At 41.7% G+C, this 288,358-nt stretch overlaps 1 protein-coding gene, 3 non-coding genes and 1 pseudogene across 10 annotated transcripts; 2 read left to right on the forward strand and 3 right to left on the reverse strand.

Annotated features, from left to right (window-relative positions):
* Positions 1 to 10,934: 10,934 nt before the first annotated feature.
* LOC101001820 lies at positions 10,935 to 12,457 on the reverse strand (annotated as a pseudogene). Its single transcript, XR_639202.4, has one exon. The product of XR_639202.4 is annotated as a cyclin-Q pseudogene (transcript).
* A 29,190-nt stretch (positions 12,458 to 41,647) lies between these two features.
* NR5A2 (nuclear receptor subfamily 5 group A member 2) lies at positions 41,648 to 191,492 on the reverse strand. 6 transcript variants are annotated; one of them, XM_003893344.5, is made up of 8 exons: positions 191,063 to 191,371; positions 179,207 to 179,344; positions 175,097 to 175,215; positions 173,391 to 173,532; positions 170,132 to 170,778; positions 107,901 to 108,020; positions 98,273 to 98,420; positions 41,648 to 45,097 (listed from the first exon to the last, which is right to left on the reverse strand). In XM_003893344.5, the coding sequence occupies exons 1-8, from the start codon at positions 191,124 to 191,126 to the stop codon at positions 44,850 to 44,852; spliced, it is 1,626 nt and encodes a 541-aa protein (XP_003893393.1). In that variant the 5' UTR covers positions 191,127 to 191,371; the 3' UTR covers positions 41,648 to 44,849. The 6 variants fall into 6 exon arrangements, with proteins under 6 accessions (XP_003893393.1, XP_003893394.1, XP_021784627.1 ...); XM_009190623.4 differs by lacking the exon at positions 41,648 to 45,097 and adding an exon at positions 70,496 to 70,785 and having other exon boundaries at positions 191,063 to 191,492; XM_003893345.5 differs by lacking the exon at positions 179,207 to 179,344 and having other exon boundaries at positions 191,063 to 191,486.
* LOC116272043 lies at positions 165,380 to 165,484 on the reverse strand. The gene has a single exon (XR_004180777.1). It is a non-coding gene; the product is annotated as a U6 spliceosomal RNA (small nuclear RNA).
* A 13,225-nt stretch (positions 191,493 to 204,717) lies between the features above and the next one.
* LOC116271940 lies at positions 204,718 to 204,824 on the forward strand. The gene has a single exon (XR_004180674.1). It is a non-coding gene; the product is annotated as a U6 spliceosomal RNA (small nuclear RNA).
* Positions 204,825 to 211,400: 6,576 nt separating this feature from the next.
* Positions 211,401 to 211,508, forward strand: LOC116272007. The gene has a single exon (XR_004180737.1). It is a non-coding gene; the product is annotated as a U6 spliceosomal RNA (small nuclear RNA).
* Positions 211,509 to 288,358: the final 76,850 nt, after the last annotated feature.

A 288,358-nucleotide genomic window follows, 5' to 3' on the forward strand; every position in this document is an offset into this window, starting at 1 on the left:
CCAGACTGGAGAATTAAATTTTAAAAGTTGAATCCAAGGGAGTGTGAGTATTAGAATATTAGGGCCTTCTTAAGAAGGCTTGCTTTGGGGTCAGATCTCTGGCCCCAATGTCTTGTTCCCCCATTTTTGTGTGTGTGTGTGTGTGTGTGTGTGCACGTGCGCACACAGGAAGCATGTGCTTGCTCTTCAAACCATTTTCAAGTGAGTGGAACTCTTGTTAGACAGTCAGGATTTGTCATGAGGATGTGGACTAAAACATTTTCCTGTTTTTATTGATACTGATACTGTTGCAATTGGTGCAACCCCACTAATCTAATTTCTTGGTCAATTTTCATTGTGCTAAAAATAGTGAATGCTCAAGGCTGTCAGACATGGAAGATTTGAGATTTAGGTCTATCTCTAAATCCATCTTACATATTGGAAATCTCTCAGAGAGGGCATACAATGTTATATACAACACACACACACACACACACACACACACACACACACTGATATGCCAACAAGGAGGAGAAGTTAGAGATACAGGGGATTCAGACATCTTATTATACAAAAAATCAAACTTGCCCAAGAGTTTCTTGAAGGATACTTTGGCCTGGACAGTGTAGAATCCTTTGGAAAGGTGGGTAGAAAATGCTCAAGCTACCATTGGAAAAACAACTGCTCTATAAATGGGCAGCTGTAACATTCAATTGGAGATCCCTGGGACACTTATAGAATCATAAATTCAGTAGCAATATTACTTGTAGGAGATTTGGATAAGTAGTTTAAAATGAACTTAGGAGCCAGGTACGTAGTAGACAGTGGGAGGAGGATGACCAAGGAAGCATCTCGATGCTTACTTACCAGGAGGCCTTGCATCCTCCTATTTCATTTGAACACATATTTTATTGTGGAAACTTTAAAAAAAATTATATTTACTGAGAATAAGTTTTAAAAATACAAAACTTATCTTGATCTTTCTAGCTGTTGCTATGGTTTTGAGTAATACATCATTAAAGCTGTGGCACTCCAGTGATGTATTAAAGTAATATATCATAACAATGCCATGGCTTTGATGATATATTAATGTAATACATCGTTAAGGCGCCATTGGCCTCATGATGTATTACTCAAAACACTACCAATTGGTTAGATCAACACACAGAGACCTGTGTGTTAGGAACAGAAGAATGGCAAATGATTTTGGTCCAAAACACAATTGAACTTCTTAGAGATGTCTCACCCACAAAAGCAGTTCTGTTAAGATTGGATGGGCTTCAAAGGCTTGCTCAAGAATGGCGGGGTTGAATCGCAGTGAAGGGCAACAAAGACATCTGCTCTGACTATATTAGAAACCTGTGCCTGGGGCCAAGTTTTCACGCGGGGGAAGAAGAACATGCCTATGTTTTACCTAGCGACAAACAATGTGGTTTACTTGCATGATTTCATTAAATCCCCACTGAAATACTATAAACAAACTCGATTTTAGAGATCAGGAAGCTGAGGTGCCGAGAAGTAAAGTGAGGTCTCATAGCTGATAAGTAGTGGAGCCAGCACTTGAGTCTGTGTCTGCCTAACTGTAGAGCTGGGTTGGATGGGGTCATTCTAATTTTGTGCCCCCAATTTAGAAAATTATTTTTTCTATCTTTAAAGAAAAACTTGGGAGTGAGCTGGCTTCCTGTCTTCCCTCGTACCCTCCCTCATCCTCCATCCTTTTGTGTATACAATACGCAGAGAAGGTACTTGGAAAAGTAGATCTGGGAAAACATAGGCAATGATAGACAGGTATTTGGCAGTTGTTTTTGTGTTTTTCTCAGGGTCCTACGAAATGCCTGAACTGTGGTTGAGGGAGGAGTGGCCTCTGGTAGGGGAGGCTCTGCTGGTGACCAAAAGCATACCTTTGCCCCAAGCTCCCCTATTGTTCAATAGAAAGGCCTCCTTCCTAGCTTCCTGGCTTCCACTCTTGCTCCCACTACGAATCCATCTTCTACACAGTAGCCAGAATGATTACTTAAAAATGTAAAATGTCATGTCATCATATTTTCCTAGTTCTTTTCAGAAACTTCCCACTGCACTTTGAATAAAATCCAAACTCATTACCCTGGCCTCCGAAGCCTGGACTTTCTTGTGCGGCTTCACTGGTCTTCTTTCTGCTCCTTGAACAGGCTCGTTGCTTTTGCACAAATCAACGGACTTTTGCACTAATCTGTTAAACTGACCAGCTTTGTATGGTGTTTCTTTCTTGTCACTAAGGTGCCACTGAAATGCCACCTTTTCAGAGAGGCTGTCCCAGATCACCTGTTCAGTCTTGACCACATTTCCTGCTGTTCCCGTCTTCTCACTTCCTAATATTTGATAGTTTACTTATCTGTTTATTGTCTTTCTCCTGCAACCACCAGCGGAAAGCTTGGACCCTGCCCCTCTTGTTCCTGGCTGTATCCCCAGGGCCTACCGCAGCCTGCTACATAGGAGGGGCTCAACAAAGATAACTAAAACCAGAGACTCTACGTTTATTGTGTGATTGACCATAATGAAGATAACCAGTGGGTGAGAAGATTCAAATATGAGGTGTTACAGAGCTAAACAAAAATGAGATAGAAAATAATACAAAAGGAGTCTGAAAAAGACATTTGACACATCTGTATAAAATAAGAAATGGGCCCCCTCCACAGGAATTAGAAGAGACTGAGAACTGAACTAGGATTTAGTGAATGCCAAAGCAGACTTTGCAGGGCTCCTTCCATGCAGGTCCCATTCGGAGCCTCCGGGGGAAGGGTGTGTGTGTGTCACATGGTTGTATGTGATTACAGTGCGAAATTTGGTGAGAAATTTTACCCATACCACTCCACTCTCATACTTCTTCTCACGTTGGGTGATATTGGGATAGCTGTGGGTATTTTGTACCCATAACCATCACGGGTATTTTATATTCGTACTTTTATACTAAGTTTCTTAAACAAGATCCCTGAATTATACTAGTTTCAGGCCCCCCCAATTTAGATCTATTCCTGGTTGAAAGTACGTTATGGAAAGGTTGGAATGGGAAAAAGGAATATGGTTGCTAACATTTTGATCAATCTATATGGTAGAAACTTAATTAATTTTAAGTAACTGTTTCATTTTACAGTGAAAAGGAATTATAGCTTATGACTTATTATAACTATACCTTGCCGGAGAAAAAGCTCAAAGCCTGGAAAATATTAGGAGGTTTCTAGAACTTTCTTCCCCTTTACAACTCACATGTTCTTTGCCTTATTTTCTGGGGGTCTTGTAAAGCAATTGACTTTTTAATCTTGGATAAATTAACTCACATTAAGATGTTATTGATTTAGTGTTTCCTTTCCCAGAGGAATTTGTGGTTAGGGAATACTCGAGGGATGACAATGGAGTACGAGTAATTTAGGGCAACTTGGTACTTAGAGGCAAGAAACATTTAGACAGTCCTCAAATTAAGATAAGTCCTGACTGAACTGGCCCTTAATTACTAAATGAACTAATTAAGGCAATATATGCTGAGTGTCTTCCCTATGCTAACTGTTGGGGATTCAATGGTGACCTAAATCAGAAGCCGCCCTGTTCTCATGGAGTATCCAGTATAAACTACCATCCCCACCCCTGCACCTCCCCAAGACAAAAACCAAAAACTGTGTGACACAGACCTAGGCCGAGCTTGGGAGGCAGAGCCCAGGCAGGACTTTATTGGACAGTGATCTGGGCCAGGCACCTTTGTGCAGGGCACAAACCCAGTAGGGTTGGCTCTGCCTCCAGCCAGCTGTGGGAGACACAAAAATCAGATAATTGCTCATTCAGCCAAAGCTTGGAGGGAAAGGTATAGGGTCCCTACTAGTTTATGACCCAGATCCTTTCCTGGACAAGGGCATCAGCAAAGGGGTCCCTGAGAGGCTGCCCTGGCACGGAGATTTGGGAGATCAGGATGAGAGTCTGAGGAGAGTTCAAGGGGAGGATGTGGTTTAGAGGTGATACCTGGAGGGTATACCAGACAGAGGGAATAGCATGTGCAAAGGCCCAGAGGTGGGAGGGAGCACAACAAACTTGGGGGACTTCCAGAAAGCCTGTAGAGCTGGAGGGCACAGAGAGAACACGGAGGCTGGGGGAGAAGGCAGGGCCACAGTGTGCAGTCCTGAGGCCCTACTCGAGACCTTGGGCTTCATCTGAGGAGCAAGGGAATATTTTTTGAAGGAATGGTGACATTCAGCAGACATCAAAAAGATATATCTGGACTGGGCACAGTGGCTCATGTCTGTAATCTCAGCACTTTGGGAGGCCAAGATGGAAGGACGGCTTGAGGCCAGGAGTTCGAGACCAGCCTGGTCAACGTAGCAAGAGCCCATCTCTTTAAAAAAAAAAAAAATTTTTAAAAAGATGTTTCTGGCTTCAGTGTGGACATGTGGGGGCACAGGTTGTGGGGAGACTAGTGGGAGGCTCTTACTGTATCATGGTTTGGGTGAGAACACTGGCTTGGACCAGGGCAGTAATACAGGCAACCCCTTCAGCTTTTTGTGGTTACCTGTCATGGTCATTATGTGTATCCTGGACTCTTTTTGCAAACCAAACAAATCAATAAGACCTCAAATCATGAAGTCTTCAATATTATGTTCTTTTTTTGCTTGAGTTTTAAAGTATTTTTTCATATTTCAGATATAAGTTCACTCAATCCATCTTACTACAAGAAACTCATTTTTCCCTGGTCGTCTTTTCACAAGCCTCTTTGATCTATACTTACAGCATTTTAGTTTGTCATAGAAACTCTCTTTTTATTATTTACATTAAGTAAATAGTTCTATCTTCAGATGTATTAGGCATATAATAAAATATAGCAAATTACTGTAAAACTTAGTAGTTTAAAATAACAGTGAACATGCATGATATACAATTCTGTGAGTTAGGAACACAAATGGTTCTGGCTCCAGCTCTTTCAAAGTGATGTTAGTCGGACACCGTGACTCATGCCTGTAATCCCAGCACTTTGGGAGGCCGAGGCGGGCGGATCACCTGAGGTCAAGAGTTTGAGACCAGCCTCGCCAACATGGTAAAATCCCGTCTCTACTAAAATTACAAAAATGAGCTAGGCATGGTGGCAGACGCCTGTAATCCCAGCCACTTGGGAGGCTGAGGCAGGAGAATCACTTGAACCCTGGAGGTGGAGGTTATAGTGAGCTGAGATTGTGCCACTGCACTCTAGCCTGGGAGACAGAGCGAGACTCCATCTCAAAAAAAAAGAAAAAGTGATGTCAAGTACAGTTGAGGCCACTGACATCCACAGATGTGGAGGGTCAGCTTCCAAGTAGCTTGCTCACATGTTTGGCCATTCAGTGCTGGCTGTTGGGAAGAGGCCTCAGTTTCCTGTCCTGTGGACCCCTTATTTGCATGTCCTCATGACATGGCACCTAGCTCCCCAGAGTGAGTGGCCCAAGAGAGAGTAAGGGAGAAGCTGCAATGTCTTTTCTTTTATGATCTGGCCTTGGAAGTCACACTCCATCATTTGTACGATACCCTATTGGTGATGTAGGCCAGCCCTACTCAATGTGGGAAGAGACTATGGACTACTTGGAGCATGAGTACCAGGAGGCAAGAATCCCTGGGGGCCATCTGGAAGGCCGGCCACCATAAAAAGTGAGACACAAAATAATACATCTTCGTATGCACATGGACAGATATCAAAGACCAATTAGACAGCGTATCTTTCCTAATCTTAGGAATTACATTTCAATTTCTGAATTGTATATAAAGTACTCAATTTAGAAATAAATTAGTACTATAATTAGCACCATTTATAGTACTACAATTAGTATTATAAATTTAGTACTATAAAGTACTAAGTTCAGTACCAAAAGGTCATGTTTCATGTGTCATTCACAATTGCTAAAAGATGTAAAGAAACAGCTTGACTTTCCAGTGTAAAACAATGTGAAGTTACAAAATGCTAGTGTGCAAAAATAAACCTATCTGGCTGTAATTAATAATGAATATCAATTACCTATAATTAGACAATATACATAATTAGAATTAATTTTGGCAAATCATAATGGACGAATATTGTTTGTACTTTTTGTGAGACCTATTTAAGACTTTAGAGATTGAGGTAGGGAAAAAAATTGTATGGTCCCCGAAGAGATTAGCATAAACCCATAAAAAATAGAAATAACATACCCACAAACATTTTCCAAATTTTTTTTAAATTTAAAAGGCACAATACGGTAGCAAAAGAATGATATCTCATGGTTTGTTGCTGGATGGATTGCACAGCCAGTAGGTGCCAGTTCAAAAGAGGAAGGGATCCCTGCAGGCAGGTGGGCGATGAGCTCCTATGGAAGCTATGGACTCTGAACTGTGTCTCACAAGGCTGAAGAGAAGTCATCAATCAGTCAATCCAAGAATTTAATTAATCACCTATTATTCTCAAACATCAAGTTAGATGAGTATAAAATGATTCCTCCCTTCAAGGTACTTTCAGTTCAGTACTGATGTAAATAAAAAGGAGAAGGCTTTCTGGGCAAATGGAGTAGTATGAGCTGCAGTACAGCAGAATGGGGCCTTCATGACTGATGAGGGAGAATCAGGTAGTGAATTGACAAGGGACTTTGAGATTTTTTTCTGCAGATGCTGAGGAATCAGTTACATAATATGATCAATATATACTTTTTAAATAACATATATACACACAGACTCTTTATATATATATATGCATACACACACACTCTTTTAAGTGCTCTCACCAGGTGGTGACCTGATGACCATGATGCTAACATATATTATGTGTTGAGGAGAGTAACATGAATACATACAGGTCTGCCTGATTCCAGGTATTCAGATGAGGGGCTGTTCAGGTAGAGGTGGCGGTGTGCAGGGTGAACCTAAGTAAGGAAGAACTGACAGCACAGAGGGCAGGCGCAACACTGCATGTGAGGGAAGGAGGAGTGGATTCAAGAAACTATATGCAGAGCAGAACTGAGAAAAGCATGCCTTTGAGCTAAATAGCATTAACAAAATAATTCTCAAATCTTGATCCTGAAAACAGGATCAAGGCTCACTTGCCAGTGGCTTTGCCTTATAGGCCACCATGGCCAACATTTCATCATTATTCTTGGGTTCAATGTTTTCTCCAGCCATCACTGGGAATACACAACTGGAATCCACTGGGCAGCCACCAAGGCCAGGCTTAGCCTTGTGTAAGTATCATGGAGAGTTATGGACTGAATGTTTGTGTCCCCCCTCCAATTTCTTTTTTGAAATATTACCCCCAATGTGATAGTATTAAGATGTGGGGCCTTTGGGAGGTAGTTTAAGTCATAAGGGTGCAGCTTTCATGACTGGGATTAGTACCCTTATAAAAGAAATCCCAGAGAGCTCTCTAGCCTCTTACCACCATATGAGGATACAATGAGAAGATGGCTCTCTGCAACCTGGAAGATGGCCCTCCCAGAACCCTACCATGACGGCACTCTGATCTCAGATTTTCAGCCTCCAGAACTGTGAGAAACAAATTGTTATTCATAAGTCACTCAGTCTGTGGTACTTTGTTACAGCAGCCTGAATGGACTAAGGTGTGGAGCCATAGAAATAGCTGAGTGAAATGTACCAGTGGTATTTTCCTCTTGGGTTTTCCAATTCCCTTTTGTGTCCGCCTTTGATTTTATTGATACCAAAAGATCGAACACTGAAAGGCGAAGCCTACAGCCTTTTTGGTCCCCAGGAGTCCTGCAAGTCTTGACAGCCAGACAGAGTCAAGGCTGCTGTTACACACTGTATTTGCTGTGGGTCATCGCCAATTTGTCCTGCAGCAAAGGGATGAGAGGCGTGTCCAGAACTAACAGATGCCTCTTCACCGTGCACTGAGCACACTACACCTGCTTGTAAGGTGTCTCGTTGTAATTGTCACTTTCTGTTTCAGGTCTTGTTGGATAAATCTGAGTCTGTGGTAGGTGTGGCAAGGAAGTGTGATGTCAACTTAGGGTGGGCCCCAGGTAAAGCCCCCAAATCTCCCAAGATTTATGGACAGTTTGAGGAGGCGGCTAGCAGTGAACTTTCACAGTGAGAGAGTGAGCGGGTGCAGGGTGCCCAGAGCCAGCGCTGACCCTGGGCTTGATGAATTAACGTGATGAGCAGTGTGTCACTGAGCTCCTGGCCACTAAGTAGGGCGTGTGGTGGTGACATCTGTGAGGAGAAAAACGGGAACATCTTCCAATGAGGGATAAGGGTTCCTCCTGCCAGTCATGTTTCTGGGATGGTTATGTTTGCAAATGGGTTAGAAATTCACATTTGAGGCTGGGTGTAGTGGCTCACGCCTGTAATTCCAGCACCTCTGGGAGGCCAAGGTGAGTGGATTACTTGAGGCCAGGAGTTCAAGACTAGCCTGACCAATATGGTGAAACCCCATTTCTACTAAAAATACAAAAATTAGCCAGGCGTGGTGGTGGCTGCCTGTAATCCCAGCTACTCAAGAGGCTGAGGTGGGAGGATCACTTGAACCTGGGAGGAGGAGGCTGCAGTGAGCTGAGACTGCACCACTGCACTCCAGCCTGAGTGACAGAGTGAGACTCCGTCTCCAAAAAAGAGAAAAAATTCACATTTGAGTGATAAGTAGTGAATATGTTGTTTCAGATGCAATGGACTGATGTGCACCTTGGTTACTGAATTTCCCTGTGACATACAGCAGTTTCTCGGGTAGTAAGAGACTATTTAGTGGGTGTTGATCACTGAAACAGGATCAGGATTTGTACACCTGGCACTAGAGTTATCTTATGGCTAGAAGAAGATGTTGAACAGCTATTACAACTACGAACCAGGAACTTTCAGAGAACGGGCCATTTTCAATTTTTTCCATTTCTAACATATTTTAAATTGCTAATGTTGTTTAAGAATTTGATAACAAACTAGAAAGAAATCAAGAAAGAGAGAAATAAAAGAAAAAATAAATGGGGCTGCTCACTTAAAGGTTTCTTCTGTCCTTATAATTCTCACCTTAGTATGGTAATTTATAAATATACAGACATCAAGCATTAGAGTAGTAGGTTTGAGTAAGGCTTTGTGTGTTCTGCGGCAGAGGGCTGAGTTTGGTCCTTCAAGTTTTGCAAGAAGAGTTGAGGCTTAGGAATCTATGCTCTGCATCATCTATTCCAAGTTTTAATATTCCAAAATGTAAGAAAAAATGGGCACAAAAAGTATTCATGTCTTGCATATATTTAAGACATATTTGTGTCTTACGCAGAGACAATGTTAGAATATTGAAAATTAGAATGATTGCCCCATGCCACAAACATTTCAAGGAGTTTCTGCTCTCTGCTCAACCTTGTACTAGGACTGGGTGGGAGCATAAGGAAACCACAAGCAAAATGATGAAAAATATTTATGGTAAGTGCTGCTGCTTGGGAGTCCACACTGTTGGGCAAAGGCTTAAAAAGGCACTATGGGCACTGCTAGCTGTAGAAGAAATTACTAAGGTGTTTACATTTATAGAGACTCTTGGATGAAATTAATAGAATAATTCAAACCAGCTCAAGGAAAAACGAGAATTTAACTCATGTAAAGTTTAAGATAACAGAAAAGCAATTCAGAAGGTTTCTTCATGGCTGGATCCAGGTGCTCTGTGTCCACAGGAATCTGTCTCTCATCACATAAGCTCTGCTTTCCTCTGTTTTGCTTTATTTTCAGGAAAATCTCCACCCAGTGGTGGTAACAATGGTCAAAGCATTTCCAGACATTTGTTCTAGTACTCCTGCACTTAGAGGGAAGGGGAGAGCCTTGGTCCAAGAGCACTAGCCGAAGTACTGGAGGATGTTCTTATTGGTCATGTTTGAGCCAATGCCCCTCCTTGAAGCCATTGTGATAGTACTTTGGTGCCCTGGCCAGCCCAAGGTCAAGGCCCACTTTTGGAAGTGGAGGTCAAGGTCCAATTCCCAACCTGAAACATGGACTGAGGCGTGGAAGAAAAGCAGTTGCAGAAAGGAAAATGGATCTTGTTACCAAAAGAAGGGGAAAGGAATACTGGGAAGGGAAAACATAAAAGATGTGCACCAGAAGGGAGGTCTTAGTGTGTTTTCTGTTGCTGTAACAGAATGCCTGAGACTAGGTAATTTATAAAGGAGAGTTTACTGGGCTCATAGTTCTGGAGGCTGTAAAGTCCAAGAGCACAGCATTAGCATACCACATGGCAGAAAGGAAGAAGTCAGAGGCAAAACATAGGGACCACCTCACTGTATAACAACATGCTCTTGAGATAACTAATCCAGTCCTGAAAGAGAGTGAGAGCTCACTTACTCTCATGAGAAATAATGCATTCCATGAAGAGTAGCATTAATTCCTCTTAATGACCTAATCACCTCTTAAAGTCCCTACCTTTCCAACTGCCACACTGGGGACCACATTTCCAGCACATGAACTCTGAGGGACATGCTCAAACCACAGTAGTGCTTGTGTTCACAGAGTCCCATCATCTCCTGTATGCCACACTGGCAGCCAGGGTCCAGACTGGCCTTAGGGCCAACATCCCCCACCAAGGCATCAGGGTGCATGTGGTCATTCTGCAACACTTCCCCGCTACCATTTCTCAAGGCTGTTTCATGTTTTCAGTAGGTCTTTTAAAAATTACAAATGTAAATGATCATGGTAAAAAAATTCAAATAGAAAGTAAAATAATATAAAATCAGAAAGAAAAGATGTCTCCCCCATCCTCTAACTACCAGTCCCAAGTCTTTAACATGACCAAAATGGTATATAGTTCTAGAAAATTTCTCTTTGAAAACAATCATCCATCCATCCATCCATCCATCCATCCATCCATCCATCCATGAATCCTCCTGCTTCAGCCCCCTTAGTAACTGGGATTACAGACACGCACCACCAGACTCCGCTAATTTTTGTATTTTTAGTAGAGACAGGGTTTCACCATGTTGGCTAGGCTGGTCTCAAACTCCTGACCTCAGGTAATCCACCAGCTTCTAGCTCCCAAAGTGCTGGGTTTGCAGGCATGAGCCACCGCACCTGGTCCTTTTCTTTTTTTCTTTCTTTTTTCTTTTTTGACTTGCCTCACCTTGTATTACACAAAATAGATTTCAGTCACTTTGCATATTCATTCTCGCTATAAATCTGGCTTAAAAAAATTGCTAGGGATTCAGTGTCGTCGATGTCATGATTTTCCTTTTATTGGCATCATGCCTCTATTGTATTCAGAGTCCTCTCAAAGAACAAAGGCAGATGTGGCTGCCTTGGGTCAGCTGCACCCAGTGTGCTCCCGGCCTGCCCGCTGGAGGCGCAGCTCCCATTATCATCTGGACCGCGACTGCTACGGATGGTCAAAGCGGCAGCATGTCATCGCCTTCACCAGCCCTTCTCCAGCAGCACAACCAGTCCTCCCAGCTGGTCCTCTGGGGACCAGCCATCATGGCGATGTGGTGGCAGTGTCCCCAGGCAGCTGACCATCCTGGGCTTCTCTTTGGGCAGGCCTGGCCAGGGCCTTAGGGGAATCTCTGTGTCTATAGTACAAATCTGAATGAGATCAGACACAATATTATCAATGATTGGCCTGGTAAGGTCGTCACTAAACACCTGCCACCACGGCTTCTCAGCCTCGACCTCGGCAGGCACCTCGACTCCACAGGCCTGCAGGGCCAGGTAGAGCACCGCCACGGCGATGTGGCGGAGGCACAGCCCCCGGTGGTAGCTGCCCTGCAGCAGGGCCCAGACAGTGACGGCAACGGGGGTCTGCTGCCAGCTGTGGTGGTTCAGCCAATTCCTGAGGGAAACCAGGTAGTGGAGCAGGTACTTGTGTGGATGCTGGAAGACCTGGAAGTGCATACTTCTCAGTATGAGAAGCTCACACTGCACAATGCTGTCCCGGAGCTCCCAGAAGCGGGAGTCCAATTCCAGGGGCTCACCGCTTGGGGTGAAGTACCTGTTGGACACATTGATGATGTCACGAGTCCGCAGGCGCTGCTCTTCCACTTTGCCGGCCAAGTAAATGGAAGACATGGCAATCAGGTAAGGGTCATAGGCATCCAGATTGGTCTGGCAGAAAAACTTACGGTAAATGGTGCAAGCAGTGGCAATGGGAATGGACCGCATCCCTAGCTTGATACCTGCCTCCATGATGAACCTCGCCACGTGGAAGTGCACCCTGGCTTCCGGCGCCGGCCGCCCCTCGGGGCCCCGCGCTGCGCCGCCTCCTCTGCCGTCCTCCCCGCCTTCCATGAGGCCCCGCGGCTGCGGCGGGAGAGGCGGTCAGCTGCGCAGACTGGCCGTTTTCTTCCTTTCTTTTGTTTCCTTTTCTTTCTTTCTTTCTTTTTTTAACAAGTTGTATCATATTATGCATATTGCTCTCCAACGTAAGTTTTCACTTAATAATATTCTTGGCATCTTTCCCTATCAGCACACAAAGTTTAAAAACAAGCAAACAAACAAAAAACAAACAGCTGCATAATATCCCATAAAATGGGCCAGGCACAGTGGCTCACACCTGTAATCCCAGCACTTTGGGAGGCCGAGGTGGGCAGATCACGAGGTCAGAAGATCTAGACCATCCTGGCTAACATGGTGAAACCCTGTCTCTACTAAAAATACGAAAAATTAGCCGGGGATGGTGGCGGGCGCCTGTAGTCCCAGCTACTCGGGTGGCTGAGGCGGGAGAATGGCGTGAACCCGGGAGGCGGAGCTTGCAGTGAGCGGAGATCACGCCCCTGCTCCACGTGGCGGTGCATGCTGTAATCCCAGCTACTCAGGAGGCTGAGACACAAAAATCCCTTGAATTTGGGAGGCGGAGGTTGCAATGAGCCGAGATCGCGCTACTGCACTCCAGCCTGGGTAACAGAGGGAGACCCTGTCTCAAAAAAAAAAAAAAAAAAAAAATCATAAAATGGATGTACTATAATTTATTTAACCATTTTTCTGTTAATGAACATTTATGTTTTATTCATGGTTGTTTTTCAAACAATTCTGTCCTGTCAATTTAGTTTATGGATATACTTGCAAAAACACACTAAGCTATGTGTACAGGAATATAACCACCAGTCCCAAGTCTTTAACATGACCAAAATGATATAAAGTTGTAGACAATTTCTCTTTGAAAATGTACAGGAAGGTACACACAGCTTAGTGTGTTTTTGCAAGTATATCCCTAAGCTAAATTCCCAGAAGTGAAATTGTGTGTTCAAGGATATGTTGCCGTCATGCGCTGCATAACAATGTTTTGGTCAATGACAGTCCTCATATACAATGGTGATCCCACAAGATTATAATGGAGCTAAAAATATTCCTATCGCTGGGTGAAGTCACAGCCTTCGTAATGCCATAGCCCATGATAGACTCACACAAATCTAATATGAAAAAATAAACAAACCACCATGAGCATCTTTCTGAAAAGAGTGATTCCTCCTTAAGAACAGCCTCAGATTGGTCCTTCAGGAGGCATCCAGAAGAAGACATTGTTATCGTAGGAGACGACAGCTCCATGTGTGTTCCTGCCCGCTGAAATTCATCTAGTAGGATAAGATATAAAGGTGGAAGACGGTGATATTGATGAGCCTCACCCCGTGTAGGCATAGGCTAATGTGTGTGTTGGTGTATTCATTTTTAAACAAAAAATTTGGCCAGGCATAGTGGCTCACACCTGTAATCCCAGCACTTCTGGAGGCCGAGGCAGGAGGGTCACTTGAGGACAGCAGCTCAAGACCAGCCTGGGCAACAAAGTGAGACTCTGTCTTTACAATTTTTTTTTAAAAAATCAAGCAGGCTTGGTGGCTCATGACTGTAGTCCCAGCTCCTTGGGAGGCTGAGGTGAGCGGATTGCTTGAACCTTGGAGGTTGAGGTTACAGTGAGTCTTGATTGTGCCACTTGCATTCCAGCCTGGAAGACAGAGCAGACCCTGTAGCTAAAACAAAACAAAAAAACAAAACAACAAAAAGTTTAAAAAGTAAAAAATAATTAAAATGTCTAAAAACAGAAAAAAGTATATAGAATAAAGATATAGTGAAAGAAAATATTTTTGTATAGCTGTGTAATGTGTTTGTGTTTTAAGCTAAGTGTCATTACAAAGAGTCAAATGTCTGAAAAAAGTAAAATTTATAAAGTAAAAAAGTGATAGTAAGCTAAGGTTAATTTATTATTGAAGAAAGAACATTTAAAAAATTTAGTGTAACCTAAGTATACAGTGTTTATAAAATGTACAGCAGTGTACAGTAATGTCCTAGGCCTTCACATTCACTCACCACTCACTCATTGACTCACCCAGGGCAACTTCCAGTCCTGCAAGCTCCACTCCTGGTAAGTGCCCTATACTATACAGATATACCATTTTTAATTTTTTAATTTTATTTTATTTAGATGGAGTCTCACTCTGTCACCCAGGCTGGAGTGCAGTGGCACGATCTTGGCTCACTGCAACCTCCGCCTCCTGGATTCAAGCGATTCTTCTGCCTCAGCCTCCCGAGTAGCTGGGATTACAGGCACCTGCCACCACAGTCAGCTAATTTTTTTTTTGTATTTTTGGTAGAGACAGGGTTTCACCATGTTGGCCAGACCAGTCTTGAACTCCTGACCTCAGGTAATCCACCGCCTCGGCCTCCCAAAGTGCTGGGATTACAGGCGTGAGCCACCGTGCCCGACCTCCATTTTTAATCTTTTACAGGGTATTTTTTATCGTATATTTTCTATTTTTAGATATACAAATAATTGCCTGCAATATTAGTACAGTAACATGCTGCACAGGTCTGTAGCCTAAGAGGAATAGGTTATACAATACAGCCTATATGTATATAATATATAGTAAGCTGTATCATTTAGGCTTAAGTACACTATGACGTTCACACAATGATGAAATCACACAAGGATGTATCTCTCAGACATATCTTAGTTGTTATGTGAGTGTGACTGTATTTTAACTTTGGATACATATTGATACAAGTTGACCTTTGAGAAGACCACCAATTTCCGTTCATACAAATAGCATTAAAAGTACCAATTTCCCCACACTCAATCACTACTGGATATCTTTAAACTTTATGTTGTTGCTAATTTGATAGGTGAAAATGGTATTTCATTGTTTTTATTTGCATTTTAAAGTTACAAATGAAGTTGAGCTTCTTTTAATACGTCTGGTCTGTTTTGATTTCATTTTCGGTGAACTTAAAATCTGTTCTTTCCCCACATTACAATATTAGCATTTGGATGACTAAATCATGCGTTTTGCCCATTAGAGTTCATTTAATCCTGGTCATGAAATATATTTGTAGATTTACCAGTGGTTGAATCCCAGAACAGTAGAGCTCTAGATACACTTGAGATGATCCCATGATACATTCTCATTTTCAGATGAAAAAACTGGGGTGTCTAGGGAAGCAAAATTAGCTGTCCAAGGTCACACAATTAGAGGCTGGGCCAATACCAGAATGTGCACTGCCTGAGGTATTATGTAAGTCTTTTACTCTGCTGTTTACTAAAGCGAGAGGTCTGTCTTGGAAATTTAAACCACTCATCTTAATCTATTAGCATCCCAAGGAGCTACTTATAACTGTAACCGCCGACCCAATGAGCCAGCTTCTCATCCAATGTTTCACTTAATGGTGTAGTTTATTACAGTTCAGCAGTCCCAGAGACTGGACGTCTGAGGCACGTGTTAAACTCCTCTTCAACGGCTGCAGTAAAACTTTCCGTTTTACTGGCGGTGCCCAGTTCAGGAACGGGAGTTTCTTATGCTCAGTCAACGCGAACTCAGGACAAATCAAGCAAGAAAAATCAGTAGTCTCATCTCTGCCATTACTTACAGTTTTTATGGATTGTTTAATATAATGAAACAGTCACAGGGAAGAAATTCAGTACCTCCATATTACATTCTCATACTTTCAAAGAGCTTTTTCAAATTCCTCATGAAATGATACCCATTTAATTTCAGTCTTGGAATTAGGGTTTTATCTTTCTGACACTCCTTACGGGGCCCTTAAACAATTACTAAAATCCACATTAGTCATTAGGGAACTTTGAAGATGAGAATTGCTCTGTCACAGGCTTTAATCCAGGGAGCCCTAAGTGCAGGGGTCCCAGCCTTCACTGTCTCTACACTATCACCTGGGCTTTTTTTCCCTATGGAAACACTAAGACTTTATTATGCTTATAATTTGGATACATCCATGTCTTCTCAAAATTTAGTTTTTAAGAAAATATTTAAAGAATATCTAAATGTTTTTTCTTCTTCTTCTTCTTCTTGTTTTGAGACAGGGTCTCTCTCTCCCAGGGTGGAGTACAGTGGTGCCGTCACAGCTCACTGCAACCTAGACTTTTTTGGGCTCAAGTGATCCTCCCACCTCAGCCCCCCGAATAACTGGGACTACAGGCATGTGCCATGATGCCTGGCTGATTTTTGTATATTTTTTAGAGACAGGGTCTCACTGTGTTACTCAGACTGGTCTCAAACTCCAGGACTCAAGCAATCCTCCCACCTTGGCCTCCCAATATGTTGGGATTATAGGTGTAAGCCACTGTACCAGGCTCAACTATAAAGTTATAGTTTGATAGAACTTCCCAAATGATGGAAAAGACATAAGATTTTGAAGAGAAGAATCAAGAGAAACAAAAGTAACTGGCAATTTAAGAGTTAAGCTACATGTTGCCACATCATCCATGTTAGGAAACCAAAAAAAACCCCAAATGCATTAATAAAAATGAAAAATAGGTTTAAATATCAAAATAGGGGACATGTATCTTCTAAACACTGTAATTAATAGAAAATGCTTTAGTACATAGTCTTTATTTTTTTTCTTTTTCAGCCAAGTATATGCAGCTAACTGCAGTTCAGCTGTGAATCTGTTTTGAAGGACCTAAGTGCACGATTTCTGTTTTCCGAGAGAGTTTTAAGAAAATTTCCCCCGCTTTTTCATTTGCAGGTTATGTTCAGTTAATTATTAGAATGCGGAACATTCTGTCCTTACTACGCAAAAGTTCCTGACTTCTGGGTAGGCAAAGGGAAGCATAATGGATCCAAGGGAAATTCTTCCAGCCCTATTTTACTGGCCTTCTCTTCAAGTACATCATAAGAAATTGTGTTTAAATAAATTGGATTGTACTTTCAATTTCAGGTAAATGCAGTTTGGAACTGGCTTATTAGATTACTCATGAAAATGTTCCGGCTTTCGGAAGTTAACTTTCTGTGAAAATAATAGCAAAAAATGGGTTATGTTAACTATGTGTTTGGGGAGAACTGTTTTCTAACACAGAGGCTCAGGGAGGATGGAGCAAGGGGGTGCACACCACTGTCCTAGGGTGCTGCTTTTGACTGGGGTAGAGCAGCACAGAGCCGACCTGGGAGTTGTGGGAATGCAGAATGTTTTGGCCTAAGACAATGCTTAGTCAAGGTGCTGACAGGGTTGGTTTCCTTCTGAGGCCTCTCTCTTTGGATTGCAGATGGCCGCCTTCTTGCTGCTGCTTCACATGGTCATCCCTCTGTGCATGCACATCCCTCATGTCTTTCATGCGTTCAAATTTCTTCTTATAAGAACACCAGTCAGAGTGAACTAGGGCCCGCCAAATGACCTTATTTAACCTGAACTAATTCTGTAAAGCCCCTAGCTCCAAATATAGTCATATTCTGAGGTTTTGGCGGTTAGGGCTTCAACATACGAGTCTTGGGGTGACATAATTCAGCCCTTAACAACAGTAAAAGTGATTTTACATGGTGTGTGTCTGATTTCAAAGCCTGTGGTCTTAACAACATTACAGTCACTACTTGCGTGTGTGTAAAGCTATTAAGGAGGTTGAAGGAAAGGGAATTTAAGCACATCTTTAATCATCAAGAAAGGTTTAGGCTGGGCGCTGTGCCTGTGATCCCAGCACTTTGGGAGGCTGAGGCGGGCAGATCACCTGAGGTCACGAGTTTGAGACCAGCCTGGCCAACATGGCGAAACCCCGTCTCTATTAAAAATACAAAAACTAGGCGGGTGAGGTGGCACATGCTTGTAATCCCAGCTACTTGGGAGGCTAAGGCAGGAGAATCGCTGGAACCCGGGCGGTGGAGGTTGCAGTCATCCAAGACCGTGCCATTGTACTCCAGTCTGGGCAACAAGAGTGAAACTCCATCTCAGAAAAACAGAAAGGTTTAGCAAAGGAGCTGTACATATGAGTAGAGCTTTGAAGGATGGACATGCTTTTTTTCCATTTAAATTGTAGTTGTTTAAAAACTTAATACAAATTTTTCTTTTTTTTTTTTTTAACTTTTTAACACTTTTTCTTTTTACTACACTTTGTCCAAAACAAGGAAGAATTTTTCTTACTATAAATGTAAATGTGTTCTTTGTATAAAAATTAGAGAATTAGATAATAAAATGAAAAAAGACACTCAGAATTGTGCCACCAAGAGAAATCTCCATTTAACAACTTGGTGTATATCTTTTAAAATCCAGTTTTCTTTATTTCAGATAGATTGATGGGTAGATAGATGGAAAAAGCAAGAAAGAAGAAGCAGGATTCTACCATTGTACTCACATATTCATTTTTATTTTTTGGTTTTTTTACTCAATGTAACATGATGGAAATAGACCACGGATTTTGAGGGGTGGGGAGGGCAGAGATATTTTTGGCAGAGGATTAGTTTGCACAGGACCATGGACACAGAAGGATTGTAAGGTCTGACTCAGGAGGAGTGGTGCAATTTGGGCTGGCATTTAGGATGAAGGGCCATAAATTCTAGACCACTGACTTGGTTAGTTTAATGCCCTACAAAACATGGAGCCACATTTGTAGGGCTTTAAACTATCCAAGTTAGGGGTCTAGAATTTATTTGGTAGTAAAGATGAAACATAAAACTATTTTTGAACTTTCTAAAGCTCTGCTCTTTGTATAAAAATTAAAGAATTAGAAAATAATTTAAGGTTAATTTGTGGTAGAATGCCCAGTGGATAAGAATGTGACGAGATTCAAGGGTTAAGAGCTTGCCAGAGAACTATTGTCTAGGGGAGAGGAATCAGGAATAAAAACTAGGTAGAGACAGTAGGAAGACAAATGAGTCACAGACAAGGAAGAATTCACACAACTGGGTAACTGACTCGTATGTATGATGGGGAAGGGCAAAATCCAAGATGGGCGAGGGCAACAAATGACAGGCCAGCAATCACCGTGGGGAGGTCGGAGGAAGAGTTGACCCCTGGTGTAATAGGATAAGGTGTTGTCTTTGAGAGGTCAGTGACACATCCAGAGAAGAGGTGTCTGTCAGGCCATCACAAATATGAGTGTGTGGTAAAATGGCACATGTCTCTCAATTATCCATAAAAAGCCTCTCAAAGCCAATGGTGGACAATATACCAAAACCTTCAGTCCAGATCTTTGATTTTTGTTGAACTTTCTAAGAGACTGCCTCTTACAGCGTGTCCATGCCACCCATCCAATTCACTTGACCCCAGCGAACCCAATAACTGGTCATGTTTAACTGAAATCTACATTCACACTTGGTTCTGGACTATAATTTCATTTTCAGATCCCTTTTTTGGAATAAATAGATCATTTTGTTCTTCTTGAAAGTAGTGAAGCAACTAAATCCCAATTACTTACCTAAATGAGAAAGAAATATTATTTGAGCAAAAAGAGAGCGTGTTAACTTGCTGGCCCTGCGTTAAGCACCAGACGGTCCACTTTCTGGAATGATCATGTCTCTCTCTTACTCTCCCTATCATAACACCCCTCAGCCAACTTTCTGCTTATAAAAATGGCATGAAATCTTATCTCAAGCCATTAAAAAGATTTCATACTATAAACCCCATGTTTAATGAACCACTGTGAGATTTGAGATTATACTGGTGTCAACAAGGAAGATGTCATTAACTCTTTAAGGCCTTAGGGTCTGAACTAGCAAATGACAAGCTGTAAAATGCTTCCACCATATCTCTGGAAAAAAGATTCTCAAGGCCTTGTTTCCAGAAACACTGGCTGTGTGCAGCCAGTCCGTTTACAGATGTGACCACTGAATCTAAAGACCAGAGTTATGCTTTCTGTGGATTCTTAAGACCCAACCTCATATACAAAAGGTTTCTTGAATCTGTTTTTATGTTTTCCGGTGATCACTGCTCTCTAGTTTAATTCAATCCTCTTAACTCTTCTTGACCTTGACTACTGCAATGGCAATAGCTTAACTGGCCTCTCTGCCTCTAGTCTCAGCCCACTTCATTCCATCCTCCATACTGCTGCCAGCATGATCTTTCCAAAACACAGCTCTCAACATGTCCCTTCCCTACTCAAAATCTTTAAAGACTCATGTTGCTTGTAGAGGAGAATGCACATTTGTTAGCATATCAAGGCAAAACTTTCAGTGTCTTTAGTTACCTGTCCAACCTCGTCTCCCCCACTCCCTTGTGGTTTTTCACCCTTGTCATTCCTCTATGCCTTTGTGCACACTGATTTCTGGGTCGGTGATGCCTTCCGCTTGGTGAACTTTTCATTCTTCAAAGTCCAGCTTGCATGTCATTTCCGTGAATCTTTTTGTTTCCTCTTCCTCTCCCTCTCTGTGTTGGCTGAATGAATTCCTCTTTCATCCATGTTCCATTAGCTCTTTATTTACCTTATAATAATACACCTCATGTTGTGGTATATGGTTAGCTATTTACATGTCTTTTTCTCTGGCTAAGCTCTGAGTTCCTCAGGGGCAAGAACTACATTATATTTAGCCCTTCACCTTTGATTTCACCTTTGATTTCATTTCCTTTTCGGAGACTTAAAGTAAGAGTTGTTAGAAAAGGCAGGAGGATCATATCTTAAGTAAACCTCAATCTGTAGTTTGAAGTTTGTTAGTTACAAGGCAAACTGAATGAAAGGGTTAAGAATTCTGCTTAACAGCAAGCACACATATTTATAATGATCATCTTTCTATAAAACTGAGATTTTTTTTTAGAATATTTAGAAAATGGGATATAATCTGAATTTTTTTCTCAACTTAATTCCAAAATCCCCTCTCCAACCATTCATTTAAAAATGTTATTATATTTTTAAAATGAAGATAAAATTTTATTGTGTACATTTAAGTTATACAATATAATGTTATAAGATACAGGAAGGTAGTAAAATGGCTACTGTAGTGAAGCAAATTAGCATATCCGTCACGGTTACCTATTTTTTTGTGACAAGAGTAGATAAAATATATTCATTTAGTAAACTTTTAATATAATGAAATGTTATCATCCATAGTCCTCATGTGGTACATTAGATTTCTAGACCTACATATCCTACACGTGTACTGTTTTATATCCTTTAACCTACATTTCCCCCATTTCCTCCCTCTCCCTCCCCGTCACCCCAGTTAACCACTGTTTTATTATCTGTTTTTGCGTACTTAACATTTAAAAAATGATTTCACATATAAGTGAGATTATGCAGTATTTTTCCTTCTGTGTCTGGTTTATTTCACCTAGCATAATGTTTTCTAAGTTTACACACTTGGCAAATGGCAGGATCTCCTTTTTAAAGGTTGAATAATATTCCATCATAGATATGTAATATATATATTACATAAATACACATACATATTTCACACATACCCCACAGTTTCTTGTTCATTCATCCATTGATGGACATTTCACCTGTTTCCATATTTTGGCTTCTGTGAATATAGTTGCAATGAACATGGGAGTGCAGGTACCTTGACATGGTGGTGATTTCATTTCCTTTGGGAATACGCCCTGAAGTAGGATTGCTGGGTCATATGGTACTTTCTATTTGTACTTTCTTTAGGAATCTATACCATTTTCCACCATCTCTACCAATGACCACACTAGTCTACATTCCCACCAACCCCATGCAAGGGTCCCTGTTCTCCACACGCTTGCCAACACTTGTTACCTGTTGTCTTTTTGATAATAGCCATCCCAACACATGTGAGCCCACCCTTCCTTTTAACTGTCATTTTAAACGTAGCACAGTGGTTGGGTGCGGTGGTTCACGCCTATATTCCCAGCACTTTGGGAAGCCGAGGCGGGCAGATCACCTGAGGTTAAGAATTCAAGACTAGTCTGGCCAATATGGTGAAACCCCATCTCTACTAAAAATACAAAAATTGGCTGGGTGTGGTGGTGGGTGCCTGTAGTCCCAGCTACTTGGGGTGCTGAGGCAAGAGAATCTCTTGAATCTGGGAGATGGAGGTTGCAGTGAGCTAAGATCGCATCACTGCACTCGACTAGGCTACAGAACAAAGTAATTTAGTCTTTTGTCAATGATTGAGAATTTTGATCATATGTATTAAGAATCTTTAAAATGTTTCTACATCTTGGTGTAATCTAAGGAATCAACTTTAAACACAGGAAAACATTTTTTTTCAAATAGACACAAAGTTTGAGCTTAGGTCTTGTGGCAGGCATGGAGGTGCCACATGAGAGAATCTGGTGAGGGAAGTGAGTTGGCCGGCAGCCTCCAGCTCCTGCACCTTTGGCATCCAGCACAACATTCACGCCAAGGCCACACGGATGCTCATAGCCATCAACCTGGCTGAGACTTTCTCAAAGCAGTTTGCTGCTCTTTGTATCCAGCCGTCCTTCCTCCCTTCTTTCCTTTCCCAAGCATCAGACCTTCATCATGCTCAAAGGCTCTCTTGGTTTATGCCAGCTCCCTCTCCTTCATCCTTAACAGAAGTTTTCCCTGTTAATTCTCCTGTACTTCTAAATCCATCTTGGCCTCCACTTCCTAGAGGATGTGAACTAGCAGGCCTATAGGATGAATAGGATTTACACAGGCAAAGAGGGGAGTCTGAGAAGTCCACGTAGAGTGGAGCACATGATAACCTCGAGGGACTGAGAGATGCCAGTGTGTTGAAGCGGAATGAGTGGAGGGAGGGCAGGATGTGAATCAAGCTGGAAGGGGAGGCAGGGCCACACAAGGATTTTTCACTTTATTCTGTCAGCAAAATCCATTAAGGATGTTCATTAGAGATAATCAGACTTGCATTTTGAAAAGATTATTTGGGCACCCATGTAGCAAAGGCACCATTTTGAGAGGCCAATGAAGTAGTCTAAGTCAGAGTGAATGGTAGCCTAGACTAGGTTGTTGGTGGGGAGATGAAGCCATTTAGTTTTATTTGAGAGATATTTATGAAATCAAATCCATGAGATTTGGTGATGAGTCAGAAATAAGGGGATGAGGGAGAGGAAGCTTAAAGGCTTCCATGTTTGGGCTTTCATAGCTTGATAGGTGGATGTGCCATACGCTGAACTTGGGAACCCTTGAAAAGAACTGGGAATAGAGGGAAGACTATGCCCACTGAATCTGAACAAACTGTATTTGAGGTGTTCAAAAGGTAACATTCAAGAAAGGAGTCAAGTAGGCGTTTGGTATTGGACCAGGACTGGTGAACAAAACATGCGCCTGCAAACATAATTGCAGTTTTTGCCACTGAAAGTAATGGCAAAAGCCACAATTATGTTTGCACCAACCTAATACACCTGTAGATCATTGGTGCTGCTGCAGAAGCTTGTGATCCAGGAGCCAGAGTCTTTTTTCCTGAGAGCTGGGGAGTGACCGAGAAGCTGGTAGAGGACAGTAGCTCCTCTGCAAACAGGTGCATGGCAGGGGTGAAGAACTAGCCCTGGAGGAATAGGTGTTTGTCCTTGATGTCTTTTGTGGCTTGGCAAAAGGATGAATAAGTAAAGGTCTGAAAGTGACTATGAGGAACAGACACTCACACACACACATGCGCACATGCACGCATACCCCAAAAGATTTATTTTAAGGAATTGCTCATGCACTTGGAGCTGGCAAATCCAAAATGTGTAGGGTAGGCCAACAAGCTCAGGCAGGAGTTGATATGACAGTCTTGAGGCAGAATTTCTTATTTTCCTGGGAAACCTCTATTTTTGCTGTTAAGGCCTTCCAACTGATTTGATGAGGCCCACCCACGTGATTGAGGGTGATTTCTTTACATGAAGTCAATTGATTGTAGATGTTTACCACATCTACAAAATACATTCACAGAAACACTTAGATCAATGTTACTAAGTACCTGGACACTACAGCCTAGCCAAGTTGACACATGAAACTAACCAACACAGGAACTGTGGTGGCTCTGGGGAAGTGGAACTCTTGACCTCAAGGTTCCAGTGAAGGCCAGTGGGAGGGGAGAACATTCTGCTAAGTTTGAGGACTCAGGGAGTGTGCCAGGTAAGGATTAACAGTTCCAGAAAGCCTAGTGCACTGTGAACTCAGTTCTCAGGATCTGTGAACTCAGTGAAAACTGAAGGCTAGGGAAGGAAAAGGGGTTGCAGTGGAACCTCCATTCCAAGCCATCACAATGGCTATGGAGAGAAAAGTGTGTCCAGGCTCCCCACTTCATCTTCATGCCTGCAGGTGGACTGAAGTCCAGCCTGCCTTATCTGACGTCTGGCCTGTCTTCAGGGGATTCTTCTCTGGACATAGTGAAATGGAGAGTTCCCTGACCCCCCTTGAAGGACATGCAACAGGGGTGTGGCTCACTGTTCAGTTTCTGTGCACGCTCGAACACCTTAGAGGAGAGGGAGCATACAGATGGGCAGGTGCAGGAACCGGGGAGAGTGCTTTTTGGACTCCGGCCCCACAGTAGTGTCTAGAGGTGGATCCCTGTGACTCCTGAAGCCCTAGTGGGCATGATCCAGTGCTCTTTTAGCTCTGCTGTCCACAGATGGCTTAAGTGGTAACCAACTCAGTGTCCTCTTGGTACCCGGGTTCTTGTCCAGCATCCAGAAGGAATCAGGTCACATATGGACTTGAAGGATGGTGAATGCAGGGGTTTTACTGAGTGGTGGAGGTGGCTTTCAGTGGGATGGATGGGGAGCTGGAAGGGAGATGGAATGGGAAGATACTCTTCCCCTGAAATTTGGCCGTCCAGTGGCTGATTTCCTCTCTGACTGTCCCCAGCAGAACTCCTCTCAACGTTCAGATGCTCCTTCTCTTCTCTCCTCTCAGTTGCACCGTCTTGCCACTCTTTTGCTCTTCTGTTCATCTGCCCATCTGCTTGTCTGCCCATGGAGCCTGGGGTTTGGGGTTTATATGGGTACAGGATAGGGGGCTGTGGCAGGAGAAAAGGCAACTTCTGGGTGCAAAACAGGAATGCCTGTTCCCATTTAGGGCCATGGGTTTCCAGGCTTGAGGGTGGGGCCTTTGCTGAGGAACCGCCCTCTTCTACCCAGTATTTCCGTGTCTCCTGTCTGTATCAATAGTGCCCCATGCCATGCCACCCTCCATCTACTACTGCCCTCATCATGTCTATTAGGCTGGACTCATAATTCTGCCATGCTGATTTTTTAGCACAGACGGCTGTGTTTTTATATGGCATTCTAAATTGTTTATTAACTATTGCCAACTATGCTATGATTCATAAAGGAAATGGCTTTCAGGAGTGTGGAAGCCAATCAATCTAAGCAGGAATTGCCACCTGTGGGAATACAGAAGTAAAATCTGCCAATACTTTTGGTGGTATAAATGTTTATACTTGAAAAGCACAAACTTCTTTAGAAGGAATGAAGGTTTGCTCTATAATTTCTCAAGAACTAAATGTCACACAGAGTGGGAAATAAAAAAAGTCTACTAACATGATGGATTTGGTGCAAATTTCTTGTCTTTAAACCTCAACTTTAAATTTTTATTATTTATTTATTTATTTGTTTGTTTGTTTTTAGAGACAGGGTCCAAGCTGGTCTCGAACTCCTGAGCTCAAGTAATCCTCCTACCTCAGCCTCCTGAGTACCAGTTTTCTTCTCTGTAAAATGGGTGGGGAATCACTCCTGCCTGGATTATTCTAGATTATTCTCCAGAATAGATCAAATTAACTGATAAAATTAATCCATTAGAAGAGTTTAAAATATTAGGTAAATGGGAGCAATGGTTGTTATTACAACGGTTGTTGCTACTCTTATTATTATCCTCCTTATTTTCATAGAATCAAAATGCAATTTGGAATTTTAATGTGACCTCAACACAAGGGAAAACAGAATGCATGGAGTAGTGCTTGGATCTTTCCATATTAAAAATCGCTTATCATTGATTTAGACGTCTGATTTTTTAAATCAGTATAACGTTTATTTAGATTTTCTCTCCACAGTTTGATTCTCACCCTGTTGGATTAAAGCCCAGGGTGACCAGGCTTTTTGACTCGAGGACCACACAGCGGTTTCTGATTGAGCCTCTGGGCCTCCCTGTCCCAAGGCTGCTCCTGTCTGCTGCGGACAAATTGCACTGCCTCAGGATATTGACCATTTGCCTGCCGATTCTTTTTATTCTCTCTTGGTTCAGGAGGCAGAATTTGTCTATCGCTTCCAATTTGGAGGCAAATTTCAGTCTTGGAATTATTAACCCTCATCTAAATTCATTACACTGAAAGTTCACAGGAATTCAAACGGTGACGTAAGTGTTAATACGGTTTCACTGGCCCCACAGTTACCTGGGCTGCTTGCAATCTTTAGCTGATGCTGCAGGCTCTTAGTGCTAAGAGCAAACCATGCATCCACCCACCCTAGCACCTGCTTATACACAATGTCTCGACACAGCAGTATGAAGGGCAGGCAGGAAGTTATCATTTGCGTCATGCTTGATTTGATTTATCCATTTGGAATTTGTGATTTTTTAGGGCAGAGATTGTATTGAATTTTACTCTTAAAGCTTTACAAAGCAAATTAATTGTGTTGGGTTAAACATTTTTGTCTTTATAGAATAAACCTTTTTTTCCTCAAGCACTAGTAGATGACTATTTGGAAATCACTGATATGTTAATTCCATACCAGGTACTGGATGTACTATTCATGCAAGCAAGGTCATTTAAGCTGCTTACTTGTTTTAAAATGTGTATGTTTCATCTCGCGAGTTAGATACAAGCCTCCGGTGTTTCAACAGTTCTTAGAGTATCTGCCCCTCTCCTTCACCCCCTTATCCTAGATTGTGGCCAGAGTGGCCTTTCCAAGATACAAACCTGATTCTCTTCTGGAAGAAAATAGTTCAGGGTTGCTTCACCACCTTCAGGTGCCTCCAGCCTCTCAGTCCTCCTTGCTGCCCACCCTCTGCCTCATTTTGCACCCTCCCCCCAGGCACTTGTCTTCCAGTCTTGCTGAACAACCTGCAATTACAGAGGGATTTATGAGCTATCAGAGCTGTGCCTGCGCTCCTGCAGCTTTCTACATAGGAACATATTTCCCTTCCGTGGCCTCTTCCTCCTGTGTTTCAAGGCACAACTCACATGCCAGTTTTTCAGGATGGTCTTTCTAGTTACGTGCCTCATCCTGCCCCACCCTTTCTTTGGTCCCCAAGAGCCTATCTATCCTGGCACCCATGGCTGCTATAATTGTTTTTTAATGAAGTTTCTCCCCCAGAGGGAGAAAGTCCAGCATCTATCACACTTTGTGACTCTTAACAGGTACTCAGTGAATATTCCTTGAATTAGTGGTTCTTAACTATTTACTAAACTTTTTCGTAAAAAAAAAAGTCTCTTCTTAGCCTTCACTTATACGTCTGCTTGTTAAAGCGTAGTTTGAGAACCAGCAGCATCAGCATCACCTGGGAGCTTGTGAAAAATGCAGAATGTTGGCCCCACCCCAGACCTGCTCATCAGAATCTGCATCTTAATAAGGTCTCCAGGTGATCTATGCCCACCTTCAGGTTTGAAAAGCACCACTATAAGTAACTGGAAGGAATGCAATTTTATTTCACTTAAAATAATTTAACCAGGCACAGTGGCTCACGCCTGTAATCCCAGCGCTTTGGGAGACCGAGGCCGGTAGATCACTTGAGGTCAGGAGTTCGAGACCAGCCTGGCCAACATGGTGAAATCCCATCTGTACTAAAAACACAAAAATTAGCCAGGCATGGTGGCGGGCACTTATAGTCCCAGCTACTCGGGACGCTGAGGCAGGAGAATGGCTTGAACCTGGGAGGCGGATGTTGCAGTGAGCTGAGATCACGCCATTGCACTCCAGCCTGGGCGTCGCAGCGAGACTCCATCTCAAAAAAATAATAATAATAAAAAATAAAATAAATAAAATAATTTAGTCATTCTTTTTTTTTTTTTTTAAATACAGATTCTCATTCCATTGCCAATGCCCCATGCCATCGTACAGTGGCACGGTCTCTGCTCTCTGCAACTTGTGCCTCCCAAGTTCAAGCAGTTCTCCTGTCTCAGTCTCCCAGGTGGCTAAGATTACAGGTGCTCGCCACCACGACCAACTAATTTTTGTATTTTTAGTAGAGATGGGGTTTCGGCCATGTTGGCGAGACTGGTCTCGAAGTCCTGGCCTCAAGTGATCTGCCTGCCTCGGCCTCCCAAAGTGCTGGGATTACAGGCGTGAGCCACAGCGACCAACCTAGTCATTCAATTTTTAATGCCTTTTCTGAATATTAACGTATTCTAAGGCAATTTTAAAAGTTTATTAAAACTCTAGTATGCTAATTTTAGGAGTAATTTGTAATGAAAAATACAAATTGTCATTTGCATTTGATAGTACTGCAGATACAGGAAACCTTGCTCATAAGAGGGACATAAAGACCACGAGGATGAGTGAAGTATGCCTAATAACAAAATTCCCAGAATTTCCAGGATCTCCAGAATTTCCTCATAGAAGGAGGGGCTTAGGGAAGGCCATGGTTGGAAGAGCAGGCTGAACAATTGGCCTTGAAGTTGTATCTGTATGACAAGCATGCATTTTTGCTTAGATTATGTTACCAAGTTCATATACAATTTTTCTAAACATGAATTTATCCGTATCTTATATAGAAATGAGCAACTGTCAATTGCCTATAACAAAGAATGAGTTAACTTCCTCACCTCTTTTACTGTGAAACTCTACATCCAATTCATTAGCAGATCCTCTAGGCATTACCTTTGGAATGTACTCAGAAGGTGACTACTTTTTTCCATTTTTCTCATGATCACCCTATGCCAAGCCACCTTTATCTCTTGCCTGAATTATTACACTAGCCTCCTCTTGTTTTCCTCCTTCCACCCGACTTCCCAACAGTCTCTTCCCCACTCCGTTGCCAGATCATGCCCTCCTCTGCCCAAAACCATCCAATGGCTTCCCCTCTTACACTGAAGGACACTGAGGCCTTTGCTGAAGACTACAAAGTGTTCCATGGCCTGGCCTCTGACCCCCTCCAACTTTATCCTCTTCTTTCCCCTTGTTTTCCTTCCTTCCTTCCTCCCTCCCTCCCTCCCTCCCTCCCTCCCTCCCTTCCTTCCTTCCTTCGTTTTTTTGAGATGGAGTCTTGCTTTGTCACCCAGGCTGGAGTGCAGTGGTGCAATCTCGGCTTACTGCAACTTTTGCCTCCTGGGTTCAAGTGATTCTCCTGCTTCAGCCTCCAGGAGTAGCTGGGATTACAGGCGCCCTCCACCACACCCAGCTAATTTTTGTATTTTTGATAGAGATGGGGTTTCACCATGTTGGTCAGGCTGATCTTGAACTCCTGACCTCAGGTGATCTGCCCTCCTTGGCCTCCCAAAGTGCTGAGATTACAGGCATGAGCCACTGCGCCTGGCCTGCCTTGCTGTCTTTTACTTTTGTGCTTTCACACAGGCTTCCTGGACGTTTCTCAAGCCTGGCCACAATGCTTCTGCCTCAAGGCCTTTGCATGGATTCATTCCACTGCCAGAAAGCGTCCCAGGTATCCTAATGGCCTATTCCCTCCTTCTTCAGGTTTCCCTAAAACGGCAGAGAGTCCTTCCCTGGTCTCCTGCCACCCCTTTCACCTACCCCTCCACTGTCACTTTTTGTCTCTTTATCCTGCTTTATGTTTTATCATGGCAGTTATCACCATCATCTGATACAGTACTTAGTTATTTTACCTATTTTTGTATCTTTCCACTAAAATTCAAACTCCGTAAAGTAGGGGATTTGTCTTATTCACTGTTTTATCCCCAGTGCCCAGAACAGCCTTGCATATAGTAATTGCTTAATAAATATTGGTTGTATAAAGCCATGAATGACAGCACAGAGGGTCGGTGTTGAGAGGATGTCACTGATGAAGATTAGTGGAGGATGGCTCAAGTTCATTGTCACTACATCAGATGTTACCTACAAGTGTTCAATTCTTTCTTTGTAAACCTGAATACCGGCATTGCTAATAAATTGCAATATTGTCAGGTTAACAGATCTTTCTCTCCTTATCAATGTCATGTAATACTCAGAAGACTGTATGTTAGAGGCAAAGAGAAAGAAAGAAAAGGTCTTCAATAATCCCTAGTGCTTAGTCCCTGTATGTCTTATAGTCCTTGTTTATTCTCTTTCCTGCCTAGTTTATCTTTTTATTTTATTTTATTTTTATTTTATTTTATGTTTGAGATGGAGTCTTGCTCTTGTCGCCTAGGCTGAAGTGCAGTGGCACGATCTCGGCTCACTGCAACCTCCACCTCCTGAGTTCAAGCGATTCTCCTGCCTCAGCCTTCCCAGTAGCTGGGATTACAGGTGCCCGCCACCATGCCTGGCAAAGTTTTGTACTTTTAGTAGAGATGGGGTTTCACCATGTTGGCCAGGCTGGTCTCGAACTCCTGACCTCAGGTGATCCACCTGCCTTGGCCTCCCAAAGTGCTGGGATTACAGGCGTGAGCCACTGCACCCAGCCCAGTTTATCTTCTTAAACAGTCTGTGCCACTTTGAATGGATAGGATATTTGTTTTAAATTGAAGGTTGTTAAAGTGACCCAACTATAGTCCCAAACTATTAGCCTACACCAAAGATCAGCAAATTTTTTCTGTAAAAGATCAGATTGAAAATATTTCAGGCTTTCCAGGCAACATGTAGTTTTTGTGGTGACAACACTGTCATTGCACTAGAAAAGGAGACATAGGCACTACTTAAACATACGGGTGTGGTTTTGTTACAAAAGTTTACAAAAACAGGCCTGCTGGAGTTGGCACATGGCCATGGTTTGCTGATCCCTGGCCTAAACCAAAGTCATACATTTCTAGACTGTTAACACTTGCGGGTATGACAGTGTCTAACACGTATGCTAGGTACAAAGAAATATCTGTCAAATAAGGAAATAAATAGACACAACCTAAGAAATCCATTGGTAATTTTAGATACTGTTAGTCATGGTTGAAATGGTTGGTGCCATGATCCTGCCATGGCCTAAGCATTCGGGCTTCCGGAACGTGGCTGTGAAGAACCCTTAGCCAGGGAAATAGTGCTTCATCTCACCACTCTTAAGACACATTTTTCACCATTTACCTTCCTTCAAGTCAGGATATATCGTGTATCTTTCAATGATACCAGAAGCACGTTTCCTTTTCAGTGGTGGAGAAGATAATGGTGTGTCTCACAATTGTTGGTATCTTAGATTTGAAGAAATAAGGTATATCTGGTCACTTGGATTTTCAGATTAACAAGTGACCAAACAAAATGTCCAACTAAGAAAGAACTATGTTGTCTGTGATGTAATAATTGCCAGGGCTGATGAAGGTAATAGTGTCTGGATCTGGGTGCAAAGGCTCTTGATTACTCTATCTTTCAAGCAATATAGACTTTCATGGTGAATGGATAGACAATGAAAAGGAGGTTTCCATGTTTTGGACCTTAGTGGTTTTCAGAGTTATTTTTCAAGTCATATCTTCTTTATCGTAGATAATCAAGAATTTACTGGCCCAGAAATTATCAGTGAAAGTATAATTTTAAATGATTGCGTTATCTTTTAAAGTAGGTATAAGAAAGGTAAAGAGGAAGATTTTAATACAAATCAGATCTTTTCATGGTGACAGAGACCATTAATACTGCTTTTCAAATTCTTTGCTTTCAAATACACATTAAAACAGGATAAAAGCAATTAACTATTGGATTTAATCTGAGAAATGTTTTTTGAGCACCTGTTATGAGTAAGTATTGAGTTAAAAGAAGCTAAAGTTGGGAGCAGGTTTCAGATCCCTGGTGGAGCGCCTGGCTCCCCAAAGCTTCACGATGGAAGAAACAGGGGACGTTCAGTAGACTTGTAATGCCCTTTTAATTCTTCCCATGCGCTGACACATTACACTACTGAGATGTGCATCTTATTTATGCTAGATTTGTGACGTATTCTGTAAGCTTGGCTCTCTCTCTCTGAAAGCAAAGCAATTCTTAGAAAATAAGGAGGGAGAATGCAGGGGTGTGGGAGGGAAGGAAGGATTACTGCTTTTGGGCATCTGGGCCAGGTGTTCATTTCCTGGCCGTAGATGGATAACTACCTGTTTACTTTCCTCTGACTAAGAAGAGTAGATACCTGAAATTGTCTAAGCGAAGACATAGAGTAGGATTTGGTAACCTGGGAATGGGCAGGGTACTTGATTTTGGGGCATAATAACCTGATTTCAGGATGGCTGGCAACACAGTGGAGGGCAGGGGAAGAGGAGAGCCTTACCTGTTGCCTCTCCTTCCTCTTACCCTCCATCCCTGGGAACCTTATGGTTTCTCTGGGGTGTTCCCAGATATACAAGTGGCAGATGCCCTTCCTCCGTGTTTACAAAGCCACTGCCACTCCCATCTTCCACACTCCCAGCCAACGGCTGAAGGAGGCCTTGACCATCTGAGCTGCTGAGGTCACAACCCACATCCCACCCCCATGTAGGCACTGATGGGATGGAAGACTGGAGCTGTTTTCCATTCCCAAACACCTGATGGACGGACAGAAGGAAGGGCACATGGCTTTATTCTGTTTGGAGAACTCAAAAGCAAACAGATAATTAATAACAGGTATTTTACTAACCGATAACAAAATTAGCAGATTTTGACTTTCCCTATTCCTATGTAATCACAATGAATTGTGTTCAAACATATAAAAAACGTTTGTAGTCCCACGTTCCCCTGAAGTCTCTTTCTTTTTTTATTTTTATTTATTTATTTTTTGAAACGGAGTTTTGCTCTTGTTGAGCAGGCTGGAGTGCAATGGCACGATCTCAGCTCACTGTAATCTCTGCCTCCCGGGTTCAAGTGATTCTCCTGCCTCAGCCTCCCGAGTAGCTGGGATTGCAGGTGCCCACCACCACACCCAGCTAATTTTTGTATTTTTAGTAGAGACAGGGTTTCATCATGTTGGCCAGGATGGTCTCAAACTCCTGACCTCAGGTGTTCTGCCCACCTTGGCCTCCCAAACTGCTGGGATTATAGGCGTGAGCCACCACGCCCGGCTAGGGTGTTTCAATGTTGCAGCCTCATCTTTTTTTTTTTTAAGCCCTATATGCTTTCAGCTCATCTTCTTACCCCTTCCAGGCCCTTGTCTTCTAGTATCTTCTTTTCCCTATCTGTGGATCGCCCTTGGGTTTCTGGTTCCCACTTCTCATCTCCCAGCAGTCACCTGTTACTCAGTCTCTTATGCCTTTGTCAGCAGCATCTACATTTAAATCTTCTACCTTCTGTTAAATTCTCTTTGGCTAATAACACTTCAGGCACAAATATGGCTGGATAAAGAGGCTGCATGTTAGTGTTGAAGACAAATAAGCTCCTCATTTGAGTTTCTTTTATATTAAAATGAAATAAAGCAAAAAATAAAAAATAAAAAAAAAAAACACAGAAAAAGAGCACTAAAAGCAGAAACCACTGTCATGCTACTTTTACTTTTTGCTTAGTTATGCCAAGATGATTATTTTTAAAGACGTGAAATAAACCCACGATAATGGTGTGTTTTATTGCGTTTTCTTTTATTGAGGTTGAAAAAAGGAAGGTTCTTCCCAAAAATCAGATGATGAAACAAAAAGGAAGAGGTGGGGTTTAACAATCCATCTCTTGCATGGTTTGTTTCCTAGATTCTGCATTAATCCATTACATGCCTGCAATCCTCGCACTTTGGGAGGCTGAGGTGGGAGGATCTCTTGAGCAAAGGAGTTTGAGACCAGCCTGGGCAACATAGGGAGACCCTGTCTCTACAGAAAACAAAACAAAACAAAACATTAGCTATGCATGGTGGTGCACACCTGTGGTCTCATCTATTCAGGAGGCTAAGGTGGGAGAATTACTTGAGCCTGGGAGGTCAAGGCTGCAGTGAGCCATGATCCTGCTATTGCACTCCAGTCTGGGCAACAGAGCAAGACCTTGTCTCAATTAAAAAAAAAAAGAGAGAGAGAGAGACACACACACACAGATGAGAGGCCTTCTCTCTCTCCCCAGGTGGTTGTGCCACTTTAAGACTTCTTTAAGGGAAGTAGAGAGGATGAGGGAGCACTGATCAGGCATTGCCCAAGGAGCTTGGCTGGAATCCAGGCCACACAATAGTTGCAGGAACATTTGACACTCAAATAACACAAGGCCACAAGGCAAGAGCAGAGGCGAAATAAAACCTGTTACAGCAACACTCAGGGGGAATGTAACACGTGTTTCCACACTTATTTATAGAAGCTTGTTCCACCTCTACAGCAGGGACCTTTTGGCAGTCTTAATTTATTTCTGGGGAAAATCTTTGGTACAAAATTGTTTTAAACAACCAGTACTTTACTAACTGCACTGACGGCAAAGGAATGTGAGCAGAAATGATCAACACAACATGTTTTCTCTTCATAACATGATTGCTTTGTATTTGCATAGTCTCTAATAATCAATGTATAGATAACATGGCTCAAGTGATTTTGTGATAAAATAAACAGGGAAACTATTAATCAAACCAAGGTATAAAAATTAGTATAGTTCTTATAGTTGCAGCATAGTCAGGGCTAATAAGTGGTGGTTATGCCAATGTTTCCCCTTGAGGTGGTATAGAAAATAAAGGTCACCACCTCAAAATTCTCGTTTATGTAAGACTCAAAGAATGTCTGTGTTGTCGATACTCCCACGGCACTGAGCAGCTGACCCTTGTTTTAAATGTCTGTGGTTATAACTGCGCTTGTCTAGGCTCTTGTTAAGATCAAGAAAATTTCTGGTTATTTGGTGTTGCAGTTATTAGAAATGTATCTGTCACTATTGCTTCTTTTCTTTTTAATTTGTTATTATTATTTTTTCGAGACAGAGTCTCACTCTGTTGCCCAGGCTGGAGTGCTGTGGTATGATCTCGGCTCACTGCAACCTCCGTCTCCCGGGTTCAAGTGATTCTCCTGCCTCAGTCTCCCAAGTATCTGGGATTACAGGCATGTGCCACCACACCTGGCTAATTTTTGTGTTTTTAGTAGAGACGGGGTTTTGCCATGTTGGCCAGGCTGGTCTCGAACTCCTGACCTCAGGTCATCTGCCCACAAAGTTCTGGGATTACAGGTGTGAACCACCGTGCCCAGCCTGCTTCTTTTCGGTCCTAAAGAAAATGCTGAGTTGTTGCAGTGAATGTTGACCCTACAGGATACCTTGGTATGTGCTTTCAGGAAGACACTGTAGCTAAGTTGTTCAGGTTCCCAACTCCTGAGGTTTAGAATCAGAACTGTTTTTGAACCCTCCCTCTGTCACTTTCTAGCTGCAGGACTTTGAACAAGTTATGTACCTCTGGAAGTTTCAGTTTTCATAGTCACAAGGAGGGGTTGTTATGAGGATTAAATGAAATCATGTTTGCAGAGTAAGGTAAATGCTAAGCTTTGGAAATAAAAAGAAAGCCCAATATGTAGTGGCTTAAATAAGAGAGGAGTTTATTTGTCTCTCACCTGAGGCTGACCTGTAGGCACTATCAGGCCATTCAGGGATCCAGGTTACACAGCCCTCTTGTTGCTCTTCAATCACTGGTCTTCTTGGATTGCTGTCTGCACCTCGGGTCCGGCCAGGGAAAGGGCTAGGAGCCAAAGACTAAGGAAAGTGACTCGTTTTTACCAATGGAGAAGACTGAGAGGTATGCTTGTCACTTCAGCTCACATCCCATTACTGCAGACCCATCTTACTCACTTGGTCATGCCTCGCTGTAAAGGAAGCTGGAAAATGTAGTCTTTGGCTGGGCGGCCATGTGTCCAGGGAAAAAAGAGAAGATACATTTTGGGGAGATAACTGTCTGTCATAGCATATAGCACTCAAAACTCAGCACATAGTGCTTAAACATAGATGCTATTATTTTCATGAATTCTCTCTAGTATGTGTTCTTTGGGTATATTTCCTCAATTAGATCATTGCCTGGAACAATTATTATTTCTTGGATATGGAATAAATTGTTTTTATTCTATTAATTAATAAAAGTAAAATTAATACAAATATTAAGTCATTTTTATGGATGTTCTGGGTTTCTCCAGTGCAACTTTTTCTTTTCTTTCTTTCTTTCTTTTTTTTTTTTTGAGATGGAGTCTCGCTCTGTCGCCCAGGCTGGAGTGCAGTGGCTGGATCTCAGCTCACTGCAAGCTCCGCTTCCCCAGGTTCACGCCATTCTCCTGCCTCAGCCTCCCGAGTAGCTGGGACTACAGGCGCCCGCCAACTCACCCGGCTAGTTTTTTGTATTTTTTAGTAAAGACAGGGTTTCACCATGTTAGCCAGGATGGTCTTGATCTCCTGACCTTGTGATCCGCCTGTCTCGGCCTCCCAAAGTGCTGGGATTACAGGCTTGAGCCACCGTGCCCGGCCTTCTTTCTTTCTTTCTTTTTTTTTTTTAGAAGGAGTCTTGCACTGTTGCCTAGGCTGAAGTACAGTGGTGCTGTCTCGGCTCCCTGTAACCTCTGCCTGCTGGGTTCAAGCAATTCTCCTGTGTCAGCCTCCCCAGTAGCTGGGACTACAGGTGCATACCACCATGCCCGGCTAATTTTTGTATTTTTAGTATAGGCGAGGTTTCACCATATTGGTCAGGCTGGTCTCGAACTCTTGACTCTAGGTAATCTACCTGCCTCAGCCTCCCAAAGTGCCGGGATTACAGGCATAAGCCACTGCACCCAGCCCAGTGCAACTTTTTCAACTGGCTCTCTTTCATCAGATGGTGGGGTGAGCTGTGAGGAAGGGCTGGGAGGACAAGTACCAGCAATGTTCCTAGGTGACATCGTCTAACCAGAGAATGTTTTTGATCCTCATACAGAGGAGGTATATGCATGTGGGAACCAGCACCTTGACCATGAGCTTCTTCCCACTACATACCAGATGCTGGAGAAGCAGAGGCAAAGGGAGAAATGCAATTTTAACTCTTGCCTGTTTGTAAGCATGAATCGGTCTAACATGTTTGGCAGGCTGTGATTTTTCTCCTGCATCATAAAGAAATACCAAAACAAGCTTCATAAATTTCTCTCTTACATACTTAGGTCTCTGGAGTTGGCTGGATTTCTCCTCTCAGTATTTTGTCATTCTAGCAGACTCTAACAGCACAAGCAAATCTTCCCTGCGGGGAGAAGTGAAGAAAGAGGTCCTTCCTGAAGGTGTAGACCTGTCTGTTTGGTTGGCCCTGCTGGAATCTTGGACTGTCAGTTCTGGAGGGTCATTAAAGATTACCCAGCCAGCCATTCCATGTAGGAGTCACATCCCCAAAACTGTTGTCAGGTCCAGCCTTAGGTGGAGCAGTTTCTAGGAGGTCACCAGCCTGTAATATAGTTAGTTCCATTTTTGGACAGCTTTGACCATGAAACTTTTTTTTTTCCCCACATTGTGTCAAAATCTTCCTCTTCATAATATTTACCTACCTTACTACTACGGGTTTCTACTCTCTGAGCCACAGAGCACAGTTCTAATTCCCTTTGCAGCTCTTTCTTCTGATGTTGGGTAATGACGCTAAACGCCTCATATGAATGGCGTGATGCCACTTTCACTGCCTAGTTCTTGGATGAACAACACACGTAGAGTGGGAGCTGACATGCGTCACACATGCGAATCACCTCTGAAGCAAACATAAAGTACGTTTGTGTTACGGGGTGGCATAGAAGAGCGTATTGGATGGGTACTGGACTATCCTAGTCTGGGCCTGATGAAGATGCACGTGGCCAAGTCAAGGAGACCACTGTGGGGCAATGTGGTCCACAACTCGGGAAACTTTGATTCTTTTGTGGACGTCATGTGCCGTGCCTGCTCTATGCCAGGCACTGGGCCAGTGGTTTATAAATGACTGAGTCACTGCCCTTGCTCTTTCGCTCACAGTTTAGAGGAGCCACCCTGGGAAACAAACACAATGAAACCAGAGCATAATGAACATCAGAGGTCTGGGAGCCCCAGAGATGGGGGTGTGCTGGATGGGGAAGGGCAGCCTCCTTGCCTTGGCTTCTCTAAGCCTGGTTTTTGTTGGCTAGACCATTGGAGAACAGTGAACAGGAAGGAGCAGGCTGTGCTCATGGTGTGGGCCCGGACAGGAGGCTGGAAAAGCAGGCGGAGGCTGGGAAGGCAGGCATAGGCTGTGCCAGGAAAGACCTGGATTCCATGGTGAGAGTTGACTTTTTCCTGAAGATACCAGGTATTGGAGGACTGTAAGCTAGAGAATGACATGATCAGCTCTGGGTTAGGGAGATGGGTCTGGGTGCTCTATGGAGTGAGGTTTGGAGTACGTTCAGATTGATAGCAGATCAGCCCGGAGTCTACTGCATAATTCCAGGCAAGAAATGCCAAAGGCCTGCTCTAAATCTGCAGGGAAGGAAGAGGCAGACTGACAGGGGAGAAAAATAGGAAAAGTAACTGATGGGGCTTGGATACTGAGGCCACGCGGGAGGAAGGAGAGGTGAGGAAGAACAGCCTGCGACGGCTTCCACACAGGAGATGCCCATGGTGGCAGGGGAGCTGGAGGGACTTCAATTCCTGTCACGAAAGTACTGAGAGGCCCCAGCCCAGGCACAGCTCCTGGGCTGGGCTTCTTCTCCCTCTGAGGGGTAGGGTGCCCAGGCCCACTGAGGACAGGGGGCTGCTGCTGGGTCTGCTGAGACCAGAGAGTGGGCGTGCTCTGCAAAGTAAGAAGCACGAATCAGAGTCCACACACTGTCTCCTTGGAAGGACGACTCCTGTCTCCCCTTGGCTCTAACATGATCCTAAGAATAGTCTGGGATCTGATCTAGTGTCTATGGAGCCTGGACCAGGATCCCCAGTGCCTCCTGGGGCCGACTCAGGTCTGATCTGTGCTCACATCAGCTCAGGAAGGGCATGGAGACTCCAGTGCTTTCAAGCCTCCTCCCTTCTTGATAGTTTAGTTTCAAACTCACTCAAGGGAATACTCAACAATTAGTCTAATTTCATCCCCCTTTGCCCCTTTCTCTCTTTTCCAGCAACACACGTACAATGTTTCTTAGATTGGTTCTTAGCTTTTCTACAAACAAAACCACAATCACAGTCTGTTAGTCACCGAATTATTAATTCCTAACTTAACATAAAACAAATGCCTACGTGAAACAGTAATAAAGCATTGCAAGAATATTTATTTTGAGTGACTAAACTATACACTTCCTGTTCAGTGTTAGGGAAAATTGGTCTTTATTATTCCAGGGAAATGTCAAAATCACTAAGTATTGTAGCATTTTGACCTGCATTATGTTGAACAAACTTTCCACATGTTTCTCATAAAAATATACATCAGAGATGGCTTCAAACTGAACGTCAAACTTAGTTAAAAGTACAAACCTCTTCAAAGTTATTTTGAAGATCACATATAACAATCAAATCCACATCAGCATGGGCTGGTTTTTCTTAGAGGCTGCCTCATGCTGATGGATTTAGCATCTCAGTGAGTGGAAGGGAGGCCTCTGCACTCATCAGAATGAGCTCTGCCAATTGCCAGGTCGGGCTTTGGAGAAACGCTCTCTCCACCAATTTTTTTTTTTAAAGTATATAACTGCTTATAAAAACATTTTAAAAAATCCATATGCTTTATCTTGCTTGACACTGTGTGATGATCACCTGGGTGTATACATATGTAAATATTTATCAAATGCTACACTCTTCTGTATGGTAATTATAGTTCATTTAAATATGAATATATATTTTCATATTTCATGGAATGTCAGCAAGAATCATTTTAAAAGTTCTTTCTAGTTAGAGGTTGAAAAGGGGGATGTATTTTGTAGGCCGCTATTTAGTTGCTTAAAAATCTTAGTTTTGGCCAGGGACAGTGGCTCAGGCCTGTCATCCCAGCACTTTGGGAGGCCAAGGCAGAAGGATCACATGAGCCCAGGAGTTCGAGACCAACCTGGGCAATATAAGAAGATCTCATCTCTACAAAAAATAAAAAATTAGCTGAGTGTGGTTCCAGCTACTTGGGAGGTGGAGGTAGGAGAATTGCTTGAGCTCTGGAGGCAGAGGTTGTTGAACTGAGATCGTGCCACTGTGCTCCAGCCTAGGCAAAAGTAAAAATAATAGTAAGTTTAAGTTTCATACTCACTAGACTCTAAGTGAAGTATTTTGGGTTGTACTGCATGGTATCTTTTTGTAGGATCCTAAGAAAAATTGGCATCTGCTTGGGAAAGAATGAGCACTTCCTGCTTATCTTGGCCCAGGGTAGGGATGGGAAGGGTGGAGTGTGAAGTGGGAGGCTGGACCATAATTTTTCCTAAACACCGTTAAGTGTTTTGTGGCTCTTATACTATTTTGTAATAGAGGTTTTATTAATTTTGAAAATGGATTTCGTAGTTATTTCATTGCCTTAAACATCTGCAAAGCCACAATGGTACTGAAGGAGGCTAATTTCTAGAACATGGGCATCTTACTTTTTAGGATTAACATCCATAAAGTATAAGCGCTTTTATGTTTGGGTTATTGATAAATATCTATATACTTTGAGGTGACCTAATGTCTGATTTTCTCCAATATCTTTGCCCCCCCCCCTTTTTTTTTGACGGAGTTTCGCTCTTACTGCCCAGGCTAGAGTGCAATGGGGCAATCTCAGCTCACCACAACCTCCTCCTCCCTGGTTCAAGCGATTCTCCTGCCTCAGCCTCCTGAATAGCTGAAACTACAGGCATGTGCCACCACACCCGGCTAATTTTGTATTTTGAGGAGAGACAGGGTTTCTTCATGTTGGTCAGGCTGGTCTTGAACTCCTGACCTCAGGTGATCCGCCCGCCTCGGCCTCCCAAAGTGCTGGGATTGCCGGCGTGAGCCATTGCGCCTGGCCTATCTTTGCCTTTTAAAGCAAATCTGAAGTGTCCTCCTGGTCTAGAGACAGAGTGGTATAGTGTTTAAGAGTGTTGATTCTGGAGTCAAACTGCCTAGGTTCAAATTCCCGCTCCTCCTCTGACTAGTGTTTCGAATAGTTTTGTGCAAGGGGCTTTAAGATGAGAATAATACCTCCTGGATCTGTTCTGAAGACCCAGTGAATTAATAAATCACTTGGGAAAGTTCTCAGGGCACCATAAGCTCTACAAAAAAGTGAGAGGCTATTAAGATTTTTCTGCTTATTGATTATAACAGTAAATGATATAAAATACTTTGTTTCACATGTAGAGATGATGTGCAGATTGAATTTAATGCTTCAGGTATCCATGGAAGGACAGTCAACCACTCTAGGAGATATCTAGAGGGAAAAGTATCTATTCCTGTGGGATTCTTTTGCTCTTTCTTAGAAGCTTTAGTTGGCCGGGCGCGGTGGCTCACGCCTGTAATCCCAGCACTTTAGGAGGCTGAGGCGGGTGGATCACGAGGTCAGGAGATCGAGACCGTCCTGGCTAACACAGTGAAACCCCGGCTCTACTAAAGAATACAAAAATTAGCCAGGCGTAGTGGCGAGCGCCTGTAGTCCCAGCTACTCGGGAGGCTGAGGCAGGAGAATGGTGTGAACCCGGGAGGCAGAGCTTGCAGTGAGCCGAGATTGCGACGCTGCACTCCAGCCTGGGCGACAGAGCAAGACTCCGTCTCAAAAAAAAAAAAAAAAAAAAGCAAAACAAAAAAAAAGCTTTAGTACCCAATAGAATGAGGACAACATAAAAACTTTTAAAAATTATCAGGCTGGGCATATCAATATTTATTGAAATACTGAAAAAAAATTCCATTTTGTTGAGAAATTCCTGGCAAGAACTGACATGACAATATGTATTTGATTGATACAGTAAGAAAACATCAACAAGTAACCGACTTCACACTCTAAACATTGCATGGATTCAAGTCCAAGGCAGCTGCAGATCTGTGATACAAATAATCAGACATTACGGATTGTCTGTTTACAAACATAGAGCAACTATAATAAACCAAGTTAAGCCAAAAACTTTTATATTTGAGTCTGCTGTTACCGGTAAATCCTGTAATTGATAAGGCAGTTGCTAAGTAAATGTCAGGTTACAAATTGGCTAACAATCAACACTAGAGAAACTTCACTTGTCAACCTTGGGTGAACAGACGCTGGCTGTGATGCTTTCTTGCTTATCAGCTCCTGTCGTTGGTGTGATCAGCAGTGTGGATGTAACCCGCTGTGTTGCCCATCTTTCTAATCGTTCTCATGATTTAATCTACCAGGTTAACAACATACCAATAAGTGACATTTTTTAGGTTTGATTTTCAGTGGGGAGTACTGTATCTTTAAAATAAGAGAACATAGATTTTAAGAGTCAATGTAGCCAGGCGTGCTGGCGTGCATCCCTGGTCCCAGCTACTGGGAAGGCTGAAGTGGGAGGAATGCTTGAGCCCAGGAGTTCGAGGCCAGCCTGGGCAGCATATGAGATCAAGATCTCGCCTCTTAAAATACAAAATAAAATAAAATAAAAATCAACATATTTGGTTTTTTGGCAATGTTAAAGACCCTCCAAATAGTTATAGTCAAATCTTATAATTGTCTCCACCCACATTACATATGCATGATAGGACCGTTTCATTAACTGTTGACAACACCATTCCTCTCCGTGTATCTTCTAGCCAACTTGTTTTTCAGCTGGAGAGGGCAATGATGCTGCTGTTCTCTGTAATGCTTTGGATATGCGCTCTGGTCGGTGATTTTGCATTGTCCTTTGAGCCATGAAGATAACACGGGTGACTGAGATTGTGCATGAGCCAATGCCCAGCTTATCTAATGTGTACCCTTCATGTGGATGAGTATTAGAGGTGATTACTAAAAGTAATAAAATAATCCTCTTTGTACGCACGGAAGTAATAACTAATATCTTTGGTATACAACTTACAATGCTTGGAAAGGAAAACCAGGTAAGACTCCACCTTGTTAAGTTTACTTGAAAACCAGAGGAAGCTACAAGTCACATAATTTACAATAGATATTAAATAAACTACAGTAGGAATGATGAAGATTTACAGACATTTAATGAAGTGAATGATTTTAATTCATTAAGACTCTTCTATGCCCCTGAACTAAGTTCCACTAACTTGAAGACATGCTACAGTAAACACATATATTTGGTTTCTTCAGTCTTGGCTATATCTTATACAAAGTTGAAACCAAGGAACAATAAATTAGCATCATAATTGTCTACAGTTGAAACTATGATATACAATATAAATACACTATTCAAAAGCCAGAAACATTTATGAAAAAATTAAGGGACTAGGAGATACTTTCATTTTTTACAGTTTCTACAAGTGATTGTGCCGCCGATAATCTCAAAAAAATTAAAGTCTAAATGAGATTCCCGTTTTTGATTTTAGTGTCTCACGACATAGAATAATTAAGTACTGTTAAAAATAATTACCAATCAGAAAAATAACATTAAGGAAATAACTGCTTTTGCTATTTTGTTATATCACAGATCCCCCTGCCCCTCAGGACCTAAAGAATGTAAACACTATATCTTATTTGACTTTAAAGTATTAATACTTTATTTTAAACAAATGTTGATCCACATCTGCACAGCTACCTTTTAAAATTGTGAAATAAGGCAAGACTTTCATACCTGTGGCATCGCATGTTAATAATACTGATAATAGTCATTTGAAGAATTTGCGATTCTTTGTCCTCCCATATTTGTTCTACAGCAGACTTTGGTCTATGACTTAGAAAGGTCAGTATCACTCTCTTCCTTTCCCCTTTGGAGAAGATTTGAATTACTTTAATATCTTTCCAGGCCACATGTAAAAATCACCATTTCCATCCAAGTTTTGAGGATGTTCAATTGCAGCAAGAATGAACCTTGAGTCAATACATCACCTCATCCTTTCCTTTCTCTTTGCATAGATTAACACGCATCAATTTTGTTTCCAATGACTTAGAACTGTGACTATTTGACATCCTAGCAAAATATGTTTAATATTTTATTTTTAAATGAACTACAAACTTGGATGATGAAAAAGACTGACGTATCCTAACAAGACTTCCTGCCAGAAATTTTTTATGAAACCCAACAACGCCAAAGCCACATTTCAGCAACAGTAGCAGAAATAAGGTCTAAGTTACTTTAGCTATGGAGCATTTGCTTTGAAAGTTTGTAGTCATTTCCCTTAATATTAATTAACACTTATATAAGATAGAAGAGAGATACTGCCTGCATTTTCTTAACATCATGAACACGTGACAAAACAAACCTCAGAACATATTTAAAATGGCAAGCTAACATATTAATAGAATTTCCTATTAGCTGTTTGCAGGTCTAAGACACAGACACTCAAAATTAGGCTGTTCATGATTTGGTGGAGCTACTACTGGGTGTGGCTGAACATAGGTCCTTAGTACAGATTCGGTGACCACAGGGCAGAGGTGCTGGGGCCTTCAAAGGAGGAGGGAGGGGCTATTGTAGGTACAGCTGATGCATTCTTGAGAATTGTTTCAGTTCAGCTTTACCATGGAGGAATCCCGTAAGCTCAAATCCCCCGCTGTATCAGCCTAATTAATAAGATTAGTTCCTAAATTTCTTCATAGCGGAGATCAGTTTAAATATACAAGAATTGTTCTGTCCGTTTTTATTCTGACGGTGTTGCTATCCATCTGTGAGTTCAATCCACTCCATTACAATGTCTTTTCTATGGAATCCTCTGGGGATGTGAAGCCTTTGATTCACAGTTTGCAATACAAATACCCTGATACATCATTTATTTGCTATTAAGTATTTGATTATTATGCCTTTTTAAATTCAATATCTTTAAAGCAAGTTTTTAATTAGTGTTGCTTGGAGCAGTTCAGAGTACTTTTTTTCTTCCTGTTCTTTCCCCTCCCCACTCCCCCAATCTCTTTTTGTTTTGAAAGCAGAGCTCCTAGGGGTTGTAACTTATGCTCTTTTTGCATGCAACATTTCAATGAGAAGGTTATTATACGGCACATCCCCGTTCAGGTGCTTGTAGTAGAGGTATTCTTCAGCCTGCATGCTGATGGCCCGGATTTCGGGTAGTCGAAGAAGTAGCTGTCCAAATTTCTCTGTCTGCTGCGGGTAGTTACACATTGTGTAGTCCAGCAGGGCGGCATTGACTTGTTCCTGGACACCTTCTACCAGCTGGAAGTTTTCAAGGTTTTTGACATCTGCATTAAAAAAAAGAAAAGCAACATTTCAATAGCATTTTAATTCCTGTTTACTAAAGCAATGTGTTCAATTAATGGATATATTTTCCTTTTGACATAAAGCATACTTTACGTGCTGCTGAATAACCCCACTCACCGAGCTTCCTGGGAAAAGGATCACAAAAGAGCTTTAGAAGAATGTCTTGTTGAAATTCTGCATATACCTCAAATCAATTAGACACCAATGGATTTTGAGCAAGGTCAACTCTTTTCATATCTTACAAAAGGAAAGGTTTGAGGATTCCTAAAGTAGAGGGATCTTAATATATTGCCAGCAAATGAGTCCCTGGAGAAAGACCTATCTTAACCCAGTATATTACACAATTCATATAATTCTGTATTAATTTTTCTGACCCAAGGTGAAATCTGTGTCCAGGGTATGATGTAGTTAATTCTAATAAAAAGTGACAGGATTCTTGTTTCTGTTTGACATTTTCTAAATGATTCTGAAAGTCTTTGACTTGTCTAGCCTATGCTAATGAACCATCTGGTACACTCCAGTGACTGCCAACGGAATATTCGCTACTGGGAACTCTCTAAAATATATATCTTGGTGACTAATGATCTTTATCAAATGAAAGCCTTGTCCTTTAGGCAGAACACAAGCCAGGATGGTCGGTGCCCTTTAACCTGCATGTGGTTTCTAAAGTCTGATACTTTGTGTTTCTTTTTTTCTTCTGGTCACTCATGTAGAGAAGATGAGCGAAGGCATTTCATTCCGCCTAACTCCTGATGACTATGCAGTTGTTTTTAGACATCTGCCCTAAAGGTCCTTATAAATACTGAATAAGAGAGAAAGCCAGAAGAAAAAGACAGACTGACATACAAACACACACACAGACAATAGGCAAGGGAAAATGGTATGCTGGAATTTCTCTTCTGGGGTTGATTTATGTTAACAGTATGACTTTTATACGATGTGTACATAGAAGCCTCTGGGAAAAATAGACAGATACATGTGTGTGTTTACATACACCCATGCTCACAAAGTAAACAGATGCAGCCACCCTGCCCTGCTTTATTTTCTAATTGGATAAAAATAAATGAGAAAGAGATTCAGAAGAAAACCACACAGTACCATGACTAAAAGGATAAAGGTATTAAACTCGGTTAAAGTAACTCATACCCACTATACTGTTTTTGGCATTATATGCTGTTGAACTTAACCTACATATGTGTACATGTCCATCTTGTTATTTCTAAATGGCTTTACACTAGGCTGTCATACATTCGCTGTTGAAGTGTGTTCAGGACGATTTCAGTGTTTACATTTGGGCCATAGCTTTGCATTAAACATGCTTCCCCTTTCAATCCCCAAGTCTCTGACCCAAATTAAAAACAGTGAGGAATTAGTACTGAAATAGCTATGTCGAGAGTTGGTACCACATCTCTTTCAAAGCGAGATGGGAGACTCAAACATATTTGATTATTCATTAATGAGTTTTACAGACAGATAAATACTACAAATAAGGAGCTCTGTGCCTTCTGGTGGCTTTTAAATTGGCAACCACATTGGTGTGCTCTGGACATTTTACACATGCGGCACTTTACAGTTAGTAAAGCATTTTCCACCTGTCTTATTTAATATATTTTTTAATGATTTTAAGTTACTTAAAAATATTTATAAATATGACTATGTATCCAGTCATACTTGGTTCAAAATTACATAATATAAATAATCAGAAATACCTTCAATATGTTGTACCTTGGTACATGATAGAAAAATCTACATTTGTGTTGCATTATAGTGATTAAAACATGACTATTAAAACAATTTGAAATGGAGTATTACTTTACGCTACAGTGAAAAATACTCTCACCAGCAAGCAAAGCTATTAACAGTCACAGAGATTAATAGAGAGGATGTAGAAATTTGCATAGAATTAATATAAAATGTAAGAAAATGAAGAATAGCCTTTTTTTCGAAAGTTGCTTGAAACTTTCCTTTTTTGATAAAAGTATTTTTTTGAGAAGTAGGTTTAACATTCTGTGATAAACTATGCTGCTCTGTTAAGGAAAAAAAAAAGGAAAGAAAACTACCAACAAACATAAAACAAAGACTAGATCATAAGTTTTGGTTTATCCACTTACTATTAAAAATTTAGAGTCTTCAGCTCAGCATTTATTGGTTAATTTCCTTCTTTTTTTCTTTCTTTTCTTTTTTTTTTTTTTTGGTTGAGACAAAGTCTTGCTCTGTTGCCTAGGCTATAGTACAGTGGTGCATCTCGGCTCACTGTAACCTCCACCTCCCGGGTTCAAGCAATTCTCCTGCCTCAGCCTCCCGAGTAGCTGGGATTACAGACATGCGCCGCCACGCCCAGTTGAGTTTTGTATTTTTAGTAGAGACCAGTTTCACCATGTTGACTAGGGTGGTCTCGAACTTCTGACTTCCAGTGATCCACCCACCTTGGCCTCCCAAAGTGCTGGGATTACAGGCGTGAGCTACTGTGTCCAGCCTCGATGGTTAATTTCTATGAATACTGGTTCATACTGACACCCTTTTCCCTCAAAAGTTTGGAAATACATGCAATTTTCCTTCTGGCAGGAAAATATATAGGTTTCTCATACTTGGGCTAAATATACTATTTTTTGCTAAAGCTTATCAGAATTGAATCCACATGCCTGAATTAATTATCCCATTAAGCTATTTTGATGAATGTTATCATGAAGTAATAAAATGTATGCTGCTAATTGTCCCAAAGATTCTTACTTGCTGAACATCATTTTGTTTTGACATCTATACACATGGCAATGATCCTGAAGAAGTTCTGATTGAATTCCTCTCATTTACTGACCATGCTGTTCCAGGATCATTGCTCTGCTGCCTGCCTCGGTGCTGGCTTCTGTCTATTTAATCATCCATTTCCCTATGCAGACTGTAAGCTCCTGGGGATAAGGGATATACTTTAGTCCAGCCATCCTCAGGGAATCCACCAGCAACTCTTTGCTTCACATTCTTGTTGTATTTGTCCAAGATTGATACAATTGTGAATTTGACCTGTTAAATTATTTCACAAGCCAATTTCCTTTCTTTTTCTAACTAGAAACTGATTTTCAAAAATTTGGCATATATGTAATGGATCTCTCCCTGAAATAAAATACCATACTTTACATGTAATCGTGTTTTCTATTCAGAAAGTCCTCTGATGAATCCTTTTGTAATCTGAATAATCAAGTTCTAATTTACGTGTTTTGCAAATGAGGATTTTCACTGGTCAGTTTTGTGGTAAGTAAAACCTGCCTATGATCTCATTCGGATTGGAGTCAGTCCCTGGGATGCTGTGGACTGGACTTGACAGACAGGTAGACCCTGGATTTTCCACTATAATCGAGGTAGTTCACAGACAGTTCACAAGGACCTAAAAGCAACGGAAAATATTAAGTGCCAAAATACAAATGATACCACCTCCCAAAGACCTGGAATTTTCACTCGTTTATGTGGTTCACTTGTATTTACTTTTTAGGAAGAGTTTAGAAACTTCAGTGTGTTTCCTCAGTACTCATGGAATTAGTTTTGATGAAAATGCATGCCTTTTCATAAAAATTAAAACATGAATCCCATTAAAATAGAAATTTAAATTCTCAGGACTTGGGGATGGGAAGGGGAAGCATGTTTAATGCAAAGCTATGGCCCAGATGTAAACACTGAAATTGTCCTGATTTCCATTTTCTCTGTAACGTCCCTCCAATAAAAATCAAGCCCTATTCCATATTAAGTAATGAATGGTAGCTGCAGCTTGGGAATCTGAACTCATCTATAGCAGGAGTCTCTAACAACAGAAATATACAAGTGAATTGATATTAAATTATATGAAGAAAACAAAATCTAGACAAATGATTACATGTTCTGGAGTTCCCAGAAATATGTGTTTTTGAAATATGCTGTTTGATTCTCGTATTCAATAGCATTGTCCCGCATCTGGATTTTAGCAAAAGACCCCCAAGCTGGAGGAAAAGAGATTGATATGAGATCAAAATTCCCACCAGTTTTTCTGTGGCATTTTAGGCTGGATTGCAAAGGCTCCTGCATTTGGCACTCCGTGTGTTCCTTTGAAATTTATACAAGCTTCATTTTCATACAATTTAAAAACACCAGTTAATAAACCCCATCATTACAAATTCTGAGTTGGAAATAGTATGTAAACAGACAGAGGCATCCCCAACCCTTTCTCTATAGCCTTTAAATTTTGATGACTGGCAAGAGCATTTTGTGCTTCTCCTCTTAGTATCAATCTCTTATCATCTATTCTACTTTATTCACTCAGGGACTAATTACCAACTTTTTATATGAAGCGCATTACGATAAGCTCACAGTGGGGTGCTCAGATTTTTTTCCATCCTTATTGGAAAGTAAACCCTTAGGTCTTCTTGAATATATTACAGGGCTGACTTTTCAGTCATACACAACATTCACGCTCTCTGAAGAGGAAGATACTCATCTCTGCCTCCCTGGTAGCTGCCATAATGGTGCAGCCTATAAACCTTGTCATTCAACACACTTTTTCAGAAATGGGTCCTCTGCTGAGCCAGGGGGCTGGGGGCTGTGAGGCTCACGTGGAATGTGTTGGCTTTTGCTGGCAAGGTAATTATATTCGTTAATTTTTCACAAGTGGGGAAAGAAATTCCTTAGTCTTTTTTGTCTTTGTAAAGATTTTAATTTTTTAAATTACTAATATTATTGTCTGATTTTTTTTTTTTTTTTTTATAAATAGGGACAGAGTCTCATTCTGCCACCCAGACAGGAATGCAGTGGTGACATCATAACTCACTGTAGCCTTGAACTCCTGGGCTCAAGTGATCCTCCGGCCTCAGCTACTCCTGGTCCCAGTAACTGGGAATATCTTGGATTAATTACAGGTGCGAGCTAGCTTATCTAATCTTTTAAAGGACATAAAGGTGGAAAAAGAGGTACCATTTTGCACATAGAAAATACTTATTTTCTTTGATGTCTTTAGAGAGATGACAATCTATAAACTGCCGCACGATTTGCCCTCAGAAGGGCCCTTCCTCTAGAAAAGGAGAAGGAAAATAGATTTTCTGTAAAGAGCTAATGTTCAAAATTATTTTTTAAAGGGCCAAATTTGGATAATCTATATAACTAATTTTGTAAGAACTTCTGGAAGTTGGAGAACATGTTAGTTCTTTTCATAAGAACAAAGTTCACGTTTAAAAAGAAATCAGGGCTGTTTAGGGATTGGGGAGGGGAGGGCAGGATAATTTTGGTGCTGACACCTAAACTTAGATTCTATCTCCAGTTTCCAGCAAAATCCAAAACTCAAGGTTTTAAATTCATTCCCATGAGTCCCTTAGAATAATATAGGTGTGTACACACACACACACACACACACACTAACCCAAGAGTTATTTTTACCAACTAGAACATACAATTTTATGCTTTCATGGGCAAATTAATAAGAAAATGCAGCCCTTGGCAGGAGCTATCTACAAAAATGGAGGATCGCTTCAGCCCAGGAGTTCGAGACCAGCCTAGGCACCACAGCAAGACTCCTGTCTCCCCAAAAATTAGAAATAAAAAGTTGACTGGACATGGTGGTGTTTGCCTGTAGTCTCAGCTACTTGAGAGGCTGAAGTAGGAGCATCACTTGAGCCCAGGAGCTCAAGGTTGCAGTAGCCTATAATTGTGCCACTGCACTCCAGCCTGGGCAACAGAGTGAGACCCTGTCTCTTAAAAAAAAAAAAAAAAGTGGATATAAAGTGTATGTACTATGTATGTACACAGAAATAACAAGCCCTTACAACTGATTGGTGCTTTGTAGTTTACAAAACATTCTTAACATGCTTTATTTATTATTTCATACCTTCGTGTATACACAATGTATACACATTCATTCATTCATTCAGTCTGTCAGTCTTACAGCTCTGGTCTGGGTGCTGGAGATATGGAAATAAAGGCACAGTCTCTGTATACAGTAGCTCAATTAATGTGATACAGATAAGCAGTGCCCTCACAGGATGGGCAGCTAACATAGGGTTCAAGAGAAAAGAGGGGTCCCTGGGGGAGGTGACACCTGAGGAGTTTTGAAAGATGAGTTAGAATGAGCTGAGCAACACATGAAAGAGAACGCATATCCTAGCAGACAGTGGTCTATATCTCTCTTTCCTAGAGAAGGAAAGAACAGAGGTCTTTGGTACACTGTTAAACAGCTCAGCCTTTGTGGCGAAGGAATAGGTGGGCCAGATGAAGATGGGCCGTAAGGTTTAAGACTGTGAAGACCATTGCATGTCAGATGGTCTGGATTTTGTTGTGAAAGCAAGGCAGAAACGCTGAATAGTTTTAGGAAACAGGGAAACGGTCAGCTTTGTGATTTAGAAAAAGCATTCTGCCAGGAGTGTGTAGAAGGGACTAGTGTGTGCAGGAGGGTGAGGGGAGAGCAGGCTCATGGAGGGAGACCAGCCAGGAGGCTGCTGCAGGAACACAGAAGAGAAATATGGCGGCCAAGGAGGTGGGGAGGGACTTGAAAGGCATCAAGATGGTTGATGTAACAGGTTTTGTTGGCCTTGGGTTAATAAAAAGTAGGAGAGACAGAGAGAACGAGTGAGGGTCCTGGATGGCTTCCAGGTGTCTGTTAAGGGAGGAAGGTGGTGGCCATCACCAAGGCAAGAGGAGCAGCAAATTTGAGAAGCAATATTTAAGGAGCCTTGGTATGGCCATGTTGAATTTAAGGGGCACATGGAATATTGGGTGACGATGTCCAGGAAATGGCCAGACATCAAGGTCCAGACCTCAAGAGAAAGGCTTGAGCTGGGGTATAGATTTGGGACTTATCAGTGTACAACTGTTGGGTGATGGGTGAAATCCCAGGAGTTAGTGAGAATGTGTAGAAAACAACTGGCCTAGGAGTGGGATTCAGGAGAAGTTAAATTGTAGAGGATTCTATCCTAGAAGGTGTTATAGGTATTAATGAAATTAAGAATCAGAGGGATTCAATGGCTTTCCCAAGATCTCAAAGTTAGTAAGAATGAGGGAGGAAATAACATTTACCAAACACCAATTAATGTGACAAGTGTCTTTAACATATTTAAGCCTCTTAAGAATCTTATGGGGAAGTTATTATTAATACTATTTTCCCGATGAAAAAACAGAGACCTAGAGGGGTTGAGAAACTCATCTAGGATTTTAATGCTAGTAAGAAGATCTTGAATTTATGATCAGGCCTGTCTCACTCTAAAGTCTTTGTATCCTCTACCACAAGACTTCTCTCTGGCAGAACAGGAATCTGGACCCTGCAGAGCTCATTACTTTAAAGTCCTGGAGATTTTTTTCCCCTTATTGTGTCAATGCCTGCAAGTTTCTGTCACTTGCTGGAGTTGGAGAATGGGACGTGCTGGTTAGTCAAATAGTTCCGTTTCTAAAGGATCTCATGATATGCGAATGAATGGTTTTCAGATAATTTGAATGAAGTAATATACATTTGACATTTATATTGGCATGTAACACAACTTAATGTTTGAGATTTTGAAGGAAATTTAACATCTAAGTGCTACAAATCAATATTATAAATAATAGTCTCACGATGGAGACTGAGCACGGTCTAGTGTCATGGGGCACCTTTGTGGGGACTTCTCTGGACAAGCCCCACCCCAACCCCTTCCAATTGTATTGTACAGGTGCCAAGGCTAAGAAATAAGAATTTCTCCACTTTTGCCTCTTTTTGTATACATGGTTTAGAAAAAAGGTCCCACGTGGTGGTGTACACCTGTAATCCCGGCTACTCGGGAGGCTGAGGCAGGAGAATCACTTGAATCCAGGAGGCAGAGGTTGCAGTGAGCTGAGATTGTGCCATTGCACTCCACCCTGGGTGACAAGAATGAGACTCTGTCTTTAAAAAAAAAAAAAAAAATTGCTATAAAAAAATAAAGTTTGCCAGGTGCAGTGGCTCACGCCTGTAATCCTAGCACTTTGAGAGGCTGAGGTGGGTGAATCACTTGAGGTCAGGTGTTTAAGACCAGCCTGGCCAACATGTGGAAACTCCATCTCTTCTAAAAATACAAAAATTAGCCGGGCATGGTGGCATGCACCTGTAATCCCAGCTACTTAGGAGGCTAAGGCAGGAGAATCACTTGAACACAGGAGAGGGAGGTTGCAGTGAGCTGAGATCGTGCCACTGTGTACGTGCCATACAGATTATACTCAAGCCTGGGCAACAGAGCGAGACTGTCTCAAAAAAAAAAAAAAAAAAAGTCTATTAAAATCTATGGAAAAGTGGTTAAGATGGTAAATTTTACATTTTGCATATTTTACTATAATTAATTTTTTAAATGTAATGTATATTTCAGTTTTTAAACATAGTATAGTGAATACCTATGAATCCACTACTCAGCACTCTTCAGGCTATCTGTGTGTTCCTCCCAAGAACGAATTCCTGATGCCCCAGAGGTGATCATAATCCAGAATTCTGTATTTCCTCTAGGCTGTTCTTGCACTGCTGTAAATACCTAAGACTGGGTAATTTATAAAGAAAAGAGGTTTAATTGGTTCTGAACCTGCAGGTTTTACAGGAAGCATGGTGTTGGCATCTGCTCAGCTTCTGGGGAGGTCTCAAGAAGATTAAAACCATGGCGGAGGGTGACCACGGGGCAGGCATATGACACGGTGAAAGCAGGAGCCAGAGAGAGAGAGAATGTAGGGAGGTGATACACGTTTCTAAATTTACCAGATCTGGCAAAAACTCACCATCACTGAGACAACACCAGGCCCTGAGGGACCTGGTGTTTTGGGTCATGACCCCATGGTCCAAATACATCTTACCAGGCCCCACCTCCAGCATCGGGGATTACAGTTCAACATGAGATTTGGGCAGGGACAAAGATCCAAACAATATCACCTATTTTCTTATATCCCTAAATGATGTATTCTTATTTTTGCTTGTTCATGACTGACCTTACATTATGCATACATTTGTCTAATTTTATTTTATTTATTTTATTTATTTTTATTTTTTATTTTTTTTGAGATAGAATCTCATTCTGTCACCCCAGGCTGGAGTGCAGTAGCGCGATCTTGGCTCACTGCCAGCTCCGCCTCCTGGGTTCACGCCATTCTCCTGCCTCGGCCTCCCGAGTAGCTGGGACTACAGGTGCCCGCCACCATGCCTGGCTAATTTTTTGTATTTTTAGCAGAGACGGGGGTTTCACCATGTTAGCCAGGATGGTCTCGATCTCCTGACCTGGTGATCTGCCCGCCTCAGCCTCCCAAAGTGCTGGGATTACAGGCGTGAGCCACGGGGCCTGGCCCATTTGTCTAATTTTAAAAACTGCCAAGCTGGGTGCAGTGGCTCACGCTTGTAATCCCAGCACTTTGGCAGGCCAAGGTTGGAGGACCTCTTGAACCCAGGAGTTCAAGGCCAGCCTGGCCAACATGGCAAAACCCTGTCTCTACAAAAATTAGTGAGCGTGGTGGTCTGCGTCTACAGTTCAGCTACTTGGGACGCTGAGGTGGGAGAATCACTTGACCCCAGGAAGTTGGGGCTGCAGTGAAGCAAGATAGTGCCACTGCACTCCAGCTGGGGAAACAGAGTAAGATCTTGTCTCCAAAAGAAAAAAAAAAAAAAAAAACCCAAAATTGCCCATCACCCCCACTAGAATGAAAGCCGTGTACGCAGAAACTTGGTCTTATGTGCAGCTGTATTCCTAGTGCCTGGCCAGTGCTCAGCACAGAGGAGATCCTTAGGAAATACGAGAATAAACTTTCTATTTAAATTCTTGCCCTAAACTAAAATAAATCTTTCTTTCTTTCTTTCTTTTCTCTCTTTCTTTCTTTCTTTCTTTCTTTCTTTCTTTCTTTCTTTCTTTCTTTCTTTCTTTCTTTCTTTCTTTCTTTCTTTCTCTCTCTCTCTCTCTCTCTCTCTCTCTCTCTCTCTCTCTCTTTCTTTTTTGGGCTTTGACATGCTGCTATTCTTCCATATCAAATTCATGGCCGACTTTATTTTTATTTTGTGTAGAATTGTTTTATAACAGCAAGTGAAACGCACAAACTCCATTATAGATTGTGCTTTCTTGGGAAATGGATTCAAAGAGGACTTTTTTGGCAGGGTCATTTGGCTTGTAATGCCAAGCCTGCTTGTTTTTCTCAAATTCTTTGGACTTTTCCATGTGTCGAACATTTTACTTCAGTGTGTTCAATGCTTTCACCAGCTCACTCAGTGACCCATGTGGAAGATTGCAGAATATAACTTCATTTGGTTCTATCCATATGACTGTTTATTAGATCTCTCACCTGATAGCTAGGGGGCATCTCAAACTCACAGTGTCTAAAATGTAGCTCAATCTGTCTGGTTTTCTAAACCTGTTCCTTCTGCTTTTCTTATACCAGTGATTGGACTAAGAATCCACCCCGTTACCCAATATCTACCTGGGATTTCAAGCCCGAGACCCAGATTCATTCATGACTCCTCCCTCTCCTTTTCGTTTCCAGTCCATTCATCACCAAGTTGCTGCCTCTGCTTTCTAATTGCTTCTTGCATCTCTCCTTTATTCTCCATTGCTGCAACCGTAACTCGCCTCTGTTACTTATAACTGATTCCTCCAATGTTGTCCCCTCCTCCAAATGCATTTTCCTCACAACAGCATGAGTGATAACTTTAAATGTGAATCCAATTATGTCCTCCAGTACCCTCTACTTAAAATCATTCAATGGCCCCCCACTACCCTGGGTTAAAGATTAAAGACATTTATTTGGCCTGTTTATCCCATTTTATTTCACCCCAGCCACCAACTTCTTTCAGTTTTTTGAATGTGCCTGGGCCAGTGCCTGGAACTTTCTTCCCCTAACCTTTATTTGGATAATTTTGACTAATCTCCTGGGCCTCAGCACAGACATTATTACGTCCAGGAAGCCTCCCTGAAGTCCTCTCTGCTGTGATTCTACAGCACATTCTACTTGCCCATCATGCAGGGCACTTGGTATTACATGGTTATTTCACTGTCAATTGTGAGGACAGGGATATGTCTGTCTTGTTAATTATAACCTTTCCCAGGCTTAGCATAACATCTGGACAAAGGAGGAGCTCAGTTCACATTTGTCGAATAAGAGAATCCTTTTTCTCACTTATTTCACACGCCGGTCTTCCCCGTTGTTTGTACGTGGAACATCTTCCACATATTTGCAATTGCATCTTCCTGGGCAAGCTTTTCTGGATTCTCTGGTCACTGGTTTATGCCTTGCCTCTCCTGCTAGATTTCATTCTCTCAGAAGGCAGAGATTCTGACTTACGTTTCTTATTTCCCACACCTCACAGGTACAGCACCACACACATAAAAGACAACCAATGCATTTATTATTGAACTGGCTAATTTGTATTCAGTGCCCATGAATACAAAGCATAAGCAAATTAATTCAATAAAAATATATTGAGCACTTTCTATGTGTCAATACCCCCAGCTATTAGACTCTTAAGCAATTTTAAAGTTCTTCACTGTGTTAAATTCCTAACCAATTTCAAATATAACAAAACTCTCTTCCTATAATGTATCTCTAGAAAAGGTGTAATTTGATTCAAAATTGAAGTAATTGAGTTCAATGAGTAGAAGGAAAACATTTGATATGTTTGATGTTGTGAAGTGGTAGTCTGAGCATTTTCAGGAAACCTGTATTTTGGGGCTGTGTGCTGTGTTAGGGACCACATCACGGTGTGGAGCACCTTCATTTTCCCTCTGTATACACATTTGCAATTTGCTTTCTAGAATTCTTAGGGATAAAAATGAAAACAATGCTATACTAAAGGAGTTTATGAAACAGACTGTATATTATATCAACTTCTGCATATCAGATGATAGTGAAAACTACATTAAAATACACGGAAAATCAAAGAAAAATGAGGACTCTGGCTGGAAATTGATGGGATATTCTGAGCCGGGAAACAGAATTTAAAGGGATATAGGATGAGGCAATTTCCTAGTTTGCCCCTAAACCTCAAATAAAGTTGTATTTAAAGTAGATTTAACAATAAAGACAAATACATACAGTGTTTGATAAAATAGGTAGCACGCAGCATTCCAAGCCTGAGACACAATTGCAGCTGCCTTGGCTGGTCTTGGGGTCTTAGTCCTTATCCTGCTATAAAGACCATCTGTTCCCAAAGTGTAGGAAATATCCACATTTATAAAGAGCAGCCCTCCCTCAGAGAAAAACTCTTCGCTACATTTTTTTTTTTTTTTTTTTTGTACTCACGTCCTGAAACAGTTTTTGAGCCATAACTTTGTATTTGATTTCCATTCAGAAACTTTGGTGGTTTTTGCAAAGTTTTATTCTCTTAGAATAAGATATGAGGTTCAGTTTGTTCAGGTGGCAAGTCAAGACTATGAATAAACCAACGTTATCATATGAAAGAGAATTAAACAGGCAGATCCAAGTGGGGATATATTAAGCCAAATTTAAGCTCCAGTTGTTGAATTTAGCCCATACTAGATGCCTGGTTTGCCTCGGGATAAATTCAGCTTTCCAGCTAATCGAATGAGGAAAACTGCCTCAGGTATGATAAAATTTACAAGAGAGCGCTGTGGAACAGTTCTTGTTAAAAATATTAGCTTAAAGGCATTCTTATCGTCTTTGGGATGAAGACTGTATTTGCATTTAATTATTTGATTTCAAACTTTTATGAACTTGGATCAAATATTAGCTTAGCCAATTAAAATATTATTTTGTGTAAGTGAGGCTAAGAACCTGATTCAGCTCAACTTTCTCAGCTTTGGTAGTGCTTGACATGTTTCTTACTGACTTTTGGAGAGATTATTTCAAAGAGAATTTTTAAAAAGGTAAATTTGAGAATATAAGTGTGCATTTAGTGGGCAAGGTGCTATCTTCAGAATAAACTGTTGACTGGAAACACTTCTCCATGTTAGAGCATTAGTCTAGAAGACAAAAGATGTAGTCTTCTAGATATTTCTACTCACACAATCAATACTCCTTCATAATTCAGCATTTTAAAGAAATCCTCTTCGTGTAAACTATTCATGATACTCCATGGACACAGTGCAGATGGGATTGCCAGGAGCAGCTTCCTGTTTCTAGGTTTTGTTCCCTGCAGAAGGCAGGCTAGAGCCCGTCGTCTTCTATCCCCTAGGTCTTAAGAGGGTAGCAAGGGATACCAGCTCACGGAGAAAAGGGACATGGACGATAGTGAGGAGGGTGCCATGGGGAAAATAAGTTTACATGAAACTAAAGAGCAGCAGAACACTCTTTTAAAAAAATCTTCTCAGACCAGGCGTGGTGGGTCACACCTGTAATCCCAGCACTTTGGGAGGCTGAGGTGGGAGGATCACCTGAGGTTAGGAGTTTGAGACCAGCTTGGGCACATGGTGAAACCCTGTCTCTACTAAAAATACAAAAATTAGCCGGGTGCTGGTGGCTCACACCTGTAATTCCAGCTACTTGGTAGGCTGGGGAATGAGAATTGCTTAAACCTGGGAGGCGGAGGTTGCAGTGAGCTGAGATCACACCACTGCACTCCAGCCTAGAGGACAGAGCGAGACTCTTTGTCTCAAAAATAATAATAGTAATAACAATAATAGCAAATAATTTAAAAAATCTTTTCAAAATGAAAATGTTGAATGAAAGCATTCAATAATCTCTACAAAATAACCAGTTTATTTGGTATAATGTGTATTACTCAGATCTCAATGCCAGCAGTTGACTGGGCAGGAAACTTTATAAAACGTTTGCTTGAACTTAGTACTCAAGCACCAAGACAAAGTTATGATAGGACTGTCTGGTGCCAGAAAGACACAGGTGAGGTCTCTACTGTCACGTTGTGCTCTCACCAAACCTCAGTATCCCTGGGTGATGTGGCCCTGGGTGACATCTTTGCAATGAGTTGGCTTCATACCTCCTGTGGAGGGGTAGGATTAGATGTGAATGAAAGGAAACATCTGGAGAACCTCTGCTTCCCTGGGCGTCAATTCTCATCTTGTTAATTTAAACAGAAATTGGAAACCAAGACATGACTATAATATATTTGTTGTTTGAAAGAATAAGTATTCATGATTTTAAAAGCATCAAATACATGGCCAGACACAGTGAGTGGCTCACACCCGTAATCCCAGCACTTTGGGAAGCTGAGGCAGGAGGATTGCTTGAGGCCAGGAGCTGGAGACCAGTCTGATATAGTGAGATACCATTTTGACAAAAAATTTAAAAATTAAAAAAAAAATTAGCTGGGTGTGGTGTCATGCAGCTTCTCAGGAGTCTGAGGCAGGGGGACTGCTTGAGCCCAGGAGTTTGAGGCTGCAATGAACTGTGATCGGGCCATTCTAGCCTGGGTGACAGATACCCTGTCCCTATTAAAAAAAAAAAAAGAATCAAACATATTAAGGTCAGGTCAATACCAGAATGCAAAATAAAATAGGGAATTTTGCCTTCCTAACAGCAAGAAATATACTATATGGCAGCACCATGATGTTCTACAGTGTTGGTTGATGGTTCACTAATTAAGACTCGGCAACTTGAACTCTATGCTACTTCAGAAATTGTATTTGGGTTTATTTTGGATAAGAAGTTTAAAGAATGCCTTTCTGTGGAGGTTGCAGCGAGCTGAGATCACGCCGCTGCACTTCAACCTGGGTGACATAGTGAGATTCGGTCTCAAAAAAGAATGCCTTCCTGTTTCAGCCTTTGAGTACACAACTGATGAAAAATAAATTCTATCTAAAGTCAGCAACAGAATCAGAAATTCAAGGAATGAAGAGTATTATTAATGTAGCACCAATTTTAACATACAATTTTTAAATGTTGAAGACATTTTAGAGGTATTTTATAAAATGTAGGCTTATTGTGGATTGTAATTTCTGAGAATAATACTTTATATTTATGTCATTCTTTGAGTTTTTGTCAAACTGCTTGCATCTACTTTATCTCACTTCCGCCAACAACTTTGGCAGGTCTGGTACTATCCTTTCTGAGACAGACACACAAAATAGATTAATCAGACTGGAAAAAAACTAGGTATTTTAATATTATATCTGACGCGCCCAACTCCTTTTAAATTGTGCCCCACTGTGTTAACCATGTTACTTTAGATAAAGCATTAGACTGAGATTACTAAAATTGCATTTCTTTAAGTACATATAAATTCAGCTTTTTGTTGCCAAGTTGAAATGTTCTGAATTAGTGAAGTTTGTTGTACTTGGTACATTCTGTTTCTATTTGTGCTAAAAGTAATACATCACAATCAGCAAAATTCTTGCAATTTTATGCCTATATGAGAACTGTTACTATCTACATTCACTCTAAATATCCAAGATTTTATTAGTTTGTAGAGCTAAATTAAAGCTACTCTTTAAGAGCTGACATACTTGTTACTTATTATTACATCATTTCCCTTAGCCTATTAAAATTCTGCTTAGTAAGATCGGAGGTTGAAATGAACGGGGGAAAATCATGCAATGGATCAACACTGATTCTGAATTATTTGCTTGAAAAAGGAAAAGAGAGGGTCTTTGGAGTTGAGAACTATAAGGGAAGGGAAACTAGTTACCTAACAAGATCATTAAAGCCAAATACTTATTCATTTTTGGACAAAACAAATTAATAATTCATTCAATTGCTCAGGGATATGTATTTGTATATGAAAGACAGAAAATCCATATTTCCAATTTGTTTTGTATTTGTGTAACCATGTGGCAGAGAAAATAACAAGAAAGATTATTCTAAGAACTTTTGAAGCTTGAAACATTTTGCAAAATAAGCTATCACATTTTTTTTTCAGTGTAATGATAGATTTTGCTAAGACAGTGATAGTAGTGATATTAAGGTATCTTATATCTGATCATATTGGTTTTGTAAGTGCTATGCTCAGTTCTAAGGCTTGCATAGAAGGAAACTAAGAATGTGTGGTCACCATTCCCTTTCACACCCATAAATCATTAATTCAAGTGTGGAAAATTGTTTGGTATTTTGCAGTTTATCTATAGTCAACTCGTGATTATTAAGGGAAATTACTGATACTTGCATTTCCACAGCTCCGAAGAATAAAAAAGAAAGTGATTTTAAATCTGTGAATACTGCACTGGCCATAAGACCTTGAAATTAGTAAATTGCTCTAAGTCTCAGTTTCCTCATGTGTTAAATGTGTTCTAATAGGAATTACCACAAGGTAGAATAGTGCCTGGCTCATAAAGTACCATCTGTTTCATCTTCTTTCAATGACGACTTAGTTGAACAAGGAATATCTCTTCTACCTTCAAAGTCCACCCAATGCCATTCTAAAGGAAAGGTCAGATATGATTTATCCCAAGCCTAATGTATCAGTCAGCTTACACAGAAAGCGGCTCTGTTAAGACGTCAGCAATACAGGTGTTAAGACATCGGCAATACAGGTGTTAAGACGTCGGCAATACAGGTGCTCCGACTTACGATGGGGTTATGCCCCCAATAAGTCCATCATAAGTTGAAAATATTATCACAAATTCATTTAATACACCCAACCTTCTGAACATCATAGCTTAGCCTAGCCTGCCTTAAATGTGCTCAGAACACTTACATTAGCCCACAGATGGACAAAATCATCTAACAAAAGGCTTATTTTATAATAAAGTGTTGAGTATCTCATGTAATTTATTGAATACTGTACTAAAACTAAAAAACAGAATGGGCCAGGCATGGTGGCTCACGCCTGTAATCCCAGCACTTTGGGAGGCCCAGGTGGGTGGATCGTGAGGTCAGGAGTTCAGGACCAGCCTGGCCAAGATGGTGAACCCCCGTCTCTACTAAAAATACAAAAATTAGCCGGGCGTGGTGGCGGGCACCTGTAATCCCAGCTACTTGGGAGGCTGAGGCAGGAGAATTGGTTAAACCCGGGAGGGAGAGGTTGCAGTGAGCAGAGATCGCTCCACTGTACTCCAGCCTGGGTGACAGAGTGAGAATCCATCTCAAAAAAACCCAGAATGGTTGTATGGGTACTTGAAGTATGGTTTCTACTGGATGTGGATTGCTTTGTTCCATCGTAAAGTCAAAAAGTCGTTTCGGTAGTCATAATATTCTGAGTTGCTCTGACCTCTCCCCTGAGGGAGGATGCAGGTTTGTGACATTCCTACAACTCTGGGTGCCACTCCTATGCCCCCTACAGAAGCCCTCTGTGGAGTTTACCCTATAGAACTATTACTGTCTTATGGAGATTTTCAAAACTGAAGTGTTAAGGTTGTAAAACAAAACCCCAGACTCTTCACATGAGCCCTATGGTGGCTCAGTAAATATACCCACAGCAAGTTCAGGGGCAGCCCAGGACCACTCTTAGTTCTCTGTTTCAGTTGGTAATAAAGCTTTCATCTTGGGAAGTAGTGGATTTAAATAACTGTTGAAAATTTGATCTTTGGGCCGGGCCCGGTGGCTCACCTCTGTAATCCCAGCACTTGGGGAGACTGAGAGGGTGGATCACTTGAGGTCAGGAGTTTGAGACCAGCCTGGCCAACACGATGAAACCCCGTCTCTACTAAAAATACAAAAATTAGCTGGACGTGGTGGCTGGCACCTGTAATCCCAGCTACTTGGAAGGCTGAGGCAGGAGAATCGCTTGAACCCAAAAGGTGGAGGTTGCAGTGAGCCAAGATCGCACCACTGTACTCCAGCCTGGGTGACAGAGTGAGACTGTCTCCAAAAAAAAAAAAAATAATAATTTTTGTATTCTCTGTGGATTCAGCATTGTCCCCTTAATCCTCCATAACAGAAGGAAATCGGGAATAGCTTTGTAAGTTCCAAAATAGTGAAATACATCACAAATAGCAAACTGGTAGTCGATCTGGCAGCGGCCAAAGCCAATGATGATTTTACAACATCTCACTTCTACATGAGGCTTTTTCAAGATTTTAAAGCAAACACTTATTTAAGGCATTAGACATATCTCTAAAAACCGATTCTTGAGATGCCTGTCTTTCTCCAAGTCCACTGTATAATTATTAAGTGACAACTCTATCTTTTGAGCTTCACTTTAAACTTTATGAATGTGCCATTTGGATGTAGAAAGGTTTTTTAAAGAAAAAATGCATAAATCTTAGATTGTGTGAACAGAACAACTGTTTATCTGATGTGATTATTATGGGTTGCATCAAAACATTTAATGGTATCTCAGTATTATTAATCTTAATCCCACTTCTGCATTGGTTGGTGGTGGACATGGGATAAGAGCCTAGTACTTACTCTCACTGTCCAGATGACCTTAAGAAGTCCACTGGATTCTAAAGTTTTGCCCTCATAAGCTGCACTTCCACCCTCCTGAAGCTTTACTGAATCTTCATCCCGGAGTTGTGAACATAGATATTCCTAAATCTCAGTTCCACTCCTCCCTGGACGCTGGAATGTGTAGAAACTTTGATGGGCAGGTAAAATAAAAGGATCTTTTTAAGCTTCTGAGAGAGCTTCCAGTCACTAAGGCATGTGCCAGAAGAGGAGACATGTGGGTACATAGCAGTCAACATGAACTGGGCATTAGTGTGTGAACAAGCAGCTTACTGACTTGTCCATCATCATCATCGTCTCTTAGAAGACCCTTCCTAAATGTTTTGCTGAAACTCTCATAATGCCTTTCTTTTTAAAAATTTACTTATTTATTTATTTTTAGAGTTGGGGGGTCTAACTATGTTGCCCAGGTCAGATTCAAACTCCTGGCCTCAGGTGTTCCTCCCACCTAAGCCTCTGTAGTAGCTGGGGCCACAGGCATGTGCCACTGCATCTGGCTCTTCACAGCTCCTTTAATGACCAGTTTATCTACTTGCAAAGGGTGGACAGTGGTGGGACCACCAGAGACCACCACCATCTCTCTTGTACTTAAGTATCACCCCATTGCTCTCTGGTGACTCACAAGGGCTGGTGATTATTCTTATCAATTGAACCCAATGCACAGCCACAGGTTCCCTCCCACGCTGCAAGACTTTGCCTGTTTTTGGACTAGAGGCAGTTAAGAGAGGATGTCAAGTGTGAGCCCAGCTATCAGTGAGTAGGAAGTCTAGCACAGGAAATAACACCATCTGTGAGGCTGGCAATAGCACACTGCCACATAAGTACTCTTACTCATGCTTACACACACACAACTTCAGGACTGCTGAAACAAACTTGAAAGGTACATATATTGAGGAGCCGGAGGAAGCAAGAGCAGACAGGGAACCCCTGTGGAAGGAAAGATACTTCTGGAAATAATGTGGTGAAAGTAAAAAATATATTTGTAAAACAAAAATATCCAAAATCATTTTTCTTACCATAATTTGCATAAATAACACAGCAATTTAAGAATGCAACTGGATCACAGAATAACATTTATGTCAGTGCAATTCTAGAATCCTTTTTTTGACATATGAACTTATTTTGTTTTTTTCTTTATTAGAAAGAAAATTCAAATCTTACATGATTAGGGAAGGAAATAATTATAATCATAATTGTTTTCATCTGTGTTTGATTTTCTATCTACTTCTCTTTCCTTTTCTTTTCCCTCCATCCCTCTATCTCCCTCTCCATCCCTTTCCTCCTTCCTTTCATTTTTTTTCATTTTTTTCTTACTTAAAGTAAGAAACAAGTACTTGCTCTTACATTATTGTCTCATTCTTAGTACATTTTCAATTCTTGTTTAAAATGCATTCTTTCACTATACCTGTTTTTAAAAATGTATTAAACACCTACTGGATGTATAGATGTCTAACCAGCAACCTCTCTGGCAGGGAGCCATAAAGTTGATGGCATAATTACTGTCATTCTGGATTTCCCCATTATTTTGACCCTACAGGGCTTGGAACAGCTGGGTTGGAAAGCCCCTACTGTGCATAATATCCTGTTCTGGGTTTTCTGCCAGAGCTCGTACCCTCTGTCGACTGCACATCACAGCAGTGCAGGGATGCTGCGACATTCTCAGAGTGAACATTCTCCTATGTGGCTCAGGGGAAGCACCAGCTTATTTGGTATTAGGGTTCAGTATGTCATGGAAGGATTTTTTTTTCACTATGTGAAAAAAAGCACGTGGAAAGAATATACTTTTAACAGGAGCATGAGTGCTACCCTGAGGAAAGTGTTAGCTGAATTCACAGAGAATCTGTAATCATCCAAATGCTATTCCACTCTACTTAGACTTCCATTTATTGTAAGGACAACTACTCTAAAGTAGGCTTTAGATAAGTACTACTGCATATAAGTAACATGCAAAACACCAGCCAGGAAAGTAGCAAAAAGAATAAATGAAAGCAAGAATATAATTAAGACTGGCAATGCATGAATTATTTTCACTGTTTTAATTGTCAGGGACACTGGCAAATAGAAAGGCTAACCCTGCAGATGTCATTGCTACCTGATTTGCTGGGGAAAAGAGGATCTTCCTCTTGGGCTGTGGTGCACGAGAGAACCTGTTGCTAGCTTCTCAGCATCTTCTGATGAAACCAGTAAAGACTAATTAATCTTTTCACAGTCCTTGCAGAGAAAACCTTTTGGAGCATTAAACTCTCAATGTAGTGACCGTAGCTGAATGGCAGTTCATTCTGTTGTTAGAATGTCAAAGGCAAATACAAAATTCTCACATAATTTTTGGGTGCATAGAAACATGAAATGGAAAAAAAAATCCACAAAAGTTGGGAAAACTATGAAAGAAAATGGGATATTTGAAAATTTTATCATTTAAATATTCCTCCCTCCCCCCCTAAAACAAAACAGACCTCCCCAAAATCAAAGTACTTGTTCAAATTCATCAGTATTTTAAAATGGTATTTTGGGGAAGCTGACCTGGTACTCAAGGTTTTAGTTTGTTTCCTGTTTGTTACTGTAATATTTCAAAACACATTTTTGTAGTTTCTTAACATTCTTATATGAACATAAAAATTATCAGGCACAAGTTTTTGCCCTCTTGCTAAATATATTATCTCTAAAGATAAAAAATAACTGGAGTTTGGACTTGGATCATAATAGTAACATATGAAAACCCTTTATGTAGATCATGACTATCAGAAAGTAATGAACTAATTACTTAAATATATAGATCTGAATACATTCATTCCACATGTTAAGATTGGGAATTCCATGGGATTTATTATTGTACATGGTTCAGATTCAGGACTTGTTAGGATTTGCTTTGGAAATCTCCACTTTATGTTGCCCAAATTGATGCTGAAATGCTAGAGAACTTCTGAGGCCTTGAGAGTTCCCCCTAGACTATCAGGGCACACGTTCTCTTTTTCAGCATTCTCAATTTACATGCACTAATTGGTAGCTAATGTGCTCCCAAAGGCAAATAAAGGTATTTGTTGCTTTAAAATCCTAAGTCTTTTTCTTTTTCCAACGTGTGCTTGGAAAGAGAATAAAACTTTACATATGTATGTCTGGGACTCCTGGATCTGATTAAGACCCTGGCGATATTACCCTTATATTCACACAGTTCCTAGGGTCCTCATTGCTTGGCTGGGTGTTGAGCACATGACTATTGTAGCACACACTTTAGCCAGTGGTGACTTTCTGCTTACGGAGTCAATCTAGTAAATACTAATTTAGTACTTGCTCCCACTATCCTGATGACCTTAAGAAGACAAATGCAAAAGAAAACTGGAAACAAAAACCACGTGGGAATCGCATTAAATACCTTTATATTCATTTTGGAAATGCTGTGCTCATTTTGAAACACGATAATGCCTCCTGTCCATGCCCTTTGACAGATTTTATAGGGTCTCTGTGCTTCCATGTAGAATATGACACTATTTTAAATTTTTTCTGTAGTTGATTTTGCTAATGCAGTCTGGGAAAAAAACAGTTGAGTGTTGTGCACCTTCCTCAGTGAGCATCTAACAAGGTGTGCTCTTGCAGCGGGGGGCTCTTTGCTTGATGTACACAGTAATGAAAGCTCGCTATTGATTTTTCTGTAGCTGCTTGTAACTATTATAGTTGATACATCAATAGAAAAGGAAAGCACAATGTTTCACAGGAGGCAGAAAATCAGAGAATACATGATGCTCTGACAGTAAATCATGGCATAATCTTAAGAATTGATAGATGCTTCCTGCTAACTTGAAACCCATGGCTTTCTCTAAAAAGACAGTCCTATAATCGCCCAATATGTCCTAACAGACTGACTGCCTAGAACGATGCTAAAGGACACAAGACAATGTTTCATCTTCTAAAGAAGGCTTTTTTCCCCCTTCCAGTGGCATGAGTGGAGGTCATTTCAGCTAGATGGTTTGCAGTCAGGGGGACCATTTTCCTCCCTGCTCCACCTTTCTAGAATTGAAATGCCTTACACTTCAAGAAAGCTCAGAGACCAGGTCATTTCTGAGAACAGCAAACAACAGGGAGGAAAAACAAACAAATGAACCAATGAAAAAAATCAACTATCTTTAATTCTTAACTCCCACGGGTCCTGGAATGAAACAGAGCACTCCTGTGGAACCTGGGCATTGCTAGTGAAGAGGTGACTAGGCTGAAAGGACTTGTACTCCAGCGGTTTCTGATTTCTAAGAGTACCCAGAGTCCTATGACTCACGAGTGATGTTCTTCTTATGTGATTAGAGACATGGTTGGAAAATGCCTGGGGCATTAGAAAGACCTGCATTCTGCCTTTCCAGAGACTTTTTAGAAATCTTAAATCAATAGTGAAGACTTCTAAACTGGTGTGATATCTTATGATCTCTCTTCTCTCTCTCCCAAGCCTCTACCCATCTTCACTGAATATTTTTTTGACATTTAAATGCACAGGGTTAACTCTATAACAATTACACCTACACTGAACTTCTAGCATTTAAGCCATTTTACAAGCATCTCATAATTAGCCCATTAATTACTGGAGCTTTGAGCATTGTTTGACGCTCTTCCCCATCAAATGTATGAATTATTTAACAAGAAGCTCTAATTCTAAGTGGTACTGATAATCATCCAGAGTCTTACTGTTGTAGCATAGAGGCATTAAATATAGATGATAGTTACTAGAGTTCAAGATTGTTTTTGTCTTTACACCAGGTTGATGCTATAAAAACAAGTTAGTGATGGATAAACTGGTTTATCTATTAACTCCTTGAATGAATAGTACAATTTCATATTTCCTCCACTAAGTGTCTACCAAGGATGACACAAGATTGTTTAGGTTCATCAGTTTTAATTTGCTTTTGGTTTCCTTTTATGTGTCATTCTGAGGATTTCATGAATTGACATAACAAAATAAGAAGTATAGGAGAGAGTGCTTCTTCAGATTGCTCTACCTGACTTCTAAGCAATTAATGTTTATCCATCCATCCATCCATCCATCCATCCATCCATCCATCCATCCATTATATGCTACTTGAACACCTACTGCAAAGCTTTGGAGTTATACACTTTATAAAAGTGATATAAACTCTGGTACGAATGACTTGGATATTATCATTACTTCATGGAGGTAACTACAAAATGCCATAGGGGAGTCAAGCAAATGTCTTCAAAGAAGCAACATTTAGTGAGACCCTAAGCGATGAATAGTAATCCATATGTAGAAATATTGGTTAAATAATTATAGGCAGGGATACCTATTGTACGGTTAGTCTTGTGCTAAGTATAGTTGGGATATAAAAGCAACTCAGGATGAGTTCCCTGTTGATGAGGAGCCCACAATATGTGAACTCCCGGCATTGTGATGCATACACACTGCTGGCGTATGGTTTTCTAAGTGTGTGCCATTACCTCCTACAATTGGCCTCAGGTGCTACTGCTGACAGCTGTCAGGTTCCTTTATGCATGGGCCTTTCCTGGATCTTACCCTAATTTGCTGTGTGTTGAGGGGAACACGTGGATGTGACAACATAGCTGTGGGTTGCTTCCAAGTACTAGTGAGTCAGTGGCCAACAAACTAATGTAATGGGTCACAATCAGAATAAAAAAGAGTCTGTTAGCCTCAGCAGCAGTCAAGTAATCCCAGGACCCAGGAAGGGCAAGGCATGACTATACTGTAGCCAGTGCTGAAGATACACAGTGAATCAAAGCCAACTGTTGTGGGAAACACCTTTGGCCACACATCAGTTATTGCAACTCACACTCATCAGCTATGGTCACTCTTTCGAATTATGTGTGCCAGTAAACAGCACCAAGAAGTGCAAAGTAGACCCTGTCTAAAAGTGTACTGTGTGCGGCCGGGCGAGGTGCCTCATGCGTGTAATCCCAGCACTTTGGGAGGCCGAGGCAGATGGATCACCTGAGGTCAGGAGTTGGAGACCAGTCTGGCCAACATGGTGAAACCCTGTCTCTACTAAAACACAAAAATTAGCTAGGCATGGTGGCAGGCACCTGTAATCCCAGCTACTCTGGAGGCTGAGGCAGGAGAATCGCTTGAACCCAAGAGTCTTTGGTTGTTGCGAGTCGAGATTGCGCCACTGCACTCCAGCGTGGAAACAGAGCGAGACTTGGTTTCAAAAAAAAAAAAAAAAAAAAAAGTGTACTGCATGCCAAAGACTGGGCTAGAAGCTGGAGACAAAAAGATGAAGAAGAAAACACCTTCACTCTTATGAGGACAGAAAATGCTCATAGGATCCTTCATGTTTCCATTTGTCTGGAGGTCAATTTTTAAATCTCATTTGTGTAGATTATTTAGCTACTAAAATATATTAAAAGAGAAAATCATCCACATAGAAATGATTTTAGTGAATTTGAAGTTTACCAGGGAGATTTTTATTTAAAAGGTTTTTTTTCCCCCTCAAATTTGTGCTTCACTTAACTTCTTTATTTTTGACTAATTTTCCCCTACATATCCTTATATATGTATCCTCTCTGACTCCCTGGCCTGGGGAAAGCCTCCAGACTTAACCGCAAGTCTTATCTAGAGTCCGAGTTTGTGAGATTACTGGGGGAAAAGTGGGCGAGTTGCTGGCAGGCGACCTCCAGGAGGAGGCTGCTTGGGGCTGGTGTCTTCTCCTAGCTGCTGCTTCCAGTGGGCCTGGGCCCAGGACTGGACTCCTGCTGGTAGCCCCTGAGTGCCTCCCTGCCAGGCCATGGAGTAGACCCTAACTGCGTGTCTTCCTGGCCAAGAAAAGCCTGTCCCCAAGAACAGGAGAGCCATGGCCGCCCTCCGAGGGAATGCTGGGGCCAGCTTCCTTTGGATGCTGCTGCTGTGGAGTGGGGGTGGCGGCTGCCAGGCCCAGTGGACAGGTTGCAAAAGTGTCCACTACAATCTGGTCTTCCTCTTGGACACCTCCTCCAGCGTGGGCAAGGAGGACTTTGAGAAGGTGCAGCAGTGGGTGGCCAACCAGGTGGATACCTTTGAGGTGGGCTCCGACTGCATGGGGGTCGTGCATTCCTTTAACCTGCCCAACGTGGCCTTCATACTGGGCGTTTTGGGCTCGCGGGAGGAGGTCAAGGCGGCCGCCTGGTGCATCGCCTACCACCGGCAACACCGACACCGGCGACGCGCTGCACCACATCACAGCCCGCAGCTTCTCCCTGCGCGCCGGCCGCTGCCCCCCGGACTACGCCTACAAGCAGGTGGCCATACTGCTCACGGATGGCCCCAGCCAGGACCTGGTGCTGGACGCCACGGCGGCTGCCCACCACGCCGGCATCCGCATCTTCACGTGGACACGGGAGAGGCGTTTAAGGAGGAGCTGGAGGAGATCGCCTCGGAGCCCAAGTCCACCCATGTCTTCCACGTGTCCGACTTTAAACGCCATCGACAAGATCCAGGGCAAGCTGCGGCGCTGCCTGTGCGAAGATGTGCTCTGCCCTAGCGTTCGTGTAGAGGAGATCGCTTTAAGCACACCAATGGAGGAGCCAAGGAAATCACAGGAACAGCAAAAGCAGCAGACATTTAAAGGATGAAGAAACAGATCAAATCATCCCTTGCCTCAAAGAGCTCTCCCTATACTGGAGGAGGCAACCCCGTAAACAGATAAGCTGCCTGCATCTTGCCCAGATCCATACAGACTCCTGGGAGGAACTAAGGTGGCCTGGGGGGGGTCGGCAAACCTCCATGTCGGCCGACCTTTGCTGGATTAGGAGAGGAGCGCACAGTAGGCGCCTGGCACAGCAGGTGCAGCCAATGAACCTGGGCCATTGCTAAGGTCTCCTGACACCACGTGGTCCAGCGGCCTCGCTGGCTTCAGCGAGGTGCCCCCTCTATTTTTTGCATGAAACAATTGCTTCTTTATCTCACAGTACCTTGCATCACAGTCCACTTTTTTTCGGAAACATTTTTTATTTTCCTTCCCAGTCCTTATTTATTTTGGGCAATTTATCTTTTCTTTTGGTGCCCTTTGCTGCCACCCCAGTTAATTCCTTGTTGTTCCAAGTTTTGTTGTGTTCAACTCTTTGTTTTTATTCACTGAAACCAATAAAAGTGGAACCAGAAAAAAAAAAAGGACACAAGGATAAGGATACAAACGTAAGGATACATTTTCCCTTCTGTATCCTTATGTGTCCTTACAAGGGAATATAAGTCATATTATGTAATTTTTTGATAAGCAAATTGTCATGTAAATTTTTGATAAGTAAAAACTTATTTAGCCTTTGCAACTTTATTGCAGACAAATGTGTAATTTCCAAATAAATTTTTGAAAGTACTAAAAATATGTGGGGTAATTTGTTTATTAATTTTGGCTTCCAGTCCCTGTTTGAGAACCATAGGTCTGGAAACCATGATTCCCAGAGAGCTAGAGAAAGGGCCTAACCTAGTAATTTGCTATTTAATAATTATTTCTGGTTTAATTTTATTTAACGTTTAAAATGCACAAAGACCTTTTTTATTACTTGAAAAGATCTTAAATATGTCTTAAGTTGCTGTACAAAACCTCCAGCACTTTCTAGGGCAGAGATAAAGAATTCCAGGTGGTTTCCATGGTACCTACTGATGGCTATTTATACAGCCTGTTGAAATCACAACTGTATCACGTTAAAAAAACCGACTATCCTGTGTTGGCCTCCACAGAAAATTTCTGACAGTGGTCACAGCTGAACAAGTAGAGCAACAGAATTCACTGAGTAGGGATATAGGAAGTGAAACTTCAACCATTGGCTTTGATTGACTGTGTATTGTCAGCACTGGCTACAGTATAGTTATGTCTTGCCCTTCCTAGGTCCTAGGATTACTTGACTGCTGTTGAGGTTAACAGCCTCTTTTTTATTCTGATTGTGACCCATTACATTAGCCTGTTGGCCACTGACTCACTAGTACTTGGAAGCAACCCACAGCTATGTTGTCACATCCACGTGTTCCCCTCAACACACAGCAAATTAGGGTAAGATCAAGCAAAGGCCCATTATTTCTTCTTTATATTTGGAGTGCTGTAGATAGATCAGATTCACCTAGAATCTGAGGCCAATTGTAGCAGGTAGATGAATTTCTTTATCTACCAATGCAAAACTCACAGGTGAATTTCTGCAAGTGAAATGGCAAATTAGGAACTCAAGAATCTCACAGCTGATATTTAGTAACCTTGTTAATACTTTCTAATCTTGTATCTTGTACTTAGTAGTCTTTAATATTTAGGAATCCTATAATTTTATTTCATTTATATTTTATTTTACACTTTATTAAAGGGAAGAGATTATATATGAGGTATCTTCAATACATTTTTGATAAGTAAAATTTTTGAAGAGTAAAATTATATTTGGTAATGTATCTTTAGTAAAGCTTATATCCATTTATCTGGTACCCTTATCTCATATCTGTGTACAGCGTTCTTCTAATATATGAATTTTTCCTTATGTTCAGGCATAAACTGACTGCCCTTCTTGCAGTTACGTTCATTATTAGGGGCATAAAAGTATTAAGGCACCTAGAAACCTGCAACATGATAGCCTACAGGTGTGGTGGCATGCACCTGTAGTCCCAGCTACTCAGAAGGCTGAGGCTGATTGCTTGAGCTCTGGGGTTCAGAGCTGCAGTGAGCTACGGCCATTGCCACTGCACTCCAGCCTGGACAACAGAGCAAAACCCTGCCTTTAAAAAGTAATCAAACAAACCTGCAACATAAGAACCTAGTGTAACCAGACCTTCTAATTTTTCAGAAAGAACCTGGAATTCACATTTTATGTGGATTCTCTTGATTTTAAATGTTGGGTCACCTTTAAAACACACACATACACACACACACAGACACACACACACATAAATTTTATCAATGGACTACCAGTTGATGACATTTACCTAGGTATCTTTCACACAGGAATTGGTGAACCACCTGCTTCATACTCATCTGAGAAACTGTTAAAAAAAAGATTGCCATTACTCTGGAAATCCCAATTTGGTAGTTCTAAATTTTTTTTTTTTTTTTGAGTCAGAGTCTTGCTCTGTCTAGGCTGGAGTGCAGTGGCTCGATCTCAGCTCACTGCAACCTCTGCCTCCCGAGTTCAGGCGATTCTCCTGCCTCAGCCTCTTGAATGGCTGGGACTACAGACACGCGCCACCACGCCCGGCTAATTTTTGTATTTTTAGTAGAGACCGGGTTTCACCATATTGATCAGGTTGGTCTTGAACTCCTGACCTTGTGATCCGCCTGCCTCAGCCTCCCAAAGTGCTGGGATTACAGGTGTGAGCCACCGCACCGGGCCAGTTCTGAATGTTTTTAAGCCACAGCCCTCCACCCCCAGATGATTCTGATGAGCAAAGAGGTTTAAAGACTAGGAGTGCTAGAGAATCATATAAAGAGGTGGTTAAAATGCAGATTGCTGGGCCCTATCCTTAGCAATTCCTATTTAGTAGGTCTCAGAGAGGTCTTAGGAATCTGCTAGTTTCATAAGGACCTGGGTAAGACTCACTCACGCTCAATTTCCTCATCTGTTAAAATAAGCAAATTTCACCTCATATCATAATTGGTAAAGGAATTAAATGAGATAACAATGTATCTAAAAAGGCCTTGGACAGCATCTAGTACATAAGAGTTTCTTAATAAACAGTTAGTATCTTCAATATAAGACTATGTTAAGTGTTTGAGACTGAGTAAGAGGTTTTAAAATGGTATTTTGATGATGGCAAATGTAATAAAAATTGGAAACAATGTAATGGGTTAACAGTAGAGGGAAATTCTTTCCCAAATGGCAGATTTGGTAGGGTCTTTCCATGGAGGAAGAGTTTGTCTGCGCTTGAAAGACTGGCGGTTGTTTCAAATGGCATTTCAAGAAGAAGGCAGAACACGAAGTAGCGCCAAGGTAGTAAGACATAGCATAGGCTCCAGGAAGATCAAATTGCTCAGTTTACTGGGCAACAGTGTGCTGACATGGGCAAGGAGAACAGTGAGACATAAACTTGGAAAGGCAGACTGGAGACCCACGGCACAGGGCTTTAGGAGATCCTGGCCTTGAGTGTTGTTCTGTATACATGTGTGAGTGTGTGTGTGTGTGTGTGTGTGTGTGTGAGAGAGAGAGAGAGAGAGAGAGAGAGAGAGAACCGTGGTGGGATGGTGATGGTGGTGGTGTTTGGTGGTGGTGGGAGGATTGAAACATTTCAGGCTCTTTGGAAACAGAAGAGTTTTGCTGTGCTTCTAGTCAAAATATTGCGGTGAATTCTCATTTTGGTGCACCTTTTCTGTTACAAACATATCGATGACAGAAAAATACAAAGGGAGAGAAAAATGACATAGCTAGGCTCAAACAATGTCAACATCTCTGTCAGAAACACAGCAGAAATACAGAGCAGTGGCCAGGACTTACATGGTGAACAGTAGCCGGGCCCGCGCCTTTAATCCCAGCACTTTGGGAGGACGAGGTGGGTGGATCATGAGGTCAAGAGTTCAAGACTAGCCTGACCAACATGGTGAAACCCTGTCTCTACTGAAAATACAAAAATTAGCCGGGCCTCATGGTGTGCGCCTGTAATCCCAGCTACTCGGGAGGCTAAGACAGGAGAATCGTTTGAACCCAGGAGGTGGAGGTCACAGGAGCCGAGATCAGCCATTGCACTCCAGCCTGGGCAACAGAGTGAGACTCCGTCTCAAAAACAAACAAATAAACAAAATGGTGAACAACAGCTGGAGTCCAGTTAACAGTAGCTGGAGTCCAGATTCTGAAGGGTGTTGGGGCCTAAAGTGTGGCAACCATGCATGTGGCAACCAGAGCTGGGTCTTGCTTAAAGAAAAGCATGGCACAGGACTGGGGCAGGAGTTCCACACTTCCACTCCTTTTGTAAAAGGAGGCTAATAGGAGGAACGAAAGAAGAAAAAAAAAAAATAGTAATCCTAATTTACTGCCCAAGCTATAGATTTGGTAAGCTGTGGAACTAGGCAAGGTAGCAGGGCAAAAATATATCCCTAGACTGGGAGCTAAATAAGGGTCCCTACTGCCTCTGTGACTGGATCTAAAGTATCTTCAATATGACCACAGTGCAGAAGCCTAAATATCGTATAGGACCTGCCTCTGGACTCAGGATCTCATAGAGTCAGACAGAAGCTAAGACAGAAATGCTAAATATGGAGGAGTGAGCACAATGTGGGTAGCAAAGCAAACATAAGACAAGAGAAAGAGACAGAAACAAGAGCAGCCACCAAAAGTCTTACTCAAAGTGAGTCTGCAACTAATAATGTGAAAAACCACACACACACACATACACTTTTTACATATAGCATATACAGCAAGATATATATTGCTAAGGAAAAAGTCAGCGAAAATAAAACATCAACTCACTCCAGAAGAAATTATTTCTATGGAAGAATCTGACAAAAACCTCAAAATCAGTTTGCTTGAGGTGTTTAAGAGAGAAATAGAGGTATTATTCATTAAAAAGAAAGATATCAGCACCATAAGACAAGGCAAGAAGAAAAAAATTTTAATAAACAAATAAATTAATTAAAAAGGAAAAAAATGAAGAAAAATTTTAAAAGATGCGTAATGAAACAACAGAGGCCAAATTTAAACATTAATGGGAAAACAGGTCTATTAGAAATATTTAAAGCAAGCCAGACATGGTGGCAGGCACTTGCAGTCCCAGCTATGTGGGAGGCTGAGGTGGGAGGATTGCTTGAGCCCAGAAGTTTGAGGCTGTAGTGAGCCATGATCGTGCCATAGCATTCTAGGCTGGGTGACAGAGTGAGACCCTGTCTCTAAAAATAATAATGATAATAATAATTTTTTTTTTTATAAAAGAAGTCTTTAGGCTGGGCGCGGTGGCTCACACCTATAATCCCAGCACTTTGGGAGGCCGAGGCGGGTGGATCATGAGGTCAGGGGTTCAAGACCAACCTGGCCAAGATGGTGAAAGCCCATCTCTATAAAAATACAAAAATTAGCTGGGTGTGGTGGCAGGCATCTGTAATATCAGCTACTCAGGAGGCTGAGGCAGGAGAATCACTTGAACCCGGGAGGCAGAGGTTGCAGTGAGCCGAGATCATGTCACTGCACTCTAGCCTAGGTGACAGAGCAAGGCTCCGACTTTAAAAAAAAAAAAAAAAGAAGAAGCCTTTAAAACAAAAAACAAGTATTCAAATACAAACTAAGTTAATGGAATATGTGCTAAACTGGATATAGTTGAAAAGGGAATTATGCAAAAAGCAGCACAGTGAGATAAAAGGGAGAAAAAGGCTTAAAAACTAGAAGACACAGTAGACCATGAGCTCCAACATATGCCTGACAGGAGTCAGCAGAGAGATTTGCATAGAAGCGACCTATGAAAAGAGAATAGCAGAATTCTTCAGTTCCCTCTAATTGGATGTGCACTTCCAGTATACTCAGACCCCTTGTAGTAAAATTCTATAAGACATTGGCAATAAAGAAAAACCTTAAAAACTATCAAAAAGAAAAGACAGTAGACTTCCAAAAGACTTCCCATGTGTTAAGAGACTATATTGTCAATTTCGAGTTTTATATTCACCTAAACTATCATCCAAGAAGTGGCCAAATTTAAAAATTTCATACATACAAAAACTGTGATGGCTTATTAGTAAATGGATCAAACTCACCTCTTAAAAAGTAGATTATAGACATATGTTTGCCATATGACCCAACAAATGCATTCTTGGGCATTTATCCAAGAGAAATGAAAATGTATATTTACATAAAAAACCCATACATGATATTCATAGCAGCTTTATTTGTAGTACCCCAAAACTGAATGGATACAACTCAAATGTCTTTCAATAAGTGAAGGGTTAAGCAAACTGTGGTATATCCATACCAAAGAACACTACACAATCATAAAAATGAACAAACTATTGATACACTTATGGATGAATCTTAGGGGAATATTGCTGAGTGAAAGATGCCAATTCCAAAAGGTTACACACTATATACTTATATAACATTCTTGAAATATCAAAATTACAGAGATGGAGAAGAGATTAGTGATTGTCAGGTATTAAGAATGGAGGGAGGGGTGGGTGCTATAAAAGGGCCAGCACGAAGGAACCTTGTGGTGATGAAAAAGTTCTGTATCTTGATTATGCTGGTAGTAACACAAACCTACATGTGATAAAACTGCCAGAACCCACCCCCTAACCCACACAAACACACAAATGAGTGCACGTAAAACTGGTGAAATATGCAAACTGAATAACTAGGTAAACTCTACAGACCATACCAATGCCATTTCCTGGTTTTGTTTGTTTGTTTAGAGATGGAGTTATCTCTTGTTGCCCAGGCTGGAGTGCAATGGCACGATCTCAGCTCACTGCAACCTCCGCCTCCCCAGTTCAAGCAATTCTCCTGCCTCAGCCAAGTAGCTGGGATTATAGGCATGTGCCACCATGCCCAGCTAATTTTTGTATTTTTAGTAAAGACAGGGTGTCTCCATGTTGGTCAGGCTGGTCTCAAACTCCTGACCTCAAGTGATCCACGCACCTCGGCCTCCCAAAGTGCTGGGATTATAGGTGTTAGCCACTGTGCCCCGCCTTTCCTGGTTTTTATATTGAGGATAGTTATGTGAGATGTTGCCACTGGAGAAATTGGATGAAGGGTACTTGGGACTCCCCTATATGTGTTTTAACATCCAGCTTCCTGTAGATCTAAAATGATCTCAAATTTAAAAGTTAAAAGGGATTGTAGGCTAGATTAAAGAAAAGCAAAATAAAATATAGTCATCTGCTGCTTACAGAAAAACCACCTAAATCACAGAAACACAAGAAACCCCACTAAATCAACTGAACAAAACAAAGAGAATGGGAAAAAAGATATCAATCTGAATTTTAAAAAGCTGATAAAACATTCTTAATACCAGACAAAGCAGATTTAAAAGATCAAACCATTAAAAAAAAATAAGTGGCGAGGTGTGGTGGTGCTCGCCTGTGATCCCAGCACTTTGGGAGGCCGAGGTGGGAGGATCACTTGAGCTCAGGAGTTCGAGACCAGCCTGGGCAACAGAGTGAGACCTTGTCTCTATAAAAAGAGAAGAAAGAAAGAAAATAAGCACACGATAATAATAAAAGAAATAATCTACATAGAAGATATAACAAATTTATCAATAATGGTGTAAAGAAATAAATATTGATACCTAAAATAGAGACTGTGTCATATATGCCATATTTATTAAAATTAACTAAATATCACATCAAAAGAAAGTTTCAGTAATATGCATAACCTCATAGTGAAATTATAACCCAAACATAAAAAGATAATCAAAACCTCCATTTGTTTGGAAATTTTAAAACCCTTTGTGAAATAAATCTCGATCACAATCGAGATCACAAAATATTTAGCACTGGACATAGGGCTACCAGATAGGGCTACTGGTGTTGTGTACCTCACAACTCTTAGGGATGCATTTATGTATACTATAGTGTGAATGGTGCCCCCTAGAGTTCTGTAGAGTGACTTGCATAACCCCAAAGCAGCCTTGAATGTCAGTCTCCCACATCAAAACTTCCGCAGATACAACTATGGCTGTGCCAAGAGACAACTTTCTAATACTAAATTCTTTCATCACTAGAAACAAAACAAAACAAAAAATGAAAGAACAATGAAAATGTATGACTGAAAATTAGGTGAACAAAATCTTCAACTGAAGAAGCTAGAACCAGAACAATAAAATAACAAAAGATAAAGAGGAGAATTTGTTGAAATAAAAGGCAAAGAAAAAAAAGCTGTCGGATCTCTCTCCAAGACCAACAGCTTCTTCTCTTTTTTCTATAAGAAGGTTACTAAAATAGACGACACTTTTCATATCAAGTCATTAGACTTTAGAATGATTCTCATAAAAGACTGAAATAAGGCAAGAGTACCTGTTATCACACCTTCAAGTCAATATTGTCTAACCAACAAAATAAGATCAGAAATGGAATCCAGAAAAGCAAAGATAAATCTGTATTTATTTTCAGACTGTGAATGTCTACACAGAAGGTTGAAGATAAACTACAGAAAAGCCATTTCAAATAATAAGGGCATTTAGTAGGTTTGTTAAATAAAAATGTGATTTAAAAATATCCAGTCACATGGATATTAACTACAGAAAAGGTTTGCATTGTAAAAACCAACTCTATAAAATAGCTAGAATAAATTAGTAACAAATGATGTGTAATACCTCTGTGGAGAAAATTGTATGACTTTATTGAAGGGCTTCCGAGTACACCTGACTAAAGGAAAGATAAACTATGTTCATGAATGGGAAAGTCTCAATTCTCCCAAGAAAATTATTTTTCTCCAAATTACTCTCTAAATACAACGCAATTTTACTCAAGACCCCATTGGGTTCTTTGTGGAGCAACAGCAAGCTAAACCTAAAATTCATACAGAAAAGCAAAAGCCTAAGACTAATTAAGACTATTTTGAAATAAAAAGTGGAGGGACTACTCAAGCAGATATCAAGATTTATTATAAAAATGCTTAAAACATGTGAGATCAGCACTGAGATAATCAAATAGGCCAAAGGAACAAAGTAGAAAGTCCAGAAAGAGACCCACACATATACAGATCTTGAATACCTAAGAGAGGTGGCAATAAAAACGGTGGGAAAGACAAGCGATTCAGTAAGTAGTGTTGGGACAACTGACTACTCTTAAGAAAAATAAAATAAAATAAAAACTAGATCTCCCCCTCACATCATACACAAAATTAAATTCTGGACATTAAAGATTCATATAAGAAAATCAATGCTTTAATACACTTGGGAAAAAACTAAAGGAGAATGTACTTTAAGACCTCCAAAGTTGGGAAGGATTTCTTAAAAAAATTTAAAAAGCAAAAGTTATATGGAAAAATATTCATAAACAGGTACTTCAAAGAAACAGATAGAAAGATGTTCAATATCACTGGTAATTAGAAATACAAATTAAAACAATAATGACAGCAACTGTATTATGGTGCTGGTGATGATACGGAAAAATAGGAGCTCTCATTTACTACGCCTAGAAATGTAATTTGGCACAGTTACTTTGGAGAACACTGACAATTTCTAGAGTTGCAAGTGATTGTCCAACAGTATAGTGATTGTCCAACAATATATTACAGGAAGACATGGAGAAAAATGTTCTTTTAACATTGTTTGTAATAAATATCCACCAATTGGAGAATGAATCAATAAACCATGGGTTACATTATATAATGAAATACCATGGATCAGTGAAAATCAAAATAGAATCTATTTTTTTTCTTTTTTTTTTTATTATTATACTTTGAGTTCTAGGGTACATGTGCATAACATGCAGGTTTGTTACATATGTATACTTGTGCCATGTTGGTGTGCTGCAACCATCAACTCGTCAGCACCCATCAACTCGTCATTTACATCAGGTATAACTCCCAATGCAATCCCTTCCCCCTCCCCCCTCCCCATGATAGGCCCCGGTGTGTGATGTTCCCCTTCCCGAGTCCAAGTGATCTCATTGCAAAATAGAATCTAAAATACATAAGTTGGAGGCAAAACGGCACATTAAGCTGTATTTAAATCCTAAAAACCCTATTCTTTTGTAAGATAAGAATAAGTTTCTTAGCTACCTCTTTGCGAAAGGAATTTCCTTGAAGTTATAATTAGAAATGATACTGTTACAGTATCATGGACCCCAATCCCTTTTGATATGGGCTGTCCTGGACAAATGCCAGCACATGTGGTTATCCAATTTGTCCCATAATTTCTTGTAGCAAGTAACAACAATAACCTTTTAAAAAAAAATTTAGAAGGAATTGCTAATTACTAAACTCTATCCTGACTGTATCAGAAACATACTAAGAAATTCACGATGACACTTTTATTTTGGTATTCTTAAAATACTTAAAAACATACACAAATTGATGTTTTAGTCTTCATTCCTTCTTTTACTCTATTGAGTTTGACGCTGACAATATTAGGAAAGGGAGAATCTGCTAATAATCTAGGCTAATAATCTGGTAATAATTTTCAATCAATTATCAAATTATGTTCCCAGTAAAAATTTGTAAGAGGATAGGAATTAGACAGCAGATGTTTCTTTACATTAAAAATAAAATCTGGGCCACTTGTGGTGGCTCACGCCTGTAATCCCAGCACTTTGGGAGGCCAAGGTGGGCAGATCATTTCAGGTCAGGAGTTCGAGACCAGCTTGGCCAACATGGTGAAACCTCATCTCTACCAAAAACATTAAAAAAAAAAAATTAGCCAGGTGTGGTGGTGCACATCTGTAATATCAGCTATTTGGGAGGCTGAGGCAGGAGAATTGCCTCAACCTGGGAGACGGAGGTTGCAGTGAGCTGAGATCATGCCACTGTACTCCAGCCTGGGTAACAGAGCAAGACTGTGTCTCAAAAATAAACAAATAAATAAAACTAAAAATAAATAAATAAATAAAATCTGGCCAGGCACAGTGGCTCATGCCTGTAATCCCAGCACTTTGGGTGGCTGAGGCTGAAGGACTGCTTGAGCCAGGGAGGTTGAGGCTGCAGTGAGCCATGATCGTGCCACTGCATTCCAGCCTGGGTAACAGAGTGAGGCTCTGTCTCAAAAAAAGAGAAAAGAAAATCTGCTTAGAGTCAGTAGGCCAGCATAAAGGATTAAATACCCTATAATTTCAGCAGTGCTTCTGACTGTGGTGATAAAAACCGTGATAATTCTTGAAACCGATCAATAGAAAGCAGTCTGACTGAAACCATGGCATGTTGATGAGGGAGGGATTATTAAGCATTTAAGGAGGTAGGATTGTTACTCAGCCCTTGTACTTTCAAGTAAGATTAAGATCTAGAAGAATCAGATTTAGAATGGGTTATCTTCATCATAAATGACAAGCACTTGTATAGTGCCTTCTGGTCTACATACTTAATTAATGAACCAAAAAAGTAGCAGTGAATAGTGGAGAAAACCTAGACTTTGATGTCTGAAGTATGCAAATCTCAGTTCTACTACTTACTATCTGAGTAATTTTGTATAGTTGTTTGACTTCTCTGATCTCAGGGAAAGACAGTAAAACAGGAATGGCAAATGATACTTTCATCAAAGGTTTGCTTATGAAGATTAGAAACAACAGGTATAATGTACTCTGTTCACACAGGACAATAAGATGTAGCTATTATAATTGAACATACTAACTGAGTATTGTTTTTTAATATGAACTGTATTCCAGGCATGATGTTAAGTGAAATCCGTATCTGTGCTCTTTCCTGTGTGTGTTCAAATTGCCTGAACCCAGGAAGCGGAGGTTGCAGTGAGCAGAGATTACACCACTGCACTCCAGCCTGGGTGACAGAGTGAGATTCCGTCTCAAAAGAAAAAAAAAGTTTCCTAGCATAGGCATTCCCCAGAGGGCAGGTGTGAGCCCAGCCATTCCACTTTGTCATCGTCTAGGGCCTGCACCAACCTAGAAAGAGGACTAATTGTTTATTATTAGACTTTGGCTTGATTTTGGGACTTATGATAGATGAATTAAAGTGAAGTGGCTTGAGTTTTCTAACTCTGACATATTTCAAAACATCAAGAATAATAATGATGCCTTTGGTTAGTGGATCAAAGATTTTAAACTATGGCTTGGTACTGAATTAATGTATCAGTTATTGCTGACACGAGAAAGATCTTTTTCATAGAATCTGTATACCAAAGATTGTATCTGAGAAGAGGCATTTCCCAATAAGCAGCCTTCATGTCTATGACTTTCACAGATGTTTTGAGTAATAATCACTTATTAGCACTATGTGCCAGGCATTATGGTAAGTTCTTCCTAATAATTATTGCATGTAACCATCACAATGAAGCTTCAGGTAGATCATTATTATTTCAAGTTTACAGATGGAAAAAAGTGAGGTGATACACGTTCCTAAGGATAGAATAGAACAAGAATCTGAATTCAAGTTTGCAGTCTTTACCACTAGGACATATCACCTCAATAGTAAGAAACTTGTCATGAATGCCTCCCTTTTTCCTCATTCATGCATTCTCCTTCTCCTTCTCCTCCTCCTCCTCCTTCTCCTTCTCCTCCTCCTCCTCCTCCTCCTCCTCCTCCTCCTCCTCCTCCTTCTCCTTCTTCTTCCTTTTTTTGGAGACGAAGTTTTGCTCTGTTGCTCAGGTTGGAGTGCAGGGGTGCAATCTTGGCTCACCACAACCTCCACCTCCCAGGTTCAAGTGATTCTCCTGTCTCAGCCTCCCGAGTAGCTGGGATTACAGGCACATGCCACCACACCCAGCTAATTTTTTGTATTTTTAGTTCAGATGGGGTTTCACCACATTGGCCAGGCTGGTCTCAAACTCCCAACTTCAGGTGATCCACCTGCCTTGGCCTCCCAAAGTGCTGGGATTACAGGTGTGAGCCGCCAAGCCTCATGCTTTATTATTTCAGGCCCAAGTCAAAAGACTTCCTTGCCTGTGAGTGACAACAACAGATCCGGAATCAGCGGCCCTGGCTTGGAGCATGTGCTCTCTCAGATGCCTAGCTGAGTGGTCATGAGCACGTTAGCCATGCTCTCTGAGTCCAGTCACATTTTGTATTATAAAATCACTAAACTTTCAGTGTTGTGTTATATGTAAAGGATAATGTTATAAAGAGAGGGTACTTTGTAAATAAAATGTTCTCTACAGAAAACAGAATGGCGACTGCAGGGGCTGAGCAGTGGGTGCATTGGGGATTTACTGTTTCATAAGCACAGTTTTAATTTTGAAAGACAGGAAGTTCTAGAGACAAATGGTGGTAACAGTTGCAATGTGTGTGGACTTAATGCTACTAAACTGCATACTTAAAAATTGTTAAAATGGTAAATTTTGTGTTATGTAGATTTTATCACAATTTTAAAAATTAAAAATTTAAAAAATCTGCACTTAAAAAAAATTCCTGGCTGGGCGCGGTGGCTCACGCCTGTAATCCCAGCACTTTGGGAGGCCGAGACGGGCGGATCACGAGGTCAGGAGATCGAGACCATCCTGGCTAACACGGTGAAATTCCATCTCTACTAAAATACAAAAAAAAACTTAGCCAGGCGTGGTGGCGGGCGCCTGTAGTCCCAGCTACTCGGGAGGCTGAGGCAGGAGAATGGCGTAAACCCGGGAGGCGGAGCTTGCAGTGAGCTGAGATCGCACCGCTGGAGAAAAAAGAGAAACACACATCAAGACCCCATCTCAAAAAAAAAAAAAAAAAAAAAAATTCCTACATAGATGTTAGTAATATTGATACTACTACAATAATTATTTTCTCTTAGGATAAATAGTACAGAGAAAGGATTATTTCAGGTGTGCTATCAGTTCTTATATATACAGTCACGTATATATAACTTGCTTAATAACAAGGACACATCCTGAGAAGTGCACTGATAGGTGATTTCGTTGCACGATCATCATAGAGTGTACTTACACAAACTTACTACACACACAAGATATGTGGTAAAGCCTATTGCTCCTAGGTTACAAACCTATACGGCATGTCACTGTACTGAATATCGAAGGCAGTTGTAACACAGCGAGTATTTGTGCATCTAAACATAGAAAAAAGATACAGTAAAAATACAGTCTACAAGATAAAAAACAGCACACCTGTATGGAACACTTACCATGTGTGGAGCCTGCAGGACTGGAAGTTGCTCTGGGTGAGTCAGTGAATGAGTGAGTGGTAGGTGAGTGGGAAGGTACAGGACATTCCTGTAGACGACTGCAGACTTCATACACAGTGTACACATAGGCTACATTAAATTTATAAAAAATATTTTTCTTTCTTCAGTAATAAATTAACTATAGCTTACTATACCTTTGTTACTTTATAAACTTTTCAATTTCTTTAAGCGTTTTGACTCTTTTGTAATAACACAGCTTAAAACACAAATACCTTGTACAGCTGTATGAAAATTTTCTTTGTATGCTTATTCGATAAGCTTTTTTCTATTTTTAAGTTTATTTATTTACTTTTTGAACTTTTTTTGTTAAAGATGAAGACACAAACACACACATTAGCCTCTAAGCCTATACAAGGTCAGGAACATCAATATCACTGTCTTCCACCTCCTTATCTTGTCCCATTGGAAGGTCTTCAGGGGCAGTAACACACATAGAGCTGTCACCTCCTATAACAATGCCTTCTTCTGGATACCTCCACAGTGACCTGCCTGAGACTACTTTATAGTAAGTTATCTTTTATATACCTAGGTACAAAGAATATGCTCTAAAATAACTTCAAAGTGTATAGTAGAGTAAATACTAGGCAATAGGAATTTTTCACCTCCATTATAGTCTTCTATCATATATATGACCATATATATATACACACAGTCCATATATATGTGTGTGTGTGTGTGTGTGTATATATATATATACACAGTCCATCAGTGACCAAAACATCATTATGTAAAGCATGACTATATAACCAAGATAGGACAAAATGAATACGATCATTCCTGCTGAGGGATAAGGCAGAATTATCCAATTTGAGTCCAGCATAGCCACTCAGGACACACGGACCTTTATGGATGGCACAGAGCCCCATGTACCTAGAGTGAAGTGGAGAGAGCGTGAGTGACTGTAGGAGAGATTCATTCTGCCCTCCAAAGTTCAGGGTAACCAGCATGCAGCATGGACAGCTGAGTCCTAAGGTAGCAAAAGACAATGTACATTCCCCACGTTTCTGGGAAATCACTTCTACACTTCACAATGAAAATTTTAGATTTAGTTGAAAAGGATGGCCAAGAAATAGGAAGGTCTAATTTAGAAACAAATGCAAAAGCACTATTTCTGTAATATGGAAATCCATATCTGTGCTCTTTTCCTGTGTGTGGAGTTCAAAAATTTCAGTTCAAATCCTGACTCTACATGACTGTGTACAAGTCACTCAACCGCCATTAGCCTAAATTTTCTTACTCAGAAATAAGACGTGTGTGTACTCAGCAACAACATAGGTTCTTTTCCATGCTGATGTTCTGGGACTCAGTTCCTCCAGGGCTGAGGCCACATTGGTGCTGTCCAAAATGCGGGTAACTTGGGATGTGGGTGTTAGGGACAGTGCCCTTTGCTAAGGCTCCTGGAGGTGATCCCACGCAGTTTCCCAACTCCTTGCAGAGGAGTTGAACAGAGTGGTTGACACAGTTAAAGCAGCAAGAAGCATCAACCAAGAGCACGTGGCATTCTTACTTGATTTTTCTTGCTGGTTATTCGTAGCTTGCCTGGCCAATATATCTCTGAAAAATCATCTCCTTTCAGAGGAGTTGGGAAATTGAAAAGGCATGAAGTCTCTGATTGCTGTGAGATTTATGTAACATGAGGGTTGACAAAGGCTTTCTGATTGATAAAATATAATCAAGGAGAATAATGTGTGTGGAACATGCGTTAGTTCAGTGAAAACAAGGAACAGAAAGAAAGACAAGAGATGCATGCAGCATTGCTGACAGCATGGCATGTTTTGGACTCTTTGCTTGGTGTACCACGCCTTATTCAGAACAGTGTCCTGGGGATCCAAAGTGCAGCTCTCCATCATAGGAGTTTCCTTCTCTTTGGAAAGACTATATATTGCCAGTTCCGGCTGGGCACATTGGCTCACGCCTGTAATTCCAGCACTTTGGGAGGCCGAGGCGGACAGATCACTTGAGGTCAGGAGTTCAAGACCAGCCTGGCCAACATGGTGAAATCCTGTCTCTACTAAAAATACAAAAATTAGCCAGGGCTGGTGGTGGGCACCTGTAATCCTAGCTACTCAGAAGGCTTAGGCAGGAGAATTGCTCAAACCCAGGAGGTGGAGGTTGCGGTGAGCCAAAATCGCACCACTGTACTCCAGCCTGGGTGACAGAGTGAGACTCCACCTCAAAAAAAAAAAAAAAAAAAAGGACTCTATGTTGTTATTTCATAGCTTGCCTAGTACAATGGTTCTGCATAGTGGCCACTCAATATATTTTGTGTGATTTAATGTTTCAATACCGATCCTTTCACTTCTATTTGTTCTTGTCTCCTGGCTTTGGATTGGTCTGTTTGAAATTTAACCTTCTTAACCAAACACAGCCGCAACTCAAGATAAGACTCGTCAGATTTTTATCAGTAAACTAGAAAGAAGATCTAATGCAAGACTCAGATGTGAGTCACTGATTTGGTCCATTGTAGAATAGACCTGAGGTCCTGGGGTGTCCACAGTCCACTACAGTGCAGCATCTGGGCTGACCACATTAACCAACTACCCTCTTCTAAGCCAGTACTAAGATAGCCACTCTATTCTCAGGTTTGAACAGAGTAGTTGACACAGTTAAAGCAGCGAGAAACATCAACCAAGAGCACATGGCATTCTTACTTGATTTTTCTTGCTGGTTATTCCTTGCTTGCCTGGCCAATATGTCTCTGAAAAAATCATCTTACTAAATAGCAGTAGTTAGCAAAATGACAATATTAGCATTAACAGCTAAACTATGACAAATATTTTTAGGCATAAGGTATTCAGAAATATGCTTAAATAAATGCTATTTAGGCAATTATATTCTTGTGCCAGCAAATAACAAATGATAATCACTTCTTCCATGACTGTAAGTACGTATTGATTAAGCTCAAACTTAGAACTCCAAAATGAATTATATCTGGTCATTGCTAAAATGCTTTGCTCACTGGAAGAAAAAAAAAATTCACAACACCTATTATACTGCATTTAATTAAGACAAGCATCAACTTTATGTGCCATTATTTGCTTCTGCCAAATCTCTATGGTGTAAATATTGAACAGTGGCATCTCTTGAATGCTAATCAATCCTTTCTGAATTTCAAATGATTACATAAATTTTAGGAAATGCTTATTTGCCAGCATTACCCTCAGCTGCATATATATCAGCAAGGCATTAGTATGAAGATATGCACAGTTATTTGACAAGTGTCTAGTGGGTGTTTTTCTAAATTACAATATCACATATGAAAAGGTAAAAACTGAGAGCGAATGCTAATTGTAAGAAGAACCTGGGATATTTCTTTTGCTTATCTGACTTCATAAAGAACAATTTAACCAATGCTCTTGGGTAAAGATGTGAAGTAAATGTTCTGCTTCACTAGGCTTTGCAGTCCAGCCAGTGGCAGTGTGTGTGTGGGTGAGTGTGTAATCATATTTAGAGGAAGCCAGCAATAAAGCAAATATTGTGACCAGCTTTAGGAAGGAGAATTGCCACATAATAGGAAGATTAGGTTTTGCTGTTTCAAAACCAACTTTTATGCAGCTACCAAGTAAAAAGAATTTTATGACACTTAGACTATCATGCTTATTTCAGAATTAATAGGCATAAATTTTGGTGCACAATTGGAAATTTTTTCTGGTTTTCCACCCTTCTGAAGCTCTTACGGCACTTCCAGCGATGAGGTAGTCAAATAAGGGATAAGAACAGGCAGTCCTATTTCACTTTCTAGAGTAGCTGTAGATTTGCCATATAGCAAATGGTACGCTTGGTACTGTCATCTTCTGACTTATAGTGAATGAATTGTTCATCTTGCTTTAGGCACTGCAAACACAATTTAAATCAGTAATCAAATTTCTCTGTTGGATTTTTTTTTTCTCTTTCTCCTTCTCCTTCTTATTCCTAGTTAGTTCCCACAAGCAGATCTCTGTCGGATTTGTAAGCTTCTTTTATTAACTGGATGTAATGTTGCAAAAAAAGCAAAATAGGGATTCATTTTTCCCTTTGTTTCAGTTGCTTTACTTATTAATAGATTTGTGCTCTCTTTTTCATCTCCCACACAATAGGAACACCTAGTTTGGTGGCAGAAAAACAACACAACACAACACAAACTCAACAAGTTGCTGTCCATCTTCTAGAGAAGTGGACAAAAAAGTACCTCTTTTTGTAAGCCCTTTGAATTCTCTTCTCCAAAACTGTGTCTACAATATTTCCAGGCTTCTCCAGAAGTACTGAGGGAAGCGAGCACTCAAACTCCAATGGTTCCCCCATAGACTTCCTTTCTGGGGGGTTCATCGCTTAGGAAAGGCAAAATGCAGGCATCCCAAACACAGCACAGGTCAGGATAACTTTTCTTTTTCAAAAAGACAACCCCACAATGGCCAATCATCAGGTGATCCTGCAAAACTATTTTCTCTCCACAGGAAGTGGCAGAAAAACCCCTTCATGATTTACACCACAATGTCACACTGACATCACGACTCCGATTAGCTAATGGAACTGCAGTTAAAGCAACCCGTTTATACCCTCCACTGCACAATTAGAACATCCTTGCCAGGGGTAGCAAACAACTGAGCAGTTGGGGTGAAGAGGCTATGTACGGTGAAGTCTCTTCCTTTTATAGGACAGCACACGCCAACCTTGCTGGTAGATTCAGAATAGTACTTCCTATCGAACAAAAAGGAAGCGTCCTCTTTTAAAGAAAAATAGACAAGCAGAAAGAGGTTCTGATTGAAGTGCCGTAGTTTTTTGGACTATGCTAACACAGGAACCTTTTGTAGGCCTCACTTAATGGCTGAATGTTTGCTATTCCTACAAATCTCTGTTGTCTGTTAAGTGAGATATGAGATCAATAGTTGCTCTGCAATTCTTTGCTTACTTATAAAGCCTTCATTTTCAAATGAAGTGTGTGTGTATGTATGTGTGTGTGTGTGTATATATATGTATATACAGAGAGAGAGAGAGAGAGAGAGAGTCTCAAAAGTGACGGGACAGAGTTCCCGTATATGATGGCTTGTGCTGGAGTTGTAAGCTCTGTGCAGAGGTCCTGACTGGGCTTGGGGATATGGGGCTAGTCTCCCTATTTGCATTTTGCCTTACCAACCACTCTATGGGGAGCTCTGACAGCAAACCTCTGCCAGGTTCTGATATTGAGTGCCAGAGGACAAATGGCATACACTTAAGGGAAAAGAAGCATTAGATCTTTCTTTAAATGTCAAAGCAGAAGAAATAACGGACAAAATTCAAATAAGAAAAAAATTCCTATTCCAGAAACTAAAGACAATTGGAAAACTAACCACTGCAAATAAATTTCCCTACCTAAAAAACTTTTATCCACATCTTTCAGCTAATAAGCATTTTATTTACTATTAACAGTGTCAGCGTCATATCGCAAGAGCAGAGTTATGGTTGAACCCTTCAGGAAAGCAGACGGCTGTACTTGAAAACAGAATGTACAAACTTACTACACTCCTCTCTGCCTGCCCACCACCCCCACTCCACCCTGCCCTGCCCCAAGGAGTTCGTCCACCTAAGCCTTAGAGATGCAATTGGCTACTTTAGGATTTTTAATGCCGGTGACTGCCAGAGGGGAAAAGAACGACTATTCGTTTTGTTACTATTTTTCCTTTTACCATCACAAGCAGTTAAAATACATCCTAAAATAGACATATATGTAATGAAAGCTATGATCATTTAGCTTTCCTAATGTCTAGTGAATGGTCCAAAGAAAATGTCACACCTAAGAGGTGATAATCAGCTACAAGGAGGAAGTCTTTAAGAAAGAGGTAACGAAGCTGTGAGGTAAATGTGTTCTGGGAGTTCGCTGGAACTCTGAAACCCAGAGTTCACGTAGCGAAAAACAAAACTTACAATATCCAGCTGACCCTTGCACAACACAGGTTTGAACTGTGTGGGTCCACATCGCATGCAGACTTTTTTCAGCCAAACACAGATGAGAACACAGTATTCACAGATACGAAACCTGCCTCTACGGAGGACCAATGTTTTGTACGCTCGGGTTCTGCAGGGCCCACTGCGGGACTTGAGTGTGTGCAGATTTTAGTATACACAGGGGTCCTGGAACTGATTCCCCGCATATACTGAGGGATGATGGTGTTTAGAAACTGAGTGAATTAAGAGCTACATAATTACTTAGCATATTCAATAAAAATTGGAAATTCAGGTAAAGTATTTCTCTGCTTTTACCAATAGACATTGCTTTTCTTTTTGTCCACATTCTTCAGATGACTGTCCCAATTTCTTATATCATTTTGCCTTAATAAATAAATAAATAGTGTCTTAGTAAGTACAGTCCTCCCTTGGTATACAAGAGGGATCAGCTCCAGGGCACCTGCCTATACTCAAATCTGCAAATACTCAAGTCCTGCCATCTACCCCATGAAACCTTCAGATCTGAAAAGTCAGCACTCTGTATATGTGGATTTTGCATCCAACGGATACTGTACTTTGTTTTGTTTTGTCTTGTTTTTTTGAGACAGAGTTTCTCTCTGAAGCTCAGTCTGGAGTGCAATGGCACAATCTCGGCTCACTGCAAACTCTGCCTCCTGGGTTCAAGCGATTCTCCTGCCTCAGCCTCCAAAATAGCTGGGATTACAGGCACCCGCCACCATGCCTGGCTAATTTTTGTATTTTTAGTAGAGACGAGGTTTCACCATGTTGACCAGGCTGGTTTCAAACTCTTGACCTCAGGTGATCCAGTCGCCTTGGCCTCTCAAAGTGTTAGGATTACAGGTGTGAGCCACTGCGCCCAGCCTTTTGGATATTATATTTTGGACTTGCATTTGTACACAGAACCTGCAGATACAGAGGGCTGACTGTATTTATTGAAAAAAAAAAAAATTTCGAGCAGAAGTGGATCTGCACAGTTCAAACCTGTGTCTTCAAAGGTTTTCTTTACATAGTATTTTTAATATGCTGATTGATGAGATCAAATGTCTCCAAAGAGGAAAGCAGGCTGAATCAGAGAAAGTACTGACTGGCATTTGGTGTTATTAGTTCTAGACCTGGATCTGAGCCTAAAATGTTGGATAAATCATCTAGTTTTGTTTTTTTAATGACAAAACTGGAGGGGAATGTTCTCTTAGGTCTCTTCATTCTGTAAGAGAGAAGCTAAGTGATTTATTCACCTGAGAACATTTTATTATGAACATTACCGAAGAAAAGCATTACCACCACTTCCTTCTATGGCTCATTTTGGTGTTTGACACTCTTAGTGTTACAACTTCAAATAGAGCCTAAATGCTGATCATCAGTAATTAATTTCATTTATTATTTTATTTGCAAAGAAGAGGGACTTAGTTTAGTCTCTATATTACTTATACTAATCCCCTTCATAGGCTGGGCACAGTGGCTCATGCATGTAATCCCAGCACTTTGGGAGGCTTAGGCAGGCAGATCACTTGAGGTTAGGAGTTCGAGACTAGCCTGACAACATAGCGAGACTCCGTCTGTACTAAAAATTAAAAAAAATAAAAAATCCCCTTCATAATGTGAAGACTTATCTCCCTACTTTCTAAAGGGGAAAAGAAGATGCTAAATCCTCTAATAGTTATCCATAGAATCTATTTTCTAGGCTCTCTTTCTTCAAATTTTGTGCTTGCATTTTTTTTAACTAATTCTTTTCAATTCCCATTATTTTTTTTTAATCTAGAAGTTGGGAGGAAAGGCATTCTTTCATTCATGAACGCAATAAATATTTATTAAAAGCCTATATGCCAGGGAGTACATGAGGAGTAAAACATACACTGTGTTCATGGACCTTACAGTTTATTAATTTGACAGATAAAAGACCTTTGCTTCACTAAGAAAACAAGAACATTTCACTTAGCACATACAAAATAAAAGAATAAAAAAAGAAAAGAAAACCAGAACAATCATAGAGCCCTGCCCCCCGCTTTGTTTAGGGTCAGACTTGTATAGTTTAAAGGAGCCACAACAAAGAGAAAACTGTTCTGCTCTGCCTTAGAAATACTGTTTTTTTCCTTCCAAGTTATGATTTTAAAGGCTTTTCAAGGGAGGGCCAGATGTTATGACTCATGGCTGCAATCCCAGCACTTTGAGAGGCCAAGGAGGGAGGATTGCTTGAGGCCAGGAGTTCGAGACCAGCTTGGGCAACATAGTGAGACTCTGTCTCTATAAAAAAATTTAAAAATTAGCCAGGCAATGGGTGTGACCTGTAGCCCCAGCTACTCAGGAGGCTGAGGCAAGAGGATCATTTGAGCCTAGGAGTTAGAAGCTGCAGAAAGTTATGATCATGCCACTACACTCCAGCCTGGGCAACAGAGCAGGACCCTGTCTCTAAAATTAAGAAGAAGAAGAAATCATAAAATAAAATTCTTTCAAGCCCTGAAGGTCTTACCCACCCATTTTGAAAATCCCTTTCAACTTGTGTTCAAGTCACATTGTTTATTAATAAACAATACTGTTTATTCTGAGACATTCTAATAATTGCTTAGAAGACCTTTTATATTTAAGATAATGTTCTTAATTTTTTTAAGATAAAGAAATCATGACTAGACACTACAGAATGCCTGAACTGAACCTGTGGGTGAAACAAGCAACTCTTCAACCAGTTTTGTTCTTGAATTATGCCCATTGCTTCTCTGCAGATGAGGATCAGGTGACGGGTTGGTGAGGACATTCAGCAGGCTGTGGGTTTTTCTGTCTGGGCCAGTTGAGTCATTCCCTGAGGCAACCACAACCCATCTTCCTTGGAGTGTTTGTCTCCATGAGGACAACACTTACCTGGGATGTGTTATGGTATAATCAAATGTCACATTCAAAATTTGGAAATATAGTATGAAGCAAAGAGCTATCATGATGAACAAATATAATATTTTCTCCATTCATTTTGCTGGAAACAGGATTCTATCAATGCCAAGAAAGAATTGTACAACATTGTCTTAACTACTATTACTTAACATGGGCTGAAAGTCTATCATCTTGCATTTGCTTGGAACAGAAATGCATTTGCCACCTGGTTTTAGCCAGTAATATTTTTTCTAATCTTTTTTCATGTTAGCTTTCCCAAAGAGCTTATAAATAAACATCTCCTCTCATAAACTGGGAGAATGCAAACCAATAACGGAAATAATTTAATTTTGAGGAGATATTTATTGGAGAGTTCTTTGGAAAAACTGGTCTCAGAAAAATAACCTGTATTTGAATATGGCTTTTAGTTAAACTACCTCCTATTACCTATCACGAGTTGCTTTGGTAAAGGCTTTGCTTTAGGTTTCAAACTATTTGTTTATTTTTTAATTTTCTAAGACGGGATTTTAATCTGTCACCCAGGCTGGAGTGCAGTAGTATGATCTTGGCTCCCTGCAGCCTTGATGCCCCCAGGCTCCAGTGATACTCCCACCTCATCCTCCCAAGTGGCTGAAACCACAGGTGTCTGCCACCACACCTGGCTAATTATTTTGTAGAGATGGGGTCTCACTATGTTGCCCAGGCTGGTCTCAAACCCCTGGGGCTCAATCATTTCTCTCACCTTGGCCTCCAAAGTGCTGAGATTACAGGTGTGAGCCACTATACCTGGCCCATTTATTAAACATTTTGTAAGTCATACTATGTACCAAGCAATGTGCTAGAAATGTAACGAAAACATTACAACTAACAACTAATAGAGATTGGGCATACAGAATGGGCATACAGAATCTATTATGTTATACACAGAGAAATGTGCTGAGAGGCCATTTTTTACTTATTTCCTTTCCTGACCGATTTACCCAACTGATGTGTGCTCATGGACACAATCCGAAGGGGGAAACGTAAGACAGCAAACTAGAAGGACTTGAGTCCACTGTACTTTTCTTTTGAGTCCTGTCACAAGCTTTTTGTGTCATCAGTAATAAACTTTAGTGAAGAATGATGACTTTTAGATTAGAAAGTGAATGACTGCTATTGGGACCCGCTTTGAATCAACTGATCAGTTACTGTTCCTGCAGATATTTCTATTCCAGCTAGACATCCAGAAACCCCAAACACACCCTAGACTTTTCCCTCTCAACTCTGCCACATCTTGTGGCTTGAAACCTGTAACTGGTTTATATCCATCTCAGTCCAACCACATGGAGTATTAAAACCACCTCTAGGCCAGGCATGGTGGCTCACGCCTGTAATCCCAGCACTTTGAGAGGCCAAGGCAGGTGAATCACCTGAGATCAGGAGTTCGAGACCAGCCTGGCCAACATGGAGAAACCCTGTCTCTATTAAAAATACAAAAAAATTAGCTGGGTGTGGTGGCAGGCACCTGCAATCCCAACTAATCAGGAGGCTGAGACAGGAGAATCACTTGAACCCGGGGGGTGGAGGTTGCGGTGAACTGAGATCACGCCATTGCACTCCAGCCTGGGCACCAAGAGTGAAACTCTGTTTCAAAAAAAGAAACAACAACAACAACAAACCCTCTAAAAATAATAAAATAAAATAAATCACAGCATGCCAGGAATAAAAGCAAAAAAAAAAAATTAAGTAAAATAAAAATAAAACCTCTGAACACAGGGTTTCTAGCACTGTTCTCGGTCCAGTCCACTTTCCATGCTGCTACCAGAAACTTAAGTTACTCACTGTATCCCCGTCCCCTTAAGAACACTGCTATACTTCCTAATTGTTTAGAGAATGAAAACCATGGCACCTCCTTCTTCTTGCCACTACAGCCCCAGTGCCTACTTCAGTGTACTTCAGTGTACTTTACTACACATAGTAAGCACTCAGTGAGTATGTGTTGAATGCATCTGAGGCTTTCACGTCCATGTCCAGGCTCCTGTCTATGTCTCCAGCCACATCTGCTGCTTCCCTCAAACCATATCCATCAACGAACAGTTCAGCAAACTCATTTTGCTCTCTCTTGCCTTTAAGCTTTCACACTGGCCATGCTTCTAGCTTGGAATGCTGCACCTGCTTGGGACCACACCCTACCTTCTCTCACCAAATCTATCTGGAAAACACTGTTCCATCTCTCACAGGAGAATACTGCTGCAGTCATCTCTCAACACAGCCCCCGGCCTCTGACCAGTCCACAAAATCTTCATTTAGCTCCAGGACCAAAGAGTCTCAAGGCTGGGCTGAGATAAAAGCAGCAGGCTTCAGACTCAGGGGACTCGAGGCTCAGGAGGAAGGTCTGGGACAGCAGATACCGGCTTAGGACTTGGCCTTAACTTTCAAGAGTGACTCTGGTATGATTTCACCCTTAATCACAGGTAAAACCAGCACTTGGGGCTAGCTGAGGCACCTAAAGCTAATCATCTATACACCTCAATAAAGGTGAAATTTAAAAAATTGATTAGCCACTGTTTCTATAGAGTAAAAAGTTTTTCCACTCATAAATGAGAAACTATTTGAATTTTACCGCCGGTTACTTTTCTCCTGCTTCTCTAAAAAAATAGACTCTTGGCCAGAATTCTATTTACCTCTGATCTGAAAGCCATGCTTTCCTTTCTTCCTTAAGCAACAAATAGACATGGATTTAATGGACATTTAGGTCAGCTATTCACTGGTGCACTGCACTCCTGAAACAATCCAGGTGCTCATTAAACAACAGAGTGTGTGACTAAAGTTCTGGTAAATACATGGCCCAGGTGTTCAGGAAGATATTTTTGAGGTTCAAAGGTTGAAAGCATCTCAGATCTATCCCAACCCCCTACCCACAGTGTTAGCAGAGAATATAATAATTTTGGAAAATGATGAAGGAAAGATAAAAGTGCTGAAAACTAAAGATGGCTCATCGTTAATACGTACATCTTCAAATGTAATACATTTCTTCAACTAATTTAAAATACCATTGAAGTGAGATGACCCTCTTTAAATATTTTATCACTAAGATGCTATAAGATTTCTTACACATATATTACCACATTTTCCATTTAATTACTGATCAAATGTACTAGTTTAAAAGGCTAAGATCTTACCATAAACCAGAATAATTTGTGCGATTACAGCAAGCAGGCCTATGCTTGCTATCTTCCTTTTTAACATTCTAAACACTGTTCTCGGGTAAAAGATGCAGACTTAACTTGAACAGAACTTTCCTTTTTATTGTGGTTAATATAGAAACCACACAGGATCTAGTCTTGGCATTGTAGACCTTTGAACGTTACATCTATGAAATTCTGTTGTCCGTTTAAATTTTCAGTAACATTTCTCTTTGCTATATTTATCACATTTTCCAAAATATGAAAATGCTCTTTTTATTTTAAATGTTGACTATACGTGAAAAATTAACTCTGGTTCTATTACTTCAAACTACCCCTTTATTAGCAACAGTTGTGCAGTCCTGTCAAGAAGAATTTTAAAAATAAAGTACCAAATTTGGAGAGTAGACACATCTGTTTTACTTTGCAGTTTTTTTATTGTTTTATTCCTTAGAATATGAATTCACAACTATCTTATAACTGAAGACTAAAGAAAAAACATATGTTGGTGAATCTGATTTCTGCATTTTTTTCATTCAAGGGAAGTTGCCTCCCTCAGCTGTCTGCCAATACGTAATAAATGGACTTGGCAAAAAGTTTATTTAAGTTGGCTTTATTAAGCCAACAAAATACAGAAATCAAGTAAGGGACAGGCAGGAAAATCTGTTCCTTTGAAGTCAATAAAAATCCATCTCCTTAATCCTTTTTTTATTCCAAGCAGTGGTGATTTTTCTCAACTGACTCACTGAGAACCTTGATTTAGCTAATCTGTCTTGCTTAGTTATCTTTCTTTTCCAAAGCTTTCCTAAAGAAGCATCCTTTCCCCTTGACAACTGTCATCTTTTATACTTGCATAGTGGTGCATTGGGTTATAAACATTCTCTAGTTAATCCCGATAGAGATTTAAATACAGGTTTTTAATTACAATTCATATTTTAGAAGAATAAAAACAGAAGTAAGTAGCAAGTTGAAACAAAAGGCACATAGAAATTATCAATGGGAGAAAGATGGCTAAAATTTGATACCATACATCTTTCCTAAGCTGTCTGTTTTAAACCTTTGTCATAGCTTTATTTGGTTATTGCTTATCTGTACATTATGGAAGAAAAACAGGACTCATTTTAATGAGTCAATTGAATAAACTCATTTTTCCATTCCCCAACCTATCCACTGAAGGGCTATGCATCATGTAGAAACATGTATGAAAATATATTCATGTTTGAAGATTTCATAATTTGAAAGGAAGGGCATTATATTGATAGAACAAAAACACACATGGACCACAAAATATTTGAACTTCAGCATCATTTAGCAATCATTGGTTGAGCACAGCATGAGAAAAGGATTTCTTACCTAAACTAAAGAGCACCAAGAATTTCAGACACACAAACTCTCGTTGATCAAACTGGAGAGAACGAAGTTTTGCCACTAGCTCCTGTGCATGACTCATGAGGTTGTTGAGGGTGGCCCCGGCTTGTGATGCTATTATAGAATAGTCCACCTGCAACACAGAATCACAGTTTTAAGGACTATCAGAATCAGCAATACATATTTCACCTGAGATTATTAAGAACTATGGGTAAAATCAGATTGCAATACAGGTTTTTAAAATAGAATAGAGATGGGGGGGGTCTCACTATTTGACCAGACTGGTCTTGAACTCCTGAGTTGAAGTGATCCTCTGGCCTCAGTCTCCCAAAGTGCTGGGATTGCAGGCCTAAGCCACTGCGTGCCTGGCCACAATACAGACTGGTAACAGAAGGGATTTTCCCCATGAAAGTAGTTTGAGGCACATTCCATGATTCTAAAATGCATCAGAATTAGTATGTCTGATAAATATAATCACTTTTGATAAGCTTTGTAGGAAACAGGTTTTGGCTACCTAAATTTTTCAAGTATATATGCCTTTTTTATATTATAAAATTACATCACCACATAAGATAAAAAAATTTTTCTCATGAATAAGGTGAAAGAAAGACATACTGTCCATGAAAAGTGAATCCAGAAGAGTGTTCTATGTATATACAATATTAACTAGTGCATGAGGAAAATAAAGGCAAATACGTTTTTACTTGTATTATGAGACTACATTTTAAAGTAATCATCATTCAAGATTGCATGTTTGTGGATGATGAAGGAATCACATTTAAATTATTCTTTATAGAACAGCAGAAGTGTTCATTTAAAAATTTTAAATAAATACAAATAAATTATTCTTTAGTTTTCTGTTTCCTAAAAAGCATGACATAAAACTGCTATTCTCAGATGATTACATTAGATTACATCAGATTAATGTGTTTCTCTCTAAACACAGCAATAATTTTATTTAGGAGAATAATTCCGTTGTCTGGAAGCAAAAAAAGAAAAGGCTTATTTCCCTTTTCGTTAAAAAAAAAAAAAGTAGGGGCTGAGCATGGTGGCTCTTACATATGAAGCACTTTCGGAGGCTGAGGTGGGCGGATCACTTGAGGCCAGGAGTTCGAGGCCACCCTGGCCAACGTGGTGAAACCCCATCTCTACTAAAAATACAAAAATTAGCTGGGTGTGGTGGCATGTGCCTGTAATCCCAGCTACTGGGGAGGCTGAGGCAGGAGAATTACTTGAACCTGGGAGGTGGAGGTTGTAGTGAGCCGAGGTCGTGCCATTGCACTCTAGCCTGGGTGAAGAAGCGAGAATCTATCTCAAAAAAATAAAAAATAAAAAAAGTGCTGCTAGCCTCCAATCTTGGATTATTCATGGGGACATAAGAAGTTCAAATTATAATAAGTTAAGATGTTGGGAAGACTGTCAGTGATAGCACTGACTTTGCTGCTGCGATTATAGCGTAATGGGAAAGCCCAGTTGGTACCTGACGCTCCCATCCTTTTTTTACTGGAGAGCTCTCAGGCAACCAGATACTCTTTTAGGTGCATTTAATATTTGCAGCAGCAGCAAATTTGTCTGGGAGGCAAGTCCTCATCTGCCACTCACCCAGAGCAGACTGTATTAAATTTTTATATTTATTGACATTTCATTACCATAATTGACTGCACTTGCTTCTCTAGGAGAAGGCACAGGGCTGCCTCCTAAGCAGGAGAACTAGTCCCTTGAGTAGAATTTGCAATTAAAAACAAGGCAGAATGGATTTTTTTTATTGTGTAAATATGATGAGTTGAATTTTCAGCTTTAACTAGAGAATACTGGGTGTACAGAAACCTTTTTCAAGAGTGAGAAAAATTATGAGTCAGTGGAAAGATGACCCCCAAAGGTGTCAATCAGTTTATATAGAGTCAACTATGCATGAAAAAGCCACAGTTAGTGTGTGTTAGAGGAAAGCTCTTGCATCATGTACAGCACTGTCTACCTGCTTTAGCCAGGTGCTGGCATCTACGCACTAAATTTAAACATCAAGTGTTGTAAGAACTCCTGTGGTTTCTGTTTCAGAGTGTGTGAAAGAAGGGTCAGTACCAGGGCAACCTGAACCCTGAACTGGAAGGAGGCAGGACAAGCTGTTGAACTCTGCCGAGCACGTTGGGATTATTTGCAGAGCACACAAAGTGACGTCTCAACTATCATTTTGCCAGTTCTCTTACAGGGGAACTTTCTACTTCAAGGGAAGTCCTTACTTTACAAAGGTGCCTATGCTATAAATTCTTTAAAAACTGCACATAGTCAACTACTTCAGATAATAATAATACAAATTTTACTGAGACGAATGGGATAGATGAGTGAATGAGAGCAGCAAGGCCTGATGGTACAGCAGTGGTGGCAAAAGCCTGAGACTAGGTATGAGACCTAAGTCAATGCTGCCTCTTACATACGAAGAGCCTTGAGCAAGTATGTATAAATCTCCATCCCTTGGTGTCCTCATCTTTAAATAAATCACTTAACTAAGTTAGGTGATGATAATAAGGTACTTCTCACTTCTGTGATTATCAAGAAATAATCATAGATGGGACGAGACTATCAATTTAAGCTTGGAATCAATGGAATAAATTGCAGCTGTAGCTTAAAATATACAAAGTATATTGTAGTAAATATCACTAGTTAAGATCTGGGCGCGGTGGCTCACTCCTGTAATCCCAGTGCTTCGGGAGGCCGCGGTGGGTGGATCACCTGAGGTCGAGACTTCAAGACCAGCCTGGCCAACATGGTGAAACCCTGTCTGTACTAAAAATTCAGAAATTAGCTGCGCATAGTGGTACACACCTGTAATCCCAGCTACTCAGGAGGCTGAGGCAGGAAAAACGCTTGAACCCGGGAGGCAGAGGTTGCAGTGAGCTGAGAATGCACCACTGCACTCCAGCCTGGGCGACAGAGTGAGATTCTGTCTCAAAAAAAAAAAAAGAAAAGAAAAAGAAAAAAAGGCGAGGTGTGGTGTCCCACGCCTGTAATCCCAGCACTTTGGGAGGCTGAGGCGGGTGGATCACCTGAAGTCAGGAGTTCGAGACCAGTCTGGCCAACATGGACAAACCCCGTCTCTACTAAAAATACAAAAATTATCCAGGCGTGGTGGCAGGTGCCTGTAATCCCAGCTACTTGGGAGGCTGAGGCAGGAGAATCGTTTGAACCCAGGAGGCGGAGGTTGCAGTGAGCCAAGATTCTGCCACTGCACTCCAGTCGAGGGGACAAGAGCTAGACCTCTCTCAAAAGAAAAAAAAGGAAAAAAAGAAAAGAAAAAAAAATCACTAGTTAAGGCCTGAACCAGGAAGACCATACTAAAATGAAACACAAATATGTTGGTATTAATTTTCCATTATTAAGATGGAGTTAATTAAATATTGATGTATGTAGTTCTAACAGGTGTATAATAATAAGTTCAAATACTAGAATTTCATACTTGAAAATGTAGTACACTATAATGGAAAGGAATCTAATTTGTTTCATAGGGTTATATATTTAGTGAGAGACCGTTAGTGAGGTGGACCTCAAAAAATCAATTGGTTTACCAATAACTTTATAGCTATGCATTTATTTACATGCTAATCTGAAAGCTCAAACATGCTTATTAAATGGGGGCTTAGACAACATTTCTTTGAAGGATAATTTATCAAATTGCACAGCTCTTAAGAAGGATGGGTGATTTATTCTTGAAACAACATAGAGATCTGCAACTTCCTTACATTTTATTACAAACATAACTATATTTTCATTGTTGAATGCAGAGTTTGTGCTCATTTCAGGAGCAGCTGGTCTTATCTTTTATGTACTTAGTAAAATTAATTTATTGCTCTCTTACATGTAACCTTTGTGTCATTAAATTCAAGGGAGGTATTGAAGAAATACTCTAAACTGATGTCCCCTTTGGATAAATTTCACTCATCATGAAAATAGAAACAGTTTTAGCTAAATTGCTTTTAATTCTAATCACTGAAATTTTGATGACTTGTATAAGATGCCTGTCATTTTAATATGATACACAATGATAGAAGATAATAAGTTGCCAGTAGACCTTTCCCTTAGGATGATGTTACAGTGGCTGTTAATTAGCAACAATATGCAAATACTAAAACCTGACCCTACTTCAAAGTTCATTATTATTTTATACATACATGGATATATGTGTGCATATGTGCGTGTATAGTTTTTAAAATGCTGGATAGGAAAGAATTCTTTTCATAACTATAAGTTGTGACTATATAGAATATTTAAAGTGCTTAATATTATTGATAATTATAATTTCCTTTTTGCTTAATAAGGCTATTTAATATACATTTATGTAGATGCCTGATTCAAAGACACAATTAAAACATAATAGCTAACTTATAGGGTTAAGTGAAACACTGAATTCTCATTTCAATATACAATGTACTGGTGTCCTGGGCTGCTTTTTGCAGTGGGGCTATTTTAGTTTCTCTAGTTCTCAATGAACTATGAACAGATTCAATTCTGCAAACATTTATTGAGCAAACTTGTGAGCCACTGGGCTTAAGAGAAAGGCTGTGCTATTTTATTTATTTTTCTTCTCTTTTCAAGCTCCAAGGAGCAGTTTCCTGGATAGTCACTCATTTTTTAAAATCCAGGCCAGTCTTATTATTTTTCCTCTGCTATGACAAATTCACCACATTATTTACAGTGAGCTGTATTTAGTAAGAAAAAGTCAGAAGATTGGGCTATGGAGCACCTGGGGTCTTGCATTCCTCTGTTTGTCCAAAAGGTCACTATAAAGCAATGTGTAGACATGACATACATGCTTTCAAGGGGATACAAAATCACTGTCTGGTGTTCCCTTTGTGTTGGGACTTCATTCCTGATATTGTGGACTAAGGCACATTTAATATTCCTATTTGCCAATCTCAAAATAGTCAGTATAAACATTTTCATTTGTTCCAGAAGTAATCATTTTCTCAATAGGGTGGTTAAGAAAATACTATAAGTAAACCTAGAAATCTATAATGAGTGAATTGTATTTCTTCTGGCTGAAGCTGAAAACGGTGGCGAGTTTAAAGTTTCATCCAGTAATTGCTTGTCACTGTTCCTCTGACCTAGAAGGATTTTAAGCAATGATGTCTTCCTCAACTTGGAAAGGAGAGTACAATCAAATATCCTCACTTTAGAGGTAAGGCACTTCCTTATAGAAGCTGAATCATCTGGACAGCTTTGAACACCCATCTTATTCTCTTTGCACTTCCTCCTCTGAAATTTCCCCGCACTTTCTCTGACCCTGTGTAATGGGGCTTACCTGTGAAAGTACACAGTGAAAAGCACTATGCAAAGGGCAGTCATTACAGTCATTAATTAGGTGGATGAATTATGCCTCTTATCACTATTGGCTGCAGAGCTGTGTCTAATGTTTTTCCCCTTACATCTTTGATTTCCCTTCATTTATCAGGTCATCAGAAGCATTTGTTTTAACTAAATTAAAAAATGTATTTATCTCCTACAGGTGAGTACCAAGCTGCCTTTACGGGAATTTTGTATGCTGTATTGAGGTAATACCATTTACTTTTTTTCCCGTGATATCAACAACATGGCCTTAATACAGTGCTTCATGGAAACATACTTGTAGCAGCGTTTGAAAGTTCACATTCCACACAAATCCATGATAGCACGTCAATATGTCTCTGGGGCAGGCAAGTTATTTTACTTAGAAAAATGAGAAAAATCCTCTTTTAAGATATATGTTTTCCCCCAAAGATTGGAAGAGAATTCAAGAAAAAGTTGATTCAAGAGGTGGCATTATGAGTGATTTTTTCTTAGTTTTAGTTTTTTCTTAATATTAAAATAATTTTAAAACACTAAGCAACAATCACATTAAAATTGCTTGTGAATAACTTAAATTTACTGTAACAATGTGCTTACAATGCCATATAGAAAACTCCCCCCAAAAACAAACTACTAACTAAACCAAAAAAAAGTGTATGCATTTAGTCTCAACAAAAAAGGAAATGAATTTGTTTTGCTTGGAATTTCCGTAGAGTCTGTCACGCACTGGAATTACACATGAAGACCAAATTAAATGCCGGCGTGAAGGCAAGCTCTACAGCCTCTGTGAGTTATCCAGATAAACAGTATGGCATGTTGGTAAAGAACACAAACTCTGGTACCAGTCGGCTGCGATCTGACCATCTGTTCTACCACTTACTAGATGCGTCTTGACCTTGAATCAACCACTTCATCTCTCTTTGCCTTGGTTCCTCATCTGCCAAAGTGGGATAATAGTCCTTTCTTCATGGGGTTGATGACTCCATAAATGTCACCCTTGCACTGGCCTAGTTTTGATGACTTCTAATTTTTATGTCAGCATTTCACAGAATACTTCCTGTAATTCCTATTGCAATTCTCTCTGGTAGATACCATCATAGTTGCCACTGGACAGGTGAGGACACTGAACCTCAAAAGGTAAAGCGACTTGCTACAGATGACGTAGCCAGGACAGGTTGTTCCAATTCTAGATTACACTGTATGTGTGAATTTTACACACACACACTGGAGAGCACATAGTCTGCACCAGCAAAGAAAATATGCTCTCACCACAGCTCAATTGTTATTGGATTATAAACATAACAGGAAGCAGTTCTTCCTTTTTTTTTTTTTTTGCTTCCTTCAACTACTTTCATATCATATATATGTGTATATATGTGTATATATGTATGTATATATGTAGATATATATGCATGTGTGTGTGTGTATATATATCTCCTAGCTTCCCACCTCTTTTCTTTTATATTTTTTATTTTTTTTGAGATGGAGTCTCACTCTGTCACCAAGGCTGGAGTGCAGTGGCACAATCTTGGCTCACTGCAGCCTCTGCCTCCCAGGTTCAAGCGATTCTCCTGCCTCAGCCTCTCAAGTAGCTGGGACCACAGGCGCATGCCACCATGCCTGGCTAATTTTTTTGTACTTTTAGTGGATTTCACCATGCTGGCCAGGCTGGTCTCGAACTCCTGACCTCAAATGACCCCCCCACCTCAGCCTCCCAAAGCACTGGGATCACAGGCGTGAGCCACTGTGCCTGGCCTCTTTTCTTTTTTATAAATCATCTTTTCTTCTAGCATGTTGTTTTATTTACTCTTACACTTAATATATTCCTTTCCTTCCATTCATCATTGTTTTAACTACCTTCTTAAAATTGGTGTACACTAAGTAATATATTGTTGTTGTAGCAAAAATCTAATTTTCCCATCTTTAAACTCAGAGAAGTATTTATAATTCTCAAAAAAATTATACTTAATTTGTTTTAATCAAGCAACCAGGGGAGAGATACAATAGTTCTCATTTAGTTCAATCAGGTAATATTTATCGTGTGCCTAACATATTCAGCTTTGTGCTAGGTACTGTGAGGATATAAAAGAAGTACATGTATATGACCCTGCTTTAAGATATCTATCTAATTCTGATAGAGAGGTTATAGGCTTTTGAAGCCTTCCTTTGTAGCAATTTTGCTTCCATCCTATGAAATGCAAGAAGCACAGAGATAAATTCAAAACATTTTGTCTAGATATTCCACAAAATAAAATAAAGACGTCTACCATAATTGCGATGAATGAGAATGTCTGATTACAATTAATCATTACTAGGGTAGTCACTGGACTGGATGAAAAAAGTGAAGGGAGGGGTTCAGACAGATCTGTGGCACACTTTAAAGGGTGGGGAGGGGAGCTGGAAGAATCCAGGCTGCAGGAAACATATAAGGAAATGACTATTTCTCCACCACCGAGTTCCTCATTCAGTTCTGATGACAAAACACAAAGCACCAGTAATTGATCTGAAAAACTATAATACCATCCATTCCTTGATTGTTTTTGGTTTTGAAAATCAGACAGCAAGAAATGCACTTTTCTCTACTTTTTAAATAGTAATTACCCTCACCCACGGGCAGCACTTAAGGCAAAATGAAATGTGAAATAAGAAGTATTTCTAAAGAGCAGGAATGGAAGTGCTTTGAGAAAAAGAACGGCACAACCCATTTCATTTCTGAAACTCAGAAGGAAATGAAATCAAATTAATTTGTGAGCCCAGTCTTGTACTTCCAATGCAGCTCCTAATTGGGTGAAGGTGGGAGGCACACCCAATGACTAGACTCTGAAAATGGGTACATTTCCTCCAAAGACTTGGGTCCCAGAATGAAAATGCCAAACAAAAATTTGAAAGCACAGAAAGTCAAACCCATTGAGACTGTATTTTCTCCTCTACAAAGCTTTTCTCCTGAGAGGTGCATTTAGCAAGGACCAGATAGTGATGGAGATGCTTGAACTGACCCAATTTGCAAAAACTCTGAAATAGTGCTTGCTTTTAATTTGATTGGGAAAGTTTGATTTATTAATAATACAGCAAATGATGTGGAGACAGCCCTTCATTTCCAAATAGCACTGCTGTGGTTTCACAGCACATAAACATTTATGGCTGGACGTAAAAGATCATGGTGCCTGAGTACTGAAGTCACCATTGCTGAACAAAGCAGTGGTGCCCTGAATAGGTATGATCCAAAGGACTGAAGGAATCACTGTGTTCCACACATTTATTTAAATAGCACATCAGCTGTAGAATGGACGGTAAGAAACTGGAGAGACTTGCCTATATTCCTGTAAAGTTGCATGTAGGTTCATTAAGTAGACTCTCTCTGAAGACATTCACAAAGCTGTCGCTCCTCCTTTAAGACTTTGCTCAAATGTTACATTTTCAATAAAGCCAAACCAACCATTCCTATTTCACAGTGCAACATATGGTCACACTGCAACACACGTCTATGGATGAGTGTTGATTTTCCTTTCATTGGTTCTTTCTTTTTTGGTTTTTTCCTTTTATTCAATAGCACTTTGACTTTTAACATATTACCGGCTTGTTTCTTAGGATTATTTTTTAATGTCAGCTCCTTCCTGCTACAACATTAAGTTCCGTGAGGGCAGGAACCTTTTTATTTTGTTCACTAATATATACCAAAGGCCCGGAAAAGTAACTAGCACAGAGTTGGATGTTCAATAAATATTTGTTGATCAAACAAATATCTGTTCAGAAAGGTGTAGGACCTAACAGTAATTTTTTTCTTTCTATCTTTCATTTGAATGACTGGATCCTGAAAACTGAAATTCTTCTCCCTCTCATTTGCCTTTATACCAACTATTTCAATTATTCGTGACATCCAAATCCATCTTGTTCACCAATATTGTTCCAAAATAGTTAGGACTCCACAAGTTATAAGGTTTTAAAATAGCCGACAAACAAGTGTTGTAGGTTAAAGCAGAAGCTCGAGGAAAAAAAAAAAACCTAGGTACTAATCATTACGTTTGATTTACCAGTTCTTCGGACCCTTATAAGCAGGACTTTCAGTCCCAGCAGACTGGAAGCAGCAGAATGTTCATGATTATGTTTGCTTTTACAAGTTTAACTATAATCATCAGAGCAGGAACAGAGTGCACCAAGTCATCTTTTCTAAATTATTGGCAGCCAATCTCTCCCTTTCAAAGCACAAGAGTGCTTCTGACCTAGTTAAATTCTGGCCATTCTGAACATGCTTTAATAAAAAGACGCTTTTTTTTTTTTTTCCGGTCTCTACACTTACTTGTTGCCCAGTAACCAGGAAGATGGATCCTTCCTTTCCATGTACTACTTGTCGGTAAATGTGGTCGAGGATTAAGAGCTCACTCCAGCAGTTCTGAAGCAGCTTCATTTGGTCATCAACCTGCAAAAGAAATAGAAAAAGACAAACAAACAAACAAAAAAACACAAAATATGACACTGTTATTCACTACTTTTTGGTTTTTGTGTAGTTTTCAACATAAGAGGACTACCTATAAATAAGAAAGTCTCCACCCATGGTCACTGAAGCACAGGTGCTCACAATTCATATCACTGTTCCTAAAAGTCATGATTTTCATTTGGACAAATATTTTTTTGAGGACACATGTAGGTACTTAAGCTAAGTACTTATAATCAATGAACTGCTAGGAAAATGCACTCCATTAAATTGGTCTACCTAACATTAATAGAATTATTAGAGTTAGGTCCAGGTGCCTCAGGTTGTCCTGAGTAGGCCCCATCAGAATGACCCCAGATTGCCTATGCTTATGTATCTAAAAATGAATACAGTACATTAAAGTGAAGCTGAAATAGTATATAGATATTAGCAAACTGCCAAGCCAAAAGAATTCATATAAAAGAAAACTAGCATTACAACCCATTTCACTTTTGGAGACAAAGACACACTGCCAATTTTGTAACCAGTGTTAACTGAAAGTCCAATTGTGCTGGACTGAAGAGAACACTCACCAAGCATGATGTTGGTGCTAACTGGAGCTTCTTTTTATAATTTGGACAATTTTCCCACCAACTCTCTAAACTTCAGTTTTCTGATCTGAATAACGGGCCCAAGAACAGTAAGTATCTTCCTGACAAGGTTGCTATGAGGGTTACAGTGAAAAGTGCTACATTATAACAGGGATCTTACACGTGTTTCACCTTCCCCTCCAGGGAACTGCATTCTTCAATGACAAATGCACATCTGTCTCATGTCCAGTCCTCATATTTAAATATGGACAGCATATTTATCCATTTCTATAGCTATCTGTATCAGTTTACTTTTTGTTTTGTGATGTTTACCAGACAAAAACTTTGGTGTACCCAAATGTGATGGCCATGTTTAGATACACACTATACATTATTTAAAAAGCAACTGACATTTATATGTTGTTTAATATTTTTAAGAGTTTTTGTGTATTTTAGATTTGACTTGCAAAACATGCCTTTGAAGTTAGGAGAACTGGTACCCATTTTTTCAGATGAGAAAACAGGGGTGTCAGAGACGTTCAGGGGTATGTCTAAAGACTTGTTGGCCAGGCACAATGGCTCATGCCTGTAATCCTAGCACTTTGGGAGGCTGAGGCCGGCAGATGACTGAGGTCAGGAGTTTGAGACCAGCCTGGCCAACATGGCGAAACCCTGGCTCTAGTAAAAATACAAAATTAGCTGGGCGTCGTTGTGCACACCTGTAATCCCAGCTACCTGGGAGCCTGAGGCAGGAGAATCACTTGAATCTGGCAGGCAGAGATTGCAGTGAGCAGAGATCACGCCACTGCACTCCAGCCTGGGTGACAGAGCAAGACTCCATCTCAAAATAAGAATTCTCTTTCTCCCTCTCACAATCTAGGCTGTCTCCAAATTATATCAAGAGGCTCTAGAATTTTATAAAACAAATACATTTAATTTACTTTATGAAATTCATTTTTATGTGGCCATTCCATAAGACTCTGAACAGCTGTCACCGATATATTAGTAGTGATAAGAGTTTCTGGCTAACTTTATTTCCACAATTTCAGGACACAGTGAGCTCAAGAAAGCACCAAATGAAGAGCAAAAACAAGGATTTGAGGCACAATTCCACACTTTCTAGCTATGAGAGCTTGTCCAAGCTGCTTAATTCTCTAGCCTTACATTTCCTCAGCTAAAAATATGTGGGGCAGGTCTTGTGAAGATGCAATGAGATAATGGATGGGAAAGTCCTTTGTGAAGTGTAAAGCAATACACAAACACAGAAATAACAGCTAACAGAAGGCTCCCAACTGGAGGACCATGTAAGTGCTGTTTAGAAGAGAAAAAGAAATTACTTACAGAAATCGAAGTATAATCAAGCTTTGTGATCAGGAAAAGGCATCCCTGAGCACATCTCCATCAGAAATGTTTCAAACCAGTAAGTACATTCTGACCAAAACAGTTACATTCATTAAGTAAATAGCTATTGTTGAGAGCCAGTTCTTTGATGGTTATAAGTGCCAGGCCCTAGCAGGTAAGGGTGGACAAGACAAATGCAGTCACTGCCTTTTTGAAAATGACTCTGGTGCGGGAGAATGTTCACCCAAACAGTATTTAGTGGTTTAGTTGACAGTGAGAGTTCATATTTTTCTTTAAAGGAAAGTCTCCAGAATGTCATGTGGTATTACAATCCAGGCGGTGGGCAGCAGCTTATGCAGATCTGCCCAAATGTTCTCTGCCAACAACTGACCCAAGGAACTGTGGCCTAACGTCCTAGCAATTTGCATGTCATTGCATGCAGAGCAGATTCCAGGAAGTGATCCCCTCAGGTGCTAAGGAGTGATTTCAAAGCCAGGTGCACTTTGCTCTCTCTGGGTTTTATTGTATTCTCATACACTATCAGCATCTTATTTCAGATTTATTAGTCTATGATGGTAATTTGGTTTTGTTATGTTGTTCTTCTGTGATGTGAAGTATTAGTTATTTATTTAGCACTTATTTCAGGAAAGCCCAAAATACTTTACTTTGAAATTGGCTTTCTAGAAACAATTACCATACATGTTAATGTTGCATCGAATTTCCAAGTGGGTGGCGGACTATAGAATCCCCAAAGTCTATTTATGGACACCCAAAAAGGATTCCAGCTTAAGAACCTATTTATGGCCGGGCGCGGTGGCTCAAGCCTGTAATCCCAGCACTTTGGGAGGCCGAGACGGGCGGATTACGAGGTCAGGAGATCGAGACTATCCTGGCTAACCAGGTGAAACCCCGTCTCTACTAAAAAAATATTTAAAAAACTAGCCGGGCGAGGTGGCAGGCGCCTGTAGTCCCAGCTACTCGGGAGGCTGAGGCAGGAGAATGGCGTAAACCCGGGAGGCGGAGCTTGCAGTGAGTTGAGATCCGGCCACTGCTCTCCAGCCTGGGTGACAGAGCGAGACTCCGCCTCTTAAAAAAAAAAAAAGAAAGAACCTATTTATACAACAAGAAAATGTATTATTCCCATTTTGCAGGTGGAAAAATGGAAGAACTGAGACTATCTGCTGGCCATGAACAAAAGGAGAAAAGGTGAGTGAAAATTAAGAGAAGTATGTCAGCCAAGTGTGGTGGCTCATACCCATAATCCTAATACTTTGTGAGGCCGAGGTGGGAGGATCACTTGAGTGCAGGAGTTCAAGATCAGCCTGGGCAACATAGGGAGATTACAAAAAATGTAAAAATTAGCCAAGTGTGGTGGCACACACCTGCTACTCTGGAGCTGAGGTGGGAGGACTGCTTGAGCCCAGGAGGTTGAGGCTGAAGTAAGGCATGACTGCGCCACTGCATTCCAGGCTGGATGACAGAGCAAGACCCTGACACACACGCAAACACACACACAAACACACACACACTCACACACAGAAGTATGTCTTCTAGAGCCATCTCATCAAGGGGTCTTCCTCTTCATTTGCATTTGATGGTTCCTGTCCTTCATATATAGCTTGACAGAAATAGTTATGGTGACAAGACCTTGCCACAATTAAGGCATACTAAAATTGTAAGACAACAATCTGAGGCTGGGTGCCATGGCTCATGCCTGTAGTCCCAGCACTTTGGGAGGCCTAGGTGGGCGGATTCCTTGAGACCAGGAGTTCGAGACCAGTCTGGCTAACATGGTGAAACCCCATCTCTTAAAAAATTAGCCAGGTCTAGTGGCAGGTGCCTGTAATCCCAGCTACTCGGGAGGCTGAGACGGGAGAATTGCTTGAACCCAGGAGGCGAAGGTTGCTGTGAGCCGAGATCGCGCCACTGCACTTCAGACTGGGTGACAGAACAAGACTCTGTCTCAAAACAAACAAAAAACAGTCTGATTTTTCCTAGCTTTCTTTTCTTTTAGGATGCTGAGGACACACTTCAAAATCTGCATATCCCCTGTTCCTCTGCTTCTCTAAAAATTGCAGGAATAGGTGAAATTGAGCCTGTTACCTGTAATTAGTACTTCATTTTTGTTTTATATTCTGTGCTGTTCACATTATCCTGTCTTCCTTTGTGTCTAACAGGGCATCTTCTATAACCTCCCCTCTTTCACAAAGTATTATGATTGGTTGCTTATTTTTCTGAAGCTACAGCTCCCAAGTGCCTTCCTTGGTGTCTGGCAGAGAAAAAAGCCACTTACTAAATGCTTGCTAAATGAAGGAACAAATGACTGAATTACTTTTACTTCTGCAGTTTTCTGTGTACCTTGTGCACCTAGCCCACAGCATAAGCAAACAACTCTTTCATTGTAGAATTAATGACAATCTTTACAGGGCAGTGACTACCTCAGCAACTTGTATCTGACCCCTCTCACACGTGCCCTGCAGGTCTGCACCCACAGCTGGCCATTGGTAAAGACTTGACTGATTGTAATTTTAACACCCAACCCCCCCGCACCCGAGCAATTGATTCCTTGTTTTAATACTCTCCGAGGAGGTTTTCTATGCCAACATTCCATTTCATTATTTTCCATAATTGATTATGTGATATTTTATATTATCTTGAAATTGGTGAGTGTGCAGCTTCATGGTGCTTTGGATAACATAGTTTTTATGCAGCTCTATGAATAAAAAAATAGGGTAAATATGATGGCTGACTTGTTCCCTTGTTCTCAACAATTGAGCAATGTTGGCAATTTTGAAGATTTTTTATTTTTTAAGAAAAACAGTTATGGGGGTGTGGGCAGAAGAAGGAAGGGGAGAAAAATAATCTACTTCTTTTAAGCAAATTCTCTAGGTATTAATGCTGTCAATAAACAATTTAGAGTGGCATCTGGGAAGACCAATGGAGTGTAAGTTCCACATTATATAGCAAAACCTCTCACTAGTGGTTAGCAATACTACCTCATATAATCTTGCGTTATCAGCTATAATAAAAGCAAGGACTTATCTCAGAAACCTACTTACTCATCAGAGAAAGTATTTATATTGATATTATAGATGAGAGTGTAAAGGAATACAAGTCCCATATTGTTATGAAGCACAACTTCCCACAACCCAGAAAGTTAATCATTAGAAACTTGTGCTTTTTCATAAGAAGAGTGAATCAGTCCATGGCCAGGCGCGGTGGCTCATACCTGTAATCCCAGCACTGTGGGAGGCCGAGTCAGGCGGATCACAAGGTCAGGAGTTCGAGACCAGCCTGGCCAACATAGTGAAACCCCATCTCTACTAAAAATACAAAAAATTAGACAGGCATGGTGGCGAGCGCCTGTAATCCCAGCTATTTAGGAGGCTGAGGCAGGAGAATCACTGGAACCCAGGAGGCAGAGGCTGCAATGAGCCAAGATGGCACCACTGCACTCTAGTCTGGGCCACAGAACAACAGAACAAGATTCTGTCTCAAAAAAAAAAAAAAAAAAGGAAAGAAAAAGAGTGAATCTGGCCAACAATGAGAAGAAAAATGTGTAGATCTTTGTCAAGCCCACATTTAGCCTATCAAAACCTTTTTGTGGCCTCCTCCCATTTGCCTTTTAATAGTCTAGCAAGTGAGCTGTTATTTTACTTTCCTTATTGCAAAGGCTTTTTAAAATTGATGTCATGGATTCTTGACCTCTTGGGCTCAAGTGATTCTCCCATCTCAGCCTCTTGAGTAGCTAGGACCACCAGAACTCACCACCATGCCTGGCCAATTGTTTTTCTTTTTTGTAGAGATGAGGTCTCACTATGTTGCGCAGCCTGGCTTCGAACTCCTGGACTCAAGGTATCCTCTTGCATTGGTGTCCCAAAGTGCTGGGACTATGGGTATGAGCCACGGAGCCTGGCCAGTGATTAAACTTTAAAAAAGAGATTTTTAAAGAAAACATTCTACAATATGGACTGGTGGTTTTGTTTGTTTGTTTGTTTGTTTTTGAGACAGTCTCACTCTGTCGCCCAGGCTGGAGTACTGTGGCGCTATCTCTGCTCACTGCAAGCTCCGCCTCCCAGGTTCACGCCATCCTCCTGCCTCAGCCTCCCGAGTAGCTGGGACTACAGGCGCCCGCCACCACGCCTGGCTAATTTTTTGTATTTTTAGTAGAGACGGGGTTTCACCGCATTAGCCAGGATGGTCTTGATCTCCTGACCTTGTGATCCACCGGCCTCGGCCTTCCAAAGTGCTGGGATTACAGGCATGAGCCACCGCACCTGGCCATGAACTGGTGGTTTTAAGTAGACATGAACTAATTTCTTATTCCTGATCGTTAATTTTGATGTGTCAGGTCTTGTGTTAGAAACGTGAGGGAAAACAGATTATTGAAATACAATCCTTGCCTTCAAGAAACTCACACTCCAATGAGAGGAGACAGAAGAGTGAATCCATTATTATAATGCCATATGCACAAGAAAAACAGGAGTAGTTTACACCATTCCATTTCTTGGGGAGGCTTCCTGGGGGTCAGAGAAGAATGTGCTGAAGCAGGTTTTAACTTGTAGATCACTTCTTTTTCTTTCTTTCTCAGTGTTTCCTGTTAGAATGCTCTTGGAACAAAGTATAATGTAGGAAAAAAAAATGAGGCTAGGTGAGGTGGCCCACATGCCTGTAATCCCAACACTTTGGGAGGCTGAGGTAGGAGGATCACTTGCATCCAGGAATTTAAGACCAACCTGGGCAACATAGTAAGATCCCATCTCTACAAAAAAATAAAATAAAAAGTTAGCCAGGCATAGTGGCACATGCATATGGTTCAAGCTACTCAGGAGGCTGAGGCTGGAGGATCACTTGAGCCCAGTAGGTAAAGATGGCAGTAAGCCATGACCATGCCACTGCACTCGGCCTGGGCAACAGAGCAAAACTCTGTCACTAAAAAGAAAAAAAGGCCAGGCACGGGGGCTCACGCCTGTAATCCCAGCATTTTGGAAGGCCAAGGCGGGCAGACGACTTGAGGGCAGGAATTCAAGACCAGCTTGGCCAACATGGTGAAATTTCATCTCTACTAAAAATACAAAAATTAGCCGGACATGGTGGCACGTGCCTGCAATTCCAGCTACTCGGGAGGCTGAGACAGGAGAATCGCTTGAATCCGGAAGGCGGAGGTTGCAGCGAGCCGAGATCGCGGCACTGCACTCCAGCCTGGGCGACAGAGTGAGACTCTGTCTCAAAAAAACAGGAAAGGAAAGAAGATGATTTTGAAGATGCTTCAGAATCATTACAAATTAAGTCCAGCTATTATTCCTTCTTTTTTTCTTTCCAACAAAAACAAAAACAATCCCTAAAGATGAATTTCCATCTCTTTTTGTAACAATGATGACATTTATAGAAGTTTTTTCTGAAGACGGGAGAGAAAAATTAAAACCCAAACAAATCAAAATCGACTTATCTTAATGAGAACCTGCTCTGGGCAGGACAGACACACAACTGCATTAATCCTTTACTGTTTTCATAAAAAACACTGATGATTATCTGCAACCTCTATAATAAACTGCTACAAAGTCCAAGAAAAAATGATTTCACATTAACAATGATTAAACAAGCACTAAAAACACTACTGTACAAGAGAACAAGAGCCAGTAAAACACTCTAGTCAATTGTTGCAATACTCAATAGATTTATAACCAGAAGTTCTTCCCTGCCCAGAGATAACTGGGGGTGATTCCAATGTGCTTTCTAATTGTGCTGCTGCTGTTCCATAATACAAAGTCCTATCTATCAACACTTCCTCGAATAACTGAGCTATTCTGGCCCCTTTCCATGTTTCTCCAATGGAGCAACAAAGGACCTCCCCCTAACCTCCTTTTGCCAGATCTGGACTCAGGAGGAAAGCAAGAGGCCAAGGGGTTTAACTTCCTATCTGCCTCTTTTCTATTCCCACCAAACCCCAGTTTTCATTCATTTCATCTCCCATCTATGTCACACCCAATAGTCCCACAGAATCTGGACCTACACTGTCTCCATACTTCTCCCTCTTGGTCTGTTTTATTACATTACAGTTACTACAACTATCTCTTTTGGTCACACTGTTCCTTTGGACAATCACCTATTCCAAATTCCCTAGACTTCTCTTTGAAAATCTTCACCAAACAAGATCTCCCTAATTAGTGTATGCTGGGAATAGATTATCCATGTGCCTACTCCTCCAGCCTAGGTTGGCCTGTGGGCAGCCAGAAACTGGGGGTAGTTGCCTCTGACTGCAAGCAACCCGCTTTTTTGATACTGCTGTGACATGTAAACATCATTTTTTAAAATGTGAGCCATATAATGAAAAAGATGGAGAAGTTTTTCTTTAAATGTCCTTTCCCATGTCAACTTCAGCTATTATTACCTCCTAGTTCTTTGGTAAGCATTGTCTGTTTGCTGTAGGTATCTTGCTTATAACTTGTTACTTCTACTACCACTATTGGAAACCCTTACATCGTACTCTCAGGCACTGTCCTAAAAGCTTTACAGGCTGGGCACAGTGGTTCACACCTGTAATCCCAGCATTTTGGGAGTCCAAAGCGGGTGGATCACCTGAGGTCAGGGGTTTGAGACCAGCCTGGCCAACATGGTGAAACCCCCTCTCTACCAAAATACAGGTAAAATTAAGTTGCAAGCAGCAGCATGCCTGTAATCCCAGCTACTCAGGAGGCTGAGGCAGGAGAATGCCTTGGACCTGGGAGGCAGAGGTGGCAGTGAGCCGAGACCACTCCATTGTACTCCAGCCTAGGTGACAGAGCGAGACTCCAACTCAAAAAACAGAAAGAAAGAAAGAAAGAAAGAAAGAAAGAAAGAAAGAAAAAGAAAGAAAGAAAGAAAGAAAGAAAGAAAAAGAAAGAAAGAAAGAAAGGAAGGAAGGAAGGAAGGAAGGAAGGAAGGAAGGAAGGAAGGAAGGAAGGAAGGAAGGAAGGAAGGAAGGAAGGAAGGAAGGAGAGCTTTACATGCATGAACTCATTTAATCCTCAAAACAACTTGATGAAGCAGAACTTATTATAATCCTCATTTTACCAATGAGGAAACTGAGGGAGAAAGGTTAAGTAACTTGCCAAATGTAACACAGCAAATAAGCAGCAGAGCCAATATTTGAAGAGTTCATCGTCCTAGCAACAAGACAATATAGCATTATACCTTACCTAAAATATCCATCAATGCATTGAGAAACCATTCTAAAAGCTGCCTCCTTCAGGAAGTCTTCCCTGATCAACTCCATCCCATACTATCATTCCTACATTCATGTAACCTTTTGTAATATGTTAACTTGCATTAATCAATTTGGGTTGTGCAAAATTCTTAGAGTAAGGAGTTCAAAACTTGCAAACTTCTTTGAGTAAGGGGTCCAAAAATATGCACTCAAAACTTGAGTGCATATAGACTGAAAATTAAATTGTACACAATAAGCTTTCATTGTCTTGGGGGCTAGATTTTTGGAACTTCATAAATTGGGAATGGGAGTAAAGGGAAGTAAAACTGGAAGTAAAGCAGAGGTAGGGGTGGTGGTTAGTGGTTGTCATTCAGCTGACATCCTTAATCTCCAGTGAAGCAGGGCCTCCTTGGTCCTGCCCAATGTTCACATGTTTACATGTAAAGTGAACGAGTAGAGCAGCAGTTGGGAAATGAACACGATAACTGTCAGCAGAAGGGGAAGACAGGAAACAAAACAGGCTGGTCCTCTACTTCTTGAATAGCTCAATCCAGAGTCACTCAGTACAGGAAGTCAGAGGCCTAGACTTCAGGAACCCCTAAAGGAACCACTCTGTAACCCAGGGTCCCACAGTGAGCATTCGCAACCATGACAAGTCATCAGGAACAGGCTTATCAAATCCTCTGTTTAAGAAGTCATGGAATGATGCGATTTGTATTACAAAATCTTTATCAAAAATTTTTAAAATTATTTCAAAGTGCAATGTTTCCAAAGTTCAGTTTCATTTATCCAGAACATCCATCCGCATGGTATACATGGTATACCTAGTCCCCAGGGATGTTAAATGCAACATTACATTATATAAAGATATGCTAGTGTCACTTATTAAATGTCAGTTTTTTCATTTATATAACTGTGAGGTAATTACATAAGTGAGAGACATCTTTGAGGTTTACAGTATTGTATGTAAATGTTAAACAGCACTGTGAAGAAACATATAATGACCAGGACATATAATGTAATTTAGTCTGATTCTTTTGCTTAGAATTACAGTTACCTTCTCAAAATTTGTCAAAACAAAGGACAAAGTTTGGCCAGCTTTTATTCTTCCTCTTAACCACGTTTCAAAAAGCTTCTTGTTGAAATATCAATTAATTACAAACTAATGATAAGTTCATATCTGGCGACTCAGGAATTTTGTCACCACAGTCCTGGTAGACTTTTCTGTTTCTTAAGTTTCCATATATAGCCACATATAATTTATATGATCTGATTAAGGTGAGCACTAATGTGGCTTATGGAATCAATCACATTCCATTGCTTCAAAGTCAAAGCATGTACCCAAGTTAAGATAGAGGAGGAAAAGGAGGTCTCTGCCATTCCTAGGTTAGCTTTCTCATACTTCCCTTAAGAGTTGTGCTCAACATGATGATTCAGCTAGTGTGGTAGGGTGACTCATGAAGTTGCAAAGTAAAGAACATAGGAATTCGTGTACTGACAAACTTCATAGCCAACCTAGCCCCTGATTTTTTGACACTGTTATGAAAAAGGATGATTTGTACAAGGGCATGCTTAACCTAGGAATCACCTTCTCAGATTGTGGATATTCTCCAATCAACAATAAATCAAACAACATATATTAGTGCTGGGGACTCTCAAGACTTGAATGAATGTAACACCTAGTTGTTATCCTCAAGGAACTTATAAATGAATTGGACCAACAAGACATAGCCCTGCAAAATACTTAGTGCATCAGGAAGCATACAAAGTATTACAGTCTGTGGAACCAATAATTCAACAGTAAATATCTGTATGTATACATATATAGATATGGATAATGTCACATCCTTAAGAAAAGATTTGGAAGCAGTTTACATGTGAGATGAAATAAACTCACATACAAGATGAATGGGATAAATGAAGACATGAGGATAAAGGGAAATAAAGGCAGGAAAATAAGTCAAAGCCAAGGATCAGGATGAGCCCCAAAATAAGCTCTGTAAGGGTTGTTTCAGTCATTGGAAATGAGTCACAATTTGGTTCCTTGTAGCCAGAACACCATTACTGACATGATTTATATTTGTACATGAGATAACAATCAAAGCAGTTATTTGCAAAACAGCATCTCTTACTACTGGACTCCTGAGCAAAATTTGTGGGTTTTTCCAAGAGAGAGAATTCCAGATTATGTAAATGGGGCTCTAACAATATCTCCACAGTAGATACTATATTCAGCCTCATAGAGAGTGTTCCTTTGAATGCCCTCAGTGTATGCTGATGGCAATGTTAAGAAGAGCCAAGATAATTTGGTCCTAGAGCTTAACTTTCTAACAGTCTGCTTTATGACAAAGATAAACCAAGACAATACAGAAATGGAGAGAATGCATATATTTTAGGCTCCATTATAGCAGATGCCAGGGCTGTTAAACACTATAAGGAAATGCATAGCTTTGGAGCTCAGAGACCTGGATACCCATCTTGGTATTCTCACTAACCAAGTAACTTTGGGCAAAGAACTAAAACTTAACAGACACCCTATTAAAAACACCACATAGCAGACATCCTGTTAAAAATACTTAAACTGAAATTCAAATAAATAAATAAAGGCAAAATATGGAAGGTGCTAAATGAAGTACGAAGGAAAATATTTCAGGTGATGCAAAAGTTTCATGAACTAGAAAAGAAATATTTTAAAGTAGATTAATAAGAAATATTTTCCAGTGCCTTCTCTTTCTGGGTATTGTTTTCATTTATGACCACTACCTGTTTCCTGTTCTCCAGTTTAGAAATCTCTTATGTATAATTAAAGCAATGTTCTCACATGTCTAACCTGGCATATAATATTCAAGTAATGACAACAGAATCCTTCTCAGCTTGATATATTTTTTTTGGGTTGCTTGGAATGTCAAGAAAGCAGTTGTGAATATGATGGTCATTTTTCTAATAGCATAATGAGGTTCCGTTTGGAATTCTCATTTTCTAGACACCGCCTTAAAGGCAACAATGCCACCAGCCAAAAAAGAATTCCATGTGTGGCCAGGCACGGTGGCTCACGCCTGTAATCCCAGCACTTTGGGAGGCTGAGGTGAGTGGATCACGAGGTCAGGAGATCAAGATCATCCTGGCTAACACAGTGAAACTCCATCTCTACTAAAAATACAAACATTAGCTGGGTGTGGTGGCGGGTGCCTGTAGTCCCAGCTATTCGGGAGGCTGGGGCAGGAGAATTGCTTGAACCTTGGAGGCGGAGGTTGCAGATAGCCGAGATAGTGCCAATGCACTCCAGCCTGGGTGACAGAGCAAGATTCCATCTCAAAAAATAAAGTAAAATAAAATAAAATAAAAGAATTCCAGGTGTGCAGCAGACCCATCATCTGGATATCAGTGATTATGGCATAAATTAAGGAAGATTTTGGTTGCCCTCCAGCTTGTAAAATAGATGCACAATTAAGGTCTTTGGCATAGTAGGGTTAAGAAGAAAGGGAGAAGGTGAGGGATATTCCAGAGGGCATGCTCTGTGGCTCCCTTGGGATCATTTAATGCAAATTCTTCCTTTATAGATTGCTTTACAAAGCCGGGAAAAAAAAAAAAAAAAAAGAAAGCTTATAGAGGCTAAAATGTCCTTGGGTCCTTTTTGGCTGGCTGCTTCCATCAGGCAGTTGGCCAAAGAAAGGAGAAAAGAATTTGAGTGGCCTAAATATTACTCACCAAAAGTACAACCGAAATTAGGGCAGAGGTAAAGGAGAGGTCCCTAAGGACCGTTCAGTGATGGGAATTCTCTGGGTACAAAGGCTCCTGGGAGAATTCCTCTGCTCAGTTCCCCAGGGACAAGAAGAGGACTTGTCCCTTCACACAATTTAAATTTCCCCTTAATGTCACCGTGCTAAGTGTACAGTCAGTCTATGCCTTCAGAGATTCCCAGAAATGGATTCATAGAAAATAGTTGCAATTAAAGATGGAGCTCCAACAGTTGAAGTTTGGCCCTAAACTACAGAAAGCTTAAGTTTAGGTTAAAACAACACAATTTTTGCTTTGTTAAAAATTTCTTAATAGTGTAGAATGGGAAATATTTATGCCAGTGCCCTAAACATAGCATGCTAACAGTAATAGGTCCTCTCTAATTTTCTGTCTTTGACACTGTGAATGGTCTCCCCTTTCATTACCTGGACTGGGGACACCCCCCTCCTGTTACATGCTGAATCACACCCTGGTACTAGGCTCACAGCATGTGCTTAAGTAATATTTGCTGAATCAATGCTGAAAGTATCTGATAGCTACATTTTGTTAAACTACATTTTATAGAAGAGGAAATTCAGGCTAGGTGGGCTGTGGTTCATAGAAGGCTACTTAAGTGTCAGAAACAGGATGGGAATCCAGGTGTTCTGAATCCAAGCCCAGTGCTCTTTCACTATGCCTCTTTCATAGAAGAGTAAGAACAATCTTCTTATTTTTTTTCTGTAAGTTATTTTTTAAAAATATAATATTTCCCAGTTTCTTTCCTGCAAGAAAATACATTATGGTAATTTGATTTCTCTATTTCAAATGTAAAGAAATTTGTGATTTGGGAAATGAAGTCCTTTGGAAGTTTACAAAATACAAAACCATAGATACCAAATGATAGAACCTTAGATTTATCTGGACATAAAATCTACATAGATGCTTCTTCCGATTTGGGGGAAAGACAGAGAAAGTGATTCTGGATGGGAGATGAACTGAGGCCTAACATTTATTCTGAGAAGACTCAGAGGTGAAGTTGTCAGTGGCCCTCTTATAATTGCTTACAGCTCGGCAGGGTGGAGTATAGGCACCCGTCCCCACTAGATAGCTTAAATCTCGAACGGACGGACACTGATATCATGGACACACCATTCACGATATTGTAAGGCACAAGTTTTGACCAATATTTTGGTTTCCCTGTCCTGGCCGGTTAAACAGGGGAAAACATTCTACACAAGCTGCAAGGTAATGATTTTGAAATCAGAATCACATTAGCTAAATTTTTAGCAAAACCACACCTAGCTCTTTTGCACTGTCTGAAGAGGGTGTGTCTTATGGCATATTTCCTATTACCTCTACTTTCATATTCTTCCTATTCTAGATTAAAGGAGAAGAATATGCAGGCTATGATACTGTACTGCCTCTCCCATTCCCACCCAACATACACACCCCCTACACACTCCTTTCCTACATCAGCATTGCCCTGTTGAATCTGTCCCCATGAGGCAAGGACTCTGTAGGTCAGTCCCAAGACAATCCCTTATGTCTTCCATATTTCTGGATAGGCTTTCCTTTACTCACTGTTAGTAATCTCTACAACTATTGGGTTTATATATGAATATAATGATGAAAGATAGCACATCAAGATCTGTAAGAAATTATGCATAGCACAGCCATCCTGATATACAAAATATAAGTACCCCAAAGGTGGCTGAGAAGTGAAAGACAAAGTATTGAATTTCTTTTTCCCAATTATTCTCATCATAAAATGAGAGAAATACTCTTTGTATTAAAGGAATGCATTTCTAACAGAGGTGAGTGACGAACGGAGTTCTTTTTTCTCCCTTGTAAGAAGGGAGAAAGAGAACTGTATCCCTTCCCATTGCCTTTGGATTTCACACAATAGGAATAATATTCTGGAGAGGAGGAGTGGCAATAAATAGAAAAAAAGAAGAAATAATATTCTGACAAAGGTTTATTTAAAAAAGAAATAATATCCAATTTAAGTGGTTGATCTCATGTGTGTTTTATTTGAAATGTGAATCACACAGAAAATGGGTTTGATATTTATAGAAAGAAATTGTTTACATTTTCCATGAGCATGCACTGTTCTTTGAGGGAAAGCATTTTTCAGAGAAAGAAGAATTGTATTTCTAGAGGTATTCTCATGGCTTCTCACACACATGCTTACTCATGCATGTAGGTCATGCTTCGCTTAATGACGGGGACATGTTCTGAGAAATGCATCATTAGGTGATTTCATCCTTGTGTGAACAGCAGAGAGTGAACGTACACAAACCTAGATGGTAGCGCCTACTATGTACCTAGGCTATATGGAATAGTCTATCGCTCCTGGGCTACAAACCTGTACAGCATGTTACTGTGCTACAGTACGATACTTACAATGGTAAGTATTTGTGTAACTAGAAAACGGCCAGTAAAAATACATTATTCTAATATGTTGGGACCACCATCATATATGTAGTCCATCGTTTATGAAACATCATTATGCTGTGCACAATGAACTTACGTTTGGTTGTTCAATGACACGCTGCTTCTACAGAGTGAGTGAGTTGGTTGACCGTTTTGCTGGAGCAGGCTGGTTGATTCATGTCAAACAAGAAGGTAATTCAGCTAACTCATTAAATCACTTAATTTTTTAATTGAACTGACCAACAGTTCCTGGCTTGTGTAGCTCGATACAGGCCTAGAGAAGGGTTGTTACCACATATCAGTCATACATACATACCACAGTCTGTTTTCCATAGCTGATCATACAACTCATACCCTGCTGTGTTTGAGTGTCAGGAAGGCAGCACAGGCCAGGCATGGTGGCTCATGCCTGCAATCTCAGCACTTTGGGAGGCTGACATAGGTAGATCACCTGAGGTCAGGAGTTCAAGGCCAGCCTGGCCAACATGGTGAAACCCCATCTCTATTAAAAATACAAAAATTAGTCAGGCATGGTACCGCACACCTGTAGTCCTAGCTACTGAGAAGGCTGAGGCAGGAGAATCACTTGAACCCCAGAGGCAGAGGTAGCCGTGAGCTGAGATCGTGCCACTGCACTCCAGCGTGGGTGACAGAGTGAGACTCCACCTCAAAAACAAACAAACAAACAAAATAAAGCAGCATTGTGGTATGGGCGCAGATTGATAATCAGAATAACAAAAATGCAGCAACATGAGAATAAATTTTCAAAATTAGTCTGTCACATGTCCTTGTCTTAGTGATGTTGGCCATTACACACAAGTTAGAGAACCAAAGCATTTCCAGGCCCATCTACTAGTACTTTTCCTATTATTTCTTTATGTCCCATTAGTACTTTTCACTGCCACCAAATTTTTAAAAAAATATTACTTGCTGGCCGGGCGCGGTGGCTCACGCCTGTAATTCCAGCACTTTGGGAGGCTGAGGCAGTCAGATCACAAGGTCAGGAGATCGAGACCATCCTGGCTAACATGGTGAAACCCCGTCTCTACTAAAAATACAAAAAATTAGCCGGGTATGGTAGCTGGCACCTGTAGTCCCAGCTACTTAGGAGGTTGAGGCAGGAGAATGGCGTGAACTCGGGAGGCGGAGCTTGCAGTGAGTCGAGATGGTGCCACTGCACTCCAGCCTGGATGAGAGTGCGAGACTTCGTCTCAAAAAAAAAAAAAAAAAATTACTTGATGATGGTTAAGGACCTTTATTTAGAAGATACAGAATAGTAATCATAACCCACTCATAGGAGAGAATATCTAACAACATTCACCAATGGACATCCAGCCAGGTGCTCAAGGTCAGGTGAATTTGTGCAGCATTGTTCTATATTTGTTCCCTGAAGTCTCACGCCACTTTACCTGAAGTACCTATGCATTTCTCACTAGGCCTGAACACAACAGTTCAAACTGAGGACTCTGGGCAACTCATTGCTATTTCAATTACTCAAAAAGCTCAGCCAGGCATAATGGCACATGCCTACAGTCCCACTTACTCAGGAGGCTGATGTAGGAGGGTTGCTTGAGGATAGGAGTTTGAGGATGCAATGAGCTATGAGCACACCACTGTACTCCAGCCTGGGCAACACAGTGAGATCCTTTTTTTTTTCTTTTTATTAAAAAGGAGGTCAGACAGAGCCTGATTGAAGGGTAAACTACACCCTCTTCCTCATTGTGACCATCTGCCTTCACAAAGGCTGGGGACAGAATTATATCCTAAGATTTAGAATCTTATAAATATGTCCAGTCTTCTTGTTATATTTAACATATTCCTTTGTGTTCTTTTCTGTCTATGAGAACTCTAGAAGAACACTACTTTTTCTGAAAGTTATTTTGGTGCCTGGTGTCTAAAAAGGCTGTTTTTTTCATCTGAAGAACAGTCATATTTTGACATTCAAAGTGGCCATTTAATAGATGTATATTTTAGAAATACCCATCCAGGCTGGGCGTGGTGGCTCACACCTGTAATCCCAGCACTTTCGGAGGCTGAAAAAAAATGGATTGCTTGAGTCCAGGAGTTCAAGACCAGCCTGGGCAACATGGCGAAACTCCATTTCTACTAAAAACACAAAAATTAGGCGGGTGTGATGGCCCGTGCCTGTAACCCCAGCTACTCTGGAGACTGAGGCACAAGACTCACTTAAATCCCTTGCTTAAAGGTTGCAGTGAAGAGAGATCGCGTCACTGCACTCCAGCCTGGGCAACAGATCAAGACTCCGTCTCCAAAAAAAAAAAAAACAATTTTTTTTGAGACAGCATCTCACTCTGTTGCCCAGGCTGGAGTGCAGTGGCACGATCTTGGCTCACTGCAACCTCCACCTCCTCGGTTCAAGTGATTCTCTTGCCTCAGCCTCCTGAGTAGCTGGGACTACAGGCATGCACCACCACGCCCGGCTAATTTTTGTATTTTTATTTTTGTATTTTTAGTAGAGACAGAGTTTCACCATATTGGCCAGGCTGATCTCGAACTCCTAACCTCGTGATCCACCTGCCTTGGCCTCCCAAAGTGCTGGGATTACAGGCGTGAGCCACCGTGCCCAGCCAAGAAATTTTTAAAAATTTAGAAATACCCATCCAGAGAATGAGGTTAATTAAATTTTGCGAAAGTTTGGGCTAGGTGCTTGTCTCAGACTCAAGCTTCAAACTCTTCCTCGAGGCAAAATTTGATTTAAAATCTAGGAAAAGGAAGTCTAGGAGGAGTCCATAGACTACAAAGCCACCTGCTCATGTGCATAGCATTGTGCTTAGATTGGAAGAGATTCAGGGATGAACAGGAAACACTTTTCAATGAGCTTGTAACCAAGCATAATGAAAATACCGAGTCTTGGGGGCTTTGGAGGCTGCTGTTTTCTCAATATTCACAGTTTCTCTGGAAAACTGTGTTTGAAAGTTAGAAGGGATCTGAGTCTGCTTTTGTCCAGTTTGCATTTGGAATCTATACATCTTTTAAAAATTGGAAATATTTGGCCTGTTGGCTTGTTTCTACCTCATTTCTAGAATTATTTTGGCCCATTTCTTCAAGGAATTAGTACCCATGTATGTGTTTTATGAGCTGGATTCACCAAGCCCTACTTCCTCGGTGTTCCTGCAATTAAATGACTACATATATACATCAATAGCATTGAGTATTGACAAAAAGGAACATAGGGGAGACTCCTGAGTCCTGAAGATTGCACTGAGCGGTATCTTTTCATTAAGAAATGACCTATGTTGGCCAGGTGCAGTGGCTCACGCCTGTAATCCCAGCACTTTGGGAGGCCAAGGTGGGTGGATCATGAGGTCAGGTGTTCAAGACCAGCCTGATCAACATGGTGGAATCCTTAAAAATACAAGGGAGTCTAAGTGTACTAAAAATACAAAATATAAAACTTAGCTGGGCATGGTGGCGTGTGCCTATAATCCCAGCTACTCAGGAGGCTGAGGCAGGAGAATCGCTTGAACCTGGGAGGCGGAGGTTGCAGTGAGCCAAGACTGTGCCACCGCACTCCAGCCTGGGTGACAGAGCGAGACTCCGTCTCAAAGAAAAAAAAAAAAAGTAATGACCTGTCTTTTAGTAATATCAATGTTACACTTTAAAGCAAATCATCTGCCCTATTAATAAATGTAATCCATACTTTTGAGCACACATGATTCATAAAAACTACAGAAGAAAAAGAATAAACACATGGTAGAAAAGCAACTTACTTGTTTTAAAAACCTTTTTTTCTGACTAACTGGTATACCAGCATGAGAACCTAACACCAGAAACCAAAAGGACCACCCAAATGAGGATGTAAAAACATCCACCTTTTGCCCTGGATGGCACCCCAGATAGAATTCTCAGGCCCGGAAAGCTATCTATCTGTCTCCATTCACACGTGAGCTAACCAGTTCATGGAGGGAAGCGCCAATGAGCTATCAGATCAATATGGTGAAGTATGGAGATTGATTTCATCGCAGAGTAAGTGCATTAACGAGCTCCTCTGTGTGACCTTTGCCTAGTGGCACAAATTAGACTCCACCGCAGACCATATACTTAAATGGGATCCTTCAGTATTTGCTCGCTTTTAATAAAGCACACTGCAGACAGACCTCAAAGATGACTACAAAAACTTGTAGTGCATCTTTTTACACAGGGGAGGAGGTCTTGCAGAGTTACTATATTATGTCTGAAATTATGGACAAGATAGCATAAATGCAAACTTTCAAAGTAAAGCATATTCTTTTAAGAAGCAGGCTTTTTGTTTGTTTTTTACTAAAGGTGCTGAATATGTGTCTATGCAGGAAACCCTACTAATGGCTTCACTTAATTCTCCAAAAAAAGTTCAGGGAGATACAACTGTGCTCAAGATCCATGCTTCTCAAACTTGAACACACTTAGAGTTCACATGGGGGTCCTGTTAAAATACACAGTGATCCAGCAGGTCTGGGGACTGTGATTCTACGTGTCTAACACGCTGACTAATGAAACCAATGCTGGTGGTTCATGTATCATTTGAATAAAAAGCTCTAGAAAATTCTGGCAAATCAATGCTCCCCACTCCACATGTACACATCAGTCCCACACACACTCACACACCAAAATGTTAGACACAGGAATATGGGATGAGAACAATAACTAAGATGGCAAAGGGGGCCAGGCACAGTGGCTTACGCCTGTAATCCCAGCACTTCAGGAGGCTGAGGCGGGTGGATCATGAGGTCAGGAGACCGAGACTATCCTGGCCAAAATGGTGAAACCCTGTCTCTATTAAAAATACAAAAACTAGCTGGGCATGGTGGTGTGTACCTGTAGTCCCAGCTACTCAGGAGGCTGAGGCAGGAGAAGCACTTGAACCCGGGAGGTGGAGGTTGCAGTGAGCAGAGATCGCTCCACTGCACTCCAACCTGGGTGACAGAGTGAGACTCCGTCTCAAAATAAATAAATAAATAAATAAGATGGCAAAGGGTAAGGAGGTGCAAAATCAGACAGGTCTGGTATAGAAACAGCCTCCACCAGTGGCCAGCAGATCAGTGTGAACTCAGGCAAATAACTGAACCCCCTGAGCTTTAGCTTATTCTGGCTGCAGTCAAATTCTAATTAATATTGACCCTCTCTACTCCCGTTGTTGTAAGTGTTAATTGAGCTAATACATGAATAGAACTTAAGGCTTGAGCTCAATAAATAGTAGTCACTGTTAGAGAGCATCACTCTTCTATAAAAGTCAGATCTAATCCCTAACCCCGTAGCTTGATCAAATATTACAAAGCAAATAATAATGTAATGCAAATACTGGAGTTGCTGAAGTTAAAGCAACAACTCCAGTCTTTTATTTGGACATGGTCTCCCATTAATTCTTAATTGTCTTGAGGCCAAGCAGAAAGAGACCATAGCTGCTGGGGAGACCCAGAGGGATATTGATCTCAAAGAATGAGTGCAGTGGCACCTACTTTAAAAGCAAGTCAATGTGGTCAAGGCTCAGGATGGCACCAGAACACAGGTTAAGACAATGCTGAAGTTCTGGGAATTTTCTTCGCACTCCAGGGTGATTGCTTGTGTACGTGAGTGTGAGTGTGTGCTAGGGAGGGGGTAGAGGCTGACATGCAGGGACACCTGTGTCTGTGTGTCAGTTACCTAGAGACATCTGTGCTGCCCTCAAACTGGCCCTGGTCTCGCCGATGCCCCCTACCTCCAGGAGTACAGCCTCACAACCACTGGGAGAGAAAGCCCAGGACACTGAGAAGGGTTTTTGTTCCCCTGGATGTCCCTGACCTTACTGATTTGAAAATTCAAGGTTAGAAAGCGTATTCATTTGGCATCAATCTGTAATCCTAATGAAAGAGTAGACACCCACAGGAGTGATAGTATTTAAATCAGTGGCTTCACAAGTATGGTCCAGGGAGTGAAGAAGTTACAACTATTTTTCCAATTACTCCAAGATGTTATTTGCCCTTTTCACCTTCCATTTCTCAGGAGTGTGCAGAGACTACGGGACGTAATGACATCATCACTCTGGTGACAAATGGAATGTGTACTTGTGGATGCTTGATTTGTAACCATTTCTCTGTTTTTAACTCCTAGTGCATTAATATTAATAGTTAAAACTCATATAAACTAAAGGTCTCCATAGTCCTCATTTTCAGAAGTGCAAAGGGTCCTGAGACCAAAAGGTGTGGGAACCACTGCTTTAAATCAACACAAATCATTTGCATATAATCATAAATGAATTTCTGACAGGTTGAAAATTTAGTGGTGTAACTACCTAATTCAAAACTCTGTGCTAGAGTTTGTGGGAGGAAATGGTGACAAGAAAGAGGTTGGAAATAGTTGAGGGTGTAGACATATAACTAACACAAACCAGGCTAGGAGAAAGTGTGCCATTGCCATCATCATACATCCCATCCCAGATTTTGCCAGATAGTCCCCACTTCAAATAGTCCCCATTTCAAATCGGTCCAGGCCTATATTTAGACTAGTCAAATCAATGGCTTTGGGTTTGGCAGGTGGGATGAGATGGAGAGGAAGACAGTGATGATGAGATATGTGGTTGAGGAATTCTAACTTTTTCTGCATATGCAATAGAAAGTTGTGAGTGATATGATCAAACCAGACAATCCAGGATAATAACTGCAGAGAATGTGATGTTTGAGAGTGCAAGAAAGAAACAGGGCCGGGTGCAGTGGCTCACACCTGTAATCCCAGCACTTTGGGAGGCCGAGGAGGATGGATCCCTTGAGCCCAGGAGTTCAAGACCAGCCTGGGCAACATGGTGAAACCCCATCTCTACTCAAAATACAAGAAGTAGCTGGGCATGGTGGCACGTGCCTATAGTCCCAGCTACTCGGCACGAGAGTAGCTTGAACCTGGGGGTGGAAGCTGCAGTGAGCCGAGATGGTGCCACTGTACTCCAGCCTGGGTGACAGAGTGAGATTCCTTCTCAAAAGAAAGAAAGAAAGTTGTACAAAGTTGCAGGCCAGGTGTGGTGGCTCATTCTTGTAATCCCAGCACTTTGGGAGGCTGAGACAGATCACTTGAGGCCAGGAGTTCGAGACCAGTCTGCCCAACATGGTGAAAGCCACTCTACTCAGGAGGCTGTAACATGAGAATCTCTTGAGCCCAGGAGGTGGAGGTTGCAGTGAGCCAAGATGGTGCCACTGCACTCCAGTCTGGGTGACAGTGCAAGACTCTGTCTCAAAAAACAAAAAAACAAAAAAAACAAAAGTTGCAGAACTAAATGCGGCTTCTTGGAGGTGATGATCATTTATGTTTCAGCAAGCAATTCACAATGCTGCTGTGGAGTTTGTGAGACAAGGTATGGCATAATTGTGTTTGTGGGAGAAATCACTAAGAATGTGTGGATGAGAAGGTAAGGAAACCAACAGGAGAAAACTAGAAAAAAACCATTTAAGATTGGGTAGAGGGAGAGGAGCTAGTGAAGAAACCTAGCAAGGTGCACTCAGAGAGGAGTACTGAGTAGTGACCAAAAAGTCTATGCCAGAAGGAATTTCAAGGATGGCCAAGGATGAAAATAGGGAGAGAGGATGAGGGCTGAGAAGATGTGGCTAAGGTCCTTGATGATGTTTAAGATTCACAAGAGGCATTTCCCATGGAGAAGCACAAGTGCAGTCAGCTTGCTGCCTGGCTTTAGCACTGCGGTCCTACAGTGTGGGCTGTGGTAATACCAAAAAAAGGAGGTGGAGCAAAGGGCAAAGCTGTCATGATGAGAAAAGGCAGAGGCCGGGCGCGGTGGCTCAAGCCTGTAATCCCAGCACTTTGGGAGGCCGAGACGGGCGGATCACGAGGTCAGGAGATCGAGACCATCCTGGCTAACACGGTGAAACTCCGTCTCTACTAAAAAATACAAAAAACTAGCCGGGCGCGGTGGCGGGCGCCTGTAGTCCCAGCTACTCGGGAGGCTGAGGCAGGAGAATGGCGTGAACCCGGGAGGCGGAGCTTGCAGTGAGCTGAGATCCAGCCACTGCACTCCAGCCTGGGCGGCAGAGCGAGACTCCGTCTCAAAAAAAAAAAAAAAAGAAAAGGCGGGACCATGACAGACAGGGAGACCCATGTAATGCAGTGTTGTGTATTATTTTCAGGAGGGGAGCTTTGCACATACATGTGGACTGAGGAGGCCAGTGAAAGAGGAAAGATTTAAATAACAAGGGGCTGGGCAGTCGGGTGTAGTGGCTCACGCCTGTAATCCCAGCACTTTGGGAGGCCGAGGTGGGCAGATCACCTGAGGTCGGGAGTTCAAGACCAGCCTGATCAACATGAAGAAACCCCGTCTCTACTAAAAATACAAAATTAACTGGGCATGGTGACGCATGCCTGTAATCCCGGCTACTCAGGAGGCTGAGGCAGGGGAATCACTTGAACCTGGGAGGCAGAGGTTGTGGTGAGCCAAGATCGCGCCATTGCACTCCAGCCTGGGCAACAAGAGCAAAACTCCGTTTCAATAAAAAAAACAAAAACAAAAACAAAACAAGGAGCTGGGCACCATGGCTCACACCTCTAATGCCAACACTTTGGGAGGCCAAGGCAGGAGGACTGCTTGAGGCTAGGAGTTCAAGACCAGCTAGGGCGACACGTGAGACTCCATCTCTAATTACAATAAGCAAACAAAATTAAAATGTTAGCAAGGGGCCTGGCGTGGTGGCTCACGCTTATAATCCCAGCATTTTGGGAGGCCCAGGTGGGTGGATCACCTGAGATCAGGAGTTCAAGACCAGCCTGGCCAACATGGTGAAACTCCATCTCTACAAAAATACAAAAATTAGCTAAGCATGATGGTGGGTGCCTGTAATCCCAGCTACTCAGGAGGCTGAGACGGGAGAATTGCTTGAACCTGGGAGGCAGAGGTTGCAGTGATCCGAGATCACACCATTGTCTCCAGCCTGGGAGACAGAGGGAGACTCCATCTCAAAAAATATATAAAAATAAAAATAAAACAATAAAATGTTAGCAAGGGATGAAACAACAGATAAAAGGGAAATAAAGTGGATGGAGAGTACAAGTAGGAGAATTACAAAAGAAGGGATCCAACAAACTCCATGAGGAAAGATGGCTATTGAACTGAAAGGACAAACTTAAACCTTTCTTGAGAATAAGCTTTAAGAGGAAGGGTGTGTGTGTGTGTGTGTTGGTGAAGAAGGGTGTATGTGTTCAAGGGAGAGGGACATTTGTGGGTGTATGAATATTGGAAAAGGAAGAGTATGCATGTGGCTGCAACAAGGCAGATAAAGGTCAAAGCTGAAAAGCAGAAACCACCTGAATAAAGCCCCTTCAGCTACTTTAGAAACTAAAATTTGTTTACCTAATATTGTCCCCAGTTTTTTATTTTTATATTTGAGGAGTCTCACTGAGTATCCCAGGCTGGAGTACAGTGGCACAATCTCGGCTCATGGCAACCTCCACCTCCCAGGTTCAAGTGATTCTCCTGCCTCGGCCTCCTGAGTAGCTGGGATTACAGGCATGCGCTACCATGCCCAGCTAATTTTTGTATTTTTAGTAGAGAAGGGGTTTCACTGTGTAGGTCAGGCTGGTCTCGAACTCCCTACCTCAATTAATCCACCTACCTTGGCCTCCCAAAGTGCTGGAATTAGAGGCGTGAGCCATCTTGCCCGGCCTTGTCCCCAATTTTAACCCAGGTCAGGACTGCAGAGATAAAGAGGACTCACATTTGTTGAGATTTTACTCTCCTTAGGGAACTTCTATCACTGCACTAAACATATTGTAGTGTAATTAGCTGAGCCTTTTATTTCTAAAAAAGTTTCCGGAAGCGTATAATCCCAGCACTTTGGGAGGCCGAGGTGGGCGGATCACCTGAGGCTGGGAGTTTGAGACCAGCCTGAGCAACATGGAGAAACCTCGTCTCTACTAAAAATACAAAATTAGCTGGGTGTGGTGGCGCATACCTGTAATCCCAGCTACTCGGGAAGCTGAGACAGACGAATCGCTTGAACCCAGGAGGCGGAGATTGCGGTGAGCCGAGATTGTGCCATTGCACTCCAGCCTGGGCGACAAGAGCAAAACTCCGTCTCAAAAAAAAAAAACAAAAAAAGTTTCTGGAATTCATTCTCTCCCCACCCTCTTACCCCTCCATTAATAACAGACTTAATTGTTTGGCATAAATAAGGCTTGTTTGACATAGTAAAGAAAGGAAGGCAGAAAGTCTTAACAACAGTAAGAGAATCATACTGGATTCTTGGAGTTCGTCACATGTTTTCCACCCTAACTCGAACCAGTGTTTCAGCATCTTTTATCACATAGTTAGCCTGATAATCTCCAAACGACTCGTGAGTAAAAACACCACCCCCATCTCTCCACCCTCTATTCTAGGATGGACAGAGGTGACTATGGACCAAGCAGCTCTTACATTAGACCCAAGGGAAATGAGCGCTACACAGACTTAAAAAAATTGTCTCCTAGAATCCTGTGTAAGTATAGAGATATCAAATGTACATAGGTCAACACATTTATTAGTTTGAACAATGAATTGTTTTGGTCTTTTGCAGATGTTTCTTTATATTGAGTTTCTGAAATGTAATTCTCGTTTTGGAAATGCTGAGATACGTGTTCAGGAACAGCATTCTAACACATTCCCCATAAAAATCTCATTGGGACTCAGTTTTGTACGTGTGTACCCCCCTCTTTAGGGGGAGAGACCCTTTCTTTCTTTCTTTCTCTTTTTTCTTTTTTTGAGATAGGGCTTCATTCTGTTTGCTCTAGACACCATCTCTAATCCATCTCTGTGTATCCAGATATTCTAGCACACTGCACTCTACAAATATTTAATTTTTAGATACCACATAAGTTATACGTTATCTGTATTTTATAGAGAAGGACAGTGAAGCTACATGCTGAGCTTATGGGAAGCAAATGGAAGGGGATTTGAAGCCAAGTGTGACTCCAAGGCCTGCCCAATTTCCACATCAGGAGGCCTCTATGATGATAAGAGGGAAGTAACTATACAGCCAGTGCCTTGTGCCAAGCCCAAGTATTTGCTGAATGAATCAAATACAGCACCAGGGGCTTTTAAGCATCAATAAAGGAAGGAGGAAATTGACTTTTCTTGAATATATACTATCTACCAAGGACTTAATTTGTGTTAAGTCATTTAATCCCCAGTAAAATACTTGAAAGAGGTAATGCCATGTTTTACAGATGAGGACACTGAGCCTGAAACGAGCTAAGTAAATAATCTACAAGTAAAAAAGGGTACATACGTGTCACTTCTGATCCTTCTCCTCTTATCTCCACTAGACAGAAGCATTAGTCCCCCACTGGCAGTAACCCACTCTGGAGCCTCCTGGGGGTAGAGCCTGGGATATTTCTGCCTGTCTCTCATCTTCAAGTTTCAGCAAGTCATTTAATCTGGAACAACCAGATCTGGTACAAATGGCTCACAATGCGGCACTAAGATGGAGTTCTTAATGTATTAGATTGTAGCAGTATTCAACCATAGCACTATTTAGTGGGTGGAAAACCTGATCCTCCTTTGGTAAGTGTGTTTGTTTTCCTGTTACATTTTGTATTTATGGATACAGATACCACATTTTTGTTATGCCAGAAATGTTTACTGTTCTTGTATTGTCGAATCAATGAATTAGGGAGAGGTTACTACAAGGGATTAATGCATTTTTAATGAAAATGCATGATAAAACTTGTTATTCATTACGAATAATGGCAGATCTATGAGATTTACATGGGTAAGAGCTTTGTGAGTTTATCTGAAAGCATACATAATGGGTTTCATTTAGCTGTAACATGGAAAAAAATATTCTTAGAGATTCTAGTAAGTGTTAAAATCCATTGTTTATTCAGATGATTTCCACCCTTCTCTGTGATCAGTTCACCTACATAAAGTTACTAACTATAAACTTACCTTTAAAAAATTATTATTTTTCACTAAATCATTATTGTTCTTTTTCTCCCTTGATTCCAGCTAAAGAAATGAATACTATTAAGATAATCCCTGAGCATATGTGGGAAATGTACTTGAACTCACCATATGCTGGTTGGGAAAACTGGTACGGTCTCCTGAAGGCTTAAACGGAAGGAGAGCAGAAACATTCCATTGCTAAGATTAGGCTAGTTTGCCAGATTATAAGTACTTTTTAATTACATGAGTGCAATTTTCTTAAATAAATGTTCATAATCACTAAAATAGATACACAATAAATATGATCCTCAAAAGCAGGGATTTTGTCTATGCTTTTCATGTTGAATCTCTAAGTCCTATAATGTTACCTGGCACACAACTAACACTTGATAAGTATTTACTGAACGAAAGAAGGAATCTTAAGAATATCTGACCAACCCTATGGTATTTAAACTGTACTTTATTATTATTATTTTGAGATGGAGTTTTGCTCTTGTTGCCCAGGCTGGAATGCAATGGCACAATCTCAGCTCACCGCCAACCTCCGCCTCCTAGGTTTGAGCAATTCTCCGGCCTCAGCCTCCCAAGTAGCAGGGATTACAGCCATACACCACCACACCCAGCTAATTTTGTATTTTTAGTAGAGATGGGGTTACTCCATGTTGGTCACGCTGGTCTCGAACTCCTGACCTCAGGTGATCCACCTACCTGCCTCAGCCTCCCAAAGTATTGGGATTACAGGCATGAGCCACTGCACCCAGCAATACTGTACATTATTACTTCACTGTATAAATGTAAGGCAATCTGGAGAGTTCATATTGCTTAGTAGGTCTTTATGATACACACATGATGAAGCCTTTCATTATCTAATGACAATGAAGAGGCTGTACAGGAATCCATAAAATGCACAAAAATTCTTATCATCTCACCATATGAAATAGTTTTTAAAATGTACACATATATGTAACGTACGAATTACTTATTACTTGTGTGATAAGAAATTTAGAGGCAACATCAAATGAGCATTGTATTGAAAATTACTTGGACAGCAGATGACATTTGTTACTTAAGAAAAGGCAGTTGGAGTTAACTTTTTAGGATGAAATGAATTGATTTAAATTTCAGAAATAAGTAAGCTGAGTATTATAAATTTTTCTTTAAATTATTTTTCTTATTCCTTGCCTACTACATTTGTAGGCAAACCCAGAAAAATAAAATTGCTTATACAATAAGGACAGTGAGGTCGCAAAAACTGCTTTACATTGTTGATAGTTTGATATCTGTAACCCATTGTCTTGCTTAACCTTACTATTAGAAATCTGAGTTCTGAAAAACTTACGCAGAAAAACTGTGACATTTTTATCTTTAAATAAAGATAAATGTTACAATTTTTTAAAAATCAGAATTTCAGCCCCAAATCTTCTAGACTGAAAAACTCAGAGACATATATTCTTAGTTTTTTAGGGCATATGTTGGAAGGGTCATCTTAGTTCCAGAAAAAAAATTAAATGGTTTTCAGGTAGGTTGCATGCCTTTTTAGATTAAAAATAGTAATAAATATGTAAGACCTTTGTAGATTCACAGCACGTGTTTTGAGGGCTTTACATTGAAAAGCTGACAACTAATTATAAAAGCCTGACTGGACTAATCAATTATTCAGATCAACATTAGATGCCTATTATATACAGAAACATGGGAATTATATCTCCCTTAATATCTCCCTTAATTAATATACTAAAATCATGAGTTTAAAATATTCTAATGTGAAATTTGAAGACATGTAAGTCTGAATACTAAGACATATTCCAAATAATAAGTATTTGTAATTTGTTGCCTCTCATTCAAGAATTAAATTCCTATTGACCTTACATTAGTCACACAAAAGACATGTTTTTCAGTTTGACTCATATGTTTGTAATTTGTTTTATATTCTTAAAATGACAAATGTGAACCAAATAATTGCTATAGAGTACCCTGTACAAAGGCACCAACGGCCAGATGATGCAAAACACCTAACGTGATGCTCTTCTCATAACAGCAGCAACAAAATATATTTTTTGTTCTTCAAGGAACTTTTAGAATTGTATTCAAAAATGATAGTTTTTATAATGTAAACCTATTCATCTTTTAAATAGTGCATCTGTTTTATCCAGGTCTGTTTTAAGCATCTTTCCCCTAATCAGGAGATTTTTCTAGAGTAATGAAAACAAAAATTTCCTCTTACAAACAAGCTTTTGGGAAGCAGTTGCCTGTCAAATAGATACTGCTTCTTCCCTCCAATGAGAATGCTCTCTCTGGCATTTGGGGTTGGTTGGGGTGCGGGGTGGGGGGTGTATAGTGAGTTCTTAAATAGATTCAAACCATAGGAAAACCAGAAATAGATGCAACCAGACACCTGCTGACAAACAGTGACAAATCCCACTGACACTGCAGTGACCCCCTGTTAGCTGAGATTTAATTAAGGGGCATAATTAAGTCAGTGGAACAGAACACTAATGAGTGTGTTTTTTTTTTTATATGGGTAATTACACGTAAAAATACAAAGTGTTATGGAGACCTAAATATATCATTAAAATGAACGGTATAGAATAACAAACAAAGTGCTAAGTATGCCTCTTCTATTGCTGTTTAAAAAAAAAAAAGGTAGACTATGTTTCAGGTTGAATAATACTCAGGCAAGTTTATGCTGGCCTCATGCTGGGAACATTTGTTATTCTAATTTTGCAACAATAAGCGACTATGTGTATTGAGATCCTGTTTTCAATGCAGATTCCATTGGCTTTGAAGTCTTTCTGCATTTAGCATTTTGTCCAACTGCAAATGAGCAATTAAGAGTCTGTTTGCAAGTATTTGGCTTCCTATGGATCAGCTTATGGAGGTGTCCATCTGAGCTGGGAGACTTTGACAGATGTGGAAGACAGGCGGGCATTATTTACTAGTTCAGAATGAGCTTTCATTTTAACCAGTTATGTGGTATGCTTTGATTTGATCTTTGCTTTACGCATTGATATAACCCACAGGACTGCGGTCTACTGACTGGGAAATACCACAGAAGAAGGGAAATAGGACTGAAATAAAGTTGGTAACTTTTCAAACATGAAAATGAGGCATTTAGATCACAAGTTGAAATGACGAAAACAACTACGTTTTATTCTGTGATTGAAAAGCATGCCTGTGTGGTTTGGGACCTGCCCTTCTGTTGGGAGTATTTTAGCTATGGTACCCTCAGCTGGTGGACTGAGGTCTTTGGCAGGCTTTTATCCATTTATCCATGCAACAAGTGGAAAAACAGATTCTTTTGATGGCTAATGCTCCTCATTCAACTCAATGTAATTAGTAATTCTGAATCTTTCCTCTAAGAAAGTTATGAAATTTCTTCTTGCAGGTACTAAACATGCTTCTCCAGTCTTCTTGCTTCTGGTCTAACCTCTACTTTGCAATATTCCAGAAGAAAAGAAAAGGACATCTGTGTAATCATTATTAACAGGGGCCAATGGCCAGATGCTGCATGTTCCTACTGAGGGCAATATGAATAGGGATTGTGATAAGGATCCCTTGTAAATATATGTGAAAAGTATTTGTAATTTGTTGCCTCTCATCCAAGAATGAAATTCCTATTGATACTCATATATTATCTGATCATCTGTCCAATATTAACGTCTTGTAGTTAAATGCCAATGTATCTGTGATGATAATGGAAAGTTTCTCCAGGTGAAGAATTTGTTTTTGACAAAGCTATTTAAGATAAAATGTTCACAAATAGGATTTTGATATTTCATACAGTGCTGTGAGAATTCACCGAACACAAGGGTAATGGAAAAAAAAGAGCTGGAAAGAAAACTCACCTTTTGTTTAGATAGTGAGTTACAGAGCTCATTTTTCCTTAATGCTTGCCCTAAAATAAGCACTATCTCTCTCACAAAGCTAGTATCACAATTACCAGGAACTATAAAATCAAAGATTTTATATATATATCTCTCTCAAACCAGAGTTAATAATTAAATTTCAAAATACTATAAATCAAAGCATAATAGAATCCAAATATTTTCATGAATATTAAGTCTATGAACATTAAGAGGCTGAGGCAAAGTGATTTTTGCAGTCTTAGACTCTATAGTACAACTTTTGAGAGGCCACACTAGGTTAATTCAAGTGACTGGTTCCATTAATCTAGTGACCAGTTCTATTCGATTGTAACATTTGAGCCATTAGACATTTTTCTTGGTAGCATTGCCTGATGGTTCTTGTTAGGCAAATTAATCATGGATCTCTGTGTAAAGCACCTTTTTCCAGCTGTCTGTTCTCCTTCTTTCTCCAAATCACCTCAAACTTTTTGGAAACAATAAAGAAAAATAGAGTAAGCCATTTGCTAAAAGCCTGGGGAGTGCAAAACAGTAATAAAGTCAAAAGCTGTTTGATAGTATCTAGCTTTTATGTAAGCAACTTTTTGAAACACAAATGATTATATTTTGGACGGAGCCCATCTTCCCAAAATGACACATATGTTTGATTCCCAACATCCCTTTCACCATTTTTTTTTTTTTAACAAGGCCACCCTTATCAAGTCATGTATGAATGAACAGAAGTGTCTTTCATTCCCCACTTGCCTCACGGTTCAAAAGGAATTACTAAAATAGCAGCAACAAAAATCCAACAGCCTGCCAGCGGGCTTGCACCGGTCCCATTCCTAAAGGCATGCAAAAGGTTGGAGAGCTCAGCAAAATTTTTATGTACGGGAGCAGGCCCAAGGAAAACTCACACGCCATAACCAATTGTGGACAGAGGATCATCTATCAGCAGACAAATGCAGGAACTCCAGAATGTCTCTCCTCAAATGAAATAATATATCTTTGAAAGCCAATGCCCGTTTTAGGCCCGAGGCCCATATATCAAGCCTGAGAGGCTTGTGGAATCGCTCCAGGGCCATTAACCTTCCACCTGTTTCCCCTTGTCCTTCAGGATGAGACCCTGCCCTTGATTTTACTCCCTTCCCCTGTTCATCTTCCGACAGAGTGTAAATGTAAAGCAGCGGGCCTGTGAAATAATTCAAAGGCAATGGACCAGGGGCATGGTTACAAATCTCTGCCACTGGCACTGTGACTTATGCAGGCAGTTTGTCACACATGAGCCAGGTGACCTCAGTGACATAACAGAGAAAAATATCGCCAGAGATCAAAGATGGGATTCGGAGCGCTCTAAGTAACTCTGCTCCATAGAGTGAGCAGGTTACATGGTATCCAAGGATTTCCCCTTATATCAATAACATTTGTTCTGGCGAAACAGAAAAGGTAGCCCAGAGACTCCCTAATTGAAATCATTTCTGTCAAGTAGAATTGGGGCCATTTCTGTAACATGAGAATTCGAATGTCTGTTTTCTTGATCATGCCTTATAGTTGCTTGCTATAGTTATGAATGCCAGGAATAGGCAACATAAATCCATCTAATTCAGCTTTAATACAGAGAAATTAATAGAATTTGAAAAACATAAAAGTGAGACCATGAAGAATTTGTCAGCCTAAGTACTTAAAAGCTATTATTGTAAAGGTAAAAGGAAAGTTTTACTATCGCTTATAAATTTACTAGATCAAAGTGGTTAAGTAAAATTTTTGAGGCTTACACTACTTACTAAAATGAATTTTACATGTTTATTATGTATTATGTGTAACATTAAAGGTAGTAAATAAAGGATCTTATGAGATCACATACATGAAGTTACTTTAAAAAAGTCCAAGACATTCTCCAGATCATATTAGAACTTAGGAAAATGTAGAATGACCCTTGAATGGTTAAAAAAAGTAGAGGGGTATATTGGAAGAAAATTAATAGTTGAAATAGTCTTAATTATGAATGAGAATTAATTTCTAGTTTGTATTTGTTACTTAAAGTATGACTTTCGTCAGTTTTTTTGTGCATTCAAATATTCTCTGTTGGGTCTAGAAAATGAACAAGACCTTAACATAGTCCTCCCTAGACCCACTGTCTTTTCCGTAGCATTACATTTTGAATTTTTCATAAATTAAAGTAACTAACAACAATCAGTCTTGATTCACTGGTTGAGAGAGGCAAATACACCTTAGTTCATTCCTTCCCTGTTCTAAAGCAAGGTAGCTGAGATGTAAGTAACTTCCCTTGAGATGCTGTACGTACACACACGAGTGTCTCTTTCCAAGTGCTGTTGCAGTCTTTAGTGGACCAACACATGTGTTTTTGCCTTCTCCATGCGTGCTGATACCAATGCCAAATTTCTACGTGGATATGTTGGAAAATAAAAACAATCAACTTTGTTTAATAATCAGAAAGTTCTGATGCCCACGTTTGGAGCAATTTGAAATTCTTGCTTGAATCTTGACAGAAATGTGAGGATACTAACTTTCTTTAACTAGCTTCGTTACCTGGAACCATCACTAGGCTTCAGTGGGTCCATGAAGCCCTGGGATTGCATGCAAAATTTTCTGTTTTATGCATTTTTCTGGGAAAATTAGTACAAGCTATCATCAGATACTCAAAGAATGTTAACAGTGACTGCTAGAGAACAGGATTCAAAGCCCTAAACTAGAATCAAAAACTGTAAGAGCCCTAAAGGGTCATCCAGACTGATGTACCATCTTGCAAATGAGAAAAAGCAGTCCGAGGAAGAGGGTGTCACACAACTATTAAGTTGATGCAAAATTAATTGCGGGTTTGTTTGTGTTTTTGCTTCTGTTTGAGACCAAGTCTTGCTCTGTCACCCAGGCTGGAGTGCAGTGGCACGATCTCGGCTCACTGCAACCTCCGCCTCCCAGGTTCAAGCGATTCTCCTGCCTCAGCCTCCAGAGTAGCTGTGATTGATTACAGGCACCCACTACCATGGCTGGCTAATTTTTGTATTTTTAGAAGAGACGAGGTTTCACTATTTTGGCCAGGCTGGTCTTGAACTCCTAACCTTAGGTGATCCACCTGCCTTGGCCTCCCAATGTGCTGGGATTACAGGCTTGAGTCATCCAGCCCAACCTAATTGTGGTTTTAATGTCAAAAACCACAATTAATTTTGCACTAACCTAATACAATTTATTAAACAATAGCTAGTGAAAATGAGTTACTGAAACTCCAGAATTTGCTTCTTCAGGGCCTCTTCCTCTACATGTATACCAATCTTTCCATTGGCTGTTGTTTAAAAGTCAGATTTTGTTGTATGTCCCTTAAAATAATTTTTCTGTGATGCCAAAACCTAATTATGAGAAACACATATATTTTTAAAAGAACATAAAACATTTTATAATTCTGGCCTTAGGCATCTGTTGGTATGAATAAATGTTTAAAAGACTTTCATTTGTAGATTAAAATTTGTGTTTTATGAAAACAGCACTAAAGTAGTAGATATTATGCCCTAAATGCTTGTTAGGATTTTTTTCTTGAAAAAGGATAGTTTGTATACATGTCACATGACATGGTCTGCCTAACTTTTAAGTAGCTTTGTTGTATCAAATTCTTGTAAGTACGTTTTAAACTTCTCTAAAATTAATATTTAATTTATACAAATTAATTCACTATCTCTCACAGTGAGTGAATTAGTGGATGTTCCTTTGTAATATTTATGAAAACCTCAAAACAAGATCATGCAATGCCACCTATTACCAAAAAATATGTTTCTACTTAATGTTTATTTTGAATTCTCCATACCTCCAAATTATTAACTAAAATGCTAAGCAAGTCATGCTCTTCATTTAAATGTCTACTCTGTACCTACTCAATAGTAAAAACACTAAATCTGAAAAGATATCAACTGCTTTTGAATTCTCAAATCAAGTAAGGCATTTAATATTCTCAGTAAGCTACCTAAATTAGTCACTCCCTTTAGAAGTACAGGACAAAAAATGAAAAAGATACTATAATAGTAAGTTAACCTAAAATTTTTAATCCACTAATGCTCTGCGATTTAAAACAAATAAGATACGGTTAGCCTGCAGAGAAAAAAAAAAAAAAAAATTCCTGGGCATGAATCACTGCTTACATTCTTTTCCATCCACAAACAATTTCATTTGGGAAAGTTGCCACATAGTATCGACAGTGACAACAAATGGCATTGTCCGGTGAACATCTGTTTCCGACTCCCACACTGATACTGCAGGCTGGGTACTTAGGACTTAGTTGGTCTTCACAAGTTGCTGAGCCACAAAGGAACTGGAAATCACTGGTACGTTGAGGTTTTATTATTGGAACACAGGAAAACTTTATCATCATGCTGGGAAGTTCTGTATCTTTTGAAATATTGGAACCGGGGTTATGTTAGCACATTAAACCATGCGGAAGACTACTTCTGAAGAAAGGGGAGGAAAAAAACTGTTTCTTGTCTATTATGTCCTTGGGTTGAGGTTCCCACTCAATCTTCATATAACTTCCTCACCCACCCTCAACCGAAAATTGTTTTGTTTTTAAAAGATGTTATTGAGTTTAGCTTCTTGTTAAAATCGAGAGAACAGAATACCAAAGGAATTCTAAGCAAAACATGATAAATAAACACTATTGTTTCTTAACAAAAAAAAAAAAAAAAGAAACCAGAAGAGCTTTTGTATACACTTATTTTTTCTAAATTCACACTACCTTGCTTCACATTTTCTGAAAGCCTGGCAATATAAGGCTCGTAAAGACTCTTGACTAGGACATCCTCACCTCAGCCCACAGTGTTAAAAGGAGGAGGGCAAAGAGCTGCCGGGAGAAAAGCCAGTGTGAGTGGGTAAGTGGAGAGGTGGCGACAAGACACAGATGTGTGACTTTGGCCTTTGCTGCTCAACTTGTGCTACAAGGGTAATGGTTTATGCACGTCTTTCAAGAACCCTTCAAGTGCACACAACAGATTACTACTTCTCTGTTTTACACTTCTCTGTGTGGCACTTATTTTTAACAAAAGTCTAATTCTAAACTATTTGCATGCTCCAACTATTTGCATGCTCCAAATTAATTTGCATATTGCTGAAGCAAAAAGGCCTCCTTTTTTTGCAAAGTGGCTTTCCTTTTTCCACTTATATTAATGGAAATGTTCAGTGGGATATGCAGTCAATGTTTGACTTATGTATACTTGGTAAACGGTTCATTCTAAAAAATATATATTGGAACATATTACATAAAACACTGTTTACTTCATTTGGCATCACACAAAATAGGCACTCAAAAAAATATTTGTTAAAGAGATCATCAAATGAAATTACCACAGAGCTGTCTGGCTGAAGATAGGACAATAATAAATTCCTACTGGAGAGAAATAATTCTAAGACTTATTTTTCCTAGAGGATGATCTTTCACCAGAATACACATATAGTTTATAAATAAGTAATATATGTTTTTAAAAAGAATTATTACTAAATACCATATCTTCATAATTTTACATGCTGTAAACCCCTAAAAATGTAACTATTTAAAAAATAATCACTCAGTCTATCATGACTATGGGAAAATATATCCATATTTGGAGAACTTTTTTTTGTTTGAATTCCAGTCCATAGTGATAAAAAAAAAAAAAAAATCAAAGTGTTTGAGATTTGTGTTTCTCATGTTTTTTTTCTTTTCTTTCTTTCTTTCTTTTTTTTTTTTGAGTCGGAGTCTCTCTCTGTCACCCAGGCTGGAGTGCAGTGGTACCATCTCGGCTCTCTGCAAACTCCGCCTCCTGGGTTCACACCATTCTCCTGCCTCAAGTAGCTGGGACTACAGGCTCCTGCCACCATGCCCAGCTAATTTTTTGTATTTTTAGTAGAGACGGGGTTTCACCGTGTTAGCCAGGATGGTCTCGATCTCCTGACCTCGTGATCCGCCCGCCTCGGCCTCCCAAAGTGCTGGGATTACAGGCGTGAGCCACCACACCTGGCCCCTTTTTCTTTTCTGTCTCCTTCCTTCCTTCCTTCCTTCCTTCCTTCCTTCCTTCCTTCCTTCCTTCCTTCCTTCCTTCCTTCCTTCCTTCCTTTCATTTTTTTTCCTTTTCTTTTAGATTAAAGACAGGGTCTTGCTATGTTGGTCTTGAATCTTCCCACCTCAGCCTCCCAAAGTGCTAAGATTTCAGGTGTGAGCCACTGAAGCTGGCCTCTCCCACTTTTAATTACAGTCTTATAATCAGTTCTCAAATAACTGCACTCATAATTAGTTATCAAAAAGAAAAAAACATTAACAAACAGGTAATCAAAAATTAGAACTAGATCTGTAATATTCATGACCATGAATCATTTCATTACTAATAGCCTATTTATATTGTTTTTTATGCTTTTTAGCATACTTTTATTTCCTCATGAGGCCCAAGTTTAACCATTTTCATCCAAATCAGTCTTGAAGAAAAATTCAAGAGGAATTCTTTAAGATTGAATTGACTCAAATGGCACCATCTCTGCAAGGTTTTCCCTGGTGCCCCCTCCACAGACAGAAAAGCTCTGCTCTGTGTTCTTATAACAGCTATCATCTCCATTATACACCCATTGTCAATTCTAATTACAAATTCAAAACTCTGTCTCCCAGCAGTGCGAGGCCACTGTGCAAGGACTGGGTATCTTAACTGACTTCGTATCCCTACTGCTTAGCAATGTGCCTGGCATATTGAGGCTCTCCATATATGTTTGCTATATTAATTAATCAAGAAACTGTGGCTCAGAGAAGATGTGTGTGTGTGGTGTGTGGTGTGTGTATCAGTGGGGCCTGCGTATCTGTGATTCTGTATCTTCTACATCCGTGAGTTCAACCATGGATTAAAAGGATTTGGGGAAAAAAAATTGTGTCTGTACTAAACATATACAGACTTTTTTTTGTCATTATTCCCTAACAATACAGTGTAATAACTACTTATACCCTATTAGGTATTATAATTTTAAGATGATTTAAAGTACATGGGAGGTTATATGTAAATACTGTGCCATTTTTATACCAGAGACTTGAACATTCTCAGATGTTAATATCTGTAGAAGGTCCTGGAACCAATCCCCCACAGATACCAAGGGACAACAGTATGTGTGTGTGTGTGTGTGTGTGTGTGTGTATATATATATAAATGCTTTGACCAAAGTCATAGAGCACATTAGTGGCTCAGATGAAACTGAAACCTGACTTTTGGTTCAGGGCTGTTCACAATAAACTACTACTTCCAATTTCAACTATGTTAACCGATGCTCTGTAGATGCAAACTAATAGCAACCAAATAAGTTAACAAAAAGGCAGGCAATCAATGCTGATTTTCGTAAGGAAGTAAAGATAAAATTCTTCATCACATCTTGTGTCACCTAGAGGAAACATCAGCCTGCCAATTTTACAAACATGCCGGTAAAAGAATTTCCTTGGCAAATTGACAGCATGGAAATGTCCTTTCTAAAAATCAATTAACCCTCTAAATTCATGGGCTTGCTAGAAACATTTCCTATGCCATGGAATACAAGGCTCATGGAGATGCTCTTCCCCTTTCTATTTCTAGACATCTTCTTTTGTTCATACTTGCTAATAATAGTAGCAGAGATGGAGGTGCTATTTATAGTCCTGAAAGCAGCATGACTCTGTGCACACTTTATTCATTTATACTTCCTGTGTTTATTGTAACCTTACCTTTTTAGTAATTAAAAGTGTTCATCCAAGATTTTATTTAGCAACAAATCAGTTGTAAATAGCTTTTCTTTTAATACATGAAAGCCTATATATAGGCTCATTCAAATATTTTACTCCCACTTCCTTATTAACTAAAAACAGATTTCAATGGTGGGTAGGGGTATAAAACTGTGTTTTCTTTCCAAGTTTTATACAAGATCTAATTATTTGGCCTTCAGGTGTTTTGATTAAAAGAGTGTCACATTATGAGGTAAACCATGCATTCTCAAATCATTCAAATTTTGTCTTAGATACTGAAGCAAAATTGCTATTATAGCCAACCCACCATGAATTTATTATTAATCAACAGACTATAACTTTAAATTTATCTGATTGCTATATAATATGGTTAAAATATATAATAGTTAAAAATGTTTCCTCTGCTCCATAAAAAATTGCTTGCTGGAGTACAAGTTCTCTAAAAATGGTCCTAGCACCTAGGAGTTCCCTTTGAAACCAATAGGGTTTTCCAGTATTAGAAGCACCCAAAAACAGAAAAATTAATATTCCTAGATTTACTCCTGGTATTCCTTTACCTCGATTTATATAAATGAGTTAGGCCCTACCCCTTTATAAGCAATTCCTTGTGAAGATAATCATACCAAACATGAATCAATTTCCTCACTAAATCTAAGACAACAAAAGTGCATATTTTGTCAGCTTCAACCAGTATTCCATATCTATCATGTTCTTTATCACATAGTATAGATTGTTTTCATCAGAAAGTAAAGCTCAAGGTAGTTTGTGTGCATCTATTTTAAAACTGATCATTTTTTAAGACTTTCAGGAAAAAAAAATCTGCTAAATATTATAATTGGTTCTGTCTCTGAGCAGAGAAATACTGAGTAACACAGGCAGTGCTGGATCCTGTGGTCCCACTGAATATCGGCTCTGCTCTTCATCACAACCTCAAAATCCACTAGAATTGAGACAATTAGGTTTTTAATCTAAAATAGCCTAGTTAGAGAAATAATTAGCAGTTAATTAGAGCATTCAATCTCAAAAGATCTCTTTTAATAAATATATTTTTTGCTCTTCTGCTCTAAACCTGATCAAACCAAAACATTCAGCAAAAGTGGGAGCAATTATGTAAACATTTATTCAGTCATTCTTAATATGGGACAATTTAACTTCTAGATTTGCCTTATACTCATGTGTAATGAAACAACAGATTTTGGGCACTGTTGTTGCTTTAAGTGCCATTTCAATGTGTTTTTACCTAGGGTTTTGTTCCAATAAAGTTGATGCTACATAAACACCTCTTAGCTCAGAAACCATTGTGAAACATTACAGCTGTGAAGCAGAGTGTTTTCAGGTCTAAACTATTATTGATGTGTTAGTTATTTTTCTCTAACTCCTAAGGTGAAATGAGACAGGACTGGAAGCTGTGGGAAAACCTAGAGCAAAAGCATATGAAATAATATTTTGTGGATATTAATTCCTCTCTCTGAAAGTGGTCTGGTACATTTGATTTAGAAATCAAAGAACATTAATCAAAATAGTCCTGTAAATGATTTGACCTAATCTCAAATTCTTGTTAGGCAGCCATCTGGGTGAATAATTTAAAACTAAAGAAGTCAATTGCTCCTTTTTAGGATGTCTTGTAAAAGGACATACATATATATTTATACATGGAAAAATAGGTAGTTTTACGCCCATTTCAAAAGATAAATTCATTTTTACTCTCTCTTATAAAGTATTGCCAACATGCTTCTAGTATTCCCTACAGATTCTTCCAGAATTCTCCCTTTTACCTGAGAGCCTGCACACACAGACTGAAACTCTGCTATGCATCCCAACTGCTCAGGTACATACACAGGTAACTTAAACCAGCTCTAAATCAGGTTTGTGTATGTATTTGGTGGTGGGGGGAAGGGAGGTTGGAACGGATTTTTGATTAAATGTTATTATGCAGTAACAGTGAGTAATTTTTTTTTTTTTTTTTTTGAGACAGAGTTTCACGCTGTCACCTAGGCTGGAGTGCAGTGTTGCTATCTTAGTTTACTGTAGCCTGGACCTCCTCAGCTCAAGCGATCATCCTGCCTCAGCCTCCCAAGTAACTAAGACCTCAGATGCATGTAACTACAGCTGGCTAATTTTTACATTTTTTGTAGAGACAGGGTCACTATGCTGAGACTCCTTGTCTTAGGCTCAAGTAATCCTCCTGATTTGACATCCCAAAGTGCTGGGATTACAGGTGTGAGCCACAGCACCTGGCTGATCATTTCATTTAAAATATATATTCTTGACTTATAGACGATTTAAAAATAAAAATCATCAGACACTACAGAATATGACTGGCTCATAAGATTTCTAGGCTACCTTCTCTGTTTGCCTTAACTATTTCTCAAACCAAAAGACTGAGAAAGCCCACGTCCACAGCAAATGCACAAAGGGGCTCTACCATCCATTCATTTAACTAACATATACTGACAGCTTATTATGAACAGGAAAGTAGATGCCTGGGAAAAATTACCTAAAACCAACTGTGTACAAAACTACTACCCTGTACAATTTATATCAGTCAAACTACCTCACAAATGAAAAGTACTTAAGAATGTCACTTTATTTTTCAGGGAAAATTGGAAGTGAATAAAGATGACTTAAAAAAAAACAAACTTTCCCTCAGCCTTCTAAATTTATGTTGAACTTCGAGCTCTGGAGAGCAAACTTTTCATAAAAATATCTCTAACATCCCATTTTAAAGCCAACTAGAGTTCATCTTAGAGATAACTATTCATGAATACATATGTAATATTGAGACATAATTAGAGATTATGTTTTCCAATGTTCCTCCTAATTAGTCACTTAAGAGTTCTAATCTTTTTACTTTGACATGAAGGGCAAGACTGGGTAAATAAAATCAAATAGGAAATGTAAGATAATTTAGTAGTTTTTAATGGGATTCCTTTTACAAATAGAAAAATTAAGTTTCTGCAGTATGAGGACCTCCAAAACCTTTATGACATACTTTATAATATTACCATAGGAAACCCCACATTTCCCTAATTAGATAACAGTAAAACTTGTATCTATATGCAATACTATTGCTATTTTGAATCCGAATTGTTTGGCCGAGTGTGGTGGCTCACGCCTGTAATCCCAGCACTTTGGGAGGCTGAGGTGGGTGGATCATTTGAGGTTTGAGACCGACCTTACCAATATGGTAAAACCCCGTCTCTACTAAAAATACAAAAATTAGCCAAGCGTGGCAGCACGTGCCTGTAATCTGTGCTATTCGGGGCACTGAGGCAGGAGAATTACTTAACTCGGGAGGCGGAGGTTGCAGTGAGCTGAGATCGTGCCATTGCACTCCAGCCTGGGTGACAAGAGCAAAACTCTGTCTCAAAAGAAAAAAAAAAAGAAGATGAATTGTTCACAAATTCTTCATCAGAACTGAAAGAGAACTTACAGCATTTTCCATTTAAAGTTGTTTGATATACATACTAGAAATTTCTTAGGGTAAGGAGAGTGAAATTGAACTAATGGAACTATGCCTGGTATCAGCCAGTCTAGGTGAGCTTAGGAGAAGGTGGAATGCTTAAGGCCGAATAACCAGAGAGTGTGTAATGAGGCTATAAATGTTGAGCTTAGCTCAGAGAAAAATTACTTCTTTAGTTTCCAGGCATGACTTTCTTGATAGTCCCTGGGTCAATGAGAAATTATTTTGAGAAAGAAAAACTCACTACAGATGTCTGGGGTTAATATTTATTTTCAGTCAATTTGGGTAGTATAGACTTAAATCCTATTTTATCAAATTTTAAAATATCATCATCTGTGTAGGTTTCTATCTTTATTTACACCTCCTCCTACACTAAATGATATTCTACACAAGAAATACCTTAGCAGAACTGCAAATCGGAAGCAGATTTACCTGAAACTAATGAGCTTCAGCTTCAGCAGCCTTTACTTGCACAGAAAATTCCACGGCTTTTTGAGGGACTCAAGCCATGTGTATGCTCCAGGTCTAATGTTTTTGTAAAATTTGCAGAAGAAAGAGATTTTTGTGGTCTTTTTCACTGAGAGCTTCCTAAATTGTATAAAATTTAGGGTCCACAAAGCTGGGATTAATCTCTGCTGCAAGTGACCACTGACTTGGGCTAATAAGTAAACTGGCAAGAAACCTTTTCAACTTCAAAGATATCAGACCAAATATTATCAATTTTTTTTTTCAAATGACTAGAAGTAAATTAAGTAAGGTTCGAAGTAGTGGGAAACTAAGTCCTGTTGGAAGATTGGGAGACTGAAGAATTATAATAGATGAAACACTCACTGCTATTAGCAGGGTTATTGATTCTGATATGTATGACATATTTATGCTCATCTGTAATTTTGTAGATAAATCCCTGGATTTGTTTTCTAATCCAAACCCTGACACTGCTCTGCCCCAGGAGGAGAGAAGCCTTGGAAAGACTATAGCTTGGATTCTTGTGCTACTACAGAAAAGAAAGTTGAAAGAGTTCTTTAAAAAGCAACAAAGATCATTAAAGAATTGAAGATAAAGCTTACAAAAAATATTTAAAATAACTAGCAACTTTACCCTCATAAAAAGGACAACAGAGGAAAACAAATTGGGTCTATGCCAAGGCACTGATGGAAACATCAGATGAAATTCATCTATAAGTTTCATACTGAAGGAGAAAAATACCTTTAAATGTAACATTTCACACTTTAAATACAAGAAATCCAGTTTCCTAAGCTCAGAGCCAGCCTCAGAATCAGGAACGTCAAGGGAGGAAGCACTAAATGTTCTCAGCTATTATTTCTCTGCATATGTAGCCAACTGAATTTGCACACTGGTGTCTGCATAGGCGCTTAGTTTTTTTGTGTGGTTTTCAACATTTATTTTAGGTTCGGGGGTACATGTGAAGGTTTATTACCTAGGTGAACTCGTGTCATGGGGGTCTGTTGTACAGATTATTTTATCACCCAGGTATTAAGTCCAGCACCCAGTAGTTATGTTTTCTGCTCTCTCCCTCCTCCCACCCTCCAGCCCCAAGCAGACTCCAGTGTCTGTTGTTCCCTTCTTTGTGTTCGTGAGTTCTCATCATTTAGCTCCCACTTTTGTTTTTTGAGACAGAGTTTTGTTCTTGTTGCCCAGGCTGGAGTGCAATGGCGCGATCTTGGCTCACTGCAACCTGCACCTCCCAGGTTCAAGCAATTCTCCTGCCTCAGCCTCCTGAGTAGCTGGGATTACAGGTACCTGCCACCACGCCGGGCTAATTTTGTATTTTTAGTAGAGATGGGGTTTTTCCATGTTGGTTAGGCTGGTCTCGAACTCCCGACCTCAGGTGATCCACCCGCCTCGGCCTCCCAAAGTGCTGGGATTACAGGTGTGAGCCAATGTGCCCAGCCAGCTCCCACTTATAAGTGATAATATGCAGTATTTGGTTTTCTGTTCCTGCATTCATTTGCTAAGGATAATGGCCTCCAGCCCCATCCATGTTCCTGCAAAAGACATTATCTCGCTCTTTTTTATGGCTACATAGATAGGTGATCAGTCTTAGGCTCCTCTGCCTTAAATACTGAAATAAATGTAGATTCCCTAATGTCTAAAGTTTTTAGGTTTTCACATAGCTGCAATTCAGCAGGTCATCATGTAAAGGGTTATGATGAAGCAAGGGGTAGCCACGTGTTCCATCTCTACTGACAGGGCCCACAGGGAATGACACGTGGTGCAGAAGGAAAGATTTAAGTTGTACATAAAAGAATGTCTTGACTACTGACAAACTTTAAAATAGATGGCAGGGGCCAGGTGTGGTGGCTCATGCCTGTAATCCCGAGGCTGAGGCAGGCGGATCACTGGAGGTCAGAAGTTCGAGACCAGCCTGACCAACATGGTGAAACCCCGTCTCTACTAAAAATACAAAAATTAGCTGGGCATGGTGGTGGGTGCCTGTAATCCCAGCTACTCGGGAGGCTGAGGCAGGAGGATCACTTGAGCCCGGGAGGCAGAGGTTGCAGTGAGCCAAGATCATGCCATTGTACTCCAGCCTAGGTGACAGAGTGAGATTCCCTCTCAAAAATAATAATAATAATAATAATAAATTAATTAATTAATTAAATAGATGGCAGGGAACGTGTAGAGGATCCCCACCCCTGAGAAATCTTTGGGAAGAGCTTGAATTTATATCTCCATGGAGTGGTTTAGCTGTGCCTTCTTTAATAAAAATAAGAATTAGAATAAATGAACAGCTCCCAAAGGTGACGTCTGAGAACTGGCTCTGGCACCTGGATCTATCTGTTTAGGGAAATTTTAGAACATATGCATGATTTTCCCCTAGATTTTCCCCTAGATGGTCTGGTTCCCCTTCTCTACAATGGCTCCCAAAGGCTTAAGCCAAAAACCTGAGTCCACCTGCCTCATCTTCTCTCAAAGTCCTTTTGGCAAATTCTGTCAGCTTTACCTCAACATATATCCTGGGTCCATCAACTTCTCCCCCATCTCCATTCTCATGCCCTGATCTAAGCCACCATCTTTCCATCTCTCCCCTGGGCTTGACACATACTGGATATTTAATTAACGTATGTTGAATTAATAAATATATGAATGGATGAACAATTCATTAGGTCTGGGGTGGAACTTGGGAATATGTAATTTTAAAAAGCTAGTGTGGAATCACTTTAGGCACACTGGGCTAGATTGCCCCCTCAATGTGTGCATATACTGGAAGGATGATTTGGTGTCATTAAAATAATAACTATGAAATAATCCGCAATAAATCAGTTCTAGGTTAAAAAGAAAAACGTGGCTGGGCATGTAATCCCAACACTTTGGGAGGCCGAAGTGGTGGATCACCTGAGGTCAGGAGTTCGAGATCAGCCTGGCTAACATGGTGAAATCCCGTCTCTACTAAAAATACAAAAGTTAACTGGGCGTGGTGGTGCACACCTATAGTCCCAGCTACTCAGGAAGCTGAGACTAGAGAATCGCTTGAACCCAGGCAGAGGTTGCAGTGAGCCAAGATTGCACCACTGTACTCCAGCCTGGGGGACAGAGTGAGACTCTGTCTCAAAAAAATAAATAAAAATTGAAATTAAAAAAGAAAAAGAAAAATTTCTGGTCAAAAAGAATGTTATACTGAAGAAATCTGAAGGCTGGGCATGGTGGCTCATGCCTGTAACACCAACACTTTGGGAGGCTGAGGCAGAAGAATTGCTTGAGCCTAGGAGTTTGAGACTAGCCTGGGCAACATAGCTAGGCCCCATATCTACAATAAATAAATACATAATTTTTAAAACATTACATTTGTTTAAATTAAATATGAAACAAGGACTAGGACCTCAAACACATACATGTCATCAATAACCAAAATTTACCTAGAGGACAAAGGTCTGTTGGAGACAGTGACAAAAATAACCAAGCACATAAAAGATACCAACTCCTTTAGTATGAGTTTAGATAGTAAATTAAAAACAAAACAATATCGAAATGCACTTTCAGCTAAATGCTGGCAATTAAGGGAAATCCTATACCAGGACCGAAATCATGACATTATGTGGCAGGCATATGTCCCTGGTACATTTTCAATCCTTCTGGCCCCCAATGCTTAAGTTTTTCCAGTGGCTCCCCTTTGCCCTGAATAAAATCCGTATGAGAACCGTATATATAAATGATCTGCTCACCTGTCCAGCTTTACCTCTTGCCCCTTCCCTACCTTTGACCTTCCAGCCATAGGAATTACTTGAAGTTTCCAAGAAGTGCAATGCCAATGCCTCTTTTTTTTAACATGAGCTGTTGTCTCCTAGTGATGCTTTCCTGAACCCTCCCTTACTCCCACCTTGTTGTCTATAAGAATTAAGTTGTACTTTCCAGTTCAAACATAATCTTAAACATAGCTGGGGCTATTTGTGTGCTGTCATAACCAAGTATTTGCACAAGATTTCAGGGTCAGAGTTTGCCATTGTGTTTAGTGCTGCATCAATGTCAGGAGGGGTTCCACTTTGAGAAAACTGCCATGGAGACTTGTAAAGTGAAGACAGCTTCCATCTATTTTTTTTTTTTTTTTTTTTTTTTGAAATGGAGTCTCGCTCTGTCGCCTAGGCTGGAGTGCAATGGGTGATCTTGGTTCACTGTAACCTCCACCTCCCAGGTTCAAGCAATTCTCCTGCCTCAGACTCCTGAGTAGCTGGGATTACAGGCATGAGCCACCACACCCAGCTACGTCCTGTATTTTTAGTAGAGATGGGGTTTTGCCATGTTCGCCAGGCTGGTCTTGAACTCCTGACCTCAGGTGATCCTCCTGCCTTGGCCTCCCAAAGTGCTGGGATTACAGCACTTGATTCTGTTATATCTCCAGCAATTTAGCATAGGGACTGACACACAATACAAATTTGATAAATGTTTGATGAATGTGTGAGTGAATAAATGTATATGTGAATAAAATCTGACTCTGATCTGATCCTAGGTCAGGACTACCCATTTATGGCTGAAATGTTTTAGGGGCAGCTTTGAGAGTGTGATTCAACAATAAAGAAAAATACTACACCTCAGTAAAATGCAGGTGTAATGTGTTTTGATCTTTTCAAAAGCTAAAAATCGCAGTTGGACCCTTCCAAATATGACTGAAATGAAGTTATGTTTACTAGATTGTAACACTTCATTGATAAAATCATGAAAGCAATTCTCAATGGTCAAATAAAACTCCTTCAATAACACTCATAAGCAGGAATACCAACAGATGAGTGCAATATAGTAATGCTTTTAGGCCAGGCACAGTGGCTCACGCCTGTAATTACAGCACTTTGGGAGTGGTGGGTGGATCACAAGGTCAGGAGTTCGAGACCAGCCTGACCAAATGGTGAAACCCCGTCTCTACTAAAAATACAAAAATTAGGCTGGGCGTGGTGGCTCACATCTGTAATCCCAGCACTTTGGGAGGCTGAGGCAGGCGGATCATGAGGTCAGGAGCTCGAGACCAGCCTGACCAACATGGTAAAACACTGTTTCCACTAAAAAAAACAAAAATTAGCTGGGCATGGTGGCATGCGCCTGTAATCTCAGCTACTCAGGAGGCTGAGGCAGGAGAATTGCTTGAACACGGGAGGCAGGGGTTGCAGTGAGCCGAGATCGCGACACTGCACTCCAGCCTGGGTGACAGAACAAGACTCTATCTCAAAAAAAAAAAAAAAAAAAGTGAACCAGGGCCATTGTTTACACTGCAGATATCTGATGTTACTTGAACTGAGTGTTAATAGCAATATTGCTGTTATTGCACTCAGGTGTCTTCCCCCAACCTTAATTTACGTGCCAAACAGAGCCATAATTTTTTTCTCCAAAGCTGGAGCAAGAATCAATTAAAGTACATAATAATGTGTTAACTAGCTAATACAGCAGTTAACATTAAGGGGCATTTCAAGCCTCTGAGTTTTTAGCAGTAGAGCTTTTCTTTCATTTGCTCTGTAAGATCTATAATTGAAAGAATACCATGAGAGATGCCTTTCATCAGCTCCGCGAGTTACATTTCCTGCTTTGATAACTGTACAAGGAAAATCTAAGGCACTTCAAGCTCCCCAATTACGTTTGATTAGCTAGTCAAAATAATATAACAGCTTTTCATCACCCAAAGGAAAACTTTTGAAGAATTCTATTGCCAACACTTCTGCACAAACACTAATCTATATCATTATTTTATAAGGGGAAATGTAATATTTAGTAAGTTTTTTAAAAATTAGGCAACAAGTAAAGCCTCTTATTCATCACAACTTTAGATCAAAAAGGCACACAACTGTGATGATAAGATGTGTGGTAAAGAAGCATTTGTAGCAGTTTCAGAGTCCACAGGATACAGTGATCAAAATGAAACAACAGGCCTTAGAATGAGCCAACATTTCAGAGAATGTGTGTGAAAACAGGATATGCACTCCAAACACTGTGATATACACACAGACACAGACACAGATACACACACACACACATACACAATCTGCCAGGGAGAATTATTTGGGACCCCGAACTTGTGCATGCAGGTAACTGTTTTCTAGCAAATGAATATGAGTGTGCCTATATGAAAATAAGGAACACTAAGAAGTCATTTAAAACATTATTCTGAGAATTTTCAGGTTATTGACAGTATCTACAGAATGTTGCTTAAAAGTAAAGCAAAGATGTCTACATATTGCCTTTACCATTGATAAATCTGTATCTGTCCTTTAAGTCTTCAGCACATTAATTCAACATGTATCCAGTGTCTACTATGGGTCATTCTCATAAAAATATGTTTTTAATTTAAATGAAATAATTATCCTGCTCTCTCAGGTAAAACATGCTATAAACAGCATGTAGACATGTGATAGTCAATTCATACGAGGTGGTTCTGTTGTAGCATTTAATAACGAACACTACTAAACCACTGATGAAAGGCCAGTTACATCCGTGCTCCCAAGATGAAAGACAGAGACCAGGACCTTAAGATCTCAGGTTGGCCGGGCGCGGTGGCTGAAGCCTGTAATCCCAGCACTTTGGGAGGCCAAGACGGTCGGATCACGAGGTCAGGAGATCGAGACCATCCTGGCTAACACAGTGAAACCCCATCTCTACTAAAAAATACAAAAAAAAAAACTAGCTGGGCGAGGTGGCGGGCGCCTGTAGTCCCAGCTACTCAGGAGGCTGAGGCAGGAGAATGGCGTAAACCCGGGAGGCGGAGCTTGCAGTGAGCTGAGATCCGGCCACTGCACTCCAGCCTGGGCGACAGAGCGAGACTCCGTCTCCAAAAAAAAAAAAAAAAAAAAAAAAAAAAAAAAAAAAGATCTCAGGTTGCATTTCACCTTTGCGAGGCTTTTATTGCACAATAAATGATAGAATTTAGACCTATTGGCCAATTACTCCATCTGTCATGTAAAGAAATGATATTCTTACAGAATTAGAAGCTGGATCAAGTTTGGTTGTAAAGTTATCCTGGGTTGGGTACAGTGGCTCACGCCGGTAATCCCAGCACTTTGGGAGGCGGAGGTGGGCGATCACCTGAGGTCAGGAGTTCGAGACCAGCCTGACCAATATGGAGAAACCTTGTCTCTACTAAAAATACAAAATTAGCCAGGTGTGACAGCACATGCCTATAATCCCAGCTACTTTGGAGGTTGAAGCAGGAGAATCGCTTGAACCCAGGAGGCAGAGGTTGCAGTGAGCTGAGATCACACCATTACACTCCAGCGTGGGCAACAAGAGCAAAACCCTGTCTCAAAAAAAAAAAAAAAAAAAAAGTTAATCCCGAATGTTGTGCACTCTGAGTGACATTGACATTTCCAAATATTCAAAATAATGTGATTTTCTGTTAGTTGTCTGAGAGAAATGATAAGGCAGCATTTCAACAAGTCCTGGGTACTTCAGACTTATTATTTATTTATTTATTTATTTATTTGAGACAGAGTTTCACTCTGTCGGCCAGGCTACAGCACAGTGGCACAATCTTGGCTCACTACAACCTCCGCCTCCTGGGTTCAAGCAATTCTCCTGCCTCAGCCTCCTGAGTAGCTGGGATTATGGTGCCCACCAACATGCCAGGCTAATTTTCGTATATATATATTTTTTTTAGTAGAGACGGGGTTTCACCATCTTGGCCAGGCTGGTCTCGAACTCCTGACCTCGTGATCCACCTGCCTTGGCCTCCCAAAGTGTTGGGATTATAGGCATGAGCCACCACACCCGGCCCAGACTTAATTCTTCTTGTCAAAGCTTTTGGCTATTTCTTCCCAGGACATAGTACTTGAAGAATTCATAGAATTGGTCCTGGTAGGTCAAGAACATAGCATGTGAAAATTATTTCCAAGGAGGAAGTTAAAGGTGAAGAAGACACTGGTGACCATCTGTGGGACTGTGTGGAGACATGGTTAAAAGACTGAAGTAGAACAGCCTTGTCATGGACAGAAACCCTTACACCTATTTAAAAAGCAGGGATTTTCAAGTTGCTTTTGCATTGACTTCATGGGATTTATGCATACTCACCTTGCTAAGCCTGCAGCCCCAGTATTCTGTCCTGCCCATACCCATCCAAGCTGAGCAGCTACTTTCTCTGCACCCACCCTTGGAAAATGCCACTGTGTAGAAGTCACCTGGCACAGTGGAAGGACAGATATAAATCCTATTATCATTAACTGCAGCCCATCTCTGGGGTCTATTTAACCATTTCTCTTGCCTGCTCCACCCATTCTCAGACTTGTAGGGAATGAGTTGCCTTCCTTGCTCAACCACATCTCACCTGAAGGGTAAATGCAGATACAGCTGAGGACAAAGTAATACCTAAGGGTGCTTCTTGAGGTATAAGAAGGAAAGGAAAAATAGTTAATTAAGAAAAGAAAAAAGCAAATTGGGATGGAAGAAAAGTGGACAAGGAGGACAGAAGAGAAGATAAAGAAAATGATGTACAAGGTTAGTATCCCCCATGGAGCCAGCCAAGGTGCCCATGCCACTGGCTGCCTGATTTTAGCCTACTATATGGAGAGGACACAGGTGTACAGGGGAGTTAGGTTTTAAGAATCAGACATTCAAGAAATACCTAGCTGCTAGGTTAGGTGATGTGGTTTATGTCATTTTTGTTGTTCTTGGCTGTGGGTGGTTTTCTTGGGTTAGAGCTTAATGTCTTTAGCATGAAGAATAGTTTAAATGGCCAATTTCCATGGAGCCATTCTGCAAATAGATGTTGAACTCTCAAAGATTTGTATGATCTACTTCCCAAGGTACAGAAGAATAAGTCAGAGCAAAATCATTCTTTATTTATCCTGGAAAATAAAAAAGATCTATTTTACCTTATAGGTTCAGAGGGCAAAGTCCTTCAAAAGTGTGTTGAGGGATGTCACATATGAGTCATGTTTTCTGTGTGTGGTTTTCTTTTTTTAACCCATTCTGTGACTTTGTATGACAGTGTGCTGAGAGGGAGCCGGGGGCTCAGGCTCAGTGGGCTCTACCTCCCCGACACTGAGGAGTAACACTGGCAGCTTTTCCATAAGATCTCTGAGCAATCTGTGTGCCTGCTGGGGAAGCATAAGTACTGGAATAAGCAGGGATCCTAATTATTCTCAGCAAACAAGCATGCGGCTACTTCTAGGCAGACAAGCTGACAAAATTGCTTCTACCGATTGTTCAGTAGGAACCGGTGCTGAGCACCGAGAGGTTGGAGGAGGTAAGGTAAGCCTACCCAGGTATTCACAAGCTGGGGAGGACCACACTGCTGCTGCATACCTGACTGCCTCATTCTGTGCCCCTCCAATTACATATAGCCTGGTTTTGCAAAAGGAGGCTTAAGTTTCTGCAACCAACAGCAAGACCCTGTTCCTGTTCTGATGGGGACGTAATGAATTATTTTGTCTTCAGTTTCCCACGATGGTCTCCTTTTTTTTTTTTTTTTTTAAAAGATAAAGTCTCACTCTGCCACCCAGGCTGGAGTGCAGTAGTGCGATCTCGGCTCACTGCAACCTCTGCCTCCTGAGGTCAAGTGATTCTCCTGCCTCAGACTCCCAGGTAGCTGAGATTACAGGCAAGCGTCACCACACCTGGCTAATTTTTGTATTTTTTGTAGAGAAGGGGTTTCACCATGTTGGCCAGGCTGATCTCAAACTCCTGACCTCATGTGATCCTCCCACCTCGGCCTCCTAAAGTGCTGGGATCACAGACATGAGCCACCGTGCCTGGTTGGGCCTCCTCTAGTTAAAAAAAAAAAAAAAAAAAAAACCCGGCCCAGCGCGGTGGTTCATGCTTATAATCCCAGCACTTTGGGAGGCCGAGGCAGGTGGATCACCTGAGGTCAAGAGTTGAAGACCAGCCTGGCCAACGTGGTGAAACCCCGTCTCTACTAAAAATACAAAAATTAGACGGGCATGGTGGCATGTGCCTGTAATCTCAGCAACTTGGGAGGTTGATGCAGGAGAATCGCTTGAACCTGGGAGGCAGAGGTTGCAGTGAGCCGAGATCGCGACACTGCACTCCTGCCTGGGCAACAGAGTGAGACTCTGTCTCAAAAACAAAAACAAAAACAAAACAAAAAACCAGCATAACAAATGCATGTATCTTTGGGTAAACTTATGAAAAACCACTCTCTTCAGTAAAAAACCATACGAGTCCTTTAAGACCTGTTGGAATATGATACAGAGGTGAGCATATTGATAATGGCAATTATCAATTATAAAGTATTTTATATATCCTGCTCCTTCAGGTAAAACATCCTGTAAACAGGGCATTTAGACATGTGATAGTCAATTCATAGGAGATGGTTCTGTTGTAGGCTTTAAAAAACAACACTACTGAACCACTGATGAAAGGCCAGTTACCTCCATGCTTCCAAAATGAAAGACAGAGACCAGGACCAAAAAAATGTATATGGCAGTTCTTTGTAAACAGTCAAGTACTTTACTGAAAGTACAATTTGGTTGAGCATGGTGGCTCACACCTGTAATCCCAGCACTTTGGGAAGCTGAGACGGGTGGATCATCTGAGGTCAGGAGTTTGAGACCAGCCTGGCCAACATAGTGAAACATCGTTTCTACTGATAATACAAAAATTAGCCGGGCACGGTGGCGCACACCTGTAATCCCAGCTACTTGGGAGGCTGAGGCAGAAGAATTGCTTGAATGCAGGAGAATTGCTTGAACCCAGGAGGCAGAGGTTGCAGTGAGCCAAGATCACACCATTGCACTCCAGCCCAGGTGACAAGAGTGAAACTCCGTCTCAAAAAAAAAAAAAAAAGAAAGAAAGTACAATTATGGCCAGGTGAAGTGGCTCATGCCTGAAATCCCAGCACTTTGGGAGGCCGATGCAGGCAGATCACCCTGAGGTCAGGAGTTCGAGACCAGCCTGGCCAACATGGCGAAACCTCATCTCTACTAAAAATACAAAAATTAGACGGGCGTGGTGATGCCTCCCTGTAATCCCAGCTACTCAGGAGGCTGAGGCAGGCGAATCACTTCAACACAGGAGGCGGAGGTTGCCGTGAGCCAAGACCGTGCCACTGCACTCCAGCCTGGGTGACAGAGTGAGACTCCGTCTCAAAAAAAAAAAAAAAAAAAAAAAAAAAGGCAGGAGCCGTTGATTTAACAAACTTTTACTAATAAATTAACTTGACATTGCCATGGGTCATTATGACTGATGGACGTATCCTCTACAGAGAATGTTATATGAGAGCGATGGTCTTTTACTCCCACTCTGACCAAATGACCATACACTGTGCTCACATCATAGGACTGTCCTAAAGATCAAACTAGAAAATGGCCTGAAAGCATCTAGCACTAGAGCAGGTGCTTAGTGGGTGCCCAAGAAAAGTTACTTCTCTTCTCCTTTACCATATGACCTTGAGCAGAGCAAGGAAAATGTTCACGTCTGTACCATTTTCCAACAGGCCTTAAAGGACTTATATTACTGAAGAGAATGGTTTTTCACAAATTGACCCAAAGATATGTAAATTCATTATGTTTTCTTTTGTGTAATTAGAGAAGATCATCATAGGAAACTGAATACAAAATAATTCAGTACATCCTTATCAGAATAGGAATAAGGGCTTGCTCTTGGCTGCCGAGGCTTAAGTCTCAGTTTGCAAAACCAGGCTATATCGAACTGGAGGGGCACAGAATGAGGCAGTCAGGTGTGCAGTAGCAGTGTGGTCCTACTCTCACTGTTCAGATTCAGACACCTGACGATGGTCAAGCTAGTTAAACATGGATTTCTTGGGTGTGCCTCGCTATTCTCATGTTCTCCCCATGGTTCCAGTAGATAACATACAGGTTAATACGAACAGGAAGCTCATAAGGCATGTGAACAAGCAGACCCAGTGTGAAGTTACGATCATCACTACTCTCTTACCAAATATCCCAGTGCCCCATGGAGGATATGTTTCCATGGAAACTATTAGTCCTCAACTATGCTGAAACCAAGCTTCAGGGAGCTTAAACTGAGTCTACAGTTTGTAAATGTATACTCAACAAATAAAGCAAATTTACTTATTTTTAAAAGTATCAAAAACAACTCTAAGGACAAAAACAGATCAGGATTGGCAGGGACTGGGATGGGGAGAGGAGCTTATTACAAAGCGACACGGGGTAATTTTAAAGTGTGAAAGAGTTGTTCTATTATTTGTACATTAAAAACAGTAAATTTTAGGGAAAGTAAATTTTATCTTAGTAGAAGTAACTAGTGTATGGGAGTTTTGAGGTGACTGGTGTACTTTCAAGATATCCCGGTAAAGAACAATACACATCCCCATAGTAAATGGGCATGTTCCACTGCCCCATGACAGGCATTGACTGAGAAGAGCTGATTCTTTCAGTGAACTGTGAGCAAGAAGAAAGCTCAGAAGAAAGCAAGAAGAAAGATAATGACTTTCTGAGTCTACAACAGACACATGCAATATACATATATAAGCAAGAAAGGCTGAAATAACATAAATTCTCATCCAACACTGTCAGCCACACCAAAGCCTTCTGTTTCAGGTCTGCTTGGAAAAAGATATAAAAGCAGATGCCTAACACCTTAAGACACCTTAGAGACCATGTATCAAACCTGCTGATTGCAACATTCTCTCCAAATTCACAAAGACAGAACACTTTTTTTTTGTTTGTTTTTGAAACGGAGTCTCGCTCTGTCGCCCACGCTGGAGTGCAGTGACCGGATCTCGGCTCACTGCAAGCTCCGCCTCCCGGGTTCTCACGCCATTCTCCTGCCTCAGCCTCCTGAGTAGCTGGGACTACAGGCGCCGGCCACCACGCCCGGCTAATTTTTTGTATTTTTAGCAGAAATGGGGTTTCACCGTGTTAGCCAGAATGGTCTCGATCTCCTGACCTTGTGATCCACCCACCTCGGCCTCCCAAAGTGCTAGGATTACAGGCGTGAGCCACCGCGCCCGGCCAACACTTTGATATCTACTTTCAGCGGAAGAAACACTAGTTTTATCATTTCCTTGTAAACCTATGCAGGTTCAATTTATTTCATTCTGGTAACTTTGTGATGAGTATGAGAACTGGCAATAGATGGCTTAATGTGCCTTGAGATCAAATTTTGATTGGAAAATATTCATTGAAAAATTTAACTGGAAAACCAACTTTAATGTTTATTTTCTTTGTGTCATCCTTGTGCTTCCCAGATTAGCTACTTTGCATCCAGAGAAGTGAAAACAAAGATAAGCAAAGTGGCTATCACTCTGTGACATCACAGTCAATGAGGAGTGCTGGTGTTGGACCCATGATTCCCGACCACAATTCTCAGGAGAAGGCAAAGGAGAGTCACATGGCAAGTAAATGTGGTAGACACCGAGCAGGATCCTCTCTCTCAGTTTCTCTTTCTCTCCCATAGAAAAGTAGGGCTGGCCGGGCACAATGGTTCATGCCTGTAAACTTTGGGATGCCGAGGCGGGTGGATCACCTGAGGTCAGGAGTTTGAGACCAGCCTGACCAACATGGAGAAACCCCATCTCTCCTAAAAAATACAAAAATAAGCCAGGCGTGGTGGTGGGTGCTATAATCTCAGCTACTCGGGAGGCTGAGGCAGGAGAATCACTTGAACCTGGGAGGCAGAGGTTGCAGTGAGCTGAGATCGCACCATTGCACTCTAGGCTGGGCAGCAAGAGCAAAACTCCATCTCAAAAAAAAAAAAAAAAAAAAGTAGGGCTGCCAAGTACAGTGGGTTATGCCTGTAATTCCAGCGCTTTGGGAGGCTGACGTGAGAGTATCACCTGAACCCAGGAGTTCCAGACCAGTCTGGGCAACATCACAAGACCCCATCTCTACAAAAAATAAAAAATTAGCCAGCATGGTTGCACGCACCTGTGGTCCCAGCTATTTGGGAAGCTAAAGTGGGAAGATGGCTTGAGACCACAAGGTCAAGGCTGCAGTGAGCTATGATCATGCCACTGCACTCCAGCCTGGGCAAGAGACATTCTGTCTTAAAACAAAAAAAAAAAAAAGTAGGGCTAATAAAATTTACAAAAGAATATAGCTTAAAATTGGGGCAGAGTCAATAAAGTCTAAGATTACAGGCCTGTATTGGGAAAGGTAACTGTGATTTAGGAAAAAGGATCTAGAAGGTTAAAAATAAATAAATAACGCTGCTCAAATAGCTTCTATAATGGGCTAGAGAAAAAAGGAGGTTTGCTCCTCCCTTGTGCCCTCGCTTTAGATAAAGCTACACTTAAAAACTGACTTCAGCATGGCTGCTAAATTCCTTTGGCACAAACTCCCTGAGTCTCTGAGACCTATTTTCCACAGAAATGCTAGTTGGGAGTTTCAGTCAGGATTAATTTAGATTTTTTTAAATACTTACATGTATCAGAATCATTCATCGAGGGGAAGTTCTGATATATCCATTCCCAGAATTCTCTTAAGACATCTGGTCTCATTAGAAGATCAAATAGATCCTCCAGATTCATTAGCTGTTTAACAAAGTGGGAATTATTTTCTCACTGCTCTTATGTTTGTGAGATATTCAAGACACAGGTGGAAAAAAATAACTGAAAAAAAAAAGTCAATCTTCTTGACTCACAAGGACAGCTCTTTCAGCAGAATACAAAAGTCTGGAATTAGCTCTTAATTTCTAAAAACACAAGGAAACAGCCAAGAGCATAGGTCACTTAACAGATTTGGTTTAAAGATCAAAAAATTTTATAATTAGTGGTTCACCTATCACCCGGTTACAATCCTGTGTTCTCTTTTTTTTATGGACAGTTTCATGAATACGTGTGTCATCTTTGTGCAGGGGGTCATGCTAATCTCTGTATGTTTCCAATTTTATTGTATGTGCCACCAAAGTGAGCACCCTGCATTCTCTTTCTGCTATCTCAACAAGCATACATAACAAGAAACTTATACTGAACATGCCCAGCCTCTGGTAGAGCACAGGATATAATCCTGTTTGGCTGCTTTAACTGCAGAGCACAGCCCATATGCTGTCACTGAACCAGATTCTCCAGGAGAGTAAACTACCCACAGAGGGTAAGGCACTAGAGAATGCTTCAGAAACTCTTTCAAGGCCCAGAAGTGCTGAATCCACTGTACTGAATGATACCCCAGGGGCCTGAAAGAATTATCGTAGCTTTTTTAAGTGTCTCATTCACTCCCAGGGGGTCATCTGGACTCAGGGAAAATCTGTCTCACTGATTATTAGTGATTTGGTAATTGGATGGTAGTGATGGACTTCTGATAACCTCGAGATTTGCTTTAGCTTCACTGGCAAAGGACTGTGTTTTTTTTGGAGTCAAAGGTTACACTGTCTATTTGTGTGTGTGTGTGTGTGTGTGTGTGTGTGTGTGTGCATGCGTACGCGCACTGGGGGGGATGAGGGAATGCACACAAGAGGACTGCTTCTTTGAACCTGAATCTACCAGTCCCAGTTCTGCCATTCAGTAGCTGTATAATCCTAGGCAGATTACATTCCCTTCTGCCTCAGTTTCTTCATATGTAAAAAGAAGTGGGGTCAAATGATCTCAAACATCTCTTCTAGTTCTGAAAAACCTTGTGATTTCTAGGCAATAAGTATCTTTTGATGCACATCTGCTGTTGCAAAAGCTACAAGTTTCAGAGTATTAATTTCATCTTTCTCAAGCCATTATTTTGGATGAAGACCAGAATTGTCCTTTATAAGTGTGTTAAAAAAACAGAGCAGCTCACTTATATGTGTCCTCTACCCTTTTCCCTTTCATCTTCCAGCTCTGAAATTCCATGGTTTCTATGAGAGTTGGGGAGTTGTAATTTCCTCTTTTTCATTCCAATATTTTGAATGAAAACCAGAATATCTTTTTTTACACCTTGTAGATGTATAGAAAAACAAAACAACCCACCAAATTTCCTGGCCCTACTGTTCCCTTAACTAGCAAACAAATGAAATCGGTATTCTCTTTTTTTCCTACATGGTAGAGAGTGTAATTTGTCCTGAGAGAGTGAGCAAGAGGTCATTTCAAAATTGCCTAATTAGGAGCAAATATGTGACTTTTCATCTTTGGGTTTTAGAGGTATAAAAAAACTGTCCAATAAGTATATCACTTGATAGGTAATTTGCTGTCAAGTTACCAAGGACAGATATTTAATGAATAAGACAGGCACAATGGCTCCTGTCTGTAATCCCAGCACTTTGGAAAGCCAAGGCAGGAGGATTGCTTGAGCCCAGGAGTTTAAGACTAGCCTGGGCAACATAGTGAGACCCCTGTCTCTACAAAAATAATTAAAATCAAATTGAAAGAAAAAGAGCATTTATCTTCCTAAACGGTATTTTAAAATTACAACCTTTACAGAAAGATAGGGTGGGGACTCAGACTGTGGGTTTCAAGGACGTCTTATAGGCCATGCCAGGAGGAAGAGACCTTTTTTTCAGAGTTATTATCCTTAATCGTAGCAGGTAGGCAATGCCAATGGATGGCCGATAAAACCTCCTCTATAGCAGCAAGGTTTCCTGCAGGTCATGCCTCATTAATGGGCCGTGAAATCAATTTAGTGAGTCGTGACCAGAATTTTGTAAAAAACAAAAAATAAATTAGACTAAATTAGAATACATAGAAAACATCAGAGTGCATCACTTGTAGGTTATGTACTATCTGGTGAAACTTTGGTTTAGTTGTGTGTATGTGTCTGTGTGTTTGTGCATCTCTGCGTGTGTGCGCCCGTGTGATGTGTTTGGTATGCTATGTCCCACCCACTGTAAAATACATTTCCTACTGCAGGTCACGGTTAAAAAATTTGAAAGCCACAGCCCTACAGATGTCTCAAGGCTGGCTTCAAATGAGTTGGTTTGCTTTCTGACAAAGTAAATTTATAAATGAAAAGAAAAGGAATTCTTCCAAATGTCAATAGTCACCTCCCAACTTTCTACTGAAACTATCCTTAAGTCTTTCTGAATTCTACTCTTTGTTCACTGAAAAATACTTGAATCACTCCTGTTTAATGTAAGCTGAAGGCAAACTGTGAAGTGGGTCAAAATTATCTTTCTCTTCTGGGAGCATCTCCCACCCCTTGTAGATGACCCTCATGTTTGTAGTTTTTTCCTTTTTCCTTTTTCATAATTTATGAAAGACTGATAAATGCATTAAACAACACCATAATTGATTGAAAATGCTTTTATATGCCCCATTCTCAAAGATATTTATATTTTAGCCAAATATTTAACCTCATGCTATATAAAAAAGCTCACTGTAAAATTTATCTGCAGGAGGGAAAAGAGAGGAATAGTGGAAAAAGCAAATCTTCCCAGCCTTCTTAATGCCTTACCTGCCGATAGCTATATTTACTTCATAATGTTTCCTTTTTACATGAAAGTCATATGCATTATTTCTTTCCTTGTTGATTTGTAAAATACTATTTTTTTTCTCTGCAGCTGTCTTTATTTTTTAAAATAATTATTTATGAAACTGTCTTATTATAAACTCTGAGAGGAAACATGTTGCTTTATTCAACGTTATATTTACCTTATGCCCAACTTACCACTTGGCCAATTTTAGGTCCTTAATTAGTACTGATTAAAAACTTAATTATAATACAATCATACTACTCTATAACACATGTAATAGTTTTTGCCAATGTTAAACTAAGAGACTACAATTACATGTTTTTGATCCTGAATATAAAAATTATGTAGATTCTGCACATTTTTCATAAAACAGCAATGATAATATCAATTTAAAACAACACCACTTATTGAGTATGTAGTATATGCCATACTCCCGTACTGGGTACTTAATCTACATATTCTCATTTTCCTTTGAAAACCTCCTCAATATAAGCACTGTTACATCTATGCTCCCAATACTCCTCCACAAACACCACATATGCAAGTTACACATGAGAAAAACCAAGGCTCAGAGAGTCTAACAACCTGCCTATGAAGACATCATTATTAAGGGGTTAAGATAGAGTTCAGATCAAGTTCATTTGATTGTAAAAAGTCTGTTTTTCCTCGTTTTTACATTACCTAACCTTTCAACGGTATCTAAAATTATCATTTAAATTTTCATTTTCAAATACTTTACCTGTTCTATGAAGGACAGTTTTGAATGTAAGAATATCAGGAAAGTGTTGGCGTGGTTTGTTTTTTCATGAAAAATGTTCTGATTATCATAAAGTGGTTACAGACACTAACACATACTCGGAAAAGATCTGGCCTAATTGTGCTAACACAGTGCGTTCTGCTTGCCCTTTGCAGCCTGAGGTATCCTTCAGCCATTTTTAAGTGTGGCAATAAAGGACATGGGAATAAAGAGCTGGATGTGTCCACAGTCTTAACAGCGTGCTGATGGAATTTTATCAACTTATTTAGGTCTGTTCAGGTAACTTTTTTGCTTCCATGTACAAAGAGCAGTGCTTAATGTAGACTGCTATGAAAGCATTATTTTCCATTTGCATGGCTTCCACATTCCCCAGACCATCTACTTACACAGACGATATTTAACAGTAACTCTTAAAATTAAAAGTCGGGTTTGTATTTTCCTTCTCTCAGAAATTTTACAATCAATCTCCTGTCCTAGGTAATCACAAGCTACAGATATTTAGCAGCCACATCTCTCCCTGTGACAGCAAAAAGAAGAAATTGATTTTGTGACAAAATATACTTGGAAATCAAATCCAAGACTCACTTTTAAAATAGGAATGAAACCACTGACTACCAAATGTGTTTTGGTAGCCACTCTTAGATTCCAAACTTCTAAATAACTTTCCCACATTAATTCAGACTTAAGTTTCAGGAAATAAAATAATTATGAATTTAAACATAGATCCCTATACAAAGAAGTACTATGTTTACAATGTACCAGTCCATTAAAATCAACAAGACATAGATTATGAGAACTACAACCCAAGCCAAGTAAACTAGCACTCACCATTTGCCCATTCCCCATCCAATGACAGTAAACATCCTATTGGAATCTGCTCCGAAAACAAAGGCTTTACCAACCTAATGTCAAGGTAAACAGTAGTAAATACCTACTTGATACTACTAACCAGTGGTATAATTTTCATTCCTTAAAGTCTAAATACTACTAAATGTTGGCATTTTTTCCTTTGAAAGAAACCTTCAAGATGACACCATTATAACATAGCTCTTTACTTGGTAATGTTTAAGGAAAATCGTTTACTAGGTGCTATTTCACATTGACACATTGACTTGAAATGTTTTAAGCCACAAACCATCTGAATTAAAAGGAATACAGATATTCTACTATTTAGGAAAAAAAGCCCGAGTTTCCTGTACTTTATGTTAAATGCCACCCCCCTAAATTAAGAGCTACACAGAATCAAAGCCCCATAAAGTTAAGCTGCCATAGTCCTGAAGTCAAGGTAATAAAATTACATCTACTCTGTAAATCATACAAAGTAGAAAATTAAGGAAAACGTATTTTCAGCACCAAGAATGTATTAATTAGGAACATAGTTAGGTCTCTCTTAAAAGGGGTACTGTACGTTGTAACAGCTGGTGGCATACCTTAAGTTCTCTGAAGAAGATACTACTTCTGGCCCACTCGACAATGGAGAAGAGAGTTTGATCTGCCATTTTGCACATAAGCCCAAAGGTGCTCAGCTTTTCGTGCTTGCTTCGGTTAGCCTGCTCTTGCTGCAAATAAGCCATGATTTTAGCCTGGACTTGAGGCTCATCTGGCTCACACTTCAAAAGTTCCAGTATCAGATGTGGAATGCTTGCTGGAGAGCTGGTCTGGTAACTATCCATATACGAATAGCCCATTATGGACTCGGGTGAGCTGGTATAGGGGTCTGGGTACTCAGACTTGATGGCCCGGCTAGGAAAGTGGCCATATGTTTGGTAACCTTGCAGGCTGCCGTGAGGGGGCATTGTCATGCTAATGGGGGATGTTACAAAGGGACTTCTGTCGTAGTCTGTAGGAGGCAAGGCAGCATGGTTCAGAGGTAGGCCTTTGGAGGCAGAATGGATGTTTTGAATTGCAGAGGAAATGGTCAGGTCAGAGGGCATAGCTTGGATCACCTGAGACATGGCTTCCAGCTTAAGTCCATTGGCTCGGATGAGGGCTTTCTTCTGTTGCTTCAGGGCCCTGTCTCTCTTGTACATTGGCCCAAACTTATTCCTTCCTCCACGCATTCGGTCGGCCCTTACAGCTGTTGGGGGTGGGGTGGGGGGAAGGAAGGAAAGGTATAAATAAGGTGCAAATTATTAGCATTCTTCAGATATTTAGAAATGTAAATCGACAAGAAGTGGTATGTGTGTGGTTGTTTTCGTTACAATAGCCCACAAAGATTTCCCAAAAAACCATGTCCTCTTTATTTATGAATTCCTTCCTCCAAGTGTGTGTTGTCATCAAAAAAATATTTGACTACGTAGGGACATATTAACCCTTTTGTGGACTGAGGAGAGTTCATAATTTTTGTTAGACATAGAAATATTTCACATAGGCCTGGTGCAGTGGCTTACACCTGTAATCCCTGCACCTTGGGAGGCCAAGACGGGTGGATCACCTGAGGTCAGGAGTTCAAGACCACCCTGGCCAACATGATGAAACCCAGTCTCTACTAAAAATGCAAAATATTAGCCAGGCGTGGTGGTGGGTGCCTGTAATCCCAGCTATTCAGGAGGCTGAGACAGGAGAATCGCTTGAACCCAGGAGGTGGAGGTTGCAGTGAGCCAAGATCACACCAATGCACTCCAGCCTGGGCAATAAGAGCGAAATTCCTGTCTCAAAAAAAAAAAAGAAAAAGAAAAAGAAAATAAATATTTCACATTGCTAAGAAAGAGTATCAGTTGTTCTACTAAGAGTATATGCTTTTATTATGCCAGTTCCTTATGGAAACCCAAACTGCTTTGGGGTTTTCTTTTGCGGGGGTGTGGAATTGAGTTACCCATTTTTGGATTAAATTGTGAATACTTTCCCACAAGATACCTTCCTCCCTGAAAGCCATTTTGGCTACCTTGTTGCAATTACAAAAAGGTTGGGGACATGTTCTTCTTGGAAAATCATTTTCGCCTGGACTTGATGAGCCCACATCAGATGACGACCAGTTATTGCTTTTAATTTAAGTAGAATTGGACATAATTAAAACAAACTCATTTCAGAAGCTGTCAAGACAGTCTTTGGCCACAGTGGTGTGTGGAGTCTGCGGCCATGACTAATAAGTTAGTTAGCAGTTCCCTCTAAGTCCATAGTGGCCAATGGCAATTAGACAGAAACTAGAGACCTTTGATAGCTTGTGACATATTGAACTTGCTGGAGGTTAAGTTTTTCAGCTTTTTATCTTAGGACTAGTATCACATTAAAAATTTATTGTGAATTCTAGGTATACAGAATATTGCACAAGATTATAAAGAGTTTTTCATCTGGATGATAATTTATTGAATATTCAGTTGTTTCATATCACTCCTAAGGAAGCATGAGCATGTACTACAAGTGATTTACAATTATGAAAGCTTAATTTAAAAAAAAGAAAGAAAGTTTAATTTTTTAAGGTAAAGAAATGCAGCCTTATTATTTTTGTTGAAAAGGAATTAAATGACATGCAAAATCACAACATTTACTTATCTTCTGAGTCTCTTACTGTAGTAAGCATCTACCACAATATTTTGCTATTTGGGAAATAATAGTGATTGATAATAAGAAAATTAATAAGCATCAATTATTTCCTTTCATGATCTCTTAAAAATGATACTGACATTAACAGTCCTCATAATAACCAAAGTGGCTACCTCTATTCGGAAGAAGTGTGTTAGCTATTCAGCAGATTTATATGATTTTTTTTTTTTTTTTTTTTAGTATTTCTATCAAGTATGAGTTCCATATAACAGAAAAGTTCCAAATAAAAATAGCCTGTGCCTCATTGATCAAATAAAATGCACTCTTGTATCTAGCACCATCGGTGATATGTATCCCTTGTTATTGCTTTATTTGCAGTATATTTAATCCATGAAAAGCCAGTAGGTCAGAGGCTAGAAAGCAGCAACATACCATAGTAGTACATGAACTACAAATTATTTACAGCAGTCACATATTAACTTTACTGGCTGCCAATCTGTACATTGTAGTATAGGGTCTGCCCTTTCAACAAAGTTCAAGTGTGGTTTTTGAGGAGCCACTTTCTTGTTCTTGTCAAATCTTTGCTAATGATTTAATAGTTCATTATTTTTCATGTTTCCTGATTCTCAATTTTTTATTTTGCAGCCTCAGTCATTATCTTTTAAAAAAATAGATTTCTACACTACCAAAAATATCCTACATGAGAAACTCCTTTTCACCATTAAAGGCTTTAACTCTTGCTTAAGAATCATGAAATTAGTAGTTAACACTTATGACAAGCACACCTATTTTAAAAAGGATTGAAATCAAACTTTTCCTAGGGTATCTTGATTTAAAAACTTAAACGATATTTTACTTTTAATAGTTTTACAAATTATTCTTGTTTTCAGTTGGATTGTTTTAGTCTTATTTTCATAACCTGATCTTTTTTCCTTTTTTGTGTCAAATGAATCTGCTCCCCAAACTAAAAAAAAGGGGGGTTGGGGGGAAAGACAACTAATATTTTAATTTTCTTCCTAGTAGATGTCAGCATGATTAAATGAGACTCAGACTATTCTGCAGACGAAACAGAGAAAGATCTTACAGTATTGTCAGTAGTGTTAAAATGCTAGGAAAATAATGTTACCATGCTATAAGTACAATGTTGTTTTAAAGTCCATGTTGTTGGAGAGTTTTAATAGGCAGTAGTCTTTAGAAGAATCTTACCTTCTAGCTTCATTCCAACACTTAGACATTTTTGAAAACGACAGTAAGGACAACGCTTTCTCTGTGTTTTGTCAATTTGGCAGTTCTGGTTTTCTATACATGTGTACCTTTTATTATTTTGGACTGTTCGCTTAAAAAATCCCTATAAGACAGAGAAAATAGTGAGACGTATTATAAATCTAACATCCGTCTTTTCCATTGTTTCATTTTAAGAAAATCACCAGTAAATCCTTTCATTGCACTATTTGAGCCCTTATGTGGTTCTGTGGTTTATTTTACATTTCAGCAACATCAACCTTCCCAAACTGTGCCAGGCCATGGTGGAGATTTTTCTGGTATCAGTTATATTCTTGAAGAATTAAGTCAAATCTCGGGGAGATTTGGCTACACACCATTTCATCCCAACAGTCAGAAAAAATACAATCTATATTGATCAATTTTTTAAAAAATCTGTTTTCCTATTATCCCACGTGTTCCAGATAGGGGTACTCATAAAGTTCTGGCATTGTTTTTAAGTAGTCTGATATAATTTCAGTGATAAACCATTGAAAAATGCCAGTGGAAAAAACTGAATAGCAAAACACCTCAGATTTTTTTTTTTTTTTGGTTAACAAATGTCAACACTGGATAGTTAAAAGCAAAAGGATTTAAAGAGTAAAATGGGAAAATGCTCATAATTCCACTGGAATACATTCAAATATGGGGACTGTTTTTAAAAAGGCGAAACTAATGGAAAGAAAAAGCATGTATCACAGATAGCTGAATTGTAGCACACAGGGTATGTGCTTTCCTTATATTTTATATAAAAGAGTTAATCAAAAATAAAATGTGTGGCTTTATAACATAATAAGAGCTTTACCAGGATAGTATTCATATTTAACCTACTCGCCACAAAGAGAAACATTCTTACTTTGTTATAGAGAATGGAGGGATTTTCCTGGTGGTGGTTTAAGTAATTGTACTGAGTTTTCCACTTAAAAACAAAAACAAACAAACAAACAAAAAACTTTGAAAACTAGTGAATACTGAATTTACTGGGAATATATTAAAAAGTTCTGAGATAAATTCTTAAAGTATAATTTATATTAACAATATAGCATATTTTACATATTAAAATCCATGTATTTAAATAGGTTATATGATATATTTGTAAAAATTATTATATTAAAAACTAAAATCTGATTTCTTGGTCTTTATGATATAAATTTCAAAAAAATCCTTAAAATTATTTTGGAATAAATCAAGATGAAATCACACTGTTGGGAATTTAGGCTTTTATGTCTGTGGATAAAAAATGTTTAGACTTGTAGCACAGAAATACTCTGAAGTTAAAATGTATTTGGGAAATACTTTGTCATATTCCCTCTCAAGAACAACGATGCTTTAAATATATATAAATCAAGCAAAATCAATATTTAGGACTGTTAGAAATGGAAGTCTTTCTACAGCTGTATCACTTTACTACAATGAAGTATTTTAGAACCATAAGACTGGCAAAGTTTTCTAAACAGCATAAATTTCTTTGCCTTTTGAACTAAATCAGACACACACTTTTAAGAATCATCTCCCTAAGACTTTCTTTCTCCCTCTGTCATTTTTAGTTGAGTCTTTAAAAAGGAAGCCTAAATTTAGCTTAAAAAAAGTAATCCACTGGTTTATCTTGGTGTTGGACATTATATTTTTCAGGTAGCAATGTGTGAGCAAACCTTGCAGCTTTCACAGGTGAGGAGCCCATAATGGTACCCAGACACTTTATCTCCACACACGGGACAAAGCTCTTCCAGATCTTCATCATAGGAGTAATTCACCATTTTAAATTGAGACACTGAAACAAAAAGAGAAATGTATACACATATTCAATTAATTTACATGTAGGTGTTAATCCCGCAACAGAAAGCATTTTGGTGATTGCTGGGCAAATATCACATGGTAAAATATAAAATTAAAACAATTTTTAGCAAGGTCTTACTGAACTATTTTTACAAGTAAAACATCTTTTGCCATCCATGAGCATGCACCTTATACAATTCCATGTGCCACAAACAATTCCAACTTCTTCTATTAACATTTTAAACTGACCACTTTTAAACACAAGTCTCATAACTCCACAAAGCAACAAATAGAGAAATGAATTGCATAAAGTAACAGTTTCGAATTTCTTTTAAATCCCTATGAAGTTAAGTTCCAAAATGTCACCTTCGCCTAAGGTAGAGAAACAAGCGCAGGCTTTATTCCCTCTCTCTTGAAGTGGTTTGCTGCAAGTGCACCTTGCTTACAGAGACAGCAGCACCAATTTGCAAACTCTGTCCGACAGAGAAACTGAAGCCCCAGAAACCCGCTTCTCAGGAGCAGCCCACTTGAACTAAACAACCTGAGGCTCCCAACGTTCAGATCTGTTAGAATAATCGAAACATTCAGTTCCGTATTGACAGTACTTTTCTATTCTGGATACTTTCATCTCCTCACGTTTGAAAATCTGTGAAAATAAAAGGAAGGAAAAAGAAAATAGAGGACGCCCGTACGGGGAAAAATACCAGAAGAGTAAAAGGCACACGGGAGGGTTTTGGTTTCAAAGTATTGAAGCCCTGTAATGAACCTCACATGTTTCCGATCATCATAGCAAAATATAAACACCTCGAGATCGCCCTGTTAAAGTTAAACAGAAATCAGGCCGCGACGACGCGCGGCTCGGCTCACTGCCGGGATCGGGTAACCGCCTTGCTCCGGACGCAGACCCGCGAAGGCGTCTTCGCAGCTGAAAAGATGACAAACTATGCACAGGAAGGGCAGTGACCAGGAGACCCCAGGAAGTGCCTGATCCGGTATTTCCCGGAGACTCCACATCCACACAGGTCAAGTATGGGAGCGCGGGGCGCGGGTGGGCGGGCACCCGCAGGTCTGCGCAGCCGGGACCGTGCCCGCATTCCCCTGGGCACTCTTCGGCCAAACCCGTGGACGCACCAGGCTCTCGCCCAGGCTCTACCTCCTGCTACCCAACGGCGCACAAACACGAAGCCGAGTTTGTTTTAAGTTAATCAGTGGCGTTTGCAGGGGGTGGGGCAGGTGGGGGATGGGAAACCCACGGCCGGACAGAAGTTTCCTCTGATTTGTTTACCAAAAAGGAAAGAGAAATAGCCCCCACCCCATCGCCAAAGTCCTCGGCCACAGTATCGCCGCAGTGATGACTTATTCTTTTGAAAATAAAGTTTTTTTTTTCTCTTTGGTTCCCGAGCGCTTCGGTCGAAAAGGGCCGTCGAGGGGGTCACTTGCAGCGCTGCGGCTCAGGACTGCGCGCAGACCCGCAGAGTTGACGCGTCTCTTCCTGGGACACAGAGCCCTAGGGTGGGGCTTACAGGGGAGTGAGTTAACCAGAGTTTGGGAAAATTTCGAGAAAAGAGGCTCCAGAGGAGGCAGGACCCTGCTTTCGTGAAATATTAATAAAGGGATGCTAGGCGCGGTCCTCCCAGCAGTACCAGCCTGAATCCCAGCCCCAAGAGACCCCCGCCTAGGGTTTTAGGAACCTGGGGGTTTGGGAAGGGCCGAGGGTTCAGAAATTCCTTTATAGCCCCTAGACATTGATCGCTCTCCTAACAATCGCGATGACAGTCTTGAGGCATGTTTTAGGAATAAGGCGAACAGCGCACTTTCCCAAGTGTGATCTTTTCTACCTCCCCTTCCCCCAACAAAGTAAACTCTAACTTTACACCAAAGGGGCACAGATAGGTAACTGCTTTCAGAGGGACTCCGTGCCTACCTCGGGGACCCGACATCGAAAAAAGACCGAGGGATGAGGTAGAGACCCTCTTGAAAAAACCCAAAGACAGAGGCCGAGTAGGGAGACGCTGCTGTGTGAGGCCTGGGCACCTTTCAGAATTTCCCAGGTGCCCTGGTGCAGCCGACGTAGGCGTTTGGGGAAGCGAACCCATCGGGGCAAAGAAGCGCCCACACTCTTCCCCAGTTTCGGTCTAGAGAAAGAACGGACGGCCGTGCCTTGGAAAGCTGGGGCCTCAGAGAGGAGCACAAAGTTCCCTCAAAGTTGGGCGCGCTGCGCTGTCCCGGGGCTAAGTTGTGAATCGTCTTTCTGGGCTCCCCCACGAGTCGGACTACCGAGGCGTCCCAGGTGGGAAACAGAGCAAGCAAGAGAATGGGGTCCCCATCCCCACGGGCTCCTCCCAACAGGCAGGCCTCTAGTCTCCGACGAAGCCTTGCCCCGCGCGTCCCATGCTGATTTCGAACCATAGGCTGAGGGAGTGGCGACTTCTGAGCCCAGGCACCAAAGAAAAACTACTTCTCTGGTTTGGGGGCAGTACGTAGTGTGTACAGAAGACCCCTCTCGAACTTTCCAAAGAAAACGTTACCAATAACATTTCTCTCTCCGCTCTCAAAATAAGCCTCTGGTTTCTCCCGCCAGAACAAGAAGCAGAAACTTTCCTTTTGGAGCCAAGAACCGTGCCGGCCTCACCCAGCGACCCCAAGGGTAGGCGCTCTCCGGAGCTGCCGGCTGAGGCCCCCAGCTCAGCCCTCCCCGCGCCACTTCCCCGATGCCTCACACTAAGCTGGAATTCCAGGTGCCCAGAAGAAAGCCTGCTTTGGACCAGCCGGGTTCCCATAGCAGCCAGACCCACAGGTCAGCCTCTGGGGCCTCAGCTCCCGGGGACTCTCACAGCCCTACCTAGAGGCCTGGAGAGACCCCAGGATGACCGATGGGGTAACGGATCACACCCGCACGGCGCACGCCCTCCAGCTACGTATTTTCCCCTCCGCGGTAGGGCGACGACAGGTCCCCGGGCCTGAGCGCCCGGGCGCGCCGCCCACTCAGCACCGCAGAGTGCACAGCCCTGAACTCTGCTCTCAACACCTCCCAGCCCTTTCAAGTTCGCGCAAGGGGATGGCAGGAAGCGTTCCGGGATCACAGGCCCGCCGGCCCGCACATCCTGCACCCTGGAAGGGGCGAGGATGGAAGAGCACCGGTGACTTTTCCTAGCATTGTTCCCTCCCCGGCCCAGAGCAAATGAGATAAACTTCTGAAGGGCTTAATACAAGCCAGATCTAGAGTTGCTATTTTGGAATGCGGAGAAAATATAGCCAGCGGGATTTGTTTTTTGTTGGCAATCAAGAGCTGGGAAAACGAATGGGACTTCCATATTTTCAGATTTCAGATTTTATAAGGGGGCAATAAACGAACCACTGCCCACCCCCCCACCCAACTCACTCAGCACTACGCGTACAGGGGATGGGGTTGGGGTAACTTGTTCCCTTCATTTCTGCCAGCAGTTTTGAATTGTCCAAATCCGAGCTGGCTACGGGTGCCTCCTGGGCTTTTGGAGTGGTCACATGCATTCTAATACCGGTAAGACAATCCTTTCGGGGGTCACCTCTTTCTGTAGTTGACTCTCCTAGACTGGGTCGCCTCCCTCCACACAAGAGTACTGGTTGAAGTACAGCACAAACCAATTCCAATGACGGAGAACCTGTTCGGGCGTCCAGTGAGCCGTTCCATTTCTTAGAATGATCTTACTATTCTAAAGTACCTTTAGCCTGAAGCTGCCCTGCTTGGGTTGCCATAGAGCTGGAAGCCTCTCTTTCCTTAATTAGAAGCGGCCAATTAGACGTTGCTTGGACAAACCTCTGCCCCACATTGTTCAAGAGCCATAAACTTTTATGCCTGCACCTGGGGAGGGGGCTTGACTCCCGCGCCTGCGAGCGCCCAGCGGGGCTACTCCCGCGCCCGCGCGGGGCGGGAGGCTGAAGCCTGCAGGGCGAGCCCGGGGGTGGGGAAGCCGCGGGAGCCGGAGCGCCGCGCGGCGCCTCCTTACCTTGCATGTTTTCCGGCATCTGGCCCTGTTCCCCATGCGATCGAGCCAGTCCCAGGGCTTCCGTCTCCACTTTGGGCAGCATGACAAGGCGACCGCGGGCGGGGACGGGGGATCCGTGTCGGTCCGGAAGCCCAGCACCTGGACACGGGCAGCACAGATTCAACTCCGGCGAAAAGAAGGAAGGCGCGACCGGGGTGCCCGCTCACCCAACCCTCTCGCCTCGCCAGAGCGTGCCTCCGCCTCCTCGGGGCTGCCGGGCAGGACCTCTGAGCCCTGTCCGGTCTCACAGCTCCGGAGCCGCCTCCGAGCTGCGAGGAGGAGGTCGGGGTTAAGAAAGGAGGCGAGGAAGACAGCTTCCCGGCACTCTGGCTCGGCTCCGCAAGGGCGCAGGCGGCGGCGGTGGCGGCGAGGACGCAGCTGCCCGGGGCGCGGAGCGGTGAACCGCCGAGCTCCCGGCGGGCAGCGAAGGCGACCGCGGGGCTGCTATTGCCGCCTCGGCTGTGCCGCTGCCACTGCTCCCGGACGGCTCGGGCGACTCCTTCCCCTCCCTCCACCGCCCGCTGGCTCAGGATCGGCAGGGGTCTCTCTCCTCTTTCTCTCGCCTCCCTTCTCTCTCCCCTCCTCTCCGCCCCTTCCCCCTATCTCTCTCTGCCTGCCTTTCGCTCACTATCGCCAAGTGTGGAGTTGTGAAGTTCCAACCTCCCTCTCCTGCCTGGTCCACTCCCCGCGCGGGTCCGAGAACGGCCCTTCCCAGCCCCGAGGGTGACGGTGCTGGGAAGGACGGGGGGAAGACGAGGGGGAGAAGGAGGTAAGTGGGGCCAGGGGTGGGGGAAAGGCTGGATTGAGGGGTGAAGACAGTGAATGGGGACGCGGGTTCCGGACTCAGGTCGGACCCTAGCCGCCAGCCAATAAGGATGAGGCTCAGGCTCCAGTCCCCCGGCCTGCCCCAACCTCTTCACCCCGCCTCGCCCCCTCCCACCCCACCCTGGCCCGGGGCGGGGGGGGATGTAAATGCAGCCGGGTCTTACAGCTAGTCAGAAGCGACCTCTGTCTGAGCGTGGCGGAGAAGGAGAAGCAGCCAGAGCGGCAATTTCCTCCAGCTGAGGGGAAGCAAGAAGGGATGGGGGCGCGTGTGGGCGTGTGCCCTAGCTAGTGTGTCGGATGAGGAGATGAAGGGGAGTTAAACGCCCATTTAAATCACTGAAAGGAGAAAATTCAGCTGACCGTTCTTACGTGCAGAGTTGGTCCGCGGTCAAGGGTCCTCCAGCTTCAACTCCCCAGGGCACTGAGACCCTGGAGAGGCAACACGTGGGCCCCGGCGCCCTGAAGGGGCCGAGGGTTCCGGCTCAATGAGAGGCGGGCCACAAGCCAAGAGCTCACTCATTAGAATTAGAGGAAGGGGCAGCCACTCCTATTTCCCCAGCCTGCGCCCTAGTCCCTTCGCTCACTTTTAAAAGACCCTGGACTGGAGCCCAAGATCATCTAAGCGACAGACTTTCCAGTTTTAGTGACCTGTGTTTCCACACAGAATACAAGGATCAGTCCAGGCTGTACTTTTGCATTCTGTTGTCTGATGGGACCATCCACTTGAGGCCGAGGCCCAGCATTTAAAAAATGTTTTGAAGAACCATCTGTTATGCAAGCTCTTCGACCACCAGCCCAGCCGCATTTTCAAAGTTTTCAGATCTCCTCCCAACAAGATGAAAAACATTCTTTCCAGCCTCCTGACTGCATGCGAAATGCCTCATATTCAGGGTCTGCTGTGCAACGAAGTAATTATCAGAGTCCACCCACAAGGGGGTGAATTTGAATCTCAAAAGATCTAAGTTTATTCTATTTGAATGGTATAGAGATTACACATTGAAACTGCTCAGTCCGGTATTTGGTGAATTGGAAATTATTTCAATCTTTGCAGTGCATAATTTATATAAAATGGGTTGTTTATCACCCACTCACACCTGGCAATTCAGGTACTACTGACTCTCTTAACTGATTTGTCATTTTGCTCTTCAGTATATATTCAGGATCAAAGTTATTTAGGCTTCAGCTTTAGTAGCAACTTCAGGTTTCATGGAAACGTTTAAACTTATGAAGGCCTGTCCATTAGTTTGTATGGAGAAGTGGGCTGAAGTTGCCAAAAGCTCCAATTTTCATGATAGTATCAAGTATCACTGTCACCACATTTCAGTATTCCTGGTTGTTTTAAATATCACTGAGAACTAAGAAAATAAAGAAAGGGAGTTAGTTTCAGGGCTTATTGCAGTGGTTGCCCTGCTTTGCTTGTGAACTCTGAAAATCAGTTTATTTCAAAGCCTTAATTAAGAAGAACTTCCTCCTACAGCAGTTCGAAGAATTTATGGGGGCACTTATGATACAGCACCTTTCCCAGATCCTAGCCTGGCAAGCATGCAGGACTCTAGACCCTTGGTCCTAGAGGAAGCCTCCAACCCTGTGTGTGATGGTGATTTCACCTCTGCTTGGTGAAGCAGGGGGAAGTTAGGAGAATTGAAAGAAGTTGAAAAAGGGTCTGACGGGACCTTGAAATTGTAGTGTATCAAGAAACCCTGCCTTGACTTGAGGCTGAGACTGAGGCTGAGGCTGATCTAGTGAGGCAAGCTTTGTGACCATGCTCATAACGCCAGCTGCCAGGGCCAGAAGGGACTTGCTTAGGCCACACTAGCGACTTCTCGGTCCATGCTAGTGTACCCTCCCACCACATCCCCGAAAGATGGAGAGTGGTGGTGGCAAAAGGCCAGCTGGCACTCATTTATCTCTCCACAGGTAGACTTTCCAGGAAAGAAAAATCCTCACAAAATGGGAGGGGTGCGGGAGGGAATAGTGGCTGGGGACGGGGTTTTAAAAATCCATGCTTTAAAAAAATTCACGGAGGAACTTATATCACGGAGGGAAGCCCTTTCCTTTGCTTTGAAAGTCTAGTCCAGGCCGACACCTAAGCGTAGCAGCGAACTGGAGGGGGAATGAAAGAGCAGAAAGTCTCAAGCGAGAGAAAAGGGCCTTTCCTAAGAACCAAGTGAACTCCTAGCTCAGAAGCCTAAGCCCTCGGCGCTCCAGGCCTCCACCCCGACGACGGGAAAAGCTCCCTGGGGGCAACCCTATTTCAGATCCCCTGGAAGGATGTCAAGATCCCCTCCAGCAGTGGACGAGGCAAGGAATGTTCCACAAGAATTGATTCTTGCCAGAGACCTGAGGGCACACAAACCTTCCTCAGGTACCTCCGCCAGGGATTTAAGGAAGCAGCGGGGTCTCCACCCTGGAGGCAGATGCAGAGGAAGGGGAGGCAGCACCAGACTTCCAGCGTCAAGCTCATTACTGCCCTCCAAGTGCACCCTTTCTTAGCCCTCAGAACTCCCTCCTCCTTCCGAGCACTCACTCTGGTCCTTTGACCCTTCAATTCTGCTGGGTGAGGGACCCCTATTGAAGCCGGGGACCCGCTAGCTCAGTGACCTTGGATGGGCCTGGGCGTCCCCCAGAAAGCCCTCTCCGAAAGGAAGTTGTGGGAGGAGGAACCCGAGTTCGCGGAGTCTAAGATGGGATACTTGGGAATGGTTCTGGGTTCCCGAGGCCGCAGTGTGAAGACAGCCAAGTGGCTGCGGGAAGGGAAAGCAGTTGAGATGTAAGTAGGTGGAACGGGGTCTGTGTGGTCTAAACGCCGGCGCCAGCGGTGGTCTGGACCTACCCATAAATGCACCTATCGCGGGCTGACAGACGCATCTCATCCTCCGTCAGGGACATCTTAGCAACTGCCACTCTACCTGTTAGTGGAAGCACATTTAGGAACCCACCCCGTACTTGCCGCTGCGGGAATTGTAACTGGTGGCGGAGACCAGAGACTAGAACCCGGGAGGTCCGGGAGTCGGTGGTGGGACCGGGGGACAGCTCTGCTCAACTACCTTGTGTGTTCTCAATTTCTTTGCACTCCTTCTGTCAACTTCTGGCAAACTTCTCTCCTTTCCCCCCACCTCCCCTCTACCTCCTTCTTTCCGACAAGACTGGTCTCCAGGGCTCGCCCTTCCGGATTCTGACTTTGTCTTGAAGTGTTGATTGACGGTTGCAATTACGAAGGATGATGGCTCGGGGAGGCTCCCGCAGCCTTGATGAGCTCGAGAAGCGCAGTCCTAGCATATTTTATCCACGCTCGGCGTTACGGGGCCGTGCGCGCCCCATTCACCCAGCTGGCTGGAGCTGAGGAGGTCTCGCACTCCCCACTCGCGAGGATGCAACTGCCTGCCCTCCTCCCCACCTCCTCCTTCCCTTGGTTCAGCACCGCATTTCGGAGCGCGAGCTGGGAGCAATCAGCTCGACCTGACCTGGGAAGTGTTGGTCGGCCCCCGCGCGCTTGACCCGTGCGGGCTACAAAGGAAAAAAAATATCAGGATCTTCAGGAGCGGTTCAGGTTTCCTGGGCTCGCAAAAGGTGTGGCAGACACACCTTTCCTGCGCGCCTGGGTAGATGACCCACCCAAACTCGTACAAAACTTGCAAAACCTTCCTCCTTGGAAATAATTTCTCCCGTGTACTCTTCCATTCCCACTTTTTGGTGCTTTTTAAGGAACCAGGACAATTACTTTTTTCGTCCCACCTATCTACTTTTTAGACCCCAGAATAAGTCTAGGTTCTTTTCAGGTCTCCGTTACCAGGCCGGGATAGCCCAAGGGGGAAGAGGAGCAAGTTTATCAGCCTACGGAAACTCCGGCTCTGCCAAATTTTTCCGCCGCTCCCCGCCGAAAAGCCCATCAGAAGTCGCTTTTGCCTTTCTCTGAAAAGTTTAGCCAGAACTCCGGTTTCATTCCTGGGCTCAGAGGGCTGGGCTACCCGCCCACGCCCGTAGGCTCCACCCGCCCGCATCCCGAGCGCTTTGTATTAAAAAGAGACGGGTTAAATTTCAGTACGGCCAAAGGAATTACCAGGGAGCGTCGTGTTGACCGAAGCTTTAAAAAAGCAAACGTGAATAGGTGAGTAGTCGTGCCTCGTTTAAAAAAAAAAGCCTTTCTGCTGCACGTGTAAATAACTACTTAAGACATCAACATCAGCCCCTAGAGCAGGAGGATGGCGATTGATTCACAATCACTATGAGAATATCTTGATCTGGCGTGGCGCGGTTTTTATCGCAGAGGAAAACGAAAGCCAAAGCAATTATCTGGGTAATCCAACCTACCCCACCCACCCCCCAGGCAACCTCCCACCCTTGCCCCAAAGGAAAGGAGGGGTTTTTGGAGAGTTTGGCCTGGATATCGGAATCTACGGCTCTTTGTATGAAAAGAGTTCACTGAAGAACCTTTTCACTTATTTTCTTTGCAGCATGTTGTCCCAAACCAAGGGTCCTGGCGCGCCCCACCAGGGTATAGTCGATTCCCTCAGAAGAGTGTAACAGGGAGATCTGGTCTTGAGAAAAGAGCGGGGCAGGGGAAATAATCTTGGGTAGGTGGTCCAGTCTAATCTATCTCTTCCTCTCTGTAATTGAAATGGAAATTTGAGCCACCTCCAGTTCAAAACTATTGAGACTCCATCCATTGGAACCAATCCTGTCCAGCCTGGGGGCCAACAGAACGACGATCCCGGCGCTAGCAGGCCACAAAGCACCTTGTGAAACTAGCTGAACACGTGAAGTTGCCTCCTTTACACCCTCTCCTCCGCGTCAGCCAGGGTCAGGAACAAAATCCTTAGCACGAGATTATTCTAGGCTGCCATTTAAATGTATCCGGCGATACTGGAAACTTCTTGATGGAAGGGGTAACGTCCTGCATTGCTTCAGAATTCCTTGGCTTTTGCAGCGAGGGGATGAATCCAACCAAACTTCTTCCTTCAGAAAAGCCCCTGCCTGAGCTACGAGCTTCTGATTCTTAAGGTCAAAGAGTGCAGGGACCGCAGGGTGCGGGGTCCAGCAATTTGGGTCTCACTTGGTTAACAAAGAAAATGGGAGCTTGGAAAGGCAAGACTTAACAGTGGTACGGTCACACTCAAGCATGGAGCGTGGAACTAGGGAAAGTGTTACGGTCTGGGCAGTTACAGAGGTTGCACAATTAGAAGGGGGTGGGATCTTCCAACATGGAGATAACTTTTGCGATTAAGAGATGGCGTACAGTGTGTGCCAAGGCTTGAGAGAGATTCACTTGTTTTCTCCGGAGTTTCTTGTCTGGAAACTGGGAATTTGATTCCAGGACCAAGCAGTGGATTCCGACCAATTTTCTTTCCATTCCTGTAGAGGCCGCTGGAGCAGGTGAAGCTTGCAGGGGGCCGGGAAGCAGAGGCTGCAGGCATCCAAACCCTGAGCAAGGAATCCAGCACTTACAGTGAAAAATGCTACCATGGGTGTGGGACTAGCCTATCTCGCTGCAGGAGGCATAGCTAGGTTTGTCAAAAGTGCTTTTTTTTTTTTAAATTGACACCTAAATTGTCTTTCCCTATCCCTTTCTTTCATGGGACAACAGTATGTTTGTTTATGCTATCTAATTCAGTCACTCAATTTGAGTGATTTCCCTGCCCTCCTCATACCCACTGACTCTATAACAAATACATGCTCTGAATTTCCTCTCAGTTCCTTCTCACCGTCTGTTGGCAGCCCTGCGAGTTGCTACCATACACCACAAATTCACAAGCTAAACTTCATCCAAACTCCAGAGATCCTTTCCAGGAAACTCCAGAGTAGGGGACCAGAAGTGCCTTCATCCCACCCCACTCAAATCTCAGTCCTCCCAGATGCGATTTCCACTCTGCTCTCCATACACTACTCCCTATGCCACCCTTCTGAATTCTAGAAGGATCCAAATCTGATTTCTACTGTAGAATGGAAAGGAAGATTAAAAAGCCACTTATAAATGTGTTTCTTAAGCTCGAAATGTCTCTTGGAGGAAAGTTTACATAGACCAACATTGTATTAAATCATAATTCCTTTATATCAACAAGAACAAGTAGTTACTACCTTGGAGAAAGAGTATGTATTTCAGAATATTTCTTGGGCTCTGTTTACAGTTCATTCTCTTGACAAGCTGAGTAAATTACTTGACCTCTGATTCCATTCTTTAAATCAGTAAAATTGGGTTAACAAAGTAAGCTTTATAGTTAAATGAGACAGTGCCAGGAAAGAAATATACTATGCTGGAGATACACACACACACACACACACACACACACACACACATCTCAGTTCCCCTTTGTCCTGCTTTCCCCTTAGCTTCACTCAAACTCATCATTCTGTAAGAAAACTAAAAAGGGAATCACTAACCATTCTAGGACCACCTTCCAGTGGGATGTGCTTGTTAACTTGATTGTCTTGCAGGACTTGACAAAGTCCTTGGAGACAATTACATTTATCACCAGATAAAACTGCTCATGTAAGTGCTCATGGTCATCTGCATTCAGGTTATTTGGTGTTTAAAAGTTAAACTCCAAATATGTTTTCTTACTTAGCAACCACATAAAAACATACATAACAGCTTCCTAAAAAACTAAAGAAGAAGCAACCTTTATCAACTGGCCTGGTCAGTTTTAGTTCACATGGTTTTCTCAAGCTTGACCTCTCAAGATCATATTTGTCATATTTCAACTCTTCCCCAGGGCCTCCCCAGAGCACAATGCCCTCCAAACTCCTGAAGTTCCTTGAAGCCAGCTGGATTTATCTGAGAAGTCTCTTCCAATAAGGTGAAGCGTGAGGAAGTGCAACTCAAAGAACTAGCTTTATCCTAAGGTAGACTCTAGACCTGTAGAGTGAAGTTGTCTTGCCTGCCTAGTGCATCCCTGGAGGTGGGGATTGGGTTGGGCCTATAGGTGGAAGTCTGACAACGTGCCCTTCTCTAGCTCAGCTCATGTTCAAGGCTGAATCCAAGATAATCCTAGACATTGTGTCTGGTGGAGGGGTCAAGTAAAGGAGAGAAGCATTAACAAGCCTCTCTTCTCCATTCCTCTATAAATCTCTCTTGGTTTATTAGAAGAGGTGTTAAAGATGCTGGGTGCAGTGGCTCACGCCTGTAATCCCAGCACTTTGAGAGGCCGAGGCAGGTGGATCATCTGAGGGCAGGAGTTCGAGACCAGCCTGGATAACATGGTGAAACTCCATTTCTTCTAAAAATACAAAAAATTAGCCAGGCGTGGTGGCATGCACCTGTAATCCCAGCTGCTCGGGAGGCTGAAGGAGGAGAATTGCTTGAATCCCAGGAGGCTGAGGTTGCAGTGAGCCAAGATCATGCCATTGCACTTCAGCTTGGGCAACAAGAGTGAAACTATGCCTCAAAATTTTTGAGATAGGGTCTCACTTTGTTACCCAGGCTGGAGTTCAAGGCATAATCACAGCATCCTCGACTTCCCTGGCTCAAGTGATCTTCCCACCTCCACCCCCACGCCCTAGTCACTGGGACTACAGACACATGCCACCACAACCACACACAGCTAATTTTTTTTTTCTTTTTTTTTCGTAGAGACTGGTTCTCACTATGTTGCCTAGGCTGGTCTCGATCTCCTGGGCTCAAGTGATACTCCAGCCTCAGTCTCCCAAAGTGTTGGGATTACCAGTTTGAGACACTGTGGCTGGCCTAAGAACTCTTTTAACTCTGGTCACAACCTGTGGATCCAGGCCAGAAAAGAGGAATCTGAGAAGCGCTGTTTTGGAGATGGGCTGGGGCATGGAAAGAAGGGAGGCTCCGGAGTTTAGCTTCCCAGAAGAAACTGGCAGCCTAAGCCCCAGCTGTGAGAATCAGAACATGGGCTTGGGTGGTTAGCATTCTAAATAAAGCTGGCTGGAGGTTAGGGTGACATAATGGCTATCACACTTTCCACTGATGATGTCTACTTTCAGAGATCCTTATGAGCGCAGAGCTTGGTGGAGGTTATCACTGAAATAAAATCAGACTCAGAGTGTTCAGGGGACCAGATAGCAAGCCTCATATTACAGACTCAATACAGCATTTGCACTGTGTATCTTGTACCCCTAAGTATGCAGACATAACCTTCTGTGGATAATATGCAATATTATATTGAATGCATAAAATATTCTGCAAATGCAGTTAATTTGAAGAATTACGGAAATTTAATATGAATCAAAGCATAATATTGGGCACATTGTGGGAGTTGTCAATAAATACTTGTTTCATGTATAACATATTTCCTACCACACAGATAAGGCTCTTTTCTTAATATAGGTAAATATAAAAAGCCTCTAAAGTTAGTACTGCATATTATTCAATAGAATCATCCCATCTGGGAGAAAGAAGAAAACAGAGACGAGAAACCAAGAGTTTGACCAGCGTCCCAGAGTTAGTTAACTTTAAGGGAGCAATCTAGTTATAACCTGAGTGTGCTGCTCTTACACTACATTGAATGATTATCTTGCAGGTAGGCAGAAGCAACAACTTTATCTCAATTCTGCTTTTCTATACAAGCACAGACATCTACACAAAACTTTCATGTAACCATCAGTGTGCATACAAGATGTAGTCCCTAGTTAAAAACCATGGAGTCGCTTTTTAAATAAAACCAGGCCCATTTCCTAGTACAACACAACTGAATTAAATGTAGAATTGTAAACCCTGACTGATGTCTACATACACCGGGCTCAGTTTTGTGAACGACTCAACACAACCCAACTTGCAATTTGCCATCTGAAAGCTACTCTCGAGATCCTCAGTCACTCTCTACAGCTGCACCCGTGGGTTCTTCCCAGTGGGTCTGCCCTGGGCAAATCAGAAAGACCCATTCAAAGAGCATCTCTCCTTCAGGAATCGGGTCAGGCCCTTCAATCCAACAGTTCAGTCTGATGGCTCCTCACCGCCCTCTCTTCCTCTGCCTCAGCCCTTTGGATGGCTCTGTCCAGCCATTCACCCTGGGAACGACGGTCAGCACCCTCCTGGAGGCTATGAGGTTAAACAGACGATCTCTCGGTGCCAAAGTCGCCTCGGGGTCACTAAGATGTTGCAGATGCGGACACCTCACAACCACCTGCGGGGCTGCAATACCAGGAGGCGGAGGGGGTGTGCTTGAGTTGGGAAGGGGCGGGTGGCTGCGAATAAGATCCGGAAAGAGGTCTCTTTTACCGGAAACTGGAATTTTGTTATCCCGGAATCCGGCGCCCGGAAGTGCCTGCACAGGTTTAGGATGTTGGGGTAGGCTCGCTGAGGCCAGGGGAGAGCCTTCTTCGGTACTTTTCTTGAGGCTTAGTCCCCAGCAGCCTCTCATGGGCTGGACCGACAGTCCTCCGGTTCCCAGCCCTCTGCGGTGGGACGGATTCCAAAGCTGCAGGTGTTCTCTGTTTACGCTCAGCGTGTACCCGCCTCGGTTCCTTGCGATGTGAGTTGCGGGTGCGGTCGGTGGAAATACAGTTCTTCCCGGGTTGCAGAGAGAAGTGCAACAGCGTCTCCTTCCCCTACCTTACCCTCTTTAATTCACCCTTGGGGTCTGGGGGAGACAGCGGGGGATCGGCGTGTGTGGTCTCCCGACCCAGCTCAACTCTATTTTGGCAGCGGCCAGCTGGGGCTGCGCGCGGCAAGAGCCCAAGACCGCCAGCGCGGGCGCGAGCCCCCGAGCGCGCGTCCCCCGTGCGCGCGTCCCCCGTGCGCGCTCAGTCCGCGTCTCCCGCCCGAGCGCGCTCTAGCTGCGGCCCTCGCCGCGGAGCGGGAGCTGCGCGGAGCTGCCGGGAAGGACTCCTCGCCTGCACACCGCGGCGATTCAGACCGACGAAAAAGATGCGAAATCGTTTTGTGCTTCTCTCTCATCTTTCTTGTGCCTGTATTTTCTGTGTTATCTGCAGAACAATTGATTGTGTGTTACACCCTGCTTGCCTTCCCCGTGTTTTCTTTTTCGTAAGTATAGAACATTTTTGGTAAACATTTCCTCAAGTGATATACTTTAGGGTGTAGTTGGCCCATAAAAAAAAAGCAATCACTGCATTCTGTGGAGTCAGCTGACTCGGAAGGAAAAAAGAGGAAAAACTCAAGCCTGGATTTTCTTTCTTGTTACAATGGAGCTGAGACTCAGAGCTCATGACAGGCCCCTGCAAATTCGGAGGGAAGTTCCAGTCCGAAAGCCTAGGAAAATGCTACCAGAAAAGACACAGGTCCTTCAAAAACCGGGGAAAGGCAGAAGGGCATGACTTCCAACAGACAATTACAGACCACTGAGAATCACTTCCCTTTAGTCCTTTACTTTTAGGATTAATTGAATGTAGTCTTGCTATAAAATTCACAAGTTTGTAACTATTTTTTAAATGAAAAGTAGCTTTATTTACTTATTTACTTATAAGTAAAACAATATACTAATTGTTGCAAAAAAAAAAAACAGTAGCTCTTAACTAAATCCTTTATTAGTGATGGTCTAGTTTTTTGGGTTTTATTTTTTGGCGGGGGGGGGCATGACTTTCATTCCCCAGGAAGATAAAATGAAAAGTTTTTACAGTATAAGCAGAGAATGAGACACCATACTTTTGTGTGGGTTGAAAAGTAACAAATACTTGACAGCTATCTGTTAAAGTTTGATCAGTGATCACTCAATATGATTAACTTGTTTCAAATTGTTCAAATTTTAGCTTATTATTTCTGATTAAAATTATCGGAAAATATTAAAGTTGAAATTGTTAAATTATAAATTATATTTTCTTGCTGTTTAGGCTAATAGAATGCCACCAGTAAACACTAGATATAATGAATAATATTCATATGTTGAAATATTCATTTGCTTTTTTTGAACTGCAAGAAAGATAAATGTGTGATACACATACATGGGCTTATTATGTGCTTTTAATAAACATAATAGGAAAAGCCATGACTTAAAATGCAAAATCCATCAACGAGATTAAATTATATGTATGTACTAGCAGAATAAATAGATGATCAATAGAGCAACTCCTACTTACCAATAGGTGTAAGTCCGTGCTTTAAAGACTCTTGTAAATCCCCAGTATCCGAATTAGAAGACATTCTTAGTGAAATTATAGGCAGTTCTTTGGCCTAAAGCAGAAATCATTGAGCAAAAGAAAAGTGCAGCTTGTCAAATTTCGTGGCCTTGGGAAGGACACATCAGACTACGGTAACCCTTAGTGAAAGTTAAGAAAAAGCAAAGGGAAAAAAAAATCCAGAATTCATAAAGTTACAAGCAAGTCTTTCCCTGGACTCTGTACTTTTTCCAACATTAGTGACCTGCTGTAAACCATGTATCCAGTTTCATGATGATTTCTAATCAGAAGAGTGGAAACTTTTGATAGGCTTTGACTCATCACATGACTCTATGCAGGTTGATAAGAGGACCCTGTTATAAAGTGACAGCAAAAGAGATAAGAATTCTTGCCAGATAATGGCAAAGAAATGATTAACTCAGAAGTGGAGAGGTGCTGTGCAGCACAGAGAGTGGAAAGTTGTAAAACTGAGGGGTCAGAAGATCAGACTTAGTGGATAAAACTACAAACCAGCTAACTAACTTAGTCTAACTAAACTTTGGCTTGTGACATACCCCTTGATGTCGTCACCTCTTTGCATAGAGGAGGACGGACATAGCTCTTCTGACCTCTGTAAATACATTTTAGATGACAACATTGGCAGACATTAATTCTTTAAGTGATGACTACAAATGTGATCGACACTCTGAAACACTAGAGGTAGCATTTCCAAGCTTATGGTCATTTATTTATTCATGTTGTGGTCAACCAACTTTTTTATCGGGCCTATTCATTAGATGAGGAGTTAACCTTAGCTTGTTCCTACATTGGTCATATGGCTAAAACACAATCTATCTCTTTATCCCCAAAAAGTAAAACTTACGCTTTGAGATTAATGCTGGCAAACTGATGAATATGTAATCGATTTTTCATAATTATAAAGTTATTATTCTTAGGCCGGGCATGGTCACTCACACCTGTAATCCCAGCACTTTGGGAAGCCAAGGCAGGCAGATCACCTGAGGTCAGGAGTTCAAGACCAGCCTGGCCAACATGGTAAAACCCCATCTCTACTAAAAATGCAAAAATTAGCCAGGCGTGGTGGTGCAGCCCTGTAATCCCAGCTACTTGGGAGGCTGAGGCGGGAGAATTGCTTGAACCTGGGAGGCAGAGGTTGCGGCGATCTGAGATCGTGCCACTGCACTCCAACCTGGGTGACAGAGTGAGACTCCATCTTCAAAAACAATAACAACAACAAAAAAACAAAAGATGATTTTTGTTTTTGAAACAGGGTCTCACTCTGTCGCCCAGGCTGGTGTGCAGTGGCATGAACTTAGCTCACTGCAGCCTCTGCCTCCCGGGTTCAAGCAATTCTCCTGCCTCAGCCTCCCGAGTAGCTGGGATAACAGGGGCGAACCACCATGCCCGGCTAATTTTTGCATTTTTAGTAGGGACGGGTTTTCACCAGGTTGGCCAGTCTAGTCTCAAACTTCTGACCTCAGATGATCTACCCGGCCTCCCAAAGTGCTGGAATTACAGGCATGAGCCACTGCACCCAAATTGGCCAAAATCCCCAATTTTAATATTGACACTCCTTTTAAACTAAGTAAATGCAGGTTGTGTGTATGTGTACAGATAATTTTTAACTCAATATATAAACATTTGTTGTAACAAAACTTCATATATCATTTGATGGATTTAGTAGTCTTTGTCTAAAGATTCACATTACAGAATTTATGGGCTATTTATTTATTTAGAGATGGGATCTCACTCTGTAGCCCAGGCTGGAATGGAGTCGTACAGTCATAGCTCACCACAACCTCAGACTCCTGGACTTAAGCAATCCTCCTGCCTTAGCCTCCTGAGTTAGGGCTACAGGTGTGTATCACTACACTTGGCTGATTTTTAAAATTTTTTGTAGAGACAGTGTATTGCTGTATTGCCCAGATTGGTCTCCTGGGCTCAAGCAATCCTCCTGCCTCAGCCTCCCAGAGTGCTGGGATTACAGGTGTGAGCTACCTGTAAACCCAGGACAGTCATTTTTTTTCCTTTTTCTTTTCTTTTCATTCTTTTTTTTTTTTTTTTGAGACAGAGTCTCGCTCCATTGCCCAGGCTGGAGTACAGTGGCACAATCTTGGTTCACTGCAACCTCTGCCTACCAGGTTCAAGCGATCCTCCTGCCTCAGTCTCGCTAGTAGCTGGGATTACAGGTACATGCCACCATGCCCGGCTAATTTTTGTATTTTTAGTAGAGACGGAGTTTCGCCACATTGGCCAGGCTGGTCTCGAACTCCTGACCTCAGGTGATTCACCTGCCTCAGCCTCCCAAACTGCTGGGATTACAGGTGTAAGCCACCACATCCGGCCCTTTTTTTTTCTTTTGTTTTTTATTCAGATTATTGTTAGTTATTTCCCCTCTTGCTTCACTTCATGTCAGTTGAAATGTTGAAATATAGCATCTGAAAGTGCTCTCCACTACCTTTCAGCTGTGCTGCTGGCTCTGAACCTTGCCCAAGATCAACTTGCCTTTATCAGGTTTGGGTGGCTTGGGGTCTGGGTGACCCCTGAAGTCAGAATCAGAAGTGGCCACAGCCATGACTTGTGGTCCTCTGAGTATAAGAAATGTCCCCAGTTGTATATCCTCACAGTCTCATGAAAGTAAGATTTGGTTGAGTAGACCTGCTCATGGAAGGTGGGTAGTTTCCAAGTGGCACTGGTACACACCAAGTGAAATAACTGGTAATCCTGGCTGTCAGCGGAGCCAGGTCAACATGCTGATATGCATGCTGTTTTTCCTTTGAACTTTAAGTTCTTATATACACATAAACAATCCATCCTACTTTTCATTAACACCATGTTAGGTATTATTTTCTTAGATCAATATTTTTCTTTTAAAGAAAAAAAAGTTATACGGTGGATTTTAAAATATTGTTATTGAAAACAATGATTTCTTCTTTGATTTTAGATGGAAACCCAGAAAGGACCTTCCTCCCTCCCTCCCTCCCTCCCTCCCTCCCTCCCTCCCTTCCTTCCTTCCTTCCTTCCTTCCTTCCTTCCTTCCTTCCTTCCTTCCTTCCTTCCTTCCTTCCTTCCTTGTTTCCTTGTTTCGCTTTTCTTTCTTCTTTCTTTCTTGACAGAGTCTCACTCTGTCACCCAGACTGGAGTGCAGTGACACGATCTCGGTTCACGGCAACCTCCACCTCCCGGGTTCAAGTGATCCTCCTGCCTCAGTCCCCCTAGTAGCTGGGATTACAGGTACATGCCACCATGCCCAGCTAATTTTTGTATTTTTAGTAAAGATGAGGTTTCACCATGTTGGCCAGGATGGTCTCAAACTCCTGACCTCAGGTGATCCACCCGCCCCGGCCTCCCAAAGTGCTGGGGTTACAGATGTGAGCCACTGCACCCAGCTAATTTTTGTATTTTTTTGTAGGGACAGTGTATCACCATGTTACCCAGGTTGGTCTCAAACTCCTGGGCTCAAGCGATTCTCCTGCCTCTGCCTTCCAAGTATATGGAACATATATTTCTATGGATATATTTTGCATCTGTAACTGCTTTGAAATATGTAGGTCTTCTTTTACACATGCCAAAGTGTTGGATACGTATTTCTTGAGGCCTTTCATATCATTCAGTCCATAAAATTACATTGTCCATCAGATCCTCTCAATGCAGTGGTTATAGCTCTAACTGTTTTCCTGAGGAAACCACTCAGTTTTGGTTGCTGAATGCAGCCTATATAAGCACAAATGATGAGATCATGGTAAGAATGAAGGCAGGGTAGCAGGGTGGTTAAGAGCCTAGGATTTGAGGTCAGAAAGCTCAGGGCTTCCATTTGTGCTTTGCCCCTTTCTCGGTGGCAAAGTAATGCTTGGCTTTTTTTTAAGCCTTGAATTCCTCATAAGTAAAAATGACAAAAATGATGAAATCCAGTAGTTTTTGTGGTAAGATGTAAATGAGAAATAAAGTACTCAGTGTCATGTCAGAGAAAGAAAGCACTCAACGTATCATCAAAAATGAATATGGAGGCTGGGCGCAGTGGCTTACACCTGTAATCCCAGCACTTTGGGAGGTTGAGGCAGGTGGATCACTTGACGTCAGGAGTTCAAGACCAGCCTGGCCAACATGGTGAAACCCTGTCTCTACTAAAAATACAAAAAATTAACCGGGCAAAGTGGTGCACGCCTGTAATCCCAGCTACTCAGTAGGTTGAGGCAGGAGAATTGCTTGAACCCAGGAGACGGAGGTTGCAATGAGCCAAGTTCATGCCACTGCACTCCAGTCTGGGTGACAGAGTGATACTCCATCTCAAAAAACAAAAAACAAAAAACAAAAAAAAGTGATTATGGGCTATGTGACTTGGGATCTTAAGTGAAAGACACATCTTCCTTAGTGGAATTTTAGAAGACATACTAAAGTTTCTGTTTTTGGGTTTTGTTTCTGACACCAATTCTATCTTAGTCACATACACTATTAGAGACCTTATAGAAGACCTCATAGGATTCATATAATTAAACAGCACCATAAAGTGATTTGTGGCTGGGCACGGTGGCTTAACACCTGAAATCCCAGCATTTTGAAAGGCTGAAGCAAGAGGTTCACTTGAAGGCACGGGTTTGAGACCAGCCTGGACAATATAATGACACTTCATCTCTTAAATAATAAATGAAATAATGATAAATAATAAGGAATAAGGTATAAATAAGTATTTATTAATAATAATAAATACAGGCCAGGCGCAGTGGCTCACACCTGTAATCCCAGCACTTTGGGAGGCCGAGACGGGAGGATCACAAGGTCAGGAGATCGAGACCATCTTGGCTAACATGGTGAAACCCTGTCTCTACTAAAAATACAAAAAAATTAACCAAGCGTGGTGGTGGGCACCTGTAGTCCCAGCTACTCGGGAGGCTGAGGCAGGAGAATGGCGTGAACCTGGGAGGCAGAGCTTGCAGTGAGCTGAGATTGCACCACTGCACTCCAGCCTGGGCAATAGAGTGAGACTCTGTCTCAAAAACTAAAATAAAATAAATAATAATAATAATAATAAATACAAATAGTAAAGTGATTTACTTTTCTTCTTGTCCTTTCTGTATATGGTTAACAAAGCATGTAACAGCACAAAGATTGAATTTCATGCTATACTGTCTGCCTCTAATCAGACATAATTGTTTTTAAGAATGTACAAAAAATTGGGAATGGTAGTATTACCAGCTTGCCTAATAACTCCTAACAGAATCTTTAAAAGATACTATTTGCGATTTGTCACTCTCTTGCTTTCCTATAAAACTCACTGGCTTGTTGAGGAAACATTATATTAATGAGTTACTTTGGTCCTTTGAAGCTTATCCATCAGGCTGATTGAATAGAAATAGGTACTCAGTACTTTGTGAGAAATGAACATATTTTTCTGAAAGTGAGGCTAGAGTAATGTTCACATGTGGTACAAATAACAGATGCTTGGAACTCAGCCTCAGTGACAGTTAACAAGCAATTTATGTTCTGGCCATGCTGTGGGGAGGACAAAAAACAAATCACACCCTGAATTTTTGTATTTATTTTTTCTCAATCAAGGTATCATCTGACCCTTTCCATTTGGCAAGTGTGGGCATTTTCCATTACAACATTCTGTTTTAAGTACCTTCACTACCTCACTTGATACCACAACATAGAATACTTATAATGACTCACATTTACAAGAATATGTTTATAATGATAAAAAATATTTGCTAACAGATTTCAGAAATGATTTGTAAATTATTGACAGATAACTAATGACTCTAAGGCATCTTTGCCAAAATCCAAAAAGTATTCAACAATGTCACCTGAACCCATATTGCATGATGATGTTAAAGTGTAGTTAATGAATTACAGTCACTGTAAACTTCCTGACAACACTATTCCAAGACATTATGACATATCTATTAGGAATTGATATTCCTGCAAAATTGGATTTATCATGAACCCCTTGCATGAGCAAACTGGAAAGGCCCTTTCAGTATGTTTATAATATGGGTTTATTAAGAGCAAACACCTTAAAATTTTCATCATTCAAATAGACTGATTGCATCAGATCTGGGGGAGTTTTTAACAGAAGGCTTATAAGTACTGAACCACTTAGTTACTTCCAAACCATTGCTTAATAGTGCATTTTTGCTTGTACTCTTTGCTAACAAAGGCATTTGTCACTGATTTTGTATAGAATCTGAGCTAGGGTTGGCACTTTTTTTTTTTTTAATCAACTTTCTTAATAATCCTCTCCTCTGCCAAATTATATAAGATGATGGAATGGTACATTTTGGAAAGGAGTGACTAAGTAAAGATTTCTTCTCATTCTTTTAAATAACTGTGAGAAATGTGGCACCTGGCGGAAAAGATAAGTGACTTTTACACAATACTATTATGGCCAGGTAAATATTACTCACTTTTTGTAACACTAATAATTAAACAGAGCCTTAGTCAATCTTTTGGCAATTGAAATGTTTAAGACTTTACTCTCCTGTAGGCTTGTGCTGAGTTCCCCACGTTTATCACAATCTATGATCTGTGTCTGATGGCTCATAGTTTATATCTTTATTTAGAGTAAAAGAAATAAACTCAGTAGCATTTTGTTTCAATTTAAGGCCTTTAAAGACATTTAAGCAAACAACTAAGTGATCTAAATTGTTTTTAAAAGAGGAAACTGTAGCATATCCAAAGTGATTTCCCTAGGAATCACAGCATAATTATCATTAAAACACAAAGCTACAAAATAGATCTCAGGCATTCCTTTTTTTTTTTTTTTGGAGACAGAGTCTTGTTCTGTTGTCCAGGCTGCAGTGCAGTGGCACAATCTTGGCTCACTGCAACCTCCACCTCCTGGGTTCAAGCTATTCTCCTGCCTCAGTCTCCCAAGTAGCTGGGACTACAGTCACATGTCACCACACCCGGCTAATTTTTGTATTTTTAGTGGAGATAGGGTTTTGCCATGTTGGCCAAGCTGGTCTCGAACTCCTGATCTCAGGTTATCCACCTGCCTTGGCCTCCCAAAGTGCTGGGATTACAGGCATAAGCCACCACACCCAGCCATCTCAGGCATTTTTAATTCATGAAATTGAATGTTATGTATTACCTAACAGTCTGGCAGACTACATAAATAAAACAATCATTCAAATAATAGATTTTCCTCTAGACTGAAATATTTTATGTGGGTGAAACTTATATGGAGCTATATAACGCAATTTCGATTTATGTTTCAGTTATTTTAATGAACTTTTTTTTTTTTGCCCTCTCAGTCTTTTGTGAAATAAGAAAATACAAATAATATTATTTTTAATAAAAAATAAAAATAAAGTATCTGGGCGTGGTGGCTCACACCTGTAATCCCAGCACTTTGGGAGGCTTAGGCAGGAGAATCACTTGAGCTCAGGTGTTCAAGACCAGCCTGAGCAACATAATAAGACCTCATCTCTATGAAAAATAAACAAAATTAGCTATATGGTGGCACACACCTGTAGATCTGTGATTAGTCAAAATATCAATCTACTAACTGTAATAGGATAATAGCATAAATGCATATATGTTACATGTTCTATTATATTTGAGAAAGAAAGGATAAAACCAAAATGGAAAGAGTTAATTGGCTGGGCGTGTTGGCTCACACCTGTTATCCTAGCACTTTGGGAGGCTGAGGACGGCGGATCACGTGAGGTCAGGAGTTTGAGACCAGCTTGGCCAACATGGTGAAACCCTGTCTCTACTAAAAGTACAAAAATTAACCAGTATGGTGGCATGCACCTGTAATCCCAGCCATTTGGGAGGCTGAGGCACGAGAACTGCTTGAACACAGGAGGCAGATGTGGCCACTGCACTCCAGCCTGGGTGACAAAGCTTCTCAAAAAAAAAAAAAAAAAAAAAAAGAGAAAAAGAAAGAGTTAATTAAAAGACACTGAGGATACTTAAAAAGGTCACTTTGTACTATATGAATTTGTAAAAACAAAAAGAATTTTTAAAAGATAGGCTTACTTTCTACCTTTTTTATTTCCATGAATCTGGCAATTTACACCCTCAAGCATTATTTTGATACTAAATATTAGCATTTTAGATTTTCCTGATCCGTTTGCATTTTTCAGAAGGCCATGACCTATCCACTTTTTCTATATTTACCTAATAATTAAAAAAAAAAAAAAAAGGAGGCTTATGTGGTGGCTCACACCTGTAATCCCAGCACTTTGGGAGGCCAAGGTGGGCAGATCATGTGAGTTGGGAGTTTGAGACCAGCCTGACCAACATGGAGAAACCCCATCTCTACTAAAAATACAAAATTAGCCAGGCGTGGTGGCACATGCCTGTAATCCCAGCTACTCGGAAGGCTGAGGCAGGAGAATTGCTTGAACCCGGCAGAGGTTGCGGTGAGCCAAGATCGTGCCATTGCACTCCAGCCTGGGAAACAAGAGTGCAACTCTGTCTCAAAAAAAAAAAAAAAAAAATTGTGCCTTTTTGCTTTAAGATCATTTAGTATAATCTCAAGCTTTAAGATCATATAAAATCATCCTAAAACTTTATTTTACTTATACTAATATTAGGAGACATTAGAATTGGAATAGCTGTGTTATTAGAAATGTGATTTTTGACTACATTTTCAAGCTTCTTTACGTCTATACACTCACATATTATTTCTACACGATCACTTTTTTAACTTCATTTTTTCTTTTTGCGTTTTTTAAAAATAGAGATGAGGGTCTCACTGTGTTGCCTAGGTTGGTCTCGAACTCCTGGCCTCAAGTGATCCTCCCATCTCAGCCTCCCAGAGGGCTAAATTACAGGCATGAGCCACTGTGCCTGGCCATTTCTACACTTATTCAGCACATAATTATGCTAGACACTCTCTTAAGTGCTTTACATGCATTCTATCACTTAGTTTTTAAAAATATTTTATTTACCTCTATTTTATACATGAGAAAAATTAACGCTTGAAAATTTTAAGTAATTTGACCAATGCTACACAGATGGCATATGATTGATAGAGCTGGACTCAAATCCATGCCTGACTTCAATGCTATTATACTGCTTGAAATGCTATTATAATGCTTGACAAATTATTTTGTGAATGTAATGATACGTATGCCTGGCACATGACAGCCAATACATTTGCTACCAATATTAATATTGCTGGTATACAGCAGAGAAACTCAAAGAACTGTAAACAGAGTTGGTAATGCATTGTGTCCTTATATATGTCTTTCAGTAAACATATGCATAATGCCCCAAATGAAACTCATTCTTTTTCTTTTTGAGACGGGATCTCCCTCTTGTTGTCCAGGCTAGAGTGCAGTGGCACGATTTCAGCTCACTGCAACCTCTGCCTCCCAGGTTCAAATGATTCTCCTGCCTCAGCCTCCCGAGTAACTAGGAGTACAGGCTCCCACCACCACACCTGGCTAATTTTTTGTATTTTTAGTAGAGATAGGGTTTCACCATGTTGGGCAGGCTGGTCTTGAACTTTTGACCTCAGGTGATCCACCTGCCTTGGCCTCTCAAAGTGCTGGGATTACAGGTGTGAGCCACCGTGCCTGGCCAGATATTTTTCATTTTGAATGCCGCTTAAAAAAAAAAAAAAAAAAAAAAAATGAAAGATAGACCAAGCGCAGTGCCTCATGTCTGTAATCTTAGCACTTTGAGAGGCTGAGGTGGGAGGATCACTTGAGCTCAGGAGTTCGAGGCTACAGTGAGCTACAGTGAGTACAGTGATTATGCTACTGTACTCCAGCCTGGGGGACATTGAGACCTTGTGTTGGAACAACAAAAGAGTGAAATATCAGAATTCATAGTCTAGAAGGAAAAAAAGTGAAGTATTCATGGGAAGAATTTATTGTTGCATGAGCAATCAAGGCAACTATATGAGTGAAAGAATCAAGCAAAAAAGGAGAAAATAAAGTATAAACATATGATCACATTTGTGCATTTATATAAAAGTCTGTATGCAAAAAAAGAGAGATTAAAACAATTTAATGGACAAGCAAAAGGAAAGATATATGAATCACCTGTAATTCTGACATTCTGAGATCATGTTTTAAAGTATTTTCTTCTAGTAGATATCTATGTATTTAAATGTTTAAATATTGGCTGGTCCTGTAATTCCAGCACTTTGGGAGGCCAAAGCAGGATGACAACTTGAACCCAGGAGTTCAAGAGCAGCCTGGACAGCAAAATGAGACCCCATCTCTACAAAAAATAAAAAAACTAACCAGGCGTGATGGCATGAATGTGTGGTCCCAGTTAGGCAGGGGCCTGAGGCAGGAATATTTTTTGAGCCTGGGAGGTTGAGGCTGCAGTGAGCCCTGTTCCCTCCACTGCATTCTAGCCTAGGAGACAGAGTGAGACGTTGTCTCAAAACAAAAAACAAAAGCAAAACCCCAAGTTAAATATAGACAAAATTGTAACATATTGTGTATATTGTTTTATATCCTGCTGTTTAAAACAGTTACCATGACTGGGCTGGATGGCTCATGTCTCTAATCCTAGCACTTTGAGAAGCTGAGGCGGGAGGATCACTTGAACCCAGAAGTTTGATACCAGCCTGGGCAACATAGAGAGAGCTCCTCTCTATTAAAGAAATTTTAGGCTGAGCACGCTGACTTACACCTGTAATCCCTCTACTTTGGGAGGCCAAGGCTGGCAGATCGTTTGAGACCAGCCTAGCCAACATGGTGAAACCCTGTCTCTACTAAAAATACAAAACTGAGCCAGTTGTGGCGCACACCTGTAGTCTCAGCTACTTGGGAGGCTGAGGTTGGGAAAACTGCTTGAGCCCAGGAGTTGGAGGCTGTAGTGAGCTATGATTGTGCTACTGCACCCTAGTCTAGGTGACAGAGTGAGACGCCGTCTCAGAAAAAAAAGAAAGAAAAAAGAAAAAAAGGGACAAGAAAAGCAGAGAGTTGTAAAGTTAAATTATTTTCCCAAGGTCCACTGGCCAGGAGGGACTGGGGCTAAGATTCGTGGGTCTATCTAATCCTAGAGCTTGAGTGCTCATCACTCTGCAGTACTCTCTTCTTTATTGACCTGGGACCAGATCTGGCTTCAGGGTTTGTCAAATAAGGTCAGTGTGTCCTGTCACTCACCAGGGTAAATTGCATAGCCAGTATGGCTGCTAGTCTTTTCTCCTTTTATAGTTTGGCAGATGGTTATTGACATTCTTGTAGTACTATACGGTGATCTCAGACAAATCCTGTAGTAGGAAACCAAATCAAAAAGGTCAGAATGTCCTCTGAGAGACAGTAGAAAGAGCCTGGTTTCTGTGTACCAAGCTAAAGGTATGAAGTGGTCATGCCCTTTTTCCTCCCCAGTTGTGAGGCTTAGACTGTCTGAGAGTTACATCCGTCATCTCTTTGCTTCTGAGTCATCAGTGAACAGAAAATTGAGGACAATCAGTAGATACAGGGGACAAGGAGTGGGATGTTCTATAATAAATGGTGGAAAGGAAGCACAATGTCCATTAAACAGGCAGGTGATATTAACCAGGTACATGACAACACTGAAACCTATTTTATTTTTAAATAAGAGATGTGAACCCTGAAACTCCAACAGTTGAGAAGCTAAAAGTTAAAAGGCATGACAATATATTTTGTACAATCCCGAATTTATAGGCTTGAAGAGAACCACAACCTAGAGTGCCAGGAGCAAACAAACTACTTTAAAGACACAAGCTTTTTATTATTTCTTTTTCTTTAGAGGCAAGATCTCACTTTGTCACCCAGGCTGGTGTGCAGTAGCGTGATCACAGCTCACTGCAGCCTCAAATTCCTGGCCTCAAGCAATCCTCCTGCTTCAGCCTCCCAAGTAGCTGGGACTACAAGCAAGCAACTGACACATATGGCTAATTTTTTTATTTTTGTAGAGATGGGGCAGTCTCACTATGTTGCCCAGGCTGGTCTCAAACCCCTGGCCTCAAGTTATCCTCTTGCCTTGGCCTCCCAAATTTCTGGGATTACAGGTGAGAGCCCCTGCACCTGGCCAATGTGCACTTTTTAACTGAGATGCCCAAGCTTTCTAATCACAGTTCTAGTAAAATGGCCACGAAGAGTCCGTTTTGGTAGGGGAATTAGAGTAGAATGACAAATAACTGCACATTCTTGCTGGCCCAGATTCTGCATTTCTTTGTTCTGATATGATGAAATTTTAAAATTTTTATAAAGTGGCTGCCCAACTGGAGGGAGGTTTAAGGAATGCTTTCCCTTTAGTTAGTTCATTAAAAGTAAACACAGTTTTGTGTTCTTTCCTAAATCCAGTCTCAGTACTGTGGTTAGTTAGGCTTGTCTGCAGCTAATCATTGTATCAGAGATTTGGGGTGTCAGTTAATGGGCTACTGATTTGAACAATTGATATTGAATTTCTTTTCATAGTAACACCTAAGGTAAGCTCCATACCTTTATGATTAGGATGGATGCCAGATTTGACTTCTGATTTGGCTATCTGATGAACTAGAGGCATTTAGCAAAAAAATTAATGTGACTTCAGTATACACTATCTTTGGATAAAGTCCTCAGTTTTGTATTCAGTACAGCACTAAATATTCTTTACACAGTTTATTGAGAGACTATTTTTAAAAATCAGCCTTTATGTAAGAAAAGGATAGGTTATTCCTTCTTTCTTTCTTTCTTTTTTTTTTTTTTTTTTGAGATGGAGTTTTGCTCTTGTCACTCAGGCTGGAGTGCAATGGTGTGACCTCCGCCTTCTGGGTTCAAGCAATTCTCCTGCCTCAGCCTCCTGAGTAGCTGGGATTACAGGCGCCTGCCACCACGCCTGGCTAGTTTTTGTATTTTTAGTAGAGATAGGGGTTTCACCATGTTGGCCAGGCTGGTTTCGAACTCCTGACCTTAGGTAATCCGCCCACCTTGGCCTTCCAAAGTTCTGGGATTACAGGTGTGAGCCACTGTGCCTGGCCAGGTTATTCCTTCTCTCTTTCTTCCCTCCCTCCTTCCCTCTCTCTCTTCCTTTTTCTCTCTTTCTTTCTTTTTTTTCTTTCCTTTCTTTTTGATGGAGTCTCACTCTGTCACCCAGGCTGGAGTGCAGTGGCAGAATCATAGCCCACTACAGCCTTGAACTCCTGGGCTCAAGCAATCCTCTCACCTCAACCTCCCAAGTAGCTGGGGTTACAGGTGCATGCCATCACACTCGGCTACTTTTTGCATTTTTAGTAGAGATGGGGTTTCACTATGTTGGCCAGGCTGGTGGTGAACTCCCGATCTCAAATGATCCACCTACCTCAGCCTCCCAAAGTGCTGAGATTACAGGTGTGAGCCACCTTGCCTGGACAGGTTATTTTTTCTTTTTTATTTTTTTTGAGACGGAGTCTCGCTCTGTCGCCCAGGCTGGAGTGCAGTGGCGTGATCTCGGCTCACTGCAAGCTCAGCCTCCTGGGTTCACGCCATTCTCCTGCCTCAGCCTCCCGAGTAGCTGGGACTACAGGCGCCAACCACCACACCCGGCTAATTTTTTGTAATTTTGGTAGAGACGTGGTTTCACCGTGTTAGCCAGGATGGTCTCGATCTCCTGACCTCGTGATCCACCCGCCTCGGCCTCCCAAAGTGCTGGGATTACAAGTGTGAGCCACCGCGCCCAGACGACAGGTTATTTTTTCAATTAAAACAATAGATTAAGTGCTCACTTCAGCAGCACATATACCAAAATTGAAACAATACAGAGAAGATTAGCATGGCTCCTGTGCAAGGATGACATACAACTTCATGAAGCGTTCCATATTTTTTTTTTTTTTTTTTTTCTGAGACGGAGTCTTGCTCTGGAGTTGCCCAGGCTACAGTGCAGTGGCCGGATCTCGCCACCTCACCCGGCTAGTTTTTAAAATATTTTTTAGTAGAGACGGGGTTTCACCGTGTTAGCCAGGATGGTCTCGATCTCCTGACCTCGTCTCGATCTCCTGACCTCGTGATCCACCCGTCTCGGCCTCCCAAAGTGCTGGGATTACAGGCTTGAGCCACCGCCCCCGGCCCGTGTTCCATATTTTAAAAATTAAAACAAACAAAACACACACACACACAAATCCCTATAGATTAAAATATATCCTGAATCTGGCAGGTGTGGTGGCACCACCTGTAATCCCATCACTCTCAGGGGCTGGAGCAGGCAGATTGCTTGAGCTCAGGAATTCCAGACCAGCCTAGGCAACATGATGAAACCCATTCTCTTCTTTTGTTAAAAATTTTTAATTTAAAATATATATTTAAAATTTAAAAAAATATATATCCTGAATCCATCATTAAGCAGCTCATGTTCTATCTCTGTCTTACTCTGCACGCGTATCATTAGGTTATTTTCCTCTTGAAGACATTTCTTTTGGTTTTCTTTTTTCTTTCTGAGACAGGGCCTCACTCCTGTTGCCCAGTTTGGAGTGCAGTGGTGCAGTCTTGGCTCGACCTCCTGAGTTCAGGTAATCCTCCTACCTCAGCCTGCCTAGTAGCTGGGCTACAGGCACGCACCACCATGTCTGACTAGTTTTTGTATTTTTCTGTAGAGACAGAGTTTCACCATGTTCCCCAAGCTGGTGTTGATCTCTTGAGCCCAAACGATCTGCCTGCTTCTGCCTCCCAAAGTGCTGCGATTATTCTCATGAGCCACTCTGTTCAGTTGCCCTTGGTTTTCTTAAGTCTCAAGTAACAGAAAGTCCAGACAACTGTCTTCAACAATAAGAAAAATATACTCTCCCTCACCCAATAAGAGGTTCAAAGGTGGGGCAGCCCCAGTGCTGCTTAATCCATGGCTCAGTGACCTCATCAGGGCCCCATTTCTTTCTATCACTGTCATTGTCAACGTGTTGACTTATCCTGTGACAGCTTTCGTTGTTGCGGGGTGGCTGCAGCAATTCTAGGAATCACATTGGAATAACAACAACAAAAACAATGTCCAATGCAAGAAATTAGGGTATTCTGTTTACTCTTTCTTTTCTCTCTGTCTCTCTCTCTCTCTTTCTTTTCCTTTTTTTTTTTGAGACGGAGTCTCCCTCTGTCGCCCAGGCTGAAGTGCAGTGGCCGGATCTCAGCTCACTGCAAGCTCCGCCTCCCGGGTTTATGCCATTCTCCTGCCTCAGCCTCCCGAGTAGCTGGGACTACAGGCGCCCGCCACCTCGCCTGGCTAGTTTTTTTTATTTTTTATTTTTTAGTAGAAACGGTGTTTCACCGTGTTAGCCAGGATGGTCTTGATCTCCCGACCTTGTGATCCGCCCGTCTCGGCCTCCCAAAGTGCTGGGATTACAGGTGTGAGCCACTGCACCTGACCTCAAAATTTACTTTTTTTTTGCGACGGAGTCTCGCTCAGTCGCCCAGGCTGGAGTGCAGCGGCCAGATCTCAGCTCACTGCAAGCTCCGCCTCCCGGGTTTATGCCATTCTCCTGCCTCAGCCTCCCGAGTAGCTGGGACTACAGGCGCCCGCCACCTCGCCCAGCTAGTTTTTTTTTTTTTTTTTTAATAGAGGCAAGGTTTCACCGTGTTAGCCAGGATGGTCTTGATCTCCTGACCTCGTGATCCGCCTGTCTCAGCCTCCCAAAGTGCTGGGATTACAGGCTTGAGCCACAGCACCCGGCTCTTTCTCTCTTTCGTAGACAGAGTCTTGCTCTGTCACCAGGCTGGAGTGCACTGGCACAATCTCGGCTCACTGCAACCTCCTCCTCCCAGGTTCAAGTGATTCCCCTGTCTCAGCCTCCTGAGTAGCTGGGTCTACAGGCATGCACCACCATGCCCGGCTAATTTTTTGTGTTGTAGCAGAGACTGGGTTTCACCATGTTGGCCAGGAAGGTCTTGATCTCCTGACCTCGCGATCCACTTACCTTGGCCTCCCAAAGTGCTGGGGTTACAGGCATAAGCCACTGCGCCAGACCCTCTTTTTTCATTCCAGAAAAGAAATACTCCAAATAAAGCCCCTGGAAGTTTCCTCTTTTTTTTTTTTTTTTTTTTTTGATGGAGTCTCTCTCTGTCACCCTAGAGTGCAGTGGCACAATCTCGACTTACTGCAACCTCTGCCTCCCAGGTTCAAGTGATTTTCCTGCCTCAGATTCCCGAGTAGCTGGGATTACAGGTGCCTGCCACCATGCCTGCTTGATTTTTTTTTTTTTTGTATTTTTAGTAGAGTTGGGGTTTCACCATGTTGGCCAGGCTGGTTTCAAACTCCTGGCCTCAAGTGATTCACCTGCCTTGGCCTCCCAAAGTGTTAGGATTACAGCGGTGAGCCACCATGTCCAGCCAGGTTCCTCTTTATGTCATTGATGAGATACTAGTCACATGCCCACCCCATAAATCAGTCACTGGGAACGGGAATGGAATGGCCATTAGAATATTCAGGATTTATCCCTGAGCTAAGCTCACTATAGGGTTACTTTTCGTTTTCTTTTCCTTTTTTTTTGAAACGGAGTCTTGCTTTATTGCCCAGGCTGGAGTGCAGTGGTGCAATCTTAGCTCACTGCAGCCTCTGCCTCCCGGGTTCAAGCTGTTCTCCTGTCTCAGCCTCACGAGTAGCTGGGACTACAGGCACATGCCACTATGCCTAGATAATTTTTGTATTTTTAGTAGAGGGGTTAGACTATATTGGTCAGGCTGGTCTCAAACTGCTGACCTGATGATCCACCCGCCTCAGCCTCCCAAGGTGTTGGGATTACAGGCATGAGCCTCCGCACCTGGCCTTATAGGGTTACTTTTCTAGAGAGGAAAAATTGGGTGTCTGTTGGCAAGGAAGAAAGAGAATAGGTTGGGGTAAGCAATCAATACTGTGTGCCATGTCCCTTAAATGTTTTTCTCTTGCCCTCGGTAACACCTATGACATTTTAGCAATCATTAATTTCACGTAAGTAGGCAGGACAGAGTTTGCAGAGTTGGAATGGGACAGTCTGTTTGTGGAGGACTTAATATCCTGAGGCAGAAAGGAGGCTTACATGCAATGAGGCAAGAGAAATGTACGTGGATCATTTAGCTTGAGTTCAAACCTATCAGCAAACCATTTCTTAACCAACTGTGTTAAGATATGATGTACAACAGGTGAAAGCCCTGGTAACCAGAAATAAACCTGAATCCATACAAAAAGCTTAGAAAGCCTGTATTTCCCCAGGATTTTATGCCAGCAATACAGAAGCTATAAAAACTGCCACCAACTGACCAGGGCACCTTAATGACCTGGGCAGTCATTATCATAATGCACCAAGAGATTGCAGAAAGAAAACAAAATTGGTCTCTGGGTATGGTGGCTCATGCCTATAATCCTAGCACTTTGGGAAGTCAAGGCAGGAAGATTACTTGAGTGCAGGAGTTTGAGACCAGCCTGGGCAACGTAACAAGATTCTGTCTCTACAAAGAAAAGAAGAAAAATTAGCCACGTGTAGTGGCAATCGCCTGTGGTTCCAGCTACTTGGAAGGTTGAGGTGGGAGGATGGCTTGAGCCTGGGAGATGGAGGCACAGTGAGCTGTGATTGGGCCACTGTACTCTGCCTGTGTGACAGGGTGAGACCTTGTCACAAAAACAAAAATAAAAACAAAACAAGAAAGAGAAAAGAAAATTGAGCTTGTCAGAACATTCACAGAGAACTGGCAGAAGGTAGAATAAAAATGTATGTGGTCCTCATATATAGATATTATCTCATTTGAAAATTCCACTCCTGTCTTCTATCTAATAATAATAGCAAACATTGGCTGGGCTCAGTGGCTCACGCCTGTAATCCTAGCACTTTGGGAGGCCGAGGCGGGTGGATCACGAGGTCAGGAGATCGAGACCATCCTGGCCAACATGGTGAAACCCTGTCTTTATTAAAAATAGAAAAATTAGCTGGGCATGGTGACGTGCGCCTGTAGTCACAGTTACTCAGGAGGCTGAGACAGCAGAATCACTTGAACCCAGGAGGCGGAGGTTGCAATGAGTCGAGATTGCACCATTGCACACCAGCCTGGGTGACAGAGGGAGACTCTGTCTCAAAAAAAAAAAAAAAAGCAAAAAAAGCAAACATTTAAATAGGAATTACTGGGGACCTAACCCTGTCCTACACACTTTATATTAACTAATTTGTTCAACAACCCTGTAAGGTACTATTATTATCATCACTCCCATTTTAAAAATGAAAGAAGAACTGAGGAACAGCCAGGCGTGGTGGCTCATGACTATAATCCCAGCATTTTGGGAGGCCAAGGTGTGCAGATCACTTGAGGTCAGGAGTTCGAGACCAGCCTGGCCAACACTGTGAAACCCCATCTCTACTAAAAATACAAAAATTAGCCGAACGTGGTGGTGCGTGCCTGTGGTCCCAGCTATTCCGGAGGCTGAGGCATGAGAATCGCTTGAACCCAGGAGACAGATACTGCAGTGAGCTGAGATCATGCCACTAAACTCCAGCCTAGGCAACAGAACAAGACCCTGTCTAAAAAAAAAGAAAGAAAAGAAAAAAACTGAGGCACAGAGAGATTGTGAAGAGATTGTAAGTGGAAGAAACAGAGACTCCATTATTTATTTTTTGCCCCTAGCCACTATTCTCTATGGCTTCTTTTAGGAAGCTTGAGCCTGTCAAAGATGCCACTTTGATAAGCTTTTGCCTTAACAAGTTATTTCACTTAACTCTAGTAAAGAATGTTATACTACATGAGCATGTTAAATAATTCTTTGACCATTAGTTTTCTTACTAGTTTTTTTTAATGACTGTTTTGTGTTTAACAACATTCTCTAAGTTTAAATAGAAAATTCAAGCAAGACTTCAGTTAACACCACTGACAAAGAGCTAGAAATCATACATTGTTCATTTGTATGTGTGTATGTGTGTGTGTTACAAGGGGACCTTCTACTGTGACAATAAATAATCTTAGAGGCAATGATAATTATATTTGAATGTGCAAGTCACTGTTTTTTTAGAATACCCTTAAACACATAATTAGGTCTTTTATTCTTATATTCTAAAAATGTTTAATTAGAAAAAGTCTGTTCATCAATGGATGAATGGATAAACAAAATACGGCCTATATACACAATGGAATATTATCCAGCCATTAAAAAGAGTGAAGTTGGCTGGGCGTGGTGGCTCATGCTTGTAATCCCACCCAGCACTTCGGGAGGCTGAGGTGGGCAGATCATCTGAGGTCAGGAGTTCGAGACCAGCCTGGCCAACATGGAGAAACCTTGTCTCTACTAAAACTACAAAAATTAGCCGGGCGTAGTGGTGGGCGCCTGTAATTCTAGCTACTTGGGAGACTGAGGCAGGAGAATTGCTTGAACCCAGGAGGCAGAGGTTGCAGTGAGCTGAAATCATACCGCTGCACTCCAGCCTGGAGAGCAAGATTCCATCTCAAAAAAAAAAAAGTGAAGTTATGCTATTTGCAGCAACATGGATGGAACTGGAGGTCATTATGTTAAGTGAAATACGGCAGGCATAGAGAGACAAATATGAGACAAATATCTCATGTTCTCACTCATACGAGGGAGCTAAAAAGTAGATCTTATAAAGATAGAGAGTAGATTAGTGGTTACCAGAGGCTGGGAAGGGTAACAGGGAAAGGGGGATAAACAGAGGTCGATTAATGGGTACAAATACACTTAAAAGAAATAAGACCTGGTGTTCGATAGATCAGTAGAGTAACTACAGTTAACATTAATTGACTGCCCATTTAAGTTTGTTTTTGTTTCCGTTTGAGACAGGGTCTCCCTCTGTCACGCAGGCTGCAGTCCAGTGGCACAGTCAGGCCTCACTGCAACCTCAACTTCCCGCACTTAAGCAATTTTCCAGCCTCAGCTTCCCAAGTAGCTGGGACTACAGGGTGTGCACCACCAAGCCTGGCTAATTTCTGTATTTTTTTTTTTGTAGAGAAGGGGTTTCACCATGTTGTCCAAGTTGGTCTCAAACTCCTGGGCTCAAGTAATCTGCCCTCCTCGGCCTCTCAAAGTGCTGGGATAACAGGGGTGAGCCATCACACCCGGCCAGGATAGAATAATTAAAATAGCTATAAGAGAATAACTTGAATGCTCCTAGTATAAAGCAAAAATAAATATTTAAGGTGATGAATATCCCAGTTATCCTGATTTGATGGTGTAAATGTATCAAGTTATCCCATGTACTCCAAAATATGCGTCTCTAATATGTATCAATTAAAAAGTAGTGCTCGGGCCAGGTGTGATGGCTCACGCCTGTAATCTCAGCACTTTAGGAGGCCAAGGAGAGTGGATCATTTGAAGTGCACAGTGGTGCACACCTGTAATCCCAGCTACTCGGGAGGCTGAGGCATGAGAATCACTTAAACTCGGGAGGTGGAGGTTGCCAAGATCCCACCACTGTACTCCAGCCTGGGTGGTAAAGTGAGACTCTGTCTCAGAAAAAAAAAAAAGTTCTCATATACTAAAAGCTGGAACAATACAGAGCAGATTAGCATGGCCCCTGTGCAAAGATGACATGCAAATTTGTGAGGTGTCCCATATTTATTAAAAAATTTTACATATGTATTTTTAAAAATTAAAAAAAATAGGTAGAGAGCAGTGGCTCACATCTGTATTTCTACCACCTTGGGAGGTTGAGGCAGGAGGATCACTTAAAGCCAGGAGTTTGAGATGAGCCTGCATAATATAAAGAGAACCCATTTCTTAAAAAAATTTTTTTTAATTAGCCAGATGTGGTGGCACATGCCTGTAGGATCAGCTACTCAGGAGGTTGAGGCAGGAGGATTGCTTGAGCCCAGGAGTTTGAGGCTGCAGTGAGCTATAATTGTGCCACTGCACTCCATCCTGGGTGACAGAGCGAGACCCTATCTCAAAAAAAAAAAAAAGATAAATAAATAAAATGACTGTCAAATTGAAAAAATAAATAAATAAAATATCCCCCAAAAACACACAGAAGGTTTTTAAGTGACCTAGCAGTACAATGGAGCTATGGCATGGGACTCATGGCAGCTATTCCAAAAACTGGAAATAATTCAGATAATCTTTGGGAGGCTGAGACGGGTGGATCACGAGGTCAGGAGATCAAGACCATCCTGGCGAACACGGTGAAACCCCGTCTCTACTAAAAAATACAAAAAACTTGCCAGGCGAGATGGCGGGCGCCTGTAGTCCCAGCTACTCGGGAGGCTGAGGCAGGAGAATGGCGTGAACCCGGGAGGCGGAGCTTGCAGTGAGCTGAGATCTGGCCACTGCACTCCAGCCTGGGCGGCAGAGCGAGACTCCGTCTCAAAAAAAAAAAAAAAAAAGTTAGATGTAAGCCAAATTTATCAAAACAAAAACATCCTATTTACTGTTTAATGCAAGCTTGAATTCCTTGTGTAAAATGGAAAATCCTTCTGCAGTGTTGATATCTACTGTTCAATTGATTTGTCTTAAAGTTTGCAACTTTGAATCCTTTCTCCTCTTTTCTTCTCTCATTTTCTATCCCTCTCCAACTTTGTTTTGTGTGTTCGCTCACTTACTTGAACAAAGTGCATATCCAAATAAGTTACCTAAGATTGACTGCCATAAATCTGAAGCCTTTGGGCCATATTTTAAAAATTATTAGGTTGGGTGCGATGGCTCACGCCTGTAATCCCAGCAATTTGGGAGGCGCTGGTGAGTGGATCACCTGAGATCAGGAGTTCAAGACCAGCCTGGGGAATATGGTGAAAACCAGTCTCTACTAAAAATACCAAAATTAGCTGGGCACGGTGGGGTGTCCCTGTAATCCCAGCTATTCGGGAGACTGAGGCAGGAGAATTCCTTGAGCCTGGGAGGCAGAGGTTGCAGTGAGACGAGATTGCACCACTGCACTCCAGCCTGGGCAACAGAGTGAGACTCTGTCTCAAATAAATAAATAAATAAATAAATAAATAAATAAATAAATAAAATAAAAAAAATTCTTAAACTGCAACAAAAGCAACTCTGCAGTCACATCTTACTTCCTTGCTCCCAGGATATTCAGTCCCCACTGTGTCTGTTGTCCAGAGTATCTAGCTGGACTCCCAGCAACTGCAGAAAATTTTAGTGTTAGGCTGATTTTTGTTTTTTAAGTCCATCATCCACTATCCAGTACTACTACAGTCAAATGAATAGACATTTACTGAGAACCTACTGTGGCCTTCCAGAGTTGTCCTAGGTTTTGTGGGAGACACAAAGAATCAGAATGACAGAGCAGTGGGACTTTGGAGCTGAAAGGGTCATCACCGTTTTAGTTCAGCCTCCTTGATTTGGAGTTAAAGAACCTGATAGCCAGAGCGGTGTAGGGCCTCACTGAAAAGCCCACATGCAGTCACAGGGCAAGGAGTGGAGCCTGCAGCTCTGGACTCTCAGATGGTTATTTATTACCTGATTACAGGAACAAACTTAGGCGTTTGCTTCATGGCATGCACTGTGTAAGGCACTGGAGGTTCAGAAATAAATAAAAGCCTTCCGGGAGAAAGGTAAGAACTTTCCTTCCTGGGGAAAACAGGAGGCAAGTGAAATCAGTGCAGTGGGTTTTTTTTTTTTTTTTTTTTTTAAATTGTTGTTGTTTTATGGTTTTTATTTTTATATTTATTTTTTGAGGTGGAGCCTGGCTCTGTCGCCCATGCTGCAGTGCAGTGGTGCCATCTTGGCTCACTGCAACCTTCACCTCCCAGGTTCAAGCGATTCTTCCACCTCAGCCTCCAGAGTAGCTGGGATTACAGGCATGCACCACCATGCCTGGCTAATTTTTGTATTTTTACTAGAGACGGGGTTTCATCATGTTCACCAGGCTGGTCTCAAACTCCTGACCTCAAGTGATCCACCTGCCTCGGCCTCCCAAAGTTCTTGGATTACAGGTCTGAGCCACCACGCCCAGCCTATTTTGTTTTTGAGATAGAGTCTTGTTCTGTCACCCAGGCTGGAGTATAGTTGCGTGATCACAGCTCACTGCAGCCTCAACCTCCCAGGCTCAAGTGATCTTCCTACTTTAGTCTCCCAAGTAGCTGGGACTATAGGTGTGTGCCACCACATCCAGCTACTTTTTGTATTTTTAGTAGAGACGGGTTTCTGTCACAAGTTGAAGGAAGTCTGCGAAATCAGTGACACTCTCCAAGGCAACCCCCCCAAAAAATCCCAGGATACACTGTCCTCCTTCATCAGACCACTCTCTATATTTCATTTTATGTTGTGTCAACTTGATATCAAAAAAGGACTGTAAAAATATTCTTTACATATATATGTGTGTGTGTGTGTGTGTGTGTGTGTGTGTGTGTGTGTGTATATGAGTTTTGCCATGTTGGCCGGCCTGGTCTCAAACTCCTGTGCTCAAATGATCGACCCACCTTGGCCTCCCAAAGTGCTGGGATTACAGGCATGAACCACTGTGCCTGGCCTTATGAGGATAAACTCAGGTGACTGCAGAGGCCCAGAAAGTGCACCAAACACAAATTCAAGGTGGAGATGAGGCAAGGAAGCATTCTGGGAGTAAGTAATGTAAGACCTGAGTCTTGTGGGATGGGTGAAAACTGGAAAAAGCCAAGTGAGGAATGGTGTGCTACTTATTACTGAGAGGGTAATAATATACACACATGTAAATTAAGTGGCAATAAAATAATAGAGGTGGTACACCAAGGCCATATATAGCTAACTTCCAAATGAATTGAAAACCAGTCATTTTTCATGGAATTCAGGAGAGGAATATGTGGACTGATTAAAAATATGGGCAGAGGGCCAGGCGTGGTGGTTCATGCCTGTAATCCCAGCACTCCGGGAGGCTGAGGCAGGCGGATCACGAGGACAGGAGATTGAGACCATCCTGGCTAACACAGTGAAACCCCGTATCTACTAAAAAAGACAAAAAAGTTAGCCGGGTGTGGTGGTGGGCGCCTGTAGTCCCAGCTACTCGGGAGGCTGAGCCAGGAGAATGGCGTGAACCCAGGAGGTGGAGCTTGCAGTGAGCTGTGATTGCGCCACTGCACTCCAGCCTGGGCGGCAGAGTGAGACTCCATCTCAAAAAAAAAAAAAAAAAAAAAAAAAAAAAAAGAGCAGAACAGATACTCCAAGTTGTTTTGTTACATGGTTTTGGTTTTTTGTTTTTCTGTCACAGTAAGTCCTGTGGTGAAGGGAAAACCCACTTTGGAGGTAGAAGGCAGGAATCCCAGTTTTTCTGTGTACTGGACAATATGGTCTGTCTGTACCCCGAGTATAATAATGCTGAGCTCGCTGGACGAATGGTGGTGGTGATGAAATGAGATGCCGAAGTTCTGAGTGCTCCATTATGACCCATCAGCTGTGATGTGTCATCTGTATGTCATTAGCATATAGCCAGATAAACCCATCTTTAATCAGAGCACTGGACTGTAAACACCCCCTCTGGTGTTTTCTTCTCAATATCTAAGACTGTGTAGTAAGGAGAGATTATGAGGGAATCTGTCAAGGAACCAGAGACATTTGCTCTAGGAGAAAATGGCCAATTCCTCATGACCAAGGAATGGCTGGGGCTATTCTAGATCTATATCTGTATTTTGATTTAATTTAATTTAATTTTTTTTTAGAGATGAGGCTCTTGCTATGTTGACCAGGCTGGTCTTGAACTCCTGGCCTCAAGCAATCCTCTCATCTTGGCCTCCCAAAGTGCTGGGATTTAGGCATGAACCACGATGCCCAGCCCTATGTCTATATCTTTTTAGAGACAGGGATCTCACTCTGTCACCCAGGCTGGAGTGCAGTGGTGTAATCATAACTCACTGCAGGCACTACTTCCTGGGCTCAAGAGATCCTCCTGCCTCAGCCTCCGAAAGTGCTGGGATTATAGGCATGAGCCGCTGCACCCAGCCCTATAGTATATATTAATTAACTTTGTCTCTACTTGTGTTTTGTGTGTTTAGAGTCCATTGTCCCCTGCATGTCCACGAAGAAGTTACATTCCTAGTATCAAACAGGAAAGAGAGTGCTAGTTTGGAGTTGAAGAACTCTCTCTCTCTCTCTCTCTCTCTCTGTGTGTGTGTGTGTATGTGTGTGTGTCTACAAACAGTGCCTGGGTTCAGGAGGCTGGCTCTAGAGGGCTGCTGCATTGATTTAAGCTAAGCTTTGTTAGATGACCTTGGGCAAGTTACTTAACTGCTCCGTGCCTCAATTTATTTGCAAAATAAGGATAGTAATTGTACCTATGTCCCAGAGTTGTGAGGATTAAATGAGTGAATTTTATCAAAAGCCTGGCACATAGTGTCAGTGAATGTTAGTCATTACTTTCTCCCCATTGTTTGCACACTACTTATGTATCCTAAGGTGAAAGTTTTTTTTTTTTTTTTTTTTTTTTACTAGAGCTAGAAAACTATTGATTGAAATTGATTTAAGCAATCATTTATTTATTTTAAACCTGCATATGTTTTAATAAGAAAAAAAACCCTAATATTTGCTTGGGAAGAATCGTGGAAAAGACAATTTTGGTAAAGACCATTTTTGCAGTTCTTTTCTTGATATCAAGTTGATATAACATAAAACGAAATATAGAGAGTGGGCTGGTGAAGGAGGACAGTGTATACTGGGATTTTTTTTTTAGAGTCTTGGAGAGTGTCACTGACTTCACAGACTTGGCCTCAGCTTGTGAGAAGTAGGTGTGGTTGGCAAAGCATAGTAGGCATCCACATGTACTCTGGGCTATACATGTATCTCTCATCTACAAACGCTGAAGTTATATTTTCTTTTTCTTTTTTTTTGAGATGAAGTCTCGCTCTGTCGCTCAGGCTGGAGTGCAATGGTGCTATCTCAGCTCACTGCAACCTCGGCCTCCCGGGTTCAAGCGATTGTCCTGCCTCAGCCTCTTGAGTACTTGGGATTACAGGTCTGCGCCACCACATCTGGCTCATTTTCATATTTTCAGTAAAGACGGGGTTTCAGCATGCTGGTCAAGCTGGTCTTGAACTCCTGACCTCGTGATCCACCTGCCCCAGCCTCCCAAAGTGCTGGGATTACAGACGTGAGCCACTGAGCCCGGCCTAAAGTTATGTTTTCTTTCTTTTTCTTTTCTTTTTTTTTTGAAACGGAATCTCACTCTGTTGCCCAGGCTGGAGTGCAGTGGCATGATCTTGGTTAACCACAAACTCCACCTCCCGGATTCAAGTGATTCTCTTGCCTCAACCTCCTGAGTTGCTGGGACTACAGGCGCACCCTATCATGCCCCGCTAATTTTTGTATTTTTAGTAGAGAGGAGATTTCACCATGCTGGCCAGGCTGGTCTCGAACTCCTGACCTCGTGATCTGCCTGCCTTGGCCTCCCAAAGTGCTGGGATTACAGGGGTGAGCCACCGCGCCCGGCGCACCCAGCCTGAAGTTATATTTTCTATAGAAAGTACCCATCCATTAATTATTTGATCAATGAAGCCATGTGAGATTTGTCTAAGTATAAAAGTGGAAGGCAAAAGGCAACCAGTCTGCAGGAAATGCTTGCACATGTGAAATGACTTAGGAGACTAAAATTATTTTCCTAAAGAGTGGGTTTCAAAATAGTTTGATAACAAATGAGGTGTTTTGTCTATATCTTATCTGACATCAGTAAAAGCATTATCAAAAGTTGGCCCAATTTAGGGATTCAAAGTACTTTGTACCTCATTTTAAGCCTCAGTTGGATAACTGTCATTGTTCTAGAAGACGGTTGGACAATGTTTTCTTTTTTTTGAGACAGGGTCTCACTCTGTCGCCCAGGCTGGAGTGCAATGGCACCATCTCGTCTCACTGCAACTTCCACCTCCCGGTTTCAAGTGATCCTCCCACCTCAGCCTCCCAAGCAGCTGGGACTACAGACATATGCCACCATGCCTCGCTAATTTTCATTTTTTTAGTAGAGACAGCATTTCGCCATGTTGCCCAGGCTGGTCTTGAACTGTTGGCCTCAAGTGATCCACCTTCCTAGGCCTCCCAAAGTGCTAGGATTACAGGTGTGAGCCACCGTGCCACACTAAGTTGGACAATTTTGAATTGTTACAATGATCTGTGTTAGTCCTAAAGTCACTAAGAGGCACAAGAGACCTATCGTGCTGACAACTTTTAAAGTTTTATGGTAATTGCTATTATGTTAACACTTTCAAAATACTTCATTACATATAATGTGCTTCAAGTGAAGCTTCTTTAAAAAATACAGGGTTTAAAATCATTTCTAAACCAAGTTCCAACTATCTAGTCTCTTATTTGAATTTGCAATAAATTGGCAAGTTTGAAAATAAACTTCATTTGTTATACCCAGAGACTGAGAAATAGAATTCAAAAGCTTGTTTGAATTCTTTTCATGATGATATTTTTTCCTCTATTCAACTTCAGTTACCTCATGTATAACTGATTGCAATTATAAATCTGCCTTATCAGATCTCTGAAAGGGATGATAGAGAAAAATGATTCTAAAGCCCTTTATGGAATATTTAATACTTTTCTACATCCAACATAAAACGTATTATGCTTTATAACTTTAGAGAATTTTTCTGTATAGCTCTTGTAATCCACATTAAATATTTTCCTCTTCGTGACTTACCTTAAGATCTGTCTCTATGGCTAGCACATGCCCCCCCATACGTGTGTGTTAAAAACACTTAATATACTCTCTTGGAATTTTACAATTTTATCATTTTGAAAAATAGCTAGTGTTTAATTTTTATCATTGTTTTTCTTTTCTATTTTTATTTTGGGAATGAAAATCTTACCTAATGTTGCTCTGGATGACTTGATTTGGATTATGTATATTTTACACATTTTCTACTGAGATGTTTTCTAGGGAGCCTGAAGAATATCCTTTAGATTGCCAAGATTTCAAAACTTCCCTTCCATTTGCTTACACTCCTCACTGTACTATGCAGAAAAGACAAATATTATTACCTCCACTTAACGAATAGAAAAACTCAGGTGTGAGGAGTGATGTTGTAAAAGTCAGAGTAACGAATCAACAACAGAACTGAGATTGAGTGGGTGATGACCCCATAGGGGAATGGTCATGCTCAGCTATCTCTGCCCCGCCATCTGGATAGGCCTCTCCAAAGGCGGTGGCCTCCCAGAGAAGGCTTGCCTCACCACACTGCAGGAAAAGCCCGTACCCTGAAATTGATTTGGCTGAGTTTTTATACTGGCTTAATGTTAAGAATTTGGTTATTTCTTGCCATTTCATCTCAAAACCAGCAGATGTAAATTCTCCCCTAATGGCTTTCAAAGAGCAAACAACTCCCATCAAATCTTTCATGCCCAAACTGTCACATTAAAACAAAATTATCTTGCGCCAACAACACATTTAAACAACTCAACGTTTCTCTTAGTGGAAACGTGTTTGTATCTCTGCCTCGAATCTTCTAAAATCTTGTTCAAGATACTGCTGAGTATCAGGCTTTTGGGAAAGTTCACTATCATTTGTTAAAGAGACCTTCATAGTCCCAGAGTCCCCCCATCATTTTATCAGGAGATTTGCAAGGTTTCCCATTTTGTTGCACCAGGTTTAAGATTTCTCCTTTTTATTTTTCTATTGTTAAGAGAAACCACAAAAAAGAGAAGACCATTGTGCCTTCCCTATGTCTTCAGGACCTGAATGAGTCTTTTGGCATTTGGGACTGGCTAACAACAAGGCCCATTTTCTCCCTGAGATGTGGCCAAGTTGGTCCCAATTTTTATTGCCTGTCCAGAAGAGAGAAAGTCCATCACCTGGCACATCCAGCTGCCTGTGGTTTTTTTCTTCCCTCCTTCCCTCCCTTCCTTCTTTCTTTTCTTTTCTTCCCTTCTTTTCCTTGAGACTCTGTTGCCCAGGCCAGAGTGCAGTGGCGAGATCATGGCTCACTGCATACAGCCTTGATCTGCTGGGCTCAATGAATCCTCCCACCTCTGCCTCCTGAGTAGCTGGGACTACAGGTGTGTGCCACCATGACCGGCTAGTTTTTGCACTTTTTTATAGAGACGAGGTTTTACCATGTTGCCCAGGCTAGTCTCGAACTCCTGGGCTCAACTGATCCTCCCATCTCAGCCTCCCAAAGTCCTAGGATTACAAGCATGAGCCACTGCTCCCAGCCTGCCTGTGTTTCAATCTCTACAGTATCTTGATTTTGACTTGGGTAGTCAAAAAACGGACAGATAAAATATCCAGAATTTTTAAGCCACTGGGGAAGAACCATTGTGCATAAAAAGAAAAACCCTAGCATTTTAGAAAAATGGGCATAGGGCTGGGTGTGGTGGCTCATGTCTACAATCCCAGGAATTTGCAAGGCCAAGGTGGTGGATCACTTGAGGCCAGGAGTTTGAGAGCAACCTGACCAACCTGAGGAAACCCCATCTCTACTAAAAATACATAAATTAGCTGGGTGAGATAGTGCACGGCTGTAATTCCAGCTACTCCGGAGGCTGAGGCACAAGGATCGCTTAAACCTGGGAAGGGAAGCTGCAGTGAGCCAAGATTGTGCCACTGTACTGCAGCCTGGGTGACAGAGGGCATGGTGGCTCATGCCTGTAATCCCAGCACTTTGGGAGGCTGAGGCGGGCGGATCACGAGATCAAGAGATCGAGACCATCCTGGCCAACATGGTGAAACCCCGTCTCTACTGAAAACACAAAAATTAGCTGGGTGTGGTGGTGCATGCCTGTAGTCCCAGGTACTCGGGAGACTAAGGCAGGAGAATCATTTGAACCCGGGAGGCAGAGGTTGCAGTGAGCTGAGATCGCGCCACTGCACTCTAGCCTGGTGACAGAGTGAGATTCCGTCTCAATAAATAAATAAATAAGTAAAATTTTTAAAAAAGAAAAATAAGTATAGTAGTATAATTTTTTTTTAAGATCAAAGCATTCCTGTAACTTTGGAAGCAGAAAAATGTATTAGGCATAATTAAAATTGCTCGTAAAATTATTATTTCTGATTTATTTTAAAATGAAAGGCTAGACAGTATAACCCAGGACAAAAAAAGAATCCTTAATTGCTTTAATCTCTCTACTATTCTCTCATATTTTTGACAAAATATCAATAGCTCCCTGCACCTTCCTCCTCCATGTTTCTGGGTTCATTCATTTGTTTGTTTATTTATTTATTTATTTATTTATTTATTATTTTTTGAGACAGAGTTTCGCTCTTGTTGTCCAGACTGGTGTGCAATGGCGCGATCTCCGCGCACTACAACCTCCGCCTCCCGGGTTCAAGCGATTCTCCTGCCTCAGCTTCCCCAGTAGCTGGAATTACAGGCGCCTGCCACCACACCCAGCTATTTTTTTTTTTTTTTTTTTGAGACAGAGTTTTGCTCTTGTTGCCCAGGCTGGAGTGCAATGGCAGCAATCTCGGCTCGCCGCAACCTCCGCCTCCCAGGTTCAAGTGATTGTCCCGCTTCAGCCTTCCAAGTACATGGGATTACAGGCATACACTACCGCTCCAGGCTAATTTTGTATTTTCAGTAGAGACAGGGTTTCTCCATGTTGTTCAGGCTTGTCTGGGACTCCCGACCTCAGATGATTCGCCTGCCTTGGCCTCCCAAAGTGCTGGGATTACAGGCGTGAGCCACCACGCCCAGCCATAATATTTTGTATTTTTAGTAGAGACGGTGTTTCACTATGTTGGCCAGGCTGGTCTGAAACTCCTGACCTCCTCAGGCGAACCACCAGCCTCAGCCTCCCAAAGTGCTGGGATTACAGGGATGAGCCACTGTGCCTGGCTTGATTATTATTATTTTTTGAGACAGAGTCCCTCTCTGTCGCCTAGGCTAGAGTGTAGTGGTGAGATCTCGGATCACTGCAACATCCGCCTCCCAGGTTCAAGTGATTCTCCTGCCTCAGCCTCCTGAGTAGCTGGGATTACAGGCGTGTACCACCATGCCCAGCTAATTTGAGTTCTTTCTCATAGACTTTTATACCACACCACCAATCTGGGGATCTCAGTTTTCTCAAGTTATGAAAGTTGTTTTTTGTGGATTTTTTTTTTTTAAGACAGAGTTTCGCTCTTGTTGCCCATGCTGGAGTGCAGTGCCATCTCGGCTCACAGCAACCTCTGCCTCCTGGGTTCAAGCGATTCTCCTGCCTCAGCCTCCTGAGTAACTGGGATTACAGGCATGTGCCACCATGCCTGGCTAATTTTGGATTTTTAGTAGAGATGGGGTTTCTACATATTGGTCAGGCTGGTCTCAAATTACCGACCTCAGGTGATCCACCCTCCTTGGCCTCCCAAAGTTCTGGGATTACAGGCATGAGCCGCCGCACCTAGCCAGTTTTTTTTTTTTTTAATGATAGCATTTGATAGCCTTGTGATATTTCAGTGCCAAAAGTAAGCAAGAGAGAGAAAGTGAAATCCAAAAAAGATAGGTGTTCAATTTATTAGAACTGATAACCAAGCTGTTGATATTTAAGTATTTATTCTTTGATATTGTTCATATTTATCGAGTAATTTGTTTTTTGTTTTTACTTTGTTTTGATACAGAGTCTCACTCTGTCGCCCAGGCTCGAGTGCAGTGGTGTGATCTTGGCTCACTGCAACCACCGCCTCCCAGGTTCAAGCAATTCTCCTGCCTCAGCCTCCCAAGTAGCTGGGATTACAGGCACCCGCCACCATACCAGGCTTATTTTTTTGTATTTTAGTAGAGACAGGGTTTAGACCTGTACCCTGTCTAAGTTGGCCAGGCTGGTCTTGAACTCCTGACCTCAGGTGATCTGTCTGCATCGGCCTTGCTAAGTGCTGGGATTACAGGCATAAGCCACTGTGCCTGGCCCAAGTACTCTATAATTTGTGCAAGATGCTGCAAGCAAAATGGAAACCAAGATGCACCCGTGCCACTGGAGCATCATTGAAAGCATTATCCTCACCTGACCATCAATCCTTATAGTTTATCACCGCCACAAAGTGTCATGGTAAGAATCTCTGTGTTTGAAGTAATTTTTTTTTTTTTTTGAATGGAGTCTCACTCTTTTGCCTGGCCTTATTTATTTGATTTTGAGACAGGGTCTTGCTCTGTCGCCCAGGTTGGAGTGCAGTGGTGTGAACTTGGCTCACTGCAGCCTCAACCTCCCAGCTCAAGCAATCCTCCCACCTTAGCCTCCGGAGCACTTGGGACTACAAGGGTGCACCATCACACCCAGGTAATTTTTGTATTTTTTGTACACATGGGGTCTCACTGTGTTGCTCAGGCTGGTCTTGAACTTCTGGGATCAAGCTATCCTCCCACCTTGGCTTCCCAAAGTGCTGAGATTACGGACTCAAACCATCACGCCTGACCCTGATGCTGTAATTTTATTTCCCAAACTAATACTACATCTAAAGTCACTCAATACCAGCCATTTGGGTTCTCTGAAGCCCATTGGTAATACAATGGGTGGCTTTTATCAGCATATTGTTGTCTTCCACATAACCATGAAGGGTTCCCTTGCTCTTCCCTTCCTCAGCACCACATCCAGTATGTGTCATACAAGAGGTGCTCAGTAATTGTACATTCAATGAACAGCTCGAAGGCTGGGCTGGTTTAGACACAGCTAGTCAGAGCATAAGCTGAGTGACCAGTCTACTATATTTAAAAATATAACTTGCATCTAGTCCTATGAACATATCTGTATCTAAATGTTTGTTACACTGATTTTTGTTTTTTTGTTTGTTTGTTTGTTTTTGAGGCAGAGTCTTGCTCTGTCACCCAGGCTGGAATGTAGTTGTTTGATCTTGGCTTACTGCAACCTCCGCCTCCCAGGCTCAAGTGATTCTTGTTCTTCCACCTCTGGAGTAGCTGAGATTACAAGTATGTGCCACCACACCTGGCTAATTTTTGTATTTTTAGTACAGATGAGGTTTTATCATGCTGACCAGGCTGGTCTCAAGCTCCTGGCCTCAAGTGACCTGCCCACCTAGGCTTCCCAAAGTGCTAGAATTACAGGCATGTGCCACCACGCCTGGCCTATACTGTTTCTTTAAATGTGAATGATTCCCTTTGATTAATGGTTAATTGAAAAAGTAAATAAAAATTTAAAATATGATTTAAAATTTTAAATATGATTAAAATGAGTAAACTTGAGAGGATTTAATCTCTTTTAAAATATATAGCCAGGCACAGTTGTGTGAGTGCGTAGTGCCAGTTACTCAGGAGACTGAGGCAGGATGATCACTTGAGGGCAGGAGTTTGAGACCAGCCTGGACAACATAGTGGGATCCAATCTCTCAAAGCAATTTTTTTTTTTTTTTGAGACAGAGTCTTGCTCTGTTGCCCAGGTTGGAGTACAGTGGCACAATCTCGACTCACTGCAACCTCTGCTGCCCGGGTTCAAGCGATTCTCCTGCCCCAGCCTCCCGAGTAGCTGGGATTACTGGTGTCCACCACCACACTCTGCTTTTTGTATTTTTGTGGAGACAGGGTTTCACCATGTTGGCCAGGTTAGTCTCCAGCTCCTGACCTCATGTGATCCACCCACCTCGGCCTCCCAAAGTGCTGGGATTATAGGAGTGAGCCACCGCACCTGACCTCTACAAAACAATTTTTAAAATTAGCTGAGAGTGGTGGTGTGCACCTGTACTCCCAGCTACTGAGGAGGCTGAGGTGGGAGGATTGTTTGAGCCCAGGAGTTTGAAACTATAGTGAGCTATGATTACACCTGTGAATAACCATGTACTCCAGCCTGAGCAACATAGCAAGACCCTGTCTCTAAAAAAATATTTTTCTGCCAGGCACAGTGGTTCATGCCTATAATCCTAGCACTTTGGGAGATCAAGGTGGGTGGATTACCTGAGGTTGGAAGTTCAAGACCAGCCTGGCCAACATAGTGAAATCCTGTCTCTACTAAGAACACAAAAAATTAGCCGGGTACAGTGGCACGTGCCTATGATCCCAGCTACTCTGGAGGCTGAGACAGGAGAATCACTTGAAACAGGGAGGCGGACGTTGTGGTGAGCTGAGATCATGCCACTGCACTCCAGCCTGGGCTACAGAGTGAGACTTGGTCTCAAAAAAAAAAAAAAAAAAAAAAAAAAATCAAATGAATAAATAAATATGGAAGTGTGTTGCTAGGGGCACAGTAGGTGGGTCTTGTTTTATTCTCCCTAAGTCTACCCATCCTTGGGATAATTTATATTTCTGGATCCAAACAGCTGAACCTGTGGGAGGAAGGAAGAGAATCTTGAATGTAACTGTGACTTTTGCCCGTAAGAAAGGTGGTCCTGGGGAGTTGAATCAAGAAAGCTTTTGCTGGCTGGGTGCGGTGGCTCAAGCCTGTAATCCCAGCACTTTGGGAGGCCGAGATGGGCGGATCACGAGGTCAGGAGATCAAGACCATCCTGGCTAACACGGTGAAACCCCGTCTCTACTAAAAAATACAAAAAACTAGCCAGTCCCAGCTACTCGGGAGGCTGAGGCAGGAGAATGGCGTAAACCCGGGAGGTGGAGCTTGCAGTGAGCCCAGATCGCGCCACTGCACTCCAGCCTGGGCAACAGAGCGAGACTCCATCTCAAAAAAAAAAAAAAAAAAAAAAAAGGAAAGCTTTTGCTTCAACTTCCAGTCTTAATTTGGGGCAAGGTTTAGAAGCTAGTGGCTTAATGAGAGCTGAGCTGTCTGCCAGATTCCCCCCTTTAAAAAAAAATCAATCAGACACATTGTTTGCCCCTTTGGGCTTGACAGACATGTTGTAATAAGGTCCTGAACTGTTCACTACCTCTTTATGTACTTTCTGTCTAAAGGCTTGTTACTATTGTGACCTGTATTCATGGAACCACAAACAATGGGTTTAACCATTAACTTTCAAACCGCCTTTAAATGAATTCTTTTATAAGATGAGAATTATATAGGCTTCCACTGGTTGCTCAGAGGAAACAAGAAAAGGACTCAGTTGAACTCAGTTATTAAGGAACTGGGAGTTGATGGTTAGGATGCCCCTAGACCAAGCAGATAATTTGCCTTGACCTGACTATGTCAGATAACACTGTTTAGTTGACATTCCGGTGTCCCTGAAAAACATAATGCATTCCTAAGTTGGTTTGGCTGAAAATAGAGTTGAATTGTGACAATCCCTTGTACTCATTGAGGAAAATCCCTCGATCTATCTCGATATTTAGTGTCTATTAAGGCATCATTTGATGTTAGGTATCTATTTCCAGGACATTTCCTGGAGGTCCTTGAGAAAGTTACAAGCTGTAAAGGATACATTATTTTCTCAAGTGATAGACAGGACTAAAGAGAGTAACTGAAACCCTGCCCACTTAGATTCATAATTACTTTGATGAATTTTCTCTTCCATTTTTTTAATTGAGTGACAATCAGAAAAAAAAAAGTAGCTTTCTAGTAAGCTCTACAATCTAGATAATGTCTGGGTGCTTAATTAATTTTAAAAAGATTTAATGTAAAATAAAAGGATTATCTCATTGGAGTAGTGAATGATTCTTATTTGGATTACTTTATGAAATGCTATCAGTCGGCTGCGCGTGGTGGCTCATACCTGTACTTTGGGAGGCCAAGGTGGGTGTCGCCTCCGAGCACTTCGGGAGGCCAAGGTGGGCGGATCACTTGAGGTCAGGAGTTTGAGACCAGCCTGGCCAACATGGTGAAACCCTGTCTCTACTAAAAATACAAAAATTAGCTGGAAATTGCTTGAACCCAGGAGACGGAGGTTGCAGTGAGTCGAGATCATGTCACTGCACTCCAGCCTGGGCGACAGAATGAGACTTCTCCCAAAAAAAAGAAAAAAAAGAAATGCTGTCAATAACATAGTAGCCTATTTGGGGTCTTTCATAGTTACTGATTTTTACTTTTTCATGGAGTTTAATTTCCATATCCTGTTTTGAATCACTTGAACTCATGGCATAGTGTCAGTTTTTTTCTTTAATGTTAGAAAAGCCTTTTTCTGTCTTTCTAATATATTAATTATTTTTCAGTGTCTATCTGTAGGCTGACTTAACCTACTGAGCTCAGTCTTCGGATCAAGAAATAGAAACACAGTGAGACTAAGTGAGAGGTTCGACACCATCTAGAAGTTAGCAAAAGCCACAGTCTCTTGGTTCCAATCCTGACTTTACTCTCTGAGTCATGAGGCTTTTCCCCAGTAATTGTTTTTAGAGCCAAATCTCTGATTCACAAATATATGAGCTGCTTTTGATTAAATTATTTAATATACACTTCATTACTATTTTGTCAACCTGATTGTGCCTCTCATCTAGCAATTAATTACACAATGTGCTATTTTGATATTCTTTTGTATTGTTATTTATTCTTATATATTTAAAATTGAATTTCTTAAGAAAGCCTCTGCTATTTGTGAATTTCAGGAGAAAAGGGTCCGCAGCTTATAATTCTGTGCAGCCTCTCAAATGCATAGCACCTCATACACAGTTGTGCTGAAATTTGAATTGATCTCATTTGTAGTTTGGGAAAACCTGAGTTGTTTGTTTGTTTTGTTTTTTCAGACAAGGTCTCAGTTTTTCACCCAGGCTGGAGTGCAGTGGCAAGATCATGGCTCACTGCAGCCTCGACTTCCTCAGCTCAAGTGATCCTCCCACCTCAGCCCTCTGAGTAGCTGAAACCATAGGCTGCACCATCATGCTCAGCTAATTTTTAATTTTTTTGTAAAGATGGGGTGTCACCATGTTGTCTAGGCTGGTCTTGAAGTCCTGGGCTCAAGTGATCCTCCTGCCTGAGCCTCCCAAAGTGCTGGGATTACAGGCATGAGCCATCACACCCAGCCAAAATTGGTATGATTTTTAAGTGAAAAATTTAGAGCAGATGAATGAATTCACCTGATTGTCTTAAACACTTCAGGGTTTCATGTTTAGGAGTAGAAAATAAAAATGAAAGCCAGGTGTGGTGGCTTACGCCTGTAATCCCAGCACTTTGGGAGGCCTAGCTGAGCGGATCACGAGGTCAGGAGATAGAGATCATCCTGGCCAACATGGTGAAACCCCATCTCTACCAAAAATACGAAAATTAGCCGGGCGTGGTGGTGTGTGCCTGTAGTCCCAGCTACTCAGGAGGCTGAGGCAGGAGAATTGCTTGAACCAGGGAGTCAGAGGTTGCAGTGAACCGAGATCACGCCACTGCACTCCAGCCTGGTGACAGAGCAAGACTCCATCTCCAAAAAGAAGAAAAGAAAAATGAAATAAAGAGAAGGAAAAATATCTAGAAGCCTGATTCATTTGGCAAGTTTTCCGGTTATTATTATATGAAGTTGAGCAGTTACAGTAGTAAAGGGTGTGCTATGAACTGCTGCCTTCAACTTTGCTTCGGTTAAGCTTCCCATACATGGAATTTCCATCCCCAACTGAAATGACTATATGTTTGCTATTTAAATGTTTAGTTCATTTTGTCTTTTTCCTGCTGTATCTGCTGGAGGGACTATGGGATGAGAAATGGAATCAGAATCTCCTCCTTTGGGTCATTTACTGCTATAGGTTGAGCATCTGTAATCCAAAAATAAAAAATCCAAAATACTCCAAAATCCAAAACTTTGTAAGTAAGTGCCAACTTGACACTCAAAAGAAATACTCATTGGAACATTTTGGATTTCAGATTTTCAGATTAGAAATGCTTAACTAGTAAGTATGTAATGCAAATATTCCAAAATCTGAAAAAAATCCAAAATTTGAAACACTTCAGGTCCCAAGTATTTCAGGTAAGAGCTAGTCAACACATACCAGCAAAAACGTTGTTACTAATAAAAAAATACAAGGCTGGATGGGGTGGTTCATGCCTGTAATCCCAACACTTTGGGAGGCTGAGGCAGGCAGATCACTTGAGCTCAGGAGTTCAAGACCAGCCTGGGCAACATGGTGAAACCCCATCTTTACAGAAAATACAGAAATTAATTGGGCATGGTGGTGCATGTCTGTGGTCCCAGCAACTCAGAAGGCTGAGGTGGCAGGATTGCTTGAGCTCGGGAGGTTGAGGCTGCAGTGAGCCGTGATCGAACCACTGTACTCCAGCCTGAGTGACAGAGTGAGACTCTGTCTCAAGACAACAAAAACAAATGAAAAACCTATATCACATTCTGGAAAGACCTGACTTCCTCTCATCACATGACTTTGTCTATCTTAGGGCTGACCCTAAGGGAATATATCATAGCTAAAAATTCTGTCCTAAACAAAATTCAGAGGATATTGAGGGTAGGTCAAGCTTTATTTCTGCTTTCAGCGTCCTCTGTTTCCCATTCTCTCTCAAATGTTGTGCTTTTCAGAATGTGAAACTCTGACCCTGGAACCAGACTGCCTGATTACTAGCTTTGTGGTCTCAGGTAAATTGCTTAGCATCTCTGAGCTTCTGTTTCTTTATGTGTAAAATGACACAATAGCAATAAAGGTTGAGTATTCTTTATCTGAAATGCTTGGAACCAGAAGTGTTTCAGATTTTGGATTTTTAAAAAAGTTTTGGAATATTTGCATATATATATATAATGAAATATCTTGGGGAAAAGATCAAAGTCTAAACACAAAGTGTAGTTATGTTTCATATACACCTTATACACATAGCCTGAAAGTAATTTTATAAAAGATTTTAAATAATTTTATTCATTAAACAAAGTTTTGTCTGTGTTTTGACTACAACCTCATCACATGAGGTCAGTTGTAGAATTTTCCACTTGCAGCATGACATCGGAACTCAAAAAATTTCAAATTTGGTCAGGCATGGTGGCTCACGCCTGTAATCCCAGCACTTTGGGAGGCCAAGGCGGGTGGATCACAAGGTCAGGAGTTCGAGACCAGCCTGGCCAACATAGTGAAACCCCAACTCTACTAAAAATACAAAAATTAACTGGTCATGGTGGTGGGTGCCTGTAATCCCAGCTACTCCTGAGGCTGAGGCAGGAGAATTGCTTGAACCCAGGAGGCAGAGGTTGCAGTGAGCCAAGATCGTGCCGCCATTGCACTACAGCCTGGGCAACAAGAGTGAAACTCAGTCTCAAAAAATAAATAAATAAATAAAGTCACTTTTTATTACTTTGATGCTAACTAGGCAACTAAGGAGCTGTATTTCAGTGATGCATCAATTAATACTAGCAGAGAAATACTTCAAAACATGTTTTTTCACAAGGCACTATGGCTCATGCTTGCAGTCCCAGCACTCTGGGAGGTCAAGGTGGAAAGATTGCTTGAGCTCAGGAGTTTGAGACCAGCCTGGGCAACAGTGAGATCCTGTCTGTAGAATTTTTTAAAAGGCCGGTCATGGTGGCTCATGCTTGTAATCCAGCACTGTTGGAGACTGAGGTGGGCAGATCACTTAAGGTCAGGAGTTTGAGACCAGCTTGACCAAGATGGTGAAACCCCATCTCTACTAAAAATACAAAAATTAGTCAGGCGTGTTGGCGGGAGCCTGTAGTCCCAGCTATTCAGGAGGCTGAACCAGGAGAATTGCTTGAACCCAGGAGGCAGAGATTACAGTGAGCTGAGATCATGCCATGCACTGCAGCTTGGGCAACAGAGTAAGATGCTGTCTCCAAAAAAAATTAGGCATAGCGGTCCATGACTGTAGTCCTGGCTACTCCAGAGGCTGATGGGAGGACTGCTTGAGCCAGGAGGTTGAGGCTGCAGTGAGCCATGATTGCGCTACTACTCTCCAGCCTGGTCAACAGTGTGAAACCCTGTCTCTGAAAAAATCTTTTTTTTCTTTTTATAAACAGAATTTTTTCTTTTTTAATAGAGAGGGAATCTCACTGTTTTGGCTAGGTTGGTCTTAAACTCCTGGCCTCAAGTAATCCTCCCACCTTGGCCTTCCACATTGCTAGAATTATAGGCATAAGCCAGCATGCCCAGCTATAAATACTTTTTTTTTTTTGAGATGGAGTTTCACTCTCGTTGCCCAGACTGGAGTGCAATGGCACGATCTCAGCTCACTATAACCTCCGCCTCCCGGGTTCAAGCAATTCTCCTGCCTCAGCCTCCCGAGTAGCTGGGATTACAGGCATGCGCCACCACCCAGGCTAATTTTGTATTTTTAGTAGAGACGGGGTTTCTCCATGTTGGTCAGGCTGGTCTTGAACTCCTGACCTCAGGTGATCCGCCCACCTTGGCCTCCTAAAGTGCTGGGATTACAGGTGTGAACCACTGTGCCCAGCCAATAATTTTTTTTTTTAAAAAGAATCAGTTGATCCCATAAGCATTCTGTAGAGTGTCTCCTGTGTTTTTTCTTTTTCTTTTTCTTTTTTTTTTTTTTTTGCGACAGAGTCTTGCTCTGTCACCCGGGCTGGAGTGCAATGGCACAATCTCAGCTCACCGCAACCTCCGCCTCCCAAGTTCAAGCTATTCTCCTGGCTCAGCCTCCCGAGTAGTCGGGATTACAGGCACACACCACCAGGCCCAGGTCTCACTCTGTCACCCAGGCTGGAGTGCAGTGGCACAATCATGGTTCAGTGCAGCCTCAACCCCCGCAGGCTCAAGTGATCCTCCCATTTCAGCTTCCTGAGTAGCACGGACCACAGGTGCATGCCATTGTGTTCAGTTAATTTTTTCAAAAATAATTTTTTGGGGCCGGGCATGGTGGCTCATGCCTATAATCCCAGCACTTTGGGAGGCCGAGCCAGGCGGATCACCTGAGGTCAGGAGTTCAAGAGAAGCCTGATCACCATGGAGAAACCCTGTCTCTACTAAAGATACAAAATTAGCCAGGCATGGTGGCACGTGCCTGTAATCCCAGCTACTTGGGAGACTGAGGCAGGAGAATCGCTTGAACTTGGGAGGCAGAGGTTGCAGTGAGCTGAGATCGCGCCACTGCACTCCAGCCTGGGCAACAAGAGTGAAACTCCATCTCAAAATAAATAAATAAATAAAAATTAAAAAATAAAAATAATTTTTTGTAGAGACAGGGTCTCCCTATGTTGCCCAGGCTGGTCTCAAAGTCCTGGGCTCAAGGGATCCACCTGCCTTGGCCTCCCAAAGTGCTAAAATTACAGATGTGAGCCATTGTGCCCAGCCAGTGAGGGTGTTTTAATATGTATTTGTTTAATAAAGATAATTTTTTTAGTTCTGGAGATGAGAAGCTCAAGTATGAAAAGATAACAAGTACTCAATCTAGCAATGAATAAGAATTCTTTAAATGTGTACTGTCCAGTAAGATGGCCATTAGCTATTTAAATTTAAAGTAGGGCAGGGCGGGCCTAGTGGCTCAGGCCTATAATCCCGGCACTTTAGGAGGCCAAGTAGAGGATCACTTGAGGCCAGGAGTTGGAGACCAGCCCAGGCAACAAAGCCAGACCCCCATCTCTACAAAAATAAAGAATAAAAAGTTAGCTAACAATGATGGTATGTGCCTATAGTCCCAGCTACCTGGAAGGCTGAGGCAGGAGGATCACTTAAGCCCAGAAATTGAGGCTGCAGTGAGCCGTGATCGCACCACTGTACTCCATCCAGCCTGGTTGACAGAGCAAGATCCTGTCTCAAAAATAAGTAAATAGGCTGGGTGCAGTGGCTTATGTCTGTAATCCCAGCATTTTGGAAGGCCAAAGTGGGTGGATCACAAGGTCAAGAGGTCGAGACCATTCTGGCCAACATGGTGAAACCCCATCTCTACTAAAAATACAAAAATTAGCTAGGTGTGGTGGGGGGCGCCTGTAGTTTCAACTACTTGGGAGGCTGAGGCAGAACAATTGCTTGAACTCGGGAGGTGGAGGTTGCAGTGAGCTGAGATCGAGCCACTGCACTTCACCCTGGGTGACAGAATGAGACTTTGTCTCAAAAAAAAAAAAAAAAAAAAAAAAAAAGACAAGGCCTTGCTATGTTGCCCAGACGAGCTTGCAGTGAATATTTATAAGCACAGTCATAACACACTGCAGCCTTAAACTCTTTTTTTTGTTGTTGTTGTTTTGTTTTGTTTTGAGATGGAGTCTCACTCTGTTGCCTAGACTGGAGTGCAGTGGCGGGATCTTGGCTCACTGCAACCTCAGCTTCCTGGGTTCATGCAATTTTTCTGCCTCAGCCTCCCAAGTAGCTGAGACTATAGGCACCCCCCACCACGCCCAGCTAATTTTTGTATTTTTAGTAGTGATGGGGTTTCACCATATTGGTCAGGCTGGTCTTGAACTCCTGACCTCAGGTGTTCTGCCCACCTCAGCCCCCAAAGTGCTGGGACTGCAGGCATGAGCCACCTGTAATCCTTAAACTACAGCTACTCTTGAGCTCAAGTGAGGCTCCTGTCTCAGCCTCCTCAATAGCTAACTCTTATTTGTTACTCTTTTTAAATTTCATTTTATTTTATCTTGAGACAGGGTCTGTCTTTGTTGCCCAGGCTTGAGTGCAGTGGTGAAATATCAGCTTACTGCAACCTCTACCTCTCAGGCTCAAGCCATCCTCCCATGTCAGCCTCCGGAGTAGCTGGGACTATAGGCAAATGCCACCACACCCAGCTAATTTTTGTGTTTTCTGTAGAGACAAGGTTTTTCCATGTTGCCCAGGATGGTCTCAAACTCCTGAGCTCAAATGATCCACCCACTTGGGCTTCCCAAAGTGCTGGTGTTACAGGCATGAGCCACCATGTCTGGTCATTTGTTACTTTTTTTATTTTATATTTTTTGAGATGGAGTCTCAAAGCCTGGTGCCTGCCACCACACCTGGCTAATTTTTTGTATTTTCAGTAGAGACAGGGTTTCACCACGTTGGCCAGGCTGGTTTCAAACTCCTGACTTCAAGTGGTCCACCTGCCTTGGCCTCCCAAAGTGGACATTTGTTATTCTTAAACATTAAGATGAAATATTGATAACACTCTTTTTTGAGATTTATCTGATTTTCCTCTAATTTTGAACTTTTTATTATCTAGAAATTTAAATAGTTTATTTGATCTCATTTTCTGTCATTTACATTTTCTTCTATTCCATCAGCTCTAAGGAACTTATTATTATTTCCAAATATGTGTTTAGTTTTGTGCTATTTTTATTTATTTATTTATTTATTTATTTATTTATTTATTTATTTATTTTAGACAGAGTCTCGCTCTGTCGCCGAGGCTGGAGTGCAGTGGCATCACCTTGGTTCACTGCAACCTCTGCCTCTAGGGTTGAAGCAATTCTCCTGCCTCAGCCTCCCGAGTAACTGGGACTACAGGTGCCCGCCACTATGTCTGGCTAATTTTGTATTTTTTTCTTTTTTTTTTTTTTTTTTTTTGAGACGGAGTCTTGCTCTGCCGCCCAGGCTGGAGTGCAGTGGTGGGATCTTGGCTCACTGCAAGCTCCGCCTCCCAGGTTCAGGCCATTCTCCTGCCTCAGCCTCTCCAGTTGCTGGGACTACAGGCACCAGCCACCACGCCCGGCTAATTTTTTGTATTTTTAGTAGAGACAGGGTTTCACCATGGTCTGGATCTCCTGACCTCGTGATCCTCCCGCCTGGGCCTCCCAAAGTGCTGGGATTACAGGCTTGAGCCAGCGCTCCAGGCCTAATTTTATATTTTTAGTAGAGACGGTATCACCATGTTGGTCGTACTGGTCTCAAACTCCTGACCTCAGGTGATCTGCCCACCTTGTCCTCCCAAAGTGCTGGGATTACAGGTTTGAGCCACTGTGCCCAGCTTGGTTTTCTGCTAATTTTTAAGGATTTAAAACTATTTTAAGTATCCTGTTTTGGTGTCTGATTTTTTGTAGTAAGATAGATAAATCATTGTCTTTTCTCCTATCCACCGAGTTATCTAGTTATCTTAATGCCATTTAAAGATAATTGTCCTTTTTCTTTTTTTAAAAAAGCAAACACTTTATTTATTTATTTATTTGAGACAGGGTTTCACTCTGTTGCTCAGGCTGGAGTGCAGTGGTGCGATATTGGCTCACTGCAACCTCTGCCCCCCTGGGCTCAAGCAATTCTAGTGCCTCAGCCTCCCAAGTAGCTGGGATTACAGGCATGTGCCAATCACGCCCAGTTAAATTTTGTATTTTTAGTAGAGGAGGTTTTGCCCTCTACTAAAAATGGGGTTGGCCAGGCTGTTCTCAAACTCTTGACCTCAAGTGATCTGCCTGCCTCGGCTTGCCAAAGTGCGGGGATTACAGGCATGAGCCACTGTGCCTGGCCGGTAATTCTTATTTTTAATGAAAACCCTAGAAAGTAAGTAATTTTGATTATCTATTAGATGTGGAGCTCAGGACAAAGGACAAAGCTGTAGAGATAATACCAGACTTTTTTAGTACAGCCAGGAGGCACAGCTGGGCCAGGTAAGATCTTATATGTCCCCAGGCCTTATCACGGCCATGTATTTAGAGCGTGTGCCACATTTGGCCCAGAATGGCTTTGAATGCGGCCCAACACAAATTCATAAACTTCCTTAAAATTTTATGAAATTGTTCTGCAATTTTTTTTTTTTTTTTTTTTTTTTTAGCTCATCACCTGTCGTTAGTGTTAGTGTATTTTATGTGAGGCTCAAGACAATTCTTCTTCCAATGTGGCCCAGGGAAGCCAAAAGATTGGACACCCCTGGTTTATAGCCTAAAATCTAATGACTCTAAAATGTAAGTTCATAAACAAGCCAAACAATTATTAGAAACATTACAGAAGTCATAGTTTATGGCCTTAAAATATTCGGTAGAGCTAGTACTTGACCTATCTGACTAATAAAGGGACTAAATGTTTAAATTAAGTTTTGAAAATTTTAAAAATTTTATTAATAACTTAAAAATTATCTTTACTAACGATTATTAAAGTTGTCGATGAAAAGAGTCAAACTCTGTAAAATATTTGAAGAGATTTATTCCAAGCCAAATATGAGCGATAATGGCCCACGACACAGCCCTCAGGAGATCCTGAGAACATGTGCCCCAATCTTCCTTTTTCTATTGTTTTATGACAATTTATTTTTCAAACACTACCTTCTGTTAAGCAACTGTTATATTCAGCAATGAACTGTGATTCAGACGTTTCTTTGAGGTCATTAGAACCAGTGGTGTCCAGGAATTTTCACTGTCTTGAAAGAGTCCAGCTTTAACAGCAAAGCTTGGTATCCTTATTCTCTGTCACAAGGTAATTGTGGGTAGTGCACAGGAGTTTAGTTTTACTTGAAAGCTATAAATCTTATCTTAGTAAATAAAATAAAACTGGCTAATGATCACCAACCATATTTTCTTTTCTTCTAAGGAATGGGCTTGAAAAAGAAGAGGGGGTTTCTCACAACTGCACTAAAACAGCTTTTAAGCAGAAAGTGATCTTCGTCAACCAAGACAGATTCTCCTCATTAAACAATCACCTTCCTCAATTGAATCCTTTTATGTTACAATTGTTTCCACATCTAAAGAGCTCCATGAGAGATTATACCAAAAATATATTTGTGGCATGTTGCGGTGGCTCACGCCTGTAATCCTAGCACTTTGGGAGGCCGAGGTGGGTGGATCACTTGAGGCCAGGAGTTCGAGACTGGCCTGGCCAACATGACAATACCCTGTCTGTACTAAAAATACAAAAAAAATTAGCTGGGTGTGGTGGCGGGTGCCCGTAATCCCAGCTACTCAGGAGGGTGAGGCAGGAGAATCACTTGAACCCGCGAGGTAGAGGTTGCCGAGATTGTGCCACTGCACTCCAGCCTGTGCAACAAGAGTGAAACTCCATCTAGAATATATATATATATATATATATATATATATATAGAGAGAGAGAGAGAGAGAGAGAGAGAGAGAGTTGTTGTTTATACAAACAACAGTATAAAAGTACTTTATTTTCTGAAACAACCAAGTGTTGGCTTTCATTAAAGTGTGTCAGGGCAGGTTGGTGTCAGAGGAAATTTGCCCTAGCGCTGATCGTTTGTCCTCCATATACAGATCCAATAATCATTTGTAGAACATGGTAAAGCAGCTGGATGTATTGCTGAGGGAAGCCTAGCCTGGATAGCTGTAGATCATTTAATCACCTAGTGAAGGTAGAATTAGTGTGTTTAGATCTTAGTTGGGAAGCTTTGTTTGGAGATAAGTCTGGATTAGCTGTAGTGAATTGATGTGATCCAGGTTTTTGGCTCTGTTCGAGTTCAGCTGAAGCATAAAGGGATGGTCTTCATGGTTTCCTGAGGTTATCTACTTTTTTTTTCTTTTTTTGAAGAGATGGGGGTCTTGCTGTGTTCCCCAGGCTGTACTTGAATTCCTGGGCTCAGGCAATTCTACCTCAGCATCCTGAGGAGCTGGGAGGACAGGTGTACACCACTGCACTCATCCAGCTTACTTACTTTTCTTTTCTTTCTTTCTTTCTTTTTTTTTTTTTTTTTTTTGAGACAGTTTTGCTCTGTCGCCCAGGCTAGAGTGCAGTGGTGCAATCTCGGCTCACTGAAACCTCCCCATGCCTGGCTAATTTTTTTGTATTTTTAGTAGAGATGGGGTCTTACCATGTTGGCCAGGCTGGTGTTAGACTCCTAGACTCAAGTGATCCACCTGCCTCAGCCTCCCAACATGCTGAGATTACAGGCATGAGCCACTGCACCCGGCCGCTTTCCTACTTTTCTTATAGTGGAAATATCATAGACTCAGGTAAGTACCACTTAGTCAAAAGTGCCAGGAATTTAGTGAGCTACATCTCTTTGCATGAAACTGTGACTTCCTTTGAGAGGAGAACAGAGCCCCTGTGTTTTAGGTGTTTACAATTCAGCTGGAGAGACAAGACTTACACATACGAAAATTTAACTAGCAGTAAAAACTGTTTTATAAACTGGAACCAAATGATGGAACAGTGAGAGTTCAGAGAACACAGGGAGGGGTGTCAGTGTGGATTGGAGGAATCAGTAGCAGCTTCCTAGGTGAGGCTGCACACAACAGGCTCTTAAAAGATGAATGAGTGGGGAGGAGGGAAGAATGGAGAGCATTCAGGTGAGAAGTAGTCTAAAGGAGTATAAAGGAGGCCAGGGCCCGGCGCGGTGGCTCGCGCCTGTAATCCCAGCGCACTGGGAGGCTGAGACAGGTGGATCACCTGAGGTGAGGGGTTCGAGACCAGCCTGACCAACATGAAGAAATCCCGTTTCTACTAAAAATACAAAATTAGCCAGGCGTGGTGGCGCATACCTGTAATCCCAGCTATATGGGAGGCTGAGGCAGGAGAATCACTTGAACACGAGAGGTGGAGGTTGCAGTGAGCCGAGATCGTGCCATTGCACTCTAGCCTGGGGCAACAAGAGTGAAACTCCATCTCAAAAAAAAAAAAAAAAAAGCATAAAGGAGGCCAGGCATGGTGGCTCATTCCTGAAACCCAGTGCTTTGAGAGGCCAGGGTGGGGTGATCACTTGAAGCCAGGAGTTTGAGACCAGCCTGAGCAAAATAACAGGACCCATCTCTACAAAATAAAATAAAATAAAATAAAATGAAATAAAATTAGCTGGGTGTGGTGGTGTGCACCTGTAGTCCTAGCTGCTCGAGAGGCCTAGGTGGGAGGATCACTTGAGCCCAAGAGTTCAAGGCTGCAGTGAGCTAAGATCACACCACTGCACCCCAAGCTGGGCAACAGAGTGAGACCCTGTCTAAAAAAATAAAAATGGAAAAAATAAAGGGACATGGAGGAACAAAATGTGCTGAAACAGCATCAATTTAGCTAAGACAGGCTGGTGTAGAGAAGATTAGAGGGAGGAACTTTGAGAGTAACTACAAATAGCCTTAAATACCAGACTTTTTCCCTGAATAATGAAAGGAAAACTAAGTTTATTCCCTTATTAATCTTATTCAACAGCTCTTTGAAATTGAAAGCCAGATATCATTTTAGATTCATTGGAATTTTGCCCTGTTTTTTTCTTGAGCGGGATAACAGTGAGAGGTTCATTTGGATTTTTTAAGAACACAAGAAAGGTGAAACACAGAGGACTTTGAGGGCACTGAAACTACTCTGTATGATACTATACAGGTGGATACCTGTCACATTTGTCCAAACCCGCAGAATGTACAACACCAAGAGTTAGCGCTGGTATAAACTATGTTTGTGTAATAATGATGTATCAATGTTGGTTCATTGATTATAACAAATGTACCACTCTGGTGGGGGATATTAATAATGGGAAGTTTGTGCAGGTGTGAGGGAAGAAGGTATATGAGAAATCTCTGTACTTACTCAATTTTGCTGTGAACCTAAAACTGCTCTTAAAAAAAAAAAAGGCTTTTAATCAATTGATGAACCAACACTGATTATCATTATTGTGCAAACATAGGTTATACCAGGGTTCACTCTTGATGTTGTTACATTCTGTGGGTTTGGACAAATGGGACAGGTATCCACCTGTATAACATTATATACTAATAAAGTAGTTTCACTGCCCTCAAATAGATAGTAAAAATAGCCTGTAACCCCAGCACCTTGGGAAGTCGAGGCTGGTGGATTGCTTGCATCCAGGAGTTTGAGAGCAGCCTGGGCGACATAGCGAGACTCTGTCTCTACAAGAAAATAAAAATAAAATAGTCTGGTGCAGTGGCGCATGCCTGTAATCCCTGCTACTTGGAGGCTGAGGTGGGAGGATCACTTGAGCCCAGGAGGTTGAGGCTGCAGTGAACCGTGATCACACTACTGCACTTGGCAAGACGCTGTCAGAGAAGAAAAGAAAAGAAAAGAGAAAAGGAAAGGAGGAAGGAAGAGAGGGAAAGGAGGAAGGAAGAGAGAGAAAGAAGAAAGAAAGAGAGAAAAAAGAAAGAAAGAAAGGAAAGAAAGAAAGAGAAAGAAAGAAAAAGAAAGAAAACACAAGAGACTAATAGATCTATATAGGTTTCTTTCTCTTAAAAATTTAAATCAAGGAAGTAACCTCTTCAGGTAGGCCCATGTGTAGTGGGGAAAACGGGAGCTTGAATGGCTGGAGGGGTTATCCACCAGTTGAAGATAGGCTGTGATTCCCTCTACCCCTGCAACATGACTCTGACCCCTTGAGGACTGCTTTTGAGGACTAAAAATTGCCCTCAGTTGAGAACCACTGGTCTAGACATGCACTGTCCAGTATGGTAACCACTAAATACATGTGGCTATTTAAACAAATTTAAATTAAGATTAGAAAGCTCAGTTTCTTAGTCACACTAGACACATTTCAAGTGCTCAAATAGCCACATGAGGGGACAGTGCAGCTGTAGGCTATTCCATCATGCCAGAAAGTTCTGTTGGTTGGACAATGCTGGTCTGCACTGACTTCTGTTTGTTTCTCAGGAAGATCACAACTTGAATAAACCAGATACCTTTTCAAAGAAAAAAATTAAATTGAGATAACCAAGGTGAACTTTTATTTTAATTTTTTTTTGAGACAAGGTCTTGCTCTGTCGCCATGCTGGAGTGCAATGGTGGGATCATAGCTCACTGCAACCTCAGCCTCCTCTGCTGGGACTATAGGCATGTGTCACCATGTCTGGCTAATTTTTACATGTTTACAAATTTTTATGTATGTAGAATCAGGGATTTACCATGTTGCCCGGGCTGGTCTCCAACTCCTGGCCTCAAGCGTTCTTCTCACAGTGACCTCCCAAAGTGCTGGAATTATCGGTGTGAGCCACTACACAGGTGTGGCCTCATTTTTTAATCTGTGATTTAAAAGCTAATCTCTGCCTTTTTTCTTTTTTTTTTTTTTTTTTGAGACAGGGTCTTGCTCTGTTGCCCAGGCTGGAGTGCAGTGACACGATCCCGGCTCACTGGAACCTCCACCTGCTGGTTTCAAGCCATTCTCCTGCAGGTGTGTGCCATCATGCCCAGCTAATTTTTTTGTTTGTTTGTTTGTTTTTGTTTTTGGTAGGGATGGGGTTTTACCATGATGTTGCCCAGCCTGGTCTTAAACTCAAGAGATCCGCCCGCCTCAGCCTCCCAAAATGCTGGGATTATAGATGTGAGCCACTGCATTTGGCCTAAAAGCTCATCTCTGCTTCTTTAAAACCATACTCTTAGAAATAATTTGACTAGGCTGGGCGCAGTGGGTCACACCTATAATCCCAGCACTTCGGGAGGCAGAGACGGGATCACGAGGTCAGGAAATCGAAACACGGTGAAACCCGTCTCTACTAAAAATACAAAAAAAAAAAAAAATTAACCGGGCGTGGTGGCAGGCGCCTGTAGTCCTAGCTACTCAGGAGGCTGAGGAAGGAGATTGACATGAACCCGGGAGGCAGGCTTGCAGTGAGCCGAGTTCGTACCACTGCACTCCAGCCTGGGTGACAGAGCGAGACTCTGTCTCAAAAAAATAAAAATAAAAAAAGAAATAATTTGACTAGTGGTAGCCTAAAAATTATATTTCTGTTATTTGTTAACTGGGTTGTCATCTTTCAAATATACCTTAAAATATATCATCTCAGCCATGATGCGTCCTTCACTCACCAAGTTCTATTTGTCAACTAGTCACATATGTCAGTGTTTTACTCTGCAAAGCAAGTTACAGTGCTTCTATTTCCTGCCACCTGGGCACTTACAGTTCTACATTTGGCAAGCTGATGCAGAGATCCCTGGAAACTCAACAGCTGGAGGCAGCAGGTTAGATCTCAGGCAGGATGAGGTTTTCCTTACGTTTTTTGATGTTAGTTTTTGGTTCACCTCAATTCTCTCTCTGGTTGAGAAAATTCAGGCGCACAGTTCAGGAACTCAAGGAGTTTGTAATGAGACCTAAGAGGTGGCAAAGGACTACATTTGTTTATTTTGTCTATCTGTCTTGTGTCACAAAGTTCTCTCATCTCAGACTTCTTATAAACATTTTGACATTCTGTTGAATTTTTCCAAATTTCTTCCATCTGGGAAAGTGGAGTATTTTCGAGACAACTGTGACCATCTTGTCCACCTTCAAACTCTGAATAGTCAGTTGCTAACCAGAGAAAAAAGTGTAACATACACTTGCTGAGTTGAGTCATGCAGATTTTCTGTTTTGAAAGAACATTAACAAACAAAGTGGTCATTGATACTAATGAAATACAAGGAGAAATGATTATTTCTGTCACCAGCTGTCAAAATTATTTTTGTTGTTTATAAAGTCTCAATCCTCCAGGGACTGTTCCATAATCATGCAATATGTTCAAGAGGAAAAGCCTGCATGCTCACACATGGGCTGCCGGCCAGTGTTCTCCCGTGGGGCTCTTATCTGCAAAGGCTATTGAAGCTAAATGACATCACCTGTGGCCAGCAGGACCCTACTGTCCTGCAGAGGCTTGACACATTGTTTTCATATGGTACCCCTAAGCCATTGGAACTTGGAGTCTATAATGCCTTCTTTTGATCAAATGCCATATTTCTAAGATTCTGGGACGTCATAAAGAAAGGAGCTCTTTCAGGAACTGTTTAAAGTTGAGTTTCAAGGTGAATGCTACATCTCATGATGTTATCATGTTTATTTTATACCTCTCGTAAGGACACTGGCACTTTTAGGGAAACTTAGCTAATGGATTTAGATAGGATTACTTTTTACATTTTTGGTTCTCTCTCTTTCCTGCTTTTTTTTTCTTCTCTCTACATTCAATGTTTATTTTATTATTATTATTATTATTATTATTATTTTACTTTATTTTTTTGAGACAGAGTCTCACTCTGTTGCCCAGGCTAGAGTGCAGTGGCATGATCTCGGCTCACTGCAACCTTCTCCTCCTGGGTTCAAGTGATTCTCCTGCCTCAGCCTCCTGAGTAGCTGGAACTACAGGCATGTGCCACCATGCCTGGCTAATTTTTTGTATTTTTATTAGAGACAGGGTTTCGCCATGTTGGCCAGGCTGGTCTCAAATTGCTGACCTCAAGTGATCCGCCCGCCTTGGCTTCCCAAAGTGCTGGGATTACAGGTGTGAGCCGCGGCGCCTGGCCTTGAAAATTCCCTAATTATTGAGGAAGGAGAAAAAATATTTTGCTCACTGTCAGTAGAAAAGAAGCTCCGCTAGCCAGATTTACACATACAAAGTAAAGTCAAGAGTTTAAGGAACTGAAAGATTAACGTTCTCTTGAAACAGATATTTGAGGTCAAAGTGGGTTTTTTTTTTTTGCATCTGAATTCTCTGGTTAATTGCCACAATACCTGCTTTTAACTTGCTCATGGGGGATTTAACCCATTGAAATGGAGCAGCTGAGCGCGGTGACTCATGTCAGTAATCCCAGCACTTTGGGAGGCTGAGGCAGGAGTTCAAGACCAGCCTGACCAACATGGTGAAGCCCCGTCTCTACTAAAGATAAAAAAAATTAGCCAGGTGTGGTGGTGGGAACCTGTAATTCCAGCTCTTTGGGAGGCTGAGGCAGGAGAATCGCTAGAACCCCGGAGGCAGAGGTTGCAGTGAGCTGAGATCGCGCCATTGCACTCCAGCCTGGGCAACAAGAGCAAAACTCCGTCTCAAAAAAAAAAAAAAAAAAAAAAAAGGAGCAATTGAGAAATGGGCTTCAGACTTCAGACTTCAGGCACTGTGGGCCCACTGCCTCGGGTTACTCAGGTCCTGCATTTGCTCATTAGATCATACATCTTTATTGGGCACCCACCTCCTGCCAGGCACTGTCTGAGACCTGGTCCTGCAACAGGGAACTAGACAAACTAGGTGCTTGCTCTCATGGGGTTTATATTCAAGTGGGATAGAGAGCAGAAAGAAATAATCAAGATTTTTAGAAGTGTGTGGTTATTATCAGATGGGTGGTTACATCACTGTGGAGGGCAGGGAGTCTGTGGATCTTGCTTTAGAAGGAGTGATCAGGGAAGGCCCCTCGAGGGAGCTCCAGTGAGAAGCAGCTGGCTATGTAAATATGTGGGGAAAACTGGGTTTCAGGCAGAGGGGACACCAAGTGTAAAGATCCTGATTCCGGAAAGGTTGGCTGTGTGATCTACTGGATTTCCTCCATTTTACTTAATCTTCTGTTTGTTAATCTAGGCAGATACAATACACAATTATCTGGGGAGTAGATGATATTAGCCATAGTCCTTGGAGATGAAAAAGGACTTTGCCTTCTTCCATTACTCTGCACAGACGTCAGTCTCATCTAAGAGATGGTGGGAGGGGAAAGCTTTTAAGAGGGCCTGACAGCCTTAAGGAGCACGTTTTGATTTTCCTTGAGTGCTAATGTTAGCACAAATACTGGCTGTGCTGCCAGCATGTTTCCACACACGTGGCTACAGGGATGATGGAGTTAGTCATTTATTGATTTGAGTTAGTTGCAACATTTTTTCCTTTTAACTAGAAAACTCACGTTCTGACAATTTCTTTCCGGAAGTTCCCTAGGGAGGGCATTTTTATGAGAATCACCTTCTGTCTTGATTTCTCACAGGTTGATGCTCAGGAAAGCAGTCAGATTGACTAGGTGGTTCACATTCTTCATTGGGTAATTTTAAATGGGACCAATGAACAAACAAAATAGATTTTAAAATTTATTTATATTTATATTTATTTATTTATTTATTTATTTATTTAGAGAACGAGTCTCGCTCTGTCTCACAGGCTTGAGTGCAGTGGCACGATCTTGCAATTCTCCTGCCTCAGCCTCCCTAGTAGCTGGGACTACAGGCAGGTGCTGCCGCGCCCGGCTAATTTTTTGTCTTTTTAGTAGAGACAGGGTTTCATCGTGTTAGCCAGAATGGTCTCAATCTCCTGACCTCGTGATCCACCGGCCGCAGCCTCCCAAAGTGCTGGGATTACAGGCGTGAGCCTCCACGCCTGGCTACAAAATAGATTAAAAAAAAAAAAAAAGATCACTTATTTCTAACTAACCCTTGGGAATGCTCAGATTTCTAGGCTTTGTTTAATTTATTTGTTTTTAAGTTATTTTTTTTATTTTTTTATTTTTTTGAGATGGAGTCTCCCTCGGCTCACTGCAACCTTTGCCTCCTGGGTTCAAGCAATTCCTGTGTCTCAGCCTCAGGAGTAGTTGGGATTACAGGTGTGAGCCATCGTGCCTAGCTTCAGATTTCCAGCCTTTGAATGGATCATTCTGCATACTCATAGTGTTGAAGAATATTAAATTTGCCTCATGCATGCAGAGTTTTTCTTCTTTGCACTTGTATAAGTACTTTCAATAATACCTAGCAGTAAAGGTCCTTCAATAAAATAAACATCAGCTGAATAGATTAATGGCAGAAAAATCTAAAAGACAGCCTTCCTCTAACTCCTCCTCTATGTGATTTTCTCCTTCAAGAAAGACAACCCTGAGAATTCTGACTGACTCACAGAGAGGTAGCCTACTGTAGACTGCTTTTCTCCTCTTTTTTTTTTTTTTTTTTTTTGAGATGGTGTCTCACTCTGTCGCTCAGGCTGGAGTGCAGTAGCGCAATCTCAGCTTACCGCAACCTCCGCCTCCTGGGTTCAAGCAATTCTCTGCCTCAGCCTCCTGAGTAGCTGGAATTACAGGCGCCCACAACCACGTTTTTTTCTTTTTTTCCTTTTTTAAATCTCCTTTCAAGAAAAATCTTTTTCTACTTTTACTATAGATGGACAAGTGAGCTGAGTGGTAAAGAATGTTCTTATATTTAAGTTATGGGTGAAAATTCACCAAATCAGGAGTGAATGAAATTGTTTGCCCTCTCGGATATTTGATTTCATTAGAAATGTCAATCCTTAGCATTATTTTAATTTTTTTCTTTCATTGTTTTTTATCAGGAAGAACTGAAGCATTATTTTATTTTATTTATTTATTTTTGAGAGGGGTCTTACTTTGTTGCCCAGGCTGGAGTACAGTGGCATGAACATGGCTTACTGCAGCCTTGAGCTGCTGGGCTCAAGTGATTCTCCCACCTCAGCCTCCCGAGTAACTGGGACTATGAGTATGTGCCACGGTGCCTGGTTAATTTTTTTATTTTTTTTTTAAGAGACAGGATCTTTCCTTCCTTCCTCCTTCCCCCTCCCTTCCTCCCTTTTCTTTCTTTCCTTCCTTCCTTCCTTCCTTCCTTCCTTCCTTCCTTCCTTCCTTCCTTCCTTCCTTCCTTCCTTCCTTCCTTCCTTCCTTCCTTTCTTCTTTCTCTCTCTCTCTCTTTCTTTCTTTTCATAGTCTCGCTCTGTCCCCCAGACTGGAGTACAGTGGGGTGATCTCAGCTCAATGCAAGCTCCGCCTCCCAGGTTCACGCCATTCTTCTGCCTCTGCCTCCTGAGTAGCTGGGACTACAGGCGCCCGCCACCATGCCTGGCTAATTTTTTGTATTTTTAGTAGAGAGAGGATTTCCCTGTGTTAGCCAGGATGGTCTCGATCTCCTGACCTCGTGATCCGCCCGCCTCAGCCTCCCGAAGTGCTGGGATTACAGGCGTGAGCCACCGCGCCCAGCCGAGACAGGATCTTTCTATGCTGCCCAGGCTGGCCTCAAACTCCTGGGCTCAAGTGATCCTCCTGCCTCAGCCTCCCAAAGGGCTGGGATTGCAGGTGTGAGCCGCAGTGCCTGGTCTGAAGTGTTATTTTAAATGATCATAAACAATGAAAATTAAATGACATGTAAAGCAAAAAGCAGAGCACCAGGAACATAGATCTTCATGTTAGTTTCTTGACCTTTTTTTCCTCCCTTAACTTGGTTTATCCCTTTATAATCTGGCTAAAATCTTCGTTCGTGTCTTCTCCCTGGCCCTTGCTGCCTTCCCTTGTCGAGCCTTCGACCATGGAAGCTTCTCACCATTCCCTGTCCCCTTCCTGACTCCTGGCTCTTCCCTCTTTCAGGAACGCCGTTTCTCCCTTCTTCACTCAGGAATCCTGCTCATTCTTCAAGATCCTAAAGCTCCATCATCCCTCCTTGGCAGAGCTCATTTATTATTCTGAACTCTGGTAGCATTTTGGTCATATCCTATAACATTCATGATATTATTTTTTCCTCCATCTTTCTCTCCACTTTTACAAGTTCCAAGTGAACTCTCCTGTATACTGCAGGATGCCTGCTCAGCTTCTCTACTGCACAATGCCTGCTCAGCTTCTCTGCTTGAATATCTAACAGCCCCCACTTCACATGCCCAAAACTGATCTCAGGACCACCCCCACTCCCACCTCAATTCTGTCCTCTCACAGTCTTCTCTACTTGGGTTGATGCCAACCTCATTCTTTCTGTTGGTGACATCCTTCTCATCCTCTTCCCCTTATAATTCACCCCAATCTGTCAGGACATCCTGATGACTCTACCTTCCAAATACATGCAGAATCTCAGTACTTACCACTAACTCTGGTACGTATCACCATCATCTTCCATCTGTTTTTTTTTTTTTTTAATTTTTATTTTAAATAATGGTTGCCTAACGGGTCTCCTTCCCTTACCAATTTGTTATCAGGAAAACAACTGAATGGATTCTTAAATATACATCTATATATCTACATCTCTATATATGACAGAACATGTCATTCTCCTGCTCAGCAGGGGCTCCCATTTCACCTAGTAAAAGCCAAAGCTCTCACAATGGCCTGTATCTACAGGGACCTACTTGATTTTTGCCTCTCCTTCACCCTACCTTTAACTCTCTCGTCTCATCTTGTACTCCTTCCCATCTTATTCAAGCCACTGTCCCCTTGGCTGCTCTTGGGCTAGATATGCTCCTGCCCCAGGTCCTTTGTATTGGCTATTCCCTACCTAGATGATTGCATGGTTTGCTCTTTCACCTCCTTTAAGTCTTTGCTCAAATAGCACCTTGTCAAGGAGGCTTACCCTTACCACCCTATTTAAACTTGCAACCCATTCCCCTACACTTCCAATCCCCCTTACCCTATGCTGTTTTGTCCTTTAGCATCTGTCATTGTCAAACAGTCAACATGTCAAGCATTTTACTGGGCACTGTGGCTCATGCCTGTAATTCTGTGCTTTGGGAGGCTGAGGTGGGAGCATTGCTTGAGCCTAGGAGTTTGAGGCTGCAGTGAGTATAATCACGCCACTGCACTCCAGCCTCAGTAACAGAGCAAGACCCTGACTCCAAAAACAAAACAAAACAAAAACAACTGTGGCATTTATTTCTCCCTCTGTTGCCCAGGTTGGAGTGCAGTAGCACAATGTCAGCTCACTGCAACCTATACTTCCCATGCTCGAGCGATCCTCCCACTTCAACCTCCCCAGTAACTGGGACTATAACTGCGACCATGCCTGGCTAATTCTTTCTTTTTTTTGAGACAGAGTTGCTCTGTCACCCAAACTGCAGTGCAGTGGGGCAATCTTGGCTCACTGCAACCTCTGCCTCCTGGGTTCAAGAGATTCTCATGCTCCCACCTCCCAAATAGCTGGGATTACAGGTATGTGCCATCAGTTTTTTGTATTTTTGGTAGAGACAGGGTTTCACCATGTTGCCCAGGTTAGTCTTGAACTCCTGAGCTCAGGCCATCCATCTGCCTTGGCCTCCCAAAGTGTTGGGATTATAGGCATGAGGCACCATGCCCAGTCAACTATAGCTTTTCTAATAGGTTGGTGCAAAAGTAATGGCTGTTTTTGCGATTTTTTTTTTTTTTTTTAGATGGGGTCTCACTCTGTCACCCAGGCTAGAGAGCAGTGGCGCCATCTCAGCACACTGCAACCTCCTCCTCCAAGGTTCAAGCAATTCTCCTGCCTTAGTCTCCCAACTAGCTGGGATTACAGGGGTGTATCACCACACCCGGCTAATTTTTGTATTTTTAGTAGAGATGGGGTTTCACCATGTTGTCCAGGCTGGTCTCGAACTCCTGACCTCAGGTGATCCACCTTGGCCTCCCAAAGTACTGGGATTACAGGTGTGAGGCACCATGCCTGGCTGTTTTTTGCAAATTTTAATGACAGAAACTGCTATTACTTTTGCACCAACTTAATATATACATTATGTTTGTGGCCTGTCTTTCTTCCATTATATTATAAGCTCCACAAGAACAGGGATCTTTGACTGTTTTATTGACTGCTGTACCCCCAGTGCTTGGAACAGTGCCTGGCGTATAGTAAGCACTCAAATTTTTGACTGAATTAAGGAATTTGACAGTGATTTCTGTAGCTACTCTATGTCCTCCTATGTGACCAAAATGAACATTTAGCACCTGTGGGTGCCAGTCACAAGGACTATACTAGTAAGCAAAGTTGAAAGCTTCCTGCCCTAAAAATACCTTTTATTAAGCATTTCTATATGGCAGGCACTACACTAAGGGCTTCATGGATTTATTTATTTATTTTTATTTTTATTATTTTTTTTGAGACAGAGTCTTACTCTGTCACACAGGCTAGAATGCAGTGGTGGGATTTTGGCTCACTGCAATCTCTGCCTCCTGGGTTCAAGCGATTGTTTTGCCTCAGCCTCCTGAGTAGCTGGGATTACAGGTGCCCACCACCACCAGCTACTTTTTGTATCTTTAGTAGAGATGGGGTTTCACCATCTTGGCCAGGCTGGCCTTGAACTCCTTACCTCATGATCCACCTGCCTCGGCCTCCCAAAGTGCCAGGATCACAGACGTGAGCCACCGCACCCAGCGTTTTTTTTTTTTTTTTAGACAGAGTTTCGCTCTTGTTGCCCAGGCTGGAGTGCAATGGCGAGATCTTGGTTCACTGCAACCTCCGCCTCCCGGATTCAAGTGATTCTCCTGCCTCAGCTTCCTGAGTAGCTGGGATTACAGGTGCCTGCCACCATCCCTGGCTAACTTTTTGTATTTTTAGTAAAGACCATTTGACCATGTTGGCTGACCTCAGGTGATCTACCTGCCTCAGCTTCCCAAAGTGCTGGGATTACAGGCGTGAGCCACCGCTCCCAGCCATGGATCATATTTTGTTTAATCCTCACAATTACCCTAAGAGGTAGGTGCTAGTATCACTTTCATTGCAGATGATGAAACTGAAGTGCTGAGAGGATGAGTAACTTGTTCAAGGTCACAGAGCAAGTAAGTGGCAAAGCTAGGGTTTGAACCCAGGCAGTATGATTTCACAGTACTGTAAGTTAGTATATTGCCTCAAGGTAGTTACAAGGTGATGTGGGAGCCAGACTTCAAATAATCACCACACAAACATGTATTTGTTTTAGTTAATTAATTAATTAATTTTTGAGATGGAGTTTCGCTCTTGTTGCCCAGGCTGGAGTGCAATGGCGTGATCTGGGGTCACTGCAACCTCTGCCTCCTGGGTTCAAGAGATTCTTCTGCCTCAGCCTCCTGAGTAGCTGGGATTGCAGGCACCTGCCACTATGCCTGGCTTTTGTTCGTATTTTTAGTAGAGATGGGGTTGTGCCATGTTGGCCAGGCTGGTTTCGAACTCCTGACCTCAGGTAATCCTCCCGTCTTGGCCTCCCAAACTGCTGGGATTATAGGTGTGAGCCACTGCATGGGCCATTTATTTTAAAAGGCTCATATTTAAAGTTAAAATCACCTCTTCTTTTTTCTGATAGGTTCATGTTTATACCACATGCATTTTCAGTTTTCTATAAAGGTGTATTTTAAGTTCTGTATGTGTCTTTCTCTCCTTCACTAAATTGCAAGCTGCTAGAGGCCAGATGCTAGTCTGTACATCCAGGTATTCCACACCTCAGAGTTCTGTATAGAGTCAGGTTCAGCACATGCTTGTTTGGTTTAATCAATTTTGCTCATCTCCCCTGGACAATTTTTGTTTTCCAAATATAGATGGATTACAGGTGTAGTGGCTCATGCCTGTAATCCTGGCACTCTGGGAGGCTGAAGCAGGAGGATCTCTTGAGCTCAGGAGTTCAAGACCAGCCTGGTCAACATAGTGAGACCCTATCTCTACAAAAAAACAAACCAACCAAGACAAATATAGACAAGCCACAGAACCCTTTTCTTGTGAGGGAAGATGTAGAATCTATTCTTTTAGAAATAAGTTTGAGACCTGGTGCAGTGGCTCACACCTGTAATCCCAACACTTTAGGAAGCTGAAGCAGGAGGATTGCTTGAGATCAGCCTGGGCAACATAATGAGACCTTGTCTCTACAAAAAATAAAAGCAATTAGCTGGGCATGGTAGCATGGACCTGTAGTCCCAGCTGCTTGGGAGGTTTGCTTGAGCCTGGGATGTTGAGGTCGTAAGTGAGTCATGGTTGTACCACTGTGCCCTAGCCTGGGTGACAGAGCAAGACCCTGTCTCAATTAAAAAGAAAAAAGAGGTTTGAGAATGTGTGTAGGGTGTAGAAAAAGCCAAGAAAAAAAAAAAAAAACTAAACAAATTACAAAGATAATTAACTTAGGAGGGAAACTGCAAAATACTTAATGATGTGGAAATAAAATTCTGGCAATAGTTAAACTATTTTGCTATATAAATTTTAAAGGTTAGTGAAACTGCCAACTTAATATGAACATAGTGTTTCCACACAAAATGTTTAAAATGGAATCTTCTAATGTAGGCCCTATTAAACAATTTACTTAGAATATTGATTTTCTGCCAGGCACAGTGGCTCATGCCTATAATCCCAGCACTTTGGGAAGCCGAGGTGGGTAGATCACGAAGTCAAGAGATCGAGACCATTTTGGCCAACACGGTGAAATCATGTCTCTACTAAAAATACAAAAGTTAGCTGGGTGTGGTAGCGCGCTAGTCCCAGCTACCCGGGAGGCTGAGGTGAGAGAATGGCTTGAACCTGGTTGCAGTGAGCTGAGATCGTACCACTGCTCTCCAGCCTGGCAACAGAGTGAGACTCCATCTCAAAAAATAAATAAATAAATAAATAAATAAAAAGAATATTGATTTTCTGAAGTATTTGTGGTTATTTCTATTACCTACAGTTTCCAAAAATTTAGCAAAACTTATTTTAGATGTTATTGGCTTTTTAAAATAAAACAAAAAAAACAAAAATAAACAACAACAAACAGAGGTAAGGTCTTGCACTGTCACCAAAGCAGCAGTGCAATCTTAGCTCACTGTAGCCTTGAACTCCTGGGCCCAAGCTATCCTCCTGCCTTGGTCTCCCAAAGTGTTAGGATTACAGGTGTGAGCCTCCATGCCTAGCTAACCCTTATTTTTACATTTTCAGTTACCAAGTCGAATATATACATAAAATGCCAAAACAAAAATGCTTGGATTTTCTAGTGACTTTTTTTTTTTTTTTTTTGAGATGGAGGCTTGCTTTCTTGCCCAGGCTGGAGTGCAATGGCACAATCTCCACTTACTGCAACCTCTGCATCCTGGGTTCAAGCAATTATCCTGCCTCAGTCTCCTGACCAGCTGGAGCTACAGGCGTGCACCACCATGCCCAGTTACTTTTTGTGTTTTTAGTAGAGACAGTGCAGCATTTCACCATGTTGGCCGGCCTGGTCCTGAACTGACCTCAGGTGATCCACTCGCCTAGGCCTCCCAAAATGCTGGGATTACAGGCGTAAGCCACCATGCCCAGCCACTTTATTTTACTTGTTTATCAAACTATTACCATTAAAGAATCTATATTTTGCACAGTTTGGTTTTCATGAATTCAAATTAGATTATATTAGCATATTATGATAAAAATTTACCTATTCCTATTTTTATGCAAGTTTTTAAAAATTTCTGTGCAGAAACAACTAAAAAGAAGAAAAAAAGCAAAAGACCTTACAAGCCTCATAAATATTAAGTCAAAAATTCAGGAACTCGAATAAATTGATATCTGTTGATAAAATGAAAAAAGAATTCGACATCTTGTACATGTAGCAGTAATGATTCTAAAGTAATACGAAGTAATTTTTTTTTTTTTTTTTGAGACGGAGTCTTGCTCTGTCGCCCAGGCTGGAGTACAGTGGCGCAATCTCGGCTCACTGCAAGCTCCGCCTCCCGGGTTCACGCCATTCTCCTGCCTCAGCCTCCCGAGTAGCTGGGACTACAGGCGCCCACCACTGCGCCCGGCTAATTTTTTCTATTTTTAGTAGAGACGAGGTTTCACCATGGACTCGATCTCCTGACCTTGTGATCCGCCCGCCTCGGCCTCCCAAAGTGCTGGGATTATAGGCGTGAGCCACCACGCCCGGCCATATGAAGTAATTTTTGAAAATCAAATGGGCCAGGCCAATGTATTCAAATAAGTACCCTTTCCTCAAAAATGGTTACCTTGGGAGAAACATACTGAATGCAATGATGCTGTCAGTGCTCAAACTAGTTTTGGAACCCATCTTTTGATACTGCTTTCAAAACCTCAGGCAAACCCTTCTGTATAGCTTCATTTGTGTGGTAGACTCTGACAGGTGCTGCTCAGATATACCTTCAAGAAAAGGCTGGTCAGACAGCTTCCAGGGGTGGAGTTCCGTTCCCTGACAACTCCAGTGGTGGGCTTGGTCAGAGTCAGCCTCAGCTTTGATGCTGAGGTCAAACTTTTGGAGTGGTTTCCAGACAGTGACTAAACAAGGCCTGTGCAGTCCAGTGATCTTGCCCAAAGTGGGGTTCCTTTAATGGGCCTTCTTTGCTTCATTCTCCCTGATGAGGTGGCAGAGACAATGTCAGGTGCACATCTCAGCCTGACATCTCCTTCTCTCTATCTGGCTTTTCCCCCATTTTCTTCGCAGGTGTTACTCTCCAGTACATTTATTTACTTATTTATTTATTGACCCTCTGTCCCCAGGCTGGAGTACAGTGGCACAATCTCGGCTCACTACAACCTCTGTCTCCCAGGTCAAGTGATTCTTATGCCTCAGCCTCCTGAGTAGCTGGGATTACAGGTGCATGCCACCACACTGGGCTAATTTTTGTATTTTTAGTAGAGATGAGGTTTCACCCTGTTGGCCAGGCTGGTCTTGAACTCCTGGCCTCAAGGGGATTACCCGCCTTCCAAAGTGCTGGGATTACAGGTGTGAGTCACTGTGCCTGGCCCCCAATAAATTTTTTGTACTTTTTGTTTGTTTGTTTGTTTTGAGAGGGAGTCTTGCTCTGTCGCCTGGACTGGAGTGCAGTGGTGCCATCTCGGCTCACTGCAACCTCTGCCTCCTGGGTCCAAGCGATTCTCCTGCCTCAGCCTCCCGAGTAGCTGGGATTACAGGTGCCCGCCACCATGCCCAGCTAATTTTTGTATTTTAGTAGAGACTGAGTTTCACCATGTAGGCCAAGCTGGTCTCAAATTCTTAACCTCAGGTGATCTGCCCACTTTGGCCTGCCAAAGTGCTGACTCACACCGTTACAGGTGTGAGCCACCGCGCCCCGCCAAAAATGTGATCTTTATCCTTAAGACAACAAGGAATCAGGAAGCCCATTTTAAAAAGTTAGATTATATCTATGATTTAGAAAAACCATTCTGGATGCAATATAGAGAATAGATTGTGAGGTGGTGAGGAAGAAAGGAGAGTAGTTAAGAAACTGTGGCAAAATGTCAGGTAACAAAGAGATGATGTCAGCTTGGACTAGAATAGTGACACTTGGAGTCAGGCATAGTGACACCCATGTGTGGTCCCAGCTACTTGGAAGGCTGAGTCAGGAGGACCACTTGAGCCCAGGAGCCCAGGAGAGCAGCCTGGGCAACATAGTGAGAGCCTGTTTCTATAAAAAGGAAAAATAAGGCCAGGCGTGCTGGCTCAAGCCTGTAATCCCAGCACTTTGGGAGGCCAAGGCAGGTGGATCTCTTGAGGTCAGGAGTTCAAGACCAGCCTGGCCAACATGGTAGAATCCCGTCTCTACTAAAAATACAAGATTAGCCGGGTGTGGTGGGACACACCTGTAATCCCAGCTACTTGGGAGGCTGAGATAGGAGAATCACTTGAACCCAGGAGGCGGAGGCTGCAGTGAGCTGAGATTGTGCCACTGCCCTTCAGCCTGGGCAAGACAGAGCAAGACTATCTCACAAAAAAAGATAAAATATAGTGTCAGTTGGGATGAGGCTAAGTGGATATGAAGCTGGATAGCCTAATATGTGCTATTATTTTTATTTTATTTTTTTGAGATGGATTTTTGCTCTTGTTGCCCAGGCTGGAGTGCAATGGCACTAACTCAGCTCACCACAACTTCTGCCTCCCAGGTTCAAGTGATTCTCTTGCCTCAGCCTCCCGAGTAGCTGGGATTACAAGGCATGTGCCACCACGCCCGGCTATTTTTGTACTTTTCGCAGAGATTGGATTTCTCCATGTTGGTCAGACTGGTCTCAAACTCCCTACCTCAGACGATCCGCTTGCCTTGGACTCCCAAACTGCTGGGATTACAGATGTGAGCCACCGTGCCCGGTTTATGTTCTACTCTTAAAAATAGCAATTATTGGCCCGGCGTGGTGGCTTATGCCTATAATTCCAGCACTTTGGGAGGCCAAGGCAGGTGGATCACTTGAGGTCAGGAGTCAGACCAGCCTGACCAACATGGTGAAACCCTACCCTGTCTGTACTAAAAAAATACAGAATTAGCTGGGCGTGGTGGCTTATGCGTGTAATCCTGGCTACTTGGGAGGCTGAGGCAGGAAAATCATTTGAACCTGGGAGACGGAGGTTGCGGTGAGCCGAGAACGTGCCATTGTACTCCAGCCTGGGCAACAAGAGCAAAACTCCGTCTAAAAAATAAATAAATAAATGAAAAGTAAAATATATCATATGTTACATGATTACAAGTGTTTAAGAGAAAAATAAAGCCAGGTGAGGCTAGGGCCTCTGGGGCATGTATTGTTTGTTACGGTGGCCGGAAGGCCTCATTTAGGAAAGTAACCTGTGAGTAAACAAGGAGAGGCTTGGGCAGCTTGCAGTAGGCGTCATTATCTGGCACCTGATAAGCACATTATGAGTTTGATTTGAGGTCATCATGGAGAAAGTCAATTTGTCCCTGTCAAATTGAGAGGTGGTGCTTGTCTTATCTTAGTCCACAGAGAGAAAAATCTAATCTTTACTAAAGATTTTGACCTAAAATCTAACTTCTGCCATTTCTAAGAATTTCTTCCACTGTGCAGAGGGAAGCCAACCTGATGGGTAGCATAAGAGAATAAGCATGTCTGGCGTGGGGCAGTGGCTCATGCCTGTAATCCCAGCACTTTGCGAGCTGAGGCGGCGGATCACATGAGGTCAGGAGTTCGAGAGCAGCCTGGCCAATATGGTGAAACTCCTTCTCCACCAAAAATACAAAAGAAAAACAAATATTGCCGGGCGTGGTGGCGGGCACTGTAATCCCAGCTACTCAGGAGGCTGAGGCATGAGAATCGCTTGAACCCAGGAGGTGGAGGTTGCAGTGAGCCAAGATCATACCATTGCACTCCAGCCTGGGTGACAAGAGCAAAACTCCGTCTCAAGAAAAAAAAAAAAAAAGAGAATGAGCATGTCTAGAATGCAAAGTAACCTAGTCAGAGAATGTTAAAACTACAAGGGAGGGCCGGGCGCGGTGGCTCAAGCCTGTAACCCCAGCACTTTGGGAGGCCGAGACGGGCGAATCACGAGGTCAGGAGATCGAGACCATCCTGGCTAACACGGTGAAACCCCGTCTCTACTAAAAAATACAAAAAACTAGCCGGGCATGGTGGTGGGCGCCTGTAGTCCCAGCTACTCGGGAGGCTGAGGCAGGAGAATGGCGGGAACCCGGGAGGCGGAGCTTGCAGTGAGCTGAGATCCGGCCACTGCACTCCAGCCTGGGCGACAGAGCGGAGACTCCGTTTCAAAACAAAACAAAACAAAACAAAAAAAAGCCACAAGGGAATCTCAGAAATCATGTACCTCACTCCCCACCCATTTTACAGAGGAGGAAACTGCAGGATTAACTGAGGTGAGCCTTACGATAATTTAATGGTTAACCTGGTCTCAAATCTTTCTATTTTGAGTTTACTGATCGCTCCATTAGACCACACGGTCTCCCTAAGTGATGAGGATGAAGAGAGAATACTTTCATTACAGACTTCTCAATGCCCACTATTATCAGATCAGCCTTTGTTTTACTTCCCTGTGAGTTGATCATGCCCAGGAAGCGACATAAATGGAGTTAGAGAGGAAACTCTGACCTGTTGCTCATGGAATAATTTCCCATTCTCTGAAACTTCTTGCCCAAGGTAGGCTTCTTCAAGTAACTCAAAGAGTAGCAAAGTTCATTCTAATTAGCTCTCTGAACATGACATCTTCTGAGTTGTCTCATTGGTAGCTTCTAATGGCCACAAAAAGAAAACGGTGACCAGGCGGGGTGAGGTGGCTCATGCCTATAATCCCAGCACTTTGGGAGACTGAGGCAGGAGGCTCACTTGAGCCCAGAAGTTCAAGACCAGCCTGGCCAACATAGTGAAACCCCGTCTCTACTAAAAATACAAAAATTAGCCGGATGTAGTGGCACGTTCCTGTAATCCCAGCTACTCAAAAGGCTGAGGCACGGGAATCACTTGCACCCAGGAGGCGGAGGTTGCTGAAAGCCAAGATCACGCCACTGCATTCCAGTTTAGGCAACAGAGTTTCTGTCTCAACAAAACAAAAGGATGATCAACAGAAGAAAGGGAATTCTGATACTCAGATTATGCATATGTACAGAGTGGTTTGGATGGGACCTTGGAAAATTCTGCTGATTCCTGTGAAAGTATTTTTTTTTTTTTTTTTGAGACAGGGTTTCATTCTGTCACCCAGACTGGAGTGCTGTGGCATGATCCTGGCTCGCTACAATCTCTGCCTCCCAGGCTCAAGTGAGTCTCCTGCCTCAGCCTCCTCAGTGGCTGGGATTACAGGTGTGTGCCACTATTGCCCAGCTAATTTTTGTATTTTTTTCAGAGGCGGGGTTTCACTATGTTGGCCAGTCTGGTCTCGAACTCCTGACCTCGGATGATCCACCCACCTTGGTCTCCCAAAGTGCTGAGATTACAGCGTGAGCCACCACACCCGGCCTTGAGTATTTCTTTTTTGATGGCATGTTATTACAGTTCATCTACAAAATGTCAATTGAAAAAATACGAATGGGTTGGAGTCAGGCACGTTTTTATGTGCCCTAGATATTCCCCCCAAATGCCTTGCATCTTCACAACCACTGCCAAATACAATCCAATATTTCTTGCTATGTATACTTTTTAATAATTGGTTTCAGTGACATGATGATACACTTGAAAATCTTCGTATCTTTCTTTAGGTAGGAAGACGCTTTGAAGAACTTGAAGAGCTATATAGACATATCTGCTGAATCCTATCAGTTCTTTCCAGGGGATGTAGACAGGCTGAGGTTGGAATGGACCATGGTCAGGAACCAATTCATGAGTAGGCAACACCAACAAGAAGTAGAATCGAAATACAAAATCAGAGTCATAAAGAGTGATGGTTTGGGCAAATAGAGATTCATAATCATGTGCCAACAATCCAGATGGAGTTGTGTGGGCAGCGTTCTGCAGTAGCGGTGCCTCTGTTAAAGGCCAGTGGCAGAGCCCCTGTGGTTTGCGTGGAGAGAGAAGAAAGGAGAGATGCTTCCTTGGTTTTAAAGCCCCAGGATATTAACATCTGATCAGTGAAGCCTTTCTGGGTTCCCTTAGAGATGTGGTCATTCCTGTCTTGGAGCTACCAGGGCAATTGTATTTCTCCTGTGATATCTCATAGCTCTTTACTGTCTTGTGATATCATCACTTGTGTTGCGATCTTTACAGCCTCCAGAATGCCTAGGACAGTGCCTTGCACATAACAGGTGCACCAGAAATGTTTATTGATCTGAATACATAAGCCCGAATGCAGACAGACTATGAAAAATGGGAATACTAATAAGACCTACCACATAGGGTTACTGTGAGGATAACATAAAATAATCTACATAAAGTGCTTTGCTCAGGACTTGGCACACAGATACTTATTTAATATTAGCTATTATTATTCAATTATGTATTGAATTGGAACAATAAGTGATTATTTATTTATTTATTTATTTGAGACAGAGTCTCACTCTGTCACCCAGGCTGGAGTGCAATGGCATGCTCTTGGCTCACTGCAACCTCTGTCTCCTGGGTTCAAGTACTTCTCTTGCCTCAGTCTCCCAAGTAGCTGGGATTACAGGTGCCTGCCACTATGCCCAGCTGAGTTTCTTGTATTTTTAGTAGAGGCGGGGTTTCACCATTTTGGCCAGGCTGCTCTTAAACTCCTGACCTCAGGTGATCCACCAGCCTCAGCCTCCCAAAGTTCTGGAATTATAGGCGTGAGCCACCTCGCCCAGTTGAGAATTTATTTATTTATTTATCACATCAAACAGGTGTGATAAATAACTATAATGAACTATAAAAGGATTGTTGTACATGATAATTTAAATACTTGTTTCTGCCAACTGCTCTTTTAGTTTTTGTTTATTTTTTTGAGACGGGATCTTGCTCTGTCACCCAGGCTGGAGTGCAATGGCACGAACATGGCTCACTGAAGCTTCAACCTCCTGGGCTCAAGTGATCCTTTCTACTTCAGCCTCCTGAGTAGCTGGGATTACAGTCATGCACCAGCATACCTGGCTAATTTTTAAAAATTTATTTGTTGAGCAGGGTCTCGCTATGTTGCCCAGGCTGTTCTTTGACTCCTGGACTCAAACATTCCTCCTGCCTCAGCCTCCCAAAGTGCTGGGATTACAGATGTGAGCCACCACACCTAGCCTGGTCTTTTGGCTTTTAACAATTGGAATAAGCTTTGGGTAGCAAAATATGATATTTTTTATGTCCAGAGAATACTGTGTTTTAAAATATTTCTTATTTACTGATAACTGATATTGAGCTAAAGACCAAAGTTGGATTGATTTGAAATAAACAGACTTCAAATATTTAGAATCCACAGAGGCCCCAGTCAGATTAAGAATGAAGATAATTAGGCAGGGCGCAGTGACTCGTTACTGTAATCCCAGCACTTTGGGAGGCTGAGGTGGGCAGATTTCTTGAGTCCAGGAGTTCAAGACCAACCTGGGCAAAGTGACACAACCCTGTCTCTACAAAAAGTTGCAATTAAGTGGGCTTAGTGGCACATGCCTCTAGTCCCAGCTGCTTGGGAGGCTGAGATGGGAGGATCACCTGAGCCTGGGGAGTTCCAGGCTGCAGTGAGCAGTAATCAGGCCACTGAGTTCCAGCCTGGGTGACAGAGACTCTATCTCAAAAAAAAAAAAAAAAAAAAAGAATAAAGGTAGTTAAGACCATCTTGTGGGTTGGGTGTGGTGGCTGATGCCTATCAACCTGGGTAACATAGGGAGACTTCTGCCTCTACTTTAAATAAACAAACAGAGAAAAGCCCTTGTGTTTATCATTCAGGACTTAAATGGAAAGATCCTTGAAAATCTCAAGTAACTCTCATGAAGAAACCATATTTTTCTGCAGAAATTAGGTAATCTTTTTTAATGGATAGAAGTTGCCCAAATATGTATGATATGTTTGACATCATGAATGAATGGCATAGTGTAGGGAAAACAGGGCGAACAGGGATTTGTGCCTTCGTGCTCTCTCTTACAACCATTATGTTGTTCTGCATTATTTCAAGGGTTGGCAAACTTTTTCTGTAAAGGACCAGATGGTAAATATTCTGGGCTTTGTGGTCAAGGGTCTCTACTGTAACTACTCAGCTATGTCATTGTAGTGTGAAAGCACCATAGGCAATATGTAAACAAATGGCATGGCTGTGCTCTAGTAAAGCTTTATTTATAAAACTGGTTGTAGTTAGCAGACCAATGGTCTGCAATATCAAAGGACATGTCATATTATACCCTTCATATTCCGATTTCATTCTCCTATATTTTCTTTTTGTTTTTGTCTTTTCTTTTTTTTTCTTTCTTTCTTTCTTTCTTTTCTTTCTTTTTTTTTTTTTTTTTTGAGACAGCCGCCCAGGCTAGAGTGCAGCGATGCGATCTCGTCTCACTGCAATCTCTGCCTCCCGGGTTTAAATGATTCTTGTGCTTCAGCCTCCCGAGTATCTGGGATTACAGGCACCTGCCACCATGCGCAGCTAATTTCTGTACTTTCAGTAGAGACAAGAATTCTCCATGTTGGCCAGGCTGGTCTCTAACTCCTGGCCTCAAGTCATCTGCCTGCCTCAGTCTTCCAAAGTGCTGGGATTACAGATATGAGTCACCACGGCTGGCCTCATTCTCCTATATTTTCTTTTCTTTTTTGTGTCACAGGGTCTCGCTCTGTCACCCAGGCTAGAGTATAGTGGTGGGATCGCTGCTCACTGCAACCTTCACTTCCTGGGTTCAAGCGATCCTCTACCTTACCCTCTTGAGTAGCTGGGATTACAGGCATGTGCCACCATGCCCAGCCAATTTTTTCGGTAGAGATGAGGTTTTGCCACGTTGCCCAGGCAAGTCTCAAACTCCTGGCCTCAAGCAATCTGCCCGCCTCGGCCTCCCAAAATGCTGGGATTACAGGTGTGAGCTGCTGCACCTAGCCAGATTCTCTCAGGTTTTCATTTCCCAAATGTGTTATGCTGGTTTTCCTTCGCATGCTTCTGCACTCTCCTCCTAGAAAGTATCCCTCCACTTCTTCCTACCTGTGAATTCATCTGCATCTGCAAAAAACAAACAAACAAACAAACAAACAAACAAAAAAACCCCAAACAGAAACAAAGCAAAACTAATCCTCACAGTGAAGCCTTCCCAGATTTACTGCCGGGAAGAATTAAGTGGTTTTTTTGGCTTGCTTGTTTTTTTTCCCACAGAAACTCTATTATAGCACTTCCATTATAGTATAGCACTTTCTTCTTGGTCTTGTAATTTTTAAATGTTTGTTGTCCTTTCCTTGTCCCCTTTTCAGTGGACAGTAAATCCCCTGAAAATGGAAAGGTTTTTGGTTCTATTATATTTGTATTATTAGATCTAGCACAGCGCCTGACACGTAGTAGGAGTTTAATAAATGCTTATAAAGATGATGCAGAAAGCATACTCTAGAATGAGCCTGAGAGTACCAATCACTTGAATTATATATATCTACACCATAACATTACGTTTAATTCGTTTTGAATGTAAAGTAATAACTTTGGAGAGGCTTTTAGTTTTTATGACATCAAATAAAGGAGTTTGACCAGGTTTTTTGTGTTCCATTCATCTACTTGTGTAGATACTAGCGTCTGCCATCTAGGTAGGTTCTATTTCTTATTTATTTATTTTTTTTCCCTAGACGGAGTCTTGCTGTGTCTCCCAGGCTGGAGTGTAGTGGCACAATCTCGGCTTACTGCAACCAGGTAGTTTCTATTTTTAAGAAAACAGTAATAATATAGAGAAGAAGTGGTATTTTCTCAGTCATTTGGAACTGCTATAACAAAGTTCCATAAACTGGATATCTTATAAACAATGGAAATTTATTTCTTACACTCTGGAGCCTGGAAGTCCCAGATCAAGATGTCAGCATAGTTGGTTATAGACTGCTGTCTTCTCATTGAATCATCATCTGTCAGAAAGAAAGTAAGCTCACTGGCCACTTCTTTGAAGGGCACTAATCCCATTCATGAGGGCTCCACCCTCATGACCTGATCACCTTCCAAAGGCTCCACCTTGTCCAAATACCATCACATTAGGAATTAGGTTTCAACATACCAATTTTTGGGGGGCACAAACATTCAGTCCCTAACATATAGATAATGGCCACCTATATTTGGCCTTGTCATACAACCTGCCATAGAATGCCATTCATGACAGGTGAAATACTGCTTTATTTTTCCTGTTTTCACACTATATATAGGCAGAATCATACCATATGCATTTTTTTTTTTTTTTTTGAGACAGAGTCTGGCTCTGTCACCCAGGCTAGAGTGATCTCAGCTCACTGCAACTTCCCTTTCCCAGCTTCAAGCAATTCTCCTGCCTCAGCCTCCTGAGTAGCTGGGATTACAGGCACCTGCCACCAAACCAGTCTAATTTTTGTATTTTTAGTAGAGATGGAGTTTCACTATGTTGGCTAGGCTGGTCTCAAACTCCTGACCTTAAATGATCCACCTACTTTGGCCTCCTGAAGTGCTGAGATTACAGGCATGAACCACTGCTCCTGGCCATACAATATATATTTATTTGTGACTTTTCTCATTCAATATTATGTTATTGAGGCTTATCTATAATGAAACTTGCAGCTATTTTTTACTCATTTATTGTTAGTGGTTTTTTAAACCATTGAATGGTATTCCACTGTAGGATCACACCACACCCTTAAGGATCTGGGGCATATTTAGGAGATGTAACTTTTCAGGTGGATGAATCAGGGAGGGGGAAGGGTCTAAAGGATTTTTCGGATGATTGTGGTGCTGTTGACTGAGATCAGGAGAGGATTAGTTCTCTGGGGAGGTGGATGAGTTTAGGTTAAAGAAGGAGTGGCCAGTTGACTAGGAATAGACCTTAGAATGCTGGCCTGTGTTAAGGACTCAGCTGAGATTAGGGGCCCCAGTATGGACAGAGCTGGGACTTTCGTTGGAATAACTGCATTTGGAAGTGTGCGGTGCAGGAGTTGGACTGGATGCGGGTTGGAGACTTGCAGCACACTCAGCAGGCAGGTTGATGAAGGAAGCGTGGAGGAACTAGTGTAGGTTTCCTCTTAAGGACCAGGCTTGGAATTGTTTGTTGTTCGTAACTTTAGTCCACATTACACTGTGAGAGCTCTGCGACATGATCTTACTGAACCACTAAGACATCACAGCTTCATTCTCAGGTTTTAGGGACATTTACAGGGGATTTACGCTTTCGTAATGGCCAAGGAAAGTATCCCAGCCACGAGAAAGGCTTGCTTTGGAGATTAGAATAGCTGGTTGGCTTTTTGAGTTTCCTAAAAAGTAGAAAAGATCCCCTGAGACTATGTCAACAAATATTAATTATTGCTCATCAATTCCTTAAACTGGCAGCGTGACTTAAACCTAAGTACTGTCCTCCCAGCTTCAATCCAGAGAAATGTGGGAATGCCTACTCTACCATGTTCAAACTGGAATATACATGCTGAGTCTCATTCCCATTGGGAAATATCCAAAGTTATTGTGACAGGACTATATTTTGAGCAATGTTGGTGATTTGTTTTTTGGAGCACAAAGCAAGCAATAAATCTGTCACCCTGAAAAAAATCAGGTTATGACCTAACGGAAGGAGCAAATTGTGACTTTAGGTAAAAAAGAGTGACCTACCAGGGAGGGTAATTTATCATGATAACAAAATTGCTGGTGCTCTCCCGGCTGACCAGGAAGAAGGGCTGCAGTAAGCAAATTCAAGAGATGCAAGAGTCCGAATATTTTTAACTGATCAATATTTCCAGGGTTCACAAGCAGCCAAAACACTGTCATTGTTCAGAGTGAGTACATTGCTCACCTGATTTGTAAAAGGAAAAAAAAAAGAGAGCTTTAATTATTCTCTTTAAAGAAACGTCATCACTCAACAACAGGCATTCTTTGTAGGAGGAAAATAAATATCTCCCAGGGATTTAAGTGAGAATTTTTGATTTTTTTTTTTTTTTTTGGTAAGGAAGCAAGAGATTATGTTACCTGGAAATGCTTAAGGAAGTTGATTATTGAGGTTTAATGTCCTTCACCCACTCTTGTGTTGGAACTGTTCCTCCTGGAGAGAAAACCAAGCAAATAATATAGGGAATTATTAATAAAATAATTACATATGCAAAACTAGGGACACAGTAGATATATCTTCCATTTGCCCCTTCAGATCTTTATCCTTCCTACTCCATCCACCCTGCTCAGCTCCCTGGAGACCAATTCCCAGGACTCCCCTGTCCGCTGGCTTTTGGTTGGGTTCAGTCAATAGGCGGCCCCTGCTGGAGAGCAGAGGGAAGAGAGGTTGGGGCATTACTCCTCCATCTCCCTCTCTGCAGAGTGGCTGCAGCTGACTTTGCCCCTCTTCTGAAGGTTACAGTTCCTGTAGCATGATCTTTTCTGCACAGCCCTTTCTGTCTCCAGAGTCCAGTAACACTTCCCTTCCCTTGACCCTTTAGTCCCGGGGTGATAGATGTGCCCCACTGTTACTACCTCAGGAGACTGCATTGGCATGCTGCGTTGTCTGCTTAATCCTTGACTGACCCACAACCTGAGTAGCACTTTCTTTTTTTTTTTTGAGATGATGTCTCGCTCTGTCATCCAGGCTGGAGTGCAGTGGTGCGATCTCCGCTCACTGCAACCTCTGCCTCCTAGGTTCAACCTATTCTTTTGCCTCAGCTTTCCAAGCAGCTGGGACTACAGGAGCATGCCACCATGCCCAGATTTTTTTTTTGTATTTTTAGTAGAGGCGGAGTTTCACCATACTGGCCAGGCTGGTCTCAAACTCCTAACCTTGTGATCCACCCACCTCGGCCTCCCAAAGTGCTGGGATTACAGGCGTGAGCCACCACGCCCGGCTTAAGTAGCACTTTCTATAGACCTCAACATCATCATGGCCTTTCAGGGATTCTGAATAACTGGGATGCTTCAATAGGCTTTCCTCTCCTTAAACAGTCAGTCATCACATGAAAAATATGATGCTTGTGTTATGTGGCTATACCTCTATTGGCTCCTCAATATTGATAGCCACATAGTACATTCAAGCTTTGGATTATTATAAAACTATGATTTTTATCCATAGATTTCGCTGACAAGTACAAACACGATAAACCCTATCCAGCTTTATGTCACTGTTGCTTCCTAATAAAGTTGAAGGCTAGGTAAAGCACTCAGTTTCCGGGCATTAACACCCATTATCTCTCTCAGCCACCATTGCCGTATGGCCCTACTTATTTTCACTTCAACAGCCTACACATTCAACCTTCCTCCCAACAAACTTGGCAGGCTCATCCCATTTCTCAGAAGAGATTTAATAGCAGTGAGTTCATGTACTACGAAGACTTCATTACTTTTATTAGCTCTCCATGCTCTCTGCTTACTGGTGCACTGAGAGGTATTACTGAATAATCTATAGTTGTCAGTAATATAAATATGCCCTAGCCTAGTACAGCTTTAATTCTACTTATTTTATTTTCTTATTAGGACATTTTGGAAGGACTTAGAGGGATTTCCTTGTGTAGAGGAATTTGCTGCAGAGCAATGTTAGTTGATGTCCAACTTATGAATAGAGCAGGAACCCCAATTTTCATATGCCTGGGCACCTGATGGAATGCATTCATAATGTCAAGTGGCATGCTGATTCCTGTTGCATTTCAGCTATGGCAAACTTTTAGAAAGAAAAGACCTTATTTGCTACTCCTTTTGGTTGTATTCTATAGCTTAAACAAGTTACATTCTTCATGCATCTATTTGCTCACCTATAATGTGTGTATATGCTTAAATTGTACCCTGAATATCTTTCTACAAAAATATTATAACCAAAACTACTGAATAGTATTTTGTAAAAGATTTGGTTGCCTATTATCTCTATATTAACTGAATCATACTATTATAATAGAGGTGTATACGTGCTGAAAGAACCTGGAAGAGGTGACATAGATTGGAAGTAACTGAAAGTAGAATATATTTGATTTATTTGATTAAAACAAATACTGATAAAGCAGAACACCCAACATCAATTGCACATAACCTTTCATTTCTTTTCTTTTTCTTTTTTTTTAGAGACACGGTCTCACTATGTTGCCCAGGCTGGTCTCAAACTCCTGGCCTCAAGTGATCCTCCCACTCTGGCCTCCCAAAGTGCTGGGATTACAGGTGTGAGCCGCCTTGCCCAACCCACATAATCTTCTAATAGCCTTAGCCTTTAGTATTACTTCTACAGAGCAGAAAAGAAAGGAAATGAATATTTGTGTCAGCTACTGAACTAAGAACTTTACAAACACTATGTCATTTTAATATTTAAATTAAATTTACTTTCAATTTTTATTTCTTAACAAACCCTAATGATGAAGCCTAACATCATTCATTTAGGTATTACACAAATCTCTCATATATTTTAAACAGAGTAGTATATATATTTTATATTTGAGACAGAATCTCACTCTGTTGCCCAGGCTGTAGTAGAGTGGCACAGTCACAGCTCACTGCAGCCTCCGCTGCCTGGGCTCAAGTGATCCTCCCACCTCAGCCTCCCAAGTTTAAGATAAAACTCATAAGCCACTCTCACATTCTGGCACAGTAGATAATTACCTTCCCTCCTTCACTCCCTAATCTTTTTTTTTTTTTTTTAAGATGAAGTCTCACTCTGTCACCCAGGCTAGAGTGCAGTGGCACGATCTTGTGCTCACTGCAACCTCCACCTCTTGGGTTCAAGTGATTCCTCTGCCTCAGCCTCCCAAGTAGCTGGGATTACAGGTGGCCACCACTACACCCGGCTAATTTTGTATTTTTGGTAGAGACGGGGTTTCACCATGTTGGCCAGGCTGGTGATGAACTCCTGACCTCAGGTGATCCACCCACCTAGGCCTCCCAAAGTGCTGAGATTATAGGCGTGAGCCACCATGCCTGGTCATTCACTCCCTAATCCTATCCATCATCAAGCTCCAGTGTGCTTATCATTAAATTCTCTCTCCACAGGACGTGGTGGCTCATGACTGTCATCTCAGCACTTTGGGAGGCTGTGAGGGGGCAGATTGCTTGAGGCCAGGTGTTCGAGACCAGCCTAAGCAATCCAGCGAGATCCCCATCTGTACAAAAAAAAAAAAAAAAGTAAAAACCAGTATTTCTTGAATCCACTCACTTGTCAATATCTTCACTAGCACCACACTAGATCAAATTCCTAGTGCTCTTGCCTGCACTAACACAGTAACTCACTGCAGATGCTTGAGTCAGTCAGAAAGATTTTACAAAATTCAGATCTGATCATATTAACCAGCAAATCAAAGGCCTTTAAGTGACTTTATTATTATTATTATTATTCTGAGTCAGGGTGTGGCTTTATTACCCAGGCTAGAGTGCAGTGGTGTGATCTCAGTTCACTGCAGCCTCCACCTCCCAGGCTCAAGCCATCCTCCCACCTCAGCCTCCCAAGTAGGTGGGACTATAGGCGCTCACCCCCATGCCTCTCTAATTTTTGTAATTTTTGGTAGTGTCAGGGTTTTGCCATGTTGCCCAGGCTGATCTTGAACTCTTGGGCTCAAGTGATACTCCTGCCTTGGCCTCCCAAAGTGCTGGAATTACTGGCGTGAGCCGCTGCACCTGGCCAGGCTTGCAACTTCTGACCCCTGTTTTCCTCTTCAGCCAGTATCTTATTGGTTTTCAGTGCTTTCGTGGTTTTGGCCTTATTTCAGTCCCTCAAATATACCTAACTCCCTCCTACCATTGGGCTTTTGCACATGTATTTTCCTGTTACTGGTATGCTCTCCTGTATTTAGTCACTTGCTATATTCCAGTTTTTTTTTTTGAGACAGTCTCTCTGTGTTGCCCAGGTTGGAGGGCAGCCCAGGCTGGAGGGCAGTGGTGCGATCTTGACTCCCTGCAACTTCCGCCTCCTTGGTTCAAGAGATTCTCCTGCCTCAGCCTCTCGAGTAGCTGGGATTACAGGAGTGCACCACCATGCCCGGCTAAGTTTGTATTTTTAGTAGACATGGGGTTTTACCATGTTGGCCAGGCTGCTCTCCTGACCTCAAGTAATCCACTCACCTCTGCCTCCCAAAGTGCTGGGATTACTGGCATGAGCCACGGCTCCTGGCCTGTTTTTGCTTTCTATTTTACCTTCAGATACACGGTTGTGGCATGCAGAAGCTCAACAAATATTTGCTATGAATATATATATATATATATATATATATCCACACACATATATATACACATATATACATACACACACACACACACACAAACACACATATATTACCAAATTCCCATTTTTTTTTTTTTTTTTGCGGTGGAGTCTTGCTCTGTCGTCCAGGCTGGAGTGCATTGGCGCCGTCTTGGCTAACTGCAGCCTTTGCCTCCCAGGTTCAAGTGATTCTCCTGCCTCAGTCTCCCAAGTAGCTAGGACCACCTCCAGCTAATTTTGTACTTTTAGTAGAGATGGGCCAGGCTGGTCTCGAACTCCTGACCTCAGGTGATCCACTTGCCTTGACCTCCCAAAGTGCTAGGATTACAGGCATGAACCACTGCCTGGTCCCAAATTCCATTTTTTTGTTTGCCTTTTAACTTTGTAGCAAAATATAAAAGTGTTGTGCCAAAATTAAAATTTTGTTTGCCCTTTAATATGTACTGATGTTTAAACATTTAACATAGTTAAATCTATCAATCATTCCATTATGGCTTTTTTTATTGGTATCATGCTTCAACAGCCCTCTGTCACTTGAAGAAAATATAAATTATTATGTATTTTTAATGATATAGCTCTTTCTTTGGAAAACATTAAATTTTTAACTATCTGGAATGGATTTGAGGACAAGATGATAGGTAGTGAAGCTTTTATTCTCCATATAGTAGCCATTTGTCCCAAAATACTTCATTGAATGCTCCATCATTCCTCCAAAGACTTAAAATGCCCCTTGTTTAAAAAAATTTTTTGGGGGGGTCTCTCATTGTTCTGAATACCCCCATCTCTGTACAGGGGAGCTGTTTTCTTCTTTCTTTCTTCTTTATTGCCTATTAAACTTTTTGTTCCTTAAAACCATATGTGTGTGTGTATACACACACACACACACACACACACACACATATATATATATATATATTTTTTTTTTCTGAGACAGGGTCTTGCTCTGTCATCCAAGCTGGAGTGCAGTGGCATAAACACTGCTCACTGCAGCCTTGACCTCCTCTTGGGCTCAAGTGATGCTTCATGTCAGCCTCCTGAGATGATGGACTATAGGCACACACTACTGTACCCAGCTAATTTTTTCATTTTTTGTAGAGATGGGGTCTTCCTATGTTGCCCAGGCTGGTCTTGAACTTGGAGCCTCAAGTGATCCTCCTACTTCAGCCTCCCAGTGTAAGCCACCACATCCAGCCACAGATATTTTTAAATTTAAATTTTCTTTCATTTATCTGTCATTTTGGTGATGCAGTATTTTAATAATGGTGGCTTTATAAAGCATTTTAATATATGATTACATCAATTATCTCTGGCTATAATTATGCTTCATAACAACCACCCAAAATGCAATAGCTAACAGGGTTCCAGGAGATAGTTAAAATCTAATGCTGTAAGGCATTTATTATATGTAATAAATTAACTATGTACCATCTTGGGAGAATTGAGAAAATAGACACGAATGATTTTTTTATAGGACTTATTTTCCTCATGGAAACCCCATTAAGGAAGTATGGCTTAAAACAAACATTTGTTTAGCTCATGAATCTGTAGTTGTGATTTAAGCTGAGCACTTTTTATGGTTTTAGCTGGGCTCATTTTCATGTCTGGTGGTCTGCTGGCTGTGGGCTGGGGTGATGTGTGTGACTGGGTCTCATTTATTTTATCCTTTAGTGGACTAGCTCAGACATGTTCACACAGTGAAGTGCAGAGGGCAAAACAGGAATTACATGCACAAGCACTTTGTCAAGCCTCTGCTTGCAGCAAGTTTTCTAATGTCTTATTGGTCAAAACAAGTCACATGGCTAACCTCAGGCCTGAGGGGCTGGGAAATATACTCCACTTTCTCATGGAAGGAGCTGTGGAATCATATCGCAGAAAAGGTGAATGCAGGGTGGATTAGAGAATTGGGGCCATGGTAGGATTCCATTGTTTTTCTTTGGAATTCTTTACTGGCTTATTCTGCAAACTTGTTCTGTTTTAGAATTACTTTGTCAAGACAAAAAACTCCCATGGGTTTGCATGAAGAGAAAACGTAAGTCAGCTCCTTCCACGTGCAAAGGACATGGTCTCATTGCTTTTTATGGCTGTATAGTATTCCATGGTGTATATATACACATTTTCTTTGTTCAGTCTATTATTGATGGGTATTTAGGCTGATTCCATGTCTTTGTTATTGTGAATAGTGCTGCAATGAACTTACAGGTGCATGTGTCTTTTTTTTTTTTTTTTTGAGATAGCATCTCGCTCTGTCACTAAGACTGGAGTGCAGTGGCACAATCTCGGCTCACTACAACCTCCACCTCCTGGTTCAAGTGATTCTCTTGCCTCAGCCTTCCGAGTAGCTGGGACTACAGGCATGTGCTACCATGCCTGGGTAATTTTTTGTATTTTTAGTAGAGACAGTGTTTCACCGGGTTAGCCAGGATGTTCTGGATCTCCTGACCTCATGATCTACCTGCCTCCCAAAGTGCTGGGATTACAGGTGTGAGCCACCGCACCCCGCCTACATGTGTCTTTATAATAGAATGATTTATATTCCTTTGGGTGTATACTCAGTAATCGGATTGCTGGCTCGAATGGTATTTCTGTCTCTAGGTCTTTGAGGAATTGCCACACTGTCTTCCACAATGGTTGAACTAATTTACGCTCCCACCAACAGTGCAAAAGTGTTCCCTTTTCTCCACAACCTTGCCAGTATCTATTATTTTTTGACCTTTTCATAACAGACCATTATCCTTAGCAAACTAATGCATGAACAGAAAACCAAATACCACATGTTATCACTTACAAGTGGAAGCTAAATTATGAGAACACACGGACACATCGAGGGGAACAATACATATGGGGCCACTGAGGCAAGGCAGGAGGAGGAGAGGATCAGGAAAAAAATAACCAATGGATACCAGGCTTAACACCCGATGATGAAATAATCTGTACAACAAAACTCCACGACTCCATGCTTACTTGGTGTGTAAATAAACAAAACTCTGCACATCCTGTACATGTATCCATGAACTTAAAATAAAAGTTTTTTTTTAAAGAAAATGTAAGTCAGATGTTCAGCTAGATGCTTTTACATATTCATTTCATTTAATCTTTCAGCAAATGAAAGTAGCTGTTTGTCAAGTCAAGGGCCAGGATTGCTCATCTCAGCAGGCCGAGGACGAGGCCGAGATCGAGACCATCCTGGCACACGGTGAAACCCCTGCCTCACACACAGGCCGGGCAGGCATGCATGCCTGCAGTCCCAGTTGCCGGGAGGCTGAGGTCGAGGAGCGGATGGAGCTGCGAGCCGAGATCCGGCCACCGTGACCCAGCCTGGCTTACAGAGCGACTGTCCAAAAAGAAAGCAGCCGTCATCACTGACCTTTTTTGAGATGGAGCCCTGTGCCGTCGCCTCAGGCAGGAGCATATGGTGCGATCCTCGGCTCACTGCAAGCCCGCCTCCCGGGTTCATTCTCCCAAGGCCCCTCAGCCTCCTGAATAGCTGGGACTACAGGCACCTGCCACTCACTCCAGCTAATTTTTGTATTTGTAGTAGAGAGGGGTTTCACCTGCGGTTAGCCAGGATGGTCTTGACTCTGACCTCGCGGATCCAATCTGCCCTGGCCTCCCAGCAGTTGGGATTACAGGCGTGAGCCACCACTTGGCTAATTTTTCTATTTTTAGTAGAGACAGGGTTTCACCATATTGACCAGGCTGGTCTCGAACTCCTGACATTGTGATCCACCTGCCTCGGCCTCCCAAAGTGCTGGGATTACAGGTGTGAGCCACTGCACCAGGCCTCATCACCCACATTTTATGGGTAAGGAAATTGAGTCCAGATGGATGAAATAACTGTTTAATCAGATAACAAGGTACAGAATCTGGAGTCAAACTCATTTCCTGCTTCATTGTATACTTCTCCTTCCACTGTTCCCTGACTGCTTCCTCTGATGACTGCTGAGAGGATCAAGCCATGATAATGGCCATGAACGAACTCGGAAGACTGGAATGTGAGCTGCTACCCAGTGATTTCGAAGTTCCCTAAATATCCATGTTTCTGTAAATAGAGCTCATGAAGGTTTTAATTTGTAGAAGAATCTCTGTATATCCTTCCTGTTTTATCCACAGTTTGGCGTAGATAACATAATTGACATGATTGACTGAAGGAGATTAAATAATCACAAGAGAAGCATAGTTGAGGTTTATTATGAAGGCACTAACTTTTACAGCTCTATTGTGTTATAATCCATTCAATTTTCTGGTAATTTAGAAGAACAGCTATTTATAAGGGAAGATTAGCTATGTCTTCAGGCTGCCAAAACATTCCTTTGGGAGGCTTTGATTGGAGTTCAGAAATGACGTAAAAGAGGTGAGGCCTGGCTCTCTGAGCTGGGAGTGACGGCATGGGTAATGTCACATGCTGTCTTATATTAAAAGAAAAACCTCAGACAAATTAAATTTAACAAAGTATAACGGAGCAAAGAGCGAGTCGTGGATCAGGCAGCCTCCCAGAACAGAGTAGGCTGAGAGAGACTCCAGCACAGCCATGTGGTGGAAGATGATGTATAGACAGAAAAAGAAGAGTGACATACAGAAAACAGAAGTGAGGTACAGACACAGCTGAACTGGTTACAGCTCAGCATTTGCCTGGTTTGAAGAGCTGGCCGCCTTTGGCCAAAACTTGATTGGCACAAGAGTAGTTTGTGGTCTGTTTACACATCTAGTTAGGTTACAGTTCACGCTAATGGAGACATCTTTGGCTGAACTTAAAATATGTGAGGAGGCAGCTTTAGGCTAAACTTAATTGAACGCTCATTTTATTTTATTCTTTTGGCAAATTGTGCTCAATAGGTAAATTCCTCTGTAGGATGCCAGTCATTTTAAAAGTGAAATGTTTTGATTGAAACATTTGATTCAATGTTTTGATTAGCAAAGTGTTCATTGCTAGAGTTTCCAGGAGCAAGCAGCGGTAGAAACATTAGCAACATAATTTCCTGAAGTTAAACTTATTTTGCTGTGGATATACTTATTTTGAGATGGGATCTTTCTATCTTGCCCAGGGTAGACTGGAACTCTTGGGCTCAAATGATCATCCCACCTCAGCCTCTCAGTAATAGGGACCATAGGCTCGTTGCCACCCCACTCAGTGTAGCTGTGGATATTTTCAATGAGAGCCAAACCAATTCGTGTGTGAAAACCTAGTCATACAGCCAGGTGTCTTAGAACTTTGTTGACCCCACATGGAAATAGTTGGAGGTGGGAAGGGAAAGGTGAATTCTTAGAGCCCTGGTCCCTGGAACTCCCTGGTGCTCAAGCCCCATGGCTTTGCACTGGGTAATTTACACCACTTCGTAACTCGTGAACACATTAATTATGCAACAGTTGGTTAGTTTCCTTAATCTTCATGGGACTTGCCATGCCACAACCCTGAAAATAGTATGGTGTGTACCTTAAACTTGCTGTAGGTGAAAAATACAACTCAATCACTTTGTCTTCTGTGCTTAGATGACAGGACTTTCTGAAGCAATACATGGAAACTTAATAATGTCCATCAAGAGCATATTAGAGAATAAATCTTATGTAAGAATAGTGCTGAACATTTAGAGAAAGGAGACTGTCAGAATTTGTCTATTCAGTGTGAATTTGAGGGTAGTTGTAAGGATTAGAGGTAATGTATGTTAAAGTGTCTAGTCCACAGCAGGCACTTTACACATATTAGCTATGATGATCGCAGAGGTGGAGCTGTCTGCGCTGGCATCATTTGAATGGAAGGTTGAAGGTTGAGATCAGTGACGTACAAAGCTCATTGGAATTTCCTTAGGAGCTTTCTAAAGTTTACATTTCCAGGTTCCAGCACTAGAGATTCTTATTCTTATTTAATGGATTTTTAAAAACAATGCCCTGCAGCTGATTCTGAGGGCCAGCTAGATTTAGAAAATCCCAGATGAGGGGATTTCTAAATTCTCTTTCAGCTGTACCATCCAGAGGCTGGAATATTGAGGAGGTTTTTTTGTGATCCTCATTGCTCAAGCTCGTGCAAATTTGCATTTAACCAAAGTCAACTGATTTTATTGTGCTTCCTCTCAAGGTATGAGAGTCTGTAAACTGGTTGGAAACATAAAGGGATACTAAATCTGAGAAAGCAGTTTCTCCACACTCATACAGAACACCTCACACCAGATGTGCAGGTTTTTTCCCCACACCAACCAATTCTCCAACACCATATGGGTGTCCTGCAATTCAGTTTAATTCTGTCACTCTCTACCTGAAGTTAGATTCAGATGTCACAAGTGAATGGGCTCAGTTCCACAAGACTCCCCCTACTCAGATGCCAGTTGCAAGTCCAGGCCTTCCGTGCTTCTGACTGACCTGTTACAAATTGGGGATTTTTTTTTTTGAGACAGTCTCATTCTGTCACCCAGGCTGGAGTGAAGTGACTTAATCTCAGCTCACTGCAACCTCTGCTTCCCAGTTCAAGCAATTCTCATGCCTCAGCCTCCTGAGTAGCTTGGATTACAGGCACCCGCCACTATGCCCAGTTAATTTTTGTATTTTTAGTAGAGATGAAGTTTCACCATGTTGGCTAGGCTGGTCTCAAACTCCTGACCTCAGGTAATCCACCTGCCTTGGCCTCCCAAAGTGCTGGGATTACAGGCATGAGCCACTGTGCCAGGCCTTTAAACTGGAGATTCTTATGCCCTTCTTTCAGTTTGATAATTTGCTTGAACAACTCACAGAACTCAGAGAAACACTTTACTTACATTTACCAGTTTATTATAAAGGATATGGATGAATAGCCAGACAAAAAGGTAAACAGGGCAAGGTTTGGAAAGATCCTAAGTTCAGAAGCTTCTGTTCCCTGGGAGTTGGGATGCACCACACTCCCAGCACATGAATGTGCTTACCAACATGGAAGCTCATCAAATCTCATTTTTATTTTTATTTCTAAAACTTTTCTTTTTTTTAACCTTTTGTTTGAGGGGTGGGGTGGACAGAGTCTTGCTCTGTTGCCCTGGCTAGAGTGCAGTGGCACCATCATAGCTTACTGCAGCCTCAAACTCCTGGACTTAAGGGGTCCTCCCACTTCAGTCTCCCAAGTAGCTGGGACTACAGGTGTGCACCACCATACCCAGCTAATTAATTTTTTTTTTTTTTTTTTTGTAGAGACAGGAGTCTTGCTTTGTTGTCCAGATTGGTCTTGAACTCCTAACCTCAAGTGATCTTCTCTCCTTGGCCTCCCAGAGTGTTAGGATTACAAGCAATAGCCACAACACCTGGCCCAAATCTCATTTTTAAAGTGTTTTTAGAGAGTTTAATCTTCAGCTCCCTCCATCGCCACCTTTCCTTAGAGGTCAGTGGGTAAGACTGAAAGTTCCACCCCCTAATCACTGGTGATTAATCTTTCTGGTGGCTAATCTTTCTGGTGACTGATCCCATCCTGAGGCTATCTAGGGGCCCCATCCTAAGTCACATTAGCATAAACTTTGGAAAGATCAGATGGCACTCCTTACAAATAACAGAATATACTCCTATCATTCAGCAAATGCCAAGGATTTTAGGTGCTGTATGCCAGAAACTGGGAACAAAAACTAAATACACTTTTTAAACCACGCTGAAGAAAATGAACATTCCTTTTTTTCTCTTAAACCAGAGTGAAAATAGAAATCAGTCTTTTAGGCTGGGCATGGTGGCTCATGCCTGTAATCCTAGCACTTTGGGAGACCAAGGTGGGTGGATTGCTTGAGGTCAGGAGTTCAAGACCAAGCTGGCCAACATAGTAAAACCCTGTCTCTACTAAAAATACAAAAATTAGCTGGGTGTAGTGCTGTGCGCCTGTAGTCCCAGCTACTCGGGAGGCTGAGGCAGGAGAATAGCTTGAACCCAGGAGGTGGAGGGTGCAGTGAGCACCGAGATCATGCCACTGCACTCCAGTCTGGGCAACAGAGTAAGACTTGATCCAAAAAAAAAAAAAAAAAAAAAAAAAAAAAATTAGATTGGTCATATGTAGGTGTCTGTGGTCTGTGATATTGTTCAAACTAGTTATTCTCAGTGCAAATCGCCTAACAGGCCTCAGCTATTCACCCATAGCCATTCCAATGCTTTACAGAATCCAAGACCTGTGAAGTCTGTAGGCAGGCCTCAGCAGCTAGCCCCTGGTGCAGATCCTCATGTGCTCATTCTGAACCTTATCTTATGGTATGAACAGGAATAAGATATTGCAGAGTATCTACTGTAACATTTTCCTGATGCCACATACAACAGTTTGTGCTCATATGTGGAGAACATTCCCAAATGTGTACCCCTTGCCACCCAAGGCATTTTTCTCCTAGACAAGAAATCTTATCAGAATACAAGTGATTGAGAATAATTCATTAATGCATACATATATATAATTATTATATATATGAATGTGTTTGCATTGATATATCCACTTACAAAAATTAAACAATTATTTGCAAATGCTTGCTTGACACATCTTCTAAATGAAAGAGATGCATTTTTGTGTCCAGACATCATGATTGAGTGTTGTCAATGTAGAGATTTCTTTTTTTCTTTTTTCTTTTGAGACGGAGCTTTGCTCTTGTTTCTCAGGCTGGAGTGCGATGGTGTGATCTCGGCTCACTGTAACCTCTGTCTCCTGGGTTCAAGCGATTCTCCTGCCTCAGACTCGTGAGTAGCTAGCTGGGATTACAGGCACCGGCCACCATGCCCAGCTAATTTTTTGTATTTTTAGTAGAGATGGAGTTTCACCATGTTAGCCAGGCTGGTCTCGAACTCCTGCTCTCAGGTGATCCACCTTCCTTGGCCTCCCAAAGTGCTGGGATTACAGGCACGCGCCACTGCGCTTGGCCAATGTAGAGATTTCTGATGCCCAAGAAAGGTACACATTGTAATTCAGTTATCATACTGCATCTGCTGAAAGTGAAACCATGGGGGTCTTCTTTAGTCTCAGATGAGGTATTGCCTGTCTTCGGTTTGACTTTGGGTTTGTGCCGTGGGCAGCCTCTTACTGGCACATTTCTCTATTATCCTATCAAAAATAAGAGAGGGTTGAGAGACTTGTGGTTTTTGAGGAAGTTGGAATCTTTAGCACATAATAATTTTGGAATCATAAACTTTTCTCATTATACATTTGCCAGGAACTTGAACTGAATTGAACCTGGAACTCAAACCTGGGCCAAGCTAACCAACTTTAATTTCTGAAACAATAAATTGGTTAACCACAAACCAATGAAGAAATGTTTCACTTTAAACCTACTCAACCTATTCAAACCAAAACCAGCCTTAAGTATTTTGTGAGACCACAGAATCATAACATCAAAATGTTTTCAAGTCAAACCTAAACTGAAGTAAAATTTGGTTTGAGCTCCTGACATCATGTCATAGTTGAAATGCTTTTATAACATTCTGCATGCTTAGTATGATGATAGTTTGATACACAGTTGACCCTTTGTATCTGAGGATTGAAAATATTAAACAAAGAAATAAAAATTGCAATACAATAAAAATACAAATAAAACAATATAGCATAACAATTACTTACATAGCATTTACATCGTATTTAGTATTATAAGTAACCTAGAGATGATTGAAAGTGCACCTGAGAATGTGTAAAGATTATATGCAAATACTGTACCATTTCATATAAGAGACTTGAGCATCAGAGGATTTTGCTATTGTGGTTTTCACCAATCCCCCATGGATACCCAGGATGACTGTATAATAGAATTTTGTATTTGAAGATCTTAGAAGAATTGCCAAGGTTTCATAGACTAGAGTCACTGAGGGTTTACTGAAGGTAAAATAGTGAGTCAGAAGAAAACGTGGATAGGGGCTGGATAATTGCTTTAGGTGTTTGTTACATTGGTAATTGACCCAACTTGCCAACAGTTATGTGAAGTTTCTTTCTTTCTTTCTTTCTTTCTTTCTTTCTTTCTTTCTTTCTTTCTTTCTTTCTTTCTTTCTTTCTTTCTTTCTTTCTTTCTTTTCTTTCTTTCTTTCTTTCTTTCTTTCCTTCTTCCTTCCTTCTTTCCTTCCTTCCTTCCTCTTTCTTTCTCTTTCTTTCTTTCTTTCTTTCTTTCTTTCTTTCTTTCTTTCTTTCTTTTCTTTTCTTTCTTTCTTTCTTCTTTCTTTCTTTCCTTCCCTCCTTCCCCTTCCCTCCCTTCCTTCCCCCCTCCCTCTTCCATTCTTTCTTGGTCAGTTCTTGAATTCCTGGGGTCAGACCAGATCTCGGCTCACTGCAACCTCCACTTTCTAGGTTGAACCAATTCTTCTGCATCAGCCTCCTGAGTAGCTGGAATTACAGGCACCCACCACCATGTCCAGCTAATTTTTTGTATTTTTGGTAGAGATGGGGTTTCACCATGTTGGCCAGACTGGTCTTGAACTTCTGACCTCAAGTGATCTGCCTCGGCTTCCCAAAGTGCTGGGATTAGAGGCGTGAACCACCGCACCTAGCCTTAAGTGAAGTTTCTTCTGTGGTATTCATAAAGAAAGAAACAAACAGTAGATCCATCATCTTGCTCATATACTACCTGCTACCTTGTACTACTAAGTGTTAAGATAATTTAAATTTACTAATGGATATGATTCTTTGTTACTTAGTTTTTTTTTTGTTTTTTTTTTGGCAGAGTCTCACTCTGTCACCCAGGCTGGAGTGCAGTTGGGCAATGTCCGCTCACTGCAAGCTCCGCCTCCCGGGTTCACGCCATTCTCCTGCCTCAGCCTCCCCGGTAGCTGGGACTACAGGCGCCCGCCAACATGCCCAACTAATTTTTTTTTTTGTGGTGGAGACGGGATTTCACCGTGTTAGCCAGGATGGTCTCTATCTCTTGGCCTCGTGATCCGCCCGCCGCAGCCTCCCAAAGTGCTAGGATTACAGGCGTGAACCACTGCACCTAGCCTGTAACTTAGTTTTTGTTTGTTTGTTTTTTTGAGATGGAGTTTCCCTCTATCTCCCAGGCTGGAGTGCAGTGGTACGATCTTGATCTCGGTTCACTACAGCCTCCGCCTCCTGGGTTCAAATAATTCTTCTGCCTCAGCCTCCCGAGTAGCTGGGATTACAGGTGCGCACCACCATGCCTGGCTAACTTTTGTATTTTTGGTAGAGATGGGGTTTTGCCATGTTGGCCAGGCTGGTCTAGAACTCCTCACCTCAAGTGATCCACCCACCTCACCCTCCCAAAGAGCTGAGATTACAGGTGTGAGCTACTTCACTTCTCCTGGCCAGTTTTTTTTTTTTTAATTACAGTTATGTTTAAACAACTACACAATGGCTGGAGGACCCAAAGCTCCACTTCAGTCAGGTGCTTAAAAGTTGAGGGATTCTGGTGCATTTACTTGGTTCCTCTGGTATGATTCTTTTGAGTGTGCATGCACGTGTTTTGAACTCTTTCAAGCCTTTAGGATACCAGTTGGTCAATTAGGACTTCTGTAACTTAAAAGGATTTATGTCTTTTTAAAATTACGAAATATTTTAAATATTCAGATAAGTATAGAGCACAATATAACAAGCACTCATGCACTTACTCCTCACTTAAGTCAAATCAACATTTTGCTTTATTTTCTTCAAATCTTCTCCTCTTTCTTCATACTTTTAATCTTCTCTTTTAGTTTTTTCCCAACCATCTGCTGCCTGTTGCATCTTGCCTTTCTCTTCTTTCTCTTTTTCTTCATTCTTTTTCTTTACCTTAAGGAGTAAAACATTATCAGTATAGTGCGAGGCCCTGTGTGCCTCTCCTAAATCACATTCTCTCCTCTTCTTTTTTTTTTTTTTGAGACGAAGTCTCGCTCTGTGCCCCAGGCTGGAGTGCAGTGGCGCAATCTCGGCTCACTGCAAGCTCCGCCTCCCGGGTTCCCGCCATTCTCCTGCCTCAGCCTCCTGTGTAGCTGGGACTACAGGCGCCCGCCACCTCGCCCGCCTAATTTTTTTTTGTATTTTTAGTAGAGACGGGATTTCACCGTGTTAGCCAGGATGGTCTCGATCTCCTGACCTTGTGATCCACCCGCCTCGGCCTCCCAAAGTGCTGGGATTACAGGCGTGAGCCACCGCGCCCGGCCCTCTCTCCTCTTCTTAGAGGTAAAGTCTCCAAATTTACTATTATTCATTCCCATGCATGTTTTCAAGCTTTATATAATTGAAATTATACTATACACAGTTTCTGTATTTCTCTATTCTATATTTTATTTATTTATTTATTTATTGAGACAGAGTCTTGCTCTGTCGCCCAGGCTGGAGTGCAGTGGCATGATCTCAGCTCACTGCAACCTCTGTCTCCAGGGTTCAAGCAATTATCCTGCCTTTGCCTCCTGAGAAGTTGGGACTACAGGCATGCGCCACCACGCCTGGCTAATTTTTGTATTTTTAGTAGAGATGGGTTTGACCATGCTGGCTAGACTGCTCTCGAACCTCTGACCTCAGGTGATCCCCCTGCCTTGGCCTTCCAAAGTGCTGGGATTACAGGCATGAGCTACCATGCCCGGCTTCTCTATTTTATACAAGTGTAATTATACTGTACACATTATATTGCTGTATTTCATGTTTTTAAGATTGTTCAATGTGTATACAATGGCATGATATAATTTATTTTTAACTATTATGCCTCACTCTTCTTTACTGATCACTTCCTTGTTTCGGGGTCATTTAGATTTTTTTTTTTTTCACTTTTCACTGTTATACACCACACAGAAATAAACGTTCTTGTACTTGTCTCTTTGTATATATTTGTGACTTTTTCTCTAGAACATATATCTAGGGGCATTATAGGTAGAGTACGAACACTTCCCAACTTTATTAGATGTTCCTAAATTGTCCTGCAGTCATATTAGTTGCATGTGCCATTTCTTGTTGATACATATGCTTTCTACACTTTGGTATTGCTAGGAATTTAAATTTTGGCAATGTGATAAGTTCCCGATTTTATTTAATTTCAGTTTGCATTTCCCTGATAACTAGTCTTTTCGTGTTTATGAGACATTTTGATTTCCTCTCTGAACTCTTTTCTATTGGGCTGAGTTTCTTTTTTTGATTGATTTATGGGAGTTCTTTCTATATAGTGAATAGGGATCCTTGGCCCATTATAACTGTTTCATGCATCTTTTGTTTGTTTGTTTGTTTTCATTGTGTTTGGCATCTAGTTGAACAGAGATGGTGGAGAAGATGATGTACCAGACCTGGCAAGAGCCATGGGGATTATTCTAAGTCTATGGAAAGTGCCAGGGTCAAATCAGTGAATCCAAGCCAAAGACCAGTCAGAGGTCAGAACTGAAGATCAAAGCCATCAGTAACAACTACACCAAGGTTTAGCAAGCAGGCAGAAATGGATATTATTATCCTCATTGCCTGGGTAAGTAAACTGTTGCTCAGGATGGTGAAGTGCTATTTTAGTCAAGGACAGAAGAAAGTGATGGTGGTGGTAACATCCTCCTGCTTAAAATCATCTGCAGGCTCTTAACTGCCTGTGGAACAAACTAAACTGCTTGCCTTGACACACAAGGCCTGGTTTCATCCCTAACCTCCTCAAGCATATTTACTGCAATGAAACTTCCAAAAGTTCCTTAGATATACCCAGAGCTTTCCCTATTTCTTTTCTTTCTTTTCTTTTTTTTTTTTCTTGAGACGGAGTTTCACTCTCCTTGCCCAGGCTGGAGTGCAGTGGTGAGATCTTGGCTCGCTGCAACCTCCACCTCCTGGGTACAAGCAATTCTCCTGCCTCAGCCTCCCAAGTAGCTGGGATTACAGGCTTCCGCCAACATGCCCAGCTAATTTTTTTTTTTGTATTTTTTTTGTATTTTTATTAGAGACAGGGTTTTACCATGTTGGCCAGGCTGGTCTCAAACTCCTGACCTCAAGTGATCTGCCTGCCTTGGCCTCCCAAGGTGCTGGGATTACAGGCATGAGCCACTGCCCCGGACTCCCTGTTTCAACTCCTCTCTCAAGGTTCAGCTCCAATTCAGCTTCCTCTGTTAATGTCATTGATTGCCCCCAATCAGTGGAAGAGCCTATGTCTCTTTCTGTCAATATTTTTATAGCTTTCTGATGGCCTTTACCGCCTTATATTTTAACTCCTCAAGTGCACTGCAAACTTGCCTAGGCCAGATCCATAACTCATCCAACTTTTGTGCCTACACAGTACTAATACTGCTGCCTAGAGCTTAGTAAGTACTCTGTAGGTGTGTGCTGAATGAATAGATAAAGTGATCCTTCATCCTATGCTTGAATACCTGAATGTGGGGAATTGATTTCCCAATAGAGAATACTTTCCAATTGGACACGGAGTGTTTGAAAATTTTTCCTGAGATCAATCATGATCTCCCCACAGCTTCTACTAACCTTGGAACCAATTCTGATCCCTTTTAGATGCCACAGTCCTCAGGTTAAGTGCTTTCTGAAAATGACAGCTAATTTGGAATGTAAGTTAATTTTAGTGCACATAGTGAAGTCATTCATCTATTCTGACTTTAACATTTAGTGTGGGCTGGGCATGGTGGCTCATGCCTGTAATTCTAGTACTTTGGGAGGCCGAGGTGGGCAGATCACAAGGTCAGGAGTTCAAGACCAGCCTGACCAACATGGTGAAACCCCCGTCTCTACTAAAGATACAAAAATTAGCCGGGTGTGGTGGCATGCACCTGTAATCCCAGCTACTGGGGAGGCCGAGGCAGGAGAATCATTTGAAACCTGGAGGTGGAGGTTGCGGTGAGCCAAGATCGTGCCACTGCATTCCAGCCTGGGGTGACAGGGCGAGACTCCATCTAAAAAAAAAAAAACCAAACATTTAGTGTGAAATAAATATTTTCATTGATCTATGCCTTTTTTCCCTTTTATTTATTTGAAAAGTAGTCTTTTTAATGGAATTGAACAGACTTAAAACACAGTTTTTGGTTTCATAACTAACAAAACAGATACATTTTAATGAATTCTTACTTTTCTGGGCCAAATCCTTTACCTATCTTACCCCATGTAATGTTTATCACCACTCAATATAGGTAACTGTCTTTCTCTTATTATAGGCAGAGACCCTAATGTTCTGAGAAGGTAAGGTTATACAGAGATAAATGAAAGATAAATGTTTTAAACTTAGCTCTGTTCAATTCGTTGTCAAGTGTTAACTACAATGCTGGGCTGGGCATCGTGGCTCCCGCCTGTAATCCCAGCACTTTGGGAGGCTGAGGTGGGAAGATCACTTAAGGACAGGAGTTTGAGACCAGCCTGGGCTTTTCTCTAAAAAGAAATTTAAAAAATAGCCAGGTGTGGTGGTGTATGCCTTGTAGTCCCAGCTATTGGGGAGGCTGAGATGGGAGGACTGCTTGAGTCCTGGAGTTAGAGGCTGTAATGAGCTATGATTGTGCCACTGCACTCCAGCCTGGACAACAGAGTGTCTACACACACACATACACACACACACACACAAATGTAACTTAGCCAACAATCAAGTTGATAATAACTTTTATGCTTTGGCAATAGCATACTGAAATTATTTTATTTTATTATTATTATTATTATTATTATTTTGAGACAGAGTCTTGCACTGTTGCCCAGGCTGGTGTGCATGGTGCGATCTTGGTTCACTGCAGCCTCTGCCTCCTCAGTTCAGGCGATTCTTCTGCCTCAGTCTCCCGAGTAGCTGGGATTACAGTCACATGCCACCACGCCCAGCTAATTTTTTGTATTCTTAATAGAGACGTGGGTTTCACCATGTTTGCCAGGCTGTCTTCAACTTCTGACCTTGTGATCCACCTGCCTCAGCCTCCCAAAGTGCTGGGATTATAGGCATGAGCCACTGTGCCCGGCCTATTTTATTTTCTATTCAGAGAGCAAGAGCCATGAGTTCGTAGCTAAGTGAGGAAAACTGGGGAATGGCTTTGTCCATTCCTTTTCCTTGAGGTGCCAGTTAAGGGAGCTTGAGCATCATAAGCCCTCAGTTTTGTCTTAAGTTCCTTTTCTAACCTGAAGTAAAACGGATGCAGCAGAAAACAACTAGTGAAAAAAACTGCAAAACTGACCCAGTCTCTGTTTTACCATCTGTTCTGAAATGAACCTCTTAAATCCCTTATTCCCATTAGTGGGTTGTTTTTAAAACATATTCCCAAGGAAATGAATTTGATTATTTCTTTATTTCTCCAGGTTTCTTGGGCCCTCTATTACTTTAACTGCAGGCTTACATTTTCTGAAGTATGTCTGCAGTGAAGCCAGGCAGAGCACATTAACAGACCTAGCATGCCACGGCTAAGTAATCCAGTAAAAGTATTCTTGTTGTGCAGTGCACGCATTCATAGGACCATTTTAGTTATTGCTGTAATTAGTTCTGATTCAAGTATTCCACAGCGAATGAGGTTTCTAGATTGAAAGTGGTCAGATGCATGTTGGCAGTGGGGATGTAGGATGCAGATGGCAGACAGAGCCTGAAGGAGAGATGAGAGATGTTTCTATATGCCTCAATTTGTGGCATTTCTGATTTTTATATGAACATTAAACTTGGTTGAGCTGAAGTGCCATTTGCTCTAAGAGAGGATAATGTACACTTATCCCTATGCTTTCTAAAAAATAGACTGAAGCTGGAAATGGCACAGGCATGGGACGTCATAGAGTGATATTTACATTACAAAGTACCTGTAAGACTTATACATAGGAAAAGAATAAGCATATTTTAACCGTATAGTTGTAAGTGAGATTACTTTGACCCTTGGCTGAAGACACAAGATTAGAAGTCTTAAATCTGGAGGAGACCCAAGACATCATACAGGCTTTCTTAAATTGCGAGTATGACAAGTTTTATTGATGAATCAGCAGAATATTTACCATGAGCCAGAAGCTTTGCAAGGCATTAGGAGTCTTAAGACAAATAATACATAGATCCCCTTCCTTCAAGGAGTTCACAGTCTACTGCAGGAAGCAGAGCTCTAAATAGTTTTTTTTTTTTTTTTTTTTTTTTTGAGACGGAGTTTCACTCTTGTTGCCCAGGCTGGAGTGCAATGGCACGATCTTGGCTCACTGCAACCTCTGCCTCCTGGGTTCAAGTGATTCTCCTGCTTCAGCTTCCTGAGTAGCTGGGATTATAGGCGCCCACCACAATGCCCGGCTAGTGTTTTTTTGTATTTTTAGTAGAGATGGGGTTTCACCATGTTGACCAGGCTGATCTCGACCTCCTGACCTCAGGTGATCCACCGGTTCGGCCTCCCAAAGTGCTGGGATTACAGGCATGAGCCTTTGAGCCTGGCCCAGAGCTCTAAATAGTTTTTAAGAACAAGTGGTATGTTTTAAAAATGATAAGAGGCATTTGGCATATGTCCCCTGGGAGTTGAGAGGGGCACTCATGCTGCCTGGGACAGGGTTCTGGAAGGTTAGGAAAGACATCAGAGAGAAAACTGCCTTTTAAACTGCCATTTGAAGGATACCAGGAAATCTCTAGGCCAGGGGGTGCATAGCCTGGGTAGTATTCTAGGCAGATCCTTGTTCAAAGATTTGGTGACGTCAAGGAGACATCACATTGCGTTTAGGGAAGCAAGATGCTCAATAAGGCTAGAGCTTGAGAGGGCGCTAATAGGAGTTAAAATAGAAAAACGAAGAAATGGCTGGGCATGGTGCCTCATGCCTGTAATCCCAGCACTTTGGGGGGCCAAGGCAAGTGGATCACTTGAGATCAGGAGTTCGAGCATGGCCAACGTGGTGAAACCCCGTTTCTACAAAATAGACAGACAAACAAACAAACCAACAAACAAAAATAGCCAGGCATCATGGCGGGCGCTTGTAATCCCAGCTACCTGGAAGGCTGAGGCAGGAGAATTGCTTGAACCTGGGAGGCAGAGGTTGCAGTGAGCCGAGATCGTGCCACTGCACTCCAGCCTGGGCGACAGAGCGAGACTCTGCCTCCAGGAAAAAAAAAAAAAAAAGAAAGAAAGAAAAAGAAGGAAACCAGCTAGATCTTGAAAGGATGTGACATCAAATTAGGGAGTATGGACATCATCATATATGCAGTGGAAGAATTATTTTGAATTTTAAAGAGAAGAGTAATATTCACATTTGTCATTTTCTGGTAAAAGTAAGAAGGTGCATTGTTAACTGTGGAGAACAGCACTGGGGAGACAATGGAAGTAGGAATTAAGGCAGTGGGAATGGAGAGGAGGGGACTTATTGAGGGATGTTAAGGAATACAATTAATAGCACTGAAAGGGATAAGGGAGCTGAAAACTTAAAGAAAATTCCCCAATTTATGGCATGGGAAACTGATGAGATGATGATGTTATTTGCTGGGAAAAAAAAAATCCAGTTTTGTGAGAGTTTAAATTGGAACATATAAAATTTGAAATTGTCTGAGATACCCAGGTAGCATGTCCACTGTCAATTAGAAGTATGCTTCTGGAACTGAAATGAGATGTGCATGCTAGAGATATGGTTTTGGAGTTCATCAGCCTTTAAATAGCAGAGGAAGTCATGGGAATAAATGTCACCTACCGACAGTTTTTATATTTTTTAAAATGAGGGCAGTTCTGGTTCTGACAATGTGGCAGATAAGAAAACTTGAAAACCCACCCTCTACACACACATGAAAGTGTTAAAAATAGTACGGGCACGGTGGCTCACGCCTGTAATTCCAGCACTTCTGGAGTTCGAGGCAGGAGGATCACGAGGTCAGGAGATCGAGACCAGCCCGGCCAACATGGTGAAACCCCGTCTCTACTAAAAATACAAAAATTAACTGGGTGTGGTGGTGCACAACTGTAAGCCCAGCCAGTGGGGAGGCCGAGGCAGGAGAATTGCTTGAACCAGGGAGGCGGAGGTTGCAGTGGGCTGAGATTGCACCACTGAACTCCTGCCTGGTGACAGAGCCAGACTTTGTCTAAAAAAAAAAAAAAAATAGATAAAATAAATTAAAAAAAAAACTTAAAAATAATGCAGCGGATCATATTGAGGCAGAGCTGCACTCAGAAGATAAAGGGTATTTTCAGGGACCAGAAATGAAGAGAGAATGGAAAACCTTAGCAGTAAATGAATGAGCTAAGGTGGTGTTTGCTGGCTTATGTGAAGTGGAGTTCTCAAGAACCTAGAAGATTGCATTGTAATGCACATATAGGGTCAGGAGATACAGTCTTTGGCCTCGCTGAGTTAGAACTGTAAATTCAAATCCAGCTGGGATCGTTTAAGGTACAGGTATTTCAAATGGTGGATTAGGGGAAAAAATGCCTTTTTTTTTTTTGGCACAGAAAGAAGACAAGTAAACTTTTATTTTGGCTTTGAAATAGAAAAATAAAATCTCATCTGGAAATTTTAAAATCAAAACTTATATTATTATGGGTTTGGGGTTCAAAAATTTTTAACATTTTTATTGAAGTGTAATTTGCATATTATAAATTTCACTTTTTTAAAGTGAACAGTTTGATGTATTTTGACAAATGTATGTATTTGTATAATCGTCACAATAGACAACATATAGAACATTTATATCACCTCAAAAAGTTCCCTTGGTGGGGCGCGGTGCTCACACATGTAATCCTAGCACTTTGCGGGGCTGAGGTGGGAGGACTGCTTGAGCCCAGGAGTTGGAGATCAGCCTGGGCAACATAGCAAGACCCCATCTCCGTCTCTATTTGCTGTATTTTAAAAATATTTAAAAGCAAAAAAAAGTTCCCTCATGTTTATTTATAGTGCATCCCCTTGTCCTACTCCCAGCCTCTGGCAACCACTAATCTGGTTACTGTGGCTACAGTTTTACCTTTTCTAGAATGTGATATAAATGGAGTAATGGAGTCATAGTCATACTGTATAAAGTTGTTTTTTTTTTTTGAGACGGAGTCTCACTGTATCTCCCAGGCTGGAGTGCAGTGGTGCAATCTCAGCTCACTGCAACCTCCGCCTCCTGGGTTACAGTGATTCTTGTGCTTCAGCCTCAGGAGTAGCTGGGATTACAGGTGCCTGCCACCATGCTTGGCTAATTTTTGTATTTTTAGTAGAGAGGGAGTTTCATCAGGTTGACCAGGCTTGTCTTGAACTCCTGACCTCAGGTGATCTGCCTAACTCAGTCTTCCAAAGTGCTGGGATTGCAGGCGTGAGCCACCCTGCCTGGCCCAGTATATAGCTTTTGAGGTCTGGCTTCTTTTGCTTATGATAAAGCTTTGGATATTCACCATGCTGGTGTATGTATCAGTAGTGTGTTACTTTTTATTGCTGAATGGGTATCTTTCATTATATGGTTATACCATAATTTGTTTATTCTCCAGTTGATGGACATTTGAGTTATTTCTAGTTTTTGGCTATTATAAATAAAGTTACTATGATCATTCA

This window comes from Papio anubis, chromosome 1 (assembly GCF_008728515.1).
Source record: "Papio anubis isolate 15944 chromosome 1, Panubis1.0, whole genome shotgun sequence".
NCBI lineage: Eukaryota > Metazoa > Chordata > Mammalia > Primates > Cercopithecidae > Papio > Papio anubis.

Bases quoted from the DNA above. Each gene is read 5' to 3' on its own strand.
- NR5A2 (XM_003893344.5), bottom strand. From the start codon at position 191,126: ATGTCTTCTAATTCGGATACTGGGGATTTACAAGAGTCTTTAAAGCAC. The intron at 173,533-175,096 runs GTTTGCTCACAC...TCTGTCTTATAG, and splicing joins TCACCTGTGAAAGCTGCAAG to GGATTTTTTAAGCGAACAGT. The intron at 170,779-173,390 runs GTAAGATTCTTC...CACCCCCAACAG, and splicing joins TGTTGGAATGAAGCTAGAAG to CTGTAAGGGCCGACCGAATG.